Source organism: Mesoplodon bidens (genome assembly GCF_964165515.1).
Source record: "Mesoplodon bidens genome assembly, chromosome: 19".
NCBI lineage: Eukaryota > Metazoa > Chordata > Mammalia > Artiodactyla > Ziphiidae > Mesoplodon > Mesoplodon bidens.
The window spans coordinates 48,836,865-49,075,367 of NC_138179.1; the positions used below are offsets into that span (position 1 = coordinate 48,836,865).

A 238,503-nucleotide genomic window follows, 5' to 3' on the forward strand; every position below is an offset into this window, starting at 1 on the left:
TTTTAGACAGGCTTCGTCTCTTGGAGGAAGGTGCTGGGAGCTCTGGCTTAATTCCCCAAGGGGATGATGGCTCCAGGAATGGGGGCTACTGCTTTGGGGATCTGTTGCTGCCAAAAGTCAGTGGATCTGGGTGATCCCGTTCAACCCATGGAGAGCAAGGCTCCTTGTCCTCAGCTGCACCTGGCTGACCTCTGCCAGAGGTGTGTGTAACCTTAGAAGTCACGAAGCATTCTGAAAGTGTCTCCATTCCCACGAGGGATAAACACACAGAACAAGAGGAGTCATTCTTACTGAAGCCACTGAAGTATGTACTTAAGGATCAATAAGATTACTCTTGCAGATCTATGCTTATTCAACATTCATGCAAGAAATAGTGATTAAGTGTCTGTTATATACAGGCACATTGCTAAATACTGTATATGTAGCTATGAGTAAGACTGACATGGGCCCTCCCCTGTCAAGCATTTTGTAATTTATAGAAATAGGTGTCTCTGAACTTGTCCAGGACTTTCTTTCCATTGGCAGCAACTGGCCAGAGACCATGATGAAGACAGGAATGGGGTGCAGGCTACCGAGAAGCTTGGGCCCAGGTAAACCAACTTGCATGGCAAGGGCACGCCTTCAGCCTCCCCCATTTTACCCGCATTCATATCACACACCAAATAAGGAGAAAGATGGGACACATTTGCACAATAATTCAAGACAGGGTCTCCATGGCAACAATTACCCAAAAACCTACTCCTGACAGCCGCAACAGCAGGAGCTAGCAGAGAAGACTCTGGGGGTGGGAGATGTGCGTGGGGGCTCAGAGGACGGCTTCCTTTTATTCTTAAACTGAAGGAAGTGCTGATGGCAGGAGCCAAGGCATCTCAGAGCCTGACTAAGCCAAGAACCGTTGGAAGGGGGAGCTGGAAGGAGACTTAAAGATGAGCTACTCTGAGGCCTAGCTGCAGAACGCTCCAGGAGGATGTGTCAGCTCAGGGGTGAGGACTGGGCCATCAGGGCATCGTCCCTCCCACCACCCACTTCCGGTGCACAAGAGTTCTCCCTGCCTCCAGAGGTCGTGGGATGGGGACAAGGAGTGGACCCAACTTCCTGGGAAGTCAGGGGCTCTGGGGAGTTTGAGTCTGCCTGAAGACTGAGTCCAGTCCATGAAAACCCCCGCGTGGACACGGGTTGAGAGAACATGGGCTCTAGCCCACTCCATCCCCCAACTTGCTGTATGACCCCTCAGTGTCCCCAACAGTGAAATGTACAAGCTACCTTGAAGAACTGGTACAAGGCTGAAGGAGTAGTGTGAGATGGGAAATGCTTTACCAAAGTAAATTCCAGTGCAAAGACAAGAGGTCTCCATGTGTCCAGGCAGGACAACCTGACAAAATTAGGCGTGCCCAAGGCTCTCCTCCACAGGCAGAGCGTCCTAGGACAAGTGAGTCAGTGTCAGGAATGCAAGAGGAGACCTAAGTGTGGCCAGAGAGCAGTACCAGGGAGCTGGTGGGAAGGTGGGGGCACAGGGTGCCTTAGCAGCGGAAGCATCCTCTGCTTTCTACCAGCAGACAGATGGACAGACTGACAGAGCAGTCAGCAAAGTGCGTGACCTCCAGTCTTTAAATTTTTCAGAAGAGGTTTGGCTCAAAAGGAAAAGTATTCTGCTTTCTTTTTTGGAAAAGCCTAAATCTACCACTACCCCACCCCGACTTCTAAGTTTACTTCTCTTTGTCTGGTAGTGCTCAAGAGCCACTGACTATTTTTCAGAGCCTGTAGATCACGACCACACTTAGGTCCCCCATTGCATTCCTGACCCTGCATTAAAAACGCTGGAGAAAGGAGACGTTCTCCATCTTTCTTTGGGAAACTAAGAAAAAAGACAAGTTGACTCTATCTCTAGAGCAAAGAAGGCTCTGCTGCGTTTGGAAATAAAACTTCTCTACCAGCTCCCACAGATAGCAATCCCTTTACACTGAATTATGGTGAGAACGGATTAAGCTAGAGTATTTCCTGAACACTTTTTTTGTTCCAGGCTCTCTCCTTTGCCCTCCCACTCTCCACCCCCAAAACTTTTCTCCTCTCTTTTTATCCCTTTAACCACGGAAAGTCCTTCCATCCCTGGGGGTCCCCAGAAGCCAATCCTCCCACCCTGGAGCTGACTTCCCTCCCTCACCTTCTGGACTGAGCAGGGAAGAGAGATGCAAGAGAGGGGCCATCTGAGGAAGGTTGGCTGGGCCCTCAGGCAGGACCTCACAGGGTGGACTTCAGAGTGACCATCATGGTCCAGGCTTCAGTAGGGTCCAGAAGTTGGGCCAGGACCCTCCAAAGTGGCCAGCCTCTCTGGACTGACCAAACTCAATGATGAGCAACCAGAACACCACTTCCTAAACTCAGGATGGAAGGGATGGAGGCTGCCTTTTCAGTCACTGGACTACCAATGCTCACTATTCTGGGGACTCCTTTCTTGGAGTCAGGAGACCAGGGAAGCCAAAATAAAGATCAGAAAGCCACTTGGAGAACAGAGAACCAGAGCAAGAAGGCAATAGACCTGAGTGATGCAAAACCCAGACCAGAGTGAGTCACCTCTTCATTCACTATTATATCATCCACTCAACAGACACCTGTGGTGTCCCTGCCATGCAGGTGCTAGCTAGGTACTGGGGACACAGTAGCGGTGGTGGGGGTGGCAGTGGTTGGGGGAGGTATGGAACTCTGTGAGAGACTCTGTTAAGAGAATGAAAAGGCAAGGCATAGGCTGGGAAAAAATATTCACAAATCACAATCGGCCAAAAGACTTGTATCCAAACTATACAGAAGTCAACAATCAGAAACTAACAATCCAACTTGAAAAATGAGCAAAAGACACTTCACTCAAGAAGACATGCAGATGACAGATGAGCCCATGAAAAGATTTGCAACACCACCATTCATTAGAAAATACAAATTTAACTCAATGAGATATTGCTACACACATACTAGAAAGACACATGTACAAATAAACAAAATACAAAAAATAATAATAACCCTGACGTTACCAAGTGCTGGTGAGGATGCAGAGCAGCTAACACATTTGCACGTTGCTGATGGGGTTGCAGAATGTGACATCCACTGTGGGAAACAGTTCGGCAGTGTCTTGTAGAGTTAAGTATATACTTTCTATATGACGCAACAATCCCCCTTCTAGGTATTTACCCAAGAGAAATGGAAAACTGTCGTACACATACCCACAAAACTGTACATGATTGTTTGTGATGGATTTTTCATAATCACCAAAAACTGATACAACCCAAATGTCCTTCAACTGGAGATAGATAAAAATCAAAAATTAATTTAAAAAATCTGTGATGCATTCATATGATGGAATACTACTCAACGATAAAAAAGAACGAACTATTGATACACGCAGCAATGTGGATCCATTAAGCTAAGTGTAAGAAGCCAAACTGAAAAGGCTATGTATCTTATGGTTCCATTGATTTGACATTCTGGAAAAGAAAAACCATAAGGACAGAGAACAAGTCAGTGATTGTCAGGGGTTAAAGGAACGAGGGAGGATTTGACTACAAAGTGGCAGCTTGAGCAACTGTGTTTGGTAGAACTGTTCTGTATCTTGATTGTGTTTGTGATTACACAACTCGAAGCATTTGTCAAAACACCTAGTACCATACACCAGAAAAAAATGAATTTCACTGTATGTAATTTTAAAAATAAAAAGACATTTATAATGACTACTTTGGGGAGAGTTAAAAAGAAACAAGGTGGAAATAAAATACTAGACAAGAAAACTTGGTATATGGGTGAGGTAATCAGAGTTTAAACATTTGAAGTCTTTGTTTTATCCAGGATGAAGACAGAGATATTGATTAATTTCAGACTCTTTCATCAAGGATGCTGTTAAAAATTGAAGGTAACCTCTAGAAGAACAGAAATAAAATGCATAACTTCCAAACTAGTAGAAGACATGAAAGAAGGGGTGGGGGAAAGAAGCAAATAAAAAGAGTAATAAAAACAGAACACTAGATAAGACGATAGAAATAAATCCAAATATATTGGTTATCACGATAAACGAAGCCAGAGGAAACACACCAGTGAAAAGATTATATATGTTTTAATCCAGCTGTATTTTATGTACCTAAAATATATTGACAGAGAAATCCTGCAAGAAAAGGGTTGAAGAAAAGATACGCAAAGAAAATATTAACTCAAATAAAGTTGGTAAAGAAATACTAATATCCAACAAAGTGTGAAGCCTTTAGTTAATACCTGCTGTATGCAGAGCCCTATCCTAGGCCTGTGGGGTGATATGTGAGAAAAACATGACACCTATCCTCGGGGACTGTAGTTAGGGCAGTGACCACGTAACTCTAAATTATATAGTCAACAAAATACTTGTTCAGTAACTCTGTGCAAACCCAACAAGAGGTGATATTTCTAAGGGATAAGGAAGTGGCATAGGTGGAATTTCAAACATAAAAATTATTTATTGATCAGTGTAGTGGTTGGTTTCCAAAGACACTCCCCAATGAACCACGCCTCCTGGTATTGATGCCCTTATGTAGTCTCTCCTCCCACAGTGGATCTGGACTGGCCCTGGGACTCATATTAATAAATAGGATGTGGCAGAAAAGAAATATGCCAATTCTGAGCCTAAGGCTTATGAAGGCTTGGAAACTTCTGCTTTCACACTTCCTGGGAAGAAAGCTGACGTGTAATAAGTACAGCTGTCCTGCTGTAGAGACCGTGGGAGAAGCACATGGAGAAGGAGATGCCAGAGACTACTAGGAAAAGAGAGGTCCAGCCATTCCAGCTGAGCCCTGACTTCCAGCTATCCCCACCAATGCATCAGACTTGGACACTAGCCAGATGACCCCTGGATGGCTGCAGTTCCTGCTGATGTCACGTGCAGCAGGGGAACTGCCCAGCTAACCCACGGTTGCCCAGTCAACCCACAGAACCGTGAGAGATAATAAAATGGTTATCATTTTAAACCATAAAGTTTTGGGGGTAGTTTGTTATGCAGCTATTAATAACCAAAACAATCACTTTCAATGTGTGCTTGCTAATCATTTTCATAAACGATGTTACTTAATCCCTTCAGCAACATTAAGAGGTACGTGTCGGGATTCCCTGCTGGCGCAGTGGGTGAGAGCCCGCCTGCCGATGCAGGGGACACGGGTTCGTGCCCCGGTCTGGGAAGATCCCACATCACGGAGCGGCTGGGCCGTGAGCCATGGCCGCTGAGCCTGCGCGTCCGGAGCCTGTGCTCCTCAAGGGGAGAGGCCACAACAGTGGGAGGCCCGCGTACCGCAAAAAAAAAAAAAGAGGTACGTGTCATTAACCCCCATTTTACAAACGAAGAAACTGAAGCTTGGGAAGCGTGTCTTATAGCTGATAAGGAGCAGAAGCAGGGCTTGAATCAAGGGCCCTTCTTGATTATGGACTCCACACTCCCAAACATCCCATTATGTCGACAAATGGGGGAGTTGAAGGGTGAAAAACATGTTTCAGAGCGAATTGCGGTGTCTGTGTCCCTCCTAGTGTGAACTCCCTTTAAGCTTTCCTGTCTTTGTCTTTTTCATCCTGTGATACTGAGGAGTGAAGCAGATTCTGGAAAGATAATCAGATAAGTAGGAGGATGATATAAGTTGGAGATTTTATTATAGTTTTGACACGTTTCATGACAAGCACTAATCATCCTCAGTGTTCAGTTGTCACTTGAGAAAATGTAAATGCTGCATCTGCTCACAGCCTGTCTTTTCTTCCAGACAAAAGAACATATGTTCCTAACAAGGGAGTGTGCTTTGTTCATCATCCTCAGTCCTACTAGAGAAGCCTGAGCCTTGGGACAGGTGGGGATTGGCTGAATATGTATGGGCTCTCCTGTCCCCTGTAGCCCAGGCCAGCTTCCCAGGACTCTTCTGGCCCATCGGGCGTTAGGGATCATCTTAGTCCCCATCTTAGCCTCATTGATGAGAAAACAAAGGTCCACAGGGAAAGTGTGGCTTCATCAAAAACCCATTGACAGCAAATGTCAGAGTCAGGCTGGGACCCCATCTCCAGATTCCTCCTCCAGTGCTCTCTGAACTCCAAGACCCTCTGGAGTCTCCTCTCCAGCTGCAAGCAGGTTCCTAGACTCCTGATGGAGGCGGCCTGAGTCCGCCAGTCTCTGGGAGTGCTGAGAATAGCCATGATCTATTGAGAACAGGATGTGGCCCAGGAGCTCAACAGACATATGTTCAGCACCACAGACAGCTCCACTGGCCTAATTTACTTAAGAGGCTGGTTGCCCCTCGAGGCGGAGTGTCACGGGAGAGAGAAAAGTACTGGAATGATCTTAGAGACCACCTAGTCCAGCTCCTTGCTTTGTATGGGAGGAAACCCAGGAACAGATAGAATGACTTGTCCAAGGTCACACGGCAGGTCAATACAGAGCCAGAGAGGAGGGCCAGCAGCCCTCTTCCTCACACCTCTTCAGGGCCCTCAGATACCTGATTCCCATGACTTATTAACGGCACAGCCAGAGCTTGAATCAAAGTCTTCAAAATTTAAATCCCTTGCCTTTGGGGATGGCAAGAAAAGAAAAAAAGATGTAAAAAGAAACTGAAAGAGCACCCGGCCCTGATGGGAAGGTCTGTGATTTGGCCTCTAACTTCAAGTTTTTTTGTTTTTGTTTTTGTTTTTTTTTGCGGTACACGGGTCTCTCATTGTTGTGGCCTCTCCTGTTGTGGAGCACAGGCTCCGGGCGCGCAGGCTCAGCGGCCATGGCTCAGCGGCCATGGCTCACGGGCCCAGCCGCTCCGCGGCATGTGGGATCTTCCCGGACCAGGGCACGAACCCATGTCCCCCTGCATCGGCAGGCGGACTCTCAACCAACTGCGCCACCAGGGAAGCCCTAACTTCAAGTCTTTGACAGGACCTTCCTACTTCCCCAAGGTGATGTGGCATTTTAGAAACAGTTTTGTTACCATGGCAACCTCATTCCAGGTTTCATCTCCATGGCAATTCATTGGAGTTTTTCACCCTTTTGGTAAGTACACATGTGACTGCCAATACATACATTGCAGAAAAGTTAATATAAAGCCACATTTTTAGAAGCGTCTCATTATTTAAGTCTGCAGTCAGGAGCATAACAAGGCAGGTTCCAGGGGAGACAGGGCCCATGGCATCAAGGACCCAGAGCAGTCTTTGGGGCAGGTATGCCCTCTGACTGCCATTGCAAACCTCTTCTAATCTTTACAGATCAGTGTGTCTTAAGCTCACCACGGCCATAAATAATTTCTCCTTTTCTGTATCATCCCAGTGCCCTGCTCATGACAAAGCCTCAGAGTTGCCTCTGGTGGCGAGAAGTGCTCAGAGTTGTGGCAGACCTTGCTTTTCTGATCTGTGAGCTGTGAGTACCCCTTCCGACCTGACCTAATCTGACACCTATTTTCCAGGATATCTTCATGGTTTCTAGTCCACTGAGGGCACCCCTTATGTTTTCCTGCAATGCTATAGATTTTCTTTAATATCTGTCCCAGTGATAATAATGACACAGAGCTGGATGGAGTGAGTATATAGTCAACCATCTCGACATAACCCTCTCTTTCCCTCTCTACTTTTAGTGTTTTGGGTAACTTTTCTTGTCAACTTATAGCCTGTTTAATGATGGTGGTGAGTCGTTAATTTCTCACCAACATCTTCATCATCAGTAGCAGTACTATTTCATGACTAAGGAGTCACCATCACATTCTGCAACAAAGAAAAGTGAGAAGTGCTCCCCCAAATATCCCCACATCCTGAACAATGAAACAGAAAAATCAAGGCATGGTTTAATTTCAAAATTTCAATCAAAATCATAAAATGTGCCAGCTCTTCACTTTCCAAATATCTTTTGGACTCAGATAGACTTGAATGTGGGCTCTGGTTCCGTTGATTCTTTTTCTTTTTCTTTTTTTTGCGGTACGCGGACCTCTCACTGCCGTGGCCCCTCCCGTTGCGGAGCACAGGCTCCGGACGCGCAGGCTCAGCGGCCATGGCTCACGGGCCCAGCCGCTCCGCGGCATGTGGGATCCTCCTGGACCGGGGCACGAACCCGTGTCCCCTGCATCGGCAGGCGGACTCCCAACCACTGCGCCACCAGGGAGGCCCTCCATTGATTCTTAACTGTGGTTTCAGAGGAATGACCGGACAGTCCGAGCCTTGTTCTCTCCAGTGGAGATGACAACCGTCTCTGCCTTGCAGGAATTATTAGATCTGGGTTATGAAAAAAATAGAAAGGATTATGAGATAAAATATGAAAAGTGCTTCACACCATTCCTGGCATGTGGAAGATCTTCTCTTAAGTGGCAATATTAGCACCTAAAAAGGGAATCATTACCATGGAATTTTATTTGCCTCTGACTGAAGTGAACACTTACCCTCCTTGTGTTTTGTTTATTTGATTACATGTCTTTGATCCCTAAGATGCATGACGCCCCTTGAAAGCAGAGGCTGTGTCTTCAACTCAACCAAGTCTTGTGATGTTCCTAATCAGAATAAAGCATCATGCTTGGCACCACAGAAAATGCACACACAGAGAAGACAGTTCTGGTCCTCGAGGGTAGTGTAGTGATGCAGCTCTAGCTCACCACAGAGCTGCAGGGGAAAGCAGATGCTGCCTCAGGGGAGGGACCCCACCCCCCCGCCCCAGCTGCCATCTCAGAGACCTGGACACTTGCCTGGTTTGGCCTGCCCTGGGCTGGGTTCGGGGATCCGGACATCCCATGTACCTGGTAAGATCTTGATTGGCAAGAGAGGATCGTGAGCTGCACTGCTGAGTTGGGGTCTGGGGAGAGTTTGGGCAGAGCGGCTCCCAGAAGCCAGCCCAGCATGGCTCTGTGTGAACTGGATTCAGACAAACAGGTGGGAAAGTAAGTGGATGTTGTGATGTGAGCCCTTCCTACTGTCCCCCATTCCAGAGGACCTCTTGCTAGTGAGAGCACAAGTGACCCCAGATATTCCATCCCTGACTCAGAGGAAGGGAAGCAGAGGGTCTGACCTAGTCCCTGAGGCCCTCAGTACCCGAGGGCTAGTGGTCCTGAGGAGCAGTGCAAGTACCCGGGGCTGCAGGCTAGACTTCAGTTCTGCTATCGCCTTGCTCACCCCAGTGCCTGCACGGTACCTGGCCCACAGGAGATTCCCAGTAGACACTCGCTGAAAGGATGAACAGGGGCAAGTCCGTTAAATGGAAACTTAGTTTCCTCTCCTATAAACAGGCTCATGGGACAGTGTGTGCTCTTACTCACCGAGCTGTTGCGGACAGCAAACAAGAGCATGTGGAGGGAAGGCTGGAGTCACAGGCAGGGCTGAATCCTAGCTCTGCCCCTTCCTGGCTGGGTGACGTCAGACAACCTCTTAGAGCCTCAGTTACCTCACCTGTAAAATGGGAGCAGTAATGAAACCTTCCTCAGCAAGGTGGGAGCTCAGTGCTCAGCTCATTAGACACGCGATACATTATTTTTGTCCTGATTATGAGAGTGCTTTGAAACCTACAAAATGCTTTGCAAATACGAGTTACTATTTTTCTGTCCAAGATCCCTTTTCAGAGAACCAACTATATCTTGCCGGGGAAGAGTTCACACCCTAAACAAAAATAATGATAATCATAATAATTATCTCTATTGGCTGTTTATCACATGCCAGGCACTATGTCAGCTACTTTATACTTATCATCTCATGGGAGCTATGGGTACTATGGCTTCCATTCTATAGATGAGGAAACTAAGGCTCAGAGAGATTGAGTTACTTCCCCAGAGTCACAGAGCTAGGAAGCAGGGAGGCTAGGATTTCAAAGACCAGCGTCCAGGACTTCTCTTCTGAACCCAGGACCTCCAGAGATTTGGCCCCTGAATCTTGGGCAGCCCTTGTTGGAAGATCTCTCCCTGCACAGGGGTGGGGAGTGAGGAGAGGGCATTGGAGAACCAGACTCTTTCTTGGTCCAGTGCCCGATGCCGCAGGCTCAGGATTCTGATCTAGTCCTACCTTTCCCCTGAAGCACTATGCTTCGTGCGCTCGCTCTTTTGTAACTAAGGGTGCCCACCCCTGAGGTTTATATGAGGGAGTTCTGTAAACACATTGCAGGACATCAGGGCTTCGAAAGAACTAAGATGGACTGCAAGAGATCTCACCCTCCACCCCTCCCTGGACCCCACTCACACTTGCTATTTTTCTGTTTGGGGCTTGAGCCCGGCTTTGTGTGCACCTGCCTGTGTGTGCATACTTGTACACATGGGTGTGCCAGTCATGGGCTGGAGTGCACAAACACACGTTAGTACGTCTTCATTGTCCTTTTTCTTCTTTACAGTGAGAAAATCCTGCAAAGCTTCCCCATTAAGGCTTTCCTTTTTCAGCAAATTCAGGAAACTTAACTCTTGAATCCCCTTCTCTTGCCCCAGTCGCAGATCCATTTTATTAGAGGGAAGTGCTCGTAGTGTTCGCTCCAACTTGGTCAGCCAGAAAAGTGTCTAAGCTGCGTCCCTGCCAAAATTCCCATTTTCCCCGTCATTTGGGTTTTACGTGATCGCCTGCAGCTCTCTGAACTCCATTCTTCAGGCCATCGGGTCAGCCGGGCTCCAGACAGCTGTGCTACACGGAGCCAGATCCCCAGGTTGCCCCAGTTGTTCAAGGCTGCTCTCACCAGATCAAGCTGGGCTACTTGCAAGTCACCCCAAACCATCAACGGAACATTCTTCACATTGTGGGTTTAACTCTGCAAGTAGTTTCTGGCCCCTATCCTTTACTGGACTGGCCTAACTGGATGAACTCTCCCAGGTCTGAAATTGGGGTGGTGGGGTGGGTGTGGGTGGGAAGATGACACATCCTAATGATAATGATTCTTTTTTTATTATTATTATTATTTATTAATTTATTTGGCTGCGCCAGGTCTTAGTTGCCGCACGTGGGCTCTTTTAGTTGTGGCATGCATGTGGGATCTTGTTCCCCGACCAGGGCTGGAACCCGCCCCCACCCCCCCCTGCATTGGCAGCGTGCAGTCTTAACCACTGGACCACCAGGGAAGTCCCTAATGATGACGATCCTGGTTACACAGGAGGGCTCAGGAGCCAGGAGGATTCTGAATCCTTCATAATCAGTGACCATCTATGCTTTTGTTGAGATGCTGTGCCCCCCCCCCAACTTCGTAGGGAACTAGTGTTGGAGACATGAGATGGCGCTCCCTATACTTCTCTTCCCAAAGCCAAGTAAGGCTTCAGCCACCTTCCTTCTCATTCACCTTCACTTCCACCCTTGGCAAGAGAGAGAAGAGGGGGAGAAATCCACTAGAGCCCTCCCCCCAAATCTTCCAAGCACCAGGGTGCCTGAGTGGGGTTGGCACTAGGGCTAAGGGGGATATACACAAGCTACAAACCCCAGCTTTCTCTCCTCCTATCTCCCACCCCCCAGTTTCAGTTCTTCCCCAGACCAGACACTTGCAGACAGCAGAGCCACTCACACTCCCCCTTGGCTGTGAGTGCCAAGGTTCTAACTGCTTAACACGGCTTTAAGGAAATTCTGCACCTATAAGAGGTGCTAGGGTTCTGGGCAGCAGGGGGCATCTCATAATAGGAGGTTCCAAATTCCCTGAACACAGCTACATTGGAGGTCATTTGCTCCATTTTAAACATCCTGGGTCCTTCAAACCACAAAGCCCTCTCCCAACCATACATTCCCCCCACCCAAACTCTCCTCCCCATGCTGCAAGGGCACATCTTCAGAATCTGCTCACCTACCCTCTACAAGGGTAGCATCAAGCAAGCCCTTACATGGGGCTTTTGGCCCTATAATTAAAATTTCCCTCGATCTAGACCGCTGCCCACACATTAATTAAATTTTATTTGCCCACTGTCCTGATGTATTATTTTTGCTATTTTCTCCCTTTTGGACTCAAGTAATTGATTTTTTTTTCCATCTCACGGAATAGATTCAAATTTTCCAGGGATTTAATTGATCTCACCAGTTGTCCCGCCAGCCTGCAGGACCTGCCTCCCTGGCTGTCCGCGTAGAAAACACGACCTTTTTTCCTCCCCGGCGGCGGCTTCCGAGTGGGGTCTCAGGAGCCCGCGACCAGCCCCGACAGCTGCCCAGTCCTGAGGCCCGGCGTCCTGTGACCTGCCTAAAGTACTTGCTAGTAGGCTACACACCGCCCACCCCCGCCAACATCCCCCCCCGCAACATACACACACATCCCACAGGAGTGCGGGCGGAAGCCGCGGGAAGCCCGACGGCTGTAGCTTTACTGCAAGATTTCTTCTCAAATGCGAAATCAAGCCACCAAGCTCAGTGACTCGGATTCGTCAATAGCGGCGTCCCCCCCGCACGCTGCTCGGAACTCGCCCCCACTCCACCCCACCTACATACACACAAAGTTCCCACGCCAGTGACCTCAGCCCCAAGTGCATCCCACAACCTCTCCCACCCTGCCCAGAACTTCCTTTCAAAGTAACAGTTAAGAACCCCCATCCTCTACCCTCCCACCCCCCAACGCTGGACCGCACGCAGGACCGAGTCGGGTGTGGAAGTCCCTTCCCGCGCCGCCGTCTAAGGTCCCGCAGTGGCCCAGGCCCGGGCGCCCGGAGGCACGTCGCTGCCCCTCGCGCTGCCCGCCGAGAGGCGGCGGCAGAGCCCGGGGAGGGAACCAGGGTCCTGGGCTCCCTTCTCCGTCTTCTTCCAGCCAAGCTGCCGAGGGCGGGCCGAGGCGGCGCTCAGTACAGCCCCAGGATGGCAGCGCCCACGTCCTTGGAAGGCCGGCGTTCCTGCATCAGAAAGTTAATCATGCTCTCCGACTTGATGAGCAGGTTGCAGCCCAGGAAGAAAACGCCGAAGACCACGGTGAGCGACAACACGCAGAGCACGGCAATCTGCGCCACGCGCGACACCCACAGGCTGCGCTCATCCGGAGCCAGCCCCGCGGGGACCCCGTCACTGGCGGACAGCGGCGCGCCCCCGGGGCAGCAGCCCAGCCACGTGCCCAGCCCGTGGCTGCGGTTCCCCACGGCGGCCCCGCCGCCGCCGCCGCCCAAGCCACCCGCCGCCTCCAGGCCGCTGTGGTTCAGGAAGGTCGCGTTCATCGCCGCTCGGCGCCCGGGGTCTTGGCGCGCGGTCCGGGGCACACCGGGAGGCTCTCCGGCGTCCGCGCTCTCGGAGACGCTCGGGTCCACCTGTGTGCGTGGAGAGCAAGAGGGCGGGGGGCTGCCCGCGCGCCGCACCCCTCGGGCCGCCGGCCCCTGGGCACCTGGCGGGAAGCGGCGGCCGGGAGAAGGCAGCAACAGGCTTCGCGGGAGCTGGAGCGGCAGAGCCGAGCGCGCCTCGCCGCACCGACTGCGCTGCTCGCACTCCCCGCCGCCCCACCCCTAGCAACGGCCCCGCCCCCTCCTTCCTTCCCCATCCCCCCCCACCCAGGCCCTGCAGCGTCCTTGCGGGGCGGGAATCCCGCAGCGATCGCAGCTCCCCCAGTGTCCCAAGGCTGGAAGGGGTCGGGAGATCAGGGCAGCCCCGCCCTCGGTCGGCGAAGCTCGACACCCTCGGGGCAGCCTTGGTTCCAGCCGGGAAAAATCTCCCAAGGAGCCTCTTCTGGGATTTGGTGCTCTTAGCAGTTAAGTTCTTCCTGCAGTCTGCCCTAAGTCTCTTCTCCGCTCTTTACTGAAGTCGCAGGAAGCCCTCCCAGATGTCAGAGGAGTCGCAGAGACCCCTCCCCTCGCCCCAGCGTTGCCTTCCCTCTCCTCTCTCCCCTCGTCACTGGGCAATGGCCCTGGGTGGCCGGCCGTGCCCCGCCGCTCCCACCCAGGTCCTCCCAGCCTCGCTCCCCCCATCAAGGTGAGGAGTACTCTCTGCCTCCTTCCCACCTCGCCCCCAGCCCTCCCTGTTTGACATTTTCTTAATTTAAAAATGTTATTGCATTTTCCCCCCTCTCCATTCCTTTTCACAAATACACGTCACTGTAAACTGGTTAGAAATTACCGATTAGCAAAACGCAAAAAAATCTAAAAGCTCATAATCCTACTACCCAGAGAGTGTCCATGTCACCGCCTTGGTACAAAATCTTTCTGCCCTTTTTCTATGTGTGTCTTTATATATGTATTCAGAATAGGGACGCACTGTTCATACATGCTGTTTTGTACATGCTGTTTTGTAACCCTTTGTCATTTAACAGTTTATCCTTTGGTAGGGATAAATATTCACCTACAACAGTGGTTCTGAATTGCCCAGGGGGCTTGTTAAAACCCAGATTCCCGGGCTCAGCCCAGAGTTTCTGAATCAGTAAGCCTGTGCATTTCAAATAAATGTTCTTGCTGCTCTTCCTAGATGCACTTTGAGAATTACTGGTCTGCAACATCACTTTTAGTGAAGGAATTGTATATTGTAGTCAAAGTATAGACTGTTACAATTTATTTAACCAAAGTCTCTATGTTTGGATATTTGACTTGTTTCTCTCTCTCCCTTTCTTTCTCCCTTCCTTTCCCTCTCTTTCTCCCTTCCTTCCTTCCATTCCTTCCCTTCTTTCTTTCTTTCCTTTCTTTCTTTCTCTTTCTTTCTTTCTTTCTCTTTCTTTTGTCAGAAACAAGATTACCATAAAGAACCTTGTAATGAAGTCTTGGTACAGAAACTGTAATTTTTTATTTCTATTATATTTTGAAAAATGGACCTGCAGAATCAGTAAATCACATCTAACCAAATTGCCCTCCAGAAATGTACCAGTTTACACACCAGCCCTGTGGAGAAAGAGCATACTGTCCCCAGTCCTGTTTATTGTCAATATTTTAAAAATCATAGTGTGAATTTAGGGGCTAGTGGATGGTTTCTCACCCTTGTATTCTTTTTTTTTTTTTTTTTTTTTGCGGTACGCGGGCCTCTCACTGTTTGTGGCCTCTCCCGTTGCGGAGCACAGGCTCCGGACGCGCAGGCTCAGTGGCCATGGCTCACGGGCCCAGCCGCTCCGTGGCATGTGGGATCCTCCCGGACCGGGGCACGAACCCGTGTCCCCTGCATCGGCAGGCGGACTCTCAACCACTGCGCCACCAGGGAAGCCCTCACCCTTGTATTCTTTGATTGTTGAATCAAAGGAAAGAAGGAAAGCATTCAGGACTCTTTGCAATAGTCCAGGCAAAAGATGGCCGGCTGGAGACTTGGATTCCAGTGGTGGCGGTGAAAGGAGAGATAAGTGGGTGGAAAGAAAGGTCTTGGCAAATTGGAGGGAGGGGATTCAGGATGCCTCCAGCACATGAGCATCCTAAAGCCACCCCCTCACTATTAGTAGAACACTAATTTGTGTGTGTGTGTCCTGCGAAGCTATTAAATTTCTCATTTTAAAGATGAAGAAACTAACATGTATGCGCACACACGCACACACACACACACACACACACACACACGAGAGAGAGAGAGAGAGAGAGAGAGAGAGAGAGAGAGAGAGAGAGAGAGAGAGAGAGATTAGGGAAAGACCCAGCTCACCTCCTCAGTCTTAAGAAAGCAGCCTGGCACAAGGGCACTCAGAGTTTTCTGGGCAGGAGTCTCCCTGTCCTGACCACCCCTCAGAGCCAGGATAGAACAGGATGAGAACAGGTATCTGGCCTAGACATTTTGTCCCCTGCTTTTGACCAGCTGGGTTTCTTTAGAGAAATGCTTTTATGTCTTCTGTCCATCCTTTTCCTGAGACCAACCCCTGACCTTTGATATACCCTGGACTTGGAGCCCATGGCTTTGACCCCGTCCAGCTGAGGTCAGTCAAGCTGTCTGCTGCACAGAAAGGTTGGGGAGGGGTGAGTAAAGGTGGGGTACAGGGGCCTGCTTACTCCAGCAAGAGGCTGTGAGGAGGCTCATGGTTGGCCTTTCCTTTATTAAGCACCTATTATATGCTCAGTGCATTAAATATATTACCTCACTGAATTCTTACAGTGAATGTCCCCTTGACATGAGGAAACAGAGACTCAGAGTGGTTGTTTGACTTACCTAAGACCACACAGCTAGTTAAGCATCAGAGCCAGAATTTGAGCCGAGATCCGTCCTGTTCCAGAGCTACACTCTTTTTTTAAAAAAAAATTATTGAAATATGGTTGATTTACAATGTTGTGTTAATTTCTGCTGTACTGCAAAGTGACTCAGTTATACATATAGATATTTTTTCATATTCTTTTCCATTATGGTTTGTCACAGAATATTGAATATAGTTCCCTGTGCTACACAGTAGGACCTTGTTGTTTATCCATTCTATATATAATAGTTTGCCTCTGCTAACCTCAAACTCCCAATCCATTCCTCCCCTACCAACCCCTCCCTTGGCAACCACAATCCTGGTCTCTATGTCTGTGAGTCTGTTTTTGTTTTGTAGATATATTGGTTTGTATTGTATTTTAGATTCCACATATAAGTGATATCACAAGGTATCTGTCTTTCTCTTTCTGACTTACTTTGCTTAGTATGAGAATCTCTAGGTCCATCCATGTTGCTGCAAATGTCATTATTTCATTCTTTTTGATGGCTGGGTAATATTCCATTGTGTGTGTGTGTGTGTGTGTGTGTGTATAGAGATAGATATAGATATAGACATATCAATACTACGTCCAAAGCTACACTCTTAATTATAACTGTCCCCTTTCTTCCATCATCACTGAGCAGCTTTCTCTGGTTACCTGGCAGGAGAGGAAGATGTTGTCTGTGACCTGGGAGCAGGAAGGGAGAGAGAGAACTTGGGCATGTGGAAATAAACAAAGACCACCCAAATGAACAAGCAAAGGCTATTTATTCACAGCTTACTACAGTAGGGGGTCAGCCACCATTACCTGAGTTTGGCAGAGACACAAAGGCAGATAGAGGAGCAGGAAAGCTTTGTAGCAGCAAAAAGGGCCGGCTTCAGGTGTGCCCCGATTGGAGGCTGCTGGCATAGAAAAGCTACAGGTGGGTTGACTAGACGAGGGGCAGCCCATGTGATTGGTTAGGGGAGCATATTTAACTTTCTCCAATTTGTACTGTGTTGAAAGTGGGGGCAAAATTAGGGAAGCTTGTTATTGATCAAGGCCTGGATGTTTGGGGCTGGTTGCTACCGGGGTTGTGGTTCGGCTTCCTGGGCTGTTGCTATAGGTAGTGGGTCAGAGCACTATTTTTTTTTTTTTTTTTTTTTTGCGGTACGCGGGCCTCTCACTGTTGTGGCCTCTCCCGCCGCGGAGAACAGGCTCCGGACGCGCAGGCTCAGCGGCCATGGCTCACGGGCCCAGCCACTCCGCGGCATGTGGGATCTTCCCGGACCGGGACACGAACCCGCGTCCTCCGCATCGGCAGGCAGACTCCCAACCACCGCGCCACCAGGGAAGCCCCCTGTATTAACTCTTAATTCGTACAATAACCCTGAAAGAGAAGTACATTACTTATCTCTGCATCACAAATCACTGCCAAATTTAGCAAATATTTTTTAGCTCACATAGCTTCTGAGGGCCAGGAAACCGGAAGCAGCTTAGCTGGGTTGTTCTGGCTCAGGGTCTCTCATGAGGCTGCATTCAAGGGGTTGGCCAGGGCCACAGTCACAGGAAGGCTCCACCGGGGGTAGCGGATCAGCTTCTAACATGACTCCCCAGCACAGCTACTGTCTGGAAGCCTCGGTTCCTGGCCCTGGAGACCTTCCCGTAGGGCTGCTTGAGCGTCCTCATGACATGCAGCTGGCTTGCCTTCGAGCAACTCTTGAAGAATGTGCTGGAAGGTGAGCAACCGGTGGAAGGGGGAGGGTCAGAAGAGTGAGGTTGCAGAGTAGAACACGTCAGCTGTCATTGTTACTTCATCTTCACAGCGAGCCTTGCAGAGAGAAGTCAGGAGCCCCATTTGACAGGTGAGAAAATGGAGGCTCAGAAAGGAGAAAAATCTTGCCTGAGGTCACCGAGCTGGTAACTGGCACAGCCAGAGTTTCAGCCCTTAGCTACTTTATAACCCAGCCCAAGTTTGTTCCAGCACGTTCTTTGTGCTTGGGTGGGGGGGGGTGAGGGGGGGAGGGGAGTGTTTTGCTGTTAGAGAAAGACCACCCTCCCCCCAGGCCCCAGGGCTTGGGAGGGGCCTCAGGAGCCTAAGAAGGTGCCTGTCAACCGGGCTGCCTTCCCGCTCTAGAATGAGGAAGCCAGAGCCTCTGGGCCCAGCTGCCACCCACACAGGACTATTTTTACCCTCCACCTCAGTGACAAGCCTGCATCTCCCAGCTCTGGAAAGGCCATCTGGGCAGTCTGGCTGCCCCAGGAAGAACCTCCACCCAGAGGCCACCGTTGTCCCCGCAGCTGTTTCTAGATGAACCTCTAGCTGTCCACCATGCCTTGGCCATCCGGGGTTGGTAAGACGATTGATTCCACCCCTAGATTCAGAGACTGATAAAACATCCCCAATTAGTATCAGTTGCCGGATGGACCTATCTGAACCGAAATGTTTAAATCTGAAGGTATTTTAAATTGTTCACATTTCTAAAAAGGTCAATAAAGTGTTCTATGCATGAACCACTTTAATGAAGAGGTAAGAATGATTTTATTTGCGTATTCAACTGTACACACACACACACACACACACACACAAAATGTCAATAGATGACCATTGTACAACAGTGCACTTCAGGGAGGCCCAAAAGCCCTTGAAAGGAATTTATTTTCTGAAGTGGTTTCAAACAGCTGCCCTGAGGCTCCTGTTATGCTCTTCATTTATTTGGCAAACTTCCTGGAGCAGGCCAAAGTTGCCTTCGGCCCAGGTCCTGTCCAAATGACCTCACGTTTTACATTGGCAGAGGGGAAGTTAATGATTTCCTGCATCTGGTACAGAATTTAAATAAACACGGATTGCCCTGTTCAGCTTTTGCCCCTCTCGAGAGCCTTGGAGGTTGGCCCCTGCTCCGTTCACCCACACAAGGCGGAGAGCAGAGGAGGGCCGCTCTTCACGCCAGGGTGGCTTTGCCCAGAGCATCAGGAGAAATGCCTCAGGGGTGTCTGTGCCATAGCAGAAAGGGGGCAGTACCTGTGCAAGTACTGCACAGTGGAGAACTTGTGAGCAGGTATCACGGGTATCAGGAACTTCACACGCCACCTCCTACCACCTGTCTGATTTGTGTTTCAGAGAATACCTGCATTTTGGAGATCTGGAATCTATTTCTGCCTCTGCCCCTGATTGGCTATGTGTGCCCTTTGACAAGTCACCCATCCTCTCTGGGCCTTGATTGGCTCATCTATAAATCGAGGGAGCTGAAACAGATCCTCTTCAATAAAACTTTATTGATAAAAACAGGGAGTGGGCCATTTGGATCATGGTTTGCCTTCCTCCACCCTCTGTTTCCTGGAAGGTGGGGGAGGGGATGTGCAGAGAGCATGGGGCCCCAGATCTGTGCCTGGTCTGCACCTAAACCACTACGTGGGCCTCCCTTACCCCATATATAAGATGAGAAGCATGGTTAATATCTTCATTCCCCAAACTGTGCTTTCTGGATCAGCAGTTCCGTGAGGTCTGTACAGAAGTGGCACTGACCTTAACAGATTTCTTTACTACAGGCTTTCTCAGGGCCTTTAGTATGTTGATGTGCATTGTGAATTTCCCGGGGTGGGGGGTGTGTGGGGTTGCAGGATGCGGTGTGTAACAATGGGATTCCTTTTCCCTACCCACCTACTAATATTTTTTGCCACTGTGTACCACTCAGCACAGTTAAGGAAATGCCCTGTAACCTCCCTAAAGCCTCTGTTTCCTTCCCTGCAGAACAGGGGCGATGATGGTTTCTGCCTCCTAGAATTGTTGGGAAGGGTAAATGAGGTAATGCCTGGAAGCGGGCCGGGCACAGGGCCTGGCACAGAGTAAGTGTTCAATAAATGCTGGCAGTGATTATTTATAATGAGGTTCTGCCTTTCCAGCTCTGACAGTCTTCACTTCCAACGGCAGCGTGTTATTAGACCCCAAAGCATCTGGCTTCTCGAGCCGAAAGAACAAAGCTGGAGGAAGGAAAAAGGAAGAGAAATATCCTTCTGGGTTGCCCATTTGGCACCAGCCTCACTGCCAGTCGTCACAACAGGGGAATGTAGCAAAATGCCAACCCCTAATGACAAGGCTCAGGGGAGCTGGTGGTTCCCTGTTTAGCTCAGACGCTGTGGGGAACATCGGAAACTGTGGAGAGGAGAGGGCTAGGACCAGTGCTGCTTTGGGGTCAAGCAGAAGAACCCCACAGCATCCCAAGTGGGTCAGCCTCCCTTTCTCACTGTCCAGGCACAGTGATCTTGGCCATTTACAGGTCTGTGTGATGTGCTGGGGGAACAGTGACAGGAGTGCTGAGTCAGAAAAGGTAAACAGGAAAATGCAGACAAGGGCAGGAAGAGCAATCCGCAGAGGAAGCAGCATCTGCTGTGGCTCTGAAGCCTGGGGAAGCATAGGGCTGTAGTCACAGGGACCCAGGGGTGGGGCGGCAGTGCGGAGGAATGACAAAAGAGAAGGCTAGAGAGTGGGCGGGGAAGTCAGCGGGGCAGCATTTACATTCCCCTGGATTAAAAAAGAAAACAAACTCTTCTCTGTATTTTTAAAAAATTTGACAGTGAACGTGTATAGCTCTTATAAGAAGAAAAATAAGGTTTTTGAGAAAGGAAAATGATCACCCTTGCGACCATGTAGAGATCACTCTGGATGCTACTGCAATGGACCAGACAAAAGGTAATGACGAGCAATTCCACTCGCAGGTGTATATTCCCAAAGAATTGGAAATGTACAAATACACATACATGCGTGTTCACAGCAGCACTATTCATAATAGCTGAAAGGTGGAAACGGCCAAATGTCCATCCACAGGTGAATGGACAAACAAAACGTGGTATAGCCATTCAAATGGGATGTTATTCATAAAGAGGAACGAAGGACTGATACACGCTACAACGTGGATGAACCTCAAAAACTTTAGGCTAAGTACAAGCAGCTGGACACAAAAGGTCACATACTGCATGATTTCATTTATATGAAATATCCAGAATAGGTAAATCCATAGAAACGAAAATGCAGATTAGTGGTTGCCAGGAGCTGGGGGAGAAGCAATGAGGAGCAACAGCTTAAAGGGTGTGAGAGAAAGTCCCAGCAGTCAGAACGCTGAAATCTCCCATAGTTTGGTAATAAGCCCACTTTATAGCTTAAGCTACCTTGAGCTGACTTTCACTTATACAAAAGAGTCGTATCTAATTCACCTGATACCATTCCATAAGCCTCTTTGCCAAAGTTCTTAAATCAAGAATAAAGTCACCAGGGACTTCCCTGGTGGTCCAGTGGCTAAGACTCCGCGCTACCAACGCAGGGGGCCCGGGTTCCATACCTGGTCAGGGAACTAGATCCACATGCTGCAACTAAGGGTTTGCATGCCGCAACAAAGATCCCATACGTGGCAATGAAGATCCTGTGTGCTGCAACTAAGACCCAGTGCAGCCAAATAAATAAATAAATATGTATATGAAAAAAGAATAAAATCACCTACGGGTGGGGGGAGGGGGAATTTGATGAAGGTGGTGAAAAGGTGCAAGCTTCCAGTTATAAGATAAAAAAGTACTAAGGATGTAATGTACAACATGATAAATATAATTAACACTGCTGTATATTATATGTGAAAGTTGTTAAGAGGGTAATAAAGTCTAAGAGTTCTTATCACAAGGAAAAATATTTTTTTTCTTTTATTTTGTATCTATATGAGATAATGGATGTTCACTAAACTTATTTTGTGGTAATCATTTCATGATGTATGTAAGTCAAGTCTTTATGCTGTACACCTTAAACTTATGCAGTGCTGTATGTCAATTATATCTCAATAAGGCTGGAAGAAAAAAAAAGAATAAAATGATCATACTACCGATGTTTCTGAAAGCCATAATGAACATGTGCAATGGGGGAAACTTGAAGAACCTTCTACAAGGTTTATAATGATGAAAAAATGGAGCCAAACTAAATGTCCAAGAAAAGGGGGATGGTCAAATTACAGTGCCTCCCTTCAGCAAAAAGAATGCAAGGCCACAATGGGAAAATGATGCTGTGGCACAGGGGCCCTCCAGCTTGGCCACACATTGGAACCACCTGGGGAGTCTTCAAAGTCCCATAGACCAACCCCATCTCAGGCCCATTAAATTGGCCTGGGGGTGGAACCCAGATGTGAATATTTGTTAAGCTTTCCTGGGGGGTTCTAATGAGAACCACTGTTGGAGAAGAATATTCAAGGACATAGAAATATGGCCACTATATGCAGTCATTCCTTGATATCCAAAGGGAATTGGTTCCAGGACCTGCCTTGGATACCAAAATCCCCAGATGCTAAAGTCCCAGAGTTGGTCCTCCATATCTGCGAATATGGAACCTGCCTTGTATTGAAAAAAGTCTGCTATAAGGGGACCCGCGCAGTTGAAACCTGTGTGGTTCAAGGTCAACTGTATTGTTAAGTGAAGAGAAGCTAATTATCTAACAGAGTATACCCTATGACTCCTTTCTGGTAAATTTCTACCTGTGTGCGCACACACACCCACACACGCACACACACATACACACAGACTCACATAGATGAACAATAGGTGTGAATCATTGATGTGCTCATCTCTGTAGGATGGGGCTATGAGAGACTTTGATATTTTTCTTTTGATTATCTGTATTTCCTATATGTTCTAAAGTAAACATTATGTCTTGTAATAAGTACCAAAAAAGATAAAGTCATCATCTTAAAAAGTCATATACTTTTCATTTCAGGAAAAAAGACAGAAATGAGCATCTAATCAAACAAGGTGACTGCAGGTCATTTGCGAACACAGAACGTCCCTAGGGGTGCTGCCACTGCAGCCCAACCGAGAGGCAGGTCCCAGCCTCCTGGTGACACCTGGGTTCTGTGAGTTAGGCAGGTGCTCCTGCCCGTAAGCCTCAGGCTCCTCCAGGGTTAAATGGGATGAGTTTGCCCACCTCACAAGATTAAAGGCGTGAATGTGCAGCATCTGGCACAAAGTAGGTGCTGGATGCAGGTTGCTTCTTTCTCTATCAGTACATCTCAGGGTCAGAGCCTGCAGCCAGTCAGCTCCTTGCTTGTCTTGCTGAAGGAGAAGGATTGGTTTTGCCCAAGTTCATCCACAGCTGCTGGTCCCCAGTGCTGTTGCAGCTGTGCTAGCCAGTGGCCACCTCTCATTGGCTTTGGCTGGGAATCTCTGCTGCCCGTGGAATTTTCCTGGGCTCCCTAGAAAGACCCCAGCTTCTCATCAGCACAACCTGTTGACCCTCTTATCAATATAGTCTGTATCCACCATCCCCAGATTGGGTCCCATCTGCATAAAGAAAGAAGGGCTTTCAGTCTTCCTGGGGTTGCTCACCTTTAATAAAAATGACAATTGTAGCTGCCATATATGGACGCTGCATGTGCCTGGGCTTAACACCCTCTATCTCTCAGCCTTAACTCTGCTGGGCATGGGATGATACTATTCCCATTTCACAGGTGAGGCTCAGAGAGGTGAAGGGACTCAGTCATGGTCACACAGCTGATAACTGGCAGGCCTGTCTGGCCCCCGGGTTTCTCCACTGTACCACGCTGCCTTCTAGCTGTCTCTGTTCCCTGTTCTATCCCAGTGGATTCTCATGCGCAGCCAAGTTAGATAACTGTTTTTACAAAAGCAGTGATTTTCAACATTGACTATAGAATTGCCTAGAAAGATTTTTAAATCCTGGTGGTAGGGGTGGGCATTGGAGGGTGTGGTGTGGGAAGGGTGGAGGTGGGAGGAGGGCGAGTGGGTGGGTAGTCACCAGAAGGGGACACTCAGGGCCTTCTGCGGTTGTGGTAATGTTCTACTTCTTTTTTTTTTTTTTTTTTTTTTTTTTTTTTTTTTGCTGTACGCGGGCCTCTCACTGTTGTGGCCTCTCCTGTTGCAGAGCGCAGGCTCACCGGCCATGGCTCACGGGCCCAGCTGCTCCACGGCATGTGGGATCTTCCCGGACCGGGGCACGAACCCGTGTCCCCTCTATCGGCAGGCGGACTCTCAACCACTGCGCCACCAGGGAAGCCCATGTTCTACTTCTTGATCTGGGTGCTGGGTACTTGGGTTGTTCATTTATTTGTGAAAACCATTGAGCTGTACACTTATGATCTGTGTACTTTTCTACGTACATGTTATTCTATGGTAAAATTGTTTTAATTATTTTTTTAAGTAAAGAAAAAAAGGCAGTTGTCCTCAGCCACGTCACTGCCTCCTGGGAAAAGGCAGTCTGTGGCCCTGGATTCATCATCTTGAGGATGCTTTTCACGGCATCAGGCAGTTGTTGGCCTTTGAGTCTGTGCCTGTTCTTGACCATGAGCAGACACTTCTTCCAGGGCTGATGCTACGCTTAGCTGCAAAAGGCCCACTGCTGCTGCTGTGGTACTCAGGGACCGTCAGGCCCTGTGGCTGGGCTCAACAGCCCCTCCCGCCCCACAACTGCACTCAAATGACCTCACTGTGCCCAAGCCCTGGGACCTAGGGCAGCAGGGATGGAAACAGCTACAGCCCAGCACCTGGGCCTCAGCTGTGAGTCCCCTGCTGACTTCTGCCTTGTATCATAATTTGAGTCACTGGATACATGTTCTCTGATCTTCACTTACTGACTCTCTGATTTTTAGCTGGTTCCATGAATGTGTGAAATGAAGACGGTATTTCCCGTTGTCATTTGTGGCTAGGTCTAGTTTTGTGACTCACTTTTGGCCAGTAGAATCTAAGTGAAGTAGTCTGCACAATTCTAGGAAATGCCCCCCAAAAAGGAGACTGCTCTTCTCTTCCCTTACTCTTTCTTGATACCTGGAATATGGCAAGGAAAGGCTGAGTCCCAGCAGCCTTCTTGGTCCAAGGAGCAAAGTTATGATTGAAGATAGGAGAGCAAGAAGACAGGGGAGCCTGGGTCCTCTCTCTCTTTCATCTCCTTTGTACCATGGAGCACCCTGTTGGTGGTAGACTGACTCCCCTGGGGTGTCTTAACGTGAGAAGGAAATGAGCTTCTACCCTGTTTGAGTCAGTGATAGTTGGGGTTTTCCATGCCCTCAACTCAGCTTAATCCTAACTAATCCTCACGGCTTCTGATTTGATCCTTGGCTTGAGTTCCTGCCTTGGTCACCTGCCCAGTATGAGGCTGAGGGTCCTGCCTTGCTCCTCCTGTGCACTGGAGTCCTGTCCCCGCCCCTACCGGTGCCCCCCATCCATGCTCTCTGCAGGATTGTGTGTTGCTGCATTTGCCTCTTGCCAGGGTGGAGTATAGTCTGCTGCTCCAGTTGCTTCCTTAGAGTGAACCCTGCTGCTTCCCTCTTCTCTCTCGTCCTCTTACCGTGGCTCCGGCCCTGTGCCTGACAGGCTGGCAGCTCTCTGGACACCTACAGCAGGGCCGATGCCTGCAGGACCTTCCCCAGTGGGCAGGTCCACGAGCAGCCACTTCTGGAGAGGTATAAACAATGGCACCTTCATTCATGTATTCATTCAACTGATATTTATCAAGTGTCGATCTTGGGCACTGGGGACACAACAGTAGGACAAGGTCGAGAGATGGTGCACTAGGTACAAGCACAGGCTGTAGGGCAAGAAAGGCAGACACCGGCATCAAAGACCCTGGAACTGATCACAGGAATTTTTAGGGGTTTCCTTTAAGGTTATGCCCATGACCTTGGTTACATGTGCAAGTCTGTGTAAGTCACTACACCTCTCCAGCCTTCAGCTTCCTCACCTTCCCCATCTGAACATGACAAGGCTGAACTGCATGATGTTTAAGATTCTGTGCAGATCTGTCCTCCTATGAAGGGAGAAAAAGGCCTAGGAGTCCTTAAGCCCAGATTTGCCACCCGTGGGCTGCTGCTTGATTTAGGGCCTTAAGACAACTCCTATTTAATTATTTATTATAATTCTGTGGGTTGATGGGGGCTCAGCTGGACAGTTCTTCTGGTAACAGTTCCCTTTACCCCTCTGATCTCTGTGCTCATATAGAAATGGGGTACACTTGTACCGACCCAGAATTCTCACAGAATTCATGAGATAATAGCCAGGGTAACCGATAGTAGAGGAGGGGAAGTTTCTCTTTGTTGAAATAAAGCAGTTACTAAATGAAGAAGGAATTATAGATTAGAATGTCACCATGTTTAACTCCCGGAGAATTAATGGGTCCAGGCATTGGGCATCAACAGCTGCTAATGTCACAGAAAGGAAGCCAATTAGACATTATGTCCCTTTGATGGAAGAACACAACACCTGCTTTGATCTTAATCTGATCAAACCTTTAGACTCAACTGTCAATTTACAGGAATTATAGAAGACAGAGCAATATGTTAAACTACATCATGGGCTTGTAATCATCAAAACACAGACTGTGGACAATCTACAAGGTATATGCTCTGCCTTCTTCAATAATAAATTACAAAGAAAAAGAGAAAGAGGGGAGAGAAACCTACGGATTAAAAGAGATTTAGGAGACATCAACCAATCACAACTGAGAGCATCTTATTTGGATCTTGATTTAATCCAATTGTTAAAAAAATGCTTTTTGGCATAGAACAATTAGAAATTTGAACACTGACTGAATATGTAATGATATTAAAGAATTATTGTTTTCAGAAAGACACAAGATAATGAGTAAATAGTAATAGACAAAGTACAAAGAAGTGTCCCGAAGCAAGGACCTATCATTAACTAAGTCTGGGGCGTATGGGAGAAAGAGACTGTGCTGGGAGTCCTACCCCCAACTTGGCCATTAACTAACCCTGCGTGTAGCCTTGGTCGAGTCTTTTCCCCTCCCCAGTCCTCAGTTTTCCCATCTATGAAATGAAGCAAGTGGATCCAATGGGTCTGTGAGGACTTGTTTATCTCTGGCCTCCTTTTGCTTTGTCCTCACCTGTGCAGCCCTGGAGCCTTTACTTGGTGCCTGTATCACCCCTACCATGTGTCCATAAGAGTATAAAAGCAGCAGGATGGGCAGAAGCCCATAGCTGATGGGCCCTGCAGAACAGAAGAGACCACCTCCCTGAGGCACCTTGCCTGGAGGATCAAGCTGCATGATCCCAGGTGGACTGCTTCAAGCCCAAGGGGAAGGATGTCCAGGAAAGAAACCTCTGGAGAGGGACTTCACTGGTGGTGCAGTGGTTAAGAATCCGCCTGCCAATGCAGGGGACACGGGTTCGATCCCTGGTCCGGAAAGATCTCACATTCCATGGAGCATCTAAGCCTGTGCGCCACAACTACTGAGCCTGTGTTCTAGAGCCCGTAAGCCACAACAAGAGAAGCCCACACACTGCAACAAAGAGTAGCCCCCGCTCGCCACAACTAGAGAAAGTCTGCACACAGCAACAAAGACCCAACACAGCCAAAAATAAATTTTAAAAAAATTACAAAAGAAACCGCTGGAATACTTCATCACCCACAAACCACACACATGTGTTATCTGCTCACTGGGATGGTTTGGCTTTTCCTGATGACTGGGGCCTTTTGGTGAGCTCCCTGGACCTACACCCTGGTCTAGTCACCTGCTCGGGACTCCAGCTGAGGTGGGGTCCTGCTGCCTTTGACACACATCTGTGGGCAGAAATGAACAATGTCACTGGATCATTCCATATCACCTGCCCCTCGACTCCTTGTTGCTGGCCTCTGCCCACCTGCCCTTCCAATAGCATCACTAAGAAAGTATCAACCTTAGCACAGAACCTCACACATTGAAAATGTTCAATCAATAGAGAGGGCTTCCCTCCTGGACCATCACAGGGGATTAAAATTCCCTTGAATCATCAGGAGCTTTATCTCCAGAAGTTTGAAATAAAATACCCACCACCTGCTACCAACACCAACCAATTTAACACAGGAACTAAATAATACCCCAGCCCCAAAGAGTAAGAAAGACAATTCCATGAAAGTGAGCAGTACAGAGTAGCAGCTAAACCCAGCATGTTGGTGTCAAACCTGAATTCAAATCCTTGCTCTCTCTCCTACAAGCTCTGTGATTATGGGTGAGTAACTTAACTTCTCTGCATCTAATTTCACAAGAGTGCTGTGAAGATGAAATGATTCACTGCATACACTGCTTCGTGCCTCACACCCTGGGAGGGCTCAATATGTATTAACAATAGGTTCTATTGGGAGGCCTCCATTATCGCGTCCCATGGGTGCTCCACCATCACCTCCCCACCCCCAATTAAACCTTGTCTCCTTTCCCTGTCCCTTATAAAAAATGACCTTTCCACCAGTGCTTCATTCTTCAGCCTGGTTAGCTAAGCCTGTGATGTTGCAGTGTCTGATAATGGAACGCTGACTTTTTTTTTTTTTGGCTGCATTGGGTCTTCGTTGCTGCGCGCAGGCTTTCTCTAGTTGCGGTGAGCGGGGCTACTCTTCGTTGTGGTGCGCGGGCTTCTCATTGCAGTGGCTTCTCTTGTTGCGGAGCACGGGCTCTAGGCGCGCGGGCTTCAGTAGTTGCGGCACGTGGGCTCAGTAGTTGTGGCTGGCAGGCTCTAGAGCGCAGGCTCAGTAGTTGTGGCGCACGGGGCTTAGTTGCTCCGCGGCATGTGGGATCTTCCCGGACCAGGGCTCGAACCCGTGCCCCCTGCATTGGCAGGAGGATTCTTAACCACTGCGCCATCAGGGAAGTCCGCCTTGTTTCATAATAGCAGGGTTTCAGACAAGGTGGAAGGCCAATACAGAGGGTACCTTGAGCCTGAGCGGCCTTCTAAAGGCACCTCCAACTACTCCATGTCACTTCTGTGGATGACAGACCCGGAGCTCTGGCTGCTGCCCCACTGGAGACAGGACATATGGTAGCACAGGGAGGGCTCTCGATGTTGAGGGACCAACAAAGTGGAATCAGGAGCCAAAGAGACCACAACCCAAATCCCGGCTCTACCACTGCATAAATTAAGATATTAATGCCCAGCTCCCAGGCTGGCGAGCATAGAGGAGGGAATACGTTTACGTGTTGGAGTCCCCGCAGCTCCTGCCTTCCTGTACCTGGACCTCTGCTGGCCTCTAGTGGCCACTGGATAAATTGCACAGAGAGTTGGCTTGAAAACCGGCACGTGGGAGAAAATTTGCCCCAACTTCTGAATCTTCCTAATACTGGGATCCTCAACCATGACAGACCCATAACTCCCTTTTCACAAAACATATTTTGTGGGTGGTGTCGTTGTTGCTTCCGAGGCTTCAGCATTCATGATGAACTTACTTCAGATTGTGCGTGACCACTGGGTACGTATACTTGTCCCTGTGGGATTTGTTGTTGGTTGTTATCTAGACAGAAAGAATGATGAAAAGCTAATTGCCTTCCGAACAAGAGTCTGTTATATAAAAGGGAATTAAGACCCAGTGAAGAAGTCACCAGGAAGTAAAAGTTGCTGCTGAATTACAGAATGTTCACATTTTTTAAATTATAAGAGAAATAAAAAACACATTCATTATTTAAATATATATATAGTGTAATGATAGTAATTTTTAAAGATTTTAAGCACTTTATTGAAGTATTGACATATAATAAATGACACTTATAGTGTACAATTTGCTAATTTTTGGTTTATGTAAATTCTCATGAAGCCATCATCACATCAAGATAGTGAACATCTCAATCACCCCCCAAAATTTCCTTGTGCCCCTTTCTACTCCCTAGTCCCCCCAAAAAACTACTGACCTGTTTTGTCATTATAGATTAGTTTACACTTTCTAGAGTTTTCTATAAATGGACTCATACAGTATATACTCTTTTTTTGGTCTGGCTTCTTTCACTCAGCATAATTATTTTGAAATTTATCCACGTTGTTGTGTGTACCAGTCATTCATTCCTTTTTATTGATTTGTTTAATCCATTCATAATGACGGTAAATTTAAAAATCAGCATAATGCTTTAACTATAATATAAAAGAGAAACTTGGGGAAAGTAATAAAATAATAGGTAAGTTCTATGAAGATGCTCAGGCATGATTACACTAAAACATATAATGTTGTAGTCACATGCTTTACCTATACATACAGTTATATGAGCCCAGTTCTTTGCCAGAAGTTTTGGTTTGACTCCAAAGGCCAGCAATTGGCCACCCCATGCAAGAGGGTCCGAAGCTGGGTGGATGATGTGTGGGGACTGAGATTAAGCAGAGAAAGTGGACACAGGCAATTTTTAGCTCAGTGGAAGGATTCATTTCTCGAAGGGCTGACCATCAGGGTGGCATGCTTCTTTTTGAACTATGTGAATGGTGTGTCTGGACTGGACCACCATGGAATTTCTCCAGTCTATTAATTACTCAGACTTATGGACCTGCTAAGGTCCATATTTGATTTTTCAAAGGCAGGTGTGTATTTCACTCATCTTGCATTTCACAGCACAATCTAGGAGCTTCCATTGCACTTTCCTGAGCAGAGACATAAGTCTCCCTCCTTGCCCCATGCTCCCAGGTCCAGCAGCAGGCAATGGTACTTCTCAGTCCTGCTGGGGGTCCCCCCTAGGGACAAAATATGATTTTATGGGAGAAAGTGTTTGGCAATGCTTTTGGGCTATCAAGGCTTTAGAACCTTCAGTTATATTTACTTTCTTGGATAATCTACCCACTGTGTTGTTTTTTTTTTTTGTTTTTTTTTTTTTTCTTTTTTTTTTTTTCTTTTTGCGGTATGCGGGCCTCTCACTGTTGTGGCCTCTCCCGTTGCGGAGCACAGGCTCCGGACGCGCAGGCCCAGCGGCCATGGCTCACGGGCCCAGCCGCTCCGCGGCATATGGGATCCTCCCAGACCGGGGCACGAACCCGTATCCCCTGCATCGGCAGGCGGACTCTCAACCACTGCGCCACCAGGGAGGCCCTACCCACTGTGTTTTTATTAAAGAAATCTGTTGCTTGCTGGTAACCCTTGGCTTCCGAGTGGCCAGTCCTTGCAAGGAATTCACTCCAGAAACTTTGAAAAATTTAGTTTACACAACACTAATGCTACAGAGAAGGATCCAAGGTCCATAGTGGGACACATAATATTCAGGTTCTCTAGTCTTTGTTTCTTAACTTCGTTTTTAACTTATCACCCAATATTTCCCCCTGAAGCCAATTAAATACGTTACACTTTCATTCTTATGTTTTGCTTCCTTCTGTTTTCCTTGGGAATGTTTTTCTTCTACTTTTTCTAACTTCTTGAGTTGAATGCTCAGTTTGCTTGTTTTATTTGAATGAAAGCAGTTAAGATTATGAATTTACTTCTAAATAAATTTCAGACACTTAATATATTAATGTCATTTTCATTGTTTTGCAAACCTGTTATTCCAGACTTTAATTTGCCTTTGACCCAATAATTACTCAGATGGGAAAATGTGTGTGTGTGTGTGTGTGTGTGTGTGTGTGTGTTTCTGTTAAAGTTATAAGAAACTGAGGATTTTAAATTATAGCCAGAGTACGGAGCTTATGTAATTCCTCCTCTGGGGACAAATTATGGTATTATTTGTAGCCTAGTTTATAATCAATTTTGTCACTATTCCTGAAGTATTTGAGAAGGTATATATTCTGTGGGGTAAAGTACAAGCCTAAAAGTAAAGTAAAAAATTCAGTCTTATGAATATATGGTTTGAATATGTCTCAGTAGTGACTATCTTTTCATGTATTTTTCCTGGAACACAGGTTACCTGTCAGATCTGCAAACTCACCTTTTTTCAGCTCTGGTGTCTTTGTCCCAGTTTAAGGCTCTAATCTTTATCATCCATATCCATCCTTTTTTTGTCCCATTGTTTTCCACACGTCTTTCTGCTCTGCATTTGAAGAACTTCCCAAGTGTGTGACTACAGCCTTGATCGACTCTTCTGCCATGTGGATTCTGCTCTTTCTGCCTTAAATACAGATTTCATTTCTGTCACTGGATTTTAGTTCCTTGTATTCTGCACTTCAGCCAGTGGTATCATTTGGGGGTTTTCTCATATTTTATTGAAAACTCAAAGCAGACACTTCCTTAAATTTTCCTCTGGTTTCTATAGCAATTTATTGCCAGAGCATACTTTTCCAGTATTGCCATTAAAACTGACAAGTGGAGCCCCTAGCTGGGCCTGTGCTTAGTGCACCTGCAGACAAGATAATTAAATTAAACCACAGGATGCCTCTGTTACTCAGGACCTGGCACTCAGCACTGGCACAGCACGACTTAACCCGAAACATCCACTCTCTTGACTAACAATGTTTAGGCCCTGGGGAGATGCTTCTTTACATCTTACCCTATGTTCATGGGGAAAAAATGCAACTGCGTCTAAAGGTTTGATGAAAGCTTAATGACTCCTGCTTGGTACAATTTCAGAGTCCAGAGATGCTTTGAGCAGAAAAGAACTTAGGAAAGAGAAAAGACTAACTTGTCAGAGCTTTCCTCTCAGGTAGCTTGAACGCAATAGATTTGAACACAATGAAATATCATTTTCTAGTAGTGCTGAGTGTACAATTCTTATTTTCATGTTTCTACTCATGGTTCCGGAAGTACAGAGGAATTAGTACAGTATTTGCCTCAGTTGTAAAAAGCTGAGGAAATTTTTGTAATATTGCATAAATCACATTACATATTACTCTTAAATTTTTATATATGTTTAGACTTCAGACATAACATGATACTAATTCTTTACATTAGCAACAAGATGGACATTGAGTGCTAGACTTATGAATTTTAACATTTTCATTTAAAAAGTTTTAAATTAAAAAAAGTTTTTAAATTAATTTATAATTTAAATAAAATTTAAGTTAAATTTTAAAATTAAAAGTTACTTAATAAAATTTAATTAAGCTTTCAAAGAGTAAAATAAAGTGTTTGGATTTATATAAATAATTTTGACATAAAAATTTAATATTCATTCATTTTAATTTGTATTTTGCCTTTTGAATTATTAGATACCTTTCAATATTTTAAAAAAGCTAATTTTTGGAAAACAGAAAATTAATACATTTTTCACATAAATTTATATTTTTGATGAAAATATATTTAAAATTTTGTACTTTGAATATAATTATGTTTTTAATTCTTAAATATATTGAAAAATCTTGATAATAGTAATATAATTAGTGATTGTATTGAAAGGGAGATAAGAAAAATAAAGTTCATGGAATATTTATAATCCTTTAGGAATTATGTATATGTTTATTATTCATCCCAACATTGTCAGCCCATTAATAGAGCATCTGGACATGTGGAATAAAAATTAAATTCATTCATCTTTGACATTTTGCTAACTTTCAGTCATATATAAACCATAGCTTCATACACATTTAAAAATTTTATCCTTTTAAAGGAATGTTTGTCAGAATATGAGGATAGAAAATATTTCAGTTAACAGCTTGTTAGTTTGATTTATAACTTGTAAATATTTATTTAGACCAATGATCTGTGGCTTCCATGTCTTTTTGTCCCAGGTTGCAACATTCAGAATTTATTCTTGGGTCCCAAGTTGGGTCCCAGGTTGGGTCCCAGTTCCTTGAATGGGTAGAAATCCATTCAGGGCTCATGTCTGTCACAGTTGGGGGGTGGGGGTGGAGGGTCCCTCTGGTCCCCCTTTGAGTGCTGCCATCATCGCCTCTAAGACTTTAAGCTGCAGGGAGACCCTCCCCTGGCCCAATTTCCAGCATGTGGTCCTGGGCTATGGAAGCCTCTCCTCCTACCCAGAGCTCTAATTCTACACAGACATGATTGTGTGGGTCATCTGAGACACCTGCATATGTCTGGCCCCAAACGATACTTCATAAAGTGGTACCCAGAGAATGCCCTCCTCCCAGAGTTCAACCTCCACCAGAGCTCCGGCTTGCTTCACATCCCAAGATGCAATACGCTGCTGTCCCACTGGGGAGGGAAGTCCAAATCCAGAAGTTATGGGGCATCACTGCCCACCTAGAAAGCTCTTCCTACTTCCTTTCTGTCAGGCCTTATCACCCTGTTTCAGAGGGTGGCGTGAACATCAGTAACAGAATTTTCTCTTGCTTCCTTTTTGCTATAGTTGGTGGAAATGTCTCCCAGACTTCCTTGGTGACAAATGATACTAAGGTGTGGCCTTCATGGGGAGGTGACAGGTTGTCAGGTCACCATTCCATGGATGGTTAACCCCATCCTTCCTCTCCTGGCAGGTCTCTTTTGGTTGTAAGTGACAGAAACTCAACTCAAACGTGTTTACACAAGAAAGGACATTTATTGAATCATAGGGTAGCAGTAAGGGCAAAGGGTGTTTAGGTTGCAGAAGGGTGGACCCTGGGGCTGGAATCCTGTCTGGACTCTGATCCCTGTTCAAGGAGGCTTATTCTCTCGGATGGGTCGTATCCACGTGATTCTAAACTGTCTGCCTCTGGTCCACACCCAAAGTCTTCCTGGGAGAAGCTGAGCTGCTCTGCTTAATTTCAGTTCAAGATACACTGGTTGGGGCACGGGCACACCCTGCCACCTGGAGGGCAGGGCCCTGTGACTGTGGCACTAAAGCCCCATGGGGGTAGGAGTTCCCTTAAAGTTTCCCAGAAGGGAAGGGAGGTGCGCAGACAGAGCAACCAGCCCTCTCTACCCTATCCCACAGTTGTCACCAATCCCTCCAGGCCCATCTACCATTTCTGCCTGAAGTTTGGCCTCAAGACTGAGCCAATTTGCATGTAAGACCAGAGTATTTCCAGGAGAGTGATGACATCACAGAACTGGGGTTCCAGAAGGTGGGGATAGCTCAGCACTCCCGTCTTCTTTAGAACATGGAGAGCGGTGAGCTGGGCGGGGCTAAAGGGTAGTCCATGAGGAAGAGGAGGCTCCTACCCAAACGACTTGTTCTACAGATTCTCACAGAAAGCTCTAGGCCGGCTGGGACCTGGGGTCAGAGAGGGATAGGAGAGCGGTAAGCTCGGGAGGGGAGGTTGGGGGTGCACCTGCCCGAACCACTTTTTCCCCAGGGAACCCCAAGAGGGGCCTTCATGGGCAGAGATGGAGCTCCCTGCTTTCCGAGGTTTAGTGATACCTGTCTCTGTAGGACCCTACTGAGTCAGAGCAGAGTAAGGTTGCATGAGACACACTTATACTAAAAACTTATTTGTTGTTTGTCTGAAATTCTAATGTAACAGGGCATCCTGTAATTTTATTTGCTAAATCTGGCAACTGTAGGGTGGAAGAGAGAGGCAAAAGAATGGTCGCAAGCTCAGGCTGCAGTGGAGTGAGTCTTAGGAGACAGAATAAAACATCCGTGAGGAGACAGGCATCAGGGTAACCATGTTGTCCAAGAAGCTGCCTGATTCATGAAGCTAGTGGATGGAGGAATCCTCAGGAACATACACCTAGTTTAATGGGAAAGATATATACACACACACACACAAACACACACACCCCTAGTGATAGAAATAGCCTCATTCTTTGCTTTCATGGCATTGATCATTTTGAAGAACGTAGGCCAGTTATTTTATAGATTTTCCCTCCATTTGGCTTTGTCTGATGTTTCCTCAAGATTAGCTATAGGTTATGCATCTCTGGCCAGAATGCTGCATAAGTGACATGTGTCCTTCTCAGGATATCACATCTGGAGACACATAATCGCTCTCTGTCCCTCACTGGTGGTGTTAATTTTGATTACCAGGTCAAAATACTGTCTGGTTTCTCCATTGTATTGTTACTGTTTTTCTCATGCAATCAAGGGGAGATACTTTAAGACCATGAACAGACTCAGTTCTTCACCAAGCTTCCCACCCCCTCATATTTAGCATCTATTGATGATTATTTCTTGCTCAAACCAGTTTATGATGGTTTCAAGATGGTGATTTTCCAACTTCATGACTACCTCCACATTTATCAGTCAGCATTTTCTTGTCAAGAAGAGTTCCCCTTTAATCCCCATTATGTATCTATTTATCTATTACTGTTATGAACTCATTGATTCCTATCTCATTCAGTGGGTTATAATCTGTCACTATCATCATTTATTTTGGTGGTCAAATTGTTCCAGATTACCTTGGAAACCATTATGCATTGTTTTCACATATATGATACCAAAAGCATATGCAACAAAAGAAAAAATACATAAATCGGTCTTCATCAAAATTTAAAACTTTTGTGTTTCAAACAACAGCATCAAGAAAGTGAAAGGCGGGACTTCCCTGGTGGTACAGTGGTTAAGAATCTGCCTGCCAACGCAGGGGACACGGGCTTGAGCCCTGGTCCGGGAAGATCCCACATGCCACGGAGAAACTAAGCCTGTATGCCACAACTACTGAGCCTGAGCTCTAGAGCCCGTGAGCCACAACTACTGAGCCCACATGCCACAACTACTGAAGCACACATGCCTAGAGTCTGTGCTCCGCAACAAGAGAAGCCACCACAATGAGAAGCCCACGCACTGCAATGAAGAGTAGCCCCCACTCGCCACAACTAGAGAAAGCCCATGCGCAGCAACAAACACCCAACACAGCCAAAAATAAATAAATAAATAGATTTATTAAAAAAGAAAAGAAAGTGAAAGGCAACCCACAGAATGTGAGGAAATATTTGCAAAGCATTTATCTGATAAGGTTCTAATACCCAGAATATATAAAGAGCACTTACAACTCAATAATGAAAAGGCAAACAACCCAGCTGAAAAAATGGGCAGAGGTTCTGAAAAGACATTTTCCCAAAATTACACAAATAGCCAATGAGCATGTGAAAAGATGATCAACATTATTAGCCATGAGGCAAATGTAAATCAAAATCACAATGTGATACCACTTCACACCCATTAGGATAGCTTTGATCAAAAAGACAGTTAATAACTCTGTTGGTGAGGATGTGGAGAAATTGGAACCTCCATACATTGCTGATGGGAATGTAAAATGGTACAGCTGCTTTGGAAGTCCAGCAATTCCTCAAAAGTTTAAACTTTAGGTCACCATGGGACCCAGCAATTCCACTCTTTGGTATGTATCCAAAGGAATGGGAACATTTGTCCACACAAAAACGTGTACACAAATGTTCATAGCAGCATTCTTCATAATAGCCAAAAAATAGAAACAACTCAAATGTCCACAAACCGATGAATACATAACCATATTGTGATATATCCATACAATGGCATATTATTCAGCCATGAAAAGGCATGAAATCCTGGTACATGCTACAACATGGATGAAACCTTGAAAACATTATGTTACGTGAAAGAAGTCCAACACAAAAGACCAGATATTGTATGACTTCATTTATATGAAATGTTCAGAATATGCAAATCTATAGAGATAGAAAGTAGATTATTGGTTGCCAGAGGGTGGAGGGAAGTGGAACGGACAGTGACTGCTAACGGACATGGGGTTTCTTTTTGGGTTGATGAAAATATTCTAAAGTTGACTGTGGGAATAGGTGCACAGTTCTGTGAAAAATGATTGAATTGTGTACTTTAAATGAATTAAGGGTATGGTATGTGACTTATATATTGTGAATTATATCTCAGTAAAGCTGTTACCCAAAAAATGCTGCTCCAGATTTGGCCAGTGGGTACCCCTTTGAGCTGGCTCTCATTTCTGTTTGACATGCCCCAGCATCGTTCATTTTAGACTAGGAAAAACAAAAACAGAAACAAAACAACAGGAGACCAAAAAAAAAAGTATTTATAAAATAATACATGAGAGGAAAGAGGAACAGCCAGGAGGGGGGCAGTGAGTAAGGGAGGACATTTGGTGGCTCTCTCCAGATTCCCCAGAAGACTCTCTCTCCTGGGAGACCCGAGGACCCGCAGGCCTTCTGCTGCTCACCCTCCACTGCGTCTCCTCCCCTCTGAGGATGACGGCCCTGCTACTCATCTCCTTGGTCAGCTGTCTCGTTGCTGTGAATCAAGCCAGCCTCATCAACCGATGTGACTTGGCCAAGGTGCTGCACCAGGAGGATTTGGATGGCTTTGAGGGCTACTCCCTGAGTGACTGTGAGTGCCATTTCCTCACACCCCCACACCCCCTTTCTCCTCCTCTCCTGGTCATGCCCTCCGTGGCCATCTTTCTTTTTCTCTCATTTGTTTTTCAAAGTCAAGTTCAAAAAGCAGCCCTCTCCGAGAAGCCTTTCCCAACATTCGATATTTGTTCAACGATTCTTAACTGAGCACTTATTACGTCCCAGGAACTATTTTAGGCTCTGGGGATACAGATATCAACACAGCCCCTTCTCTCATAGTGTTCACATTCTAGGGGAAGAGACAGCAAGAAAGAAACACACAAATATATGAAGTGCTTCCTGGTGGTGATAAACGCTATGCAGAAGAATAAAGCAGTGGGGAGTGACGGGTGACACTGTTCTAGAGGGGGAAGTCAAGGAAGGCCTCTCTGAGGAGGTGACATTGAGCAGTGCTGAATGGAATAAAGGACCTAGTCCCCCAAACATCTGGCGGAAGAGCATTCCAGGTGGAGGGAACAGCCAGTGCAAAGGTTTTGTCCTACTCCATGGTAGAGATAGCTCCTTCTGCCCAGAATTGTAAGGCACTTCTGCCTTATAACACTCTCTCCTTTCATCTTGCTTTGTGGGTTTTTTAGGTACATATCTTCATTCTTATTCTATAGGCACCTTGAAGGCAGCATCTGCATTTGAGCCAGCTAAATGTCCCTCACTGGGTTTTGCACAGTTGCTGGCACACAGTAGGTGATCATTAAGTGCAGAAATCATGCATGGGCAGATGGACAGATGAGTGGTTGTACTGATGGGCGGATGGACTGAAGAATGAGAGGAGAAGCTAATGGGTGTTTCTGGCCCACTAGCTCCATCTAGCCTCTTAGGCTTTGTTCCTTTCTTCTTTTTAAAAAATCAATCAATTAATTAATTAATTAATGGCTGCGTTTGGTCTTTGTTGCTGCGCGCAGGCTTTCTCTAGTTGCGGCAAGTGGGGGCTACTCTTCGTTGAGGTGTGCAGGCTTTTCATTGCGGTGGCTTCTCGTGTTGTGGAGCATGGGCCCTAGAGCACGTGGGCTTCAGTAGTTGTGGCTCGCTGGCTCTAGCGCGCAGGCTCAGTAGTTGTGGCGCACGGGCTTAGTTGTCTTAACCACTGCGCCACCAGGGAAGCCTGTTCCTTTCTTCTGATTCCTCGTCTCCCTTTCTCCTCTGTCTTCCTTGTCCCTCAGCTTGGCCCCCCTCTAAAAACCCTCTTCTCCCTGTTCTAAGGGCTGTGCCTGGCTTTCGTGGAAAGTCACTTCAACATAACAAAGGTAAATGAAAATACAGATGGCAGCTTTGACTATGGCATCTTCCAGATCAACAGCCACTACTGGTGCAATGATTACAAGAGTCACACGGAAAACATTTGCCAAGTGGACTGTCAAGGTCTGGCCAGGGCCCCAGGGTGGGAGAGGTGAGAGAGTTGACCAGGCTCTACTCACGGGACTTCCCTTCCCACACACAGCCTGGAAACAACCCCAGAGGACTGGTTCAAGGAATCAGGGAATCTCTTTACTGAGCAGAGGGTTGACTCGTGTCCCTAAATGCCCATAGGAGGTTCTGCAGTGTACTAGCAGGATCCAGAAAAGCTCTGCACAGGCAGTAGCCGTAGAGCAGTGCAGCAGCCAACATATATTGAGAGCGTATTATATACTCAGTACTTTATGTACATAGCTCATTTCATCCAACTTGCCATGAAGTAGAAACTATTATGATCCCCACTTTATTGGTGAGCAAACTGAGGCTCATAGAACCAGTGCTGAATGCCAAACTGGTGGCCCTGAAGGCTCAGCTCTCACCACCAAGTAGAGCTGCCTTTGGCTAATGGTCTGACCGAAGGCCAAGTGCAAACTCCCACCTCAGGGCTAATCCAGGAGGCCCCACAGGTCCATGATTCTGTCCCCCATCTCCTCCTTTGTACTCTGATTAATGGCCCTGGGCTCTTCACTTGAAGAGCCTCCCTCCTTAGGCAGGACTTTACCTTCATCTCTGTGCTGGCTCTTTTGGCATTTCCTTTCCCTAGAATCCTCCACACTTGGGGTGAACTACCATCCATTAGGAAGTATGGCAGTAAACAGGCTCAAATCTCAGTCTTCCTGCCCCTCCTGCCCCCATTCCCCAACCATCCCCAACCTCCAGCGGCCATTGTACGGATGTCCAAATGGGCCTCTGAGGGGGAAGGCTTGCCTCGTCCGGAAGTTCTCAGCCACTGGGTGGCACATGACTTGCAGGGAGAGCCAGTCTTCGGGACTGTCCCCTGTGCTCTGACGGGTATTCTCTTTCTCCCTTTCAGAACTGCTGAGCCCCAATCTTCTTCCAATCATCAACTGTGCGAAAAAGATTGTGTCCGGAACAGAGGGGATGAAGAACTGGTGAGGAGGACATGGTGGGATGAAGTTAGTGGGCAGAGCCTTAAGAAAGATGTAGTGACAGAGAAAGGGACAGTAGGCCAGGACCTGACCTTTTCTACAGCCTAGAAAAATGTGGGATGTGGCAGGGCTTGGAACTCCGACTTAGAAGACCTGGGATCTGGCTCTTCCTCTGACACCGTAATAAACAAAGCTCTTTTGGTTGCAGGAACAGAACAACTTGAGCTAGCTGGGGGAGATTTATTCTGAGAGGACAAGGTGTCTTGCTGAGCCCACACGAGGGGTGCAGCTGGGCCTCAGGAAGAGGGTGGAAGCAGGGCTGGAAACTTTCCTTTGCAGGTTTCTGCTTCTCTTTGTGCATTGGCTTCACTACTCCCTCGGCAAACCAGCTTTCTCTGCTCTACAGTCCACCAGACAGACTATGTCTGCCCTGAATCTATGGGCTAATGTCCTAAGCAACCATAGAGACTAGCTGGGCTCAGTCCCAGTCCAAGTGCCTGGCAGGGAGGATCTGATGGGTTCAGCTTGGACCCTGTGTCCCAGCTCCATTCATTCAGCTACAGGCATGGAAGAAATTAAGCAACATAAACATGGCTGCCACGGGCCCTCTCTCCATAACTGGCAGCAACATTTTCTATAAAAAGTGTTGCTGGGCTTCCCTGGTGGCTCAGTGGTTAAGATACCACCTGCTAATGCAGGGGACACGGGTTCGAACCCTGGTCTGGGAAGATCCCACATGCTGTGGAGCAACAAAGCCCATGTGCCACAACTACTGAGCCCACGTGCCTGGAGCTCGTGCTCCGCAACAAGAGAAGCCACTGCAATAAGAAGCCCGTGCACCGCAACAAAGAGTAGTCCCCGCTAGCCACAACTAGAGAAAGCCTGCGCACAGCAACAAAGACCCAATGCAGCCAAAAATAAATAAAATTGATTCTTAAAAAAAAAAAAAGAACCAATCTTCTTTCTCTCCACAGGGTAAAATGGAGGTTGCACTGTGCAGGCCGGCCACTCTCCTACTGGATGACAGGATGTCACCTGGCATGAGAAAGGGAGCAGGCCTGTGGTGGAGTCATTCCAGAACTCCTCTCCTCACTTGGGAATTCTTCATTTCTTCTTCCTCTTGCCTCCACCTCATGTTATTTTCTTCCTTTCCCATTTACAAATAAAACTGACCAGAGCCCCAGAATAAATGGTTTTCTAGGGCTTCCTCCTTGTTCCTATCCAGGCCCAGGTCCCTGGTTCCTGACTGTCATTTGCAAACCAAGAAGACCATGATGAAGAAGTTTCTATATTTTTGGAATTATTAAAGCATTCCTTGTGCAAAGAATGTGTTAATTTAATCATGATTAATCCCAAGTATATTTGAGTACCTAATAGAGTATGAGTGTGCTAAGTACTAGAAAAAGGATGATAAATCTGTAAATATTGTTCATGAGGTGTTCATAATCTATCTGGAGAAGATTATGGATCTTCTCCATACACAGATAATGGATACAATGAATAAATGGATACATACGATGAATGCAATGGATAATGATATGGATAATAAATCTATAGTTATTGGTTTGAAACAGTATCAAGATCCAAGTAATTCCTCCAAAGTCAACAATTTTTGAAGTAAAAGAGCTCAGAAGTAGGTAATGGGTGGGGCTAAGGGTCTGATATATTGAGGTGGAGAAAGTCATGGTGGGGATGGAGAAATGTGCTCGGTGATTTGGGGGTACTTTAGGAAAATGGGCTATAAACCAGCTTTTTAAGAATTTCATACTAGACTGTTGATGGCTTTAATGAGTTATACCTTGATTTGCATATTTAAGACTCATGAAAACACTCAAGTCGAAGGATTGCATCTTTGGTGGTCATTTCTCACACAGAGTCGGGAAATCTAAATTTTTAAAGTTCAGTGGATAGTTAGCGCTAACTACTTAGTACTCTAGTCTTCTCTGGGAGTTTGAAGATGAAGCCAGCTGCTATAAAGATGTCCGCACCATTCGATCCTGGAAACTCACACTTTGGACTCTACGCTAAAAATACACTTGAATAGAAACGCTAAACTCCAAAACTTCTGGGCGCGGGGGTTGCAGAAAGGGAGCTAGAGGCAGAGACAAGCCCGGAGTGGGAGGGGCGAGGGAGAGGTCCAAGCACCGCCCCCGTTCCACGCCCACCGAGCTGGCTCCGCCCCTCAGACTCCCTTTTTTAAAAAGCGCGGGCGCGCGTGCGCAGGCGCAGGCCGCTTGAGTCCCGAGCCGCGCACGCGCGGTGACGGTAGGATGGTGGAGTTGGTACCTTTTGCGGTTCCCATCGGGGGTGACAAAACCTTGCTGGTGTGGGAGCTGAGCTCTGGACCCACGGCCGAGGCCTTGCAGGTAAGCCGAGCCGGGGCGGAAGGAGGGGTGGAGGAAGCCGCCCCGCTCCCCAGTAACTGGGCGCCCCGGGGCACTGCTTCAGCACCTCATCTGCCTGTGGTATCCGCTGAGAGGAATCTTAGTTCTAGAGCCGACCTGAGCAGTCAGCTCGCCCCACAGATTTTTTTTTTTTTTTTTTGCGGTACGCGGGCCTCTCACCGCTGTGGCCTCTCCCGCTGCGGAGCACAGGCTCCGGACGCGCAGGCCCAGCGGCCACGGCCCACGGGCCCAGCCGCTCCGCGGCATGTGGGATCTTCCCGGAGCGGGGCACGAACCCGCGTCCCCTGCAACGGCAGGCGGACTCCCAACCACTGTGCCACCTGGGAAGCCCGCCCCCACAGATTTTTGAGAAATAGTTCCCAACAGACGGCATTGCCTCCTAATGCTTTTCGAAGCTTAGGATTTCAGAGGGAACCTTGTTCATGAAATGAGAAGTGTTTGGAGTTGCAGGCTCACCACAGTTGCCTGTGGCGAAGGGCTGGGGGAATATAAGGGAATGGGCGGTTTGGTTTCCTGGGCGTGAAATTTCCTGCACTTACTTAGCATGGGACCACCCTACAGCATTCTCTGTTCACAGTCTTCTCCCAGTTTGGCCTTCTGTATTCGGTCCGAGTCTTCCCAAACGCAGCAGTGGCCGGTCCTGGGTTCTATGCCATCATCAAGTTTTATTCAGCAAGGGATGCCCACAGGGCCCAGAAGGCATGCGACCAGAAGCAGCTTTTTCAGACATCTCCAGTGAAGGTGGGTCCAAATGTGGAATTCCTTGCTCTACTGGGATGAAGTGCTGAATTTAAAACTAATAGGCCATCGGGAATTCCCTGGCGGTCCAGTGGTTAGGACTCTGCACTTTCACTGCTGAGGGCCCGGGTTCAATCCGTGGTCGGGGAACTAAGATCCCAGGGAAAAAAAAAAAAAAAAAAAGGCCAGCGTTTGTACAGCACTGTGGTGTACAGAATGCTCTCAGATGCACTGCTCCACGGATCCCTCAGTTCCCCAGTTCTTTCTTTCTTTTTTTTAGATGAAGAAACTCGAACTCAGGATGGTTAAGTGACTTACTTAAGGTTCATGACAGTAAATGTGGAAACTAGAGGCCAAACCCAAACTTAACTGATGTTAAACCCCATGTCATTTTATGCTGCCCCTTAATTTAAGAAATCTTCACAAGAGTCTTCCTTATATTTACTTTTATGTGGATTTTAAATGTGTGAGGTTGACAGATTCTTTTAAATCAATTAATTAATTAATTAATTAATTTTTGGCTGTGTTGGGTCTTCTTGCTGCGCGCCGGATTTCTCTAGTTGCGGCGAGCGGGGGTTGCTCTTCGTTGCGGTGCGTGGGCTTCTCATCGCGATGGCTTTTCTTGTTGCGGAGCACGGGTTCTAGGCACGCGGGCTTCAGTAGTTGTGGCTCACGGGCTCTAGAGCACAGGCTCAGTAGTTGTGGCACACGGGCTTAGTTGCTCTGCGGCATGTGGGATCTTCCAGGACCAGGGATCAAACCCGTGTCCCCTCTTAACCACTGTGCCACCAGGGAAGTCCCAAGCTTGCCAAACTTTTGTCAGATGTAACATAAAGGAGGCTTCATCATCATCATCACTCTCAAACTGCCTATTCAGAACTCCCTTCAGATTCCAGAAAATGGTTAAAATATTATTTAATGCATTGTAGAAACCTTATTCCATATTAACATGCCATCCAATTTTACCTCCCCAGAATTAGCATTTCATTATGTGCCTCCATTGAGCCACCATTCCTTTTTCAAGGACCTTTTCAATTCCTCTGAATAAGTGAGTGAGGCTTAGAGTTCCCAGACCTTTCACTTTATAATTGTGTGTCTTCTCTGATTGGCTTCTTGCTCTGGCTACTTCCTACTGACCTTGCTGCCTCTTCTCACCCATATTTCTTTACTCACTGATTTCACCTTTATTGAATCTGAGAACTCTCCTCAGATGTGACTCCAGGTACACTACCTCCCACTTCTGTACCCTGTTTAACACCCTCTTCAATCCTGGCTGTACTCCCTGGGGTTGAAATGATTTTGTGTCAGACATTCTTTAATTTGCGGACCCTGTGACCGTTTCACATAACCAGTCAGATATTACAGATGGTCCTGGAAAGATTATGAAACAGTTACTTGGTATCAGCTGTGAGTAATGAGTTCTTTTCTTATATTGGACAATAAGACCATTCCATAAGTTTAGGTTCTGAGATTTTCACAGCATAAAGCCCGTCACTGATAGAGTAATGAAGAAAATGTTCTACAAGTCACTATAGAGTTGAGAGGAAAGGGCATTCATATTAGATTTCTTTATTTCATGCAGAGCCTTAGTTTACTACCCACACCCCCGAAATCGTTACCTACTTTAATTATGCGTTCTTTTAAATTTTTAATTATTTATTTATTTGGTTGCACCGGGACTTAGTTGCAGCAGGCGGGCTCCTTAGTTGTGGCTCAAGGGCTCCCCAGTTGCGGCATGTGGGCTCCCCAGTTGCAGCAGTCAGGCTCCTTTAGTTGTGGCTCGCAGGCTCCTTAACTGTGGCGTGCGAACTCTTAGTTGCAGCATGCATGTGAGACCTAGTTCCCTGACCAGGGATCGAACCCAGGCCCCCTACATTGGGAGCATGGAGTCTTAACCACTGCATCAGCAGGGAATTTCCAATTATGTGTTCTTTTATTCATTGGCAGGTATACATACTTCTTATCTTTTTTCCCCTGTATTTTTTATAAATACAGAAAAGAGAATAACATCTTAAAATAAAATGAAGGAAAGGCCAAATGTATCTGAGTTTTTCTCAGTAGCACGAAGGGAAATGTTTGCCAGCAAGAAATGTGGCAAGGTTATCCCAGATGTCACCTGTCTCTACTACCCAGGGGCTCAGAGCCCTTCTGAAGCTTCCTTATTGTCCAGGACAGCTCCATTATGACTCACCATACAGGGCCTAGCCTCCCATGCGACACTCAACATTTAAAAATTAGTCTTCATTTCTCCTTCCCAGCAGGCAGCTTCAGTTGGAGAAAGTAATTTCATTTTCTTATGTACTCCTTCATTCACTCAGTCAACAGACCATCTCTCCTCTATTATATGCCAAGATCTATGCTGGTTTCTGGTAACAAGGAAATAATAATATATGGTTCCTTCAAGCACTTAAGGAGCTCATAAACTAGTGACAGAGGAAGATGCACAAACAAATCAATAAAGAATTAACAATGCTTTGACTTTATTTGTATTATTTGAATTTTTATGACTATATTTATATACTACACCCTGTTCAAAGTGGAAATAGACATTTAAGAAAGAGCTAGTGATGTAAAAAATCCACAGTAATATGTAAGTTATTTAGAGAGTTAAGACTGGAAATATTTGCACTCTCAAAGAAGCTTGTTAATGCAGATAAACCTTGAATTATTTTTTTTTTAAGAAGATGTTGGGGGTAGGAGTTTATTAATTAATTAATTTATTTATTTATTTTTTTAAGATTTTTTAAATTAATTAATTAATTTATTTATTTATTTATTTATTTTTGCTGTGTTGGGTCTTCGTTTCTGTGCTAGGGCTTTCTCTAGTTGTGGCAAGCGGGGGCCACTCTTCATCGCAGTGCGCGGGCCTCTTACTATCGCGGCCTCTCTTGTTGTGGAGCACAGGCTCCAGACGCGCAGGCTCAGTCGTTGTGGCTCACGGGCCTAGTTGCTCCGCGGCATGTGGGATCCTCCCAGCCCAGGGCTCGAACCTGTGTCCCCTGCATTAGCAGGCAGATTCTCAACCACTGCGCCACCAGGGAAGCCCCTATTAATTTATTTTTATTTTTGCTGTGTTGGGTCTTCGTTTCTGTGCGAGGGCTTCCTCTAGTTGTGGCAAGCGGGGGCCACTCTTCATCGCGGTGCACGGGCCTCTCACTATCGCGGCCTCTCTTGTTGCGGAGCACAGGCTCCAGACGCGCAGGCTCAGTAGTTGTGGCTCACGGACCTAGTTGCTCCGCGGCATGTGGGATCCTCCCAGACCAGGGCTCGAACCCGTGTCCCCTGCATTAGCAGGCAGATTCTCAACCACTGCGCCACCAGGGAAGCCCAAACCTCTAATTCTTTTGGTTGCTTTATTTACATTTATAGAGGTATACGTATTCCCTCTTCTAACAGGGGTTAGTAACTTGGGGAGGGGGTGCTACAGATTAAGGTCCTGATTCAGTGGCAGGTCCATCTTATCTCCTCTTCAGGTCATATTCTCAAGCAGGGGCTACAGGATGAGATGACTAAAACAGTTCACTTCCTTTGCTTACCCCCAGCCCCATAATAGGCTTCTGCTGCGCTTCCTTGGTTGCTTTCATCATCACTTTCACCACCAGAGGTCAGGGAACCTTCCGGTTAATCAGGGGTCCTGGAAATGATGCAGAAAAGTACTGACTTAAAAGTAATAAATAACATTTATTTAGGGCTGACTGTGAATTCATTGCTTAAAATGTCCTCCTTAATCTTCACAACCACTCTATGAAATTGGTATTGATAAATCTCAGGTATATCCAAAATAAGTCTCTATGTAGGGTTGTGATATTTTTAGGTCTTTTATGTCTTTAGGTTCGTCTCGGCACCAGACATAAGGCGGTTCAACATAATACGCTGGCCCTAAACAGCTCCAGATGCCAGGAATTGGCAAATTACTACTTTGGTTTCAATGGGTGGTCAAAAAGGATCATCAAGGTAAACTCTGTAGATTTTCTTTGACTAACCAGACTCCTTTCAACGTTGAACTCCTAGACTTTAGAGAGGAGAATAGAACAAGGTTATGGGGAGGAGATGTGAGAGGAGGCTTCCACATGGAAATATCTGAGCATTGGCCTGCCACCTAGAATTAGTGATAATCTCAATGACTTGGATGGCGGTGTCCGTAATTTTCTCCAGTGTTTGTATGGTATATAATAAAAAATAGTTGTCCATATCTAGTCATTCATTTGCAAGTCTCACTTGATTTTGAAGCTATTGCATACCTAAACTATTACCTGGGATTGCTGGAGTTCAGTTTTTATTTCTAACAACAGGATATTTTTGAAGTCTAGCCTTTAATTCAAAATCCTAACAGCTTCAGGATCTTTCTAACCTTGAAGAAAGGGAAAATGAAGATATTGTGACACCACTTCAGAAGCAAAGCCTGAAGTTCTTCTGTGCTTTAGAGGTGGTGTTGCCCTCCCACGAGTGCAGGAGTCCCGGAGTTGGCATGGCTGAGGAACCTTTGGATAAGTTGGAGGAAGGTCTGTTTTCCAGTATGTGTGTGGGGGGGGAGGTAAGGGAGTGGGATTTCTCTTTTTTCCTTTCTTTCTGAAACTCAACTTTTCAGATACATCATCACCTTTTCTAAGCCACTAAAGCCTTGGGCAGAATTTTTCTGCCTGACAATATAGGTTTTTATCTTAGGCAATACCTGACAGCACCTTAAACTTTAGCATTTTAGAACTGACCGCCTGCCAAGAAGCTTAGGAGGAGGGAAAATTAGTTAGTTGATTTTTTTTTTTTTGGTTAATAATTTGTTTTGTGCTAAAATAGTCCTTCAAATACAGATGTCTTCTGGCCTTCAGTTATCCCAACAGAATCATTGTCTAAAGATTGAAATAAACTCTTGTGTAAATGTTCAGTCCTTTGCCTCCTATAGAAGGGCCTGAGCGGAAAAAGTAAATGTAAATCCCTAGGAAGGGGATTCCAACTGGTACTGAGTTTTTTCCTAGAATCCATGGCACTTGGGCTTAGGGTTTTAAGTCAGAGGCAGGGCTGTTAGCGAATGGAGTGGAGGAGGTTCCACCATCCACCTGAGTGGGTGACGGTTCAGGAGAGGCCAGGTCATCTGCACTACCACCAAATCTATCTCACTGTATGAATCCAGCCCTTTACGCACAGGAGAGCAGGGTCTGTAGCAGTGTAGCCTCAGCTTGTCCACTTGAAATCTGTGAGTAATATGAGATTTGTGCCACGTTCTTGGTTTGCATTTCCCATCGAGTATTTTAGGAACTTCCAGAATAGATCTGAGCAGTAAAATTGTGCCATGCCAGGGTATACCTGCAACAGAGACATTCACCCGTACCCCAGTGTTGTGCCTGCCCTTAATCACTAAGATAATGATCTAAGAATCACAGATGCATTTTTAGTTTTACACACATAACCTAGAAATCAGTTATGCAGACAGGCATTTTAAACTCATCTGTTTTGGTTGGATTTAGGGTCATTATCATTCCTTATGGAAAGGAAGGTAACCCAGAAGCTTGCTATTCAGAAGGCTATGACAGATGCATTCCAGAAACTGCTGATTGTGGCCTTAGGTAAGACCTTTTTGATTGTCCTTGAAGTACTTCAGTTTCAGTGAGCAAATAAAGTTACTTGAAAAGTTAATTGGATGAAAATAATGGTTATCTAAAACATTACATATTCTTTCATTCACCAGATGCTTTCAGCAGTCTTCAACTTGTTCTTTGTGGCATTTATGAGAAAAACGAGAGCAAATATTATTGTCCCCAGTGTTTAGATGTAGAATGACTTGCCTCAGTTCATACAGAAAGTGTTTGATCCAGTTCTTCCTCAATTGCTTGCTTATCATACAGAATAGTGTAGTGATTATAAGCCTTGGACACCTGTGTTTGAGTCCTAACTTTGTCTCTTAGATTTTGTTGTTGTTGTTGTTGTTGCAATTTTAGGTTTTTCTAGCCAGAGACATTTGAAGGTATTTAATATCGCTAAGCTGCAATTTCTTTATCTGCAAATAGGGTTAGTAATTCAGCTTACCACCTAATGGTGGATACTGTAAGAGTAAATGAGATGATGAATGTAAAAAACTTTAAAACTGTGCCTGAAAGCAGGCATAAGCAGACAAAATATATTGACTATTATTATTATCATTGTTGTTTTCTTGTTGAAGAGTTTATTAGATTATGTTTTTGGAATTAATTTAATTTCAGTTTTCATTTCTGATATATTGGGTGAATATGATTCTTATATAATAATCGGCTACGTTTTTGTGAGCCTTGAAAGTGGTCATGCTATTGAATAGCGTTGATTGTGTTCCCTATCGAGTTATACAGCGGTGAGAATGTCACAGGCTGTGCCCAAAGGAAACTTTATGACTAGTAGATTCCCGGAACAGAATTGCTCCCCTGCTTCACAGCCCTGCAGGCTTAGAGACTGAGAAATCCTAGCTAAGTTGTCAGAGACTTTATTTGCTTGTAAGCGTTGACCCTGGATTGGTCTTGGCCTTCCCACCTGGGCAGTCCTTCCAGTGAAGTTTGACTTCCCTGGTCATCAGGCAGAATCTCCATCAGCTGTCAACTCTGGGTAACAACCTTTAAGAACCAAACTAAATGTCTGGGTTGTTTGTCCCTAATATGCCAAGGTATTCCTTATATGTACTCCAAACTCCTTAGACCAAAAAGCCTGGTGGCTCTAGCTTGCCTTGAGGAAAGCTGTATTGTCCAAGAGGTACATGGGCCAGTTTCTGCCAGTAGAGTGTTCAAATGCTCTCCCTCTCTGTCTCTGTCTCCAAAGCTTTGTTCATCCTATCTGGTAGAATTTTGGTCCCAAGGAGTAGGCACTTGCCTTGCTTCTAATATGAAGTATCTATTATAGTCCAGTGGTATCTATCCAGGTTTGAACTCATTTTGACCCCCACCTAACACCTTCCTATTTCATTGTATTGTGATTGAACATTTTTGTTTCCACGGCTTTTAATTGCTATGTCATTATTCCTTAGTTCTTATTTCTAAGATCATAAAGGTTTTTGAACCAAAGTTGATACTTCTTATATATTTTTTCACAAATAATTATGATAAAAACTGTCAGATGAGGGAACTCCTAGGAAAATGCTCTTATTTTCTGCTTTTAGAAATCAAAAGAATGTCTAATTATTGGGTGCTACCATTGTATACAGGAGGTTTTAGAACAAGAAAACTTCTGAATTGATCCTTGTTAACTTTATTTCAGAAAGTGGTAAAATAGCTGTGGCATATAGACCCTGTGAAGAGGTCACAGATGCTAGAATCGAAGAGGAACTACAGGATTTAATTCAAGTATGTGGAGATAAAAACTCAAGGGGGTACACAGCCAGTGTAGCCATAATTCAAAACAACCAGCAGGATTTGGAAGACTTTGGCATGTCTACTCAGCTCTGTCTTCCTTAGGAAAATGTGAAACTCTGAAACTGCTTTTGAGGCAGGGAATTTCTAGGACTTTTCCCAGTCCCGAGCCTTGTCTCTGGCCCCTTATTTGAAGTTTGGAGAGCAGGATTGAGGGCCATCAGTGTACGTCTGCAGTTGTGGACACAGGAGAAGACACAGGCCTTTTAGAACTCCCCTCAAATAGAATTGCAGGGATTTGGGAACAAAGTAACTATGGCCTTAAGTGTGATTATGCTACAGTGTTTTAAAACTATTCATGCCTTTCAAGTAAGGTATATTACCCAGATCTCAGCGTCTCATATATATCTTGTGTTAAATATTTTGCCGAAGAACCTTTCTGTAAACCAATTATATGGATGCCTCGAATTAGGGATTAAGTTGTCAACGTAATTTCTAAAAGAAAACATTAATGTACTGCATATAGGATTTTTATTAAAAAGGAGCAAAAAATGTGTTTCATGTCATTGAGAGCTTACTTTGGGGCTAGATTTCTGATTATTTAACTCACCCCAATGTTGCAAAGTTTGTTTTGAAGGGAAGAAAGTAGAGAAAGAAAAGGTGGTTATGTTCTGAAAAATGTAAAAATTTTGGAAGTTTTTCCTGTACAAAATAATTATTTTAATTCAATTTAAATCAGTCAAGGAAACTTCAAACATATCCATGTTTGGGTTTTAAGAAGTCTAGCTTCCTGTGAAATGTGAGAGGAAAGGATTCCATATTGCTACTAAAGATTTCGGAAACCTGATTATAACAACAGATCCATTCCTAAATGAGGCCAATCTTGGAATCAGTTCCATTTAGAAACCATTATGTGCTAGGCCCTGGAAATAAGATGAAGCTCCTTCTCTCTTGGAGTTTAGGTGTTAAAGGTGTACCAGACAATTAAAAAGGACTAAAATTAAACAGATTATGAAAAGGACTGTGAAAAAAGTAAACTGGGTGCTAGTTACAGTATTTCAAGAAAATTACTTAACATGCTGACTTTAACATTCTAAGTGTCTTCTCCATGTCTGCACACAGGGTAGACCTCTGAAAAGTGACACTGTAGTTTTTTCTAGATTAATGGCTCTATTGAGACAAGGTGGGATGGGGGAAGTTTTCCCATGCTAATGTAAAGGGCCATTCACTTGGTTTTAGACTCTTTCCCAGAATGAATTGCTCACCTGCCCCCAACCCCTCCTACAGAAGTTCTGGAGTCATCACTGATTCCGTGGTAACCCCTAGTAACAGAGTGGTGAATGAATAATGAGACGTGAATACTGAGAGTTTGGAGGAAATGGCAACATTTTAGAATAATTGTAAGGTGTGTTCCCCTCCCGCCACCCTGACTGGTGCTCATTTTGCAGGTCAGCTACTTTTCTTGTCAGCCGTGTGGCCAAAGGGAGGAAGAATGTCTCTCAGACTTCAGCTTCGAGGAGGAAGAGTTCAGATTGCCAGAACTGGACTAGCACTTTTGAATTTCCCAGAATGCCACGTCCTGTGGTTTCCTCGGGAAGCTCTGCATCCTTCCCAACCCCCCTCCACCCCTGGGCTGCTGGAGTTTGGGGCCACTCGGGTCTGCAGCCCAAATCCCGCCTCATTGTTTGGGGCCAGGGAGGGCGGGGCGGGGTTGGGAAGAGGGCCCGGCAGGAGGTAATTGTCGCCTTTGCAAGGGTAAAGATGGCTTGCGCCCTGGGGACTCTGGGAAAAGGGCCCACTCTGGTGGCCCGCATTGGATCTCCGCACGAGCCTAATAAAGGTGGCGTAACTAAAGATGTCATTAATAACGGGTGGGACGTTAGGCGGGGGAGGGGCGCGCGGTTGCTAACGGTGAGCCGGCGCGGCGCTGGCATAATGGTTCAGTTCGGTTCTGAAGGAGGATGTGGCTCCGGCTCCTCACTGGCCTGGGTCGCTGCGCGTGGGAGCCGCCGCATGTTATGTCCTGGCTGTGCCTCTGTGTCGCTGCTGCGCCCCACGGCTCCTCCTCACGTGGCAACGACTGTGGCTTCTAGTCCAGGCAGTTCAGCCTCCGGAGTGGGCCCTGGGCCCTGTCCAGGTGACCCCCAACCCCCCGCGGCTGACTGAGGCTTGGTCTTCATACGCCTCAGACCCCCCTCCCAAATTGCCCCATGCCCTTACACCCCTGGCAGAAGCCGGGGGCTTTAATCACTTGACGTCCTCGTCTCCAGTCCAGATGTTGGCCCCGCCTCATCAGGAGGTGACTGAGACTGAGGCTCCATACCCGGACACGGATTCCGTTGGAGAGCTGCCTATAGGGCCAGATCAGTTTGCTGTTCCACATCAGGATCTGAATAACAAGCAAACCCAGCATGAAAAGATCTCAGAGGCGGTTCCAGTGCTAGACTGGGATCAGAATCAGCCTTTGGTTCTGCCTTCTCGACACAAAAGTAAGACTAAACACATAGGTCTAGATCAGGCTGAAGGTCACCAATCATTTGAAATAATTGTTCCACCTCTAGGTAGTAAGAGCTCAAAACCAATGAAGTTTATTGTTTCACCCCCAAACCTGAAGAAAGATCTAGTTCAGCATCAACGGCTTGCCAAAGTTGTTGTTGGAACTACAGGCCAATTTGAAAAAAACACTCAGGGTCTAGAACAATAGTTGCAGGGTGATTATTTAGATCCCAGTATTGACGCCTTTTATCCTGAGGAGAGCCTACCTAGGGATTTTTGGGGGAGCCCAGATGAACCTCCAGAGCCCCCCGAGGAAGCTGAAATTTCTCCATCCCAGCAGGAGGCCCAAACTCGTCATCCAGAGCTCACTGAGGAGGCTGAATCTTTACCCCAGCAGGAGGTCCCTGCTCAGCATCCACAGATCCCTGAGAAGGTTGAATCTTTTTCACCCCAGGCAGAGGCCCAGGCTCAGCATCCAGAGCCCACTGAAGTGGTAGAACCACCTCCACTTCCGCAGGAGGCTCCATCTCAGCCTTCAGAGGCCCCTGAGGAACTGGAAACTTCCAGTCCTCAGGAGGCCCTCGCCTGGCCTTTGGAGACACTTAAGGAGGTTGTAGTTTGACCATGTGTTCATCATGGGGTAAATGAAGCTCAGCAGTCACACTTGTACAATGGCACTGTTAAACCTCTGGCTCTGGCACTTCCCATAAATCCACAGGTCACTAAAGAGGTTGAACCTTCTCCAGTCCAGCAGGAGACCCCATCTCAGCCTCCAGAGCTCATTAGGGAAGTTGTAGCTCAGTCTCCATTGTATCCCGAGGGGACAGTTCCAGCCAGAGCAGGATCATGCTGAGCATCCAACATCACCCAGTATCGAGAGCAGTGGTTCTCAACCAGGGTGATTTTGCACACAGGTGACATTTGGTAGTGTCTGGAGACAGTTTTGCTTGTCAGAACTGTATATGCTACTGGCATCTAGTGGACAGAGGCCAGAGATGGTACTAAACATCCAACAGTGTACAGGAGACCCTCCCACAGCAATGAATTATCCAGCCCAAAGTGTCAATAGTGCTGCCTAGCTAGAGAAATAAAGATCACTTAACACAAGTATTTAATGAGCATTTAGTATTTTGTATCTAATGCACCACATATATAATCATGAAAGTATAAATCAGAATATCTCCCACAGTGAGATTTCTTTAGTGTATGGAGGGAGTAGTGATGTTATGTTTCATCATATATAAATTAGAATTATTGCCAAAGGATAAATGTTCTGAAAGAATATCTATTTTCCTAATTCTTTTGCTTGTGTCTTTTTTTGTAGAAATCTTGGTTGCAATTTACTCACAGAACTGAGCTTTGGAACGTTTCAGGCCTGGCATGGAATGCAGTTTTTACACAAGTTGTAAGTGAAATGGAAGATGAATACATGTAAAAAACCATGTGTAAAAACAATCATGCAGTTATTGGTTAGCTGGGTGTAAGTAAGCCCAGTATGAATTCTGGAAAGTATGTCTTGAGAGCCATTTCTTTTTTTTTCAAATGAGGAAACTAAGGTACAAAGAGGCCAAGAGACTTGTTTAACTCATATATATGAAAGGCTCTGCTTTCCATAGTACTGATCTTTGGCACGGGCAATAAAAGGCACCAAACAAAAACACTCAGATTAGCATTGTCGTGGAATCCCACTGATGCCTCTCCAATATGCGAATGGTCCAGGAAGTTCCACTTTTGAATTTCACTTTGATTCCTGCTCATGTGCAAAGTTCCTAACTGCTTAAAATGTATGCAACACAGAGCTGCAGAGAACTAAGTTTAGCAGGGTATGCTTCAGGGAGCAAAAGGTGTGGGTGCTTCCCCAGACATTATTAGCTCTTTTAAATGGTAAAGCAGAAAGAATTCCTGAACACCCACCACAGGGCTCTCCCCAGCCACCCAGAACATTATTTTTCAAAAAAGCATATATTTCTGAAGTGAATTATCTGTGGCCAATAGGAACCTTTGAGGCATGGAAAAAGGCGTTGTTTGTGTTCAGCTGTAGTGTGAAAAATATAAAGAAAATACATTGCTGTGGCCTAATTCAATATATTTTCTTTGCTGACTACTCTTCAATAAGAAGTGTGCGTTTTACACCCCGTCAGCTCAAAACTTCTCTGATTTCTCATGACACAAGGAAATGATAGTGGGTACGTTCAGTGGCCCGAAGGCGATTTTAGACTCAAGGTAAAGAGCTCTTCTACACCTGGCTTTGGAAAAGACTCTCTTACCTGTCTTGTGGTTCAGAAATCCAGTTTCACACAGTTCACACATTTTGGGTTAATGAAGGTGGTGAGGCTGTGTCTGGAGCTGGATTAGCAGTTCCTGCAGATGCCTGTCTTTAGCGGCCTCCTTCCTTTCCCTTGTTAGTTTGCTGACGCCTACCTTGGGGAGAGAGCACCAAGGGTCGGTTTTTCTTTTGCCAGCACACCGGAGAGCCTGGCTCGTGAGGTCCCTTCACCAGGAGGTTTCAGTAGCGTCAGTACAACGTCTTAAACTCACCACCTTTCCTAAACCTCCTATAACACCAAGAGTTCCTTATAAGAATCAGAGTTTCACTATAGTTATGTAGGCAACACAGGAAAATACATTGTGGAAATAAATACATAAATAAATAAATAAATAAATCACAGTTTTAAAATTAATGAATTCATTCAAAAAACATTCACTGAGTGCCATGCCCCCTGTGTGTCAGCATTGTACTAAGTGCTGGGGATACAAAGACGCATAGGGCAAGGACTTTGTCCCCATAAGCTTTCATACTGGAAGGAGAAAGATGGATGTTGATGGGAAAACATATATGAGAGCCATTCTAGCATCTATGCAGCAGGGTAACAAGGTGAGGGAGGGGGGTGATGAAGTAGAAAATGGGTGGTAGGTTAGAAAAGATTTGTAATGGAAGAGGCACCAACTTGTTCCTTTGGAATTTGTGTTCCTCTTAAATGACAGAAAAAGGTAGCGAAAGAATCAGAACTATCTGGTGTTGGAAATAAATTAGTACTGTACTCCTAAAACTCATTCACAGTTACTTTCAAAAGGTTGTCACAGTATAGTAAGTCTTTGTTTTGGGCTAAGTCTTTCTAATAGACAAAGCTAATTTGCTTCAGGAAACATTTGGCATGGTGAGATATAAACTCTATTGCATCTCTTTCTAAAGGCAAGCCACCAAGGGAAGATGCCACCCTCGAGTTAAGTCATTTTACTACCTATAATGACATATTACTGGGGTGTTTATAAGTTGCCTGCATTAAATAAGTTTGGAAAACGGCCCCAGCTGCGGTGGATTTATCATGAATTCAATGAAGCTTAGGCTTCAGGGCTCCTCACTTGCATAGGTCCCTTCCAAGGTCTTGAGAGGGGTCCTAGCGATTTTTGTATTCATAACGTTGCATTTTTTTTTTTTTTTTTTCGGTATGCGGGCCTCTCACTGCTGTGGCCTCTCCCGTTGCGGAGCACAGGCTCCGGATGCACAGGCTCCGCGGCATGTGGGATCTTCCCAGACTGGGGCATGAACCCATGTCCCCTGCATCGGCAGGCGGACTCTCAACCACTGCGCCACCAGGGAAGCCCCACGTTGCATGTTTTTATTAGATAGGATTTCCCAAAGTAGATGAGGTTCAGGCCCCACAAAACCTTGATTCATCACCGGGTTTCAGGTAATTATGTCAGTAGGTTTCTTGAATGAAGTCTCTATGTTATTGGCAAACATCAGGTGAAGTTGTTAGCAGTGTGGTAGTCTATTTTAAAGCCGAAATCTACCTCAAAGATGAGCCAAGAGCTTATTAATTAATAAAGTCCCACTTTTTGAATGGTGGTAGTAATCATATCTCTTTCAGATAAAATCAGGAATGAAATATATTATGGAAAACCAACAGTGGTTGATAATCCTAAATGTTAAGTATACTTTTTTTTCTGACTTTAAAGTGTTTCTCCTTCATTCACCTATGCAGGTCCAGACTGATGGCTTATTTTTAAAAATTCTTTTAGTCACTTCACTGGTTCTAACAATACAAGCTCCATGATTTTAGAAACTGAAGGACTCTACAATGTAGAAAGGCTATATAACTTACCCAGACAGAGCACATTCACATGCTGGCTTGTCTGTGGTACATCAATATTGTACCAAGAACATAAGCACTAAGGGAGAACAAGAGGAAAGTCAAAGCCTTATCCCTATTGAATTATTTACCCCATTGTTGAGAATATCAATGAGGGAGGTGTGGCCACACTATGAAGGCAAATTGAGCTGCGGTCACAGAGCCGCCCTAATGCTCCCCCAGTCAGCTAGCATTGGTTTCCTTTGCATAGCTATGTACACACAGAAGCTTACACACTTCAGGGTGCTGTCCTCACTTTTTGCTATGTACTAGAGTCCTGGCAGGTTCTCAGATTTAGAAAGGCATAAGCGCTAAAAACAAAAATAACTTGGGTCTGCCCTTTGGGGTGATTCAGCGTGGCTGTTTTATTTGTAATAGTTCAAAATTTTGAGATTGTCACACCTAGCAACTACGATTCTTTTCTTCTCCCAACTGCATCTTATTCTTCCCACCTGTAGTATTTTCTCCCATTCTATATGTTTTTTTCACTTTCTTGATAGTGTCCTTTGAAGCACAAACTTTTTAATTTTTATAAAATCCCATTCATCTGTTTTTCCTTTCATTGTTTGTGCTTCTGGTATCATATCTAAGAAACTGTTGTCTAATGCAAGGTCATAAAGATTTACTCCTGTGTATTCTTCTAAGAGTTTTATAGCCTTAGCTCTTACATTTGGATATTTGATCCATTTGGAGTGAATTTTCATATATGGTGTGACGTGTAGGAGTCCAGCTTCATTATTTTATGTGTGGATGTACAGTTGTCCCAGCATCATTTGAAAAGACCGTTCTTTCCACATTGAATTGTTTTGGCACCCTTGTTGAAAATCAAAAGACCATAAATATGAGGGTTTATTTCTATTCTGTCAATTCTGTTCCATTGATTTACATGTCTGTTCTTATTCCAGTACCACACTGTGATTGCAGTAGCTTTTTTTTTTTTTTTGCTGTACGCGGGCCTCTCACTGCTGTGGCCTCTCCCGTTGCGGAGCACAGGCTCCGGACACACAGGCTCCGCGGCCATGGCTCGCGGGCCCAGCCGCTGCGCGGCATGTGGGATCTTCCGGAATAGGGGCACGAACCCGTGTCCCCTGCATCGGCAGGCGGACTCTCAACCACTGCGCCACCAGGGAAGCCCTGCAGTAGCTTTGAACTGAGTTTTGAAACCAGGATGTGCGAGTCCTCCCACTTTGTTCTTTACCAACATTGTTTTGGTTATTCTGTTTCCTTGAATTGCCATATGAATTTTAGAATTAGCTTGGCAATTTCTGGAAAGAAGTCAGCTGGGATTTTGATAGGAATTGCAATGGAACCATAGGTCGATTTGGGAAGTAGTGAAATTTTAATAAGATTATCTTCCCGTCCATGAATCCAGCATGTCTTTATATTTATTTAGATCTTCTTCAATTTCTTTCAACAGTTTTGTACTTTTCAGTGTGAATCTTGCACTTACTTGGTTAAATTTTTCCCTAAGTATTTTATTTGTTTTGATGCTGTTACACATGGAATTGTTTTCTTAATTTCATTTTTGGATTATTCATTGCTCGTGTGTAGAAATAATATTGATCTTATATCCGACAACCTTGCTGAACTCACTTATTAATGCTAACAGTTATTTTCCTAGATTCCCAGGAATATGTCTTGTGGTCTTCCAGTTTCCCAGGAATACATTGGAACATTTCAAAGTCTCTGTGGACATCTCATTCCTCGGCTTTTCTTTTTAAGCCTTTCGGTTGGGCTGTTTTTTGCCCCAAACTGTTATCCATTGCCTCATGCAACCACCATGTTAAAATATTTGCTTGAAAATATTTTCCAGAAATGCCACCTGCAGAGAGACTTTGCTCACTAGACAGCTCTCAGTCAGGTCAAAGGCAAGCCTTTCAAATGAGGTCTTCCAGGGGACCACCAGACATGTAAAACAATGACAGTTTTTTGGGCATGAGGCTTTGAAGGACCTCCCAGTCCATGCTGCTCCTTCTGGTACCAGGCATGTGGGCTGTTTTTCAAGACTACCACTGGCGTGGAGAGCCAAGGTCAAGGACAAGTTAAAGCAACACAGATCTCATTGTTCTTACAGAAATTAAGTTGTTTTCCTTGAATAAATTACTCCCCAATTTGCTGCAAGCCTGTTGGTTAAATTTCCAGAGTTCAGAAAAAGTTGATTCTGACCATTTTTGCCAGTTTTGTTGTTGTTGTTATTGTTATTGTTGCTTCTATGGAGGGATGAATTTTCAGATGTCCTTCCTCCATCATTTTTACTGATTTTCCTGCAATATTTTTTAAAAATCTCTAAAGTCTCAATGACCATAGGCTAATTAAATATTTATCATGGGAGATGATCAAGGAAAAAATAAATTAAAAGAGAAAATATAATTCTCATAGAGGCTTTCCCAGATGGGTAGATGAATTTTGAAAAGGTATTTCTATATTTAGTGCTCTCAAAATTAAGGTTAAAGTAACAGATGTTTTAAACCCCCCCCTTTTTTTTTTCATTCAGGTTAAACACAGGCTTTAGTGTCAGAACTGAGTTCAAATTCCAGCTCTGCTTCTTACTAGCTTAATGACTTAGGACAAGTTATGTAACTTCTCTGTGCCTCAGTTTCCTCATTTGTACAATAGGGTAATATATCTATCACATAAGGTTTCTGTGAGGATTAAATGTTAAATGCTGATCACAGATGCCTGGCAACCCAAAAGATACTAGTTTTGATAATTATCTTTCAATATTCTGCAAAAATATGCTAATAATTCTTGAGTAGAGTTAACCTAAAGTCAGATATTCTTTTCTTTCTTCCTGTTTCTTTTGGGGTTTTTTTCCCCCTTATTTGTTTTAAAGAACTAAGAAAAAAAAAAAAGAAAGAAAGAACTAAGAAGAAAATCTATTCCAGCATTTTGGAATAAAATTTTGTTCCCCAAAATTAATTTATTTTATTGATATATAAACAAAATGTTATTTATTTATTCAGCAAACATTTATTAAATACCTAGTAAATATTAAGCACTGTGTCAGGCACAGGAATAATAATGACAATAAAGTGTGGTCCCTGCTCTCAAGTTGCTGACAATCTAGGAGACTGACAAGTAAACAGGTGATTACAATAACAAAGGTTATGATACAAGAATACACATGGGAGTGTGTGATGGGAGTATGGCTTTCACCAGTTCCTCTTGGATTTAGCTCTTCTTCTTTGGCTCCAGAACAAAGGAATTAGCCCTATTTTTGTCTTTAACTGGGTAGTTTAAATCATGAAATTTAAAAAAATTTGTAGAGATGAAAGAAAAACACCTTAAATTATGGAGGACACTAGAAATAGTACTTTTTTACAGAGCAAGGGCTTCCTACCAGCATAGGCACTTCTAGGGTTTTTAACCTGAAAAGTCCTTTGGCATATTTTTTCTTTGCTAGCCACTTTTTTTCTGTTTTTTGTTTGTTTGTTTGTTTGTTTCTCTTCTCCACTTTATCATCTAGAGACCTGGGTAGTTCCCAATGAAAGAGTTTTACAGATTCTAAGGGTGATTTATAGGTAGAGACAGAAAATGATTTTTTTTTAACCTTCAAGTTCCATACCAAAAAAAAATGAATATAAGCTTTCATGGAAGTAATTGAAAATGCAGATAATTTTAATTCCATTCCATTTTTCAGAATTCTCAATCGTAATCCTTTGACAACGGTTGAAGATTCTTATCTTTTTAAATTGCCAGCATTAAAATATTTGTGAGTATTGCAACAGTTTCATGGCTCATGAGATAATTTCTGCTCTTTTTTACTTTCATCAAAGATTGAGTACTTTGGCTAAAAAGTCATAATTTAGATTTTAACTGGGTTATTGAAAATAAGAGTTATTGGCAAAGAAAAGGATTAAGAAAGAATATATATGGGTAAGAGAGCCAGCAGAGGATGAGAACAGTGTTGAAGAACACATATAGTTATGGAACATGTAGATGCATGTAGGAATATTATTTATCCCAGAAAGCAAAAAGGAATAAGGGGTACATTATTTTTTTTAAAAAAGAGTGATCAAAAGAGGTAGATGCAATTAAAATGAGAAGTTAGGATAATAAAAAATGATTGTACTGCTCAGCACCAAGGTCATTAATTTGATGATGCAAATTTAAATTTCAATAAGAGCTCTTTGGAATTATCATCTATGACAAGTAAGAAGCCAGAATTGAAGTAATCACATGTTAAGTATCTTTTTAAGTTTAGAATTTTTGTCTTTGGGTTTTATATCATGCATGTTTGGGCTTCTCCTTCAGAGACATGGGAACAACACAAGTGTCACTTACAACAATTGAAAGCATCCTCATGATGACCCTTGTATTGGAAAAACTGTAAGTTGATTTTTCTTACATTTGTTTTCACTCAATTGTTTTTTTAGATTTGTTTTATTATTTTCTTAAGTCAGGTTTATTTATGTATAATTTTCATTTAACAGAATTCACTATTTTTAAATATACAGTGTGATGTGTTTTGACAAACGTATAGTTCTGTAGCCGCCACCACATTTGAGGTAAAGAAAACTTCTGCACTCCCAAAAGACCCCTCCTGTTCCTCTGTAGTCAATCCATCCTCCTCCCACTACCAGCCCCTGGCAACCACCAATCTGATTTTTTTCCGTATAATGTTGCCTTTTCCAGAATATCTTATAAATGGAATCATGTGGTATGTAGCCTTTTGTTTTTGGCCTCTTTCACTTAGCCAGTCTCTTTGGAGATTCATCTGTTTTGTTGCACCTGTCAGTAGTTCATTCCTATTTATTGCTGAGTAGTATTCTAGTTGTGTGGATACACAGTTTGTTTACGCATTCATCATTTGATGAACATTTGAGTTGTTTCCCGTTTTTGGATTTATGAACAAAGCCTCTGAAAACACTCACATGTGTGTGTGAACATATGTTTTGTGCGAGCATATGTTTTCATTTCTTTGGGGTAAAATACCTAAGGGTGGGATTGCTTCATCATAGGCTAAGTGCATATTTAACTTTTTAAGAAACTGCTAAACTGTTTTCTAAAGTGCCTGTGCCATTTTGCTTTCCCACTAGCAGTCTATGAGAGTTGCAGTTGCTCCACATCGTCACCTGATCCTTATATTTGTTTTTAAAAAAATTTTAGCCTTTCAAGTAGGTGTGTAGTTGCATCTCGTGGTTTTTGCCACATTTTGCATTTCTGTAATAGCTGATGATGTTGAGTGTCTATTCATGTGCAAATATCTTTTTAAATGAAGTGTCTGTTCAAATCCATTTTTTAATTGGATATTTATATTGAGTTTTAAGAGTGCTTTACATAAAAAGCAATGGAAAAAGGCCTTTCTCTCAGATATGTGTTTAGTAAATATCTTCTCCCAGATTGTGGCTTATTTTCATTGTATTAAAGTGTCTCTGAAGACTAGAAGTTTTAAATTTTTGATGAACTCTAATTTAGCAATTTTTCTTTTTTTTCATATTTATTTAATTTATTTATTTGGTTGTGCTGGGTCTTAGTTGCGGCAGATGGGCTCCTTAGTTGCGGCTCATGGGCTTCTTAGTTGTGGCATGCGAACTCTTAGTTGCAGCATGCATGTGGGATCTAGTTCCCTGACCAGGGATCGAACCCAGGCCCCCTGCATTGGGAACTTGGAGTCTTAACCACCAGGGAAGCCCCTTAGCAATTTTTCTTAGATGGTTTGTGCTTTTTTGTGTCTTATCTAAGAAATCTTTGTCTGAGACCCCATTGTCTAACCCAAAATCACAAAGATTTTCTCCTATGTTTTCTTCCAGAAGTTGTATAGTTACATTTAGGTCTATGATTAATTTTGAGTTAATTTTCATATATGTTGTGAGGGAAGGGTCAAGTTTCATTTTTTTGCAGTTTAAAAATCTATTTCTGTAGGACCCTATTGTGACAGTTTATTACACAACTTACTACACCTTAAATTGTGCCATCCCCCCTCCAATATGGCAAGCTAATAGAAACTTTCTGTTATGCCAAGGCTAGTTGAGGGGATTGCATGAGATTAGTATGCGGAAAGGGCCCTGCATTTAGCAGTCTGTTCCAAGCATCTTTGTCAGGTCAGCTGACAAATGACTGTCTTCACTACGCCGTCACACATTGGTCACTGCTCTAGCCTTATCTTCCTCAGCCTCCCACAGCATCTGCCACAATTGCGATCCCTCTCTTGTCAGCTAGATGCCCTCCTCTCTGGATATTAAAAATTATTTCCCTATGTAACTGCAATACTGTTAACACATAGTATTGAAGAAATTAAATTCCTACACAATAATATTACCTAATAAAGAGTTGCTATTCAAATTTCCCCAATTGTCTCTCTCATATAATATCATTTCTTTTAACAGCTTTTTGAGGTATAATTGACATACAGTAATCTGTGTTCACACACACACATACATACACACCATGAAGACATCACCAAAACCAAAATGTCCATCACCTCAGAAAGTTTCTTAATGTCTCTTTGTCTCTTCCTTCCCATTGTTCCTTGCCCTTCCCAATCACCATGCAACCATTGATCTGCTTTCTGTTTGCATTTTCTAGAATTTTATGTAAATGGAATCATACAGTGTATACTTTTTTCTAACTGGCTTCTAACTCAGCATGATTATTTTAATCTTCATCCATATTGTTGTATATATCAGTAATTCATTTCTGTTTATTGCTGAATAGTATTCCATTATATGGATGTACCACCATTTATCTATTCACCATTGATGGACATTTGAGTTGTTTCAGTCTTTGTCTGTTACAGGTAAAGTTGCTATGAATATTTGTGTACAAGTCTTTGTATGGATGTATACTTCCATTTCTTTTGGGTAAATAACTGCAAGTAGAATGGCTGCATCATTGGTAAGTGTACGTTTAAGTTTTTTAAAAATACCTATTTTCCACAGTGGTTTGATCATTTTACATCTCTACCAGCAGTGTACGAGAGTTGCATCTTCTTCACATTGTGGCCAACACTTGCTATGCTCAGTATTTTTAATTTTAGATAGTTTAATAGGTGTGTAGTTGTATCTCACTGTAGCATCCCTAATGAGTAATCATGTCAAACATCTTTTCATATGCTTATTTTCCGTCTGTATATCTTTGAATCTTTTATCTATATTTTTCTGAAGTTTTGAGAGTTCTTTATTTATTCTGGAAATTAGTCCTTTATCCAATATGTAAGTTGCTATGTATTTTCTCCCATTCTGTGACTCATCTTTTCATTCTCTCAGGAGTGTCTTTTGCAGTGCAGAAATTCTTAATTTTGATGGTGTCTAATTTATCTATTTTTTCTTTTTATGGATTATGCTTTTGGTGTTGTATCTAAGAAATCTTGCCTAACTCAAGGTCATAAAATTTTTCACCTCTTTTGTTCTAGAAGTTTTATAGTTTTATGTTTTACATTTAGATCTTTGAACCAATTTGCGTTCATTTCTGTATATGGTTTGGATGGAAGTTCATTTTTTTTTTTTTTGCACCTGGATATTCAATTGTTCCAGCATCATTTGTTGAAAAGACTATCGTTTCTCCACTTAAATGCCTTTGAACCTGAAAGTCAGTTGTCCACATCTCCCTACTTCTGAACTTTCTATTCTGTTCCTTTGATCTTTTTGTCTATCTTTACTATCACAAAGTCTTGAAAGTGTAGCTTCACAAGCCTCGAAATTGGTTACTGTTAGTTCTTCAAATTTGTTCTTTTTCAAAGTTGTTTTAGTTATTCTAAATTTAATTTCCATATGAATTTTATTTTTTTATTTTATTTATTTATTTATTTATTTATTTATTTTTTGCGGTATGCGGGCCTCTCACTGTTGTGGCCTCTCCCGTTGCGGAGCACAGGCTCCGGACGCGCAGGCTCAGCGGCCATGGCTCACGGGCCCAGCCGCTCCGCGGCATGTGGGATCTTCCCGTACTGGGGCACGAACCCGTGTCCCCTGCATCGGCAGGCGGACGCTCAACCACTGCGCCCCCAGGGAAGCCCCATATGAATTTTAGAATTAGCTTGTCAATTTCTATAGAAAAGCCTACTGGGATTTTTTTTTTTTTTTTTTTTTTTTTGCAGTACCCGGGCCTCTCACTGTTGTGGCCTCTCCCATTGCGGCACACAGGCTCCGGACGCGCAGGCTCAGCGGCCATGGCTCACGGGCCCAGCTGCTCCGCGGCATGTGGGATCTTCCCGGACCGGGGCACGAACCCGTGTCCCCTGCATCGGCAGGCGGGCTGTCAACCACTGCGCCACCAGGGAAGCCCGCCTACTGGGATTTTGATCTATAACTCAATTTGGGGAGAATTGATGTCTTAACAATATTGAATCTTCTGAACCATGAATACATTATATCTCTCCATTTATTTAGGTCTTCCTTAATTTCCCCCAGCAATATTTTACAGTTTTCAGTGTGCACGTCTTTTACATCTTTTGTCAGATTTATTCTAAGTATTTTATATGTTTGATTCTATTATAAGTAGTATTTTAAAACTTTGATCTCTGATTGTTTGTTGAGATAAATTAATCTTTTTGTATGTTGATCTTGTACTGTGCAAAGCTGATAAACTCATTTATTAGTTCCAGTAGCATTTTTGTAGATTCTATCAGGTTTTCTACATAATCATGTTATCTGCAAATAAAGATAGTTTTGCTTCTTCCTTTCCATTCTGAATATCTCTTTTCTTTTTGTTGCCCTATTGCACTGGCTAGAACCTTCAGTGCAATGTCAAATAGAAGTAATGAGAGCAGACATCCTTGCCTTTGTCCTGATCCTGGAGAGAAAGTACTTTGTCCTTCACCATTAAATATGATATTAGGTTTTTTGTAGAAGTCATTTATCAAGTTGAGGAAGTGTCTCCTTCCATTCCTAGTCTACTGAGGGCTGTTTTTTTCTTTAATCAGGAATGGATGTTAGATTCTTTCATTCTTTTCCTGCATCTATTGCAATGATTATGTGATTTTTCTCTTCTTTTCTTTATTTGTTTATTTTTGGCTGCGTTGGGTCTTCATTGCTGCACGCAGTCTTTCTCTAGTTGTGGCGAGCAGGGACTACTCTTCGTTGCAGTATGCAGGCTTCTCATTTCGGTGGCTTCTCTTGTTGCAGAGCACGGACTGTAGGTGCATGGGCTTCAGTAGTTGTGGCACACGGGCCCAGTAGTTGTGGCTCACGGGCTCTAGAGTGCAGGCTCAGTAGTTGTGGTGCACGGGCTTAGTTGCTCCGTGGCATGTGGGATCTTCCCGGACCAGGGCTCAAACCCATGTCCCCTGCACTGGCAGGTGGATTCTTAACCACTGTCCCACCAGAGATGTCCTGCTTTTTCTTTTTTAGTGTACTAAGTTGGGTAAATTGATTTTCAAATATTAAACCAACCTTTCATTCTTGAGATAGACCCCACTTGGTCATGATGTATCATCTTTTTATATATTATTGGATTTGATATGCTAAAATTTTGTTAAGAATTTTTGCCTCTGTGTTCATGAGAGATATTGGTCTATAGTTTTCTTGAAATGTCATTGTCTAATCTTGATACGGTGAAAGTTGGCCTTATAAATAAGTTGGGAAGCATTCCCTTTTCTTCAACTTTCTGGTAGAGTTTGTGTAGAATTGGCATTGCTTTATTCCTTAAATGTTCGGTAGAATTTATCAGTTAAGCCACCTGGACTTGAAGCTCTCTTTGTTGGAAGGTTTTTAACTGCACATCCAATTTCTTTAATATCTTTATTCTTGAATAAACTTTAGTAGTGCATATCTTTCAAGGAATTTGTCCATTTCATCTTGAATTTGTTGCTATAATGTATTTTATAATCTCTTATTATCCTTTTAATATCTATAGTGTTTTTCTGTTTTCCATTTTATTTATTTCTACTTTGATCTTTATTGTGTTCTTTCTTCTCTTACTCTGTGATTAATTTGCTCTCGTTTTTCCAGTTTAAGGTGGAAGTTGAGGAAGCTGAGTACAGTGTTAGCAATATCCCACATGTTGACATACTATGTTTTCAGTTTCAGTGAGTTCAAAATAGTTTCTGATTTCCCTTTTGATTTCTTCTTTGACCACAATGTTACTCAGAAGTGTGTTGTTTAGTTTCCAAATATTTGGAGATTTTTCGGATTTGTTCATTTCTAATTTAATTCCATTGTGGTCAGAGACATATATATATATATATATATATATATATATATATATTTTTTTTTTTTTTTTTTTTTTTTTTTTTTTTTTGCGGTATGTGGGCCTCTCACTGTTGTGGCCTCTCCCATTGCGGAGCACAGGCTCCGGATGCACAGGCCCAGCGGCCATGGCTCACGGGCCCAGCCGCTCCGCGGCATGTGGGATCTTCCCAGACCGGGGCACGAACCCGTTTCCCCTGCATCGGCAGGCGGACTTTCAACCACTGCGCCACCAGGGAAGCCCCAGAGACATATATTGAATGACTAAAGTCCTTTAAAAAATTTTTTAAGTATTTTTTTTCTGCATTGGGTCTTTGTTGCTTCGCCTGGGCTTTCTCTAGTTGCGGTGAGCAGGGGCTACTCTTCATTACGGTGCACTGGCTTCTCATTGGATGGCTTCTCTTGTTGCAGAGCACAGGCTCTCGTTTCGTGGCTTCAGTAGTTGTGGCACACAGGCTCTAGAGTGTAGGCTCAGTAGTTGTGGCGTACGGGCTTAGTTGCTCCGTGGCATGTGGGATCTTCCCGGACAGGGATCGAACCCGTGTCCCCTGCATTGGCAGGCAGACTCTTAACCACTGATCCACAGGGAAGTCCCAATTCCAGTATTCTTAATCTTTCGAGTAGATCCATATTCCAATCTGGTGTTATTTTCCTTCTGCTTAAAAATACTTCTTTTGGGCTTCCCTGGTGGCTCAGTGGTTGAGAGTCCGCCTGCCGACGCAGGGGACACGGGTTCGTGCCCCGGTCCGGGAAGATCCCACATGCCACGGAGCGGCTGGGCCCGTGAGCCATGGCCACTGAGCCTGTGCGTCCGGAGCCTGTGCTCCGCAACGGGAGAGGCCACAGCAGTGAGAGGCCCACGTATCGCAAAACAAACAAACAAACAAACAAAAAAAATCTTCTTTTAACATTTTTATAGTGAAAGTCAACTAGTAATGAATTCTTTCAGCTTTTGTATGTCTGAGATAGTCTTTATTTTGCTTTTGTTTTGACAGATCTGGGTTTAGAGTTCTAGCTTGATAGAATTCAATTCACTACTTTAAAGATGTTATTCCACTGAGTTCTCCTTTACATTGTTTCCAACAAGACTTCTGCTGTCGTTGTTATCTTCGTTCCACTGTATGTAGTGTATAGTTTTTTCCTCTGGCTGCTTTACAGTTTTTCTCTTTATTGCTGGTTTTGAGCAACTTGATTATTTTTTGTGCCAATTTTCTTCTTTTGGGTCTAGCTTTTAAGATTCATTGGGTAGGAGTCCAAGTAGCCTTTAGTCCGGAGCTCATTATTTGCAACTACTGAGACAAGTCCTTTCAGAGTATCATGAGGTTTTCCATTCTGACTTGTAGGAACAGGTACCATTCCTACAACCCTGTGTGATATCCAGTTATTCTTATTAATCCTTTCATGTGGCTCTTTTCCTGGCATCAAGTAATTCCTCACACAAATGTACTGACCAATACTTTGTTGAATTCTCAGGAGATCCCTCTGCATATCTCCAGAGTTCTTTGTCTGTGCACTTCTTTTCTCTCTGATACTCTGCTTTGTGAACTCTAGTTACCTTGGTTTTCCCAGACTCTCAGCTCCATTTCCTCAGTCAGGGAGTCCACCAGTCTCTGCCTGGACTTTCTTCCCTGTACCATGACCTGGAAACTCTCTCAGAGAAGTAAGTTAGGGCAATTATAGGGATCACTTCATTTATTTCCCATCTCCTGGGGATCACTGAACTTTATTGCCTGAGGTCCAGTTTCTTGAAAACTGTTGTTTCATATGTTCTGTCTGATTTTTTCATTGTTTTAGGTGGGAGGTTAAAATGGTCCTTTTTACTTCATCTTGGCTAGAAGCCAAAGCATTCTTTAAGTCTGTTTTGTTTTGATACAGGGTCCAATTAAAGATTAGGCATTGCATGTCATGTCTTTCTTTCCTTTAATCTAGAATATTTCCCTTTTTTTTTTTTTTGGTCTTTTATGACATTGGCTTTTTTTTTTTTTTTTTTTTTGCGGTACGCGGGCCTCTCACTGTTGTGGCCTCTCCTGTTGCGGAGCACAGGCTCCAGATGCGCAGGCTCAGTGGCCATGGCTCACGGGCCCAGCTGCTCCGCGGCATGTGGGATCTTCCCGGACCGGGGCACGAACCCGTGTCCCCTGCATTGGCAGGCGGACTCTCAACCACTGCGCCACCAGGGAAGCCCGACATTGGCATTTTTGAAGAGTCTAAGCCAGTTGTCTTGTAAATTGCCCCACAATCTGGATTTGTCTGTTTCCTCATTAGATTCAAAGTAAACATTTTGGCGAAGAATACTATAGAGGTGATGTATTCTTCATACTTCATCACTTCAGGTGGCCCAGTACTAAGTTTGATCACTTGATTAACGTGGTATCTTCCATATCTCTCCATTGTAAAGTTATTTTTCCCCTTGGTAATTGATAAATAACATGTGGGGTGATACTTTGGGATCAGTGAAGATCCTACTTTCAAACAACTCTTCACCCAACTGTGCATCAGTGATAATCCTTGTCTGAATCGATTATTACATTGATAGTTGCAAAATGACACTTTCCTAATTCTATCGTTCCTTTTGCATTTATTAGCTGACATTATTCTATAAAGAAGAGCTCCCCCACTTTTCATTTTGAGTATCATTTTGAACTCACGTGCTTTTTAAAAAATTAACTATGTTATACCTTGTTGTAATGATAATGTTATTCTTTGGAATGTTCCTTTTGTCCAGATTTCGCCAATGCGATCTCTGTTATTGTTTAACCACACGATGCTTTTGTATTACTAGAATAAGTTCTAATATATTACTCCTCACAAATAGGAACTGAGAAAGGGACTCCAGAAGGTGCAGTCTTATTCAGACTCTTCTTAGAAGTCTGCCTTCTTCCTGTGTACTCTCAACCCAAAGTGAGGCTTTCGGGTTGGAAGGAGATACTTCTGAATTAAACTACAGATCAATGTCACCCAATTCTAGTCCCTATTCCCTTTTTCTAGGTATATCATACCTACTGCCATCCTAATCCTTCTGTTGGGCACCTCTCTCCTCCTCTATATTTATTTCCAACAGCCAAGGGCAGCAATTGGCCAACCGGCCCCTATCCAGTTCTCCAGTCCATATGCCCCAAGGACTCCTTTTTGCACTGGTCTGTGGTGGCCTTGGCCTACCTCTTCTACCTACTCAGGTAACTCTTTTACCACGAATTTAATTGCCTGTGTTTCCATTTATAGGATCTTACCCAGCCGTATGGCCTGCGGCCTCTGCCAATTTAAAAATACTATTGAGGTTGTCTGTGAGACAGTCAAGCTGCGTTGTGACAGTGAACGCCTGAGGGACGTCACACGTTGTGGTGAGTCTCCATTGCGGCATAATACATTTTTAATTTTTAATTTAATTTTTTATTTTTAATCAAGGATGATACATTTTAAAACTAATGATGTAATTACATTATTTTAATACATTCATTCAGAGTTCCAGCTCCCTAAGTTTCTAAGAACTACCCCCTTGCTAAAAATCAGATTTCTTGGTTACATTATTAAGCTAATAATAGCTCAGTTACATTGTTAGCTTAATAATGTAACTGATCCGCATACATAAAGGAACAAGAGAAAGGAATGGAAGGGGGAAGGGAATTAGCATTAATGGCCACGTATCCTATGCTGTGCCCTCTGCAAATGAGAACTTATTCACATAGTGCATCACAGTTTATAAACTGATTTTATATACATTAGGTCTCAAGTACCCTTTGTCTTACAGGACAGGTGTAAATATATTTTTGTTTATTTTGTTTGTTTCTGCAGTTTTATAAAGAGTACAAGTGATGCTGTTTTATGTCCTATTTGGAGCCTGAGAGTTTCTGGTTCCATAACCAGAAGCTGCTACCTAGCCCTTCTAATGGATGGGAGAGCTAGTTTATTCTTAGACTGTCCAGCTCTGCACTCGCTCTGAATCTCAAGCTTTTCTATCCACAAAACACTCAGGGGCTTTCAACTATTTTTCTGTATATTAGATTTACGGGCACTAACTTGATGCCTTCCAAAATGTGCTTTCATGCCCAGGTAGCTTGAATACAGGTCTCTTTCGGTGATCTAGAGCACATCATATGTAATAACACTTTGCCACTTATATAAAGACAATATTGCCGATTTTTCAACACAATTTTTTTTTTCTGTCCGTGGCACACAGCTTGTGGGATCTTAGTTCCCCAACCAGGGATTGAACCCGGGCCACAGCAGGGAAAGTGCTGGGTCGTAACCACTAGACCACCAGGGAACTCCCCCAATCAATTTTTTTACTAAGTATATTACTCCCTTCTCCCCCAGAAGTGGGCAGAAAAGGCATTTTTAATCTCCTTTTACAGGTGAGGAAAAACAAGGTCAGAGGTGTTAAGTGCTATGACCCTAGTGACCCGATCTCCTGTCCCCAGTTTGGGGCTCTCTGCAAGCCTATGCTCCTCCTTTCTCATGACCCTTACCTCCTCCTTTGACCCTCACCAAAAATACTTTTAATCCTTTTGGAAGACAAGCCCAGCTACACAATGGTACACATTACCTTCACACAGTCAGAAGCTTTGGATGGTTCCCCAAGTAGAGCTGGAAATATTAGAAGTAAAATGAAATGAAAGCAAAGTAGCCATCTGACAGAAGTTGCTTTTTCCCGTCTGCATTTTAGGACCTCAGGTATTCTTCCATTGATTTGTTGAACATTCCACATGGGCATACAATCTGGCAAATCTCTTAACTTATACCCCAGATCCCTGCCCAAATTTTTGCAAAGAGCCAGGGCCGCCATAGTGTTTTTTTTTTCTGTATAGAGCCTTGTGTTATGGGGGCTGGGATATATGGAAGCAGGGACTGAGCAAAGGACTCGGTGGGTGGATGGAGAAGGACATGTCCAGATGACGACCTGTTAGCGGCGGTGGTTGTCGTGGAGATCTGTGATAGCAGCAAGCACACAAGCACACTGAAGAGGTGGAGAGAGGAAGCCTCACACTCCTGTGCCTCTGAGGCAGGACAGGATGGGGTATATGAATGTGAGGAGTCACAGTAGATCTGCAGAGAGTCCAGCTGGGTAGGGGAATATTTGTCTTCCAGCCTTGGCTTTTCTTGAGTACTGGCCCCTGGGAACCGGTGGAGTAATCCTGAATATAGTTCCTATATCTCACACTACAGAATTTTCTGAGTAGATAGCCCCGTTTTCAAGAGAGACCTTTTTCACATTTTGTTGCTGCCAGTCATAGGCTTAAGTGTGGGTTTCTTTTTCTTCTAAGTGGCACTCAAACGTTGACTGATTCCTAATTTCTTTGGCTGTGGACTGACAAAAGGCTGTCCCATCAGTCTTCAATGATCAAAAACAGTCCCTTCTCTTTTGACAGATGAAGAAACATCTATAGGGACTGCAGGAGGATCGTTGATGAAGGTGTTACAAGCCCAGAAGAAGAACAACAGCACCGAGCGGACTATTGAGTCAGAGAGGACATCCTCACCTAACCGTGCTGTCGGCTTGTCAGGCTTCATGAATGAGCAGCTGGACTCTAATAATAAAAGTGATATTATCAGTGCACTAAGTTACATACTGCCTTATATCTCAGAGGGAAATCTAGGAGATGTGGAATCAACATTATTACCATTCATTCAACTTCTTTTTTCAAAGACACAAGATGGAGATACGCCGCTGGGCCTTTTGAAAAACAGTACAAGGAGCCCTTCTGTTAAACCTGTACGCAGCCATTCTACTAATAAAAACAAATTGAGGGAACTCCATTTTGTGGAAAATTTGTTAGATGCAGAAACTCAAGAAGAAATTGATGAGGTTAAAAAGGAAGAAAAACCTGCCACGCGTACGCGTTCCAACCTTTTAAGTGCCATGTTTACACGCTACATCTTTCAAAGGAAATTGGAAACTGCCCAACCACAGAAAGACAGCCTAGGTAAGATTGAGAGTACAGAGGAAAAGCTGTTGAGAGTGAACAGGGTCCTCAAGGGCCCAAGGGGCATACAGACAATGCACCTCAAAGCAGTGGGAGATGAGAGCGTCAGGAGGAAACAGAATGCCCAGCCATCTGTGGCGAACACTGTCGAAGAAAGAAGGCTCAGGAGGCCATCCCCAAGAAAGCTGAAACAGCTTCTCATGGTGCAGAGGCCCAGGAAGCTGGTGGGAAAGTCCTCCAATGCAGCGTCTTCATTCGTAAAGGAACACAAGGCCGCAGGCTTCTCTTCCCTGAAACAGTACTTCAAGGGCAGGCCTTCTGCCTCCATCCCTCCAAAATCCCCATCTGAGCTTAAAAGCAAATCAAAAGACTTATCCAACACTATTCGTGTTTTAGAAGATGCAAAGGCTAGAGTTAGAAATATTAAGGCTCCTGAACTAATCTCACATTCTGGGAAAAAATACATCTTCCATAAAACTCAGTCTCATCGGGTCCACAGAAAACCCAAAGTCAGAAGGAGTCGAAAGTTCAGAAAGAAAGGTTCACTCAATAGAATGATGCTTGCAAGCCCTCCGTTCTCTGTCGCGAGGGATCTCATAAATTCCCCTCCACGAGAGGCTGTTTCACCTTCAAGAGAAGTGACTTCTCAGGAAAATCCTTTTCCAGAATTATTTTCTCTTTCAGACCCTTCTACAGAAAACACTACTTCAGAAAACAATACCGCACAAAATGTTTCTGAAGAAATTATTTCTACAGGAAACTCTACTCTGCCAGGAGGAACCGGCCCTGGAAACACTACCCATAGGAACGTCTCCACTGCACATTCTACTGTTGCTGCAGACCACAGTATGCCAACTGTTCAACACACCAACGAAACACAATGGGAGCACCACAACACGGGCACTGAATTATCCTCTAAGCCCACAGGCTTCACTTTCCCAGGGCTCACATCCCCGGGTGATCAAGTTGAAGCTCAGCTAAACCAGCAGCTACGGTCCCTCATCCCCAACAATGACGTGCGAAGGCTCATTTCTCATGTTATCCAGACTTTGAAAATGGACTGCTCGGAGCCCCACATGCAGCGGGCCTGTGCCAACCTCCTCTCTAGAACAGGCCTCCTGATGAAGCTTCTCAGCAAGCAGCAAGAAGTAAAGGTGTCCAAAGCGGAATGGGATACGGACCAGTGGAAAGCTGACAACTATATCAGTGAGAGCACAGAAGCTCAGAGTGAGCAGAAAGAGCAGCAGTCAAGTGAGGTGAGGATAACCCCTGACACATGGGACCTGGACTTCTACTCAGTTTAGGACATGCCATTAACGTGCCCAAGCGGGAATACCACGGGCTCCTAGTCTGTATCTCATCTTCAGCCATGAAACTGCCTAAGACAGTGATCTCCCACTTTGCTCATTTAGAGAATGTGCCACTGTTCCTAGGGTAGACGAGAAAAGGACATAACACAAGATAAATTGTAGAAGAAAATGCTAATGATAAGATTAATAACATTAAGTTTGGCTTGTTCTTATAGAAGCTACTCTCCTGAAAGGATTGGGTTTTATAGTAGTTTAAGAATAGTTAGCTGTTGTTTAGAATAGGTTTAAGAATAGTTAGCTTTCATCCCTTCCATGTACTTGTTGTTAAAAAATGGTTATTGATTTTTTTAGCTCATAAAAGAAGTTCCAGGATATGGTTATAACAACAAACTCATCTTGGCAATATCTGTAACTGTAATAGTGACGATTTTGGTTACAATTCTCTGTCTCATTGAGGTAAGGACAATAATTAATTCAGATTCAGTACCCAGAAACTGAGAATCAAAGCCACCTTTCCACCTACTACTACTTGATTCTTCTCTTTAGTCATGAGGACTGAGATACGCTTTGTTCTTTTACTGAAAAGTATATTCCCAGGATTTTTTTTTTTTTTGGCTGCATTGGGTCTTCATTGCGGTGCACGGGCTTCTCATTGCGGTGGCTTCTCTTGTTGTGGAGTACGGGCTCTAGGCGCGCGGGCTCAGGAGTTGTGGCGCACGGACTTGGTTGCTCTGCAGCATGTGGGACCTTCCCAGACCAGGGATCGAACCCGCATCCCCTGCACTGGCAGGCGGATTCTTAACCACTGCGCCACCAGGGAAGTCCCCACAGGATTTTTAAAGGAACTCCACTCCCAGGAGATCTCTATGGAATTGGATCCATGATAACAAGCCATTGGACTCTTTTGACAAGTGAAGTTTATAAGAAGGCCAGAGTTGACATGATAATAAATTTTCTTCAACTCAACAAAGTATGCTGATTTGAGGTCCTCACCAGTCACTCTCATTCTACCGTTGATTTCTTTCCTTCTTGGCTGAAGTGATGAGAGATATAGGATCTCCATACTCAAGGAGCTATCAGTCACCCTGGGAGGGCTAAAAGGACATGCCTGAAAGACACAAGTGTGATCTCGTCAATTCCTCAGGTTTACTTAGCAGCTTTCTTCTCCGGTGTATTAGGAATTGTGCAGATAGTTTTCCATTAAAACACTGCAAGTAAAATCCTGCAGCAGGCTACCCTAAAGTATGTCATATTTAGAGTAGCCTTTTCCTGGAGCTAGCCTGTTTACCTTTTGTTCAGTTACATAATGGTCTATTACTTTTCCCAGCAGGCAGTTGCTAACATTAAAAGAGTGATTTTAATAAGCTGACAGTCTTGATTCTACCCTACCCCTCCACACTACTTTATTTACCTTTTCTCTTGTAATGGCAGCCCTCCATTCCAGCCAAAGCAACTCCTCACTATACATTAGTTACACCATACCCATTCCTACTTTTGTCTGTGCCTTTGCCCATCGAAAATTCCTTTATTTTGCTTTGCCTGTGGAAGCCTTATGAATCTCTGAAAAGCCAACTCAAGTTCAGATATCTTTCTTCATAAAGCCTTCCCTGAGTACTCCAGCCCTCCTGATCCTAGTCCTGTGAGGTTTGTCACCACTTCTTAGGGGCCATAGCAAAGCAGTCCCGTCCCCTCAGAACTCACAGAAGTGGTAAGCAGTTTTTTGAAAGGCAGCCCCCCAGGAGAGAGCCACCAAGGTTAGCACATCATGGAGCTGAGCAGAGACGTGTAAGGACCAATGGCTTCCTGGCCTGTCACACTTGAATCAAACCTGACATGATGTACTAACTTCTAAAGAGAAATGTGTCTATCTGCAGGAGGGTTGGTCAGTAGTGAAAGCGTAGAAAAGGTGAGGAGAGACCAACATGGGCAGTGCCCATCCTCACATTGCCCGAGAGTAGAGATGGCACCTTAGGCAGCATAACTGAAGAGTCAGGCCCACTAGCCAGGCTGTGCCTGTTGAGGATGTGGATGGATCCAGCTACCTCAGGCCTTCCCATTAAATTCTGGATTCAGCTGATTCCTTTGCTAATTCTGTTTTCACCAAGTAGCCTTCGATTGTGTGATTGTGCTTTAGTGTGCCACGGAGGCCTGTCTCCACAGAAGGTAATTCTCTGATTGTGTAGACATGGATGCCCTGTGTGTAGAACAGGTGTATTTCTCATTGTCAAGTAATAATTTGGCATTCTGATTTTTGATCAATCCTGTGATATTGATAAAGTGAGACTGCCACAACAGGAAGACGTGAGTTCTCTCTTGGTGAGGAAGAGTATGATTTCTGAGCCTAGGAGGCTGGGGACTAGCATGGGGTCAGCTTGCTAGTCATTGGCTATTGCCCAGACTGTACCCTCTACATCTCCAGGTGGCATATGGCCTTTTGCTTTTTTAGAATTTCTGGAAATTCACCTTTTTATTGTTTTTAACTTCTACTTAGTTTAACCTTGCATTTGTTTTGTTTTGTTTTGTTTTGGCCTGCGGGATCTTAGTTCCCCAAGTAGTGATTGAACCTGTACCCTTGGTAGTGAAAGCGAGGAGTCCTAACCGTTATTTCTTCTTCCCACTTATATGATAAGCTTTTTGAGGACAGGGGCCATGCAGCGTTCTTCTTATGGTAGACAATAATGGTGTTCAACGGAAGAGAGATGAGGCGTTATATCAATTCCACAGTGAGGAATAATGTAACTGAATATTTATTTGAAGTAGCATAGAGTTCAGCAATAGACCCGTGTGTTCTTAAGACTTTTGAAATGTCATGTTTTAATATTCCAGTCAGTGGAAGAAAATGAATAAATGGTGATAGAATAGCTGCCTAACTATTTGGGGTTTAATAATAGCAGATCCCCATTTTTCATCTTAAATAAACATATTTCCATAAAGGTGAAAAAAGACCACATAAAGGTATTAGAAGAAAATAAAAGCAATATTTTTATAATCTTATGGTGGGAAAGAGCCTTCAGAACCTGATGCCACAAGCAGAGCCTTTGATATATTCCACCATCTTGTCTGTGACACCAGCTTAGCACTGAGTCATGCCAAGCATAGGAGGAAGAGTTTTCCATATATTGTCTGATTTAATGCCCACAGTCCTGTGAGGATGATATTACGATCCCTCCTTCATAGATGAAGGAGATCAATGTAAGGCCCCAGTGGCCAAACCAAAAGTAGAAGCCAGTTTCACCCGACTGCAAAGCCTGTGCTCCCTACTCCACTCTTTTGTCTCCCTAGGGACAAAAACACTGGAAAGATTCGAAACACTGAAATTCAATGAAAGCTAGTATTTCTTTACTTTAAAGAGTCTTTTGTGTGTTTGATTGTTTGGGCGTGGCGGGGTTTGGCCATGCTGTGCAGCTTGCGGGATCTTAGTTCCCTGACCAGGGACTGAACCTCAGGCCACAGCAGTGAAAGCGCCAAGCCCTAACCACTGGACCACCAGGGAACTCCCAAGAGTTTTATAAGTCAGCAAGAAGAAGACAACAGTCCAGGGGAAAAGGGGGCAAGTGCTGTGAAGAGTAGGAGGTATGTTGACAGTTTGCCACCGTATCTTCCCGTCCTCTCCTCATGACTCAATGTGGGGTGGGTTTTGTTAGCCAGGCCTTTGTCACCTCATGATGTAAAAATCATCTCTAATATTTTCTTCAAGTACTTTTATAATCTGTCTAGAATTTGTTGTATTTGTTTTCTAGTGTGGTTGAGGTAGGGGATCTAACTTTTTCCCCCTACGTGAAGATCTGATTGTTTTCAAATCTTTCACTGAATGGTTTATTCTTTCTTCCCTGGTCTAATATACTATCTTCATCTGGACTCTATTCTGTGATCCAGTTATCTTGTCCTCTACCAGTACCAATATCACACTGCTTAATTCCACTTGTTCTATAACATTTTATATCTGGTAGGGCAAGATCCTACTCTTTGACCTTCTTTTTCATACATTTCATAACTATACTTACATATATTCTCTACCAAATGTCAGCTGGCCAGGTTTTATTTAAAAATTATTTTGGATATAAATGGATTGCATTGAATTTGTAGGTTAATTTGAGGAGAATTGACCTCTTTACAACATTCTAGGAGGTTGGTATCTCATGGTATCTAATGGTATCTAATGTCCTTCAGAAAAGTTTTAATATTTTCATCACATAGGTCTTACAAATTTTGGGTGAAGTTTATTCCTAGGTACTTTATGCATTTTTATTGATATAATAAATGGGATGTTTCTTCTGTTTTTTAGTTAGTTATTTGTGTTATATGGGAAAGCTACTGAGGCTTATAATGTTGATCTCTTGATTTTGTATGGAGCCATCTTACTCATGTTACTTCCAATAAAATTTCGGGTGATTCTTTTGGTCTTTTTAGGTCCCTCATTTCATATGCAAATATGTTTGTCTCTTCCTTTACAATAGTTCGTTTTTCTTATCGTACTGATTCAGACCTCCTCCACAATGATCAATAGTAGCAGTAATGACTGGGCATCCTACCTTTGTTCTTGATTTTAAAACAATGCTTAGGTTTCTGCTAGATACTTTTATTTTCTTTTCCTACTTCTAAGAGTTTTTATTAAGAATTATCTGTTGAACGTTATCTAAAACAGTCAATAAAATATATCTCCAGCTGCATGCAAGACTCTAAGTTAGGTACTGTGGAAGAGTCAAAGGATTATTAAACAGGGTAGAATTCCTTTCTTTAAAAAAGTAATCATCTCACTGGGTAGATAAGATTTAAAGTAAAAAGGAGTGAATAAAGATTTGGAAATAGTTGTCATGGATAATCATGATCATGTTTTCTTTCAAAACAGATTTATTCTCATAGAATTGCAAAAAAGGAAGATGGAAAAAGAAGCAGAAGGTAAATATTGGTCTTTGAAAGCAGAATTTTACAGCTAGAGGAGAACTTAGAACTCATCTATTTCAATTTCCTCACCAAAGGCAGGAAGAATGTTAAATTACCCTAATGGTTTACCCTAATTTATTTATCAGCACAATTAGCTCCCCAGCCCAAGCTGAGTTAGAACAGGACTGGCACACATTCATCTGCTTTCACTAGTCCTTTAAGAAAAGAGGGTGGACGGGGAGAGATTTTGGTTGTACCTGTTCCTGCTGGCCTGATGCCTGGTTCCTAGGCATCAGGCCAGGCCGGAGGCCTTCTAGGAGGCTCTGGGGTAGGGAGGGCCATGTGGTTGGGGATGTAGGGGCTGGCCTCACTCAAAGCTGACGAAAGGTAGAACATACGAGTCCCTTCTGGAAAGTGGCAAGAAAACTTCCCTTCTCATCCTCCTGTTTTTCAGGCCTCTACTCTCTCTTCCCTTTATCCAAACCTCATAGAATTTTAACCGGGAGAAACTTTAGACAGTAGTTTGCCTCTTCCTATTATAATAAGGAACTGGAGAAAGAGAAAGGGAAAATATCTTGCCCCATGGTCATACTGCTAGTGATTATCAAAAAGAAGAGGGTCCCTTTCCACCGAGGACTACTCTACTGATCACACTGTGCTTGGGCTGTGAGCTACGTTTTAGGTCACAATTCAGTAGACACATACTATATGGACATAAGTAGTTTCTGAAACAAACTTATTGTGCACTCTGATCTTTTTCTATTCTATTTGTATTCAAAAAGAGTATTTTGTGTTTCCCTGCTGGTCATGGCCTTTAAACTGATTTCACAATTCACTGACACCTCAGTGACAGCCTGCAGTGTGAAAGCCAGAGAGCTATAGATAACTTTGCTCGTTGGGTTCAGGTGCTTACTTGGTGTGATTCAACTTATAGGATAGAGCAGCCAGGAAAATAAAAGCACCTTCTCCCCACACCCACACCCCCAGCAAATGCTGCATGTGCGACTAAGTCCGAAGCAGACAGGTGTGAAGCGCATCTAGAGAGTAACGTGTTTCTGCCCAGCGCCGTTGTGCAGTGTTTTCACTGCACGAGGGCACTTGGCCAAGGGCCAGGAAAGGTGAACGGGTCTGAGAATCCTGCCTATACTCCATGCTAAGCCACATGCAAAGGTCTCCCCAGAGACACTGGGGGGCCATTTTGGACAGACACAGAGAACTTCTGGAAGGCCAGCACGCATGGAATGATTTTCAAGATCCCGGGTCTGTGGTGATTTTGCTCATTGTGATTATGGACTGAGCTACCCATTTAGTTCTAATAAGACCAGAGATAACACATTGTGAGAGAGATGAAAAATGACATGTAACACTAACTGTGTGTTTTCCTCCAAGGGGCTTCTTTCGATTTCTGCTGCATAAGAGAAGCTCAGAGGAAAGTGAGAGTCAGGTAAATTTGAGGAGGGTAAAGTACTGTGGCCAGAGAAAGCAGGGGAGATGCAGAATTAATATTTCCCTTTCTGTGTTCTAGGAGGGCTTTTTCTGGAGAAGGCAGCCACTTTGGCTTAGGGATGTGTATAGCCCTCTCAAAGCCACACACAAGGAAAACATGGCACAAAAGCTGCACGACAGGGAGTCTTCTGATGAGGATGAGATATTCTATAAGGATGCAGGGTAAATGATAGGGGACAATTTAAAATTCTCATCTAAAGTGAGGAAGTAATGAAAACTATAATTGTTCCTTTCAAAAGTAAAAGCCTTGGCATTATTCTTCTTACCCCGGGGAAGTCATCAAAGCCCCAGCAGAGAAGCTTCTGGCTGCATATTGGATTGATGAAGAGGCGGGTGAGGAAAGTGAGACTGCACACGAGACTGCCACAGAGTGAGCCCTGTTCTGCCTCAAGCCACCTGCAAATGTTATTTTCTAATATTGGCTTCTCAGCATTGCTTGTAAAATACTTATTTTTCTCATATTAAAATGTAGGGCTTCCCTGGTGACGCAGTGGTTGAGAGCCCGCCTGCCAATGCAGGGGACGCGGGTTCGTGCCCCGGTCCAGGAGGATCCCACATGCCGCGGAGCAGCTGGGCCCGTGAGCCATGGCCGCTGAGCCTACGGGTCCGCAGCCTGTGCTCCGCAACGGGAGAGGCCACAGCAGTGAGAGGCCCGCGTACCGCAAAAAAAAAAAAAAAAAAAAAAGTATAAATTCATAACCAAGTCTAACCGTGTGGTAAGGAATTAAAATGTAAATAGTTGAGTATTTATATACCAATAACAAGGGCCTGCAAGAAGAAGCAGAGCTGAAACTAGAATCCCTCATGGTAGCCAGTAGTTCCACAAGAGGAAAGGTGGGCAAAGGAGGATGAGTAGAAGGGTGAAGAGGGGCTTCCCTCCCTTCTTTCCCCAGGATCATCCGTCCCTGGGAACCGGAAAACATACCATCCTCAAGGGGCATAGATCATTAAATCAAATAACAATTTATTCTGGTGCTCTCTCTCCTGGTTCATCAAGTACCAGTTATTTACAACCTGCTCGACCTCCTGCCCATAGAGGATCATCTACTTCTGGCCCCTCTCGTACGGTCATTGGGGCTGCGAGAATATTTGGATCACTGGGCCTCCCTCCACTGTGGAGCCAAGGCCTGACTTTTCTCCCAAGTTCTCAAACTCATGTACAAATGTGTACCCTGTCTTGGTAGGGGGTTGTCCACCATTTCAAGCTGGTGGCAAATTCCCCTTGGGTTGTTTTTTTTCTTTAAAAAAAAATCCCAACCCTTGGATAACTTGCAGGGAGGTGCCAGAAAGACAGGGTAAAGAAGAATGGGTGAGAGCAGCCATTGCCCAAGATGGCCCTCCTCAGGCCCTGGCCTCTCCTGACCCCACTGCGGGTCAGCTGTGTGCTGCTCGGCTCCCTCCAGCTCAGCCCGGCACCAAACCTAGCCACCTCCTGCCTCACCCAGCACAGGCCCAGGGCTGCATGATTCCAATTGATTATATAATGACAGTGCCACCTGCGGAAGGTGCAAAGGCTCTTCCACTCCTGCAAAGAAAGTCATTCATCACATTTATTGTCAGTGAGAGTTAAATACATGAATGAGTAAAAGAAATTCTGGATGAACAAGATTTGATCATCTACCAGAATGACCACAGATAGTGCTGGTGGTTTAGTAATATGAGGTGAAGAACGGTGCACGCCATGGGGTGAGAGCACACGGTCCCCCAGAGGATCAGTGGGCCTGGGAGATAGCCCAGCAGGTTCTGCCAGTTGGCTGGAGTTCCAAGCAAAGTGAACTGTCGGTCAACTCTTCTGATTTATGTTTGCTGATGCTGCATGAGAGACATCTGTTGTCTCAGTGCCTGCCCAAGTCACCTCCCAAAGTTTCTTACTGAGAATGAAAAACAAGTGTTTTTCTCTGGGCGGTGACTTCAGTGAGCCAACAAGTATTTACTATGTTTAAGGCGCATGACTAGTACTACTAACAATAGGAAGCAGCAGCAGCTAACATTTACCACTTGCTTGCTTGGTGCCAAGCCCTGGGTTAGGCATCTTATGGTCTTATTTAGCCCAGCAGTCCGTGGAAGCATATCTTGTTATCCTCGTTTGACAGATAGGAAACAGGGTTTAAAGAATGTAGGTAACCTGCTCAAGGGCCCAAGGCCCCAAGTCCAAAAGTGTGACTTAAGGTTGGAGCCCAGAACTGTTAGACTCCAACAGGGATGCAGAGAAGTATAAGCTGTATTTGCCACCACAGAGTTGATAACAATGATAATAATGAGGAGAAGGAGGCAGCTGCTGTTTATTGAGCACCTGCTATGGACCAGGTGCAGTACTAGGCACTTTGGTGACACTATTAGGTCACAAGCGCGGAAGGACCCCATGCCCGCTCAGACTCTGTAATGAGTGGGGCTCTGATTTCAATAGGAGAGGTGGTCACAAAGACAGGGAGCTGACGAGAAACCAGGGGTAGAAATCCTTGTACTGCTGGGCTTCCCAAAGTGTGGACCAGGATTCCAGGTAGCTCCAGGTTCCTATTTTGGGGTATTTCCAATATTTCAAAGTTGGTACATAAATGAGGCTTAGATAATATTTTTTGTATCATACTACCTCAGATTTGTACAAGTTTTTATTAGTCTCAAATGCTACCCTAGCATATTTCTAAATTAAAATTCCCAAGAGTAAGATTCTGCTTTGCCCAGCTTGACCTGGATTGGGCAGTGTTTTTGCCAGAGCCAGAGACTTCACCTGGCCAGCCTGTGAGTGAGCTGTCTCTCCTTGGATCAGGGACTCATTCCTGGCTGTGACCCAGAAGCAGGAGGGGTGCCCAGGGTCAGATGGTACAAAACATGGCCGCCTGGGGCTGCCTCTGTCACCATCTTATGATGGACAAACTAGCTCAGAGCCCAACTCCTTACTGAGACCTGAGAGATAGAAGAGGAGAGGGAGATACAAGGCCAACAGCTACTAAATAAAGAAAATTCTGATTCTGATGAAATCTGTCAGAGAAATGAGCCACTTTTTAAAAGATAATGAAATGAGACAATATATGATAAGGGCAAAAATGATACAGAGAAGAAAATTATAGGATTCAGAGGAGGGAAGGTTAGGAAACTAGGGAGGGTCCATGAAAAAGGTAGAACTTGATCTGGGCCTGGATTATATGCCAGACACTGTGCCTGGTGCTGGGGAAAGAGTTGGTTAGGACAAAGTCCCTGCTCTTGCGGGGCCCTAAGACTGAGAGGAGGCACAGACACCTGAAGACATATTATACATAGAAGACAGTGTGTTGACATGACAATGGCAGTGTACCAAGAAGTGGTTCAGCTCTTGGTTGGCTGGAAAGGAGTAAATGTGAGGGATGGCTTAGAGGAGGGGAAGAAGAAGAAAGCCAAACAGAAGTTTCTTGGGAGGATGAGATGAAGGAAAGTCATTCTAGATGGAGGACAGTACAGAGGCAAGAGGCATGAAACCTTGGGTGGGCTTGAAGCGTGTGCAGTCTGGTGTTCCCAAGCATGAAGCACAAGGAGAAAAGGGCAGTAGGTGAGGCTGTGCGAGCGAGCAGGGAACCAATCCCAAAGGGCCTGGTCAAGGCACATGGCCTTGACCATACAGAGCACAAACTACAATGTTTTAAACAGAGACATGACCAAGCTTGAGGTTTTTTGTTTGTTTGTTTTGCGGTACGCGGGCCTCTCACTGTTGTGGCCTCTCCCGTCACGGAGCACAGGCTCCGGACACGCAGGCTCAGCGGCCATGGCTCACGGGCCCAGCCGCTCCGTGCCATGTGGGATCTTCCCGGACCGGGACACGAACCCGTGTCCCCTGCATCGGCAGGCGGACTCTCAACCACTGCGCCACCAGGGAAGCCCAAAGCTTGAGTTTTATGAAGAGTACTTTGATGGTGGCCTAAAAGTAGAGAGGCCGAGAGGTCAACTTTGGTGTTTAGACCAAGTAGGACCTGGGAGAAAATGGGGCACCAGACCAGAGGTTTTGATGAAACTGAAGAGCATGTACGGTGGATACATATGAGTGAGAACTGAAAGAACAAGAGCTTATGTTCAGAGAATGAAAGATTGTACTTTTAAGATTTTTTATGACAAATTCCAGATGATGATAAAGTCCAAATGTAACCTGGGAATGGAGATCAGTGAGGTGTTGGGAATCCAGAAGGTGATGAGAAATAATTCGGATAGTCCTGGACACTCATTCCTTTCCCCTTTCAGTAGCTCAGCAAAAAGCTAGTTCAGCAGGTACCAGCGAGCTCAATGGAAAAAATAGGTTCCCCCTCCTACTGCGACCATTTCTGTCACCAAGCAGTTGCCACTGTTAGTAGTATAGACGTTCCCTGCCTCACCATCCCTGTAACTGTGACGCACTCCAGGCTGGCTCCTCCTCTACGGGAACTCTGGTCACGGGACACACAATCCAGCTAAGTCTGGTCTAATCCCCTTCTCTGAAAGCTTGGGGGATTGAGTGCACTCTGTTCTGCTTATAAGTTCCCCCCCGAACAATAAAACCCTCCTGTATATTTGCACAGTAGGGGGTTGAGGAATTTCGTGCCCAGGAAAATCTGTGGGTTGTTGGCATGGCAAGTATTGTGATAGAGGAAAAGACTTGGAGCCCAGGACCGAAGTCCCCGACGGTTACGAGGGCATCATTCATTAATATGCCAGTTCAATATATTGAGGGTCTCAAGTCTGTCTGGTTCAAGCCCTGAATCAGTGTATTGATTATCTGGTGGTATGTAACAGATCACACCAAAATAGTGGCTCAAAACAACAATACACATTTATTCCTCACAATTTCTGTCAAGCCTTTAGGAATATCTTGGGCAGTTGTGTCTCTGGGTCTCTCATGAGGTCCTCAAGATATCGGCCAGGGCTGCAGTCATCTGACGGCTGGACTGTGGCTGCAGGGTCCACTTTCAAGATGGTTCACTCCCTTCCCTGGCTGCCAGGGTGGTGCTGGTTGTTAGGGGGAGGCCTCATTTCCTCCCTGCATGGGCCTGTCTGTCCACCCGCTACTTGATTGAATGTCCTCACCACATGATGGCTGGCTTCCTCCAGAGGGAGCTGTCCAGGAGAGAGACAGAGGTCATTCCTCTTATGGCCTGGCCTCAGAAGGCACATAGCACCACTTCGGCCACGTAAGCATGGTTAGAGGTCAGTCACTCGTTCCAGCTCACATTCAGGAGGAGGGGATTGAGACTCCACCTTTTGAGGAAAGAAGAGTCAAAGAATTTGCGGACATATTTTTAAACTACCATAGACAAGAAAATAGAAAGCACTCTAGATAGTTCAAGCAAAAAAAAAAAAAAAAAAAAAGCCAGAAAGAAAGAAAGATTATATCCAAATAGTTGGTGCTTATCATTGAGGGGGCTAATGGCGGTGAAAGCTGGGGATGGGGGCATTGTAGCACCAGCCTTCAGGTTACTCCACCACAGCTGCTCCCCATAGACTCAAAACTGCTGCTGCTGCTCAGAAGTCAGGAAACTTTGGGAAACCACTGATGAGGTCATTGCAGCCCCAAAACCCCAAGGGTGGTGACTAGATGGGGAATGTGGAGTCTGCTGCAGAGGAGGAAAGGATGATTTCCATCTGCTTTCCACCTTCCAGATTTCACACAAGTACATTTTATTGGCAGAACCCTGCTGTCGAGGGGATCTGTGAAATATGGTTCCCAGGCTTCTAGCACCTGCAGAGAAGGGGATAGAAATGGGTGTCAAGAGCCAACCAACACTTTCCAACATGCGTCCGTATACAAGTATGGTGAGGAGGCACCACCTGTACTTGGAGAAGTCCTGGAGCCCCACTCCTTTTTTTTTTTATAGGCTTAGGGGTGTCCAAGGCTTTGTAAAAGGGGGGTGGTGTCTACATAGAATAACATGGTGAAGAGCTAGCTGAGTCAGTTATGGAAGGCGTCACTGTAGTTGGGCAGCAGGTGAGGTACTGGTTGCTGGTGACATGCAGTCAGCCCCAGAGGTGACTGGAGAAACACCTGGAGTTGATCCTTAGTTGGTCTCTGGAATGTTCTCATTGGAATGAAAGCTGGGTAGACTGCAGGCAGTGCAGCCTTGGAGAGAACATAGCTGCCATTCAAAAGGGCTGCCAGAGGAAAGGTGTCCATAGGGAAATATCATTTCTCAAAATATGGTCTGTGGACCTCGACACTCAAACATCTCTGGGATGCTTCTTTAAAAGGCTGATCTTGGGACTTCCCTGATGGTCCAGTGGTAAAGAATCTGCCTTCCAGACTTCCCTGGTGGTGCAGTAGTTAACAATCCACCTGCCAATGCAGGGGACATGGGTTCGAGCCCTGGTCCGGGAAGATGCTACCTGCCACGGAGCAACTAAGCCTGTGTGCCACAACTACTGAGCCTGTGCTCTAGAACCCGCGAGCCACAATTACTGAGCCCACGTGCCGCAACTACTGAAGCCTGCTTGCCTAGAGCCCGTGCTCCGCAACAAGAGAAGCCACCGCAATGAGAAGCCCGTGCACCGCAACAAAGAGTAGCTCCCGCTCACTGCAACTAGAGAAAGCCCGCGCGCAGCAAAGAAGACCCAGCGCAGCCAAAAATAAATTTAAAAAGAATAATAATAAAAATATAAATAAAGAAAGAATCTGCCTTCCAATGCAGGGGATGTGGGTTCAATCCTTGGTCGGGGAACTAGGATCCCACATGCCACAGGGCAACTAAGCCCACATGTCACAACTACTGAGTTCACACGCCTCAACGAGAGAGCCCACGCGTCACAAACTACAGAGCCCATGCGTTCTGGAACCTGTGCCACAACTAGAGAGAGAGAACCCGCTTGCCACAACTAGAGAGAAGCCCGAGCCCCACAACGAAGATCCTGCACGCTGCAACAAAATGATCCCACATGCTGCAACTAAGACCTGATGCAGCCAAAAAGTAAATAATAAATAAAAATTTAAAAATAAAAGACTGATCCTAAATAAGTAAATAAAAATAACAGTCTAGTCCTGGACACACACACGCCCCCCCCTTATCAAAAATAAACAAAGCCACATGCTACTTAAAGTGGTAAAATCAGAGTTCAATCAATAATGTACAATTGCAGTGGTAGAGGGAAAGAGACCATCATGAACTGAACTCAACTGCGACTGGTACAGGGGTTTTAAAGGGAGGATAAGGGGATGAGGAGGGGGGAGGGTCTTTCTAGTCAGAGAAGTGAGAAGGGGAAGGGGGGGTGGTCATGTGAAACCCATCTGTGCTGGCTCACTGACGCTTCTCAAAGTTAGGCTCCTACCCTGTCCCAGGAGCTGGGAGACAAGGGCCCTATCTTTAGGTGTTGGCTAGAACAAACAGCAAATCCTTTAGGCAGCCTTGAGCTTTTTTCAGGCAGCCACTTTCAGGAGGGCTAGGGTCATCCTAGAGATGTGGTCTGAGCTGTTAGAAACTATGTTAGTGTTTGTTGAAGTGTTTATAGGTCAAGGTCGGATCTAGAGGAAGGCTCAGAGGAGTCCGGCTAGAGTTTGGTCCAGGAGAGAGTCTGTCACCCTCCAAACCCACGTGCCCACCCGTCCTGAGTCAACCTCAGAAGCAGAGGGACCCACTTTAACAAGCCTTGTTATGCTCACTGAACTGCTGAGGTGTGGAAGGAAAGGGGGCAGGGAAGTAGGGGCTGCCGAGGTTCTCTGGCTTCTTCGGGGTTGGAGGTGAGCCTGGATTTGAGGGTGGGAGAGGCCAGGTGCGAGGATGACTGGGAGGCAGACTGGACTCTTATCTTGGACACTGGACGGCTCCCCCCACCCCCCATGGAGGTCAGGGCCTCTCACTCCTGGGGAGCACCAGGCCTCGGCCAGTTCTGGCCCCTGAGGTCCTGGTGAGAGTGAGATGCTGTTGACGCCTGGAGGATGGCAGTGGAGCACCAGTTTGGGGACGTGGGGGGAGCACGCCCATTCAAGAAGAGGACAGGTCCCGAGGCCTGAAAGAGAAGCGGAATCATGGTTCAAGGTGAGGCCTTAGGTGCTGGACGGTGATGTTGGAAAGAGGGTTTGGCTCCACACTGTGGAATATTTCGGTAAGACTTCGATCTGTGAACAATATGAAGGCTTCGGGTGGAAGAGGGTCACACGGAGAATGGTGGAGCCGAGCCACCAAACTAACCCTGGACTACTTAACCAGATTCTTACACGAGAGATCAATAAATGTCTGTCTTATTTAACCCACTGTTGTTTAGGATCTCTATTGCTGAACTTATAACCTAATAAAAGAGTGGGTACATGTATTGGTTAGTTATTGCCACAATAATGCTATGTAATAAACCCACCCAGAAATTCAGTGGGTTGGAATAACGATTTCCATCAGTCTGCCGTTTGGCTGGTACAGCTATGGTTTAAGGCTCTGCTGGCTGGGTCTGCTGTGCTTCTCATTGCTGGTCTGTGGATCAGCCAAGGTAGCTCTTTTCCATGTGTGTTCATCCTGGGGCCCAGGCTGAAGAGGCAGCAGCTACCCAAGAGAAGCATACGGGGCCGAGCATCATCAGGCTCCCTCCAGCCGGGCACGGACCTGGCACACTCTCATTGCTGCCCATTCCGTGGGCCAAAGCAAGTCACATGGCCAAGACCCAAGCCAGGGGACTGGACAGTACACTCTGCCCACAGTGAGACATGGCAAAGAGTATGGATGCAGGCAGGGATGAGGAATCGGGACTCATAGTTCTATCTGTCCCAGGATGTGGCTGAGTCTTGGTTTGGGTTGTGTGCAGATGATTGTGATTTTATTCTGCATCAATAAACAGCAGCCATAGGACCTGTTGGTAAGGATATTCCTGGTTCTGTAACAGAAGTAAGTGGAAGGAAGAATGCACACCTTCCACTCTTTCAGGTGTCACCTCTAAATGGAACGTTGTGATAGACAGTGTCCATCGGTGTGCAGACCCGAACACTGTTCTCTATTAGGTCAGGAACGCTGACAAGGCAAGAATCGTATCTCCTTCCTCTCCCCAATGTCTAGTAGCAGGCCCTGCCCCCAGTGATGACTCAGGAATATTCTTCAGTGAATTTTAGACCATTTCTTCATTCTCCCCGTATGATTCCTTGTGAAATATAGACCGACCTCCTAGAGGTCAGCACAAGATGCTATGTATTGGCCCCATAAGCTGCAAAGGGACTATGCCATTTGGAGCTGAGTTTTTTACCCACATCAGCCTCACATAGGGACCTCACAGAAGAAAAGGTTTGTACAGGGTAAACATCAAAACAGGTTAGTGAACTGTCTTTCTCTAGACTCCATTTGACACTGGAAAGAGACTCATTGCCTGAAATATCCTAAGAGGAAGGCTGTTTAAAAGCACAATCCTAGGGAGTTCCCTGGCAGTCCAGTTGTTAGGACTAGGCGCTTTCACTACCTAGGGCCCAGGTTCGATCCCTGGTCGGAGAACTAAGATCCCACGATCTGTGTGGTGTGACCAAAAATAAAAATAAAAAATAATTTTAAGAAAAAGCACAATCCTAGTTAGGGATCCACGTGGACTTAAAAACAACTTTAAGAACAGTGAGATTCATCATCAGAGCCCGCATGGCTCCACAAAGCCCCTTGGCCCCTCTCATCATGTCTTTGTCCCTGTCACCGGGGCAGAAGCAAAACTGGCCCCAGATGCTCTCCATTCATTGTTGCCTTGCCCTGCAGACTTTTCACCCTAAAGGAGAACCACTTAAAGGGAGCCATGATTAACCCTAAAGAATGCCACCGTCACCACTGAATTCCAGGCACAGGGCATGAGGGTGGAAAGCGTATTTTAGGGCAGTGACTCATGGTAAGTCGTAGCTTCCAGTCCCTAAAACGGACTATTCAATGTCAATCTACTCAGGCCCAGGCCGGTAAAAGTGGAGGGGTGGGGAACACAGCATTCTTGAGAGATGTGTTGGTTATGATGCATGTAAAAGATTTTAGAGCTTTTTATTAAAAGTGATGACTTCTCTAGGCTGGGTAAGGGATTGCCTTACTGGATTACGAGAGCAGGTTTTAAAAATAAGCCAGACTGGGCTTCCCTGGTGGCGCAGTGGTTGAGAGTCCGCCTGCCGATGCAGGGGGCGCGGGTTCGTGCCCCGGTCCGGGAGGATCCCACGTGCTGCGAAGCGGCTGGGCCCGTGAGCCATGGCCGCTGGGCCTGCGCGTCCGGAGCCTGTGCTCCACAACAGGAGAGGCCACAGCAGTGAGAGGCCCGTGTACTGCATGCATGCATGCATGCATGCATAAATAAATAAATAAATAAATAACAGACAGACAGATAGATAGATAAGGCGGACTATCTATCTCCAAGATGTACATGTTGTTAAGTGAACAAAGCAAGATGCTACTATAGGGCTTCCCTGGTGGCACAGTGGTTGAGAGACCACCTGCCGATGCAGGGGACACGGGTTCGTGCCCCGGTCCGCGAAGATCCCACATGCCGCGGAACGGCTGGGCCCACGTCCGGAGCCTGTACTCCGCAACAGGAGAGACCACAACAGTGAAAGGCCCGCGTACCACAAAAAAAAAAAAAAAAAATCTACGCTTTTTTTCCTGAGAGCAGGAGGGAAGCTCTAAGTTGGGCCTCGGCTCTGCCCACCGGGCTACGCTGATGCCCTGGGGGAGGCAAAAACGGGGTAGGCGTTGGTCCCATTTTACAAGTGGGCAACCTTCGCTGAAGGAGGCCATGTGTCGGCCCCAATTCTACGCAGATAGTGCTGCGGCCAGATAAGGTCAGGAACCCAGAAGCCAGAATCTCGTCTGACGCAGACCCTGCGAGAGGAAGGCAGTGAGGACGCACTCCGCCCGGAGTCTGTGGCGTTGCCTCTCTGCGCCCAACACAAATGCGGGGATCGCGAGCCTCCCAGATCATGTCTCTGCTCCGGGCCTGGGAACCCTGGGGCGTCCGAGAGCGCTGGCCCCGCCCCGCGGTTCCTCCGCGCCCCGCGATTGGCTCCGCGGGCCAGGGCGGGGCCGGACGCCCAGTCGACGTGATGGATGGCGTCAGGCGCCGCGGGAACCGCTTCCTGTTGTCAGTGGTCCGAAGGCCGCAGCGTCCGGTCGGAGGCTTAGGGGCGGCAGCGGCCGGGAGTGCCCCCGCCCCCCTCCCCACTCCGTTTGGTGAGTTAGGGGTCGCGGGCGAGGCGGGCAGCAGAGGGGCGGCGAGGCCGGGACGGGAACAGGCGAACAGGGAACAGCAGCCCTCTCCGTGATCCCAAACCCCTGGTTACCTTGAGACTGTCCTGCTTCAGAGTCCTCACCCTTCCCAGCCCAAGCCCCGCGCCCCACTCCAACTAGCCTTCGGCCCGCACTGCCGCTGCTGGCCTCTCCCCTCTATTTGCCACTCGTGACCTGACCCCAGCCCTTACCCCCACCCTCTCACCGCCAGTCTTGCGTAAATGCAGGCTCACCCTTGACCTCCCTGTAGCCCACTTCCCACCCCGACCTTGGCCACATCCCTCCGCCTCCCTCTAACACAGCTCGTCTTCACCTCTCAACCCCTTTGGCCGTGCTAGTGCTGCACACAGGCCTCCTCGAGACCCACCATTCTGGATTGCAGCTTTCTTATCCGAATCTCCCACACCCCCCTGGTCAGCTCCCCAAGGTCAGCCCCTCCTGAACACCCCACCTCTGTCCCACTCTCATTTAAGACCCACCACTAAAGTAGATGCCCTGTTGAGCACACCCTTTTCTTTTTGATAACTCTGATCTCAGCCCTATCCCAAGTCTTACATGTATCTTGTCCTCACAGACTCAACCCCTAACTTCCTAGCCCACCATATACTTCCTTTCCATCTCCAACCATCAGAGGACACCTCCAACCCTAAGTCTTTGCTAAACCGCCCCCAACTCCTGGTGCCCCAGTTACTACCACCCTCAGCCAATCTTGTTAAAAATGAGACCTCCTGCCCTTTCTCCTCTGCTGTCCCCACCTCAACTCTACACCCATTTTTCCCTTGACCCCGTCCCCATTCAATCTGAGAATTTAGTGCAGAGTCCCCTGCCAACCCCACCGGCTGCCCCTCAACAGCCAAATTTAGGTGCTTGCTAGGAGCCCAGCAGTTAGAGACTGAGCAGCTTGATGGGTGCATGCAGGGCCTCAGGTGGTAAAAAAGTGTGGAGAAGTAGAGGTCCGCCCTCGGGTCAGGGTCAGGGATTTTTTTTTCCCGGGTGTCTTGTCCCCTGTACCTGCTCCCAGGGATTATGGGTCTAGCATTCATATTAAATGACTTGTGCTACTGCTGGAACGTTGGGTATCGCCCACATACCTGGAAGGTGAGCAATGGCCACTCAGCTCACTCATAGCCTGGGCCAGTGGAAGCCATCACTTCCTTTTGGCTGGTTTTCTGGCCCAGGAGAAACTCAGGGAGTACCACCGTGTGACTGGTCACAGAACCACGTCCATGTGTGCTGTCCGGGCACTTGTAAAGGGCCCTCCTCACCCAGTGTCCCTCCCGGCTGGAGCTGGCAGCAGACCCGTCCCAACGCTTAACACAGGGGACACAGTGGACGCCAGGGATGATGTTCCGTGTTGTGGAGAGTGTAGGCGAGAGGGTTCCCAGGAGGCTAAGGCGAGTACAGGGTTTGTTGAACCACTTCCTTTTTTGCAGGTGCTGAATCTTTGAGTTTTGGCCATTTGGTTACCCATGAACATGGGGAGTTGAGATATCTGAGCAGCTGAGGCAGAGGGACATTCCTGAGGCACCCGGGCCCCAAGCTCAGCATTGATCATCTCCTGGGCTTTTAGGGCACACATTCTCTCCAAATTCTAGTGACCTGGCTTCAGAGGGTTGGCCGTTTGGCAGCAAATTTTTTTTTTATTTGCGGTACGCGGGCCTCTCACTGTTGTGGCCTCTCCCGTTGCGGAGCACAGGCTCCGGACGCGCAGGCCCAGCGGCCATGGCTCATGGGCCCAGCCGCTCCGCGGCATGTGGGATCCTCCCGGACCGGGGCATGAACCCGTGTCCCCTGCGTCAGCAGGCGGACTCTCAACCACTGCGCCACCGGGGAGGCCCTGGCAGCAATTTTAAAGGGCCCCAAACAAGACCCGTTGTCTTTGCTTGCCTTTTATAGTCTTGTTCCTTTGAAAGTTGAAGCTCTCCCTTCAGTATCCCCCGCCAAGGTGCAATATATCAGAGTGGTCTCAGCCTGCTGGCAGGGTGATTTAATGAAAAGAGTTCCATCGTGGCTGAGAATTGTATACCTCAGCTTTCCTCGGTCTGTGAAATGGAGATAACCTGCCCCTGAGCCTTATTTTTGTTTTATTCTTCTGTTCATTCAGCGGGTAGTTCTTGAGCACCACTGCGTGCTCTGTGTTGTTCTAGGCACTAGAAATGTAATGGTGAATGAGTTGAGCAAAGTTCCTGTTTTTAGTCATTCAAAGTTTGGTCCTTGCCGGAATCCTAAGGATGGGACAAAAATATGGGGGAGATGGGTGTTATTTTTGTTTTTAATTTTGTTTTTCTGCGGTACGCGGGCCTCTCACTGTTGCAGCCCCTCCTGCTGCGGAGCACAGGCTCCGGATGCGCAGGCTCAGCGGCCATGGCTCACGGGCCCAGCCGCTCTGCGGCATGTCGGATCCTCCCGGACCGGGGCACGAACCCGTGTCCCCTGCATCGGCAGGCGGACTCTCAACCACTGCGCCACCAGGGAAGCCCGAGATGGGTGTTATTGAATGGAAGCAAGGAGGGGGGAAAGAAAGATACCCCATGTTCACTGATTCACATTTCTGGGCTCACTCACTAGCCTTTGGTTTGGGAATCACAGGCTAGACGTTTCTTGCCCTCCACCTGGTATCCAATTGCTTCAAAGATGCAGTTCCCCCAGCACACTCTCTCCATCCCCCGCCCTCCAGGACACTTGTCCAGAAATCCAGCTTTCTTCAGGTGGGAGGAGGTGCAGTTTACTTAGCATGTCTGAAAGATCAGCTGCCTTTCTGAATCAGAAGGTAACTTTGTCATTCTTTTCCAACTGATAACTTTGTCATTCTTTTCCAACTGAAAACCATGACTCATCAACTGGTACAGCAGCTGGATGGCTTAACCGTCAGGCTGTTTGTTCTGACAGCCCGGTACAGGATTGGATTCAGGCTGTAGAGAGGAGGCTGTTGGGAATGGCTGAGAAGTCTCTAAGGAGAAGAGGTTGCTGTTTACCTATGGATGGAGTGTTTCAGAAGCGGGGAAGCCAAGCCATCCATTTCTTCTTTTAATGTAAGTCTCATATAAGCCATTCTTTTCTTTTCTTTCTTCCTTGGTCTCTGGAAGAAGTGAAATTGGACGTTTATAGAAGCCCAGGCAGTATAATAAAGAAAAGCAACCAGAACAATTCCTTCCTGTGTGTTGGAACATGTAAGAAAGGACAGCTGGGAAACCTGTGTACCATGGAAAGGACCTAGCCTCAGCTGGTTGGGACTACAGACCTGATGGGTAAGATTGTTTCTTGTTGATTTTAGCCTTATTTGATAAAAATGGAGTTTTCTGAGTACTAAGTTAATTATTACTGAGTCTATAAGTAATCAGTTTGCCTGAAACTCTTGGAACCAGAGACCTGAGACAGTTTGATCTGGTGAAGTCTGACACAAGACTTAGAATGAGGAAACCAGACAGTTTTGTCCCTTACCTGGGGCTCTTTTCTACTGAGCCTTAGTCTTCTCCTCTGTAAAACGGGGATAATCATCCTTCTCTCACAGGATTATTTTTTGTTTTTTTAAATTAAACTTTATTTATTTTTGGCTGCGTTGGGTCTTCACTGCTGTGCGCGGGCTTTCTTTAGTTGCAGAGAGCAGGGGCTACTCTTTGTTGTGGTGCATGGGCTTCTCATTGTGGTGGCTTCTCTTGTTGCAGACCATGGGCTCTAGGCGCATGGGCTTCAGTAGTTGTGGCACGCGGGCTCAGTAGTTGTGGCTCTCAGGCTCCAGAGTGCAGGCTCAGTAGTTGTGGCACACGAGCTTAGTTGCTCCGTGGCATGTGGGATATTCCCGGACCAGGGCTCTAACCCGTGTCCCCTGCATTGGCAGGTGGATTCTTAACCACTGCGCCACCAGGGAAGTCCCCAGGATTGTTTTAAGAATTAAATGAGATTAGAGAAGCTAGGAGAGCCATGTCAGGATGGATCAATACTTAGGGGGAGAGGTAGACTTCTCGTGGTTAGGAGTTGCCTAGAAGGCAGACAGAAGTCACCTTTTCTGCTAAACTCCACCAGTAATGTTTGAAGAGCCCTTTGGTAATGTTGCCCGCGTTCTCTCCTTAACTCTTTTTAGCCTAGGTCTCCTTGCAGCCACGCCTCTCTTTGCTTTGGTTTTTGGTGTCAATGAAGACTGTTCTGAGGACAGGAAGTGAAACCAGTCCCATAGGAAGGTGCACTGGGGGTCTGGAGAATGACGGAGTGCTGACCCAGCAGTCAGGAGACCCAAAGCCCCCTTAGGGTTCCGTCAGCAAGTTCTCGTGTCTCCTGCCCCCCTGACGCATGATGGAGCAGACCCACATAGGTGGGGTGCTTTGGCTTCTTGCAGAGAAAGTTGCGCCCTGAATTGTGGCCCGAACCCCAAAGCCTCAGTCCTATTTTGTGAATTGTCAAGTGGCCATTCTCCTTCTGGACTCCCCTGCACTGTTGTCAGTCATTTTGTGGCTTTTCCGACTCTTGGTTTTACGGGGCGATTACGTGTCTCCGCCTGCTCTGACCTCTCAGCATCAGTTTGCTGTGGGTTTTTAGCAGACCCTCACTGGGGTGGAGCACCCACTTACTAACAGGCCTCCCTCCTTCCCATGAATATTATTTTTGGTTAACTAGTTAATGAGGCCTTAATGGATCCAGGCTGTTATTCAGGTTGTTGAGGCCTAAGCCCTTCCGGGCCTGGCCTGTGGCTGAGGGAAAGGCAGTTTTGCAGCTTGAGGCTCTGTCTAGAAGGGCAGGCCTTTGGCTGCTGGAACTGCTGAAGGGGATTGGAACCCAGGGTCTTGGAGCCAGAGAACCTGGATTTGGCCTCCTGGGCTGCCCCAGGGTGGCCTGGAAGGAACATTGTCCAGAGGGACTGTCTGCAGCACATGTCCCCTTGTCTGGGGCGCTGGTAGCTGGAGTGTGGAGGAGGGCCCTGAAGAATCCCTGGTAGGTGGGAGGGGGATGAGGTGAGGGTGAGGTAAGTCAGACAAGGCCTGAGGCCGGGGGCCCGTGTTCTGGGGTCTCTCACACCCCGACCAGAGTTGGCTCTGCGGGGGCCGCCCGCCACACACCTCCCTCCCTCTGCGTGTCCTTACTTGGAGAGGTTGGCTCTGGGTCCTGTTCACCCACTGCCCACTCCAGAAGCCAGGGATTGAATCAGAGCAGCTCCTGCCATTTAGGGCCACTCTGCCTCTCTCATCTCCAAGCGTCACGCTCATGTCCTCCTGTAAACCTTTCCTGCCAGACTGACCTCAGTGTTCCACTGTGGCCTCTCACCTGGGCCCCCCGGCTGAAGAGCCCTCCTCCCAGGCCTCGCCTGCCCCCTTGCCCGTCGCCCCCTTAGCCCTAGCCCACACCCACCTCTTCCAGAACGGAAGTGGTCGCACTCCTGGAGTCTGGGGATTTCTCTTGAGCCCGGGTTGCTGTTGTCCTTGCGGCTGCTTGTAGAGTTGGCCACTTAACCAGCCCTGGGATCTTGGGAATTTCCTTGACCTGGGTCAGCTTCTACTTCTGATCTATCAGACTGAGATGATAAGACACTCCTAGGATGGTTATCAGGAATGAATGGGGTAATACATGTAAAGGGCACAAAACCCATTTAACAGGTCTTGGTTTTACTAACTTCTTTGGGCCATGGGTACTTGAGAGCAGAGAGCAGTAACCTGATTTTCTCTCTCTTTATTATTTTTTGTTGGTGGTGGTGTCCCCTCATGCTTAGCTGTGTGGCCACTAGAGATTTGTTTAGATGTGAGTGTGCCTGTCCAGTCCTGCTCTGTGCAAGTTCCCGGGGTGGGGCAGGCCAGGCAGCAGCCCCTTCAGGCTCAGGCCACAGTCCTCACCCCCACCCCACCCTTAGCCTCAGCCACCCCAGGAGAGAGCCAGCTGCCCCGAGAGATTTCTCTGTGTACTGACTTCAGCTGCTGGCACACGCTTAATTAGGTAGTGGCATTCTTTGCCTGTAGATTTGGGCGGCCGCATCCACTGGGGTTAGAGATACCATTTATCCTTGGTAAATCTCAGGCCCTGAGCTCAGCGTTTTCCATACTCATAGTTTCCACTTAAGAGGTCTGATACATGCCCCAGTGTGCCTAGCTGGTTAGTGGCAAATTGAGATCAGAACCCGTGTTGTTCCCCTTTAGACATGTCCCTGTGCTGCTCAAGCTAGACCTTTGCAGCCCAAAGGAGAAGCAGCTGTGTGGCGAGAGAGCCCTTCCTTTTGAAGGCGTTTTCAGTTGTACTTTTCCCCACTGAGCTGGCCAACCCCGGGATGGGACGGGAGTCGGGACAGTTGCAGAGCCCAGGCCCTGAATGTGAATTGTGAGCCCCTGCTTCCCAGCCCCTGTGGGTTCTTGGCACCTTCAGCTTCAGCATTCCCCCTTGCAGCCTCAGCTCTGTATCTAAATTAGCCTTTTTTTAAAAAAATAAATTTATTTATTTATTTTTGTCTGTGTTTGGTCTTCATTGCTGCACACAGGCTTTCTCTATTTGCAGCGGGCAGGGGCTACTCTTCGTTGCAGTGTGCGGGCTTCTCATTGCTGTGGCTTCTCTTGTTGCAGAGCACGGGTTCTAGGCGCGCGGGCTTCAGTAGTTGTGGCTCGCGGGCTCTAGAGCGCAGGCTCAGTAGTTGTGGCGCACGGGCTTAGTTGCTCCGCGGCATGTGGCATCTTCCCAGACCAGGGCTCAAATCCGTGTCCCCTGCATTGGCAGGTGGATTCTTAACCACTGCGCCACCAGGGAGGTCCCTAAATTAGCCTTTTATTCCCTGCTTTTTTGTGCCAGCATTTGGAGTGGAGTCAAAAGCCCTTTCTACCCACCCTTTGGGATAGACCTGCCCATGGCACACCCCACGAGATCTTTTTTCCTTCCCTGTTTCCATCCTTAAAGTCCACTCTCAGTTTTCACTTTTGTATTGAGAATCCTTGCAGTTGCAGGTTGAGTAAGATGGGGGTGGGGCATGGGGAGGAGATTGTCTGGGCACAGTGATTGTTCATCCGGCCGTGTCTGTCCCTGCAGGTGTCATGTGATTCTTCTGGGGAGCTGCTCCTTGAGTGGAAATGCTCTCAGCGGTGGAGAATGGACTGGACCCCCGGGCTGCCATCCCGGTAGGCAACAAGGGAGAATCAAGTGTCGGGGGAGGGGTGCCTGGGACAGCCATTTCATTGTTTTTTCTCACTTTGAAATGCATTCGCACTGTTCAGAGAGAGAGGTCTGGAGTTGAGAAAAAGTTATAGCAGAAGCAGGCTCCGAGGAGATCCTGCCCTTTCTAGATCATCTTATTGGTGATAAAATGGAGATTTACAAAAAACAATGGAGATTGCATGTAGGTTACCTGAGGACCAAGGATTTTTCCAAAGAAGGTATACAAATGACCAATAAGTACATAAAAAGATGCTCAACATCATTAGACATTAGACAAAGGCAAATCAAAACCGTAATGAGGAAAACAGAAGTAGAGTCACCACGGTAGAAAACAAACTCATGGTTACCGGGGACAAGGTGTGGGAGGGATAAATTGGGAGATTGGGACTGACGTATACACACGACTATATATAAAATAGATAACCAATAAGAACCTGCTGTATAGCACAGGGAGCTCTACTCAGTACTCTGTAATGGCCTATATAGGAAAAGAATCTAAAAAAAAAAAAAGCTATATATATGTCTATGTATAACTGATTCACTTTGTTGTACACCTGAAACTAACACAACATTGTACATCAATTATACTCCAACACAAATTTTTTTTAAAAGTAAAATAAAATAGTAAGAAAAAAAATCGTAATGAGGGACTTACCCAGTGGTCCAGTGGTTAAGACTCCGTGCTTCCTCCCCGTGCAGGGAGGTATGGGTTCAGTCCCTGGTTGGGGAACTAAGATCCCACATGCCGTGCAGCATGGCCAGAAAAAAAAAAAAAAAAACATAATGAGATACTTCTTCATATCCACTAGGATGACTGTAATCGAAGTGGCAGACAATAATAAGTATTGGTGGGGTTGTGGAGAAGTTGGAACTCTCGTACCTTCCTGGTGGGAGTGTAAAATGATACAGCCATTGTGGAAAACAGTTTGATAGTTCCTCAAAAAGTGAAACATAGAGTTGCATGTGACTCAGCCATTCCACTCCTAGGTATACACCCAAGAGAATTGAAAAACATATTTACACAAAAAGCTATGAACATGAATGTTCATAGCAGCGTTGTAGCCAAAAAGTGGAAACAACCCAAATATCTATTAATCGATGAATGGATAAATAAAATGTGATATATCCATGCAATGGAATATTATTTGGCAATAAAAAGGAATGCAGGACTGGTATATGCTACAACACAGACAAACTTGAAAACGCACTAAGTGAAGTCAGATGCAAAAGGCTGCGTATCATATGATTCCATTTATAAGAAATGTCCAGAATAGGCAGGTCCATAGAGACAGAAAGTAGATCAGTGGTTGCCAGGGGTTGGAGGAGAGGGGAATAGTGAGTGACTGCTAATAGGTGCAGGGTTTCTTTTGGGGGTCATAAAAATGTTCTAAAATTAGACAGCGGAAATGGTTGCACAATTCTGTGAATGTACTAAAAACCACTGAGCTGTGTATTTTAATGAGTGAATTTTATGATATGTAAATTATGTCTCATTAAAGCTGTTCTAAAAAAGGAACATTTAACTTTTCAAAGAACATTAACATTAATTGTGTTGGCTAAAATAAAAATGAAACAGTGAAATATTTGTCCATAATCCTATCACCTAATAATTCAAACCAGTTTTTCTGCAGTCCCTTCCAGTCCTTTTCCAAACCCTCAGGTAATTTTGACATATGTACTTATGTTATGATAGAACGATCTTAACTCTGTATTTTCAAAGGACTTTATGTATATTCTATAATTTATTCATTTAGCAAACATTTACTGAGTACATGTGCCAGGAACCAGGCCCATTGTTGAGGGCACAAGGATGAATAAAAAACTAGTCCTACCTTCAAAGAGTAATACCCCCAGCTGTAAATCACCAAGTATTATTTCCATTTAACAGATGGGAAAGTTGAGGCTCAGAGAGGTTAAGTGAAATATCTGAGGCGACCCAACTGGTGACTGACAGAGCTGAGACTAAACCCAGGCTCTGACTGCCAGGTCTCGGATCTTTCTTCATGTAAACCGTGCTCCTGTTTCTGGGTATTTTTATTGTACTAAAGCGGCACCTTTTGCCTCTTAACTTGTTGACTCTCAGTGGAATGTTGGTCATGTGATTAAGGTGGAAGGCCTCACCCCTGCCCTAGATGGATTACCCAAGCTCCCATAGCTGTAACTCTGATGGAGCCAGTATTTAAGCGCAAGGTTTATATGGCTATCAGCTCACTGAAGTTTGGTTTAAAAAACAAGCAGGGATTTCCCTGGCAGTCCAGTGGTTAGGACCCAGCGCTGTCACTGCCGTGGGCCGGGTTCAGTCCCTGGTCGGGGAACTAAGATCCCGCAAGCCTCTCCGTGCAGCCAATAAATAAGTAAATAAAAAATAGGAAACAAAGAAATTTAAAAAACACACGTATCTTTGCAAAACCTAAGAACACATCTTGGGGCGATTTTCCTTTTCTTCTCTCTGCTTTCTCTTTTATTTTCTGCCGTTAGCCTGTACTCATTTTGCTACGCAGATATGTAGATTTGTGCATGCGTGTGGACCCGTGTGTTTGGCCACAGGAAGAGTCACATTGCAGGGGTCGCCACAGGAGCCTCTAAAGGCCTGTGCTATGTCTGGCGCCACCCAGGTCATCAAGAAGAAGCTGGTGGGCTCCGTGAAGGCACTGCAGAAGCAGTACGTGTCCTTGGACACAGCGGTCACCAGCGAAGACGGAGATGCCAATAGTATGTGCAGCGCCCTGGAAGCCGTCTTCATCCACGGCCTGCACACCAAGCACGTCCGAGCCGAGGCCGGAGGGAAAAGAAAGAAAAGTGCCCACCAGAATCCTCTGCCTCAGCCCGTCTTCTGGCCCCTCCTGAAAGCTGTCACCCACAAGTGAGAGCTGCTGGGGGCAGCGGGGCGGGGGGTGGAGGCGGTTCATGTCGGGGGAGCTTCGGAGTCTGGGACGCTGGGCTCTTCCCTCCAGCCGTGCGGGAGAGACACAGAGAGCCCTGTGTCCCGGAGAGGAGATGGTGGACCAAGCGGGGTTGGGGGGGGATGTTAGACCAGGGCTCAGTGAGCCCCTCAGACCATGGCCTGGGGCAGCGTCGAGCCCCTGGGCTGGGCGCCCTGAGCAAGAGCAGGAGCCTTCTTTGTACCACCCGCTGGCAAATTCGGTAGTTGCAACCGAGGTTGTGCGGGGCTGCAGAGCCTGAAATCTTTCCTGTCTGGCCCTTGCCAGAAGTTTGCTGACCCTGCCTTAGGATGTTTGCACATCTGTGCTACGTATCATCCTTGTAGCAAGGTACAAGTACAAAAGGTAGGGTTTGTTTCTTTTTTTTTTTAAGAAGAGTGGCATCCAGCTAGAGCCTCTGAATGTGTGCTCTGAGACACTTGTCTTGCTGGCCCCGCCCCGAACCTCCTCCTGGGCTTTGGAGCCGGCAGCTGACACTGTGCCTCTCGGGGCTATTAAATGCCACCTCCTGCCCGAAGGTGCCTTTGTCAGTCTCTAATCTTCCTTCCCGTGCTACTGCTGCTGCCCTTATCTCAGGCTCTTACCTGACTCCTGGGTGGCAGGGCCTTTCTAATTGTCCCCCTTATCTCATTCTGTCTTTCCTTTGGTCAGTCAGCCAACGTTTACTGAGCTTAAGCTGACCGGAGCTCCGTCACTGGGTTCTGCAGAGTGCGGTCCGCACTCCCGTGGAGGAGACGTGCGCGGGGGCCGGCAGTGGTCAGAGGAGGGGCATTTACATCAGACCGAGGCATTCGGGAGCTGAGTTTGGTACACGTGGGGTCGGGTTGGGTAGGAGCGCCCCACCCTGAAGTCTCCATAGCTGCGAGCACGTCACTTTCCTGAGCAAAAACCGGTAGCCCACAGGCTCCCAAACGCCAGCCTGGGCCCCGGCACCTGTATCCTAACCTAGTCCCCCAGGTGATTCGGATGCACAGCCAGGTGTGGGGAGCATCGCCCCGCTTTGCCTCCCCCGTTTGATACTCAAGGCGCTGCATTACCTGGCTTTGCAACCCAATCACCCACTCTTCGTCCCTGTGCTGTAACTGGAGCGCTCCCCACTCCTGTTACAGTCTGTTGCTTTCCTACCCTTTATGCTTTTTTCTCCGTCAGCCCCTTGTGCCTCAAAGGTTCTCCATCCATCTTTGCCTCTTGTAGTCCCTCAAGGCCCAGCTCAGATACTACCCTCTTCTGTGGCGTTTTTCTTACTCCAACCCAGAGGTGATCACCCAGCCCTCACCCCAGCTCTGCTAACAACAGGGCTCACCTCAATATGCCCTTGAAAGGCGGTTTCCTGGACCGAGGGTAGGGACCATGACTTTACCCTCTGTCTTCACAGCTCCAAGGACCTCAACCTAAAATTCAGGGGCTTAGCAGACATGTCCTGGATGAGCGGATGATGTCAGGGGCCGGATGCGTAGTTGTCATGAAAATGGCAACAATCCTTCATGACACTAAACGTAAAAAAGTTGGGGGTTTAGCGCTGAACCTTTCTAAATTCCCCTTTGAACGCTGTTACCCAGGAGCTTCTCATGCCTATGTATATTTGCGGTCGTTGTTACTGGCTCTTGCTAACCAGTGGATAAAATGGCATGTCCGTGATTTGGAGTTGTTTCTTGAAACACGTGTGTTCTCTGCCTTCCCAGACACATCATCTCGGAACTGGAGCACCTGATCTTCGTGAGCACGGACGTGGGCCGCTGCCGGGCCTGGCTGCGGCTGGCGCTCAATGACGGCCTCATGGAGTGCTACCTGAAGCTGCTGCTGCAGGAGCAGGCCCGCCTGTGCGAGTACTACCAGCCCACGGCCCTGCTCCGTGACGCCGAGGAGGGCGAGTTCCTCCTGAGCTTCCTGCAGGGCCTGACGTCCCTGTCCTTCGAGCTCTCCTACAAGTCTGCCATCCTAAACGAGTGGACGCTCACCCCGCTGGCCCTCTCCGGTCTCTGCCCGCTCTCGGAGCTCGACCCCTTTACTACCTCTGGAGCGGAACTACAGCGGAAGGAGTCTCTGGATTCCATCTCGCATTCCTCAGGCTCGGAGGACATCGAGGTCCAGCACTCGGGCCATAAGATCCGACGGAACAGGGGGCTCACGGCCTCCTCCCTCAGCCTGGACACGGCCAGTTCGTCCCAGCTCTCTTGCAGCCTCAACTCTGACAGCTGCCTGCTCCAAGAGAATGGCTCCAAGAGTCCAGACCGTTCCGAGGAGCCCATGTCCTGCGACTCAGACCTGGGGACGGCAAATGCTGACGATTCGGACCCGTCTCTGCAAGAGTGAGTACCCCTCCCCCACCCCTTCCTCTCTTTCTCCTTCCTCCCGTCTCTTCCTCTTGCCCTCCCTCCCTGCCTGGGGCATGTGATTGCCTGTCACTGAGCACGGAACTCTGTTATGGCGTAAAGACAGACGAAGGGGGCAGGGACTCTCCCCCGGGGACTGGAATTGCTGGGGGCTGTACCTTCAGGCAGACCGGGGCCAGTGGGGAGAACGCATCTAGATGGGGCTCAGAGGTGGTTCCAGCGCCAGCTCTGGCCTGGTGACCTGTGACAAGTTATTTAATCTCTCTGAGATGTAGTGTGAAATATTATTGTCGTCTTCATCTAGAGAGAAGGAAACTTATAGCTCAGAGCTCTATGTACCACTTCCCCAAAAAAGTGCAGTGAAGCACAGTGCATAAGGGTGGTCTTCTGGGACCTCACAGAAGACCTTCTGGGGGACACAAAACCTGAGTGATGCCAGGACGGGGGTGGCAGGCAAATGGGGACGAGCAAGTGTGTGGAGGAGGAGGACGTGAAGTGATGAACTTGACTGGAGAAGGGAGCCTGGCCAGAGCCTGCCCTCCTTCAGGCTTTTTAACATTAATTTTTGAATAGATTATATATATATATATATTTTTTTTTTTTTTCTTGCGGTACGCGGGCGTCTCACTGTTGTGGCCTCTCCTGTTGCGGAGCACATCCTCTGGACGCGCAGGCCCAGCGGCCATGGCTCACGGGCCCAGCCGCTCCGCGGCATGTGGGATCCTCCCTGACCGGGGCACGAACCCGCGTCCCCTGCATCGGCAGGCGGACTCTCAACCACTGCGCCACCAGGGAAGCCCGATGATATATTTTTATAGTTTAAAAAAATCTAAAATATATACAGTGAAAAGTCTTTCCCACTCTATTTATGTAACCATAATTATTAATTTCTTGCATATTTTTCCAGTTTCTAAATGCATCTATAACAAATATGAACGTACAAATTTTAAAATTTTCTTTCTTCTTTCTTTTTTTTTTAAATTGAAGTATAGTTGATTTACAATGTGTTAATTTCAGGTGTCCAGCACAGTAATCCAGTTATTTATACATATATATAAATATGTTATATACATAATATATATAAATATATATATATATAACATATTGTTACATATATATAAATATATTGTTTTGCAGATTCTTTTCCCTTATAGGTTATTATCTTTCTTATTTCTTATTCCGTTCTTTCCACGAAAGCTAGTATAAATTGTAAATACATTACTCTATACCTTGTTTGAGAGATCTTTTCATATCAGAGCTTTTTTTTTTTTTTTCCTATTACAGATTTTTCCATTGTATGAATGTACCCTAGTTCATTGAATCAGCCCTGAGTTTAATGGACTTTGGAGTTCAGTGTTTCTATAAATAATCTGTGTATGTGGTCCTTTAGGCCTACGCAAGCTATCTCTGTTCAGTAAATTCCCAGAAGCAAAATTGCTGAGCCAAGGAATAAATTAATTTGTAATTTTCACAGATATTGCCTATTTGCACTCCATCAGGGTTGTGCTTGTGTCCTCTCAGCCTTGTCAACAGAAGGTATCATCAAAGTTTTGGAAATTTGCTCGTCTCATAGGTAAAAAATGGTAGCCGTCTCTGAAGCATTTCCTCTAGTAGGACCTGTGTTACATCAGCTGTGTTTAGGACCTTTCCACTCCTGCTGTTCCCCACCCTTCCCCCCACCTTGGTTCAGGTCTTTACAGGGCTCCCACCCGGTGTGGGAATCACACCAGGATTGGGTGTCATGGACTGGCCCTGGAGCAGATCTAGTTTCAAGCCCCATTCCACCACCTACAAGCCCAGTAATGTCTCGTACATGGCTAACTCTTTTTGAGGTTCTGTTTCTTCATCTTTTTCTTTTTTTTTTAATTTTTATTAGAGTAGAGTTGATTTACAATGTTGTTTCAGTTTCTGCTGTACAGCAAAGTGATTCAGTTATACATATACTTATATCCACTCATTTTTAGATTCTTTTCCCATATAGGTCATTACAGAATATTGAGTAGAGTTCCCTGTGTTATACAATAGGTCCTTATTAGTTACCTATTTTATTGTTTCTTCATCTTCAAAATGGAAATTCCCTCATAGGGCTGTTTGAGAATCAAGTGAGATACCCATGAGTGAGATGCACACATAAGAATGTCTGGTAGGTCCCAGAAATGGCCTCCGAACATCGAGCACATCAGATAGAATTTTCACATGTCAAACGGAAGGATTAGATATAACGTGCTGGGAAGGAGCAGCCCCCACCCCAGAGATGGCTGGGCCCGTGGCGTGACTGAGGCTCAGTCACCTGTCTTAGCCCTTGGTTGTCTCTCCCTCCTCCTGCAGACCAGCCAGCCTTCTCTTTGTCATGTGCCTTGCCTTTATCTTTCATGAGTCTTGTGATTGGAAAATTCCAGCTTAAGGTCACTGAATCAGTGACCATCCACCCTGCATGGGAAATGTTGTCCTGGGTATTCCAGGGGAACTCAAGGGAAGAGGGTCAGGATGTACAGACCAACACTGGACAGTGATGTGAGGAAGCGGCAGACACCACACACACACGCACACACACACACAAGCACACAGCCAGCACCATCATTCTTAGAGCTGGGCTGGAAGTTTGTCTTGGAGCATTCACAGAGACTAGCATTTCTTAGAGTATATGTTTTAAGGGTAAAGATTCTCACCAACACGTAAGAGTTTGCTTAAATTGTTGTGTTACTTAAATGTATATAACTTAAAATTAGGCATAAACACGTTGTGCTTAAAACTCTTACAACTATAAAGTCAAAACATCTACAAACTGGGAATTCCCTGGTGCTCCAGTGGTTAGGACTCTGCGCTTTCACTGCCAGGGCCCAGGTTCAATCCCTGGTCGGGGAACTAAGATCCCACAAGCCTCTCTGTGCGGCCAAAAAAAAAAGAAAAAATCTACAAATTAAACATGAAGCGCAAAACCCATAACATTCCAAGTGAAACTTATTAATGTTTTGCAGAAGCCAAATTACAGTTTGCCTTGTGAAGAGAGGATCGACTGTCCCACACAGCTTCTTTTGTATTCATTGGGTCTGAATTATAATTATAATTATATCACACATAGGTACAGTCTAGTGGTAAAAAGTGTGGTCTCAGGAACCGGACTGCCTGAGCCCTCCATCAACCAGCTTTGCCATCTTGGGCAAGTTAGTCAACCTTTCTGACCTTGATGTCCTCATCTGTAAAATGGGGATAAGAATGCTTCAAAGGAATGCTGGGGAGATGAAATGAATTTAGATCTGTCAGATGCTTAGAGCAGTGTCTGACGCAGCATGCGTGCTCACCGGGTGGTGTCATTTTACTACTGCGTACCTGTCGCATCCGTTCTCCTACTGCTTGTCCTCACATACACTGCTGCAAAACCTTGGTTGGTAATATTTGTCAGAGGTCATTGTAATGAGGCCTTCCCTTGGGGGCAATGATTCTTAGCATGTGCAGCCCACCTCTTTGCTTTTTTTTTTTTTTTTTTTTTTTTGCGGTACGCGGGCCTCTCACCGTTGTGGCCTCTCCCGTTGCGGAGCACAGGCTCCGGACACACAGGCTCAGCGGCCATGGCTCACTGGTTCAGCCGCTCCGCGGCATATGGGATCTTCCCGGACCGGGGCACGAACCCGCGTCCCCTGCGTCAGCAGGCAGACTCTCAACCACTGCGCCACCAGGGAAGCCCTCTTTGCTTTTATTAGTGGCCCTTGACTGCCAAATAGTACTGTGTATCACCAACACAATAGTCCGCATGTTCAGGAAAACCGCAGGCTCAGGATCACTTGTCAGGGGTACTTTATAAGGTGGCCATTCAGATTCTCCAGGCCATGCTTTTAATTTACTTCATACATAAGTATTTATAATACATATACTTTTTTTCCAGATTGTTCTCTAAATGAAAGCACAAAGTTTAAAAATTTTCGAATAGAGGACTTCCGTGGCAGTCCAGTGGTTAAAGACTCCGCACTTCCAATGCAGGAGGGGCCTGGGTTCAGTCCCTGGTCGGGGAACTAAAGATCCCACATGCTGGGCGGCACAGCCAAAAAAAAAAAAAAAACAATTTTCGAATAGAAAGGTTTTGGGAAACACGGCCCTGAACCAGACCAAAGTGGAAGGACTGTAGTGGTTTCAGTTTCATTTCTTTTCCTTTTTTCTTTCTCCCCCAGTCTCATTTCTATGTTTCATTTTCCTCAAAATTTTTAAAACTGTTCTTTCTTTTGCCTTTCCTTCAAAAGCTCATCTCTAGCCCTTTTTTCCACTTGATGTACGTGTCTCTCTTATTCTCACTGGGTCCTTCACCAATTCTGGTGAAGCTCTGTGAGCTGCATTTTACCTTGACCCGGGTTTTTTGTTTTTTTGGGTTTTTTTGGCCGTGCCTGCAGCTTGAAGGATCTTAGTTCCCTGACCAGGGATTGAACCCGTGCCCCCTTCAATGGAAGTGCAGAGTCCTGACCACTGGACTGCCAAGGAATTCCCCTTGACCTTGGTTTTGATTTGACAGAAGCTCAAATTAATCACACAAGCTTCTTGCTGTTTGGTGACATTTCTCTAAGCATTAAGTCACTCACTTATTCTAACACCCAGTCTACGCTTGTCATTAAAATCTTTCTTATAAGTTAGGATTCACTTCTAATTCATAACTGTTTTGGTAATGCTAGTGAGTATTTTCAGTAAATCTGTTCCTTTCCTTCCATGTTTATGTTTGTGTACACGGAGGCTAAGCAGTCTTATCAGTGATAATGAGGTTAACATTTATTGATCACTTTGTGCCAGACACTGTGCTAAGCACTTTACCTGTATTATGTCACTTAATCTTTGTCACAGTCATAAAAGATGGGTGCTGATGCCACATCCATTTTCCAGATAAGGGAATTAAGTCCATGAACATAATGTTCACATTGTGGAGCCCACAGCCATGCGTTAACCAAGGCCAGGTGGACTCGGGAGCCCCTGCTTTTAATCACTCACCACGCCACCTCCCGGGAGCCCATGAGGATCCGGGACCTCACAGAGGACCTTGTAAAAAGTCTGACACCCTAGTTCATTTCAGAAGGGGGCCCCGTGGTTTGGACACATATAAGTGGTTAGCAAACGCCCCTCCTCCTCTGCCTGTGGAAACTACCCCTTTCTTTCCAGAACTCATCCTTGCCTACTCGCTGCAAATTGCACTCTTGGATTTTTTGTGGGTCTGTTTTTAGAGTGTGGCTTTTAGAGCAAGAGCGAGTCCCCACCTGCGTCCCCCCCATAACTATTCCACAAACACATTTACACCTTTCTCTGAGAGGTCATCTGTTTATCAAGATATGATTCACATACCATAACATTCACCATTGTAAAGCGTACTGTTCAGTGGTTTTCAGTATATTCACAAGGTCGTGAATTCAACATCTACTGCTGTCTACTTCAAGAGCATTTTCATTACCCTATAAGGAAGTCCCTTACCCATTAGCTATGAATTTACCTTTTCTGGACATTTAATATCAATCGAGTCATACAATATGTGGCCTTTTGTGACTGCCTTCTTTCACTTAGTACAATGTTTTCAAGGTTCAACCACGTTATATAGCACATATCATGGGCAAATAATATTCCATTGTATGGATATATTACAATTTATTTATTCGTCAATTAATGGACATTTTTTCCCACTTTTTGGCTATTATGAATAATGTTGCTGTGAGCGTTCATTTACAAGTATTTTGTGTGGACATATGTTTTGAATTCTTCTGGGTAAGTACCTAAGAGTAGAATTACTGAGTCCCATGATAACTCTGTATTTAACTTTCTGAGGAACTACCAAATGTTTTCCACAGGGGCTGCACCATTTCACATTTCCACTGATAATATATATGTGTTCCAACTTCTCCACATCTTTGCCAGTACTTACTATTCTCTGTCTCTTTTTTTTTGGGGGGGGGGGTACACGGGCCTCTCACTGCCGTGGCCTCTCCCGTTACGGAGCACAGGCTCCAGACGCACTGGCTCAGCGGCCATGGCTCACGGGCCCAGCCGCTCCGCGGCATGTGGGATCTTCCCGGACCAGGGCACGAACCCGTGTCCCCTGCATCGGCAGGCAGACTCTCAACCACTGCGCCACCAGGGAAGCCCTCTCTCTTTTATTATAGCCATCCTGTTGGGCGTACAGTAGTATCTCATTGTGGTTTTGATTTGTATTTCACTATTGTCTAATGATTTTGAGCACTTTTTCATGTCTTCATTGGCCATTTATTTATCTTCTTTGGAGTAATGTCTATTCAAATCCTTTGCCTATTTTTATTTTTTATTTGTTTATTTAATTTTATTTATTTATTTATTTATTTATTTTTTGCGGTACGCGGGCCTCTCACTGCTGTGGCCTCTCCCGTTGCGGAGCACAGGCTCCGGACGCGCAGGCTCAGCGGCCACGGCTCATGGGCCCAGCCGCTCCATGGCATGTGGGATCCTCCCGGACCGGGGCACGAACCCGTGTCCCCTGCGTCGGCAGGCGGACTCTCAACCACTGCGCCACCGGGGAAGCCCTGTTTGTTTATTTTTTGAAAGCATTGTGCTTTCTTTCTTTTTAAAACTATTTTTTTTTGAATTTTATTCTTTTATACAGCGGGTTCTTATTAGTTATCCATTTTATACATATCAGTGTATACATGTCAATCCCAGTCTCCTAATTCATCCCACCCCCCACCCCCACCCCCCCACCACTTTCCCCCCTTGGTGTCCATACGTTTGTTCTCTACATCTGTGTCTCTATTTCTGCCCTGCAAACCAGTTCATCTGTACTATTTATTTATTTGTTTATTTATTTTTGGCTGCGTCGGGTCTTAGTTGTGGCACATGGGCTCTTTGTTGCAGCCCACGGGTTTCTCTCTACTTGCAGCATGTGGGCTTAGTTGCCGTGTGCCATGTGGGATCTTAGTTCCCTGACCAGGGATCACACCCGCGTCGCCTGCATTTTAAGGTGGATTCTTAACCACTGGACCAGCAGGGAAGTCCCATCCTTTGCCTGTTTTTAAATTGGGTTATTTATTTATTGTTGAGTTGTAAGAGCTCTGTATATTCTGGGTACTAGACTCTTATCAGGTATATGATAATATTTGCACATTTTATGTGCAAATATTTTTATTATATTTTTTATTAGTCACTTATGCATTAGATGTCATATCTAAGAAATCATTGCCTGATCCAAAGATATGAAGCTTTACACTTCTTTCCTTCTAAGAGTTTTATAGTTTTAGCTCTTACCTTTAGGTCTTTGATCCATTTGGGGTTAATTTTTTTATATGGTGTGAGATGAGTCCAACTTTATTCTTTTGCATGGAACGAACTATTCACTTATCCCAGCACCATTTGTTGAAAGACTATTCTTTCCCCACTGAAATGTCTCAGCACCTCTGTTGAAAATCAGTTGCCCAGAAATGCATGGGTTGGTCACCTCTTCTTGTCTAAAATGTCTTAAAATGTTGTTTGGGGTTATGATGGTGTAAATAAGAGCAGAGCTCACCTAGAAGACAATCAGATGAAAACTAGAGTTCTAAAATCCTCTTTTCCATAACCGCGTTAAGGGGAGTTTGATGTGTCTTCTGCACCCAGTCTAAGCCATTAGGGCAGATACGTGCGATTGTGAGATCTCTTGGGCTCCGGACAGCTTTCTTGCCACCAGAACCTGCATTTGCCCTTGATGTCCTCACTGGATTCATAAGCAGAGGTGGAGACAGCTAATAGGTTTACTTCAGAAACAGAACTTGGGTTCTCGGAAGCCTCAGGCGAGGGAGGGAGGAGCAGCCACTAGCCAATACACATTCCAGAAGTCCCAGAACTGTGTGTGTGTGTGTGTGTGTGTACACACAAAGGCAGTGACATTGGCTCCCCCGGCCCCAGACTCACCACTGAGGGGCAGAAAGTGCCAGTCCCATCAGGAACACATCCCCATGTACATGGGCACACACACTGCACAGCTTGTATGCACTGTGCTCCAGCAGCAGCTTCTGGGGATTTGAGGCTTCTCTGGATCCACACCCAGCCCCTCACCCCGACCCTGCTGCCCAGTTACCGTTCCAGGAACAAAGCGCGTCCTCACTTCACCCAAGCCCGTGTCCCAGGGAGCGGAGTCTTGGAGCCCAGCTCTGAGACATGCTGTTCACCGAGGCACTGCCGAGGTCGCCTTGGGGCAGGGACCGGCCACACAGCTGTTTGGCTGAGCCGACTCTTCAGGCCCACAGTTAGCCTGTTCAGAGGGTGAAAGGCTGTTAGTTCCCATTTGCCTCTAGTCCTTTCCTCTGCTTTGTGAGCTGGGGAGCAACTTTGGTGGGAGTGTCTGTGTGTGTGAGCTGGGAGCACAGCGATGATTAAGGGGTTGGGGATTGTGTTCTTTTGTTTTTTGTTCAATCACAAAACAGCAGTTTTCCACTTAGCCTTGGGCATGCCAGCTGACAACCCCGTCACACAGGTTTCTTTGTTTAAAAACTTCCAGGGTGTTGTCGGAATTCAGCAAAGCCCAGGTAAACTCTGTGCCAACCAACAGACTGAGCCAAGAAGCGGAGGTTCCCACGCTGCAGGCCTTGCTGGCCCTCCGCGGCCTGGACACCAGCACACCCCTGCACTTTGAGGTACCTGCAGAGCCCCGCCCCGCCCAAGCATCCCCTGGGACTCGAGATGGGGACCGCAAGCAGGAGCCGCTTCCCCAGGCACCTGGCGCCCTGGGCTGGCCACAGCCAGGCAGTGCCCAAGCTGTCCCTTCGGGGAGCACTGCAGGCCAGCAGCCTCCTAGTCCTGTGAGGGAGGCAGTCGGCCAAGGAAGTGGCCAGCGGAAGCCTCCGGAGGAGGATGGACCTCGGCTGAGCCTTGTGGTTCCCTCACCCACCAGTCCGGTGAGTGGTACAAGCTGGGTGTTTTTGGGGGGTGTTGGTTCATGTCTCAGAGGCGGTGCAGGGTTTCTTCAGCTAGTGACCCCGAGTGGTCTCTGCCTTTTCCCCCTGAGCCTCTTGCCCTGCATGGTTTGGTATTAATAGCACTGTGGTGATTTGGGGTGTGAGTGGTGGATGTGAGACAGGCTGTGCGCCCATCTCTTCCCATGGGTGTCTCCTGTCATCTGCACGTGGGCTCTGTGGAGAAGCTAATTCTCACCCAACTGCAGACTCTCTTCTCTTAACCCCTGCCACTCAGGGGTTATGCCCTTATGCCCTTATGCCCTTAGGCGAGGCACTTCACTTCACTGAGCTTTGGTTTCCTCCTCAGTACTTGTTATTATTCAATTAACATTTTCATAAAGCACCAGGCTTTGAAAATACTCATTTTGCGACACGAACCAGATTTCGAGCTGCACTGTCCGCTTGGGCAGCCACTAGCCACATGTGGCTCTGGAGCACTTAAAACATGGCTCGTCCAAATTGAGATAAGCTGAGTAAGATAAACACTGGATTTTGAAGACTTAGTGGGAAAAAAAGAATGTAAAATGTGTCATTCATAATTTGGTTATTGATCATGTTAAAGCATTTAAAATATATTTTTAAATAAAATATATTATTAAATTTCACCTGTTTTTTTAAAATGTGGCCACTAGAACATTTAAGGTGACTTATGTGGTTTGCGTTGTATTTCTGTGGGACAGCGCTGTTCTAGAATAAGCGAATCCAGTGTGTTGATGACTGGAGGAAGCCAGCCCTGGGACTGTCCTGGAGAGAGCCCCAAGGGTAGAGGCTGGAACTGTGGGCCCCGGGAAGCAGTAGTCAAGCTGTGAACCCAAGCTCTAGTGCCATTTCACATTTGTTCTTGGGTCATGAAAAGCAGAAGGAGGAATTGGAGTGCACGTGGACACAGACACATAAAACCCAGAGCTCATCCTAGCTGCTGTCTAGGGCTTGTGTTGGGGATATAGTCTTGCTCTTTCAGTTCCATCCACACACATCTCTCCTTTGGCCTGTGGCTTCCAGATCCTATAACTCAGGATGGGCCAGCGCCATGAAATAGACTATAGAAGAGGCATATCCACTCTCTTTTTTTTTTTTTTTTTTTTGCGGTACGCGGGCCTCTCACTGTTGTGGCCTCTCCCGTTGTGGAGCACAGGCTCCGGACGTGCAGGCTCAGCGGCCATGGCTCACAGGCCCAGCCGCTCCGCGGCATGTGGGATCCTCCCGGACCGGGGCACGAACCCATGTCCCCTGCATCGGCAGGCGGACTCCCAACCACTGCACCACCAGGGAAGCCCTCCACTCTCTTTTTTTTATTTTTTTTATTTTTTTATTTTATTTTTTTTTTTTTTCTTTTTGCGGTATGCGGGCCTCTCACTGTTGTGGCCTCTCCCGCTGCGGAGCACAGGCTCCGGACGCGCAGGCCCAGCGGCCATGGCTCACGGGCCCAGCCGCTCTGCGGCATATGGGATCCTCCCAGACCGGGGCACGAACCCGTATCCCCTGCATCCGCAGGCGGACTCCCAACCACTGCGCCACCAGGGAGGCCCCACTCTCTTTTTTTAACAGCTTTATTGTGATATAATTCACATACCATGCAATTTACCTAATTAAAGTGTATAATTCAATTTGTTTTAGTATATTCACAGATTTGTACAACCATCACCACAGTCTAATTTTAAAACATTTTCATCTCCCATAAAAGAAACCCCCTACCCATTAGCAATCACTCCTGTCCCTTTCCCCTCCTCCCTCACCCCGCTCAACCCCTGGTAACCACTAATCTCCTTTGTCTATAGATTTGCCTGTTCTGGACATTTTACATAAATGGAATCATATAATAGGTGACATTTGTGATGGCTTCTTTCAGTTAGCACAATGTTTCATCCATGTTGTGGCCTGTGTCAGTACTTCATTCCTTCTCCTTGCTGAGCAATATCCCATTGTAGATTTCATTAGATGGATGTATCCCATTTTATTTATCCATTAATAAGTTAATGAACATTGGCGTTTTTCCTACTTTTTGGCTATGATGAATAATGCTACTGTGAACATTCATGTAGAATTTTTTGCTTGGACATATGTTTTTAACTTTTTTTGGATGCATACCTTGAAGTAGAATTTTGGGCTCATATGGTAACTATATTTAACCTTCTGAGGAACTGCCAAGAGCCGCTGCCTTGTTTTATGTTTCAACCAGCAGTGCATCCCTCTGCATCCTCACCAACAGTTCTTACTGTCTGGTTTTTTTGTTTTTGCTTTTATTATAGCCATCCTAGTGGGTGACAAGTGGTGTCTCATGGTTTTGATTTGCATTTCCCTGATGACTAATGATATTGAGCATCTTTTCATCTAAATGCTTATTGCCATTTGTGTGTTTTCTTTGGAGAAATGTCCATTCAAAACATTTGCCCATTCTTTTCTTTTTTTTTTTTAACAGATTACAGTTGTCACAGACTTTTTTTTTTTTTTTTTTTGTGGTACGCGGGCCTCTCACTGCTGCGGCCTCTCCCGTTGCGGAGCACAGGCTCCGGACGCACAGGCTCAGCGGCCATGGCTCACGGGCCCGGCCGCTCTGCGGCATGTGGGATCTTCCCGGACCGGGGCACGAACCCGCGTCCCCTGCATCGGCAGGCGGACTCTCAACCACTGCGCCGCCAGGGAAACCCTGTGAGCACTCTTGTACTTGCCTTTCAGTGAACCTGTGTACTCATTTCTGGGTGTACATCTAAGAATGGAATTGCCAGGTCACTGGGTAGGCATATGTTTAGCTCTAATAGATACTGCCAAACGGTTTTCTAAAGTGCTTGTGCTAACTTATATTCACAGTAGCAATATATGAGCCTTTTCATTGCTATTTATCATAGTCAATGGTATTATCAATCTTTTACATTTTGGCCACTCTAGTAGGTGTGTAGTGGTATCTCACCGTGGTTTTAATTTGCATTTCGCTGATGACTAATGATATTGATACCTTTTCATTTGCTTTGTGGAAGTATCCTTTAAAGTCATTGTCTCATTCTTTTTTTTTTAACATCTTTATTGGAGTATGATTGCTTTACGGTGGTGTGTTAGTTTCTGCTTTATAACAAAGTGAATCAGCTATACATATACATACATCCCCATATCTCCTCCTCCCTCTTGCATCTCCCTCCCACCCTCCCTATCCCACCCCTCTAGGTGGTCACAAAGCACCGAGCTGATCTCTCTGTGCTATGTGGCTGCTTCCCACTAGCTATCTATTTTACATTTGGTAGTATTTATAAGTCCATGCCACTCTCTCACTTCGTCCCAGCTTACCCTTCCCCCTCCCCGTGTCCTCAAGTCCATTCTCTACGTCTGCGTCTTTATTCCTGTCCTGCCCCTAGGTTCTTCAGAACCACTTTTTTTTTAAGATTCCATATATACGTGTTAGCATACAGTATTTGTTTTTCTCTTTCTGACTTACTTCACTCTGTATGACAGACTCTAGGTCCATCTACCTCACTACAATTGTCTCATTCTTAAATTGAGTTGTATGTGTTTTCCTTATTGATGTGTAGGGGCTCTTTATATACTGTGGATGTGTCTTTTACTGGAGAAAAATATATGTATATAGCGAATATCTTCTTACAGTCTATGGCTGGCCTTTTAAATCTCTTAATGGTATCTTTTGTTGAACAGAAGTTCTTAATTTTTAAAATTTATTTATTTATTTATTTACCTTGGCTGCACCGGGTCTTAATTGCGGCACGCGGGGTCTTCATTGTGTCATGTGGGGTTTTTAGTTGCAGCATGTGGACTTCTTAGTTGTGGCATGCATGCAGGATCTAGTTCCCCAACCAGGGATCAGACCCGGGGCCCCTACATTGGGAGCGTGGAGTCCTAACCACTGCGCCACCAGGGAAGTCCCACGTTCACTTCTATATTGTCAGCTCTGAGCACTGTACCTGGGAAAGCATAGGTATCAGTGAATAGTTCTCAAATTGTCCAGAGACTCCCGAGATGCCAGCTTGTAAGTTTACACTGAGAAGTGCTCCACCAGGTGCTTGGGGCGGGCAGGTTGGTCTGACCAAGTCACCCTCCACCTCCTGGCCGGCATCAGGGGAGTCTGGTTGCTGCAGCGTTGCTTGGGGACCGTGGAATCGAAGCACGGCGTGCCGAGTTCAGCGTGAGAACCTTGGATGCTCGCCCCTCCCGGAGTCTGTCTCTAGAGGGGAGCTGTGCGTCCGTCCATTCCCTTCTCAGGAGATAGTCACAGTGCTGCCCCTGCAATTCTCATCTTTCTATGCTTCTGTCATTTAGTCACTGCTATTTATCTGACACTTTATGGGGGGGAGGGAGTCACTATCAAGTTTTATAATCCCGAGAGCCATTCAGTCTTTCTTTAAAACTTTGTTTTTAATTAACTTAATTAAAAGCCCCAGCTATGGGCCAAGCACTACACTTGGTACAGCGATGGAACAGGACAAAGGCTCTGCCCCTTGGGGACAGACACTATGTTAGACAAATAACTATCTGCATCATAATTACACTTGTGATAAGTGCTGGGAAGGACAGGAGTGGGGAAACTAGGGTGACTCTGCCTTTGTGGCATCCGGAAGGTCGTGAGTTGGTTTCTCAGTTTAAGTCCCAGAGGACAGTCTGAATTCTAAGACTTGGCCCTAATCACTGCCCTCATGGACCACTGGCCTCTGGCATGTGGTCCCCTCCCCCAGGAGGGGGTACAGGCAGTCCCTTGGCCTGACATAATGAGGACAGACTGAACAAAAGGGATTTTTTGAAAGTGGTCCAGAGACCTGACATCTCACTCCTCTGCCAGACCCCCCACTGGGATTTAGCTGTTGTACACAGTGTCCTGGTCCCTGCAGTGACTCCAAGTGGCATTCTTCTGTCTTGGGTCCTGGCGGCAGGTGCTGCTCTGGCTTAGATCCTTTGTCATTGGTGATTTCCCCCCACTGTTAAAGGGGCAGGGAACGGGCCAGATATGGGACCCTGAGTGAGCAGGAGGCAAGAAGGTTGGGGGGGGGAACAGTGGTGTGCTGCCCTCTCCCCCGCCCTGTGTAATAACTGGGGGTCCTGGAGGGGGGCACAGCCGCAGAGCTCAGTCCAGGCCCATGTGCAGAAGCTCCAAGGACCCAGTATTCCTGCTGTTTTTCTCTATTGCTTAAGAGAACAAAAGGTTTTCCCTAGAGTATCACTTCCTGGTGGCCGGCCTGTGGCCACTGGACCAGGTGTGTGAACATTTCCTAGCAGTCTCCCTCTCCTCCAAGGAGAGAGAGGCCCTCACCAGTGAGCATACACCATCTCAAAATCCACATCTGTCTCCTTCCTTGTTTCCTCACCCCATCCTTGTTATTTTATGTTAAAGATATTTGGATAGTCAAGGTGTATTCCCTCATCTTTTATAACTCTGTGCCAGGCACGAAGATGGATGACCATTCCAAACAGCTTCGTAGGTGCCAGGATGGGGGTAAACACAGAATGCCGTGGGAGCCCAGAAGGGGTCCCTAACCCAGCTGGGGGTGGGTAGGAGGGGGTGTAGGCTGAGGGTGAGTAAGGACAGCTTCCAGGAGAGGGCGATGGATGACCCCTGAGCTGAGCCTTAAGGGAGAGTGGTCTCTCCCATTAGGGCCATTATCCGGGGCTGCAGCGTTGCAGGGTTTCCCAGGTGTGTGTGCCAGGCTCCAGGAGGCTGCCTGGACAGCCATGTGATTGCTCCTCTAGCCCATTTTCCCTGGGGAGTTCCCCTGGGTCATGATGACTTAGACAGGCTTTGTTCAGAATCCTGAGTTGTAAATAGTCCCTAGCAGTCACCCTGATTGACACGTTGTCCTGTCACTGGCAGAAGGAAGCACCTGCTAATCTGAGGGTTTGGGGAGGAAGCTCTGGAGGCCCAGCTCTGTGAGCCCCCCCGCCCCCAGCTCACCTCCAAGCTCCTGACTCAGAACTCGCCACTCTTGGCTTAAGGAATTTGGCAGCATCTGAATGGATTAAACTGTCCAAACCAGTCCTTCCGGGCATTCCGTGTAGCTCCAGCCCTGCTCCCCCATTCCCTGTCTGCGGGAGCAGGGAGGGCAGTCTTAATTTAGGGGTTGGAAATAGCAACATCAGGATGAGGTCGGTGGCACTTAACGAAACAGCTGGGCCGTCCCACCTCTCAGGTGACTCATTTCCTCTGTGTAGACAGCCACTTAGGCGCCCAGCCAGCTTCCTCACCTCTGCTCTTCCACACTGAGGCACGGAAAGGCAGGGAGCACTTGAAATAGTGAAGAAAAGGAGGTAGAGTCCCTTCCTACAAGCCTCCTGACCCCAGACCCACCCACTTTCCTCAGCCAGTGAGCAACTTCAGACTCGGAGAGACAGCAACAGAAGGGAAGGGCCAGGGCCTGGCTGCCTGGAGCCGCAGGGGCCTGTTCAGAAGTGGGCAGCAGAGGCAGAGGGAGCTAGTGAGGTCTCTGGGTCCTGCTCACCCACGCCTCCCTCATCTCAAACCCTACAAGCAGTGCTGAAAAACCCTACATCCCTTCAACAAATGGTGCTGGGACAACTGGATACCCACATGCAAACGAATAAAGGTGGATCCCTTCCTCACGCCCTACACAAAAATTAACTCAGGACTTACCCGGTGGCGCAATGGTTAAGAATCCGCCTGCCAGTGCGGGGGACATGGATTTGAGCCCTGGTCCAGGAAGATTCCACATGCCGCGGAGCAACTAAGCCTGTGCGCCACAACTACTGAGCCTGCGCCCTAGAGCCCGCGAGCCACAACTACTGAGCCTGCGTGCCACAAGTACTGAAGCCCACGCGCCTAGAGCCCGTGCTCCGCAGCAAGAGAAGAAGCCCGCGCACCACAACAAAGAGTAACCCCCACTCGCCACAACTAGAGGACGCCCGTGCACAGCAACGAAGACCCAACGCAGCCAAAAATTAATTAATTAATTATTTTAAAAAACCAATTAACTCAAAATTGATTGTAGACCTAAATGTCAGAGCTAAAACTGTAAACCTCTTTGCAGAAAACATAGGAGTAAAATCTTTGTAACCTTGGCTTAGGCAATGGTTTCTTAAGTGCAATACCAAAAGCACAGAGACAAAAGGAAAAATAGATAAATTGGACTTCATCAAAATTTAAAAATTTTCTGCCTTAAAGGACACCATCAAGAAAGTAAAAAGACAGCTCACAGAATTGGAGAAATTAGTTGCAAATCATGTATCTGACGAGGGCCTAGTATCCAGAATATAAAAAAAAAAAAAACATTGTAACTTGTATTTGTTTCCTAGGGCTTCTGTAACAAAAGACCATAAAATGGATGGCTTGAAACCACAGACATGTATTACAGTAGCTCCCCTTTATCTGAGTGGATACGTTCCAAGACCCCCAGTGGATGCCTGAACCCATGGATAGTACCTAGCCCTATATATAGTGTATTTTTTCCTATACATACATACCAATGATAAAGTTTCATTTATAAATTAGGCACAGTAAAAGATTAACAACAATAACTAATAATAAAATAGAACAAGTATAACAGTATACTGTAATAAAAGTTATGTGAATGTGGCCTGCCCCCCCCCAAACTATCTTATTGTACAAATTTAATGCCTTTAAGCACTTATCACACGCTGTGGCCGTAACTTTTGCAGTTTGAGGTGTGACAACAAAGCTGGCACCAATGTCCTTTTCCTTCTTCACAGTCTCACAGACAGAAGATTCATTCTTACCGTAGATCTTAGCAACCTCAGAATATGATTTCTTTCTTTCCTTATTAAGTTGAGCACTTTCACCTGTTCCCTTAAAGGAAGCGCTTTACGGCCTGTCTGGCATATCCAAATAGCCAGCACCACCAGTCTTGTGCTTTGGGGTCATGATTACGTAAAATAAGGGTTCCGTGAACACAAGCACTGTGATACCATGACGGGAGATCTGATAACCAAGAGGGCTACTAACTAAGTGACTAATGGGTGAGATGCACTGGACAAAGGGATGATTCACGGCCCGGGCGGGATGGAGAAGGATGGTGCGAGATTTCACCACACTACTCAGGGTGCGCGCAGTGTGAAACTTGCGAATTGTTTATTTCTGGAATTTTCCACTTAATATTTTTGGACCACAGTTGACTGTGGGTAACTGAAACCGCAGAAAGTGAAACCACAGATAAAGGGGAACTAGTGTATCTGATGTTCTGAAGGCTAGAAGTCCAAATCCAAAGGCAGGCAGGATTGGTTCCTTCTGGAGATTCTGAAGAACAATCTGTTCCACGCCTTTCTCTTAACGTGTAGTGTCTCCAGCAATCCTGGGCATTCTCTGGCTTGTAGACGCATCACTCCAGGCCCTCCCTCCATCATCACATGGTGGCCTCCCTCTGTATCTCTGTCTTCACTTGGTGTTCTCTCTCTGTGTGTCTTTTCTCCTCTTGTAAGGACATCAGTCACGCTGGATGAGGGGCCCACCCTACCCCAGGATGACCTCATCTTAACTAGCTGCATTTGCAGCAACGCTGTTTCCACATTCGGTCACCTAATGTCACATGCTGAGGTACTGAGGGTTAGGGTTTCAACATATCTTTTTTGGGGAGTGGAGCACAGTTCAACCCATAACACAAGAACAAGAGAACAAATAAACCAATTTAAAAATGGGTAAAGGATTTGAATAGACTTTTCTCCAAAGAAAATATACAAATGACCAATAAGCACATGGAAAGATGCTCAGTGTCATTAGATGTTAGAGAAACGCAAATCAAAACCATAAGATTGCATTTCTTATTATAGCCATACGGGATGGCTATAATCAAAAATACAGATGATACCAAATGATGGAGAGGTGGTGGAGAAATTGGAACCCTCATATGTTGCTGGTGGGAATGTAAAGTGGTGCAGCCACTTAGGAAAACAGTTTGGAAATTCTTCAAAACTTCAACATAGTTATCATATGACCCATCAGTTCCACTCCTAGGTATGTACCAAGGGAATAGAAGACGAGTGTCCACAGAAAAACTTGTATGTCAAGGTTCCCTGCAGCATTATTCATAATTGCCAAAAAGTGGAAACAACCCAAATGTCCATCAGCTGATGATGAGTGGATGTGCAAAATGTGGTACATCCATACGTTGGAATGCTATTCGGTAATGAAAAGGAATGAAGTACTGATACACGCCACAACATAGATCAACCCTGAAAACATCATGCTAAGGAAAAGGAGCCAGTTTCAAAAGACCGCATGTTATAAAATTTCGTTTATGCATGTCCAAAATGGCCAAATCTCTGGAAACAGAAAGTAGGTTATCGGTTGCCTAGAACTGGAGGCATTGAGCGGAAACAGGGAGTGACTGCTGATGAGTACGAGGTTTCCTTATGGAGCAGTGAAAATGTTCTAAACTTAGATTGTAGTGATGGTTGCACACCTCCGTGAACACATGAAAACTGTTGAATTACATGCTTTCAATGCGTTGATTTTACATATGTTCCCATATCTCTTCCATCTTGCAATAAAGATGTTTTTAAAAACAACCTGTCTTTACTTCTTTCCCAATAGAAAAGCACGAGCTGGATCTCAGAAGATGACTTCTACCGGCCTCCCCGGGAACAGCCCACAGAGAGCCCTTCCCATGCTTCCGTGACTTCTCCCAGAGGGACTCCAGAGCCAAGGCCTGGTCTCCTCACGCAAGGACCAAGAAGAAGCTGTTCCATGGAGGCCTTAGACAAAGCTTGTGTGCCTTCCCCAGGAAGCAGGAGAAGCAAGGCTGCCCCAACGCCGGAGCATAAGAACTTCAGGGTGGTGCATCGCAGGCAGATGGGTAGGCGACTCTGCAGGCTTCCTTTCAGAAAGCAGTTCAAAAGTCCCCTTTTCTGTTACCAACTGGGCGGTGTCTTCTCCCAAGAAAAACCTCATCCCAAAATGTAATAAGGAGCACCGTTGCTGAGTAATTCAGGAAAGCATTTCAGGAAGAGTACTATATTTTCTCATAAAATCTTTATTTATTTATTTATTTATTCATTCATTCATTCATTCATTCATTCATTTATGGCTGCATTGGGTCTTCGTTGCTGCGTGCGGGCTTCTCATTGCGATGGCTTCTCTTGTTGCGGAGCATGAGCTCTAGGCGCATGGGCTTCAGTAGTTGTGGCTGGCAGGCTCTAGAACGCAGGCTCAGTAGTTGTGGCACATGGGCTTAGTTGCTCCGCAGCATGTGAGATCTTCTCGGACCAGGGCTTGAACCCGTGTCCCCTGCATTAGCAGGCAGATTCTTAACCACTGCACCACCAGGGAAGCCCTGTTTGTTTATTTATTTGTTTGTTTGTTTATTTATTCATGCATGCATGCATGCATGCATGCTGGGCCAGGTCTTAGTTGTGGCACGTGGACTCTTAGTTGCAGCATGGGGACACTTAGTTATGGCATGCAGACTCTTAGTTGCGGCATGTGTGCAGGATCTAGTTCCCCGACCAGGGATCGAACCTGGGCCCCCTGTATTGGGAGTGCAGAGTCTTACCCACTGGACCACCAAGGAAGTCCCTCCCATAAAATGTTAATAAAGTAATGCTCAAAACTGCCTACAGAATACACGAATACTGTTTCATATATTGAAATGGAAAATATCTTCCCTGAAACTCTCCTATAAATCTTATGATTATACATAAATACGTAAGATAATCTTATGAGTATATAGACATCGTGATTCTGTCTGTAGCCCAGAGCAAACCCCCGCCTCTTAAAGGCCCAGGTGTTTCAACTGCTCCTTCCCAAGGCCTTTCTCTTAGTTTATTTAACAGCTCTGATGGGGTTTATTAGATCTGCTGTTTGTTCAGTGTCCTCTATGTGCAGTTTACAGTGAGGCCACCTTGATCTCCACACCCTGTGAAATTCCAGAAAGCATTAAATAACCATAACCTAATTTTTCTGTAACCCTCAGAAACAAACAAACAAACACGTGTGCTCTAGAGTCAGTTTCTTTCTCTCCTCATTTTCTGTTTGAAATGACCCAGCGGAGAATTCTGGCCAGGTTCCTGGGGCCCTGGCTCGGGGAGTCTGGGCAGAGCCCTGGTCTCCATGCTGCCTCCTTTTAGGTTTTTCTTTCAGCCCATGTGATGGTTGCCAGCCGTACCAGAGAAGGTGTGTTTTATGCCTACCTCATCAGGTACCCTGAAGGGTGGTGGGAAGACCCTACACAATGGTTTGAAATCTCTAAGGCTAGTCCAGGCTGGGAGACAGACGTGTGTGTCCTTTGGACCCCCTGGTTCAGGGGATAGTTGACCCCCAGGGAGCAGGGAGCGTTGGGCTGTGTGTGGTACATAGACACGCACTCACTTACTCACTCAACAGATACTTACTGAGCACCTGTGATATGCCAGGCACTGTTCTAGGTGCTGGGGACACAGCAGGAAACAAAGCAAAGTCCTTATCTTCATGAGACTTATATTCTAGTGTGAGAGGCAGGAAATAAGCAAATAAACAAGTAAACGTACAGTGTGGGCAGGTAATAATAATTTCTGTGGAGAATAGTAAATCGGGAAGGGAAGGAGGAAGGCACGAGACGATCTTTGTGTTTCGAGCGGGGAGACCATGTGCAAAGGCCCTGTGATGGGAACGTACTTGGCGTGTCCAGGAAAAGAGCGGAGACCAGAGTAGCTGGAACAGAGGAGATGGGGAGGGGGGTGGTTAGAGATGAGGTCAGAGTGACGGAGGGTCTCATGGGCCACAGAAAGGACGTTGGCTTTTGCTCTGAGGGATACAGCAGCCTTGCAGGGTTTGGGGCGGAGAGACGTGATCTGACTTGTCTTTTGAAAGGGGGAATCATACTGGCTCGTTTGTTGAAGGGCTACAAGGGGACATAGACCAGTTAGGAGGCCACGGCCATAAGCCAGGCCAGGGATGACGGTGGATTGAACCCCTGAGGTAGTGGTGCAGGCGGTGTGAAGTGGAGGAAGATTCTGGATATGCCAAGAGGATTGGCTGATGGATTAGATGTGGGGCGTGAAAGAAAGAAAATCAAGGATAACTCCAAGGTTTTTAGCCGAAGTAGCTGGAAGGATGAAGTTTGTCATTTTATGAGATGAGGAACTTCAGGAGAGAAGCGGGTTTGGAGTGGGAGAATCAGGAATTCGTTTTTGGACATGTCAACTTTGAGAAGCCTATTAGACATACACAGAGCAGTTGAAGATCAGAATCTAAAGTTCAAGGGCAAGGTCTAGGCTGGAGATAAAAACAGGGGAGTTGTTGGCATAAAACCCCGAGACCGGGGGAGATCAGCTAGGAAGCTGGTGTCAGTAGAGAAGAGAATCCAGGGCTGAGCCCGGGGCCTCCAGCCTCGAGAGGCCGGCGAGAGGAGGGGCAGCCTGGGAGACGGGAGGGGGGCCAGTGACGGCTGAGAAGGGCCAAAGGAAGGGGGGCTCAGCTGTGTCCAGTGATGCTGATGGGCCAGGCCAGATGGGGACCAAGGATTGGCCTTTGGACTTGGCGACAAGGAGGGCCTGGTAGCCTTCCCAAGGGCAGGTTCTGTGGAATGAGGGAACAGAAAGCTGCCTGGAGCAGATTCCAGAAGGAATGGGAGCAGGGGGACCCGAGACAGTTCCCACACCTCCCCAGGGAGGTTTCTGTAAAGGGGACAGAGACACAGGGTGGTAATTAGAGATGCGAGTGGAGTCAAGAGGTTATTTTTAAAGCTGGGAGAAATAACAGTGTGTTTCTGGGCTGGTGGGAATGATCCAGTAGAGAAGGGAGGAAACAGCAGCGCAGGAGAGGGAGGGAGGATTGCTGGAGGGACGTCCTTGTCCTTGAGTAGGTGGGGGGGGGGGGACCCCTGCACAGATGCACAAATGGGAGGGTTGGCCTCAGACATAAGCATAGTCAGCTCATCCCTGGCGACAGGGTGGGGGCAGTCAGAGTGTGGGTGCAGATGCTGGAAGGGGGAGCGGTAGTGAGGGGCATGTGGAGGTGATTGTTTGAGTGCTTTTATTCTCTCGGTGAAATTCAAGAGCAAGGTCAACAGCTGGGGTGAGGATGGAATGGAGGCTCTCAAAAAATGTTCCCATCCGGCCCATGGCGGGCCTGTGTTCTCCCGGTGGTCACGTCATCTGCACCCAGGACAGGACTCAGGCCCCGGACGGTCTCCTGGGTGGTGAAGGGTCAGGCCCGTCGTCTAAAGCGCCTCTTTCTGCCTCCAGGGCTGTCTAACCCATTCCGGGGGCTCCTGAAGCTGGGCACAGTGGAGCGGCGGGGCGCCATGGGCATCTGGAAGGAACTCTTCTGCGAGCTCTCCCCGCTGGAGCTGCGCCTCTACCTGAGCGGTGGGGAGCGCACCTGCGTGGAGAACTGCTCTCTGCTGCGCTGTGAGTCTGTGGGGCCAGCCCACAGCGACGGCCGCTTCGAGCTGGTCTTCTCGGGCAAGAAGCTGACCCTGCGCTCCTCGTCCCGCGATGAAGCCGAGGACTGGCTGGACCGTGTGCGCGAGGCGCTGCAGAAGTGCCGGCGGCCCCAGCAGGAGGAGGAGTGGGTGACCATCCAGTACCCAGACCAGCCCGAGGACCCTCCAGAGGCCCCCCAAGGTGGCCGCCCCTCCCACTCGGACCTGCTCTCGGAGCCTGAAACCCCCCAGGGCCCGCAGTTTGCCTGGTCTTCTTCCCAGATTCCCGAGCCTGACGCTATTAAAGAATCCCTTCTGTACCTGTACACAGACCGCACCTGGATGCCCTGTATCTTCTCCCTGTCCTTGGAGTCTCTGAAGTGCTTCCGCGTGAGAAACAATGAGAAGATGTTAAGTGACAGCCATGGAGTCGAGACCATCCGAGATATCCTGCCGGACACGAGCCTTGGGGGCCCCTCCTTCTTCAAAATCATCACGGCCAAGGCCGTCCTGAAGCTGCAGGCCGGGAACGCTGAGGAGGCCGCCCTATGGAGGGACCTGGTGCGCAAGGTCCTGGCGTCCTACCTGGAGACGGCTGAGGAGGCAGTGACCCTCGGTGGGAGCCTGGATGAAAACTGTCAGGAGGTGCTGAAGTTCGCCACGCGGGAGAACGGCTTCCTGCTGCAGTACCTGGTGGCCATCCCCACGGAGAAAGGCCTCGACTCCCAGGGCTGCTTCTGTGCAGGTGCCGAGTCGCCGTCCCGCCGCCCCCGGCCTGCTAGCCTTGCTCTGCCTGCGGTGGGGTTCCCACTCTAGGCCCTGCACCCCTTCCTGCTCCCCACGAGTGCCCCCATCCTGCCCCGGGGAAGTGGCAGCAAATGAGGCCGTTCCATGATCACATTGTATTCTTTTGGAGCAGGGGCATGGTACCCTTCCAAAAAATGTTTGCGTGCTTTTTTTTTTTTTTTTTTTTTTTTTTTTTTTTTTTTCTTTTTGCGGTATGCGGGCCTCTCACTCTTGTGGCCTCTCCCGTTGCGGAGCACAGGCTCCGGATGCGCAGGCCCAGCGGCCATGGCTCACGGGCCCAGCCGCTCCGCGGCATATGGGATCCTCCCAGACCGGGGCACGAACCCGTATCCCCTGCATCGGCAGGCGGACTCTCAACCACTGCGCCACCAGGGAGGCCCAGTTTGCGTGCTTTTGCAAGTGGACACAGTTTTTTTTTAATTACAAAAATGGGCTCGTACTACTCAGAGCTGTCCAGCAGAACTTTGTGTGATGATGAAAATGTTCTAGATCTGTGCCGTCCAGTACGGTCGCTACAAGCCACATGTGCCTACTGGGCACTTAAAATGTGGCTTCCTAGTGTGGAAGGAACTGAATTTTCAATTTGCTTTAATGTAAATATATTTAAATGTAAATGGGCACCTGTGGCTCGTGGCCACTGTTTTAGACGGTGCAGCTATAACTCTTGTTGTGCAACTTGGCTTTTTTCTACTTAGGAACATATTATGCATATTCTTCTACGTCAGTACATCTGCTCTGTCATTAGCATCATCAGATCCTGTGCTGGGCACTGGGCCAGATGCTTTATTTGGATTGTCTTGTTTAATCCTCACAACAACCCTGTAGGGATTTGTCTCTATTTACAACTGAGGAAACTGAGTCACAGGGCTGCTAAGTGCCTGTCCCACGTTCACACAGCGAGTGATGGTGGAGCCCGCAGAGGACGTGATGGTCCCAGAACCTGTGCTCTTTTCCAGGCCCTCACAGGGCCTCTCCACTCCCTTGCTTTCAGGGCTCCGTGATCTGCTGCTGCTCACGTTCCATTTCTGGCTCTTCTTCCCAACCCAGACACCCACGTCCATCACCCTGGGTCCTCCGGGTGAAGTGTGAGGAGGTGGCCTTGCTGCAGAGTGTGCCACAGGGAGGCTTGCGGCTGCACGTGGTCTAGGAGCTGGCCTATCGTGGGGGAGGAGCCTGTGGGACTGGAGGGGAAGGCCTGCTTCAGGCATCTAGAAGGGAGTGGTCTGCAGCTGGTGCCCCTGGAGGATGGGGTAGCTAAGCAGAGCAGAGCTTCCTGCAGAAAATATCTTCAAGCTGCTGCTCACCTCTCGCCCCCCACCTGCCAGACCCTAACACTCACACTTTGCCCTTCAGCACGTGGGTGCCAGTCGCAGGGAGGAGGCCAGGCCTCCGGGGCTGGGAGGAGGGCTCCCTCGCTGGGGATGTGGACGCTGGTGGGCGGCTCTCCCCACGCCTGCCACCTGCCAGCCTGCCGGCCAAACTGAAACTGGGGAGCTCAGGCCTCCTTTCTGCCTGCGAGCACAGCTCGGTGGCCGGGCAGACACCAACCTCTGACATCTGGCTTGTATTTCATAGTTTACAGGGCACTTTCAAAACTCCACTTAAACTTTGTAATAACCCCACAGAATAGCAAGTAGTAGGGAATTGGAACCTTGCAAAACTTGGGTGAAGGTCAGGATGAGACAGCTAGCATGCAGAAGAACCAGTCCTTCTAGTCCCCGGGAGGCAGAAGGGACTCTTTCCCTGGCCCTGTAGGAGGCAGGGCCTGTGCTCAGGATTCGAGCCAGGCCTTTGTTGTGCCCCGGGCACACCCCACTCCCGGTCCCCCCACCTCCCCCCGCCCCACTGTGGAGGGCCCTCCAGCAGAGGGACTGAAGCTGGCCCTGAACCACTGTCCCGAGGTATCAGGCAGCTGTGGCTTCCAGCTGGCACCAGGCCATGTCCAGACAGCCCTGCCTCTGGCTGGCTTCCCCACACACTCCCTGTGGCCAGCCCCATGTCCCCAGCTCCTGCCCTGCTTGCCGAGACCCGTGGCTTCCATTTCTGGGCCCCCGTGGAAGGGTGGACCTAGAGGAGGCTGGCATTCTTGTGCAAGCAGTGAAGAGAGGCAGCTGGGAATAAGAGAATGAGGGCTCTACACCAGCCCCACGCAAATCTGACTCCAGCTGTGCCACTCAATTGCTGTGTGACTGGGCAGGTTTCCTGACCTCTCTGTGCATCAGCTTCTTCAGCTGTGAAATGCCACTGATAATTCTTAGCAGTGTTTTGTCGTAAAGATTAATTAATAGGGTTGATTCTGACTGGTGGGAATATGAGTGGTGGTGGTTTTCATCTTCGTACTCTCCTTTTTAATCTTTCTATGGATACTTTCCTTAGACAGCGTGCCCTTTCTACCTTGGCCACTTCCGTGTCGTTCAGGAGCTGACTCCATCCCCACCGCTGCTCACCCTCTCCCTGTTCTTCTCCCCAGGCTGCTCCCGGCAGATCGGCTTCTCGTTTGTACGGCCCAAGCTCTGTGCCTTCTCTGGCCTCTATTACTGTGACATCTGCCATCAAGACGATGCCTCAGTGATCCCGGCCAGGATTATCCACAACTGGGACCTCACCAAGCGCCCGGTAAGTCTGGAGCCCAGCCTGCCGTGGCCGCACAGGGCTGCCGAGTGACAGAGGAGGGGTCGTTCCTCTTTGTGGCTGCTGTTCGTATGTTTGGGGGAGTTTGGCTGTAGGGAAGCCCGGGTCACTAGTTCAGGCCCCGTGATGTGGGGGAGTTGACCAAGAAAGTAACTGGGTGTTGGTCTCCAGCCCCTGGACAGAGCTCTGTCAGTGCCTACCTCGGTCCTCAGGTGGGAATCTGAGGATGGTTTGCTGCAGCTCCCCATGGATACAGATAAAACTGTTTAAAGCACCAACAACTAGATACATAGATGGAAATGATAGATAGGATAGATTAGATATAGATGGTTGGGTGGATGGGTTAGGTGGGTAGATGCGTGCATGGATGGATGGGTAGATCGGTGGATAGATGCGGATGAGTGGACGGAAGGATGAGTGGGTGGATGGATGGGTGGGTGGGTGGATGTGTGGGTGGATAGGTGGATGAGTATGGATGGATGGATGGATGGGTGGGTGGGTGGGTGGGTAGATGGATGGGTGGGTGGGTGGGTGGATGAATGGATGGGTGGGTAGGTGGATGAGTATGGATGGATGGATGGGCGGGTGGGTGGATGGATGGATGGGTGGGTAGGTGGATGAGTATGGATGGATGGATGGGTGGGTGGATGGATGGGTGGGTGGGTGGGTGGATGGATGGATGGGCTAGCCAGCTGGCTGCACTTTCCCTGGGAGCATTTTTCCGTGCATTTTTTTTTTTTTTTTACATATGCATCTTTTTTTTTTTCACCATTCAAAATCGTCTTTATTCAGTTGTTTAGCCTTTCTTCCCCACCCCCAAGATGACAAGCTGCTGCGTCTACTTTTTGTAAAGTTTGGGATCATACTGGACTCATACTGCTTTCTAACATGCTTTGTTTAGTTCGTATTCCATCTTAGATACTTTTTTATGTTCACCAAATGCTTCTGCATAAGATGTATTCTGTGATCCTTCAGATTTTCCTCTTCTTCCGCTGAGCTTACCCACTTACATAGCTGTGTTACCATGAGCAAACTATTTAGCTTCAGTTTCCTCGTCTGTAAAGGGGGATTAATAACAGCGTCTGTCCCCAGGCTGTGTGAGGACTGGAAGAGACAGTACCCACCAGCCACTTAGATGGTGCCTTACACTAGCGCCCTGAGGCCTCACCTGCCCCTAATTTGCTTGAGGGTCTGCCTCAAGGGACGCAAACTTGGCTTTCTTCCAAAGGCACAGATTTCTGCTAAGACAAGACGCAGAAACACCGGGAAGAGGTTGGTTGCTTCTCTCAAGACCCAGGCCTGCCGGCCGTGCTGTCGTATTATGTGGAGGTGTCTTCACGTGTCCCCATCAGAGTCCAGGGAAGACATGGTTCTCAGAGCCCGTACCACCCTGACCTCCACCCCTCTGGGGGTGAGAACCTCCCAAAGGCATTAGCTTCACTTTGGCTTTTTCATTGGTTACCTCTTCCCCACCCCTGCCCTCGATGTTAAGTATTTAACTAACTACATGGAGAAAATGAAACCTCAGCATCACCACAGATGGGAAGAACCCTCTGGCCATCAAACACCCTCACTGTTTACAACACCCAGATACCTCTGTTGAGCCATCTTCTTTTCACTGCTGTAATTTTGGTGCCACTTCCTTTTTCCAACTGGAGAATTAGAACACTTCCCTTGGCATGCCTGAGGTCAGGAAATATCCAGCTGTCTCAAAGATCCCGGGCCTGGGAAGGAGACGAAAATTCACACTAGGAAGTGGCTGATCGGCGGGTTAGGGGCCCTTTGTCCACTGTTACCACTCTGGCTGACCCACTTGTGCGAGGTCTGGCTGGCACTACTTGGCAGGATGTCAGCCCAGGCCTGGGGCTTCTCTCTTTGTCTGTCTCCTCCACGCCCACGGGGGAGGAACAGTCCCTGGGGAGCTCGAAGCCCATGCCTGTCGGCAGCACTTGGCAGTTTTCAGCGCGCATTCCTGCGTGGTATTTCATCTGAGCCTCGCCAGAAGCCTGGGGCTGAGTCGTGGGAAGGGCTGGGGAACAGCAATTTGACCCGAGTCACGGACCCACCAGGCTTTTGCCAGTGGGCTGCCTATTGGCTGGGGGCTGGTTCCTCAGGGCTCTGGGAAATGGGAAAAGATGGAGTTGTCAGCTGCTGGGGGAGGCGAGAGATGCTGGGGAAGCTGGTGGAGCAGCCCCCAGCCTAACAGTCTCCTGAGGGCCCTATTACATCCCCCTGAGCCAGGGGACAGACATCGGGACCACACAGGCACTCACAGAGTCTGATGGCAGCTCCCCTTTACTGTGGATATGCTTACATGGATTTTCTTTTCATCTAAGCTCAAAATTATCCCATGAGGTAGGTGCTTTTATTTTCTCCATTTTACAGATGAGGAAACTGAGTCACAGAGAGGTTAAGTAAGTTTCATAAGGTCATACAGCTGGGAAGGGGTGAACCAGGCGCCAGAGCCCGACTCCTAAGCACTGCAGGGTGGTTGACGGTGGAGAACATCTCAGCTCCTCCATCCTTACCACGGCAAGGAGGAGACTGCAGGGGAGAGGGGCTTCTCTTTAGCACGTGAGGCAGCCAAGTGTGCAGAGACAACACCTCGGTTTAGACCCGGGCTCTGCTTTCTTCTGGTGGCTTGGGTAAGCCACTTTAGCTTCTCTGAGTCTCAGTTTCCTCATGTGTAAAATGGGGATGATGACACCTTCCCTTTTGGGTTGTTGTGAGGATGTGGTCGAGGTCCTTAGCCCAGCGTCTGGCAAATAGTAGGTGCTCAGTAGTTGGCTTTGGCATCAGGGTCAGGGCTGAGGGTAGAACCTTCAAAGTCCTATCGCGTGGGAGAGGCCCAGATTGATCACTCAAATCCACATGGAGACTTGGGGGGCCCTGGTTGGTGCTGTTGGCAGGGGTGGAGGGAGCTCAGGAAACCTCTAGTTAAGCTGTGTCTGATCCGTAGCTTCCTGTGGTTGGAGCCTGACTCACACCCGTCACCTGGTTCCTGAGTCGGCCCGGGGTAGTGCCTGTTTCCTTTCGGCAGGAAGATGGGGGCAGGGACGACAGGAAATAGTGGGAAGGATCTGTGAGGCCCAGGAGGAGAGGCGTGTTGACCGGAGCAGCCCCTCCTCCGTCCCAGCACTGTCAGGAGGGGCGGCAGCTGGTGTCAAGGGGGAAGAGTGGGTTTGGAAGTCAGATAAACTGGGTTCACATCATGACTTGTACGAGCTGTGGACCTTGGCCAAGTCACTCCCTCTCTCTGAACCTCAGTTTCCTCATCCGTAAAAAGAAGATGGTACCACTTCCCTCGGCAGGTGGTGGGAGGCGTGAGCGAGTGAGTGGGTAACACAGTGCCTGGCCCTCGGGTGCTCACCACATGGCCCGCCCGTCTCACCCTCGCTGCCTGGTGGTGTCCCCAGGTCTGCAGGCAGGCCCTGAAGTTCCTGACACAGATCCGGGCCCAGCCCCTCATCAACCTGCAGCTGGTGAACGCGTCTCTGTACGAGCACGTGGAGCGGATGCACCTCATCGGTAAGAGCCGGGAGCAGCTGAAGCTCCTGGGGGATTACCTGGGCCTGTGCCGAAGCGGAGCCCTGAAGGAGTTGAGCAAGAGGTGAGCACCCTGGGCGTGCATGGACACACACGCACGCGCACACACACGCACACGCGCGCACACACACACACAGGGTCGGTGCAAAAGCAGCTTCTTGGGAGAAATGCCAGGGCTGGGTGGAGAACTCCTTCCCTTTGCGTTTAGGAGGGGCTTTTATATGTGCGTGTATTTGTTCATTCATTCGTTTGACAAATATTTACTGAGAACGTGCTCAGGGTCCATCACTGGGCTTGGGGCATGGGCCCCAGTGCTGAGCAAGGTGGACCTGCCCTCTGGAAGGCATGGCAGGTGAGTAAGGCAGCAGCTGCCACCAAGAGTGAGGGCTGGAGGAGAGAGTCGGACGCCCTGGAAGTCCTACTAGAGGGGCGGGGGATCTAACCCAGCCTGGAGGAGGGCGGAGTGGGGAAGGCTCCCTGGAGGAACTGACATCCAAGGTGAGACCTGCCAAACGAGCGGGAAAGCGAGGAGACGCAGGAAAGACTGTTCCAGGTAGAAGGAGTGGTGTGCTCAGGCTGTGAATGAAGGCCCGCCATTCGGGGGGTGAGGAGGGAGGTAGGGATGTGGTGAGAGGAGGCTGGAGAGGTGAGAAGGGCTGTGTCGTCCTGGCTCCTCTGGTTCCCCCCAGCCATTCACCCCGTGGTGGCTTGGCTTTGCTGCTGTGGCAGCATCTGTCCCCAAATCCTCACAAGAGGACAGGGTTGCATGGGACCCTTAGAATGCCCTTCAAGAAGCTTCTTGGTACCCAGGGCCTGAGGGGCCCTTCAGTGCTCAGTCGGGGCTGAGGGGTGACACCTTCTGTGGGGCCCTAGGAGGGCAGAGCTCAGGCGGATGAGCTGCTGCTGGCTGCCCAGTTGGGCTTCGCTGCTGGGTTTCTGAGGTCTTGGAGCGGCTCACAAGCCCCTCCCCTTTCCCCCTGCAGCCACCCCTCCCGACAGCGCCGGCCCAGAGACCGCCTGTCTGACAGGCTCCCTGCTCAGTCCTGGTCCCCTTCAGGGCGGCGCAGGGAGAGACTGCTGCGGGGAGCCCTCTCCTAGGCAGAGAGCAGAGGCTGGCCCCTCCCAGGCTCCCAGAGCAGCCGGCTGAGCCCTGGTCTCCTCCGCAGGGCCCAGAAGAACAGAAAGCCCTTTGGGGGCCACCATGAGGGACCTAGAAGGCTGCTTCTGGGGAGGCTATTTCTGTCTCCATCATCAGCTGAGTGCCTGGGTCCCTACTCACTCCCATCCTTCCTGAGATTCCAGGACCCAGGGCTCCAGAGTCTGCCCTCCTGCCCCCCTGTCCAGGGTGGTAAAAGCTCAGGTCAAGTGGGACCCTGTCACCCTCCCCAGTCCAGGGTTCTCTGCAGACCTGAGAAGACCAGGTGCCTGTAAGGTGGGTCCTGGGTGCCGGCCTCATTCACCCATCCCTGCCGGGCTGAGATTGTTTGGTCAGCAGCCTTACTGGCCTGTCCGGGCTGCCCTGCCTGGGCACTGGGGACAGTCCTGCCTCTTTCTCTCTGGCCCTGCTGTTCCCATCCTTGGGCAGCAGCACTGCACATGGTGCTCCCAGCCTTTGAGAAAGCAGGGCCAGGCCTGTGGAAGTCCCACTTCAGAAGCAGCATGGGGCGGGGGGAAGAGTTCAGGCGCAGCCTCCGCCTGGCCCCACATCCACTGTGTGACTCAGGGAAGCTGCTTCACTTCTCTGAGCTGCAGCTTTCTTGTCTGTAAAATGGGCCAGTGATCCCTGTGTTGACGTGGCCTACCAGAGTTGTGGTGAGGGCCACATGAGGGGCCCGGTGTCTGGGGTGGGACAGGGACAGGTGGACAGATGGCCCTGGGTCAGGGCGGCGTGTGCCGTGAAGAAGGAAGGGAGGGCCAGGGGAGCTCCCGGACGAGGTGGCATCAGCTGAGGGTTTGTGAAGTTCGTTTCTTTTGTTCTTTTGTTCTTTTCAAAAGAGAAAGTGCTTTTCTTTCTCTTCTTTACAAAGATAGTATTCAAATAGTAGGAGAGAGAGTTCAGCAGAAAGTTGGGATCCCCCTTCTCTAGTCTGGCCACCATCAGTTCTGTTAGATGCTCCAGACCCCACTCGGTCCTCACACAGGAGAACGGAGTTGCCACAACACAAACGGCATCACGTATGTAGTGAACTGGGGTTCAGCAAAAGAAGCCGAGAAGAAAGTGGAAGGGAGGGAACCCACGGCATGGAGGCGGGGCAGGAGCATGGCTCGCCAGGGCCTTCGGGGGGCTCAGGGCATCCAGGTGGTGGGTCAGGGGCCAGACCTCGAAGGTCCCCTGTGCCGCAGCAAAGGCATCTGGATTTTGTTCTGCTGGCAGTGGGGAGCTGTTGAGGGGTTTTGAGCAAGGCACGGTCACGTTCAGTCAGGGGTTTAGGAAAGACCAGTTTAGCAGCAGTGGGGCATGGGTGCTGGTGTAGGAATTGGCCCAGGAGGTGAGGAGACCTGGCCTGAGTCGGCCAGAGTGCAGGGTGAGAGGACGGGAAGGGCTGAGGAGAAACAGGCAGGTTTTGGGTGTGGGATCCCCTTTCTCTCAGGGGGCTGCCCTGGCGAAGGGGACTCCTCCCTGACGTCATCTCCCCCAACAGTTGTACGGCCTCACTTGAGGGTGTGACAGACCCAGGGTAGGTGGCTCGTGGGCAAGGCCCTGGGCCTGGCTGGCCCCCTGGGCTTCCACGACTGCGGGCAGAGGACTCTCCATCCAAACCAGCCCCACCCTTCCTGCCGGCGCAGGAACAGCCTGTGCACCCCGCACCCCCTGCATCTTCCTGGTGATAAACGGCAGCGTCCTGTTCCCAGAAAGCTGGAAGTTTTACTGGGGAGACCAGCATGTTGAGCTGAGCGGACAGTGGCCACATCCTCATCCCGTGCGGCACAGCCTGGCCTGCCTGCCTGCCTGGTGGAACTTGCCGTCTCGGCCCCGGGTGGGGTCCCCCCTGGACCACAACTGAGGCCACGGGGTGGGCAAAGCCAAGCACCCACTCCAGATGCCGCGGGGCCTGGCACCTTCCCGCCGCCCCCAGATGTCCAGAGCATCCTGGGGCAGGTTCCCACGCTTCCTCAGACTGGGAGAATTCTCCCCCCAACCCCAGTACCAGCACAGACACACAGCAAGGCCAGACAAGTTTTTGTACCAGGGGAATTTCTGCAGGTGTTTACTCTGCATCTCTCAGGATGTGACCCTTGGGATCTGTGCCATTGGTGAGGTGGAAACTAGAGCTGGGTTGGCGGCTGAGCCCTCGTCCTCTGCCTCCCCCAGCCCGCCTCCCCCGCCTCTGAAATGGGATCTGCTGCTCTCAGGACATGTCTCACCTCCTCTCCCATAGCACCGAAACCAGAGGCTTGAATGTCTGTCTCTGCACTAGACCAGGGGCTACAGGAAGGCAGAGGCCACGTCCTGTGCATTTCTGTCCCCAGCCCTGTCCCTGGTATGTAATGGTGGCAGTAATGACAACAGTTAACACCTACAGGCATTCACTGGGTGGAAAGGATGCAGGCTCTGGAGCCAGACTCCTGCGTTCCTTCAGACTCCGGCTCCGCCACTTACTAGCTGTGTGACCACAGGCAAGTTATTTAACCTCTCTGGGCCTCCATTTCCTCTTGCAAAATGGGGGTTATAATAGTGTCAACCTCACAGGAGTCTTGTGAAGATTAAGTGAGTTAATATATATAAAGCTCTTAGTCCCATTCCTGGTACCAAGCGTTAGCTTTCCTCGTCATCCTCATCATTATTATTTTTTAAATAGATGTTTATTTTTTTATATCTTCAAATTAAAATTTTTGCGGCTTTATTGAGTATAACTGACAAAATTGTAAGACATTTTTTTTTTTTTTTTTTTTTTTTTTTTTTGCGGTACGTGGGCCTCTCACTGTTGTGGCCTCTCCCGTTGCGGAGCACAGGCTCCGTATGCGCAGGCTCAGCGGCCATGGCTCACGGGCCCAGCCGCTCCGCAGCATATGGGATCCTCCCAGACCGGGGCACGAACCCGTATCCCCTGCATCGGCAGGCGGACTCTCAACCACTGCGCCACCAGGGAGGCCCCTGTAAGACATTTAAAGTGTATGTTGTGATGATTTGACATATGATTACATTGTGAAAGGATTTTTCTCATCTGGTTAATTAGCATATGCATCATCCTCACATATTTTATATATTTTTATATATATACATGGTGTGTGTGTGTGTGTGTGTGTGTGTGTCTGAGAGACAGAGACAGAAAACATTTGAGTTCTACTCTTAGCAAATTTCAATTATACAATGCAGTGTTATCAACTGTGGTTAATAATTATTCCTTGTTTACTATGTACGAGGCACTGTGCCAGATGCTTTAAATAAATTATTTCATCCTCAGAACGGCTCTCTTTCTCAGGTGAGGAAACCTGAGGTTCAGAGAGGTTAAGTAACTTGCCCAAGGTCCCAACAGCTTGTCACCTGGAAGCCCAGGTCCCAAGCCCAGGCGGGAGCTGTTTATGCCTGGTCAGCAGCACTGAGGGAATGAAACCAAACCCAGGTTGGCCCAGGTTCCTTCTAAGGAATCTCTTGTGTTTTCTTTGAAGGCTCAACCACAGGAATTATCTCTTGGAGTCTCCTCACAAGTACAGTGTCGCGGACCTCCAGCAGGTGAGAATGCCACCTCCCAGACCTCTCTAGAGGGACCTTATTCCTGGAGAAATCAGAAAGGGAGATGATGGGGTGGGAGGGGAGTGCCTGCAGTTTACTGAGGCAAGACAGCCATCTTCAGCTCTTTGGTAGCTCGGAGCGGGTGTCCCGCCGTCCACGCTTCCTGGGCAGTGGCTGAGCCCCCAGCGCCCCTGGGACAAGCAGGCTCCGAAGCAAAGCACAGGATCACAGGGCTCAGCCCTTTCTCTGCGTCTGGACTCCTCCCCGGCAGGGAGGGCAGAGGGAGGGGTGAGGGTTTGGGACGTTCCTTTCCTCAAGGGAAGGTACAGTGGGTTCCTCCGTGCGCAAGGGCTGCACGTGCTCGGCCTGATTCCGGGAGGTTTTCTTGCCCAAGTGGAAGGAAACTCCTCTTGGGGTAGGAGTTCTTCAGGCAGGGTGCCAGGAGCAGCAGCAGACCACGTCTTGCGGACCGCCTCAGGCTCGGCACAGCTGCTTAAAAGGCCCAGTGGCCCGCACTTGCCCTCCACAGATCGCGGACGGGGTGTATGAAGGATTCCTCAAGTCCCTGATCGAGTTTGCCTCCCAGCACGTCTACCACTGCGACCTGTGCACCCAGCGTGGCTTCATCTGCCAGATCTGCCACCACCATGACATCATCTTCCCCTTTGAGTTTGACACCACAGTCAGGTACGCGGACCCTCAGCCAGCCACCCCGCCCCACCCCCATTCCCACCCGGCCCCCCCGGAGTCCCCGGGCGGCAGGCCCGGTGCCCAGGGAGGGGGACAAGACGAGCCCTCACAGGACTCCCTGCCTCCACCGAGCCATCCACGTTTCTGGAGAAGAGGTGGCCGCTGCCTCTTTGAGCTGCGGTGGGAGGACCTCAGTTTTGTCCTCTGTGAGCAGGTGGAGGAGGAACTGGATGAGTTTCTGGCCTGGAGTGTTGGCACAGGCCGGGCATAAAGCGGGCACCTGGCGGGTGGTACCTGCCACTGCCTCTGCCCCTGTAACAGTTGTTCCTGTCCCCAGTTATTGCTCATTATCAGAAGCCTCTAAATGGAAACATTCATCCACCAAACCTCCATTCCAACCCATGTGGGAGTGGAAAACTGAATGGTGGGAGCGTTCATTCACTTTCCGTAGGTGTCCCCGGACCCGGATTTGACCTCTGAACAGACCTGGGGCTGAGTTTTTTAAACTGCAGAGTGTTTGAAACATAGGCAAGAAATCGTTTCGTGAGTCTCAGCAGTATTTATAAAAAGGGAAATAGAATACAGAGTATCAGCGTGCATTGCAGGGCTTAGGGGTAAGCACTGTGACGAGAACCTTTTGTCCCAGAACGGAGAGGCAGTGCCATGTGCCGTGGGTGGCAGGCCCCCGTCAGGAACACTGACAAGCCTCGAGCCCCGGGAGGCCCATCGGTCCCAGCAGTGCTTGCTGCTTTCTCCCAGGTGTGGCGAATGCAAGACCGTCTTCCACCAGAGCTGTCAGGCCGTGATGAAGCAGGGCTGCCCCCGCTGTGCCCGCCGGCGCAAGTACCAGCAACAGAGCACCCTCGCCTAACCCCGTGTCCTGTCCCCACCCGGGACCCGGGGCTCAGCCATCCCAGCTGGGTTGGCCATCAGCCTGGGTCACACTTTCAAGGTGTCACAGATGTCTCCCTTGTCAGGAAGACTCTCGGATGTGACCACAGCATGAGCCTATGAGAGGGAGCCTTGGGAGCTCTTGAAGACACCTCCTGCCCCCCACCCATCTGCTCCAGGAGGCCGGGACACCTGGATGCCCCTGTCCGAGGATGCGGGAGGAGAGGGGCTTTGCACTAATTGGCCCAGATCCCCTCACTGACGCACCATCTCCATTAGGGCTGTTCAAACACTGTGGAAATAAGACTTGGGAAGCATTTTCAATTCCACATTCCTGATGAAAAGGCCTAGTTTTTTTAAGGTGGGTTTTTTCCCTTCATATTTCAACAGAAAATATTTTTTTATTCTTGACCCTCCACAAGTCACCCAAGAAATCCAGGCACTCTCACCCTGAGCAGATGTGCAGGAACTGCTCAGGCCAGGCCTGTAGGCGGGTGGCGGCTGGTGGACAGGCCCCCTAGGACAGAGCCTGCCAGCTGGCGGGTGCCTTTCCTTCCCCCTTACCAAGCGCTCGCTGCCGACAGCTCCTGTACAACGTGCCAAACCCCCGGGGGGCCAGGCAGGCTCAGTCCTGAGGACCATGTGTTTCCTCTTCCTCTCCTCTCTGCTCCCCACCCCCTCCTCACCTGAAAAGGCCATCACTTCCTCCGTGTCAGAGCCCCTGGCTCTCCTATAGCCCGGGATCTTGGTCCCGCAGGAGGAGGGGAATGACTCAGAACCAGCACTGTCAGCACTTTGAGCCTTCCTTGGTCCAGGGAAGGGTCGTCATCTAGCCCAGCCCCCTGCCCTCCTCACTCCTACCACGGACAAGCAGCCAGACGGGCGGGGGACTGCTGCCGACGCAGGAATGCATCCCCGCCTGACTGACCCCCACCAGGACAGAGGGAGGCTGGGTCCCCACCGTGGAACAGTGGCCCTCGTCCTTCCACGAGGAGTGTCAGCCCTGCTTCTGAGATGTGCAGGGACACGCAGGAGAAGCCACCCTCGTGGAAGGATGCTCAGCCTCAGTTTACAAAGCCATGAGAGTTCACAGAGCTTTGCTGGACCGGCCCAGGAGGGGCGCTGCCGAGAGACTGGAAAATTTCACTGGAGCACAATTGCCTTTTGAAGGGGTCTTGGGGTGGAGCCTGGAATTGTTTTCAAAGTGATATTTAGACCCTTGGGGTTGGGGGGTGAAATCTGGGCATGATTTCTCTGTTGCCTCCCCCCCACCTCTCCTGGATCCAGCAGGCCCCACTCAGCCCTGGGGTCTTCTGGCCATCCTATCTGCACTCAGCTTGGATTGGGGGCCTCAGGTGGAGATCCGCCTTCACTGTCAAGATACGAACCTACTCCCACCTCTCCCTTGGGCTGATTTGGCTGCTGAGTCACCTGCCCGGCCCTGTGGAGCTGGATAAATTGTGCAATAGAATCGAGGAGGTGGTAGGCGGGTGGGGGAGGGGGCTGTCACACAGCTTCTCTGTCCCCATCACGGAAGATGGTGCACACTTGTGCCCAGCGCACCAAAGAAAGTGGATCCTTACCCCCATCCCCACCCCCCATAGCCAGCATTAATGCTCCACCACAAACACAGCCTGATCAGAGCCGTAATTGGTCCAGATCCCTGAGTGGGCCTGGGGTGGGCAGCACCGCCTGAGCCCAGCCGTTTCCTCGGGCCTGTGAGTATATTCTGTATTCCAGAAGGTCCCTAGGAGGCAGCAGGAGTGAGGCCCTGGAGGAGCTCACTCTGGTCTGGCGGGGCCTGGCACGCCCCACTCCCCGCCCTCCCTGAGATCAGTAAGTAGCATTAGAGCTGACCCTCCCCCATACCAAAAAGATGCTTTCAGATGAGTTGACTTTTAACACCCTCACCTCCAATGGGAAGCTGATGTGAACCTCAGTAGTGCCCACACTATTTTTAAAATTTCATTTTATGCAATAAACTGTTTCTAGTGAGGGGCCCTGGCCCTGAGAAGTGCTTTGCAATGTACCGAAGGAACTGCTGCGTGTGATTTTTGAATGATTTTGCAGTAAAGACCTGATCTTTCTAACCTGTGGTCTGGTTTCTGAATCTTTTTTTTTTTTTAATAAGTAATTCGGTTATTTTATTTATTTATTTAGGCCGTGCCACCTGGCATGCAGGATCTTAGTTCCCCAGACCAGGGATCGAACCCAGGTCCCCTGCAGTGGAAGCGCAGAGTTTTAACCACTGGACCGCCAGGGAAGTCCCTGGTTTCTGAATCTTAATGCTGCTGCTGACTGGGGGAGACCACAGGCCCTCAGTTACCATCTGATAGCCGCCCCTGCTCTCTTTGTCAGTCAAACCGTAGGCAACGGAGGGCAGGAGGAGGGTGGTTATTGGTAAACATTTGCAAAGCAGGGGGCTTGTGTGCCAGGAGTGGGCATGGAGAAGAGGGGAAGTAATTCTTCAGTCTACCCCCGACCCTTGCCTCTCCCCGGAGTCAGCCCCCTTCCCCCACCGTGGGATAGGATTTCAGGGCCTTTGGGGGAGCTTTACTTACATACACTCATATAACTAATGAAGCTAATGCCTGAAATCCCACCGTGATGGCTTCTTTCCTGTTCCTTAAATGTCAAAGCACAGACTTCTGACACTGGAACATGTGAAACCATTTCCCACAGGGTTATCCAAGGCAAGAGAAGGGGCTCAGGAAGGAAAGGTTTGTGAGCAGAGCCCGATTCAGGGCTCATGGTTTTAGGGCTCAGTGTGGCCTTTACTTGGCTGCCAACTTTCCTCTGAAGTTCCAGAAGAAGTCCCAGGAGTGGGGTGGGGGGGCGCCTGCAGGGGGAAGCCCGCCACTGCCCACTGTAAAGACAGAAGAAGGAAACAGACTAATTCCCAGGGAAATCAGGTTGCAGGAAAATTGGACTGAAAGATTCAGGTCTGCAGTTTCCTGTCCTTGAAGATGCCTCTCAGCCTTCGAGGGACCACTCACTCTCCGCCCATTGCATGAGCCCCAGCTTCCATCAAGGGCAGGTAGTGGTGGGCTCCGAGGAAACCTGAGGGACCTGGTGCGAGGGCTAGAGGAGGCGGGCCCAGAGGAGGGCCAGGAGTACATGACCTGTGTGCTGCCTTTGGACTCAATCATCCTTAGCAAGGTGTTTCTGAGAACACTTGTGTCTCCCTTCCCCCTCCTGCCTAAAGGAGGATGGGGGGGGGGCGGGGATTGGAGACCTCAATTCAACCCCAAAGAGGAGGACGGCTCACCTCATAATAAAATTAGTGGTAATAACTAATGTGTGTTCTTAGAACGTGATCATAACAATACATTTGCTTAGTGCATCTCATTTAATCTTCACAGCAATCCTATGAAGTAGGTGTTATTATCCCCAGTTTATAGGAAAGAAAACTGAGATGCAGAGATACGGTGAGCATCTTTTGAGTTCAAGCCCCAGGAGCCTGCTCTGAGCTTACCCTACGGACAGATTGGAGGAGGCCCTCTTCCCCCACAGGGATCAAGGCAAGGCAGTGGGGGAAGGGGTGGAGTAGAACGGTGGAGGGAAATCCGGCCAGCGTTGGTGAGAAGGCCTCCTCCCCTCTCATCCCACCGTCCTGGTTCTGCTGCCTCCACCTCCGGGAGACCGCCAGGTGTGGCCCAGGATGCCGGGAGGTGCAGGGGAAGGGGTGGCGCCTCCGCTCCTCGGGCGCTGGCCCGTCCCGGAGGGGACAGGAAGCCAGGACACCGGGGATTGTCTCTCGGAGCCGCAACCCCAGTCCGGGAGGAAGTTCTGCCGGGTGCTCTCCGCCGGTGCCTCCCTCGCTATATTGTTGAACAGGAAACAGGGCAGCGTGGGAGCAGGGCGGTGGAGGAGGGAGCGCCGGACGCCGAGCCCCCGCGCGGCTGCCAGGACAAGTGGAGGCGAGGCCAGCGATCGGACACCCCGAGGTGCCAGGGTAGGGCCGGACTGGGCGGGGGTGCTGATCTGGGGCGGGGAAGGGGACCGCAGGTGGCGGGTCCTCACCCGGGAGCATCGCGAGCCAGCCCCTTCGCACTGCGCTGGAGCCTGAGCTGCGCGGGCTCGGAAGGAGGGCCGCGCGGGACGGATCTTCCCCTCCCCCGGGAGGAGGTGGGAGGCGAAGGGCTGCCCTCCGTCCCGGGGCAGGAGGGGCGCAGGCCCAGGCCCCCAGCTTCGACCCAGGCGTTGGCGCCGCTGTGGCTCTTGTCTGTCTCCCGGGCAGTGGACGCAGTGCACCTCCTGGTGACGGGTCCGTCCTCGCTCTCCAGGGATCCTCCCCGCTCCCCCATCCCTTCCGCTCTCTTCGCTCCCCCAGGGTCGGGAAGGAGCCGAGGGTTGGGTCCCCTCCCCACCCAGCCAGTGACCCTGCGCTCCGGGGAGCGTCCTACTGTGGGAAGCCCGCTCCAAGTTTTTCCAGGCCCGGCCAAGTTGCGTTCGGAAAGAGCCTGGGGAGGACGTAGATGGGACCGGAGCCGGTAGTGCCTGCAATCCGCACAGTTCAGGATGCAAATGGCCTTGCTCGGATTGGGAACGCGCCGGCACGACTGCAAGCCAGGGTCGAGCAGTCCCTAAGCAGCGCGCCTGCGGGACGCAGAGGCCCGCGGACAACGAATCTCGCGCGTAGGGGTGGGGCGGGGCAGGGTCGGGACCCTACCCTCCCTTGGATCCGCTCGCGACCCTCCAGCGCCCCTTCGGTCGCAGCCCTCGCTGCCCCTGCCCCTGCCCCTCCCTCTGGCCTTCTCCTGCGCCAGGCCCCGCCCCCAAAGTCCCCACCGGCCCAGGCAGACTTCTTCAGGCTCCTCCTCGCCCCTCCCAGACACAGCCGCTTTGGGAACTGAAGGCAGCCCTCGCCGCCTTTGCTCTCCTTGCCAGCTCCTCCTTCCCGAGGTCTCTCCAGCCTAGCTCTTTGAAGCCCCGCCCAAGGAGATGGCAGGGGTCTAACCTGCATACACCCGCCGGCTCCGCCCAGCCAGCCCATGGGCTCCGTGAGGTCAGCCCTGCCGACGTGAGTGAGCGCGGGGGTCCAGGGGAAGGTGGTGAGAAGGGGTGTCCCCCCACTAGGGTTTGGTGGCTTAGCTCCGGTCAGCTCAAGGACCCCGCCTCCAGGGCCCAGTGTGCTTAGTGACTCAGTTTACACCCCTTCCCCATCGGGGAAAGCTTGAGAAAGAGAAGGAGCGCTAGACCAGACCAGACCTTGTGCCTTGGATCCCTCAGACGCAGCAAGAGGCCAAGCTCCCAGCTGCTGGTCCCAGGTCACCTTTGTGGGTCAGTAGGTGTGGTCGATGTAAAGGCTTGGAGGGACCAGCCACACAGGCAGGCTTACAACTGGGCTCTGACTCCCTCCCCCAACATACCAAGGGCCAGACTGAGCTGGCGTGGAGGGGGGCGTGTTGTGGTGATCACTCCAGGAGAGCTTTGGAGGCCCCGGGGTACACCGCACGGGTAGTTACTGTCACAAAGTGCATTCCCTAGGGGCCATTCTCATGGGGCAATGTAGAGATCACAGGGCAGGGGGGCAGGCCGCAAGGCCGAGCCTCTCTCGGGAGGTGGAGATGGGAGCCAGAGAGCAGGGGGCGGTGCCGGTCGGTCTGGGCTGGCCGGGCTCCGGGTTCACGTCTGTGGCAAAGCCGCTGGGGAAGAAAAGAGCAACCGAGAGAACCGGTTCCCCCGGCCTCGGCAGTCGCGGCCCCTTACGCCAAGGCCCTTGGACTAAGCGGGGCAGGGACACTCCCAGACTAGAGCAAAGCGGGGGCCGCTCCTGGAGCCCGCGCCCCAACCCTGTCCCCGCGGGCCTCGGGCGCACACGCCTGGGGAGCGGGGTGCCAAGGGCGCGATTCCCTGAGGGCTGGAAGCGTCGGGGAGGGGTGGGACGGGGGTAATGGAATGGGCTATTCTTCCCACTTCACAGACGCGAAAACTGAGGCCCAGTCAACTTTTAGGCAAACGTGGTGTCGACTTTATCGCGGGCAATCACCCCCCATCTCTTTGAGCCAAAGCTTCCCTGGCTGTAAAGCTGGACCAGTATTACCCACAATCTCCCCACCAAGGGATAGAATTTTACAATCAACCAAGAGAATGAAAGGGCTGTCTTAATTCCATCACTGAGTGTACGAATGAGAACCTTAGAGATTATTTGATCCGAGTCCCCCGTTTTAGAGATAGGAAAACTGAGGCCTGAACGTACACAAACGATTGTAGCTTCGGTACTCGAACCCAAGTTTTCCGTCTCCCTAGTGCGGTGCGCTTCCCGGCTCGGCGGCCCTGACCTCCGCGCCCCTCCTCCTCGTTGCCCACAGGGACACGCCGCGGCCGCGATGGCGGCGGACGTCGAGGGGGACGTGTACGTACTGGTGGAGCATCCCTTCGAGTACACGGGCAAGGACGGGCGCCGCGTTGCCATCCAGCCCAACGAGCGCTACCGACTGCTGCGCCGCAGCACGGAGCACTGGTGGCACGTGCGCAGCGAGCCCGGCGGCCGCCCCTTCTACCTTCCGGCGCAGTACGTGCGCGAGCTGCCGGCCCTCGGCCACCCTGCCCCCGCCCCGCAGCCGCCCGCGCGCCTTCCGGGTCCCGCAGACCCCGAACCGCTCGCTTATGACTACCGCTTCGTGAGAGCGTCGGCGCCCGCCGGTCCCGACGGCGCGCCCGCCGAGCCCCGGGGCCGCGCGGGCTCCATGCGCGGCCTACTTCGGCGCGGCGCAGCAACCCAGCGCCGAAGCCTGGCGCCCTGCCTGCCCGCCTGCCTGTACACGAGGCCCGTGGCACCTGTGCGGCCCGCGCAGTCTTTGGACGACCTGGCCCGCACCGCCGCGCCCCCTGCCGGTCTCCTCGGGAGCGGGGGCAGCTTCAAGGCCTGCAGCGTGGCGGGCTCTTGGTTGTGCCCGCGGCCCGTGGCGCGCAGCAACTCCGAAAACGTCTACGAGGCCATCCAGGACGTGCGCGACCAGCCGCTGGAGCAGCACCCGGAGCAGGTACGCCACGGGGAGCCGGGAGCGGGCAGACGGGCGGGAGTTACGCCCGCCGCGAGCGGCGGCGCTAGGAGACCCGCTCAGTCTTGCGTCGGGCTCCACGGAGCAGCGGTGTCCGCCGGGTTTGGACCGCTCACTCCGAGCCTGACTTTCCTCAAACACGAAACGAGAAGGGTACAGGCTCACTCACGATCTCTTACCTCCAATTCCCAAATGTCAAAGCTCTCTGGAGCCCAAAGGGTTTTTGTAACTCAGCTGATGCCAAACTTTGACTTGAACCGATGTGCGGCCGTGGACGGCCTTAATTTATCCCATTTAGTGTGAATATTCAAGTTTTGCTGCAGAAGTGCAAATAAACCCGATTACAGGCTGCTGCCCAAGCCTTGCTGGGAGAGTTATGTCACCCGTGGCAGGTGTGTGCGCCGGTTAACCTTCTAAAATCCGAACCATTCCGAAACGTATCCGGAATGAAATAGGGGACTGTGGACCTGCCGCCGCCGGCTCTACTGACTCGCCTTTCTCACATGAGCTTGGGCGTCGGAGGAGATAATGGATGTGAAAGTCAGGGGTCTGCTTCCTTTTTTGACTGGTTCTAACATTTTAGTTCCTTTTTTTTTTTTTTTTTTGTAATTTCGATGGTTTTGTTTCAGAAAGAAGTCCAGTTATCTCAAGGATGTTCTTTTTGCCTCAGAATTTGGATATGTAAATTTGGGAAATTTTAAATTTTTATTTAAATATCATTTAAAATAAGAGCACCTTTTAAAAACTCTTACATCCTCAGAATCCTTCGGCGGCCTGGACTTCTTCAAGTTTAGGGACTTTTCAGGGAGAGGTGGGGTGGGAGTGGAGGGCACAGGCCCCCTCTGACATGTGCCACATCTGACAGCTGTGTAATTATGGGCAATCCACTTCCTCTCTCAGGGTCTCAGTTCGTGTTTAGATCAAGTGGGTAGGGGATGGACGACCCCTGCAGCTTGTGAGTCTCTGATTTCCTTCTTTGGACCCAATATGATGACAATAAGTATTGATGCCTGCCACGTGCAGGGACTGGATCTGGGAAGAAAGAGGCACCGTCCCCATCTGTGAGTTCCTGGGTCTTCCCTCCGCCCGGTATCGTTATGGTGCAGTGTTCAGGATTTGAGGCAGAGACTCGAATTTGACTCTGCTGGGTCACCTGCCAGCTCCTGACAAGCCGCTTCATTCCCCCGGCCACGATGCCCTCTTGTGTACATGCAGAACAATACCAAAGGATTCGAGGCGTTGAGAGCCTTAAACGAGGTGAAGCGTGGAAGTGCTTGGCACGTAGTAGGCGGTCAGCCAAGACTGGCTGAGGTCCCACTGGGTATCTTTTCCTCCGGGTGCACGCCACCTTTGCTAAGGTTTCTGCAAGGGCCAACCCGCCCCCTGGTGGCCAGAGCGGAGAACAGCATGCGGTGGGTGGGGAAGGAGATAGGGACCCAGACCCGGAGCGGGGGCGGAGCGGGGGCGGAGCAGGGATGGGGCGAATCCTTCAGCCAAGCGCCTCTGCTAACCCACCAGACAGCTCCTCTGGAATACATGGCTGGATGCCAGCACCCCTTCCCCGGCGCCCCTCCGTTTCCTGAGCAGGCTCTCGGCGGCGCACTCCGGGGCCTCTCCACATTCTCTTTCCTTGTGATGGTGGGAATGTCTGTCTGGCCCTTGGAGGTGCACTCCTCCATCCTTCAGGTGAGGGACTGGCCTTGCTCTCTGAACCCCAGCACCTGGCATAGGGCCTGGCCCAGAGCCTTGCCGAATGTGTTGAAGAGGGACGGGGAGAGCCAGCCCCCTTACCATGAGCCGGGGCTCTGCAGGTCTGCCCAAGGGACTCCACCTATGAGCCCAGGACCAAGATGGGAGAAAGAGGGAGAGGAGACACCACCCCCCCCACCCCACTCCCCGCATCCTGGTACCTCCTGAGAAGAGAAATCACCCCAGGAGCCAGGGTCACTGCCCCTCCTTTCTGTAGCTGCGGCAGCTGCAGTGGTGTGTTAGGAGTATGTGGACACAGGTGATGATGGCGGTAGGGCTTGTACAGGGAGGAACTGGGGTGTCTTCCAGACACCTGGGTTTTGGCAGAGAGGCTCTGCCCAGTCCCACTTTTGGCCCTAATTCACTGTGTGACCTCAACAAGTCACTTAGCATCTCTGGTCCTGTTTCCTCCCCTGTGTAATGGGTATAATACCACACTCCCTGTGACTGTGCTTTACTCGAGTGTCAGCTGTGGGCCTCCCTTGACACCCCATCCCTGACAAACGCCAGGGGTGGGCAGGTGGCTCCCTCCTGGGAAGGAAATCCCACCCTGCTCTCAGTTGTTCAAGGTAGAATTTAGAGAAGCAGTTTCCTGAAAGGTGAGCCTGCCTGTTTTCTCCTTGGAGGCTGCAGGAGAAGCAGGTCCTACCTTTCCCCTCCGTTCACTACATGTGAATGGACTGAACACCTGCCAAGCACCAGGTGAGCCTTTGGATCTAAAGGTGACTGAGGCACAGCTCCAGCTCTGAGGGGTTCACTGTCTGGGATGGGAGATTGGGAGGAGGGGACAGATGCTTCAGTGCCTGACACAGGCCACCTGTGATGGAGCTACACTCGGGGCGCGTGGGCAGAGGTGGAGGTGCGGGAAGATGCGGCACCTTTGGGGCCTTACAGCTGGGGCTCAGGAATGGGGGCTTGGGGTTGGGAGTGGATGGTGTCTTGCTGAGCGTGGGCTCATGGGCTCTTGTCAGGAATTTGGACTTTATCCTGCAGCTGTTGGAAGGCTTTCAGCAGAGAAGGGAGGGGGATTGAGGAAAAACCCCTGTGGCTGGGCCTTGGAGAATGACGAGGACCTTCATGGTCTCCCAGGCACGCAGTGATAATGGGAGATTTGGGAGGTAGACTCGGCAGGACCTGGTGGCTGATGGGTCGAGGGGGTGGGTGGGAAATCAGGAGGAGCTCCAGTCTCCCAGTCTGCACACTGGGGCAGACAGTGGTGCTGTTCACAGCCGGGATAACTGGGGAGGCAGGGGTGGAGGAAAGACGCGGTGCCCACTTTGGCCCTGCCTGGTCCAGTAGGCAGTCGGATAGCTGGGGCTGCCGTCCAGGAGGAGACCTTCAGCCTGTGATGGAGGAGCCATGGGTGTGGAGAGAATGTGGACTTGAGGACAGGAGCACCCGAACAGCCTTGGGGCTACTGCATTTGGGTGACTGACAGAGGGAGGAGAGAGGATCATAAGGGAAAAGAACAGTCAGGGAACAAGGAGGAAGAGCAGGAGAGTGCTGGCCCAGAAGCCGAGGGGAAGTGCCCAGAGAAAAGGGGAGTTAGATGAAGGCCATCGAACATTTATCGGTAGTGGCCACCAGAAGGTCAGCGGCCACCTTATCAGAAGCTGGTCAAGGGGTTGCTGAAGGCAGAGAGCAAAGGGTCAGAGAAATGAAGGTGAGGACACAGAGAGCATGTAGACAACTCTCAGAAGCTTAGCAGGGAGGGAGACCCGTGTGGTCAGATGCGGGTGCAGATCTAGGGTGGAGACTCCCCCGAATCTCAGTGAAGGCGCAGGAAGAGGGGGAGGCTGAGGATGGTGAGAAGGTCTTGAAGGGATGAGATCCCAGGAGAAAGGAGTGAGGGAGGGACCCAGAGCAGAGGGGAAGGGACCTGCTTCCTCTGAGGAGGAGCAAGGATGTGTGCGTGGAGGTGACATGGGGTCATTGGCGGGGTAGGAACAGTGTCCACTTGATGGACCATTGGACAAGCAGAGATGGTGGCGAGGAGGGTAGGACAATTGGCAGAGGCAGGGACTGTCCCCGCCAGAAGAGAGGAGCCTGTACCACGTGGGGCATTTCATAGCCTCGTCATTAACCATTCACTTGGCTGGGGAAGCACACAGTGAGCATCTAGCGTGTGCTGGCCACTGGGACACAAAGCACGGTAAGACACGACAGTCCCTGTGCCAAAGGGGCTAACGGTCCTGTGGGCTCTCAAAGACTTATCCTCCCAGCAGCCCGGAAGGCAGGCATGGGTACCCCCCAACGTTTGTCCTGAGTACAAACAGAGGTTCAAAGAGCTTTAGTGACTGGCCAAAGGTCACACGACCAGGAGGTAGCTGCTTCCAGAGCAGTTGCAGGCCTCCAGACCCCAAACCCCACCCTGACTACCAGGCTCAGTCTCAGCCAGGTGGCTTTCAGGCTTGGCCACCCTGTTCTCAGCAAGGACAGTACAAACCCAACGCAAACAAGTGTTCACTTCTGGGTATTTTTTGGCGGCACCGCGCGGCTTGCGGGATCTTAGTTCCCTGACCAGGGATTGAACCCTGGGCCCCTGACAGTGGAAGCGCCGAGTCCTAACCACTGGATCGCCAGGGAATTCCCAAGTGTTCACTTTTCTGCGTGCTCCATATGTGCCCAGCCGTGGGCATGGGGGCACGGAGGAGGCAGGGATTCCAAACGCCCCCCTTGAGAATGAGATGTCCCAGGAGGGGCCAGAAGCACACCCTTCTGAGGCGGGCGGGAGGTGAGCTGGGGGCTGTATCCCCGCCAGCCACGCACACCCGCCGGGAGGCACCCTGAGAGCCCAGGGAAGCCTGGTGAGGAAGGGACCTCTGAGACTCCTCCCCGGTGGCTGCTGCGGGGTCACCCCTGGGCGAGGGGCTGTCCTGACTCCGGGATTTCAGGGTGTGGTCACCATCGCTGCCCCAAGATGACTCAGAGGTGGGAAGGCCCAGGCTGGCCACCTGAACTGGAGCCCGCCCCTGCTGCCGGGGCATTGGCCCCAGGGAGGAAGGCGTTACAGCCCTGGCCTCTGCAGCTGCTTATGCAAACAGCCCAGGAGGCACCGCACCTGAGCGGGTTCTGGACTGGAAGGAACCCTAGGGCCTTCGTTGCTCCCTCCTCCTCTGCCAGGAACCGTGAGTGACCTTTCGCCTCCCAAAGAGTTGGGACCCTGGGGGGAGGAGGGGCGTGCCACAGTGGTTTTCCCACGCTCTCCCCGACTCCCCTCCCGGCCTTTCCCTGTACCCTAGAACCCACCCGGTGACCCCTGCTGCCAGGTGCCCCACTCTCCTCTCTGGATCCCAGCCCTGGCACGCACTCCCTGGGACAGACTCCAGGGCCAGCCCCAGGCAGCTGTGATGGAGATAAGGGAACTTGCCTTGGGCTGACCCACCTGGAGCCCCCTTTGGGACCAGCCAGGGGGCCTTCTAAAACGGGGGGCTGGTAAGAACAGGGGAGCCGAGGCCAAGCGAAGGACCTACTGAGTCCCCTTGTCCATACGCCCTCCTTCCAACAACTCAGCCCACCCCCACCCAGCAAGGGCAGCTGCCCTGGGGTGGCCCAGCTACTTTCTTGACATGTGGCCTGAACTTACCCTCCCCGTGACTCACCTGCAGCCCCAGGCTGACCCGGGAGCCCCACTGCCCAGCCTATGACCTGGTTCGGGAAAGAGCGGGTTCTTGGGGAGCTCCCTCCCATCCTCACCCCGCATTCCTGCCCACTGAGAGGCCCCCCTGCCCACTGCCCCCAAGGCAGAAAGGAGCAACCTCCCACCCTGCAGACTGTTGTCACTGGGTGATTCCCCCGCTCCCCCAGCCTGGGCCTCATTTCACCCGGTTCCCTTCAGCCCCCAGGCCTCCTGAGACGACCCTGCGGCAAGCCCACCTGCCTCCCCACTTCCTTCCTGGGCTCCGGCAGCTGGCCTCACTCTGTATCTATTTTCTCTGCCCTTCCTGGAGCTGTCAGTCCAACAGTGGGAGGGGTCAGGCAGTCGGTACTGAAAGCCAGCCCCGATGGCCTGTCAGTGCCAGGTCCCGGGCATGGGAAAGCCCATGATCATGACCGGAGGTAGCTGATGATCAGAACATGGCCAAGGTTCCACGGCAGAGTGTTGGGGAGATTTGGAGCTGGATCTAAGTGGATCAGCGAGGGGATAGTTGATGTTGGCTGGTGTTGAGGGAAATGGGGCTCCCGGCGCTGCATCCCGGGAAGGGGTGCTTGCTAAAATTCAGAGACTGTTTCCAAATTGAGGAAGGACTGTGGTGTTGAGGGGATTTCCAGAGCTACTGCCTAGGCAAGGTGAGGCCTGCAGGACCCTTTGTCCAGCCCAGGCTCTGGGCTCCATGGTGCCACCCTGCATCCTCTCCTTGACCTGCCTGGAGGTCCACCGGGAGCATGAAGGTGAGTGGGCCAGGACTCCATGTCTAGGCTTCATGTCTGTCCTGGAGGCTGGGCCCACTTGGGCCCGAGAGAGGAAGCCCAGAAGGGACCTGCCTCCAGACCCTGCCAGCCACCTTCACTCCTCATTATACACTGGAGCGCTCCTCGCCTTGTCTGAACTTGTAACTTACTGTTTCCCTATAAAAATAGTTTAACCCCATTGAAAATATTTGGATAAAGGGGCGGGAGAGGGAACTTCAATCTAATGATTTAGGATTTGGGTTTCTCTCCATCCATTCTGCTTTCCTAGGCTTACATGTTGGGGAGTTTTACAGGCATCCCAGTGTGCTGACAATTATGCTGTACTTTTTCACTTCCACGTTCCTTGATTCAGTAAATGGCAGGTGATGTTACCAGGCTCTGGGAGACAATGAAAAATCAGAGGTGGTCCCTGCCCTCAGGTAGCTTACTGTCCAGGGGGAGAGATTGACAAGTAAATGACAGTTACAGTATCTTGTGGCAAATGCCACTGCACGGTGCTGTGGGGGGCACGTCCGAGAAGCCCCCCTCCCGGGATCTCTCAGGTGAGAGGGAAATCTACAATCCTCCTGTCCAGGGAGGGGATGTCAGAGGTGAATCCTAACGGTTTCTACAGTTCAGCCTCCTGCAAAACCTTCTGGACCTGGTGCTTTTGTAGTGACAGATTTTTTTTTCTTCTTCTCATCAATGGTAATTAGTCTTTTCAAGTTTTCCACTGGTTCTGTAGTTAATTTTGGCCTTTTCGTATTTTACCAGGAAAGTGTTCCTTTTTAAGTTTTCAAAGTTTTTCATAGACCTACAAAAACTGTATATATTTTCTGTTTAAGGGATGTAAGGGTCCATATGTATCAAATCAAGTTTATTGATTATATTATTCAGATGCATTTCCTTTGTATGCTTCTTTTTTTGTCTTTTGTTCTGATTCTGATAGAGGTTTATTAAATCTCCCACTCAAATTCTCTCTAAATTTATTCTTGTACTTTTTAAAAAAAATTTATTTATTTTTGGCTGTGTTGGGTCTTCGTTGCTGCACGCAGGCTTTCTCTAGTTGTGGTGAGCGGGGGCTACTCTTCGCTGCGGTGCGCAGGTTTCTCATTGCGGTGGCTTCACTTGTTGTGGAGCACGGGCGCAGGTTCAGTAGTTGTGGCGCACGGGCTTAGTTGCTCCGCGGAATGTGGGATCTTCCCAGACCAGGGCTCGAACCCGTGTCCCCGCATTGGCAGGCAGATTCGTAACCACTTCACCACCAGGGAAGCCCTCTTCTTGTACTTTTAATAGTTTTTGCTTTTTCTGTTTAACTATAATGCTATTGGGAGCATACAGGTTTTAACTGTCCTATCATCACAAATCGTTCCTTTGTATCATTATGCCATGTCCCTTTTTATCCTGCTTAGTGTTTAAACCTGAAATTCCACCTTTCTGTTATTAATATGGCCATACTTCCTTTTTATTTCATTTTATTTTATTTTTTGCACTTGCTGCTCTCTCAGTATCCTTTTATTTTCAACCATTATCATCTTTTAAGTGTATTTCTTGTACATATCATATCACTGTTTTTTTTAAAACCCAAGCTGTCTCTTAATGGGATAATTCAATCTGTTCACATTTCATTGAACAATTGATACACTGTCCTTGATTTTATTACTAATGGTTTATTTTATTTTATTTTATTATTTATTTATTTATTTATTTGGCTGCGCCAGGTCTTAGTTGCGGCATGCGGGGATCTTCGTTGCCGCGTGGTGTCTTTAGTTGTTGCGGCATGCAGGATCTAGTTCCCTGACCAGGGATCAAACCGGGACCCCCTGCATTGGGAGCGCGGAGTCTTAACCACTGGACCATCAGGGAAATCCCACTAATGGTTTATTTTACATTTAGTGGTTTACCTTGTGGTTTTCTTTTCCCCTTCAGTCAGGTTGCTCTTGATTCCCTTTTTCTCTCCCTGTTGATCTGTTGTCCTGCTGCACTTTGCTCGTCATTAGTGGCTTCTGCTTTTCCCTGGGGTTCCTAATCCAGTGTGTTGTAGAGGATGTGTGTGATGAGGATTCTTTTTCTCAGCAACCCACCTGGAGCTCTCAGAGCACTGTCAGTCTGTAGACTTGGGTCTTTTTCCAGCTTAGGGAAATCTTTTTGTCACATGATTATTGTTTCTTTTACTTTTTCTTTCCTTTGCATGTTAGCTCTCCTGGCTGGATCCCACCAGTTTCTTATCTTTTCCCTCTTTACTTCCATCTCTATGTGCTTTTGCTCTGAGGTTTGAGATATTTTTCTGCTTGATCTCCCAGGCCACACATTTGAATCTCAAGAGTGACTATCTTCTCCTTCAATTAGTAGAACAACAATATATTTTGAGTTCTAAAATAGTCCTTTTTTTCCTTCTTTTGTGCCTTACTTGAATCTCCTTAAGAGTTTTTATTTTTTGTTCATGTTGTAATTATATTTTACAGCCCTCTATGTTTCGAATAGCCTCAAGATGTTTTTATTTTTGATTTTTTTAATCTTTATTGGAGTATAATTGCTTAACAATGCTGTGTTAGTTTCTGCGTTATAGCAAAGTGAATCAGTTATACATATACATATGTTCCCATATCCCCTCCCTCTTGCGTCTCCCTCCCACCCTCCCTATCCCACCCCTCCAGGCTGTTTTTGTTTTTTTTAAACCAGGTAGTATACTTACATGGTTTAAAAAAAATCAAAGCAATATTAAAAAGTATATAGCAATAATTCTCACACACACCGTTGCTTCCATGCCCTGTTCTCCATTGGCTCAAAAGTCACCACTTTTATTAATTCTTTTTCTATTCTTCCAGAGTTTCTTTATACAAACACAAACTGGTATCAATATATATTTGATTGTTTTCTGTCTCTCTTACACAAAGATAGTATGCAGGACACAGGGTCCTACATCTTGTTATTTTTTGCCTTTTTGATTTAACAGTGTATCTTGGAGATTGTACACAGAAAGTATCCTTCCTTATAGCTACATGGTTTCCCATTGTAGGGATGTATCATAATTCATTTAACCAGTCCGCTGTTGATGGACACTTGGATTGTGTCCTATCTTTTGCTATGACAAACAACACTATAATAAATAATCTTTTACACCTGTACAGGTAAATCGAGGCTAAATCCCAGAAGTACAGTTGCTGGGTTGAAGGGTTAAACAGTAGGTATTTGTTAGATGTTGCCAAATTGCTGTGGGTGGGGCTTATAGCAATTTGCTCTCCCACCAATGCAAATGAGCACGACTGTTTCTCCACAGCCTTGCCAACTGAGTGTCATCAAAATTTTGGTTTCTGCCAATCTGACAGTAAAATGTATTATCTTAAGGTAGCTTGAATTTGCATTTCTCTTTCCAGTGAGAATGAGCATCTTTTTACATAGTTGAGGACTATTTGTTTCTCTTTCTCTGTGAATGGCCTGTTCCTATCCTTTGCCCATTTATCTGTTGAATTATTGGTCTTTTTCTTGTTGATTTCCAGGAGGTCTTTCTGTAGGGAAAATCACCCTTTGTCTATTACATGAGTTGTAATCCCTTGTCAAAGTTTGTCTTTTGACTTCGCTAATGGTAATTTTTGGCCACACAAGTTTTCTTAAAATACATTTATGTAGTCAAATGTATAACTCACTTATTTTATGGCGTTTAGATTTAGAGTCTTTGTTACTAAAGCTTTTTTCCCCCCCTTTGGCTGCACTATGCGGCATGTGGGATTTTAGTTCCCCAACAGGGATCAAACCCGCGCCCCCTGCATTGGAAGTGCAGAGTCTTAACCACTGGACCTCCAGGGAAATCCCACAAAGGCTTTTTTTAAAAGAGAATTTTGCTTATATTTTCCTCTCTGAGTATTGTTGTTATGGCTTCACTTTTAACATCTGAATCTTTGGTCCTTTGGGGGTATGTCTGAGTGGACAGAGAGCGATGGCGACTCACCTTTAATCACCTTTTCTTTCCAGATGGTCATCCAGTCGTCCCATCCCCCTTTACTGACAAGTGCTTCTTCCTGCCATGATTTGTGATGGCGTCTTTAGCGTGTCCTGCGTCCCAGTCGTACTGGGGTCTGATAGCAGTGGCCAGTTTGGTGGCTCTGTTTGTTCCACCTCTCTCCAGCCCCTGGGCCATCAGAGGAGTGGAGTTTATTATGAGTCTTTGCTCATCAGGGCTGGGGGTGAGCTTGGTGGGGGGTCCCTAGAGCAGCGGTGGTCTCTGCCAGTATGAATTCTCCCTGCCTCCTCGGCAGGCCCAGCCTTAAGGACAGAGGGTGTTTAGCCCACCTGCTTGGCTCCCCGTCAGCTCCTGGGGGCAAGGGGTCTGGACAAGGCTCCCCCTGCCTTCACCCTAGGTGAAGTCCCGTGGCAGGGGCAGTCTACACCAGGGTCTCCCGGGTCCCAGCCTCTGTCTCAGGACCTCTCACCTGTGCCAGCCAGGTCCTGCCCACTCACCTGCACCAGCTCCCACTTGGTTTGGGCAGTAGAGGGTAGCAGCTGGGAGAAGAAGAGAAGCAGGGCATGTTTAAGCTGCTATATTTCGAAATCCCTGGCCCCAGAACTATATCTTAAAGGGAGAGAAATTCCTTTGTCCATGACAGATTGGGAGTAGGGGAGAGCTGGAAGGGCCGGTCTGTTTGCAGATAAGAAATAATGAATACCTTGTGGAGTAGCAACAGTGAGGATGAAGAATAGAAAAAAAAAAAAAGTTTGAGGGTTTTTTTTCTTTCTATTATGAAAATTTTCAAACATACCAAAAAGAAAAAAGAATACTGAAGTGAATATAATTATACTTATTAGCTAGATTCAACAGTTACTGTTTTCCATGTTTGTTCTATCTTTTTTGCCAAGAATAAAATGATAAAAGTTACAAATTCCAGAGTTCATTATATTTCACCCTTGGAAACTTCAGCATGCACCTCCTAAAAATGATCAAAAATTATCTTTTTCTCTATCACCGTGATACCGTTATTATATCTAACAAAATTAACATTAATGCCTTAATATCCTCTAAGATCCAAGCCATAGTCAGATTTCCCCCATTATCCTAAGACAAGTCTCTCACAGCCGGTTCAAACCAGGATCCAATCCTATGCATTCAGTGCATTTGTCTCTTAAATCTCCCTTGACAACCCCCTTCCTTTTCTTCTGCCCTGACGTGGACTTGTTAAAGAGACCAGACCAGTTGTCCTGTAGAATGTCTGTTTTAGATCTGAATGTTGGCTTCCCTGTGGTGATGTTCCCGTGCTCCCCTAACCCTGGTGTTACCTGGGGACTGGGAGGTCTGAAAGGTTTCCGCAGGCTGGATCGCCAGGGCTCCGAGACAGGTGATACAAGGGAAGCAGGAATCGAGGATGATTCTAGGTTTCTGCTTGAGCAGCAGAGGTGATGCTGAGATGGGGAGGAGGATGAAGATGAACTCGGTTTGTGCGACTTTTCAGTGTACCAAGGCCATCCTGGGGCGGGGGGAGGGGGGAGTTGGATTTCTCAACCTTGCAAGTTGTTAACCTAATAAAACTGGTTGAGCTTTGCCAGGACAGTAGAGAGAGAAGCAGAGATGAGACACCAAGCACCCAGGAGATGGACAGAGGAAGGAGACAGACCAAGAGGCCACGGCCTGAGGCAGTCCAGGAGGGGGAGAATTATAAGGACTAAGGACCAGAGAGGAGTCAGGACAGACCAGGACCAAATTAGTCATTGAGGAGGTTGTGGGAGACCCGGGCAGGGGGCTGGGTATCTGGGCGAGATGGTGGGTGAACGCACTCCTTCAAGAAGTTGGCTCTGAAAAGGAGGAGGGGAGGGCTGAGTCCTGGGACACACTTTTTTTCTTTCCAAGATGGAGAGACCTTGAGTTTGTTGAAATGCCAAAGGGACAAAGGCTGGAGAAGGGGCTGGAGAGTAGAGGTGAGGCAGCTTCTGAGCAAATGACAGTCAGTCAGGTTCCCGGGCCCGTTGGGGAGGTCGGCTTGGACAGGAGGACCCTGCACCTCCATCAGGGGAGGGAGAAGGAAAGGTGAGCACAGGGACAGATTCGCTTGAGGGGGTGGCAGAAGATGACCACCCGGTCCCATTTTCCCACCTCCTGAGGTTGGCTCATAATCACCGCGCTTGCTGGCCAGTGGGGTCCTCAACAGACCATTTCTGATTCCTCCTGGCCCAGCAGCAGGAGACCTCCTGGGTGTCTGCCAGCCTTCCTCGGAGCACAGGGGGTGGTAAGTGGCGAAGGGGCCCCACCCCAGGCCTCACCCCACCAAGTAACCTGGAGATACAGTTGCAAGTTGTTAAGCTAATAAAGCTGGTTGAGCTTTCCTAGCACAGTGGAGTGAGAAGCAGAGATGAGACACCAAGCACCCAGGAGATGGGCACCAAGAGGCTGGGAGCAGAGTCCAGAGCCAAGGGCACCCAACTGAAACCCCAAACCAGAAAAGCAGAAGTGCAACCCTGCTTTCTTCCCCATGTCCCCATGTGGGTGTGGGAACTCAGGTACCTGCTTGACTCTTTTGTACCAACCAACCCTTTGGGGGGGGAGAGAATGACAGCCCATTCTATGGATAAAGAAACTGAGGTCCAGAGATTCCAGGGCCTGCCCAGAGAGACACTGAGACAGAGTCTACACAAGAAGCCAGGTCTCTGAACTCTGGCTCCATTCTTTTTTCCCTTTAATTGAATGGCGCTTCTGCCCCAAACCCAGGAGAAGAACCTCACCCCAGGTCATTGTGTTTGGAATCTCACACTAAGTGCCTCTCACGGGGCGGGGCCAGGCATGGCTCCCCACTGCACGGTGGTGCACCCCTCGCTCAGGGTTAGGGGTGGATACGGAGTGAGGCCTGGACTCTGTGCTGAAGAAGGTGTGCTCAGAGGAGGGACAGACGTCAGAACAGGGGCGGTTCTGTACACGGCTAAGGCCCTGGGGACAAAGATCACGACTCATTCCCGCTTCCCCCTCCACCCCAGCCCGGGTGGCACAGAGCAGGCTCAGAGGCAGCCAAGGAGTTCCTGCCCCCCCTCCCCCGGCCCCCCTTAGCCAGCCCCTAGGCTCAGTCACTGGTCTGTGGGCATTTCTTTTGCCTCTGGTCCCAGAGAGCTGATAGGGTTTTCTGGTTGCACCTGCTTCCTGGCCTGATACTTCTATGAGAGTTTTGGAGAGATGGGCGATATGCAGCTGGCTTGTTGTGTCCCCTCCCCGCCGCACGTGCCTCTCCAGGCGCCAGGGTGTGGTGAGCGAGGAGGACCCTGCTGGGGAGCCCCTGTGGTCAACACCTCCTCTCCCCGGGGGAGGGGAAGCCCAGGCAGGAGGCCTCAGGAGCCAGCCTAGGTGACCAGGACAGGCCACAGCTGCGTGGGTTTTGCTCGGTCCCTGAAGTGTGGAGCCAGAGCCCAGAGGGAGACCCCAGGCGTGGGAGCCAGGCCTCTTAGAGGGGAGGAGCAGTGGGCGGGGTGCTGCCTGCCTTTTCTGTGGTCCCAGCCATCCCCTCACTGTCACTCCTGGTCCCTGCCACAGGGAGACCCTGCTCCCCAGTTTCTCCTGCGGGGCAGTGCTGAGGGCCTAGGTGCCCGCACCTGTCCTCCTGTCTTCCCTCCCCACCCCAGCTCCTCCCTGGTGGCTCAGCTGCTCTGGAATTTACAGAGATTCTTCCCTTCTCTGGGGCTTGGCTCCTTCTCTCTTGGTGACTGTGTGTGTGTGTGTGTGTGTGTGTGTGTGTGTGTGTGTGTGTTCCCTGGCCCTCAGGGTGGGGGCAATGTGATGTGCCATATGTGTGACAAGTGAGGACTCCAGGCCTCTCTGGGGGATTAGTCTTGCCCCTGGGCTGCTGGCTTCTGAGTTGGGGCACAGGGGATGGTAGTGAAGTGATACTAGAGCCCTGAGGGCAGAGTGGGGCATAGGCCTCAGACTTGCTCTGAATGGGGTCTCCCCAAGTGTTCCACACCCCAAATCTACACCACGCCTGGCTCGACTTGGGTGTCCCTGTCCTGAGCCCACAGTGGGTGCAGGGGAGGAGAGCCTGGGGGATGTGGGCCGGGAAGGAAGGAGAGCCAGGGCTGGGGGGTGAGGGATTGCTGAAATGGGAGATGAGGGCCCTGGGATGCAGGTGGGAGGGTGAGGGTCAGAGCGTCCTGTTCAGCCACTGCGGGTGAGCCTGCGGGCTGCCGGGTGGTGGGCACTTGGGGCTGAGGAGGAAGCACCTCTGAGGGGATTAATAAAGACAAGATGGACCCCAAAGGCTCGGAGGAGAGGCCACAGCTTCTCATCCAGGACCTGCTGTGCCCTCTGTGGGCACCCACCTGGTGAGGGGGTGAAGAGAGGAGAGGCCAGAAGAAAGCTCTGAGGGTAGGGTGGGGTGGGGGGCTGAGTCCCCATCCCCTTCTCTGGGTCCCTGGAGGGCGGGGGAGGGGCCCGGGCGTACCTGCTCGTGTGTGTGGGCACGCAGGTGAGGGTGCACGCATGCGTCTTGGTGACCAAGGCTGGAGGAGGCGGACCCAGGCGGTCAGGCGGGTAGATGGTGGTGTGGCCAGAACCCCGCCTGTCGTCCGCGTGGCTGGAGGGGTCCAGACACCAGCTCCCTGCGATACCACGTCTGCCCAGACCCCTTCCTCTTTGAGACATCCCCCCACACACAAGCTTCCTCTTTTCCATCACATCCTCCCTGGGCCTTGGAGGAGTTGACGGCCACTCGTTGTCCTGTCTACACCAGCCCAGGCCCCAGTACCCAGCTGCCCCCTCTGCTGGCCCCCGTCTGTGCAGCCCACCCCTCCCCCACCCACGGGCCCAGTGCCGCCCTCTGTGCAGCCTGCTCCGCGTCTGTGTCTGGGCCTGGGATTCAGAACTCCCTGGTACTCAGAGCACTGAGTGGGGGGGTCAGTGGTTTCCCTGGACATAAAATACCCCTGCCCCGAGGTACCCCTACCTGACTCCACCCCACCCTGTCTCAGGCGGCTTCCTTCTCAGGCAGCATTTCCGCAGCCCTGACAGGAAATGGGCTGGAGGCTCAGCCTCCCGCCATCGCAAGGCAACTTCTTGTTTCCCTGTTGCCCTGTACCAGCCCTGGGCTTGTGCCCCTTAGCTCCACCCCCAAAGCCTTCCCAGGGCTCCATCCCAGCAGCTCAGGGGCCCAGGATGGTGGACATCATGGCCAAGCTGACCAGGAGGCGGAGTCGGGGCCTGCGGGGACAGGTAGGGGGGACCCTGGCACTGGGGGGAGAGCTCAGCCTCTGATGGGGATGGCAGAGGGGTCTGTGGGGTCAGGCGCTGCCGGCGGGCCTCCATCCTCCGGCACCGCTGAGGGAGCCTCCCGGAGGTTGGGACTCCTCCCTCCTTTTCTCGTTCCTCCCCTGAGGCCCCGCCTGTCTGAGAGGGGCGGCATAGGGATGCTGAGAGGTGGTGACCTGCTTCGGGGCTGGGGGGTGGGGAGGGGAGAGGCAAGGCCCTTCACCTGCCTGTGGGCGAGGGGAGGGGACTGGATTTGAGAGGGGCACAGGGGCAGCTGGGTGTGGTGACAGCCAGGCCCCTCTTGGCTCTGTTCTCCGGACTGAGGTGGGAGGACCACTGTCTCTTTCCCGCTCAGTGTCCCCTGTGTCTCTAACACGACTGGGATCTGGGGCCCAAGAGCCCCTGGTGCCCTAGTCAGACCCCTGTTGACGGGCTGTGTCTGCATCTAGTCTGGGCCTCCAGGAGCTGGGGGAGGGGCGGCAGCCCTGCTCTAACCGGGGAGCGCTCCTCCTCGAAGGCCTGAGGGCCTGGAGGGCCTGGCTTCACCACCTGGCTTCCAGGAGCCAGTCTGAGCCTGTCTGAGGCTCTGCCAGGAGAGGAAAGTACCTCTATCTCAGCACTGCGGGGGCTCTACAGAGAGTTCTAGAGTCTGAAAGGGCCTCGGGGCTACTGCAGTCCAGCTCTTTGCACAGCGCTGCAGCATCCCTAGCAGGGGTTCGACTCTGCTTGCCCACCTCAGACGAAGGCCCCTCACAACCTTCCAAAGCTGCCTGTGTCTCTGGGGCAGCTCCAATCCTTAGACTGTGCTTCCCTCCAAGGGGCATTGCCCTGCCCCCGTTTGGCCTCTGATTTGCAGTCTGGAGCTCCCCCGTGTAATTCTGTGTCTTCTCTTCCTGGTGACAGTCACGTGGGGGGCCTCAACTTCTACCTCCCAAATCTCCTCTCTACCGGCTGGGGGTGTTCCTTGTACAAGGTCCCGATCAGCCCGACCAGCCTGGGGCTCCCCGTGGACTCAGAGCCAAGGCCAGCAGCCTGGCCACGTGGAAATCCCCACTCCCAAGAGCCTGTCTCCTTCCTTGGCACCCTTCCAGCCCCTGTCCCCGGGATGAGCAAGGCCGCTGCCTCAGTGGGTCCAGCTGGGGTGGGTAGGAGGTGTGTCCGGTCATCCCCTTTCCTCCACCCGCTGCCTGCATCCTGTTCTCCCAAGGATTTCCCTGGTTCCTGTGCCTGAACTCTCATTTTCAGGAAGTTCTTGCTCAAAGCTAACCCCAGTCTCTCCTGTAATATCAGGTGTGTTTGGTTTTTGTTTGTTACTGAAGTTTGGCATGGAATTGACTTGCGTACTCATGCAGTTAGTGTGTTTGTTTGTTTGTTTGTTTTGTTATAAAGCATTTAAAAAATATATTTATCTATTTACTTGGCTGCACCGGGTCTTATTTGCGGCACGTGGGATCTTTGCTGCGGCATGTGGGACCTTTTAGTAGCAGCATTCGGAATCTTTAGTTGCGTCATGCGGGCTCTTAGTTGTGGCATGTGGGATCTAGTTCCCTGACCAGGGCCTGACCAGGGCCCCCTGCATTGGGAACACGGAGTCTTAACCACTGGACCACCAGAGAGGTCTCAGTAAGTGTTTCTGATGGATCGGCTGTGTGGCTCAGGGCACTGGGCCATCTCCTGGGCGTCGACTATGGTCAGTTACATCATCCTGGGTCTTGATCTCAAGAAACTCTTGCCTTTTGGGGGCAGAGAAGTTAGGCAGATGGGTGGCCAATGAACGGACCACCAAGGCAGAATGCCATCGGGCCCCAACAGAGCGACAAGCAGAGTGCCAGCGGGTTAGACTTCTCATCCGAGGGAGAAAGCCTCCCCCAGGTGAGGCTTGTGAGCTGAGCACCAGCAGAGGAGCAGGATTTGGACCAGCAGGGAATGGGGAGGGAGGGTGGTGGGTTTCCAGGCTGCAGGAACATCTGGAGCAAAGGCATGGGGGTAAGAAGATGCCTTTTGTGTTTGGGGGAGGGTCAGCAGGCCAGTGTGGTTGGAATACAGGATGCCACAGGAGGGCTGTTGTGGACACAGAGAGAGAAGTCATGCGAAGGTCCCATTTCAGCCACACAGGAGCTTGTGGAGCGAGGGAGAGGAGTGGACTGGTGTACACAGGTCTTCCTGCCCCCTCCATGCCTGGGGCCCATCACACTGTCTCAAATGGCAACACCCCCTTCTATTTTTGTTTTCTTGTTAGCAGCAGTCATCACTGAGGTGCGGTGCATTTCCCTATCACCCTGGCTGGTGCCCTCCTCACCCCACCACCATTTACACACATATGCACTAGAGTGTCAGCTCCGCCAGGGCAGATTTGTGTCCATTTGTCCACGGCTGCATTCCCAGTGCCTAGAACAGTGCCTGGCACAGAGCAGGCAGATCTTTGCTGGCCAAGTGAATGTTTTTGTAGGCGCCTGCCCAAGGCCCAGTGAGAGGCTGCCTTGAGCGGGAGGCGCTTCCCCTCTCGAGTAGTTTATAGCAGCAGTCCCCAAACTTTTTGGCACCAGGGACCAGTTTCATGGAAGACCGGGGCGAGGGGGCGGGAGGCGGGGGATGGTTCAGGCTGTAATGCCAGCTATGGGGAGTGGTGGGGCGCAGCAGCTCGCCCGCTGCTCACCTTGGGCTGTGCGGCCCAGTTCCTAACAGGCGGGGGACCACTACTGGTCCGTGGCCAGGGGGTTGGGGACCCCTGGTTTATAGCTTAGTGAAGGTGTTACAGCAACAGAGGAACTTCTATGATTTTTAAAAAATTAATTCATTTATTTTTGGCTGCGTTGGGTCTTCGTTGCTGCGCGCGGGCTTTCTCTAGCTGCGGCGAGCGGGGGCCACTCTTCGTTGCGTTGTGCGGGCTTCTCATTGCGGTGACTTCTCTTGATGCGGAGCACAGGCTCTAGGCACACAAACTTCAGCAGTTGCGGCATGCAGGCCCTAGAGCACGCGGGCTTCAGTAGTTGTGTCACGTGGGCTCAGTAGTTGGGGCTCGCAGGCTCTAGAGCACAGGCTCAATAGTTGTGGCACATGGGCTTAGTTGCTCCATGGCATGTGGGATCTTCCCGGACCAGGGCTCGAACCCGTGTCCCCTGCGTTGGCAGGCGGATTCTTAACCACTGCGCCACCAGGGAAGTCCCTCTATGGTTTTTAAAAAAAGATTTATTGAACAAAATTTTGATGCTGCAGAAAAGAAAAAAACTAAACAAGACCAAATCCAAGTCCTATAATTACCCTACCCAGAGATGACCTCCATTAGCATTTTGGAGAGTTTCTAAAAACACAAAATTGGAATTGTGCTAAGTTTACATTTTTGAAATCTGCTTTTCCCTTGTACCATTATGCATTCTTAGAAAACAGTATTAATCTCCTCATGCTATTCTGCTGCCTGGGGTTTGATAGTGTCATTATTTATCTTTCTGGTGGGTGCTAGGCTGGGAGTGGTGGGCACACAGGAGAAATCTCGGGAGAGATCTGGATCCTGACACCTGAGCTGAGTCCTAAAGAAGGAATAGGAGTCAGCCAGGAGAGGCAGGTTGTGAAGGAGCCGAGGCCTGCAGCAGACACAGCAGAGAGGCTGGGGGCCTCCAGCAACCCAGTGCTACTGGAGCTTAAAGTTCAAGGCAAGGGCCAGGAGTGGCAGGAAATAGGGGGGAAGACAGGCAGGTGACGGAAGGCCTCTGGGGCCCTGGTAAGGGCTTAGAGTTTGCCCAGCAGGTAGCAGGGAGCCGTGAGGGTGTTAGGCATGACCAGGCTTATATTCTGTGTGACTGGACCCTCCAGCCCACCTCACTTTACTTTGGAGGGGGACACGGGGCTCACCTTTCTTTGCCCTCCTTCCTCCTTCCCATCTGGCTCTTTCTCTTTCTCTTGTCTGCAATTGATTCTGAGGCCTGCAAACCCTGTATTGGGGAAGTTCCAGCTCCAAATCTGGAACCGGAGGCAGTACCGGTTCCAGTTCAGAGCTTTCTTGACAGAGGAGGAAGGAGGGCTGGGGGTTCTTCGTGGGGGCTGTAGAATGGAGCAGGGCCCCGCCCCCAAGTGTCCTGGCGCCTGGGATGAGAAAGAACTGGGCCCAGGCCATTTCTGTTCCTGTGCAAACTCTGATTCACACCTGTGAGTGTGCGGCTGGAGAACTTCGTTATCGATATTTTACTACTGTTAATAAATAATTAATCTAATTTTCCCACGCATCTGGGGCACTTCATACTTTACAAGGCACTTTCAAGAACATTTCCTCATTCTCTCTTCACTACAATTTCCGGAGTGGGCAGGGCAGACATTTTGCAGCTGGGGGAACCGAGGCGGAGAGGTGCTGTGACTTGCTGAAAGTCGCCCAAGTGGCGAGTGCCTGAGTGGGGACGATGTGACCGCGGGGCTGCCCTGAAGGTCACGTCTCCTTCCTCCTGCCGCAGGTGGATGACCTCCCAGAGCCCGTGTACGCGAACGTAGAGAGGCAGCCTCGGGCCACGTCGCCTGGCGCCGCCGCAGCCCACTGCCCCGGCTCGGTGTGGGAGACGCACACGGACGCGGGCACCGGGCGCCCCTACTACTACAACCCGGACACGGGCGTGACCACCTGGGAGTCGCCCTTCGAGACTGCCGAGGGCGCCGCCAGCCCGGCCACGTCTCCGGCTTCGGTGGGCAGCCACGAGAGCCTCGAGACCGAGTGGGGCCAGTACTGGGATGAGGAGAGCCGCAGGGTGTTCTTCTACAACCCGCTGACGGGCGAGACGGCCTGGGAGGACGAGTCCGAGGACCAGCCGGAGGACGAGCAGGAGATGCAGCCTGGCCTGAGCCCCGGCAGCCCCAGGAACCAGAGGGTGAGGGGCGGGGCCTCGTCTGAAAGGGCGGGGCCTGGCCAGGGTGGGCGGGGCTGGCTCTGAGGGCCTCAGAGAGAGAGGAGTCGTGGTCGTGGGTGGGCGGGGCTATCTCTGAGAGACTTTGACCCCGCCTCTGTCTCCCACAGCTCGGGGGGTGGGGGGGGGGAACTAGGGTGAGGGGGCGTGGCCTGGACCGAAAGGGCCGAGCCCCTGGGGTCACTGCTGGCTCTGAGAGCCTCTGACTCTTCTGCTCCCTGCAGCCCCCCACCCCCGAGACGGACTACCCCGAGTTGCTGACCAGTTACCCAGAGGAAGACTATCCCCCCGTGGGCTCCTGCGGTGAGCCCGGCCCCGCCTCTCCCTTGGTCACACCCCCAGGCTGGTCTTGCCACGTGAGCCAGGATGGGCAGACGCTGTACACTAACAACTTCACCCAAGAACAGGTAGGGGCAGTGGGCAGATGGTCCCAGACAGCCGCGGGGTCGCTCCCCTTAACACTCGAAACTGAAGTTCCCGCGCGGGCTCCAAGTCAGCCCAAAACCGAATCACCCACACCTGCCCGTGTAAACTCTTTGGGGCTATGTTGGGCTCTGGTTGGAGGGAACCTTTTGCTCCCCCATCATGAGGTGAGCTAGGTCCCTGACCATCCCTCTCCCCACAGTGGATGAGGTTGGAGGACCAGCACGGGAAGCCTTACTTCTACAATCCAGATGACGCCTCCGTTCAGTGGGAGTTGCCCCAGGTAACCAAGTGGAGAAGGGAGAGTGCCGGGGAGAGGAGGGGGGGGTTATATATGACAGTGTCTTTCTTCCCAGGTCCCTGTCCCTGCCCCTCGAAGCATCCACAAATCCAGCCAGGACAGTGAGACCCCGGCCCAGGCCAGCCCACCTGAGGAGAAGGTAAGGGAGGCGGCATGTAGGACCTGGCAGGACCCCCACAGAAAAACTGAGGTGTTTCTGGAGGCTCTGGAGGCTGGGATTGGGTCTGGAGGCACGTCTCCACCCGGAGCACTAGCCTGGGCTGAATGAACCTGGGTTCTGGGTCATCCCAGGCTCAGAGCTGGGCGAGGCTCGGAGCTGGAAGGAAGTCTCTCGTGCTGCTGCTCCTGCTGTGGGAGCAGGCACCCCACCAAGCAGCGGCCAGGTGCCGGCAAAGAGGGTTCAGTGGAGTCTCAGGCCCAACCTGTGGGGAGTGGCTGGCTGAGACGGGGGCTAGCCTCTCGCACCCCCCCACCCCGCCCCCGCCGTGGCTCCGCCCTTAACTGCCTCCTCCTTCCCCTTCTTTCTCTAAGATCAAGACCCTGGACAAGGCAGGCGTGCTCCATCGAACCAAGACGGTGGACAAAGGAAAGCGGCTCCGGTGAGAACCCGTCTGCCCCCAGACTCCACGGGGGGCCTTAACGATGACGTTTACTGAGCATTTCCCGTATGCCAGGCTCTTGTTAACCCTCATAGCGATTTTATGAGGTCCTGTGAGGACCCTGAGGCACTGAGGAAGTGACTTGCCCCAGGTCCCTTGGCTACCAGGTGTTAGCGCTGGGAGTCCACCCCTTACGGTTGGGTGCCCCAAGCTGTGTTCTTAAACTCTGCGCCCTGCTCCTGGGAGTGGGAGGGGGGCCTCAGCCCAGGACCGAACCCAAACCCTGCCACCACCGCCCCGCCTAGGAAGAAGAACTGGAGTGCCTCCTGGACAGTGCTGGAGGGCGGCATCCTGACATTCTTCAAGGACTCGAAGACCTCGACTGCAGGTGGCCTGGTAAGGTCCAGGCGCCCAGCAGGGGCCACCCCATCTGCTCCTGACTCCTGTGGGTCTTCACCTCATCAGCCTTGCCAAAGGCTAGGTCTGAGACGATGGAATATGAGTGTCAAGGGAGCTGGGCCTTGGCAGTGGGTGATGAGAGCAGGTCACTCCAGGACAAGCACTTCCAGCCACCTTGGGCCTGGGGACCAGTCCTTGAGGATGGACAGCTCCAGCCTGGTGGGCAGGGAGGCTGGGGACTGGACACACCCGCTCGCAGAGACGGGGCTGCACTCCTTTCTCCTTTCCTCTCCTAGGTGGGCAGGTAGCAAACAACCAGCCAGCCTGCAGGCTCCATGGTTAGGATGTACCAGGATCTCTGGGGTCCAGGAACCCTTGGGCCCCCTGCCCCCAGAGCTGTGACCCCATTTTGTCCCTGAAGCCAAGGGAGCCTGGTAGATTGGAGCCAGGACGCTGTGACGGGCCCAAGCTGAGCTGAGGGTGCGCTGTAACCATGCTCCCTCCAATGCTTCTTCCCTTTCCCACAGAGGCAGCCTTCCAAGCTCTCCATCCCCGAGTACACGGTGGAGCTGAAGGGGGCCTCTCTCGCCTGGGCCCCCAAAGACAAATCCAGCAAGAAGAATGTGCTGGAGGTGAGTGGTGGGGTGGGGGAGGAGGAGAAGGGGCTTACTGATGGCTAGGGACCCTCACTAAGCAAGCCCCAAGAAGGTGGACCTGGGGAGTTAGGGCTGGAATTCTCGGGGGTCAGAACCAAAACTGCCTCCACCCTGGGGATCCGTCCACAGTGTTTCCTGGCATCACAGATTCTGCAGCTCCCTCTCCAGGAGTGGAGTTCACTGGAGTCCTTGGTCCTTGGGAAATGAAACTGTCATGCCTAGAAGCACAGTCCTCATCCCAGCTGCTTTGGCCTGAGACAGACAGGAGGCTCTGGGTCCCCAGCTACTTACTCTGGTACGCTGGGACACCTGCTCTAGCTGGTAAGAGCCCAGCTTCCAACTGGCAGTGAATAAACTAGGGTAGTGGACATGTTTTTCAGGCTCTGCAGCAGGAAGAGAGAGGCCAGGTGGGGCCCAGGCAAGACCCTCCCAGGCCACTGTCCATGTGTTGTCTTCACCATCTTCACTGTTGTGTTTCCCTTCACTGTCCATGTGTTGTCTTGTTTTTAAACTACTCTTACCCTCACCTCAGTCCCCAAATGTTTTGAGGCAGCTCACAATAAAAATGCACATGGTGGGGCTTCCCTGGTGGCGCAGTGGTTGGGAGTCCGCCTGCCGATGCAGGGGACACGGGTTCGTGCCCCGGTCCGGGAGGATCCCGCATGCCGTGGAGCGGCTGGGCCCGTGAGCCATGGCTGTTGAGCCTGCGCGTCCGGAGCCTGTGCTCCGCAACGGGAGAGGTCACAGCAGTGAGAGGCCCGCGTACTGCAAAAAAAAAAAAAAAAAAAATGCATATGGTGAGCTGGTAAAAGCCACTGAAAACCAGGACCCACAAAACAAGTTAGAGGAAGAGGGCAGTGTGAAGAGGGATTAGGATGATGTACAGGTACTAAAGTTGTCGTTGCTGAAAAAAATCACCTCCAGGTTTCCTGGTCGCCAGAGTGAAAAGAGAACATCAGTCAGTTACATGGCTCTTATTATTGGGGCGGGGGGAAACCTTCCTAGATTTTGAGGGAAATCAGTTTCTAGTGTGCAGCTCCGTTCTAGTTTAGTAAAGGGACTCTTGGGCTGGTTCAGCTAACATCTGATGAAAGCCCAAAAAGCATGACCTTCCATCTCAGCTCAGAAAAAGCAATTCTGCAAGGAGCTTGAGTGTGTCATTTAATGATAATTCACCCAGCTTCATTCGGTTCTAGAACCAGAGTATCCACAGAGCAGAGCTGGAAACCTGTTTTGTCTCATGAGCCACTCTGATCAGTAGGTCTGGAGCCTTCTCCAGGCTTAGCGCTGTAATCGACTAGCAATGTCTGCCATGGACGTCAGATTGAGGAGGGACATCATATTTGCTAGGTATGTTCCTTCCTGATCTGGAGGGACATCCTTCAAACAGGGCTCTCTGAATGTCACTTCTCTGACCGGGCTTTTGATGAAAGTTTCAGAGGAGACGCTTCTGAGTTGTCTTTTCTGGCAAGGACTGGAAGGCAGATGGTGCTCTTGAGAGCTCCTCAAGCCGATGGGAAGGCTGACAGTCTTGAATGGAAATCCTGGAGGCCCCTGCTTCCCACTGGCTGGCAGCCATCCTTCCTCCACTCAGGGGTGACCTGTAGGTGACTTTGGATTTTTCTCAAGAGACCGCCCCAAATTCTGTATTATTGAGGATGGCCGGTCTTTCTAGTCACCCCAGAGTCACAGAAAACTTCAGTAACAGTCCCCTGAGAGTGGCTGGTTTGAGCTCGGCGTGCCTGTGCAGTCAACAGAATGAATGTCTTGAGCAGTATATTGATATGTAACTAGACAGGTGTGCCTTCTGTATGAAACTCAAATATGAACTGATTATGTTTTGAGACAGCTGCCAAAAATAATGGCTATTGTTTTAGAGGCATTGTTAGGCCATTCTCTGGGATAACAGACAGGGCTCCTGTCAGTTTAGGTTAGCACGAGGTTGTGCTATCTGTGGGCACACACGAGGTGTGCCCACTGAAGCTTCTCTAGTCTTTGCGGGGAGGGGGATGGGATAGAACTTGCAGGTTTGTTTGGTTTTGTCTTGGAAAGCATTTTAAGTAGCATTCAAGTCTGAGTTAAATAGGTAGACAGCCAAACACAGCCCTCTCTGATTCTGGAAGTTTGTACCGTGTTGTCTGAGACAGTTTTTGCCGACTCTGACTCTCATTTGACCCAAAGCTGTGGCAACCAACCATTCCCATCAACCTTGAATGCTTGGGTCTCAGAGCCAGAGGTTGAGGAGAGATCCATCCAAGTTGCCTTGTTCTTTGTAGACTTTGTTAGGGAAACAGCAGTCAGCTGAAAAATAGCCCAGGCTGTTAACATCTGCTTGCTCCTCAATAGTATAAAATAGTGGCTTTGGGGTCTCCCACCGGGAGTTTCTTTCATTGACTTTTTTGCTGGCCTGTGCTCTGGGTAGGCCTGCCGTGTTCTGTGGCTCGTGCAGAGACAGGATGGGGCAGGGAAAAGCACACCAGGCCGTCGACAGATGTGCAGATCTTCTGCACTCAGATCCTTGCTCCTTCATTCACTAGCTATGTGTCCACGAGGAAGTTGCTTACGCGCACTGTGCCTCAGTTTGCCCATCTGTAACAGGGAGATGCTATCACCTACCGCTTTAATGAGGTGAAATACCTTGGCTTGGGGTGAGGCCCTTGCTCTGTTAGGCTCTGAGCTCCTGGGGACAGGAACAGATCACCTCTACCTCTGTATCCCCCCTGGGACAGACCCAGCGAACCAGAGATGACTGAGTGATTTGTGTCCCACCAGCTGCGGAGCAGAGATGGCTCAGAGTACCTGATCCAGCATGACTCGGAGGCCATCATCAGCACCTGGCATCAGGCCATCGCCCAGGGCATCCAGGAGCTGGTAGGCAGAGCTGGGGTCCGCCAAGGCTGGTGGGGAGGGGATGGGCAGCCATTATGCAGGGCAGCTGTGTCCACTGTGGGTGGGACCCTCCACTCGGGCACTGGGAGCTCCATGGCACCGGTGGGTAAGTAGCCCTCTCTGCAGATGCAGATGGGCTGCTGAAGAAATTAGCCTTTCTTAAGGAAGTGAATCCAGCCTCTGGGGTTGGCCGCACAGGAGGACTCTCCAGGTGGGCATATTCTAGAGGAGTGTCCCATCCCACACTGAGGCAAGAGAAAAGTAAATACTCTGCTAAACAGCCTCAGGCTGGAAAGACAGGCTGAAACCAGAAGACAGAATTTAAAAGGATTGAATTGATGAGTCCAGCATTGTCTTTCAAGTTCAATATATCAATTGCATAAGTAGAGATGGGGCAGGCCCGTTCTGACAGCTCTTCACCTGGAAACTACCTGAGGCTTTTTGATCCTTAAGTCCCTGTTAAGGGACCAAGCCACACTGGGTGCCCTGCTTGGCTGTATTAATAGAGGTAGGAATCCAGATCCAGGGAGGCGATGCCGGTGAGGTCGTTGGCAGCGCTCTGGCCCCAGCTCAAACTGCAAGCTCGAACTGGGAGCCACATATTGAGGAATACTGACCTACTGGAGTGTGTACAGAGGAGCTAAGGAAAATTATGGGGAAAGTGGACCCGGAACTGGGAGGTCGGTAGGGGTAGTCAGGATAAGAAAAGGTGGGGGAGAACAGGATGACTGTCTCCAACACCTGGAGGGCTCCATGCAGCCAAGGGGGGTGAGCGTTCTGGGGTTCTCTGGTGGAGGTGAAGGGGGTTGACCTGGATAAGGAAACAGCAAACTCCCTGCCTGGGGGTCTCCAGTCCAGGCCTGCTGGGAGGGCACTTCGGGTCTCTCACCCCATCCCAGAAGGACCCGCGGCTGGCCCCAGGCTCTGCCTCTCTGAGGCTGTGTGATTCTAGTCCGCAGACCTGCCCCCCGAGGAGGAAAGTGAGAGCAGCACCGTGGACTTTGGGTCGAGTGAGCGCCTAGGAAGCTGGCGGGAGGATGAAGCACGGCCTGGTGCAGGTGTGCTTGGGGGTGAGGCTGGTGGAGCGGGTGGTGGGCATCCTTTTGGGCGGGGTGGGGGAGGCGGGGTGGTGACGACCGGGCTAGGGCTTCCGGGCCAACCCCGGCGCCACCGACTGACCCAGCCCTCGCATTCCCGTTCCCGTTGGGCAGCCGTGCCCACCCCGGGGCCCGGAGGTCTGGAGAGCGACCTGAGCAAGGTCCGGCAAAAGCTCCGCAAGTTCCTGCTGAAGCGGCCCACGCTGCAGTCGCTGCGGGAGAAGGGCTACATCAGAGGTACAGGAGGGACCCAGAGAGCTGGGCACCGGTGGCGCAGGGGCGAGGCGACGCTGACGAGCCTTTCCCCCAGACCAGGTGTTCGGCTGCGCGCTGGCCGTGCTGTGTGAGCGCGAGAAGAGCCAGGTGCCACGCTTCGTGCAGCAGTGCATCCGCACCGTCGAGGCCCGGGGTATGTACGCGCGCCGGCCGGCTGGGCCTGGCATTCCGGGAGCCTGAAGGCCTCCTTCCAGGGCCCCAGACGGAACCCCCGGGGAGCGCAGGGTCGAGGGGAAAAGAACGGGAGTTCCTGAGCAGGAATCATAGCAGGGGCTTTAGCGCCATCCCACCGAACCCGCGGTCAGCGCCTCCCTCCGCTCCAGGGCTGGACATCGACGGTCTATACCGCATCAGTGGAAACCTGGCCACCATCCAGAAGCTGCGCTATAAGGTGGACCACGGTGAGGCCCGTCCCCTGTCCCTGCCCCAGGTCCGAGGGCGCAAAGGGATGCTGACCTCCTCTTCCTCCCCTCCCCCCTTTCCGCAGATGAACGTCTGGACCTGGACGACGGACGCTGGGAGGACGTCCACGTAATCACCGGCGCCCTGAAGCTCTTCTTTCGAGAGCTGCCCGAGCCCCTCTTCCCCTTCTCGCACTTCCCCCAGTTCATCGCGGCCATCAGTGAGCGCCTGGGGGAGGTGGGGCGGATGGGGTAGGGGTGGGGCTGGGCTGCCTCAGGCACCCATCTGGCTGGGACCGCCCCCGCAAAATACTGGAAGTCAGCCTCTCTGTTTCCCTCCCTCTCCTCTCTCCGCCTCTAACCCTTCCCCTGCCCAGAGCTGCAGGACCCGGCCCAGCGCAGCCGCTGTGTTCGGAACCTGGTGCGCACGCTGCCCGCCCCCAACCACGACACGCTGCGGCTGCTCTTCCAGCACCTGTGCAGGTGCGCCGGGGAGCCGCACGGGAATGGGGAGGCGGGCCTGATAGGACCCTCCCCCGCACGGCTCCCCCCAGCTCTGGGCCCTGATTGCACCCCACCCCCACCGCAGGGTGATCGAGCACGGAGAACAGAACCGCATGTCCGTGCAGAGCGTGGCCATAGTGTTCGGGCCCACGCTGCTGCGGCCCGAGACAGAGGAAACCAGCATGCCCATGACCATGGTGTTCCAGAACCAGGTGGTGGAGCTCATCCTGCAGCAGTGCGCAGACGTCTTCCCGCCGCACTGACCGCGGGCCCGCACCCCTACCCCCCGCTGCTGGCGCTGCGGACCTGGGAGTGGGGGTGGCGACAGTGGTCCTGCATAGAAGCGGGGCGGCTGGAAGCCACGCGGCTGGACTCTATCTCTGACACCCTCCGCCTCCCACCAGTCCGCAGGCCGGTGCGAGTTCTGCACCTCTCGGTTCTGAGGGTATGGTGACCCCTGGTGGGCAGTTCGCAAAATGTGATTTTTTTTTTTTTTCTCTCTGATTTGGCCTGTTGGCGGGTTAATTGGGCTCTGTTCTTTATCACAGCGCCACCTACTGTGCGTGTGCGAGAATGAGGGGTGGGGGGAGAGTTTTCTGGGACGGCCGCTGTTGCGAGGAGGAATTTGGCCGAAGGGCTTCCTGGCTTCGTCAGGCCTGAACCTGGTGGAGGCCTTCAGGGAGACCCTGTGGGTCCCCGGCCCCGTGCATGGCACTGTGCCCATCATGAAGCAGCAATCGACAACCTCCCTGCTGCGGAAACAGGACTGAGCCGGGCCTCCAGCGGGCAGCTGAAGCTGCCTTTCCCAGGCCTCTGGGCTGAAGCTCCTGCCAGGCCCAATCACTGGCTGGCTGTAGACCCTCTTCATTGACTTTCCTGTTGGGGTTCTGGGCCTCTGCCCTCCCTGATCCACTTGTGCTCTGCGCAAGGGTTCTTCCTGGTCCCTAAGTGTGTACCCTGCACCTGCCACTTGACATGCACCGTTTCTACTAGTAATCCAGTCTTACAGATGAGGAAACTGAGGCGTACAAAGGCAAAGTGCCTTGTTCAGGGTCTGGTGGGTGATCTGACTCCCCAGCTCAGGCTCCTCTCACACCAGAGCACAGCCTCCTGTGAGGGTGAAATCAATCCTTTCAGCTACCCCTCAACCCCAGCATGGCCTTATGGTAAAGCAGGGAAACTAAGCTGAGTGGGTTCTGTCTGGGCCTGGGGAGGTCCCTGCAGGCAAAGAGGGAATCTGTCCCAGGTGTTCTTCTCTTCGGGGAGGGGAAATAGCACTGGCAGGAACTCCTAGCCTCTCTCAGTGCCTTGGCCATCAGGTAGGCCTCCCTGGTGCCCACTTTGCCGTGAAGAGCTGGGAGAGAGGCCTGATGGGTAGGGGGAAGGAGGGCACATCCTCAGAAAAGGAAGCGTGAACGCTGCGTTCATCAGCCCCCCTTCCCTTCTTGCACACAAACCACCTCAGTATATGGGTCTCAGCCCCCTGCCCCACCTACCCGTTCATGTGTTCAAATAATAATAGCTAATATTTATTGACATTTGCACCATACCAAGCATTTTACTTGGATTATCTCATTTGTTTCTCACAGCCAATATTTATTATCTGCTCCTCTGTGCCAGGCACTATGCTCTGGGGCAGGGGTACCGCACATGGCCTCCCTGGTGGAGCTTATGGTTCGGCGGGCAGGGCTGACCGAAGCCCACCCCTAATGCCAGAGGGGCTGGGGCAAGAGTACACGTGGAGGCCTCATACCATACGTCAACATATGTAAAGCTATAAATCAAGCTAACAAGTGTTCAATAAAATGTGTTCTATTCTCCTACTTTGACAAATATCTCATAATGACCTGGGAGGCCAGGGTTTTTTTGTTTTTTTGTTTTGCCTTGCCATGCGGCTTGTGGGAGCTTAGTGCCCCAACCAGGGATCGAACCTGCGCCCTTGGCAGTGAAAGCAAGGAGTCCTAACCACTGGACTGCCAGGGAATCCCCAAAGGCCAGGTTCTGACATAAACTTCTTTGACTCTTCTGAATTCCATGCCCAGGTGGCTGGCATGAGAAGAGCTGGCTCTGCTCTCAGCCACACCCACCATATCTTCCCACCCTCAGAGCATCCTGGCCCAAGGGGAGGTGCACAGGTGAACACAGCAGTGCAATCTGCTGCCCCTTGGTCACCCCACATCGTCCACCCTCTGAGGGAATGAGCCTGGGGTCCCAAATGTCAGGAGCATGGTCTAAAGGGATGGGCCTGGGCTCCAAGGGGGCGCCAAAGATTCCTCATCCTGGGGGGAGAGGCACAGACAGAGAAGGTCCAGAGCTAAAGTGGGACCCATGGCAGGGCAGAGACCCCTGTCACAGGTCTAAGGGCAGAACTGGACGGATATTAAGCACCCAACTACTTGGTTACCCGTGTTGGTAGGGGAGCTGAGAAAAGCACATGGTGCTCTGAAGGTGTGTCACTGGGGTGTGACTGTCCCCCAGGGGGCCAAGATGTCTCTGCTGAAGCCACATTTGAGCCAAGCACTAAAGAATGAGGAGTCAACAAGGTGAGGAATTAAGGGAAAGGTGTCTAGTCAGAGGGAACAGCATGTGCAAAGGCTCTGAGGCAAGAAGACCTGTGGAGAGAACAAAATCTGAGAGAAGACCATCGTGACTGGAGCCTACAAAGCCAGCAGGCCTGGGTGGGAGGTGATGCTGGAGAGGCTGACAGGGGGCAGAGTGCACAGGGCCTTGTGGACCACGATGAATGGGGACCTGTGGCAGGACAGTGGCAGGAGGATCCTTGGGCAGGAAGGTCTTGGGAAATGTCAGCTCCCCACCCCACCCCAAGCTTTTGACCCTGCCAAGAGCTTGGTGGGAAGCAAGTAATGTGGGCAGCTGCAGGCACGGAAGTCCCAGAATCATCACATGCCATCCCCAGGAGGAGCTTCAGAAATCACCTACTGCCAAAGAGTAAACTCCTGGAGAGACAAGCTGTAACTCACCTGAGGTCACACGGCAGGTTGGCAGCAGAGCCTGCCCAGAGCTTCATGCACACAGTCTGAGCACCTACAGTGAGCCCCACCAGAAGGTTGAGCTCAGCCATAAACCCTCAACTGCGAGCACAGTGCATGGTGAGCACTGCAGGTACACAGTGAATACGTTTGGGGTGAATTGGATTTTGTCTGGAGACACAAAGATACATAGAAAGAGTATATATATATATACTCATATATATAGAAAGAGTATCTGCCCTCTTGGAGTGCCATCTGGTTGGGGGATAGACAAAAATAAGTGACACAGTTGATAAGGGCTGTCACAGGGCGGCCTCTCCCCAAGTCTCTGTCCCCCTCCCAGCAGATACCTCAGGTCCTCCGACAGCCAGGCATCTGCCCTGACACTGCCCTAGAAAAGGCTTCCAGTGTCCACCTGTTTGCTAAGTCCCGTGGACACGCCCAGCCCTCATGTGAGTGGACTCGTGAACTGCCTGTCATCCTCCTAGACAAGCTGTCCTTTGCTCACAGCAACATGGGTCTTTGCCCAGCCTGTAAATGGTGATGCCCCGGCCCACTGCTCTTTCCTCTCCACCCTCCCTGATGGCGCTCATCCGTTCCACTCTGGGGACTGTCATCAAGCCTGCATGTGCATCACTCAGATCTGTGTCACCAGTCTGAACCGCTCGCTTCTGAGTTCCAAGTGCAAATGTTCACCTGCACGGGTGGCTGCCAGGCACCCCAAGTGCAACCTGCCTAAAACAAAACTGAAGCCAGCCCCTCCCACTATTTCAGGGCACAGAACATCCATGCCCCCAAGGCTCCTTCCCCTCCGTATCCAGTCAGCCTCCAAGTCCCTATCTTCTACCCCCTAAAGATTTCCTGGATCTGCCTCTCCCACCCCTGCTCAGCCTCTCATCTGGATGGACTCCTCCACTTCTAGTTCCATCGTCCACTTAGCAGCTATCTGACCATGGCACTCTGGTGTGTGGCCTCTGAGGCCCTCCCCAGCCATGCCTCCCACCTCTCGCACACCAGCTGTGCCCATGCCTATAGCTCCCAGCACACTCCAGAATGTTCCTTGCCTGCATGCCTTTGGGCCCACAGTCCCCTGTCTTCCTCCCTTTCTCCTGGCTAATTTCTCCTTCTCCTCTCAGCCTCAGCTCACACCTGCCCCCACACCCCTCCTCAGATCTCTCACACGTGACTCTCTCCCTCATTATACTTGCCTCGTTGTAACGTAATTGTGCTTTCATAGCCTTCACTTCCCCGCTAGGCTAAGGGCTACATGTCTTCCAGGTTCATCCATGTAGTCCATGGAGGTACAACATTCACTCTTATAGCCAAATCGCATTCCGTTGTATGGATATGCCACATTTTTTTATCCATTCACTAATTGATGGACGTTTGGATTATTTCCACTTTGGGGCTGTTATAATGCTGTTGTGAACATTCAGGTGCGAGTTTTTATGGGAAATACTGTCTTAGTCAGCATGGGCTTCTATAACTAAATAACATAGACTGGGTAGCTTCAACAACAGAAATTATTTCTCACAGTTCTGGACACTGGAAGTCTGAGATCAGTGTGGCAGCACAGTGGGGTTGTGGTGAGGGCTCTCTTCCTGGCTTGCAGATGGCTGCCTTCTTGCTGTGACCTCACACGGCATGGGGGGAGAGAGAGAGCTCATCTCTTCCTCTTCTTTTCTTTCTTTTTTTTTAAGAGTAAAAATTACTTATTCATTCATTCATCAACATTTTGGGGGGTAAAGTTAACAATAGCCAAGCACTGACTACCATTCTCCAGTTTCATTTTAAGGGAAAAGTGAATAAGAAATCTCGAAAATTCATTCTGGTTATCCTTTGCTGCACTTTAAAAAATGGGGACCAACCAGCTCATTATAATGCCTCACCCAACATCGTGGAAGCTTAAAAGCTTACTTTGCATTGTCTGAAAACATAATTTATTTCAGCTTTTGTTTCCCGGAGCTCCAGAGCAGCCTTTTTTCCAAGACTGATCCCCACAGATGTATCTGTGATACCCAGGAGGACACCAGCATACCTGCAGAAACATTTTCATCAAGGTTTAGGATTGTGTTACACATGTAAGTAGCTTCTGTCAATAGATAGCTATACCACTCCCAAGCTGTAGTTTTGTGAAATTTTATGTCTACATGAAATGTCTTACTGAAATAAGACTAAATATTTAGCTGGTGAAAAACTTGCCTTTCAATGCTTAATTAGCCTTCTAACTCATATAGAGGAACACAGCCACTGAAATGATCCCATTTATAAAAGTGATATAGAAAAGTGCTAAGATAGGATTTTCATACATGACTATATCTAGATAGGAAGTTTGATGTGTCTTAAAATTTTTTAAGTTAAAAGAGTTTATTTCCTGATTTAAAACTTTACATGATTGTTAAAAAATTTTTTTAAAGAGAAATACAATAAAACAAACAAACAAACAAAACTGAGGCCCAGCAGTGTTAAGGGAAGCGTACTTTGTCCACTTGGCGACCAGAGCATCAGAGGTGGAAGAGCATGCCCTCAGGCCAGTACAGGAGGGGATGCATTGGGATTAACAAGCGAGTCCCCCCAGGTAGAATCGGGGCTGTGAGGTCCAGCTCCCTGTGCCCTCCAAGAGGGAATATTCTTCTTCTGTTGCCAGCCTCGGAGGAGGGCTTGGTATACTAAAGGAGTTGGCACTTTTCCTTCCATGAACTTCATCCTATGTGGCCCACCAGGTGCCACAAGATAAACAGGTAGGTGGAGGCTTCCCTTGTGGCACAGTGGTTAAGAATCCACCTGTCAATGCAGGGGACACGGGTTCGAGCCCTGATTTGGGAAGATCCCACATGCCGCGGAGCAACTAAGCCCCGTGCACCACAACTACTGAAGCCTGTGTGCCTAGAGCCCATGCTCCGCAACAAAAGAAGGCACCGCAATGAGAAGCCCGCGCACCACAACGAAGAGTAGTCCCTGCTCGCCACAACTTGAGAAAACCCGCACGCAGCAACAAAGACCCAACACAGTCAAAAATAAATAAATAAATAAATGTATTTAAAAAAAAAAAAAGCTAGGTGATATGGCCAGGTATGCTTTTTTTCCCTTTTCATAAGCTTTTTATTTTGAAAGAATTATTGACTCACAGGAAGTCACATGAATAGTACCAAGAGGACCCGTGTACCCATCACCTAGCTTCCCCCAGTGGTGACAACTTACATAACTGTAGTGTTATGAAAACCAGAAAAGTGATTGACATTAGACACAACTAGACTACAGACCTCACTCAATTTCACCATTTTGGGCATGCACTTATTTTTTTGTATGTCTTTGTGTTTAATTCTATGACATTTTATTACATGTATAGATTCATATAACCACCACCACAATCAAGATACAGAACTGTTCCATCACCTTAAAAGAAATCCCTTCTGCTGCCCTTTTATAGCCACACCCTCCCTCTCTTTCTTAAGGCCTGGCAGTCTTGTCAGTTCTCCATCTCTATCATTGTGTCATTTCAAGAATGTTATATAATGGAATCATAAAGTATGTAACCTCGGAGCTTCCCTGGCTTCCCTGGTGGCGCAGTGGTTGAGAGTCCGCCTGCCGATGCAAGGGACACGGGTTCGTGCCCTGGTCCGGGAGGACCCCACATACCACGGAGCAGCTGGGCCCGTGAGCCATGGTCGCTGAGTCTGCGCGTCCGGAGTCTGTGCTCCGCAACGGGAGAGATCACAACAGTGAGAGGCCCACGTACCGCAAAAAAAAAAAAAAAAAAGAATGTAACCTTTTGAGGTTGGCTTTTTGCACTCAGCATAATGTGCTTAAGAGCCATTTAAGTCATTGCGAGTACGGATAGTTCATTACTTGTTATCACGGAGTAATATTCCACAGATATGTTTTAAAGAGATTCTCCCAGCTGTGGGTGGAGGAGGGAGGGAGGGAGACCAATTAGGAAGCTGCTGGAGTCCAGGTAAACATCACAAGCCAGACCTGTGTCGGGGCTCCTCATCACTTCCTGCCACTGAAACTGGCCCTCGATGTGTTCCGGCCACATGTGGGTCAGGGTCGGCAGCAGAGAGGAGGGATTGGGGTCGTTGAAGCTGAGCTGGCAGTAGGGGGCGCCAGAGGTCTTTTGCCCAAAGGGCGATTCCCAACCCCGAACACCAGGGAGGATTTGCTGGCGCTTTGGGCCGCTGTGGGCGTGCGCCAAGAGAACCTAGAGTCTTGTCCCCCTCCAGCCCTCGCCCCCAAGTTTCAGTGCAGCCCTGAGTTCCAAGGCTGGGGGATGAGGCTGATGACCCGTAGTGGGGGAGGAGGCAAGGTGAGGCCTGGACTAGTAGAAGATGCGGAGGGAGAGAGCTCTGGCCCTTGTCAGCCCAGGGCTCCCCATCAGGAGGTGGCTCGGAGCTCAGGCCACCAGGATGGACCTTGGCACCTCCCGCCCCATCCACCCTTCTCCATCCCTGACAGATGCCCTCTGTTCTCCGTCCACTCTTCCGAGAACGCTCCCAAGACCCTGGAGCGCCCCATACTCTACCCGGCTCTCACATACCTCTCGGAAAGATGTCTTCCAGCACGTGCCCACCCCTTCTCCCGGGGCTTCTCCAGGGCGCTCCGGGCTGCGTGGAGCGTGCAGAGTGGACACTGGCTGCGCAGCGTGCGGGCGCCTCCTAACCGCTGGGGGCTGGGAAGAGAAGGGGCGTTGCCAGGGGCTCTGACTCCCGTGGGCTTGTTGGCAGGCCCTCTCCTCGAAATCTGCACTGGCCCCATCACCTTCTGAATTCAGCCCACTGTCTCGGCATGATCTTAAGCCTGTCCCAGGCTTCTGGTCCTCTGGCTTGCTCCACCCCTCCTGTGCTTGTGGATCCTGGCTGCCAGAACTCACCAAGCAGCTTTCCACCTCCTCGCCCTTGCTCAGGCTGGTCCTTCTCTGTCAAGGCCCTTGCCCCCATTCTCTAGCTCCGTGCCCACCCCTCCAGGAAGCCTAGCGCACAGTAGGTTCAAAAAGCGGGAGTTCCCATCCTCTGCGCTCCCATGACATACATCAACTGCTTCCATAATAGAATCTTTCTCATGCAGCCTTGCCTAATCATTTGTAGTTCACACAGCTTCTTCCCCCAGAGACTTCACATTCATCTCTGATTCCCCAGAGCCTGATACTCAGAAGACACCAAGTAAAGTTTGATTGAATAAATGAATGAATGCATCCATTGAAAGATCTTTGAAACCCTCTTCCTGTGACCCACTTCCACCATCCTCCACCTCTGATGACTCCTCCGTGGTTTACTTTGAGGGTGTTCTTTCCCCTGCTGCCTCTGAACACTGGCATTCCACCCTCCCCTCTGCACAGTTCACTCTGTCCCTCTCCCTAGGCAAGCTCACTCACACTGACAGCTTTAACTGCTGCGTTGACTCCAACAGGCCCCCAATCCACCCCATGGCCCAGAGCCCTGAGCCACGTGCATACTTTGCTGGTCCTTATCTGTCTTTCCCACCGTCCATCTTTCCCATGAATGTTAAGCTCCATCAGAGAAGAAATCTTATCTGTCTGATCCACTGCTGTACCCCTGGCACCCATACGTGTTCAGTGAATATTTGTGAAATGAATTAAAAAACGGAGACTCTCCCTGTAAGGTCCTGCAAACAGTTCAAATTCAACGCATTCCAGATAGATTTAACCACCTCCTCCCTCCCGTGATTTGCTTCTCCAGTCTTTGCTATCCCTCTCCTCCCAGTCCGACTTAGAAATCCCACAGTCACCCAGACATCTTCTTTTTCTCTCTTAACACACCAATCAGCCACTACGTTGCCCAGTTCTAACTCCTGTCTTTCCAGTCCCCACACTCACCCCCAGTCCCTGGCTCACCCCTGGTTTAGACCTTTGACACTTACCACCTGGACTTCTTCAACTTCTCCTAACTTAGGTTCCTCATCTCTATTTTTGTTTTTTTATTCACATTGTTATCTGAACGATTTTCCTAAAACATCAGTTTCATTATGTCAACCCCTTAGCTTAACCCCTTCGTTAGAACCGTCCTTGCATCCACATCTCCTAACTGTTGTGCAGGCCTCACACAGTGGGTGGCCTAATTATAGGAGGCTCGAGGACAAAGGGTGCACTGGGGTGATAATTAACATGGAGCTGCAGAATGAGAAAATTATATCTTTTCTAATTTTTTCCGACCTTCTGAAGACATCAAGGAGAAAGTCTCCGCGTGCTGCTAGAATGTCTTTACCACCTCTTTTTCACTTGCTCATCTCTTAACAGGATTCTATCCATTCTGCCAGCCATGAGATATTTAGCTAGAATGTAATAACATTGTCTTATTTTTATTTTATGTATTTTGCCTACTATCTGTGACATGTGATATTGGTTTTTTAGTTATAGTAGTAATGGCCCATAAAATAAATTTACTTGGGAAAAGATTGTAAATCATATATCCATCAAAGGACTAACATCCAGTATATATAAAGAACTCCTTCTTATCAATAAGAAAAAAGGAATAGAAATTAAAAATCAATAGAAAAATGAGCAAAAGGCTTAAACACTTCAAGAAAAAAGACCATATATAAGTGACCAATGAACAGATGAAAAGTGCTCAACTACATTAGTCATCAGAGAAGTATGAATTAAAATCACAGTTTGATATCCCTGTATTTGCACCAGGACTAAAAAGAAAAAGACTTTCAGTATCAAACGTTGGCAGGACTGTGGAGTAATCGGAGCTCTGACTCACTGGTAGTAAGGATGTAATTTATGACAACTACGTTGGGAAACTGGCCATATCCACTCATGTTGGGCACTTCCATACTCCCCTCTGACCCAGGACTTCACCTTCTGGGTATGATCCCAATAGATATGAGTACATGTGTTCACCAAGCGTCGTGCACAAGAATGCTCATAACAGCTTTACTCATAACAGCCAGAAACTGAAAACAAGCTACATGTCAGCAGTAGAATGGAGAAATAACATTCTGGTATATACACATAATGAAATATTGTATAAAAGTGAGAATGAATAAGTTAATCTACACAAATGTTGAGCCAGACACATAAAAAGAACAGCCTTTATGGTTCCATTTATATGACGTTCAAAAGCAAACAATACTAATCTATGCTGTTACAACTCAGGAAGTGGCTACCGGCGGGGCTATGTCTGGCAGGTGGCACAAGACCGGCTGCTGAGGGCTCACAATATTCTGTTATTGACCTGGGTGAAACATTGCTTTTTTTAACATGAGTGAAAGTTAATTGATTTGTGTACTTCTTTGTATGTGTGTATGTCAAGAAAAAATTACTTAAATTTAAGTTTTTAAAAAGTGAAACATTTAGGGCTTCCCTGGTGGCGCAGTGGTTGGGAGTCCGCCTGCCGATGCAGGGGACACGGGTTCGTGCCCCGGTCCGGGAAGATCCCACATGCCGCGGAGCGGCTGGGCCCGTGAGCCATGGCCGCTGAGCCTGCGCGTCCGGAGCCTGTGCTCCGCAACGGGAGAGGCCACAACAGTGAGAGGCCCGCGTACCGCAAAAAAAAAAAAGTGAAACATTTAAAGACAAGCATTTAGGGAAGGATAAATGAAGAGGTTGGGATTAACATACACACACTGCTATATATAAAATAGATAACCAGCAAGGACCTACCTATAGCACAGGGAACTATATTGAATATTTTGTAATAACCTATAAGGGAAAGGAATCTGAAAAAAAATATTTATGTATAACTGAATCACTTTGCTGTACACCTGAAACTAATGCAACATTGTAAATCAATTAAGAAATTTAAAAATAAAGAAAAATTTTAAAAAATAAAGACAAGCATTCAGACAATGAAAGCCTGAGGACATGACAGGTCTCTTGAAGATGGAGGGCAAATGACCGGCGTTCAGGGAGCTCTGCTCTCAGGACTCAAGTCTGAATGGTCATACCTGGCTCCTCTGGTCCTGCATCATGTCATGGGGCAGTTCAGCGTGGTGGTTAGGAGCACAGATTTGGGAACCTGATGAACCTGAGTTGGAATCTGAGCTCTGCCACTGGCTGTGGGACTTCAGACAAGTTCCCTAGCCTCTCTGGGCATCAGCTTCTTCATCTATAAATCACCTTAGAGGGTGATGGGCTTGATCAGTGGAACAACGTGGTCCAGTGCGGGGCACACAGGATGGCCTTGATAAATGGAGCCACACCCAGCTGCCTGATGGTCCCTGCCCAAGCCCTGTTGTTTCACACCTTTTTGCACCCCCAAGTGTCTGTGCATGCTGTTCCCCTGGAACGCCCTTCTACCTGGTGATCACACTGGCCCATCCTTCAATGCCCTGCTCAAGCACCTCTTCCTACCTGATGCCAGGCCCCACAAGAGGCTAGGCCCGCCCTCTCTGCGCCATCCCACCCATGAACACATACAATATCCAGGCATACGTCGTTTTATTGCACTTTACACATATTGCTTTTTTTTTTTTAATTGAAGGTTTGTGGCAACCCTATGTGAAGCCAGCCTACAGGCATCATTTTTCCAACAAATTTGCTCACTTCATGTCTGTGTCACATTTTGGTAATTCTCACAATATTTCAAATTTTTTCATCATTATTATATTGTTATGGTGATCTTTAATGTTACTATTGCAAATAGATTAGGACTCTGAAGGCTCAGATGATGGTTAGCATTTTTAAACAATAAAGTATTATTTATTTATTTATTTATTTTACTTATTTTCTTTTTGGCTGCGTTGGGTCTTTGTTGCTGCACACAGGCTTTCTTTAGTTGCAGTGAGTGGGTGCTTCTCTTGTTGTGGAGCACAGGCTCTAGGCACGCAGGCTTCAATAGTTGTGGCATGTGGGCTCAGTAGTTGTGGCTTGCAGACTCTAGAGTGCAGGCTCAGTAGTTGTGGCTCACGGGCTTAGCTGCTCTGTGGCATGTGGGATCTTCCCAGATCAGGGCTCGAAACCATGTCCCTTGCATTGGCAGGCAGATTCTTAACCACTGCGCCACCAGGGAAGCTCAATAAAGTATTTTTAAATTAAGGTATGTACATTTTTTTAGACATAATGCTATTGCATACTTAGTAGGCTACAGTACAGGATAAACATACATTTATATGCCCTGGGAAAGCAAAAACTTTGTGTGACCCCTTTTATTGAGACACTTGCTTTACTGTGGTGGTGTGGAACTGAATCTGTAATATCTCCAAGGTGTACCTATACATGGTTTATTATTCCCTTAGTGGTTGGCACCTTCTTATAGGAGGAGACCCTTGATACATATTTGCCGAACGAAAGAATGATTGTAACTTCAAATGATTCTAACTTCTCTGCAGTTTCCTGGTGGGGTGGGGCGAGGGCTGGTTCCCTTTGCATGCCTGTAAGAGCATCAGAAACTCAGCCCCGTGTTAGGGGCCTCATCCATCTCTGTGGAGAATGGGTACCACACGAGGCGTTGTGGGTGAGTGGTTATCAGCATGACGTCAGTCTCAAAGGTTAGGATGTCCCCAAGTCATCCCAGTTCCCTTTACCACCTTATATGGATAGGTCACCCACGAGAGGGACTCCAACTTCTACTTAACCTCTTGCTAGCCTAACAGGTTCCCTAAGCCAGGCACTTGCTGATTGAGACAATGACACTTAGTTTTCAGCTTTTACAAGTTGCTGTGCAGGACGGGAGGAGAGTAACTGAATGGGGCAACTCATTCAGATGTGACGTCACAGGTGATCGAGTCCAGGGCTCCCTTGGCAGTTTAGTAAATCGGGACATATTCCCTCGGCAAGACCCCCATTTGAAACCTGAGCAGCCCTCCAAGATCTGGTGACAACGGTCATGCCGCCTTCACCCCACCCCCTGCACCCCGTGCTCTCCCCAGACATGCAGCCACTTACACTGTACCCTGCTGGCCCCTCAGCCCAGAACAACATGCCTCACCTTTTCAGCGTCTGAAATTCAACTCAAAGGTACAGTTATCATCAAGTACCAGATCCGTGGGAATAAGAGATGGAAAAGACAGGAATCCCAGCCATCCTATCTCCTAAGTGGAGGCAGATACAGACAGAAATTCACAGAAGAGGGTGGTGAGTGCAGTGGGGGAGGGGTACAGGGGGCCAGAGAAGAGGCATCAGATTTGGGGAGGGGCGGCTGGGGAAGGGGAAGGCTTCCCGGAGGAGGTTGATGTTTTGGTTGCTGATCAGTTTGCTTTCTGTCCCACTAGAATGTAAGCTCCACGAGGGCAGGGACCTCACACCTTGTCCTCAGCTGTTTTTCCAATGCCTGAAAGTCGGAGGCAGTGACAGGCATAGAGCAGGTGTTCCAGGAGTATCGGTGAAGGAATCGAGCAAGAGCTGAGCTAGGACGTGCGGGATGAGTGAAAGCTGGCCTTTCTGCTGGCTTTCTAGGAGCGGGGTACATTGTGAACAAAGGGCTGGAGGTGGGAAAGGGCAGGACATGTGAGGGGAATGAGATGCAGCTGGGGCGGGAAGGGGCAGAGATTGGCGAGGGATGAGGCCGGAGAGACAGGCAGGGCGGAGAGGGCCAGACAGAGCCCCTGCTTCCCCGACTTCCTTTCTCTGATGAGTTCCCTCTGCCCCTGGCACTTCATGTCCACTTCCTCTACCCCCTAAATCCTGCCTCGTGTTGCATGAGTTCATTCATCAGCACTTACTGAGCACCTAGTTCATGCCAGGTACGGTGCAGGAGCAAAACACCCACCACGTGCAGCATGAGCCAGTTTCCAGAGTGATGGCCCAGCCAGCATCACAGCTCATCCTCACAGCAACACTGGAGAGAGGGACCCCTCCATCCATCCATCCATTCATACACTCCACAAATATATATTGACAGCTTAGTATGTGCCAGTTGCCAAGAATGTAAGTCGAGCAAGACCCGTCATCGGTGTGTGGCGGAGAGTAAATTTGTACACAAACCAGCAGGGTAATTTTAGGTGATGATAAGTTCTGTGAAAGACATGGCAAACAGGGTGGCGTGACCAGGAGTGACTGGCGGGGCTGCGCTGGATGCGTGTGCGGAAGGCTCTCAGAGAAGGTGACATCTGAGAAGTTATCAGCCGTGGGAAGAGCAGGGCAGGCCGAGTGCACAGCATGTGCAAAGGTGCTGAGGTGGGGCAGTGCCGGGGGCATTGGAGGAGCAGAAGGAAGGCACTCTGCGTAGCTGGAGAACTGGAATATTCGATGAGGGTGAAGTGGAGAGTGGAAGGGACGAGACAGAGGAGGAAGCCCGCTGCCAGATTAGAAAAGGTGTGTAGACGTTGGATAAATTCTGCAGTGAGATGTGAGTCCATGGAAAGGTTTTAAGGGAGTGAGCTGATGTATTCTGAGTGATGCTTGAACAAGACCACGGGGCTAAGCTGGAGGCGACAGAGGTGGGAGACCAGCAACGATGGACGGTCTGTGTGGGGGATAAAATAGGCAGAACCCACTGCAGGAAGCCTTGGTTTCTCTTCCAAACCTGCTTCTCCCCAACTATTCCATCTCAGACAAGTGGCCCCACGGCACACCCTACTGCTCCAGCCAGAAATTTCCAAGCCCTTCCTGCACATCCTTTCTTCCTTTCACCCTCCACACAGGTTCAGTTCTGTCTGTGTTCACACCAGGAAAATAGAACCGTCTCCAGGCCAGGCCAGCGCCCATCTGAGGGGCTGCACCCAGGCAGCCTGGCTGTGGGACTGGCTCAGCAGTTTCCTGCTTCTCTGGGGAGAAAGTGGAGAGTAGGCTTCAGCCACAGGGAGGCTCCAGCCGACTTGGACGATGAAGGGAGGAGGGAACGGGGGTTGGGGTCGTTGCGAGAGAATCATCAACATGGTAGACCATGGCCTCCAAGGTGGTAGAGACAGAAGGGAAAAGGCAGGGGTGACGGCCAGTGCGAAAGTGGGAGAGTCCCTGGTTGGGGGTTTTAGACGGTGCCTGCCCGAGAGAAAGTGAGCCAGGAGGATGAGAGGTGTGGTCAGGGTGGAGACGTGGGCACCACACCGGCAGCAGTGAGGACGAGGTCACGGGGTGACTCTGGAAGTGGGCGGCTGGCCGAGTGGAGAGTGATGGCTGGAGGCCAGGAGGTCAGGGTGCTGAGGAGCATCTGCGTGGATGTGGGAGTTACTGGGAACCAGGCCAGGCTGGGTGACAGGCATCGGGTCCCCCAGAGTGTTGGGGGTGGCTGGGAGGTGGTGGACGCCAGCGCTGGCAGAGGCATGGCTGGTACAGCTGCGGTTGGTGTGTGTTCAGAGGGGCCAGGGGGTTGAAGGAGGAATGGTCTGGAAACTATAGGGAAAGAGGAGGACACACCCCTCCACACACTTCCTGGCCCTGGGATACCTCCTTTTGCAAGGGCTGCTGGGAAGTCTCCACCCTGGCCAGGAGGTGGGGGGGGGACACCCTGAGAACCCCGAGGCCCCCCGGAAGGGCTGTAAAGGGGTTGAGAGAGAGGCCCGGACACGGAGATGGGCCAGGCTGAGGTCACCCTGGGTGGACTTCCCAACTAGCTGGAGTACAAGAGCAAACAGGCCAGCCGGGCAGGCCGGGTGGGGACGGAGAGGGTGGAGGCCATGGGTCGTGGCGGCAGAGGGCGCTGTGGAGGAAGGAAGGTCCCAAAGAGGGCGAGAAGTTAACTAGCTTGTAGCCCAGGCTAACTATCCATTCTTTTGTAGAACTGCCTTGAACCCCCCAAACTGCCAGAACTGTGGCTTCTACCACTGGTCTTTCCAGGCCAGCAGCACTGGTCTTCCCCAGACCCCTTCCTCCTTCCCTCACTCTGGGGAGAGGGGTTCCCTCCTGGCCTGGGGCCCCGAGCCTAGGCAGACCCACGTGAAAGTAGCTGAGGGACACAGGGAGGACAGGCCCCATCTCCTCACCGCTGCTCCTTTGCAGATAATCTCCGTGGGCACCAGAGGGGCACAGAAACTGCTCTTCAACCATGAGGGGGTTTGGTAGGGAACCTGGGGTGCCAGATTAGCCACCAGGTCCCCTGGTCTCCCTGCTGTGTTTGCTGTGGAGAAAGCAGCTGCCTGTCAGAGGCCATGGCTACTTTATCCGTGTGGGTAGGGGGACCCTTTTGACACTACCACCGCCTTTGTCTTGACAGGTCCACATGGAACTCCTGCTCTGGGAGGGAAATGAGAAGAAATTGGCCCTGTGAGCCACCACCTTGGCTGTCACAGAGCAGTAATCCTTACCGTGTACGGAGGGAGGCTGGGATTTCACAGACCAACAAGTGATCAGTGTGCCACCACTGGGATTTGGGTACACATGGGGCTCTGGGAGCCCCAAGAAGGTGCCTCATCTGCTTGGAGTGTCAGAAGCACTAGAATGCTCACAGGTTGGCAGTCTTCATGGAGCCTGGGCCAAGGGGCGCCAGGAAACCTGAATTTGCATTTCTGGTCAGAGGGAACCCAACCAATGTCCTGGTGACAACTGAAAATGGTAACAGTCCCAGCAATTGTCCCTTGAACGTTAGTGACCTGCCAGGCATGAGCACTCGTCCATCCTCTCAAGTCACCCACCAACACCCCCGATGGGTAAGTCCCGTCATGGCGCCCATTTTACAGAGGAGGGAGCAGGACCTAGTCTGCAGCTGGTCTGGCCTCACAGTGGCAGACACACCATCCATGCATCCATTCATTTATTTATTCAGTGAATGTTTATTGAGCACCTCCTATATGCCAGGCACTGTTGTAAGTGCTGGAGATGCTGCAGATTACAACACAGATAAACTTCTGTGAGCCCCTGCTTTCATAGAGAGAGAGCTAAGTAAGAAACAAATAAATAAAGGAAACAGAGATTTGCGAGCTGGTGTGGTTTAACAGCCTAGACCAACGGTCCCTTCCAACCTGCTGATCATGAGCACGCTCTTCCTGGGCTGGAGCCCATAGGGAGGAGGGTGTTAGCTTAAGAGCTGGGAACAGCACCCAAAGTTAGTATCTCTAATTATGAGTCCGGTGGGGGAGCGGTTCTCTCCCCTTGAGCCCATTCATCTCTGGAGACCCTTGACATTGCGTTTCCGAGCTGTAAGCCCAGATTTGGGGCCAGTCAAGGTTCCACCTGTTAGTGGGTCCTGATTGAGAAGCTCCCAGCCTCCCTGGAAGACACCTCTGGCTCATTCTTCTCTCTCTAAATGCAGCTCCCCTCACCGTCTGCAGTTGATACTGGTCAGCACAGACCTTGGCTGTGAGTGTTGGCCAGACACCTATACATGGTCCGGGCTTCTTCACAACATGGCAGCCTTGCACTGTTTACACGGCAGCTCAGGTCTCCAAAGGTGAGTATCCCTGGAGAACTTGAAGGAAGCTAGATTGTCCTTAAGACCTAGCGTTGGAAGTCACATCACATCACTTCTGCCATACTCTATTGTCACCATACTCTATAAGTTTGGCTCTCCTCCAAGGGGAGGAGACATAAACCCCACTTCTTGATGGCCAAAGAATTTGTGGACGTGTTTTAGAACTGCCACATACAGCTAGGAGCAGTGGCACCAGAAGGTGAATTTGGGATGTCTGATGGCAGTGTCATGGAGGTGCCATAGGACCTCACATGACTCCAGGCTGCCAGGAAAGAAAGAGAAGAGGCTTCACGAAGGCAGTAGATGTGGGCTTGGAGAGGAGACAGAGAGGAGTGATGCTAAGAAGGTGAAAGCTCTGTCCTGTCTACCCGCGGACATCCCAGCCCAGAGGATCAGGGACTGCTGGGCCAGTTGGATGGTTCCGGGGGCTCAGGGAGCCCCTTCTCCAGGGCAGGGGGCCTGAATCAGTACCTAGCACTGGGGAGAAAAGGGAGAGGGGCTTCCTGCAGTCAGTGAGCCTGGAACGGTCATGGGCCAAACTCCTCAGGGTTTTTTTAAGGAGCTGGTGAGGGAGCATCAGGGATGTCAGACCCCGCTGCCCAAGACTGTGGTCACCACCATGAAATTTGGGAAGTGAAACTTTTTCAAGGTCATCTTTCTCATCTGTTGTGTGAGGTTGGCTTTCAGTGGCTCCCCTGGTTGGAGCAGCAGGCAAAGGTCTGGGACATGAAACGTACCGAAACTTGCCTAGGGGATGTGGGAGAAGGGGGGCCACAGCACTCCGGTGACCCCCGCGGGGATCCCCAGGTGGAGGCAGGGCAGTAAGCTCACAGGCCCTTTTCCTCTGACACCACAGTGGAGGGCGGGGGGTGGGGATAGGTTCTGGCCTGGCTGGGAGTCAGCCTGGGTTTTGGTGGCAGCTCCACCAGGAAAGGTCTGTGTGACCTTCAGAAGTCACTTCCCTCTCGAGAACTCAGTTTCCTCATCCATCAAATGTCAGGTCAGTTGATCTTTAAGACGCTCTCCTCTGGTGACATCACAAGCTGATTCTCCAGCCTCCACAGACCTTATTCACCCCAAACCTGTTCTCTTAGCCCCCAGCCAGAGCCTGATGACTGGACAAACACACAGGAAGGAGACGTGCCTAAAGATAAGGACCTGGATTCAGCCCGGATCCACTTTGACCTCAGACTGGGTCCTCAGCTAAACCTGCCACCTCCCCACCTGCTCCATTCACAGGGAGGATGGGGAGAGAGCATGGATGGTTTAGGGTGTGTCCATCCATGGGTCCCCTGCAGGAGCACAAATGAACACATCAACCCTCCTTCCCCAGGGATCAAGAGCATCCTCGCTAAGCCCTGCTCCATTAGCACCACCAGCCAGCCACCCACCCACCAGGCAGGACACTGAGAGAAGAGATGGAAAAGTGTGAGGCTTGGGCACCCATCCCTGACCAGCCTAGGCCCCCATCACAGACAGTCCCTGCAGCTAGGACTCCTCAGGGCTTGTTGCAATGGTTACTAATCATTTTGGGTAATTGGTATTTAATATTCATCTTCCTTGCCAGTCTGGAAGTTCCATGAGGACCAAGTCTGGTTTGATACTTTATCCCCAAAGCTTGGAACTGTGACTTGCATATAGTAGGTGCCCAATAAATAAAGTGAATGATTGAATGAATGAATACTTTTGAAGAGCTTTTAATCTAGTAAGGAAGATTAGGCACATACAAATACTATGGTAAAAAGCCTTTCATAGTATATGTGTGTGTGTGTGTGTGTGTGTGTGTAACTGAATCACTTTGCTATACAGCAGAAATTACCACAACATTGTAAATCAACTATACTTCAATAAATTTTTTAAAAAGCCTCCCATGTCGTTCAACATTTATTATTAATATACTAGCTAACATATAGGCTAAAGTTGCCAGATCTAGCAAATAAAAATACAGGACACCCAGTTACATCTGAATTTCAGGTAAACAGCAAATGATTTTTTATCATAAATATGTCCCACGCAATATGGGTGTCCTGCATTTTATCTGGCAGCCCTTTGCCAGACCACTCTCCAGTCCTCACACCAGCCCTATGGCAGGGGTATTATTATTATGTTCCTTTACGGAGGGAACGGAGGCACAGAAGGGATGAGTAACCTGCATGAGGTCACATAGCTGAAAAGTGACCAAACCAAAGCTAGGTCCTGAGTAGTCGGAGCCTCGGGTCAGCCTGCTTAGTCTCTCTACTCTCTTGCTTCCCAACAAGTGCCCATAAGTGGTGGGCACTGGGACCCAACAGGGGAAGGTCCTTTGCCAAGTTGGACAGTAGGTTTTGGTTGGATGGACAAGAAAAGATTTCCAGAGGAGGGACAGAAGAGGGGGTGGGACAGAGAGGGTGGCGGAGTCTTGCAGGGACAGCATCTGGGAGAGACACCACCTCAGGCTTAGACCCACCAGCCCATGCCCAGCTCTGACTGACCACTCTGAGCCTTGACCCTGTTCAGCAAAATGGGCAAAGCACAGATCTACAGTCTCTTATCTAAAATCCTGGGGGCCAGATGGGTTTTGGAATTCAGAATTTTTCAGATTTTAGAAAGGAGGTTCAGCATGAAATGTACATTATATAGCACCTCCAGGGGACCTGGGGCAGCATCCTGTAATCAGACATGTACATTTCTGTAGCCAAAGTCTGAGCATCTACATTCAGCCTGATAAAGACTATAACTTAGTTTCATGTCAGTTCAGCAGGTTTTGCCATCCATTTGGTTTTCAGGCATTTTTGGATTCTGGAATTGGGGATAAGGGAGTGTGGATCGTTCCTCTCCAAGGCCAGTGGGTCGCTGCACAGAGAGGGCGCTTGTCCCCAGGCTTCCCTGCCCTCCTTCCCCCGCCTGCTGGGGACCGGGGAGGAGAGGGGACTGGTTGGAGCGGAGGCGTCTAAGGAGTTTCCAAATAGGAAAACCAACGGCTGCGGGGCCCCAGGACGAGGCCGGGCGTTCCCTGGCTGCCTGGGCCGTGAGTCACCGGGGCGCAGCAGGCAGCTCGCAGGAATGTGGCCCGGCCAATCGCCTGGCAGGGGGTGGGCGGCGGGCAGGCGAGGGCACGGCTGGGCTGCCGGTGACTAAGCAAGACCCTCCCTGCGGGCCCCTGCCGGACCCCCAGAGTCTGGCAGCTACCCTGCAAGGGGCGGGGAGGACGCGCCCCCTTGGACCCGGCTCAGTGCCCCCCCCACTCCTTCCGGCAGGCAAACGCGTCCCGGGAGGCCCAAGGGCTGCGCAGGGGCCTTCGAAGGGGATGTGGGGAGGAACAGTACAACTTACATTTCGATTCACTTATATTTCATACTTTTACATTTTAATTTACTTTTTTTCTTCAAATAAGTTGCACAAGTCACATGCTTTAGAAATGTAAATATACAAGGATCTCCACGAGATAATCTGTACACCCGTATTCATAGCAACGTTATTCACAATAGCCAAACGATGGAAACCAAGGCATCCATGGAAGGATGAATGGATAAACAAAATGTGGTATATACAGACAGTGGAGTATTACTCCCCCTTAAAAAGGAAGGAAATTCTGACACATGCTACAGCATGGATGAACCTTGAGGGCATTATGCGAATGGATAGAAGCCAGGAACAAAAAGGCAGAGACTGTATGATTCCACGTATATAAGGTACCTAGGGTGGCCAAATTCGCAGACACAGCAAGTAGAATGGTGGTTGCCAGGGGCTGGGGGAGTTACTGATTAATGGGTACAGGGCTTCAGTTTTGCAAGATAAGAAGAGTTCTGGAGATGGATGGTGGTGATGGTTGCACAATAGTGTGAATGTACTTAATGCCATAGAACTGGACACTTAACAATGGTTAAGATGGTAAATTTTATGTTATGTGTATTTTGCCACAATTAAAAACAAAAAGAGGAAGAAACTTGTAAAGGTACAAGAGTCACTCTCGCACTCCTGCCCAGCAGCCATCCAATTCCTTCAAACAAAAAAAACCCTAATGTCTTTAGTTTTTGTGCGTCCTTCCAAAGAGAGTCCGTGCCTATACAAGATAATCCATATATACATGTCTATGTATAAACATAATATGTATAAAAATAAATATAAATATGTATGAAAGTATGTATATGCACATCTTTTATTTTTTTCCACATTTTTATTGAGTTGATGTACAATATTATATAAGTTACAGGTGTACAACATAGTGATTTGCAATTTTTAAAGGTTATACTCGATCTATAGTTATTATAAAAGACTGGCTCTATTCCCTGTGTTGTACAATAGATCCTTGTAGCTTATTTATTTTATACAAAATAGTTTGTATCTCTTAATCCTCTACCCCTATCTTGCCTTTCCTTGCTTCCCTCTCCCCACTGGTAACCACTAGTTTGTTCTCTATATCTGTGAGTCTGTTTCTTTTTTGTTATATTCACTACTTTGTTTTATTTTTTAGATTCCACATATAAGTGATATCATACAGTGTTTGTCTTTCTCTGTCTGACTTATTTCACTGTGTAATACCCTCCCAGTCCATCCACGTTGTTGCAAATGGCAAAATTTCTTTTTTATGGCTGAGTAATATTCCATTGTGTATACATACCACAACTTCTTTATCCATTTATTTGCTGATGGACACGTAGGTTGCTTCCATATCTGGGCAATTGTAAATAATGCTGCTATGAACACTTGGGTGCATGTATCTTTTCAAATTAGTGTTTTGGGGTTTTTTGGATATATACCCAGGAGTGGAATTGCTGGGTCATATGGTAGTTCTATTTTTAGTTTTTTGAGAAAACTCCATACTGTTTTCCATAGTAGCACATCTTTTCTTTTTTAAGAAATGCAAACAGCAGCATACTCTGTACATTGATTTTTCCATTTAAAATACATCTTGCATGAAAACTGTTATATATAGAATGGATAACAACAAGGTCCTACTGTGTAGCAGAGGGAACTATATTCAATATTCTGTGATAGACCATAATGGAAAAGAATATTTTATATTTTATTTATTTATTTATTTATTTATTTATTTTTGGCTGTGTTGGGTCTTCGTTGCTGTGTGCGGGCTTTCTCTAGTTGTGGCGAGTGGGGGCTACTGTTCGTTGCGGTGCGCGGGCTTCCCACTGTGGTGGATTCTCTTGTTGTGGAGCATGGGCTCTAGGTGTGCGGGCTTCAGTAGTTGTGGCTCGTGGGCTCTAGAGCTCAGGCTCAGTAGTTATGATGCACGGGCTTAGTTGCTCCACAGCATGTGGAATCTTCCCGGACCAGGGATTGAACCCCTGTCCCCTGCATTGGCAGGTGGATTCTTAATCACTGTGCCACCAGGGAAGTCCTGAAAAGAATATTTTAAAAAAGAATAAATAGATATGGATAACTGAATCACTTTGCCATACAGCAGAAATTAACACAACATTGTAAAGAAAGTATATTTCAATTAAAAATTTTTTAAAATACATCTTGGAAACCTGTATATACCGATGCCTAAAGAACGTCCTCTTTTTTTAAAAAAACAGCTATATTGATTTATAATTTACATAAAAATTCATCCATTGTAAGTATACTGTTTGATGATTTTTACTAAGCTTATAGAGTTGTGCAACTTTGACCACAATCCAGTTTTAGAATATTTCCATCATCCCCAAAGTTCCTTCAGGTCATTTACAGTTTAACCCTCATTCCCACCCCTAGTTCAGCCAACTGCTGATCTGCTTCCTGTCTCTAGGGATTTGCTTTCTCTGGAAATTTCATAGAAATTGAATCATAGGATATGTAGTCTTTTGTGTCTAGCTTCTTTCACTGAGCATAATGTCCTTGAGGTTCATCCATGTTGCAGCATGTTTAATTAGTTTGTCCCTGAGTAATAGCCATTGTATGGATATTTCACATTTTGTTTATCCATTCACCAGTTGATGGATATTAGGACATTTCCAGTTTTTTTATTATGAATAATGCTGCTTACAAACACATACAAGTCTTTGTGTGGGCATATGTTTTTATTCCTCTTTGGCTGATACATAGGAGGATTGCTGAGTTGTATGGTAAGTTTATGTTTAACTTTTTAAGAAACTGCTAAGCTGTTTTTCCAAAGTGCCACACCATTTTACATTTCCATCAGTGATGGATGAAGGTTCCAATTTCTCCACATCCTTGACAACACTTGCTATTATTTGTCTTTTTGAAGAAGGCCATGGTAGAAGATGTGAAGGGTTACCTCATGTGGGTTTTTTGTTTTGTTTTGTTTTGTTTAATAATTGACTTTTTTTTTTTTTTGGCTGTGTCGGGTCTTAGTTGCGGCCCTGCAGGATCTTCATTGAGGCATGTGGGATCTTTCCTTGTGGCATGGGCTTCTCTCTAGTTGTGGCGTGCAGGTTTCTTCTTCTCTCTCTCTAGTTGTGGTGCACAGGCTCCAGGGCACGTGGGCTCTGTAGTTGTGGTACGTGGGCTCTAGTTGAGGTGTGTGAGCTCAGTAGTTGTAGCACGTGGCCTTAGCTGCCCTGTGGCATATGGGATCTCAGTTCCCTGACCAGGGATCTAACTCATGTCCCCTGTATTGTAAGGCAGATTCTTTACCACTGGACCACCAGGGAAGTCCCCCTCATGTGGTTTTTAACTTGCAGTTCCCTAATGTTAAATGAAATTGAGCACTTTCATATGCCGATTAGCCATTCATATCTCTTTTTTTAATGAAATGTCCATTCAAATCTTTTGTTCATTTTTCAGTTTAGTTACCTTATTATTGAGTTGTAAGACCTCATTCTTACATTCTTAGTAATCCGTTGTACGGATGGGCCATAATTTGTTTGTCTCCTACTGATAGTGCTTTAAATTTTTCATTTTATGTATATTTTACAGTGGGCATAATATATTAGTGGAATAGTATATATCACTGACATAAATAACTAAACAAATACATTTGGGGGATACATCTTCAAATCATTTTACTGAGAAGAGAGCAGTAAAGCCTGGTGACCCCTGGCTTGAGCCTTCATCCCCCTTCTGCACCCCCACCAGCCCCACCCCATCCCTCAGGCCTATTCCAGCCATCCTGAGATTGATAGAAATCCTGTGAAACGCTTGCTCCTCTGGCAGCCCTGGGACCCCAAAGAGCCTGACCGGTATCCCCTAACCAGTGGGGCAAACGAGGCTCTGAAGGTGACTACCTGGAATGTATGGGCACAGTCTGACTCTCCAGGGTCCTCTGCCATGACCCAGGGCCCACGCTTCCCTTAATTTGGGGATCTCCAGGAAGGATACCTGGTGATATTCATGTTGGGGCTCCCTGAGCCCCGCAGGGCAAGGAGAGTTCAAAGTCCAGGAACGTGGTCTGGGGCTGGGGCTGCCCTTGGCCCCTGTGCTCTGTCCTGGCCTCCCTTCCCCCGCATCTGCCCAGCCTGATGACATGGCCTCACGCATGGGCTCAGCTCAGAGTGCTCCAAGGGACGGGACTCTGCTGGTCATTTCCTTCCTCCCTGATTGGTTCTTTCATCTCCTTCATCATCTTCATCATCATCATTGTCACCATTTATTGCAGACCCTGTGCCTGTATGTGACATACAGGATCCCATTTAATCCTCCCGCCAACCGTGTGAGATGGAGCATATTTGTTCCGTTTTGCAGAAAAGGAAACGGAGGCTCGGGGAGGTTACATGACTTGTCCCTAGGGACAAAGGAGGAATTCAAACACAGGTTTGACCAACTCCAAATCCCACCTTTGACTGGATGCTGGAGAGCCTGAGGGTCCCCACAGACCCTGCCCATCCTCCACCCAGCCTCCGGCTCAGCCTACCGGGTGGGAGAGGGGAGGTTAAGCCCAGAGTAGGGGGGATGTCAGGGGTACTCAAGCCTTCTGTACTTTGGCAGGAGAAAGCTAAACTCTGTAATCACACTTTGTGCTTTCACTTTCCTTCTGTCTCTCAGTAAGCACTTCTACTGGAAAGCTCCAGACCTGTCTGAGCTGAACTGAAGGAAGAGGGACCTGTGGGCATCAAGGGCAGCCCAGGGTGGAAGGGGCAGGAGTGGAGCAGAGAGGGTCAGGGCCCCTGTGGCTGATGGTTTCAGCTCCCAGGAGCTCAGATCTTATGACCTCAGCCTTGGCTCCTGAACCATCCATGAATGCCTCCCATATTCAATCCACACCCTTTAGCCTGGCATTCAAAGCCTTTCCCTCATCCAGCTTCAGTTCTTGCTCCTCTCTGCGCTTGCCTTCAGGAATTTGCTCACATTGTCCCCTCTGCCCAGAAGGCCTTTTCCTCCCCTTCCCCCCAGATCCAACACTCAAACTCTGGTCGTCCTTCAAGGCCCAGCCTAGATGCATCCTCCTCCATGACGCCTTCCTGGATCCCCTTAACTACAAATGACATCTCCCTCTCTGAATTCCCACAGCCCTTGGTTCATACCTCTCTGAGGGCATATTCCATCATCCTACCAGCAGTACTGATTGTTATCCTACTCAGCATCTGTCTTCCTTCAGATCATAACATCCTAATCTTCCTTGGGAAATCATGTAGCCCCCAACTTCAATCATGTGGTCCAGAAGAAGCTGACTTCACCCCCAGGATCCAGGGAGGAGCCAGAGCATTTCGTCTTCCCTAACCACCCTCATCCCCACCACCAACCAATACAGAGATTGGTTCAGGGATGGGCCTGTGGCCCAGTCAGGGTCAGTTAAATAAGGGCTTTTCTGGTGTGGAGTGGACAGATTCTTTCAGGTGAGACTGATTATCACAGGATATAGTCCTAGGAGTGTGAGCATTTCCAAGAATGAAGCCAAAACAGAGAAGAGCAGAACCATGCAGATTTCATGTAACATGTTATAAGAACCTGGATCCAGCCAAGCCTGAAGCTGTGATCCCTTCAGACATGAGGACAAAATATTCCCTTTTTGAGATTGGTTTCGTGTGGATAACTCAAAGCATGGACATAGGGCACCAGCTAACTTAGGGGACCAACAGAGGAAGAAAGGAAAAGATTTCAGCTTTGATAAACGTATTTAGAATTTTGTAATCAGAAAATCTAAAGAGTCAGTGTTAATTCTGGCATACACACACACCACACACGTATTCCAAAAAATAACACTTCAGAAAATAACATTTGAAACGGAGTTACTTTCAGAAGTGAGAAGCGCACAATCTTTTCTCTCTAGAGGTCATATTGCTTGCAAATGAAAAACCCCAGAGTGATTTACTCCCTGTGCTCTGGTTTTCTGTAGCTAATGTCCTATTTGAGCCTGCGGGATGGAAGCTCCTGGAAGGCAGGGGCAAGGACCTCCTGCCTTTGTGCTCTCAGAGCACCAAGCACAGGGCCAGGCCCACAGAGATGCTCAGAGATGAGTGTTTGAGAACTGCCTGGATGAGGAATGAACACTCTCACTGTCCCGGCTGTCTCCACTCCAGCCAGGAGCCAGCCCAATGCCCTGAACCCCCCACTTTCTCCCCAGGTATGAACTAAAAGCAGGCAGCCCTGCCCTGAGCTTCCTGCCCGCCACACCCAGCCCGTGGTTCCCGGTGAGCAGGGGTCAAAAGACGGTGATTGCCCTGATTGCGAGAGCTCTACGTCCCCAGGGATACATCTGAAAGACAATGTGAGGCTCAGAGAAACTTCCAGGCACTTTGGCCAGCATCTGGAGGGCAGCCAGTGGTGTCTGGGCCTTTGCTTCTGGAAGCCATCTGCTGGGGGTGGAGACAGGGGCACTGTGCCAAAGACGAGCAGCTCTGGAAACCAGCAACAGGGAGAAGCCTGATGCCAGGCAGAGGAGGAACCAGAGCAAGAGGCCAGGCCTGGGGGTCCCTGCTGCTCAGAGGGCTCAGGAAGACCCTCAGTATTCTCCCATCTGCTTCTGGAAGCTAGTCTTTGGGCAGTCATTCTTACCCTGGGCACAATACAGTTCACGAAACAAAGTATCTTAGGGACACTATGCTGTCAATAGACAACAGGGTGAAACAGTGATATATTTGGTGTCCTGTCTGGTGTATTAGTCAGGAGAGGCTATGACATGCTGCGGTAACAAATTAATCTCCAAATCTCAGTGGCTTAACACAACAGAGGCTTATTTCTTGTACACACAAAACAGCTGCAGGTAGGACAGCTGTCTTTGTACAACAACCAGTGATCCAGGCTGCTTCCTCCTAGTGGCTCCTCCATTTCAAGCTATGGCCGTTATAGTCACCACTAAAGGAAAAGAGAGAACAGGAGGGTCAGACACCAGCACTTACTGCCTTGGTCCAGAAATGGCACGCATCACTTCCATTCACAGCCTGTTGATCAGAGTTAGTCACTTGGCCCCAACCTGACTGCAAGGAAGGCTGGGAAGTGTGGAGGAGCACATGGCTATTCAATGAGCATTAAGTGCCTCTGCCTTGATGAGTGTCCCAGGAGACAGACGCACAGAGGAATAAACAGACTGTAAAGTTGTTTACTTAGGTTTCAACCCAACTTTTCTATTCGCTAGCTATGTGACCTTGGGAAAGTTCATTTCTCTGAGCTCTGCTTTCCTTGTCTACAAAATGGGGATAAAATAAGAGTCCTTGCCTCATTAGATCGTCGGGAAGATCAATAGACAAGTCTTAGTGCTTCGCTACGCCTGGCACATGGTAAGCACTGATCAATGACACTACTTGGGGGGAATTCCCCGGCAATCCAGTGGTTAGGACTCAGCGCTTTCTCTCCCGTTGGCCCAGGTTCGATCCCTGGTCAGGGAATTAAGGTCCCACAAGCCTCGTGGCATGGCCTAAACAAACAAACAAACAAATAAGTAAATAAATGACACTAATTAGTCTCATTTTGTTTAGAAAAATTTGAAGATGCTCAACATATGATGATTGAAAAATATAAAAAATATAGCTGAGACGTCATCAAAGCTTGCATCAGGCCTGACACCTCCCTTTCCCCAGCTGGCCCCTTTCTCCGCTCAGTCCAGGGTCCCCTTGCTCTCCTTCCCTCCCCTCTAGAAGAACTTATAAGGACCTACAGGGTGTGAGAATTCTGCCCCCTTTCCCAGGGGTACGCATATCTGAAGCCTTAATGTTGGTTGTGGACAGAAAGTCTTGGTCTTCAGTTGAAGGAATTCCAAACCTTAGGAGCAGGTGAGAAAGTGGGAGAAGCGCCCCTAAATGTTGCTCCTGCTCATGTTTATGGCAAACGGGGTCCCCAGAGAATGGAAGACTTCAGTGTGGGTATTGAAGTCCCTGAAAAGCTTCGTGGAGGAGGTCAGATTTAGGCAAATGTCTTAGAAAGAGGAGGACCTTGGGGTAGCTGAGTGAGGTGGAAAGCAACGTCAGAGACAGAGGAAGCTGTGAGGAGCCCAGCTTGGCGATGGGGTGGGGGACAACCCTTCACATACAAACAGCCCTCTACAGTTTACAAAGCAAGGTCACAAGACTGGTTAAAATGCAGTGGGACTCAGTGGCAGGGCCAGCAAAATTCAAGCTCTGCCAGTGTCACTTTGTCACTGGAAAACAGCTGCGGAGCCAGGGACCACATTTCCCAGGCTCCCTTGCATCTAAATGTGGCCCTAAGACAGATTCTTGCCAATAGAATCAAGGCTTTTGAGAAGCGGTTATGCCTCTTTGCTTCCAACTAGATGGGTGCCAAGGATGACAACTAGACCAGGGGTTGGTAGAGCCTCAAATATGCAAAAATCCTGGTCCCAAATCGCTGCGTGGAAGAAACGAAAACCAGGCACAGTTGCTATAAACTGGTGCACAAGTGAGAAAGAAACATACTATATGTGGGGGGGTTACTTGTTACAGCAACTAGCACTGTCTTAAAGCATGATAAGTATACCTTTCTTTGAAGGGGGTTTGGGAGCACTGTGGGGAGTACAGAGGGGTGACAGTCCCCCTCCTCGACACTGCCACTGTCCCCCCACCAACAGCCCTTTTGCCTTGCAACAGGGCAGCTCCCGTGCCTTCCTCTCCTCCCTTCCTCCCCTCCCACGCCCTTCCCCACGAAACAGACAAGCCCCAGGATGGGTGGAGTTTGGACTTGTCCAGTTTTCTCCTCGAAAATCGTTCCTCGGAGCGTGAGTTGGAAGTTTTGGCCCTTGTGAGAGGTCTGGGCAGCTGACTCTGTAACTGGGTGGGGCGACATGAAGCAATGGGGCTGGAAAATCCAGTGAGGGTGGCAGTCAGTGGGGGCCCTGGAAAAGCCAGCCCAGGAGTTTGGCTATTTTGAGCAGATTAAATCCCAGGTATTTCAGCCTCTCTCTCCTCCCCGCAGGCTGGGCCAGCAAAGGACCAGAGGCTGTGGCAGCTTCTCATAGAGTGGGCAGAATAGGTCAGCTATACCACTGACGCCAACTTACCTGTCCACAGAGGGCCACACGCGTCCCAGGCCATGGTGGCAGCAACCCCACCAGAGGGCTCGTTGAATGATGTGGCCCAGAAGGTTGGGGAGGAGGGACACGAGAGCACTTTCCCAAGGCCCCTTGGCACTGCCCTGCCTTCCCTTCCCAGGAGGGTGTTAAGGAAGGACTTCCCTTCTCAGGAACAGGATAGAGAAAGGAATTCAGTCTTCCACACTATATTGTGCCTCTTTCTCCCTCCCAGCACATGGCCACAATATTCTTAACCTTCCTAGACCTTCTACAATTGCCTGTAAATAAATGGCACCTCCCCACTCCCACTTGCCAAACCTAGGATCTCCTGATGGGCTGTCTTTTCTGTCACTGTTCTGGCATTCAGCTCTGCTGCCAACAACAGAAAATGAAATTTGAAAATTTTCCATTTGCAATAACATTTTTTAAAACAACATGAAATACTTAGGAAAAAAAGTTCACAAATTTTGTGTAAGACCTCTGCACTGAAGACTACAAAGTATCGCCGAGAGAAATTCCAGAAGACCTAAAGAAATGGAGAGATATGTTCATGGATTGGAAGACTCAATATTGTTGTGATGTCAGTTCTCTCCAAAACGACTTTTAGATGCAGCTCAATTTCAATCATAATCCCAGCAGACTCTTTTGTAGAAATTGACATGTTGATTCTAAAATTTTTATGGAAATGCAAAGGACCTAGAATATCCAAAACACCTTGAAAAAGAAGAACAAAATGGAGAATGTATCCTACCTGTCATCATGACTTATAAGGCTACAGTAATTGAGATATTGCAGCACTGTCATAAGGATAAACGACAATGGAATAGAAGAGAAACCAGAAATAGACCCACAATTAAACAGTCATTTGATTTTTTCATAAAGTCACCAAAGCAGGGACTTCCTTGGTGACGCAGTGGTTAAGAATCCGCCTGCCATTGTAGGTAACATGGGTTCGAGCCCTGGTCTGGGAAGATCCCACATGCCATGGAGCAACTAAGCCCGTGTGCCACAACTACTGAGCCTGTGCTCTAGAGCCCGCGAGCTACAACTGCTGAAGCTCACGTGCCACAACTACTGAAGCCCGTGCACCTAGAGCCCATGATCCACAACAAGAGAAGCCACTGCAATGAGAAACCCACGCACCGCAACCAAGAGTAGCCCCTACTCACAGCAACTAGAGAAAGCCCGCGCACAGCAACGAAGACCCAACACAGCCAAAAATAAATTAAAAATAAAATAAAATAAATTTATTTTTTTAATAAATAAATAAATAAAGACACCAAAGCAATCCAAAAGGAAAAGGGAAGTCTTTTTAACGAATGGTGTTAGAACAACTGAAAATTCATATAGAAAAAAATAAACTTCATTCCCTCCCTCACAAAAGTTGATTTGAGACGAATCACAGACCTCAGTCAAAAGCTGAAATTCTAGAAGAAGAAAATATAGGAGAATATCTTTGGGACTTGGAGGCAAAGTATCTTAAAATAGATCATAGAAAGAAATAACTGTTTTTAAAAAGATTGAAAAATTAGACTTCATAAAAATTAAAAAATTCTGCTCACCAAAATACACTATCAGGTGGGGCTTCCCTGGTGGCGCAGTGGTTAAGAATCCATCTGCCAATGCAGGGACCAGGGTTTTGATCCCTCGTCCGGGAAGATCCCACATACTGTGGAGCAACTAAGTGCACCACAACTACTGAGCCTGCGCTCTAGAGCCCACGAGCCACAACTACTGAAGCCTGTGCACCTAGTGCCTGTGCTCCACAACAAGAGAAGCCACCGCAATGAGAAGCCCACGCACCGCGATGAAGAGTAGCGTCCGCTCGCCACAACTAAAGAAAGTCCGCACACGGCAATGAAGATCCAACACAGCCAAAAATAAATAAATAAAATAGTAAATAAATTTATTTTAAAAATACACTATTAGGTGTAGTATAGACAAGCCTTAGGTTGTGAGAAAATATTTGCAAAATATATCTGACAGGGACTTCCCTGGTGGCACAGTGGTTAAGAATCCACCTGCCAATGCAAGGGACACAGGTTCGAGCCCTGGTCCAGGAAGATCCCACATGCTGTGGAGCAACTAAGCCCGTGTGCCACAACTACTGAGCCTGAGTGCCACAACTACTGAGCCTGCGTGCCTAGATCCCGTGCTCCACAACAAGAGAAGCTACCACAATGAGAAGCCTGCGCACCGCAACAAAGAGTAGCCCCAGCTCGCCGCAACTAGAGAAAGCCTGTGCGCAGCAACGAAGACCCAACGCAGCCAAAAATAAATAAATAAATAAATAATATATATATATATATATATCTGACAAAGGACTTGTATGCAGAATATATAAAGAATCCCTACAACTCAATAATAATAAATAAGAAGAACCCATTGTTTTAAATAGACAAAAGATTTAAATAAAGACTTCACAAAGGAAGATATACAGATGGCTAAGAAGCACATGAAAAACTGCTTAACATCATTAATCATCAGGAAAATACAAAATAAAACCCACAGCAAGACACCAATATACACCTACCAGAACAACTAAAATTAAAGACTGACAACATCAAATGTTGGCAAGGATTTGGAGCAATCAGAACTCTCATACACTGTTGGTAAGAATGTAAAATGGCACAACCACGTTGGATAAAGATCTGGTAGTTTCTTAAAACAAAAGCCACCTGTGATCCAGCAATTCCACTTCTAGCTATTTACCTAAGAGAAAGGACAGGGGCAGTGGCTGAGAGTCCGCCTGCCGATGCAGGGGACACGGGTTCGTGCCCTGGTCCGGGAGGATCCCACATGCCGCGGAGCGGCTGGGCTCGTGAGCCCATGGTCGCTGAGCCTGCGTGTCCGGAGCCTGTGCTCCGCAACGGGAGAGGCCACAGCAGTGAGAGGCCCGTGTACCGCAAAAAAAAAAAAAAAGAGAGAGAAAGGACAGTGTATGTCCTCAAAAAGACTCACACAAGAATGTTCATAGCCACTTTATTCATAATCTCTAAAAACTAGAAACAGCTCCAGTGACTATCAACAGAAGAATAAATAATTCTTCTGGTATAATCATACAATGGGACATTACTTAGCAATAAAAAGGAATTAACTACCAATACATGCAACATCATGCATGAATCGCCCATTATGCCAAGAGAAAAAAATTAGACACAGAAGAGTACATGTAGTATGATTTGATTTCTATGAAGTCCTAGAACGGGCAAAACGAATCAATAGTGAAAATATCGGAATAGTGGCTGCCTGGGTCGGGGGAGGAAGGGACTGACTAGGAAGGAGCATGGGGGACCTCCTGAGGTGATGATAACGTACTATATCTTGATGGAGGTTTGAATTATATAGGTACAGGCACCTGTCAAAATTCACCTAATGTATCATTAAGATCTGTGCCTTTCTTGTATGTAAATTTTACCTGAACAAGATAAATATTGAACTTTAGTTAATTATATACCTCCTGAAGTGTTTAGGGGTAAAATATGCTAATGTCTGCAATTTTCTTTGAAATGGTTCAAAACTTCTTTCTGTTTTGTTTTGTTTTGTTTAGTTTTTTGTTTTTGTTTTTGTTTTTGTTTTGCCACACTGTGTGGCTTACAGGATCTTAGTTCCCTGACCAGGGATTGAACCCAGGCCTTTGGCAGTGAAAGCACCGTGTCCTAACCACTGGACCTCCAGGGAATTCCCTCAAAGATTTTTTTAAATGGAGGTATAGGTGAATGGATGGATGGATGGGGAAAGAAAGAGAGATGCATAGACATGTGATTAAGCAGAACAAAATCTTAATTGTAGAACCTCAGTGGTAGGTATGTGAGTGCTCAAATGCAATTCTTTTTTAACTTTTCTGTATGTTTGAAATTTTTCATAATGAAATGTTTTGGAAAAAAGGGCAAAACAAACAAATCTTCATCAACACAGTCTGGACTAATTTCTCTCCTACTATGAGACCATTGAGACTATCCCATCAGGCCCCACACCCTGGTCCACATCACTCGCTGCAGGTCATTGTGGATCCATCATCACTCAGACACTCATTCCAAGCTACCCAATCCCTCTCCTCCCCTTTCCAAACCCTCCCCCTGGGATCTCTGGAACTCCCACTCTACCTCTTCTGGAAATTTCCCCTACCTCCTGGCCCTAATGGAAACCAAGTTCTCCCCTGAGACACTGCCTCCTGCTCAAGAGGAAGCTATTTTTTCTCTCATTTTCCAAGTACCTCAGAGCTGGGGGTGGGGCAGGTGTTTTTCTTACTCCCCACAGCTCCTTCAAAGTCATCTCTCTTCCTTCCTCCCTTAAAAACTCTAGTTCCTTCGAAGTCCGCACCAACTGGCTAAACCTCCGTGCCTCTCCCCAGTGCGTCCACCTGCCTCCTGACCAACCTCCTAATTCACTGGGAACTTTCGCTCCAGGCACGGTCCACACGTCACTCCCACACCCCATCGATATTCTTGTGACCTCGCCGTCCACAGGGATGACTTTTCAAGACGCTGGCCTCTCAGTTACTTGACCTCCTCACCTCCAAAGCTATTTGCCTTCACACCATCTCAGCCACCCATTGCCCTAGAACATGCTAGACTTTGTCCCACCCTCAGATAACATCTGCCTTCCCTCCAGCTCTCTCTCTCACTGCACCAGTGCTCCAACATCTCCGATCCAATCGCCCCAACATGTTTCCCCACAGCCTCCTTTCTTATTTCCTTCCTTTCTTCACACCAAAATATCCTGTCTCCTTTTCCTGCTTCAGTTTTCCCTGTAGCATTTACCTCCTTCTAACATCAATAAAGCCTACTTATTCATTTTATTCGTTGACTCCACCCAGGAGAATGTATGCTCCATGAGGTGTTGCTGTCTGTTTAATCACTGCTGTAACCTAGAACAGTGCTATGGCATGCAGTAGGTGCTCAGTAAATGCTTGTAAAAAGAAAGGAAAAAATAAAGAAATAAAGAGGGCCAAGGGGGAGACAGCTTCAATTAGAAAATAGAAGCAATCCCTCAGGAGCACCCTCACCTTCCCATGTCCCCATCCATACCATGTTCTCCTACTCCTCGTGACAAGTGGAAGAGCGTCCCTGCTCCTCTCCAAGACCATTCGCTCCACATGGGCTCTAGATGCCGTCTCTTCTCACCTTCTCAACAACCGGACTCCTGAGCTGTTGTACCCCCTCTGCCATCTGTAAATTCTCCTGAATGAGATTATGTCACTTGCCTCTACTGTCTCCCATCTTTTCAAATTCATCTTTTGACCTCATATGCACATCCAACTACTGTGCCATTCATTTCTTTGCTCCTTTTGCCTCAGTCCCCATTCATTCTCAACCCTCTTCAGCAGCCATCTCAGCCCAGGAAGTGAAGCTTGGGATGGGAAATCATGTGCCAGGACAAAATGGAAAAACATAAAAGAGCCTGGGTTCCCAGTGATGCTGAGGAAAGATGGTACCAGCCCTGGACTACCCCTCTCCAGGCTTCCTTTTTTTTTTTTTTTTTTTTTTTTGGCTGTGTTGGATCTTCATTGCTGCCCATGGGCTTTCTCTAGTTGCGGCGAGTGGGGGCTACTCTTCATTGCAGTGCGCGGGCTTCTCATTGCGGTGGCTTCTCTTGTTGTGGAGCACGGGCTCTAGGCACGCGGGCTTCAGTAGTTGCAGTACACGACCTCAGTAGCTGTGGCTCACAGGCTTAGTTTCTCCGCAGCATGTGGGATCTTCCCGGACCAGGGCTCGAACCCATGTCCCCTGCATTGGCAGACGAACTCTTAACCACTGTGCCACCAGGGAAGTCCCTCCAGGCTTCTATTTAGTGTGAGTGAAATAAATTCTGTCTTGTTTAAGCCATTGGCATTTTAGGTTTTTATCTTGTATCAACGAAGTGAATCCTAAATGATAGGTCTTATCTCTCCTATGATTCTGCGAAAAATGGAAGGCAATGGCTATATTTCTTTTCTTCAAAGTGCTTTGCAGGGCTTCCCTGGTGGCGCAGTGGTTGAGAATCCGCCTGCCGATGCATGGGACACGGGTTCATGCCCCGGTCCGGGAAGATCCCACATGCCGCGGAGCGGCTGGGCCCGTGAGCCATGGCCGCTGAGCCTGCGCGTCCGGAGCCGGTGCTCCGCAACGGGAGAGGCCACAACAGTGAGAGGCCCGCGTACTGCCAAAAAAAAAAAAAAAAAAAAAAACCATTAAAAAAAAAAGTGCTTCGCAGAGCATAGATTCTAAATAAATGCTTCTTGGAAAATTAGGCAGAGGCATCAAAACAGAGGACCACGTGGAGCACCAGCCTAGGGTTTGCAACCAGGGTTCTTCTGTTAGGTCCACAAGTTTGTGGTCAAGGGGGGGGTTGAGCGAGGCAAGGGAAAACATACTGAGGAAGTAAGAGGAAGCGAGAGGCTGAAGGTAATGAATGACTCATACTTGGTTTCGTTCTGTTTGTGTCTAAGCTGATGAACTTATCAGTCAGAGGGTGCAATGAAGTTCCACTTCTAGGTTTCTTTTCTTTCTGTAACAGCTTTATTGAGATATAATTCGCATACCATACTATTCACGCATTTAGAGTGTACAACTCAGTGGTTTTCAGTATATTCACAGACTTGTGCAACCATCACCACAGTCAATTTTAGAACATTTTCATCACCTCAAAAAGAAACCCCATACCCTTTAGCAGTTGTTCCCCATTCCTCCACCCCACCCCAACCCTAAGCAGCAACTAATCTATTTTCTGTCTCTATAGATTTGCTTATTCTGGACATTTCATATAAATGGGATCACACAATATGTGACATTTTGTGTCTGGCTCCCTTCCCTTAGCATAATGTTTTCAAGGTTCATCCATCTTGTAGCCTCAATCAGTACTTCATTCCTTTTTATTGCTGAATAATATTCCACTGAAAAGTCCATTGTGTGGATATGCCACATTTTATTTATCCATTCATTAGTTGACAGACATTGGGCTGTTTCCACTTTGGGGTTAGTATGAATGATACTTCTATGAACATTCATTCGAGTTTCTGTGTGAATGTATGTTTTTAATTCTCTTGGGTACATACCTAGAAGTGGAATTGCTGGATCATATGGTAACCCTGTGTTTAACCTTTTGAGGAACTCACCCCTCTGGCCTACAGCTGCTTGTGCTTGTGCTACCCCCAGTCAGAGGTCTGTCGGGGCCTCCATTAGGGTTAGATGAGTTTTCAGTTGTTTTCCAAAGTGTCTGCACCATCTGTGTTCCCACCAGAAGTGTATTTCTCCACATCCTCACCAATAGTTGTTATTATCTATTGTCGTTGTTAGTATCCTAATGGGTGAGAAGTAGTATCTCATTATGGCTTTGATTTGCATTTATTTCCCTTAAGACTATGATGTTGAGCAGATTTTCAAGTGTTTACTGACCATTTGTATATCTTCTGGGGGGAAATGTCTATTCAGATCTTTGCCTATTTTTTCCTCCCATTCTATGGGTTGTCTTTCACTTTCTTGATGGTATCCTTTAAAGCACAAAAGTTTTTAATTTTGATGAAGTCCAATTTATCTATTTTTTTCTTTTGTTGCTCATGCTTTTGTGCCATATTTAAGAAACCAGTGCCTAAGCTGGGGTCACAAAGATTTATCCCCCTACTATGTTCTAAGAGTTTTACAGTCTTAGCTCTTACATTTAGGCCTTTGATCCATTTTTAATTCATTCTTATATATTGTGTGAGGTAGGGATCCAACTTCATTCTTTTATATGTGGATATCCATTTGTTCCAGCACCACTTATTGAAATTCTTTCCCCGTTGAAATGCTTTATCCATGCCAGAAATCAATTGACCATAAATGTGAGGGTTTATTTCTGGACTCTCGATTCTATTCCATTGATCTCTATATCTATCTTTATACCAGTACCACACTGTCTTTATTATGTAGCTTTGTAGTAAGTTTTGAAATTCGGAAGGGCAAGTTCTTCAACATTGTTCTTTTTCTAAATAGCTTTGACTTCTGAATCCCTTGAATATTCATATGAATTTTAGAATCAATTTCTGGAAATAAGACAGCGGAGACTTCAATAAGAACTGAATTGAATCTAAAAAATAAATTTATCATCTCAACAGTATTAAGTCTTCTAATCCACAAATATAGGATATCTTTTCATTTATTAAAGAAGCTAGATCTTCTTTAACATCTTTCAGCAATGTTTTGTATTTTTCAGGAGTATAAAGTTTCACTTCTTTTGTTAAATTTATTCCTAAGTATTTTATTCTTTTTTATGCTATTGTAAATGGAATTATTTTCTTTATTTTCACATTGTTCATTACAAGTGTATAGAAGTACAACTGATTTTTGTATTCTGAAATCTTTCTGTACTTGCTTATTAGTTCTAATAGTTTTTTAGTGTATTCCTTAGGATTTTCTATATAAAAGATCATGGTATCTGAGAATATAGATATTTTACTCCTTCTTTTCCAATGTGGATGCCTTTTATTTCATTTTCTTCCCTAATTGCCCTGGCTAGAACCTCCAATTCTATGGGGTTTTTTTTTCAAATATAGTTTATTTATCTATTTATTTTATTTTTGACTGTGTTGGGTCTTTGTTGCTGCGCGCGGGCTTTCTCTAGTTGCGGCGAGTGGGGTCTACTCTTCATTGCAGTGTGCAGGCTTCTCATTGTGGTGGCTTCTCTTGTTGCGGAGCACGGGCTCTAGGCGCACGGGCTTCAGTAGTTGCAGCACTCAGCCTCAGTAGTTGTGACTCTAGGGTTTAGTTGCTCTGCAGCCTGTGGGATCCTCCCAGACCACGGCTCGAACCCCTGTCCCCTGCATTGGCAGGCTATTCTTAACCACTGCGCCACCAGGGAAGTACCTCTCTGGGGGGTTTTTAAACAGCTTTATTGAGGTATAATTGATATACAAAAAACGGCAGATATTTAATGCATACAATTTGGACACATTTGATGAATTCCATACATCCATGAAACCATCACTACAGTCAAGGTAATAAATCTCCAAAAAGTTCCCTCTTGTCCCTTTGTTTTGTCTTGTTTTTTGTGGTAAGGACACTGAACATGAAAGAAATCTACCTTCTTAACAAAAATTTTAAGTGCACAATACAGTATTGTTAACTGTATGTAGGCACCACGTTGCACAGCAGATCTCTAGAAATTAGTCATCTTGCATAACTGAAACTTTATGCCCATTGAACAGCAACTCCCTATTTTCCCCTCCCTCAGCCCCTGGCAACCACCATTCTACACTTTGCTGAGTACAGTATTGAATAGAAAAGGCAAGAGTGATCGCCCTTGTTTTGTTCCTAATCTTGGAGGGAAACCATTCAGTCTCTCACCATTAAAAAACCTACTGTGGGCTTTTTGTAGGTGCCTTTTATCAAGTTAAGGAAGTTCTTTACTATTCCTAGCTTGAGTGTTTTTATCACGAAGAGGTGTTGGATTTTGTCAAATGCTTTTTCTGTATGCTTTGAGATGATCATATGGTTTGGGTCTTTAATTCTGTTGATATGATATATTATAAATAGATTTGGGGATGTTCAACCAACCTTGCACTTCTGGGGTAAATCCCACTTGGTCATGGTGTGTAATCCTTTTGATAGGTTGCTGGATTTGCCTTGCTAGTATTTGGTTGAGGATTTTTTCATGTATATTCATGATATATATTGGTCTGCAGTTTTCTCTTCTTGTGGTATCTTTGCCTGGTTTTGTTATTAGGGCAATACTAGCTTCACAGAATGAGTTGGAAGTGTCTAGGTTTCTTTTTCACTCATGTTTTGGTCAAGCTTATCTCTTGATCTTTACAACATTCTGAGAAGAAAGCCAAGGCCTGGGAAGGTTTATCTGGGGTTCTCAAGTTGAGCATGCATCATGATCAACTGGGAGCTTGTTCAAAGCAGGTTCCTGGGTCCTGACTCCATATACTCTTGACTCAGAAACGTTGCAGCAAGACTGGTGACCCTGTATTTCTAACAAGCGCTCCCCAAGAGATTCTGAGATGTCTCTCATTTCACTTTAAAAAACATTGGTAGGGCTTCCCGGGTGGCGCAGTGGTTGAGAGTCCCCCTGCTGATGCAGGGGACGAGGGTTCATGCCCCAGTCCGGGAGGATCCTGCATGCCGCGGAGCGGCTGGGCCCGTGAGTCATGGCCGCTGAGCCTGCGCGTCCGGAGCCTGTGCTCCGCAACGGGAGAGGCCACAACAGTGAGAGGCCCGCGTACCGCAAAAAAAATAAAAAATAAAAACAATAAAAAACATTGGTAGACTTGCCCAAGCTGACCCAGTTAAGTAGCCTCAGAGGATGGCCTAAGAAAATATTGTTTCTTCATATAGGAGTCTCAGAGGCTTCAGTGTGTTCATGTCCCTCATGAATATCTAAAGGGGAAGCTAAAGTAAGCGCTGTTTCCCAGACTTATTTATCCACAAAATCTATTATTTGTGGAAGACCGATGTTCCACAGAGCATACTCTGGGAAACACTGCCCTCAGAATTATTCAAACGTCCCTCTGAACTTTCACGGGGCTTTGTTCTAAGCACTCACCCCTTTGGCCTGCAGCTGCTTATATATGTGTGGCTGTGTCAGACATCTGTCCAGGCCTCAGTTAGGGTTGGATAAATTAGGCGTTTGCCTCAAGAGCAAAATTTCAGGAAGTGCCAAGAAACTCAATTATCAAGATAAATTATTATTTGGAGGATGGGTCAACCAGATAGCCCATCAGGCAGCCAGTGGGATAAAGGAGGGTATAATAGTGTAAAGGGAGCTTAATGATTACTGTGTGGAGACCAAGAGCCACGGTCTGTCCAGGCGGGGTCAAGCCCTGGAGCAGCGGGATGGTTGAGCCAGCTCTGTTGTTTGTCTCCCCCATAGACTGCGACCCTCTCCAGAGTAGGGGCGGGTCTTTCTCACCTCTGAACCCCCAGTCTGAATCCACAGCGCCTGGAGCACAGACTGGCTCCACTCCCTCACGGGAATAATGCCACATTTTCTTACCTCCCAACTCCTACTTGAGCCTCTAACCCAGTGCTGGACACAAGGAGACTCAGCCAATTCATATTTTGAAGTGATTGAATGGATTTCATCTAGAAAGCTTCCCCAGAGTATCTGAGCCATCTGCATGATGGTGCCTTGCTTTGGATGTGCTCCCAAATCTGAACTGGAGAGAGGGGGGCTGGGTGCCAGAGAATTTCTGGGAAAAGTCTGTCCTTTCCCAAATACCCTTCCTCTCTGTGTCCAACAGCGCTTGACCTCAAATGTGCAAGCTCTAATATTCATAAAACTTGGGCTGATTGGGCTGCCGCTAGATGTTTGTGATTTGTGCAGTCATCACGGCCTGATTGGGCTCTGTGACTAGGAGGCCCTCAGCCCTGACCTTGGAAAAAACTCTGAAAGCCAAGAGTGGTTGCTCAGGGGTACCTTCCTGGGCCCACCCTTCAGGCTGGTTCCAGGGCATTTCCCTGCCTCAACCCTACCCATTCTTTGCCTCATTAAAACTGCTTTAGGGGCTTCCCTGGTGGCGCAGTGGTTAAGAATATGCCTGCCAATGTAGGAGACACGGGCTTGAACCCTGGTCCGGGAAGATCCCACATGCCGTGGAGCAGCTAAGCCCATGTGCCACAACTACTGAGCCTGCGCTCTAGAGCCCACGAGCCACAACTACTGAAGCCCGTGTGCCACAACTACTGAAGCCCGCACACCTAGAGCCCACGCAGAAGCTACCACAATGTGAAGCCCCTGCACCGCAATGAACAGCAGACCCCGCTAGCTGCAACTAGAGAAAAGCCCACGTACAGCAACGAAGACCCAACGCAAGTAAAAATTAATTAATTAATTAATTTTTAAAAAAACTGCTTTATAGGCCTAAAATCTCATCAATTAATTGGACAACAAGGAATAAGAACAGGGTTCCCTTTAAATAACTTGTGTAAAAATTATTACAGTGGTTCCATGTTGACCTGCTCAAGAGAGGAAACATGTTCACTCTCTTAGGCAACAGCTAACTGTAAATAAGCCTCCAGCTGATTCTAGAAGATTCTCGTCTATGCCATAAAATGCTGATTCCCCATGACCTCTACTTATCAACACCTCATAAGTTTACTATGGGTTGCTTCAAGGGAACAGTGATGTCTTCTGGGAACTAAGCTTTATAGTAACTCGATTGTGTTAAATAAACTTCAGGGAGACTTCCCTGGTGGTACAGTGGTTGGGAGTCCTCCTGCGAATGCAGGGAACACGGGTTCAAGCCCTGGTCCAGGAAGATCCCACATGCTGCAGAGCAACTAAGCCCGTGAGCCACAACCCCTGAGCCCATGTGCCACAACTACTGAAGCCCACGTGCCTAGAGCCCGTGCTCCACAAGAAGAGAAGCCACCACAATGAGAAGCCCGTGCACTGCAATGAAGAGTAGCCCCCACTCGACGCAACTAGAGAAAACCCGTGTGCAGCAACGAAGACCCAACGCAGGCAAAAGTAAATAAATTTTAAAAATAAAATAAAATAATAAATAAAAATAATAAATAAATAAAAATTTCAGGAAGCAGGGCAAGCTAGAGTCCAGGGAATCTGTGTGGATGAGCAGGGTTTAGGATGGCTGGAAAGCTGGTTCTTAGGGATTGTGGAATTGGCCCTGGCTCTAGGATGATGGCTTTCAAAGGAATGTAATCTCAGAGAGGGGTTACTGAGACCCAGGTTGGGGGAAAGGGATGACTTGTCTATATTTACATGGTGGCAAAGCTGAGGTTAAGACGTGGGTCTCCAGACACCAGACCCTCTCTCTCCTTTCCCTTCCAACTACCAGGGCCCAGCCTCTCTGCTCTAATCCCCTTACTGCTAGGAAAGCAGAAAAGAATCTGACAGCTGACTGAGAGCATGTGTAGGAAAGAAATTCAGCCATTTTCTCTCCTCAATTCGTCCTCTGCATTTTAAGCCATTACTTTTTATTGTGCCATGAAAGTCTTTGCGCTGTGTCAAACGAAATTCAGGCAGGTGGGAAGAAGGCAGTGTAGAGGTGGGAGGCCACCGAAGTCACACGTCGGGTAAGGCAGCAGGTCTCACCCTTGGCTGCGGGGTAGAATCACCTGGGCCTCCAGGCCACGCCCCAGATCAATTACATCAGAATCCTCTGGAGCTGAGCTCAGGCATTAGGATTTTTTTTTTAACTCCCCTTTGATTCTAACATATAGCCAAGTTTGGGAACCACAGCAGTAGCGCCATTCTAAATCAGATGAAGCCAACGTCGGGGTGGAACAGCTGTGGTGGATGTTCACCATTGATGTAGACCAAGTCAGTGGGTCCCGGGCCCTCATCCCTCACCCGCCCCTGTCTCCAGAGAGAACCCCCATCATAGCAGCCTGCTCCGCTTGCATTTGTTCAGTGCATGCTTTGCCCCAACAGGCGTTCTGCTACGTGCTTTATGGGCGTTGCCTCACTTTCCCCCCAGTTGCCCGGTAATCCGGGTGTGATTATTACCCACACTTTGAAGATGACAAACCTGAGGCTGGCTGAGACGGCACATGAACCCAGGTCTGTGTGACTCCTAAGCTTATCTTCCCGTAAATAGTTGTTGAAGTCATTATTCTATGGATTAATACTATATGCTTAGACATAATAATGGCGTCAAGAAATATTTCCCGTGGGCCTCTTGGGGGCTGAGCACTGAGCTAGCGCTGGGTGTAGAGTGGCGAGCAGCACCGGACAAGTCCTGACCCTCGGGGAGCTTACGGGCCAGCGGGGCAGATGCCCTCAATTTAAAGACTCCACGCCAACACTCATGCCCATAAACGGGTCATTTCCAGACGCTGAAGGCTGTGAAGAAGGCCACCGGGAGGCTGGAACGGGGAGTAATGATGCGCCTGTGTCAGCCGGAGGGACAGGAAGTGAGATGTGGAGAAGGGGCCAGCTGGTTCCAGCGGGCAGGGGGCATGGTCCTGCTGGGCTGGGGCGGTGTACAAGCCAGAGGGGCCCCTCAGGGTTTCAGGCAGAACAGTGACAGGATCAGATCTGGGTCATTAAGAGACCACCTCCAAGCAAATGGATTCCCCTTCCATTTGAAAACCGATTAGCTGGGTGACCTGTCCTCCCCACCCCTACCCTCTTCCTCCTCTGGCAAAGGAGGGTCAAGACCAGTGGCACCTCAGGCCACCAAGCCACGGAGTCCATGCGTAAAGGGCTGAGGAGCACATTTGTCATCCGGCCCCAGCTCAGATTCTTAGGAAATACCAAAATAACAAGAGACCAACGTGGCCTAATTCAGCTAGAAGAGCTGGGAGGTTTTAATTAGAAACATCACAGAAATAAAAACCTTAATCCAAACCAACCCCACCAGCTGGAAATTCAGTCTCTCTTTCAAGGTCTTTAAAAAGAGTTTGCTTTACACTACACAGTGATCAGTTTTTGTACTTAAACAATATTTATGAGCTGGGAATTCTTCTTCATCCTGGGGCTAAGACTTCTTTACTGAAATCTAACATGAATACCAGCTTTTCAATATATTTCTATTTGTCAAATTATGTATATTTGAAGATAAGAAATTATTGTCCAATAAAAAGTTAAAAAATTAAAGATGACTCTGGAGCTCTAACATAAAATAGTGGCCGTTCGGGCTTCCCTGGTGGCACAGTGGTTCAGAGCCCGCCTGCCGATGCAGGGGACACGGGTTCGTGCCCTGGTCCGGGAAAATCCCACATGCCGCGGAGTGGCTGGGCCCGTGAGCCATGGCCGCTGAGCCTGCGCGTCCGGAGCCTGTGCTCCGCAACGGGAGAGGCCACAACAGTGAGAGGCCCGTGTACCGCAAAAAAAAAAAAGTGGCCGTTCTCTTAAGCCACTTTCTTCCCTGGGTTCTGTACCCAGTGGGTGCCTAACTATGTTGCTTCTAAGGACACAGCGAGTGAAGAGGAGCAGGAGCACAGAAAGGAGGGGTAGGGGTGCGTCCAGAGCAGCACAGCAAAAAGCTGGCCCTGGCCCAGGCCCCGAGCAGGGCAAAGACAAAAGTCCAGATCCTCAGGGACCCCATGGGGGACAGCAAGAGACATGTTACATCTATGAACCCCCTGTCAACACATCCCAGCAAGATCCTGAGCCCTTCCACAGTCACTCCAATCCTTGACACCTCCTTGGTCACAAGAACCAACACTCACACATACACACACTGGTTGCCGTGAACACCTTGGGATGTCAGGTTTAACAGAGTCAACTGAGGTCAGGGTTGACAGATCTAAACTCTTGTCCCAGCTCTATCCCTGCCAGCTGTGTGACCTTAGACAAGGTACCTAACCTCTCTGTTGGTCAGTATCATCTCTGGGAAAATGGGAGGAATAAACACATAAGACATTCTTTGTGGGGTTGCTGTGAGGACTGATGGGGTTATGGGGTGAAGTGGTTTGTGAGCTGGACCCACACGATTCATTAGATTCATTGTTACCTTGGGTCTGACTCTGAAGCAGGGGTCAAAGAGGGACAGACAGGAAAGGAGGGAGAAGTTAAAGAGGTTGGAACTCTGGGACTGTCCCCAAACCCCAAGGCCCTGGCATCTTGCAGCTGCTATGGTCTACCCCTGGGCTCTGAAATTCACAGACACTGTGAAAACAGCGGCGGGGGGCGGCCCTCCGAGCAGGTCCTGGGCAGACACTTTTCACAAGATCAGATGTTCTCATGGCCCCATTCTACAGAAGAGGAAACTGAGGCTCAGCGAGGTTCTATTTCTAGGCTGAGCCAGGCATTCCCCTCTAATGTCTGAGTGCTAATCCCTGTGTCATGGGGCCATGTGTGGGAAGCACAGCTTCTGCAGAACAGGAAAGCACTAGAAGCTTCCCCCACGGAGCTGCCTTATCTTTTAGGCACAGGGCCCACAACACCTTCATGGGGCCATGCAAATGTTTTCATTTAAATTTATTTTAAAATCAAAAGATAAATTGAATAAAATAATGAATATATAATCATGAATCCAGCTTGGATTATATTCATTTTTATACCGAGGCAGTTGTATCATATACTTTTTAGTATTTTTTATGAAGGAAGAGGCCCACAAAGGCAAAAGTCATAAGTGGCCCTGGTGCCCCATAATTATGTCCCCACATGGGAGAGGAAGGTCAGGAGCTCCTCCTCCTGACACCCCACCTTCCCGCATGCTCCTGGTCCCTGGGGGTGCTCAGCAAGGAGCAAGCCCAGCTTATTAAGCCCAGCCCCTCAGCGAGGCGGCCGGGTCCAAGCCACCCTGGCTTGGGCTGCAGAGTGCCAACCCCACACGCTGTCCCGTGTCCTGTCCCCAACACCATCACAGTGTCCTCCAGCCCAGGGCTGAGGAAGGGTGTGTTCTGATTCCTGGCAGAGCCCAGCTTCCTGTTTTTCTTCAAGTAGACGAGGTCAGGCTACTGCTGGAAAGGGACACAGGGACCAGTTATGGGCCAGCAGATACCGGCTGCGCTGATGGGCTCAGCAGCTGAGGGGGGAGGGGCCGGCAGGCAGGCACACTGGGCTCCAGGACCCACAGGGGGCCCGCTCTTCCTGACACCCCCTCGGACCCCCCACAGACCTCTGCAAGGCCTCCTCGTCCTCTCTGACTTCCTGGGCTTCAATCTGCTCATCTGCGAAACAGACAGGGAGGTTCTGCAGTGCCTGCCCACCTTCTAAGAGGATCCAAGTCAGTCTGAGATGGGAGCAGAAAGGGCTTTGTCAACCGTAAAGACCCCATCGGCCATCTGCACAGTAGGGCTAGTGACCAGGAGCTGCAGTATAACAGCGTCTATTTATTGCCTCTCTGCCCCTTGTGGGGTCTGTCCCTGTGCAATTTCATTTCCACAAAGACCCTATGAGGACGGACCTACTATTCCTATTTTCTGATGGAGGAAAGTGAGCCTAAGTGCCTCAACTCTGGCCCCAGGGGCAGGAAATGACCGACGTCAAGCTGTGCCCATACCACAGCCTCCCCACTCCTCACACAGCTGGTGTGGGCTGTGGGAACTGAGAACTGGTAGATCCAGGTCTCCTTCTGGCTGGTGGATTTCGGGGCCGTGATCAAGGTGGCTGAGGAATTATGGGGTGGGGAAGGTAAGATGCTTCACTAACCGGTGCTGACAGACACCTGGGATTTATATAGTCAGTTCGTAGCCTTCAGCCTCAACCCACCTGAATCCTCATCCATTCAACACTATTCATCGAGTGCCAGCTGTATGCCAGGTGCACGCCCTCCTCCTCAGGATGCCTTGTTGGGACTTCTGCACCCTCCCGCCTCCAGGGAATGGAGACAGACTCTGAGTTCAAATTCCAGCGCTGCCACTTACAAGCCATAAGGCTTTGGGCAAGTTTCATAACCCATCTTTGCCTCCTCCCCTGTAAAATGGGGATGATAATCGTACTGACCTCACAGGGCTATTATGTGGATTAAGGCATCAATGGGTTAAATTCATGTCACATGTTGTCATCAGCATCCTCCCTCCCCCCTTCCGTGCTTGGCCTCACTTCTCTCTTCCACTTGCTCTGCCCACTGCTCTCTCTGGTTTACCCCTCCTTCATCTCTTCCAGGGCCTTTCCTGACATCAGGAGAGACATCCAGGGAAAGAAAACACAGGCCAAGAGTACACAAGGCCAAGGACAAGGTAGGATGCGGTCACATGAAAGAGCAGGGCTCCATGCTGCAAAGGGCCTTCCCTCCCACCGAGCCCTCTGGGGTCCAAGAGGAAGGATCCACGGGGTCGTTCGTGACGCTCACTCTCAGCCAGCAGCTGAAGGTCCAGAGGGGAGGACAAGAGGTAGCTGGGTCACATGGAGACTGGCTTTACATCTGGGTGACCCTGAGCGTGTACAAGAAATGGGAGTCGGGGGGACAGGGCCTCCCATCTGCAGCAAAAGCAAACCCAAGGCAGGACTTGTGGGATGCTCAAGGATTTGTGAGATGCAGAAAACTAAAACAAGAATTTAGTGGCCAGTGCCATGGGTAGGCACTCAAGAAATATTTGTTGAATGGATAAATGACTCCATGTGGGAGTGGGGTAGGGTGTGTTGGAAACAGGAGCAGGAGGAAGATGGGGACCAATAAGGGTACCAACAGCCACATCTGCCATGCAGAATGTGGACCAAGATGGCAGCTCACAGGGTAATACCAGTAGCTAACCCTGGAGAAGCACTTCCTGTGTGCCCCAAGCACTGTTCTAAATGTCTTACCCATAGTTCTGTTATCATCACCTCTGTCTTACAGACAAGGAAACTGAGGCACAGAGAAATCAAGAAGCTGGCTCGAGGTTACAGGAACCCAGGCAGTGGCCTGTCGCTAACCACTGTGATCTCCTGCCTCTCAATTTACTCTGGAGAGGGAAGAGCCTCAAATTTCAGGTAATGTGCTGATTTTCCAGATCAAGCATCGTGTCTGCTGCTTTCCTTAAGTTTGTTTAGTTCATATGCTCTACTTGAGGCTCCTTCAGTTGTCTTAGTTTTTTATTCTCATTGTTACCTGTCTTTTCAGCAGCTCCAACCTGTTGGCCATCTTGGCTCAAAATCAAAACAATGTCAGCAGTTAGGAAAGAGGCGGAGATGGAGAAAGGGAATAGTCTGGAGCTCTGTTCTGGAGGTCACAGTCAAAGGACTTCCTGATAGTTTGGATGCGGGGGTGAGAATAAAAATTACACCCTTCTCGCTGTAAATCCAGTGATATAATGCATGTGAAGTGAATGATATAATGCATGCAAAAGCCACGAATGATCCCCTAAAGCAAAGGAAACAGACGAAGGAAAGGAGGAGAGCTAGCAATGAAGAGGTTGCAGACTGAACCAGCCCTGATGCTGTTCCTGTTGCCTGGGGCTTCATGCCATCCTGCACTGATACAGGGCTCCAGCTGAAACATCCAGCAGGTGCTCCTGCGGTGGGCACCCGAGACAGCCTGGGTTACACCTACTGCCTGGATATGGCTGTCAACATGCCCCTGTGGCAGATGCTGTGAGGCACCATCCAAATCCCCAGCTGTTGGGTTGGCTACCCAAGCTGCCTTCAGCTGTCAGCCCTCTTTGGGTGTAGCCTCGGCTAAAGAAAACAGCCTCCCCCGAGGTCACACCTCCTTCCAGAGGCCACAAGTATCCAGTGACTGCTCATTGTTATACATGATGTTATACAAGCCAGCCCCACCCCGCCCCGGCCCCAGCTGGAGATGATACTGAAGGGCCATCTTAGCTCTGGGCTCCCTGTGGGGTTAGCTGAGACCTCCACTCAGGCTGTGTCACATCCCAACTTCTCCGTCTGCCTGGTCTGGTTTCTGTTCCTTCCTTTCCACATGTATTGACCCCAAAAGTACTCCTAATAATCTTTCTGCACGCAAATCCCACTCCCGCCTCCCACCGTCATCTTAAAATCTGCTTCCTGGGGAACTTAACCTGCAACAATCACTTTTACTCTCAATAGTGTCCTAGTTAGAATACGAAACGCTACGGTCACCCTAGCTCCATGAGACCTACCAGGTCACAGCACTTGTCACAGCTCATTGCAATGACTTATTTAGTGACACTAGACTGGGAGTCCCCTGAGGCAGGCAACGAAGGTGGAGGTCTCATTCCCAATCATGCAGAAGCCAGTGCTTGTCACGGCAGTGCTGAGTAAATATTTGTTGAATGGATGGATTAAGCACCTTATCTGAGAGTTTAGAGCCGAGGCGAGCTGGAGGGCAGGGGGGGAGGAGGAGGAGGAGGAAGCTGCTCTGAGCCCCTAAAACGCAAAGTAGCAGCAAGACACACGCAACTACCACCGTCCTCCCCAGTCTGCCTTTGCTTGTAGCTCCTCCTGGCTTTATTGCCTCCTCCCATCAACATCCCATCCCTGACTATAGTTCTTCTTGTTTATGGCTTCACTCATTTGTTCATTCATTCATTCATGGAGGACCTGCGGAGCCCTCCCTGTGTGCAGGCCCAGGGCAGGACACTGGGATACAGAGGTGAATACAACCAGCCCTCTGTCTTCCAGGAGCTCACAGGTCAGAGGAAGAGACAGATGTGGGAAGGGCTCTTGTGATGTAGTATGAGAAAGCGATAGTACACCAAGGCTACCCTTGATTTTTATTTGAGCAAGATTTCACTTGCACTAATGTTGGGCAGAGGGAGGAAAAAGGATCCTTGGGTTTGTCTGCAGCCCCAGGAATGGCTCTGATCCCAATTGTACCCATATCCCCAAGAACTGCCCCCGACCCCGACACCACTGCTGCTCCACCCCCTCCCCCTCCCGCCTCCTCCTGAAATCCATCAGTCCTGCGGCCCACACCAGGTTAGGTGCCTTCCAAGATGACAAGTACTGAATCCTAAAAATGGCCCTGGGTTCACATTTCCCTTCCTGGGTAGAGGTCATGTTGTAAAGCTGGCCTTCTAGAGACAGTGGCCTCAGGTTGGTGGCCTGCTCCAGACCAGGTGGGCAGAGAGCTGGATCCTGGGTGGGAAGAGAACCTGACTTGTAGACTTGCCCCACACCTTACACAGCAGGCAGCCACCCACCTTCGTGGGTGAGGTTCTTGGGAGACCCAGGTCAGCTCCTGGAGGAAACCTGGAGCCGGTATGCAGAGCGGGCAGTGCCCAGGAGAGCCGCCAGGCCAAGCTACCTCTCCACCCGCCCTCTCGCTTCCCATTCTCATCTCTTGTTAGTCAGGGGGGCCTTGGCAGCTGAGGGAAACACACACAAAGCAGAATTCCAGAAACTCCAGGCCGAGCAGACTCCTGGCTGCTTTCTCAGTTCCTTTTTGCTTTTCTTAAAGGTCTCTGGTGCCGGAGCCCAGCCCCATGACCTTCCAGGCAGAATCCTGGTTGATGGTCTCCGTGCTGCCTCCCTCCTTCTCCCACAATTACGCTTCTCTTCAGAGGCTTCTGAGAATCCTAGAAGGTCACACTGCTGGAAAGGACCGTATATAGATAGCGAAAGAGGAAGCTGAGAGGCTCCAGCCTAAGGAGGCGGCCTCCATCTAGCTGGTTCCCACCTGCCAGTTTGCATCTCCCCAGGGTCCCCAGCCTCCAGAAATGCAGCCACTAATTAGGTACCAAGAGGTATGGAGCACTGGAACAATAACACCTTCACACTTGTATGCCTGACCCTTTCTACAGGTGATGAAATAAAAAGGTGGAACAGAAAAGGGTACGGGGGTTGCTGATAACATACAAAGCCCGCGATATGAAAGGAAAAGGCAGAGAGCTCCCCATCCACCAAGCAGAACAGGGAGAGGTGCAGACTTTTTCCAGAAGGATGAAGACTAGCTGGAGGGACTGGCTAAATGGAGTGTCTGAGTGCCAAGTGATGAGAAGATTGAGTAGAGGTAACTCCAGGCAAAAAAGAGGATGATCTGAATTGCTTTGGAGTTTTTAGGAAGAGACGTTTCTAGCCTGTGATTCATCCTGTGATTCTGATGATGCAACAGTTTTGGATAAGTGTATATAAGTGCATTACAACCCCCTTCCCCTCCCCTATCCTCACTCCTGCCTCTTTGGGGCCACAGAGGGGAACTCTGGGTAGGAGGGACTCATCCTGCCTTCACATGAAATGTCTATGCATTTATTTATTCATTTCTTTCTTCAGCAAAGATTGTCAAGCACCTGTTCCAGACCCTGATAAAACAATTGTAATCAAGGTAGGTGCAGTGTCTGCTCTCATGGAGCGTACAGTCCAATGGGGACAATTAAATGATTCCACAATAGTGTGGGGTAAAATGCTATGTGGGCAGAAAAAAGTGAGAAAGCTAAGGAAGCACAGATGAGGGACCCCTCAGTGAGACCTGTGTGAGGGAGGAAGTCAAGTCTCCACCCTCATGACAATGGGTTAATCAAATGACAACGCCTCAGACTCAGAGGCTAGTTGTCTCCAAGATCACACATCTAGTGACAGTCACCAACTGAATCTCATCTCTATAAACTGACTTTGAATCCTAACTCTGCCACTTTCTAGCGAAGTGTCCTTGGGTAAGTTACTCAACTTCTCTGTGCCTCAGTTTCCCCATCTGTTAAATCGGGATAATAAGAAACCTGCCTCATTGGGCTGTTTGGAAAAAGTAAATGTATTAGTACAGCAATTCTTGGTTTTTTTAATTTATTTTTTATTGAAGTATAGTTGAATTACAATGTGGTGTTAATTATTGCTGTACCGCAGGTGACTCGGTTACATATATATATATTCTTTTTCATATTCTTTTCCATTATGGCTTATCACAGGATATTGAATATAGTTCCCTGTGCTATACAGTAGGACCTTGTTGTTGTTTTTTAACTAATTTATTTTATTTTTGGCTGCGTTGGGTCTTCGTTGCTGCACGCGGGCTTTCTCCAGTTGCAGTGAGCAGGGGCTACTCTTCGTTGCGGTGCGCGGGCTTCTCATTGCGGTGGCTTCTCTTGTTGTGGAGCACGGGCTCTAAGTGCGCGAGCTTCAGCACTTGTGGCGCATGGGCTTAGTTGTTCCGTGGCATGTGGGATCTTTCCGGACCGGGGCTTGAACCCGTGTCCCCTGCATTGGCAGGCGGATTCTTAACCACTGCTCCACCAGGGAAGCCTGACCTTGTTGTTTATCCATTCTACATATACCAGTTTGCATCTGCTAACCCCAAACTCCCACTCCAACACTCCCCCACCTCCCTCCCCCTTGGCAACCACCAGTCTAATCACTATGTCCCTGATTCAGTACAGCAGCTTTTAAAGTGTGGTCCAGGGACCCTTGGAAGTCCTCAGGATTTTGTCTGGGGGTCCAAAAGGTCAAAACTATTTTCATAGTAATAGTAAAATATTATTTACCTTCATTGCTCTCCACTGTTTTCCAGAGACCATATGATGTGTGACATCACAACAGATTGAATGTAGAAGATGTGTGAATCAGACTGTCTTTTTTTTTTTTCCTCCTTTCCTTTTCTTTGCGGCACGCGGGCCTCTCACTGCTGTGGCCTCTCCCGTTGCGGAGCACAGGCTCCGGACGCGCAGGCTCAGCGGCCATGGCACACGGGCCCAGCCGCCCCGCGGCATGTGGGATCTCCCCGGACCGGGGCACGAACCCGTGTCCCCTGCATCAGCAGGCGGACTCTCAACCACTGCGCCACCAGGGAAGCCCCAGACTGTCTTTGATTGGACTAGACGTTACAAGGAATTGCAAAAATATTAAAAAAAAAAAAAGTCACCCTCTTCACTAAATATTTTTTATTTTGGAAAATAACAGTTATTTTTGCAAAGAATGTTATTTATACTGACATGCAATGGGTTTGTTATTAGTGTTTTTTGTTTGTTTGTTTGTTTTTGCAGTACGCGAACCTCTCACTGTTGTGGCCTCTGCCGTTGCGGAGCACAGGCTCCGGACGCGCAGGCTCAGCAGCCATGGCCCACGGGCCCAGCCACTCCGCGGCATGTGGGATCCTCCCGGACCGGGGCACGAACCCGTGTCCCCTGCATCGGCAGGCGGACTCTCAACCACTGCGCCACCAGGGAAGCCCCATCATCTTATATTTTAAGAGCATTATCGAGCAAGCCTCAACCAGATTAAGAAAATCTGACTAAGGGTACTGCATGAATGCCCCTGGCAGAGGCATTTCCAAATATCTCCAGGGACAGCAATGACATAGAGGCTAGGGCATCTGGGGAACCCAAGTGGAAGAGATTTTGTGAGAGAATGCAAATTGGAACACTTCAACCAAAAAACAAAACAAAACAAAACCAAAAAACCCTTTCATGACCAGAAGTTCAGTGCAATTTAAGCATAAGAATTACCAAGCAAATAGTAAATGATAAACAAATAAGCTGCCTAGGAAGAAATACGGATGCAAGTCCATTTCAACACCAAAGATGAGTGAGGATACAAAATAAACACCAAATACAATAGAAAGAGCCTCACCTTTTCTCCTTGCTTGTTTCCATCAGTGATTTCCCAACCTCAGTCATTTGAATAACACCTTCGTGGGTTTTGCGGGTTTTTTCCACCTCTGAATTCCCACCTATGTTATTATTTACTTAGCATTCTTCTCTAAATTGACTCACCTTTTTTTTTAACTTAAATTATTTTGAAAGGAACCTTCATATTTTGATTATAGTTGGAAAATCTATGTAAAACTATATCCAATAAAAACCAAACATATTATTAAACTCTAGCTAGGCTCTGGCCAAAGACTAATCGAAGACCAACACTCTGTCTTGAAGAGATTAGCAAGTATTAGAGAAAGATAATATTAAAGACATTTTGGCACTAGTGAGACTTTCTCACCCAAGTGAGATTCTTCTTGACATCATTAGAAGGATTGAAAGAAAGTGTGACCCACTTCTAGGAATTTATCCTGTAGCTTTCTCCACTATAGCTTGTCAACTCCATGATGCAAGGGCTGGGCCTGTTGTGCTCACTACTCTGCACACACGCACACATACGCACACACACACTGTGCCTAGAGCTGGCCTGGTGCATAGCAAGTGCTCAATAACATTTGTGGAATGCATGGATGAATTAACATGCAAAATGAAATAGGTACAAAGATATTTAATGCAACAATTCCTATAGTAGGAAATGGGTTGGAAACAGGTAACTCCATCAATAGGGGACCAGGTAAATTACATACCAGACATACAATGGGGTAGAATGAAGCATGTACGATGTGGAACTCACTGATATGTAAAGTGAAATAAAGTACAGAGCTGTTGTGTATAGCATGCTTCCATTACTTTTATATATATATATAAATTTATTTATTTTTGGCTGTGTTGGGTCTTTGTTGATGCACACGGGCTTTCTCTAGTTGCAGCGAGCGGGGGTCACTCTTTGTTGCAGCGGGCAGGCTTCTCATTGCGGTGGCTTCTCTTATTGTGGAGCATGGCTCTAGGCACTGGGCTTCAGTAGTTCTGGCACACAGGCTCAGTAGTTGTGGCTCGCGGGCTCTAGAGCACAGGCTCAGTAGTTGTGATGCACGGGCTTAGCTGCTCCGCGGCATGTGGGATCTTCCCGGACAAGGGCTCAAACCCTGTCCCCTGCAATGGCAGGCGGATTCTTAACCACTGCACCACAAGGGAAGTCCACTTCGTTACTTTTTTAAAAAGGGGCTACCTGAATTTATGTGTTTGTAGATGCATGAAACACATCTGGAAAAATACACAAGAAACTATATTTTTGAATGGTTGCTTCAAAAGAGGGAAATCTGGGGCCAGAGGTGGGAGAAGCACACTCTTTTGAAATTTGTACAAAGTGCACATCAACTATTCAAGGAATAGACAAACCTGGAGGACTGGAGGTTTGAAAAACGAACTGGAGGACTTCCCCAGTGGCACGGTGGTTAAGAATCTGCCTGCCAATGCAGTGGACATGGGTTCAAGCCCTGGTCTGGGAAGATCCCACATGCTGAGGAGCAACTAAGCCCGTGAGCCACAACTACAGAGTCCACGTGCCACAATTACTGAAGGAACTGTCAGGGACTCAAAGCCCATCTAGCTTTCTGCTCTGCCATCAGAGTATGAAGTTTTCATGCTTATGCTCAAACACTGGCTGCTATACCTCCTGGCAGTGGGTCTACATTCTAGACTAAAGAAGGATAATAAGACAAAGGACAAAAGACAAAGGGTATGTGCCAGCTGGGTTGGTCCTCTTTAGCAAGTTTTCCCAGAAGACCCACCCAGAGACTTCCATGTACATCTATCTCACTGGCCAGAATTTTGTCACATGGCCATCCTAGCTTCAAGGGAGTCCAGGAAGCATTTAAAAAGGAGCAGGTCACCATTAGGAAGAAAATTAGAATTTCAGTCTTAAAGAAGGATAGGCAGGATAACTCGTGAGTGAAAGACATTATTTTAAACTGATAGTAGTTATTAGTAGGCATAGTTTATCCACCGTGGTAGATACGGGAAGGGAAGGCAGGGAAGGTTTATTTTATTCATTTTTCTATCTTTCACTCTTCTAGCATAGAGTTGAAATTGAACAAGGGACATATTTGGGGGAACAGTGGGGGAATAAGATTAGATACCTAAGATGGAGGCTGGGAAGCCACTAGGAACAGGTTTGAAGTGGTGGACAATGAGGAGCCACAACAGGTTCTTGATCTGAGGAATGTTTTTTGAGCCAATTCAGTTCAACACACACTTAGTGAATACCAACTCCTCATACGGTGATAAAAATCTGCCCTTAAGGTGCTGTCTGTTAAGAGAGATGAGGCAGACAATTACCTGGGAAATGTGGTGCATGGAGAGGATGGCATTTCATCGGGGCCTTGAGGGATGGGTGTGATTTGACAGGCAGAGGCAGGAGAAGACGCATTGCTGTCTGCAGGACAGCCTGTGGTCTGGATGCACAAGACATGGAGTGGTTCGGGTCGATGGTAAGGGTGTCTGCCAGGAAGTTGTGAAAATTAAGAGCCAAAAAGGTAAGTGGGGGCTGGACTGTGAGGACCTTGAGAGCCAGAGAACAAACGTGTACTTTATCAGTAGGCAATGGGCAGGCACTGAAAGTTTTGAGCAAGGGAGTGTCAGACAGACAGTAGGAAGGATCGGAATGGAAATGACAGAAGCAAGAGGAAACGGTGGGACATCACAGGGACACTGGCAGAAAGAGGAGCCAAAGGGAGGCCACAGCCTCAAAGGGCGTTATGCAGGCAGGATCCGTGTGGCTCGGGGTGAGTCGAAAGAAGGCGACGACACTCCCACACTCCCGGCGTCGGTGGTGACACCACTAACAGAAGGAGAGGGGTGAGGCACAGGTTTGGGGGACTACGTAGAGGCAGAGATGACAGGCGACTGGCTAGAAGGTGGAAATGCTCTATGGGCCCCTGGAAATTCCGGTTTGGAGCTCCTGATCGAGGTCAGAGCTGAAGCTGTTAATTTGGAAGTGAACAGTCAAGAAGGACAATTTTTGGGGCCAGATGTACCTCAGCTACAATATGTCCAAAGCCGATACTCCTCTTCTTCCCAGAACCTGTCTCCTCCTATGGGTCCTGACCTCAGCAGTATCAGCCCAGACTGGCCGCTCCCACCCTCGGTCCACGCCCTACCAGCTGACTTCTCTTCTCAATTCTGAATCTCTCCATATTCTGCTAGACTGTCCTGGCTCCCCATCCCCTTGCACCACCCGAGTCCAGCCCCCACTGTCTCTCACCTGGTTTACTACAAAGCTCCCCAACCAGCCTCCTAGTTTGTAACCTGCTCCACCACCACCCCGACCCTTTCACACTGCAGACAGAGAAGCGTCTCTAAAATTGTGTTCTACGGACCTGAGGACACAGAGGGGGAAAGGGAAGTGAGAAGTGAGAGAAGTGAGAGAGTGGCATGGACATATATACACTACCAAGTGTAAAATGGATGGCTAGTGGGAAGCAGCTGCATCGCACAGGGAGATCAGCTCGGTGCTCTGTGACCACCTAGAGGGGTGGGATAGGGAGGGGGGGAGGGAGGCTCAAGAGGAAGGGGATACGGGGATATATGTATACCTATAGCTGATTCACTTTGTTGTACAGCAGGAACTGACACACCATTGTAAAGCAATTATACTCCAATAAAGATGAAAAAAGAAAAAAATATTTTTTAATGAAATTGTGTTCTAGAAATGTTATCTTTTCCCCAGCCCAGCCTACTAAGTACATAAGGCCCTCTGCCATCCAGATAGAAGCCTGCGGGGCCAGCCTGAGATGCTCTCTCTCTCTCTCTCTCTCTCTCTCACACACACACCCCTTGCATTCCACACCCAAGTCCACAATGTGCCTTGACATGCCCCTTGTTTCCATGCCTGTACACATGTTATTCCTTCCACTTGAATGTTCTTCCCGCCTCATTCACCTGGCTCACTGCTATCGTATCTGGCAGCAATTGGCTCAAGGGTCACCTCCTCCAGGAAGCCTTCTTTGATCTCTTCTGTGTTCTTACCTCACCCAGGACTTCCTACTACCATCCACATTGTATTGCAACTTTGTCCATCTCCTCTTTGAGGGCGGGCCTCATGACTCATTCATCTCTCACTGTCACCAGGGGCCTATTCAAGTGTCTGGCACACACCAGGTGCTCAATTAATGTTTGTGGAATGATTAAGTGAAGTTCGGAATGGATGAGAACTCCAAAGGAGAAAGTGCAGAGAAGTGGGGGGCTTAGGACTGAAACTTCGGGTGTGCCTCAATCTTTAAGAACGGGAGAAAGAGGGAATGCCAGGGAACTAAGATCCCACAAGCCGCGCAGCACGGCTGAAAAAACAAAATAAAGAACTGGAGAAAGAAACAGAGACAGAAAGTACAGTATCCGTGAAGGCTCAGGAAGAGAATGGGCAAAAATATACCACTGACCTTCTTACTGTCTCCATACTTTTGCCTTTTCCAGAATGTCATATAGTTGTTGGAATCATACAGTATGGAATCCTTTCATATTGTCCTCTTTCCCTTAGTAATACACATATAAGTCTTTTAAGTAATATGCATTTAAGTCTTTTCATGTTGGATAGCTCATTCCGTTTTAGCGCTGAATAGTATTTCATTGGTTGGATGTGTCACAATTTATTTATTTATTACTATGGAGATAGTAAAAATATCAGTGGCTGCCAGGGTTTGGGGTGGTGGGGTGGGAGGAGGGAGGAATGAACAGGCAGAGCACAGAGGATTTTTAGGGCAGTGAAAATACTCTGTATGATATTATAATAATGAATACATGTCATCATACACTTGTCCAAACCCATAGACTGTATTATAGACTGTACAACAGCAAAAGTGAACCCTAATGTAAACTGTGGACTTTGGATGATTACAACGTGTCAATGTAGGTTCATCGACTGTAACAAAGGTACCACTCTGGTGTGTGATGCTGACAGTGGGGAGGCTGTGCGTGGGCGGGGGCAGGGGGTAGATGGCAAATCTCTGCACCTTCTGTTCAATTTTGCTGGGAACCTCATGCTCTAAAAAATTAGTCTTTTTAAAGTCAGTGATTGCTGGGAACGTTTTCTCCTCCAATTCCCCTTCACCTTGCAGGTCTCAGCTTAGTTCCTCAGGGAAGCCTTCTCTGAGACCCCTCCACTAAGTCAGTCCCCGCCTCATCCTCTCCCATCCCATCCTGGTGGTGGTCCTGGGCTGTTGCCCTCCCATCTGGTCCTCACCTTCTCTGCTCTGCACTGCAGGTGACTGACCCCTGCAGGCTCCAGACCAATGAGAGGCTCTGGCAGGAGACCAGAGGGTGGAACGTGGAAGGAGAGGAGAATCTTCGTCCGGCTCAGTCCTGAGCGGTATCTATGGAAGTGGATTGTATCTCCTCTGCGGTTCCAACTTCTTCCAAGTGACCCTGGACCCCGCCACTGATTACACTGTTTTCCCCCCAACCCAGGACTAATAGTGGATTCCTGGTTACCTTGCCATCTCCTCCTGGGCTTCTCAGCTCTTCCAACCTCTGTGTAACCAATTCCTTGTATGAAATTCCATGTTTAAAAACTCGGAATGAGTTCTGTTTCCCTGGTTGGGCCCTGCGTGATACAGTACACTCTATCCATCCTCTCAACATCCTCATCACCTGGAATGATTTCGGTCCTCATCTGTAGTCACTTTTCAAGGTCTGCCCACCCTTGGGAAGGGTGTTCCCTAAGGGCAGGGCAGGGACTGGTCTGGAGGTCCCGCACTCCCTCCCCAGGGCCTGACACAGTAGGTGCCTGGAGCATCACATTTGTAGCTGGCTGCATATGAGAGCTAAGACAAGGTCATCTGACTCGGAGGCGGTTAGTGGGGTATCCATGTAGAGAAGGGATAGTGGGCAAAAAACAGACCGCCGGGGTTACAAACAAGTGGGAGATGAAGCAGACACCAGGAGTACCAAGAAGTTTGGGAGTTGAGAGGAGAAAGAAGGCTGGGCCCATAGTGGAGGGGAAAGTCAAGACAGGGGAAGGTTTTTTTTTCTTTACTGGTCTGTTTTTCGGCTGGGGAGACTCGATAACATTTGGAGGTTGAGAAGAAAAAGCTAAAGGTGAGGAACTGAAAGGCAAGAGATGTGGAGACACTGGGGCTAGAACACATGACCTAAGTGGTCTCTTAGGAGGATTAAATCCACCAGAAGGGTTGAGAATGATGTTGAGAGGAGACTGGAGGCAGGGAGGTGAGTTAGGAGGGGATAACCCATCAGGAAGTGAGAAGAATTTGAGTCAAGCCTTAACTCAGGGCTCCCTAAGAAGCCTAAGAAGGCTCCAAGGTCAGGAGGGGTCTCGGGTACGCCCAGGAGATGACCTCTTGGTAAGGTCAATTTTGCCCAGTGCTCCAGAGACCCCCCACCCAGGCAGCTCTGTGCTTGTGGAGATGAGCACCTCTCTCCTCAGCCACGTCACCAGGGCTCCTCCTCTTGTCCCATAGCTCTGTGGCTCACCATGCCCCCTTCCATCTCCCCTTGCTAAGCAGAATTAGTGAGAGTCAATCAGGATCCAGAATGTGCCTGCAATGGTGTGCTGGTAAATGCTGAACAACCAGCTTGCAGGTAGGTAGGCCTGGTTTATATTGTTTGCTCATTTCTGTGGTGTAAATACTCCCATCATGCCTGATTTCAAGCAACATGAGTTCCTGGTGGCAGGATAGGAAGAGAGCCCCAGCACACCACTGCCTGCACCCATTCCCTCTCCTGCCTCCCTAGTCCCACCAATACCTCTGGACTGGGTGGCAGCAATGGGGCAGGTCCAAGCCTGGGAGGGCAGCAACAGCACTACAGCTGCAGCCTCGGCCAGGTCCCTGATGGAGAAAGAAAGCTGCTTCTCCTTCAGGAACATCCATTCCCACCCCCCAGTCCTCTCTGATCTCAGCCTCACATCCGAGTTCTTCTCAAGCATAACTTCAGGATCTCCCAGGAAAGTGGGGCCTAAGACCCACAGACACAGAGATGATTCACTAGCTACTTTCCCACTAGACATCGCTGGACACCGTGAACTGTGCTGACCAAGGCAATAAAAACCAGAATATAATTGCCTTTCTTCCAAAGCAAACAGAAAAGGAGAAATGATCCAAGAATGGCATTCTCTCACTGAATTCACTGAATTCACTCACTCTTCATCACTCTTCTACAGAAGTGATTGGGCAGTTTGCTCCTTGAAGCCCACAGTCTCTTTGCATGCAGGAGAGCAGGGGCTGTGGGTCACACCTGGTTTAAATCCCAGATCTTCTATTACAGTGAAGTGACCTTGGGCAAGTTACTTTTCTCTGAGCCTCAGTTTCCTCATCTGTGAAGTTGGGATGATAATAATAGTTATTATTCTATGAGGTTAGATGGCAAAAGTTCTCAACTGGGGGCAGTTTTGCTCCCTTTGGAACATCTGTCAATGTCTGAAGACATATTTTTTGTTGTCACAACTGGGTGTAGGAGGGTGGTGTTACTGGCATCAAGTGGGCAGAGGCCAGGAATGCTCTTAAACATCGTATAATATATATGATAACGTCCCCACAACAAAGAATTATCCAATCCAAAATGTCAGTGGTGCCAGGTTGGGAAACCCTAGACAGGAGTGAATATTTAGCGAGGTTATTATGCATACAAAGCACTTAGAAATATCTGGTTTCTTTCTTTCTTTTTTTTTTTTTCTTTGCGGCACACGGGCCTCTCACTGTTGTGGCCTCTGCCGTTGCGGAGCACAGGCTCCGGACGCGCAGGCTCAGCGGCCATGGCTCACGGGCCCAGCCGCCCCGTGGCATGCGGGATCCTCCTGGACCGGGGCACGAACCCGTGCCCCCTGCATCAGCAGGCGGACTCTCAACCACTGTGCCACCAGGGAAGTCCCCGGTTTATTTTTTATAAGCTCTCAAAAAACAGAAGCTGCTATTCTTTTTGGAAGAGCATAGTCTTGCCCTTCCAATTGCCAGACTTGAACCATGGGAGTGGGATGCAGAAATCCTTGACTGCTGAGAACCCAGCTCACTGCTCCAGGTATGAGTCATCCCATAAACACCAATTTATTTTATTTAAAGCAGAGCTGAGGCTGCACAACTGACTCAGGGCTAGAAGCCTTCCCAGGTTGTCGTGACTCAACTAGCTGAGCTGGAAGGAAGTAATTTTACCCTGAAGCTCTCCTTCCAGGAGATGCCAGCATTTGAAGGCTCAGAAGTGCTCAGTGCAGTGGGTGTCATGTTGTTTCTTCCCTCACCTCACACACAGTTGGGCTTGGAAAGGCCTGGGGAAAGTAGCTGAAACCAGGAGTCCCAAATCTTGCCCTCACTGGTCTGTAGAGGTTTGTTCCTCTCCTGCAACCTGATGTGAAATTCCTTCTTGGGAGTTGCAACTTTGGGTCAACAGGTTCACTCTCTCCCAGTAATACACGTTAGTGTTAGTGGATAGATTGAAAGACAGATAATATTGATAGGGCGGGTGGGTCGTGGCGGGGACCAAGAGAAGTGTCGAGGGAAGCTGGGTAAAGTACATGGGCACTGGGTGTCGTAAAGAAGGAATGGTGAAAGAGGGAGAAGGCAAAGGCAGGCCAGGGAATGTCTGCAGACTCTGGCCCTGTGCCCACATCTTTCCTGAGAAGCGGTGTGCCCAGAGGCAAACAGGTGGTGGAAGAGGCAAGCCCTGCATCAGCCCTGCTGATACTGACCTGTAACCCACCATCTGGCCAAGCTCTACCTCTCCCTGAGTCACAGAAATGAAAACCCTGTGGTTAGAAGCAGCTTTAAGGGCCCCCAGCTTCTTTCTTACCCATCATCTCCCATGCCAGTCAGTAGCAAGCCAGTTTATGCAATAGAGACTGTCCAGCTCCAAAGTATGGGCTCTATCTGGACCATGACCGCAAACACTTTAGTGGCCAGGCAAATGACATAGGTTAAGTGGTTGGGTGTAAGACAACGGGGGCTGGGGCTGTGAGGAACTGCAGGTTCTGCTCGAAGGCATTTAAATTCAATTAAAAAAAAAACACTGGGCCAGCCAAACAAAACTTATCTATGGCCTGAGTGAGTGGGTGAGGCCTCTAGATGGTTAAGTTTTCTGCCTAAATGAATGGTCTTCCGTATCCCCTGACAACCAAGATGTCTGTTGGATGCAGATCTCCAGAAACAGACTTCAAGCTATGAACCCCTGTCTGCAAAGTGGTCCTGAGCAGGTCTTTGCTCCAACACTTCCAGAGACTGGGTGATCCTTACTTCCCCAGACAGCCTTGAATGGGGCCTGTTTACTCCTACCATTAGAGCCACTTACCACACCTGCCTGTTGTGAACCACTTATTGGGGTGGGGTGCCCAGGTAGGGGCATATCTTTTATTTTGCAAACTTTTTTTTTTTTTTTTTGTGGTATGCGGGCCTCCCACTGTTGTGGCCTCTCCCATCGCGGAGCACAGGCTCCGGACACGCAGGCTCAGCGGCCATGGCTCACGGGCCCAGCCGCTCCGCGGCATGTGGGATCCTCCCAGACCAGAGCTCAAACCCGTGTCCCCTGCACCGGCAGGCGGACTCTCAACCACTGCGCCACCAGGGAAGCCCTGCAAACTTTTTTTAAGTGTGGAAATATTTTCTTTATTATAAATAAAATACAAGCTCACTGTGGAAACACTGGAAAATATGGAAAAGCAAAAGTTAGAAAAGAAAAAATATCCATACCTCCCTTAAGCACCTCCCCTACCCCTTCCCCAACGCCCACCCCCACACCCCCATTCAGAGAAAAGCATTGTTGACACCTTGGTGCATATCCAGACTCCAAGTCCTTTTTTAATTTTTATTTATTTTTACTTTTTTTACAACTTTATTGGAGTATAATTGCTTCACAATGGTGTGTTAGTTTCTGCTTTATAACAAAGTGAATCCCTTCCCTCTTGCGTCTCCCTCCCTCCCACCCTCCCTATCCCACCCCTCCGGGTGGTCACAAAGCACCGGGCGGTCACAAAGCACCGATCTGATCTCCCTGTGCTATGCGGCTGCCTCCCACTATCTACCTTATGTTTGGTAGTGTATATATGTCCATGCCTCTCTCTCGCTTTGTCACAGCTTACCCTTCCCCCTCCCCATATCCTCAAGTCCATTCTCAAGTAGGTCTGTGTCTTTATTCCTGTTTTACCCCTAGGTTCTTCATGACATTTTTTTCCTTAAATTCCATATATATGTGTTAGCATACGGTATTTGTCTTTCTCTTTCTGACTTACTTCACTCTGTATGACAGACTCTAGGTCTATCCACCTCATTACAAATAGCTCAATTTCGTTTCTTTTTATGGTTGAGTAATATTCCATTGTATATATGTGCCACATCTTCTTTATCCATTCATCCGATGATGGACGCTTAGGTTGTTTCCATCTCCGGGCTATTGTAAATAGAGCTGCAATGAACATTTTAGTACATGACTCTTTTTGAATTATGG

At 48.7% G+C, this 238,503-nt stretch overlaps 6 protein-coding genes and 1 pseudogene across 15 annotated transcripts; 6 read left to right on the forward strand and 1 right to left on the reverse strand.

The window, feature by feature from the left end:
- Positions 1-12,501: 12,501 nt before the first annotated feature.
- Positions 12,502-13,073, reverse strand: RPRML (reprimo like; the record flags this gene model as incomplete). The annotated part of the gene is made up of 1 exon (XM_081218953.1): positions 12,502-13,073. The coding sequence occupies one exon, from the start codon at positions 13,071-13,073 to the stop codon at positions 12,708-12,710; it is 366 nt and encodes a 121-aa protein (XP_081075079.1). The 3' UTR covers positions 12,502-12,707.
- A 15,983-nt stretch (positions 13,074-29,056) lies between these two features.
- Positions 29,057-29,378, forward strand: LOC308607537 (NADH dehydrogenase [ubiquinone] 1 beta subcomplex subunit 1-like; annotated as a pseudogene). The gene has a single exon. The product of its transcript is annotated as an NADH dehydrogenase [ubiquinone] 1 beta subcomplex subunit 1-like (transcript).
- Positions 29,379-37,661: 8,283 nt separating this feature from the next.
- Positions 37,662-41,209, forward strand: LYZL6 (lysozyme like 6; the record flags this gene model as incomplete). The annotated part of the gene is made up of 4 exons (XM_081218388.1): positions 37,662-37,800; positions 39,024-39,182; positions 40,090-40,168; positions 41,140-41,209. 4 exons carry the CDS (start codon positions 37,662-37,664, stop codon positions 41,207-41,209), a joined length of 447 nt encoding a protein of 148 aa, XP_081074514.1.
- Positions 41,210-42,403: 1,194 nt separating this feature from the next.
- Positions 42,404-52,539, forward strand: RDM1 (RAD52 motif containing 1). 5 transcript variants are annotated; one of them, XM_081218273.1, is made up of 7 exons: positions 42,404-42,531; positions 43,132-43,311; positions 47,140-47,262; positions 47,642-47,822; positions 48,771-48,869; positions 50,521-50,606; positions 52,061-52,539. In XM_081218273.1, exons 1-7 carry the CDS (start codon positions 42,436-42,438, stop codon positions 52,160-52,162), a joined length of 867 nt encoding a protein of 288 aa, XP_081074399.1. In that variant the 5' UTR covers positions 42,404-42,435; the 3' UTR covers positions 52,163-52,539. The 5 variants fall into 5 exon arrangements, 3 of the variants coding, with proteins under 3 accessions (XP_081074399.1, XP_081074400.1, XP_081074401.1); XM_081218274.1 differs by having other exon boundaries at positions 47,642-47,810; positions 52,061-52,538; XR_014013909.1 differs by lacking the exon at positions 52,061-52,539 and having other exon boundaries at positions 47,733-47,822; positions 50,521-50,598.
- Positions 52,540-53,718: 1,179 nt separating this feature from the next.
- Positions 53,719-81,646, forward strand: LOC308607065 (leucine-rich repeat-containing protein 37A-like). The gene is made up of 10 exons (XM_081218656.1): positions 53,719-54,022; positions 54,433-54,513; positions 60,882-60,953; positions 61,496-61,570; positions 70,591-70,709; positions 72,735-74,545; positions 74,951-75,055; positions 79,449-79,498; positions 80,873-80,927; positions 81,009-81,646. Exons 1-10 carry the CDS (start codon positions 53,955-53,957, stop codon positions 81,153-81,155), a joined length of 2,583 nt encoding a protein of 860 aa, XP_081074782.1. The 5' UTR covers positions 53,719-53,954; the 3' UTR covers positions 81,156-81,646.
- Positions 81,647-94,857: 13,211 nt separating this feature from the next.
- PLEKHM1 (pleckstrin homology and RUN domain containing M1) lies at positions 94,858-142,073 on the forward strand. The gene is made up of 13 exons (XM_081218271.1): positions 94,858-94,897; positions 95,214-95,375; positions 99,121-99,209; positions 101,862-102,109; positions 103,871-104,497; positions 112,986-113,382; positions 122,936-123,197; positions 126,565-127,488; positions 130,021-130,166; positions 133,598-133,791; positions 138,339-138,402; positions 138,932-139,089; positions 139,852-142,073. The coding sequence occupies exons 3-13, from the start codon at positions 99,162-99,164 to the stop codon at positions 139,961-139,963; spliced, it is 3,180 nt and encodes a 1,059-aa protein (XP_081074397.1). The 5' UTR covers positions 94,858-94,897; positions 95,214-95,375; positions 99,121-99,161; the 3' UTR covers positions 139,964-142,073.
- A 1,494-nt stretch (positions 142,074-143,567) lies between these two features.
- ARHGAP27 (Rho GTPase activating protein 27) lies at positions 143,568-176,596 on the forward strand (the record flags this gene model as incomplete). Of its 5 annotated transcripts, none has more annotated exons than XM_081218854.1 (19): positions 143,568-143,632; positions 143,821-143,938; positions 144,874-145,006; positions 146,298-146,972; positions 166,785-167,192; positions 167,453-167,635; positions 167,854-167,934; positions 168,008-168,091; positions 168,484-168,551; positions 168,857-168,947; positions 169,478-169,582; positions 172,379-172,477; positions 173,448-173,553; positions 173,707-173,829; positions 173,903-174,001; positions 174,192-174,269; positions 174,356-174,490; positions 174,647-174,752; positions 174,859-176,596. In XM_081218854.1, 16 exons carry the CDS (start codon positions 146,316-146,318, stop codon positions 175,034-175,036), a joined length of 2,601 nt encoding a protein of 866 aa, XP_081074980.1. In that variant the 3' UTR covers positions 175,037-176,596. The 5 variants fall into 5 exon arrangements, with proteins under 5 accessions (XP_081074980.1, XP_081074981.1, XP_081074978.1 ...); XM_081218855.1 differs by having other exon boundaries at positions 143,821-143,930; XM_081218852.1 differs by lacking the exons at positions 143,568-143,632; positions 143,821-143,938 and having other exon boundaries at positions 144,923-145,006; positions 146,236-146,972.
- Positions 176,597-238,503: the final 61,907 nt, after the last annotated feature.

Coding starts and splice junctions, on each gene's coding strand:
- PLEKHM1 (XM_081218271.1), top strand. CDS start 99,162: ATGCTCTCAGCGGTGGAGAATGGACTGGACCCCCGGGCTGCCATCCCG. Junction 113,383..122,935: donor TTCCCTCACCCACCAGTCCG/GTGAGTGGTACA, acceptor CTTTCCCAATAG/AAAAGCACGAGCTGGATCTC. Junction 138,403..138,931: donor GTGTCGCGGACCTCCAGCAG/GTGAGAATGCCA, acceptor TGCCCTCCACAG/ATCGCGGACGGGGTGTATGA.
- LOC308607065 (XM_081218656.1), top strand. CDS start 53,955: ATGCTGAGCATCCAACATCACCCAGTATCGAGAGCAGTGGTTCTCAAC. Junction 61,571..70,590: donor ACCCTTGTATTGGAAAAACT/GTAAGTTGATTT, acceptor TTCCATTTATAG/GATCTTACCCAGCCGTATGG. Junction 75,056..79,448: donor CAATTCTCTGTCTCATTGAG/GTAAGGACAATA, acceptor CTTTCAAAACAG/ATTTATTCTCATAGAATTGC.
- RDM1 (XM_081218273.1), top strand. CDS start 42,436: ATGGTGGAGTTGGTACCTTTTGCGGTTCCCATCGGGGGTGACAAAACC. Junction 47,823..48,770: donor GGAGGAAGGTCTGTTTTCCA/GTATGTGTGTGG, acceptor GGTTGGATTTAG/GGTCATTATCATTCCTTATG. Junction 48,870..50,520: donor ACTGCTGATTGTGGCCTTAG/GTAAGACCTTTT, acceptor ACTTTATTTCAG/AAAGTGGTAAAATAGCTGTG.